This window comes from Myodes glareolus, chromosome 2 (genome assembly GCF_982192425.1).
Source record: "Myodes glareolus chromosome 2, mMyoGla1.1, whole genome shotgun sequence".
In the NCBI taxonomy this organism is placed as follows: domain Eukaryota; kingdom Metazoa; phylum Chordata; class Mammalia; order Rodentia; family Cricetidae; genus Myodes; species Myodes glareolus.
The window spans coordinates 66,181,629-66,462,880 of NC_142027.1; the positions used below are offsets into that span (position 1 = coordinate 66,181,629).

General features: G+C 46.4%; 1 protein-coding gene, 1 long non-coding RNA gene and 1 pseudogene across 3 annotated transcripts; 1 reads left to right on the forward strand and 2 right to left on the reverse strand.

The window, feature by feature from the left end:
* Positions 1 to 5,866: 5,866 nt before the first annotated feature.
* Positions 5,867 to 207,418, reverse strand: Mylk (myosin light chain kinase). 2 transcript variants are annotated; one of them, XM_087901132.1, is made up of 32 exons: positions 207,279 to 207,418; positions 200,020 to 200,187; positions 152,975 to 153,182; positions 140,079 to 140,127; positions 139,196 to 139,355; positions 137,913 to 138,078; positions 135,517 to 135,535; positions 133,947 to 134,464; positions 133,223 to 133,429; positions 115,180 to 115,314; positions 110,636 to 110,788; positions 97,442 to 97,579; positions 95,528 to 95,725; positions 94,618 to 94,867; positions 89,243 to 89,314; positions 87,708 to 88,795; positions 80,861 to 80,977; positions 71,505 to 71,591; positions 56,735 to 56,785; positions 55,865 to 55,992; positions 53,094 to 53,247; positions 46,069 to 46,371; positions 37,758 to 37,790; positions 37,563 to 37,656; positions 36,118 to 36,321; positions 30,746 to 30,963; positions 28,585 to 28,708; positions 21,315 to 21,467; positions 18,990 to 19,113; positions 12,526 to 12,655; positions 10,913 to 11,041; positions 5,867 to 7,969 (listed from the first exon to the last, which is right to left on the reverse strand). In XM_087901132.1, exons 2-32 carry the CDS (start codon positions 200,182 to 200,184, stop codon positions 7,719 to 7,721), a joined length of 5,826 nt encoding a protein of 1,941 aa, XP_087757258.1. In that variant the 5' UTR covers positions 200,185 to 200,187; positions 207,279 to 207,418; the 3' UTR covers positions 5,867 to 7,718. The 2 variants fall into 2 exon arrangements, with proteins under 2 accessions (XP_087757258.1, XP_087757257.1); XM_087901131.1 differs by having other exon boundaries at positions 10,913 to 11,044; positions 207,279 to 207,416.
* Positions 67,764 to 70,555, forward strand: LOC125413052 (uncharacterized). Its single transcript, XR_015000580.2, has 2 exons — positions 67,764 to 69,645; positions 69,790 to 70,555. It is a non-coding gene; the product is annotated as an uncharacterized LOC125413052 (long non-coding RNA).
* A 64,668-nt stretch (positions 207,419 to 272,086) lies between the features above and the next one.
* Positions 272,087 to 274,654, reverse strand: LOC148122989 (NADH dehydrogenase [ubiquinone] 1 alpha subcomplex subunit 3 pseudogene; annotated as a pseudogene).
* Positions 274,655 to 281,252: the final 6,598 nt, after the last annotated feature.

Here is a 281,252-nt window from a genome sequence, read left to right on the forward strand (position 1 = left end):
AACTCAGAGGAAACTGCAACAGAGGTGCTCTGAAATGTCAAATCATCTGGGCCATCGTTCCCATTGGAGATTTTTCAGGGGGTGTTCCTTGATCAAACCTTATTCTTCTTAACCCAGAATGAATCCACAGCCTCTTATTTCCTGTGAAAACAAAAGCAAAACCTCTTGCCCAAAGTAACATCTTTTGACTTAAATTGTGAAGTCAAGGTATTTTCAAAATATACAGGTTAAGTTAATCCAGCAGCATTTATAATCAAATGACTTTTAGCAGCTGCTTCTCCTGCCTCGGCAGTCACACAATTCAAAGACAAAACAATAGCATACAGTATTCAGATTTTCTGTATATTTCCATGTTTCTCCTTCCTCAGCAGTCAAACAATTCAAAGACAACACAATAGCATACAGTATTCAGATTTTCTGTATATTTTCCATGTTTCTCCTTCCTCAGCAGTCAAACAATTCAAAGACAACACAATAACATACAATATTCAGATTTTCTGTATATTTTCCATCTTTATGTGCCTTTTTTCTTACTCTATTTTTTAAAAGGACTTTCTCTATCATTTTTCTTTTCTTTCCCAAGCCTATGTATGTTTTTAAACACACTGTAAACAGTTTTGAGGTTTCTTTTTTCATCTGACTCTGCCTTTACTGTCTATCTCTATCTTTCTGATCACATGAGACTTTAATCTGCTAAGCTTCATGGCTAGGATCAAAGTGGTGGCTTTGGTGAATGGCTCTGTCCCATTCCTTGGCTTCCTGAAAGTCTAGCTTCATGACATAAGTATTGGCAGGAGCCATGCTTATTGTCACAACTCTGCAGAGTTTCTAGATCCATGCTATCACCAAGAAGCATGCTGCTGCTTCTCATAAACACCATTTATTGTTTGGTTGCAGGGCCTCTTTTTTTTTTCTTTTTTCTTTTCCAAGACAGAGTTTCTCTGGGTAACAGCCCTAACTGTCCTGGAACTAGCTCTTGTAGACAAGGTTGGCCTTGAATTCACAGAGATCTGCCTGCCTCTGCCTCCTGAGTGTTGGGATTAAAGTCATGCATCACCACTACCCAACCGGCAGGGACTCTTACAAGAGCCACCATGTGGTTTTTGCTGCTAAGGCTGAATCAGGATCCTTTCTTAAAGAAGCCATGCCTCTGCTTGCCACCAGCAAACAGAATCTGCCAAAGTAAAGATGATTACCAAGAAGCTGCACTTGACTCTGTTCTTGGCTGTCTAGAATTTTTTTTCAAAGTTTTATCAGGCTTTATGTGGAAATTCTTGCCAAATGTTTCGGGTGCTATTTGTTTTGAAAAGAAAAAAGGTGAATATATGTAGATATAATAAAATAAAAAGGTAGATTATTGAATCTGCTTTTAAAAAGCAACTACTAATTTTAAATGTTTTACATTGAATTGGATTTTTGTATATTGAATACAAATTTTGTGTATTGATACAAATTTGAGCTTAATTTTGTTAGAATATACTGTACACACATTTCTACTCTTGTTCACAGTATTGTACCTATACAACTCATATAACAATGTAACGAAAATTTCTAGTCCTTGAAAGTTATTATTGCCAACTGTTTAGGATAATAAGGAAATGCAGATTAGTAGCTAGTCACCTATTATAATTGAACTTGTAGTCACAGTTATGTTTTCAAGGTCAAACAAAGATATATTTTAGGTAGACAGGTCATATTCAAACACTTCCAGAGATCTACAGAATGTGACCTTTAAGATGTTTTAATAACATCTGTTCTTTTTGCTTTTTTTTATGACAATGAGACGTGCCTGCTCCTGGCAGCACCAATCTACTTCAGAGTAGATGATGGGCATCAAAGAAACTCCACATGGAGCTTGCTTTCTTTGTGGCAAAAGTAAACCACTGGGCAAGAAAGTGCCCCTGACTCAACTGCTGACAGTATACTGTCCTAATTGGACAAACAGGACACAAAAGAGACTGACTGCCAAACCTTGCCCAGACAAAGTGAGACAGTCCTTCAAAATCCTGCTTCATAGAAAAGTCTGTCAGATATTCTAGAACCTATATGCCAAAGATTCAACATTTTAGAGGAACTTTGGGTAGCTGTCCAGGCAGCCGACTGTTTCTGTCATTTCTCACATTTTTTGGAAGTCACTTGCTCACATTTCCTGTTTACTCAATTAATATTATTTTCTTCTTGTATCTCTGAAGGAGTTGAAGACTAGATATTTATAGTTATAGTTTTCCTTGTTTACCAAACACAGAAATTAAGTTATGATAGAAAGTAAGTTAGGCACAAGACTTTGGACTCACCAAGATAAGATAGATCTGGAATATTTTCTCTGAATTTGTCAAATGCAAATGGACTAGACATTGTTGATGTATTTATTGCATGTATATATTATATATAGTTATTGTACTTGTTGTAAATAATTTTTCTTTTGTTAGTTATAGCCTTCTTTTTTATTTTAGACAAAAAAAGGGAAATATAGTGATACCTTATTTATGTTTTAATAAATAAAGCTTGCCTGAAAGTCAGAGGGTAAACTAAGCCACTAGAGGCCAGGCAGTAGTGTCACACAGCTTTCCTTAATTCCAGTATTTGGAAGACAGAGGCAGAAGGATCTCTGTGCGTTAAAGGCCACCGTGGGCTACACAGCATCAATGCAGAAAGAAATCCAGGTGGTGGTGATTCACACCTTTAATCCCAACACTAGGGAGTCACACAACTTTAATTCCAGCACTAAAGGGGAATATAAAACAGGAGGAAACAGAGGCTCAGGGCTCAGTCTGCAGTTGCCCAGTCTTGGTAGAGGTAAGACTTCTCTAGTGGATTTTCTGATCTTCAGCTTGAACCCCAGTGTTTGTCTCTGGTTTTTATTATTTGTGCTACAAATGCTTGATGAACTCATTTTTTCATTAGCATGGCTTCTTTCTCTGCAGAAAGTTACTTTCACCTTCCAAATTTCTGATGGATTTCATATCCCAAGGGATTATAGCTTTAAAAAAAATGTGTTCTTTAATGATCAGTGCAACAGAGGTTCTGGAGACTATAGAGTAACTGCTTATATTTAGCGGCTCATGTTTGGCCTTCTCTCTACTCTGGAAACTCCCTATTTCTAAAATTCTTGATCTTCCAGTGCCCCAGAAAATAGAAGCCTCTCGATTTGAGCTTTCTAGACAGCTTTGAAAAGATATGTATTTAGCCTTTTCCTCTGTATAGTAACCTGTTTGTTCTGTGGTTAATATGCAGACAGAAGCAAATGAATCTAAATTTGCTTTTGTAAATATCAGTTCAAACAGGGAACTTTTTGGGATAAAGGTTAAATGTGATTAAAGTCAAGAAGTGAACACTACTGATTGAAAAGGTAGATGCACACATTCAGCTATGCTCTAATCCTTCAACGATTAAGGACCACCGATTGTAAAGGAAGACTCCTAACCAAGAAAGCTCTAATCCTTCAACGATGAATGAACACTGATTGTAAAGGAAGACGCCTAACTTCAGGAATGCTCTAATCCTTCAACAACGAAGGGAGGAGTGCTATGAGACTGGGAGTTAAAACCTTTTCTTAGTACGGGAGTTGTAGCATCACTACTTCTAGGAACTATTTTTTATATAATTGCATAGATGTCTTAATTAGGGTTACTATTGCCATAATGAAAAAAATATGACCAAAATCAACTTGGGGAATAAAGGGTTTATTTCACTCACAGTTCCATAGAACAGTTCATCATCAAAAGCAGTAAGGACAGGAACTCAAGCAGAACAGGAACATGGAGGCAGGAGCAGAAGTCATGAAGAAATGCTGCTTATTGGCTTGCTTAGCCTGCTATCTTTGAGAACCCGGAACTACCTACCCAGGGGTTTTCCACCCACAATGGGCTGGGCCTCCCCCATCAATCTCTAATTAAAACCCCTACACGCTTGCCTTCAGTTGGGTCTTATGGACATTTTCTCAATTGAGGCTCCCTCCCTCCCCTCTGATGACTCTAGCTTGTGTCAAGAAGACATAAAACTAGCCAGCACAACAGGTAATGTCAATGCCTCTTCTTTGGGAATTTTAATGTCAAAGATCTTTCTTTGGGGTAGAATTTAAATAATTCTTCCCATCTTTCATAGCTTATAACTTTTTCAAATATCCATTTTGTTTCCACAGGTCTACAATTAGTTCCCTCAGGGTGGAGAGTTTTCTGCATAAACTCAGTACCTGTGTGCCAGAGTAGAGGCTTCCACAGACCCAGGACTGTGCGTGAGCTTAGTTACTCTTTACATCAACCTATGAATGAGGAGCTATTCTTATGTTAATTTACTAGGTGGCAACACTGAGGTACAAGATATCAGCTATAGCAGATAGCAGTTTTCATAGAAGGAATAGAACGTGTGTCCTTAGTCAGACGCCCGAGTTCTGAGGATAGTCCAATTTGAAAATAGTTCCACTTGGCCGACTGACCAGATAAATCCTATTTCAGTGTATCACAAGCATTTGACTTTAGTGAATATGCAAGATTCTTTCTAGAGAATGTATGAGAATTACTGTTTTTTGAGACAAGTTCTCACATGTAGCCCTGGCTGGACTAGAACTCACCACGTAGATCAGGCTGGCCTCAAACTCATACGAGATCTTCCTGCCTCTAATTCCTGAGTGCTGGGATTAAAGGTGTATGCCACCATGCGGACAGTGTGATTATGTGATGATGTTTGGTGAAGCTGATTGGAGGCTCTCTTTTGCTAACAGAGCCCCTGGAGCAAGGCTGGAGAGAACTTCTAGAGGCGTGGCTCTCAGCCTGTGGGTTGTGATCCCTTCGGGGTTGAATGACCTTTGCACAGCGATTGCCCATCAGATATCCCACATATCAGATCTTTACAGTGTGATTCATAACAGTAGTGAAATAACAGTAATGAAGTAGCAGCAAAAATAATTTTATGGCTGGGGTCACCACAACATGAGGAAAGGGTCCCAGCATTAGGAAGGTTGAGAATCACTGCCTTAGAGCAACCTAACTCCTAACTGGCGATCAAGATGTCTTCCTAACAGACATCAATCACTGTGAAGGATCAAGATGACTTAATTTGTAGTCCCCTCCTTTACTTATGGTCAATGAAAGAGAAATTTGGTTCAGCAGAGCCAAATGATGTCTTGTGAAGGTTTATCAGAGGTCACTCACAGAAACTCACAGGGCTGTGACCTCTAACATGAAGACTATTCTGCAGCATGCAAGAACTTAGAAGGTGGGTGAGACATACTCTTAAAATCTCAAACAAGCAGCAGTAGTTAAGTCCTAAAACTATATAAAAATCCTTCCTAAGGTAGTCACTAAACTGATCCTTGAGAGAGACTTTGAACTAAAGTGTAAATCAGCTCACTTGTAAAAACGAGAGCTATCTTAATTAATTTTCATCCTAGGTCAAGCACAACTTTATAAGCCAATTCTTGTGTTCGCTTGTGTGTATACATTTACACGTTTGTGTGTTGGCCAGATATTAATATGTTGTCTACTTCAGTTGCTCTCCGTTCTGTTTTGGTTTTTGTTTGTTTTTAAAGAGAGTCTCTCATTGAACCTGGAGCCAGCTAACCGTCAAGCTTTCTGGGATCTGCCTGTCTGCCTTCACAGCGCTGGGTGACACCTGTCCTTTGCTCTCCAGAGCTGGGTGACACCTGTCCTTTGCTCAGCCCGGCTTTGAAACCGATGCTGAAGATCTGAACGCAGTCCTTGTGTTTGGGCTGCGAGCTCTTTACCGGCTGAGGCATCTCCCCAGCTCTAGAAGCCAGTTCTTCATAATTATGCAGCCCAGTGTTTGGCTGTAATTACAAGATGAACCCACAGACTCTGCAATTAGCACGGAGAGAAGAGAAGACTCCAAAGACAGGACAAACACCATGCACTGTGGTACCCTTTATTAAAAATCGTGAGCTAACTGCAGTTGTAGCGTTCTCATTCACCATTTCAATGTTCTAATAAACTGAGAGCACATTGATACAGTCCCAGGAAGGCATTAACCTACAAACACACGTATGGCCACCCATGCACACATACACACAACAGACACACAAAGATTATAATATAAACACAAAAGTGATGAAAAACACTTTGAATGCTCTAAATCAAATGAAAACCCCTTTATTATGATGATAAACTGTGACGCTACTGTGGCTATAATGAGAGATACTGTAACTGCTTACGAAGCAAAAAGGGAAAAATACTGGCAGTTTGAAACTAGCAGCAAAAAGCAGGCAAAGGAGAATGGGGGGAAGATAAGAAGGCTAAGAAACATCAAGTTTCTAATGTTGGTTCTGTGTAGGATTGCACAGAAGTAATCCAAAATTGATTTCTAAGGAACTATTTAAAAAGTCCTTTGAAATATGAACTTGCTGTGCTTTCCAAACAGTGGAAAAGAAAAAAAAATATTTGGAATGTTACACACACACACACACACACACACACACACAGAGGAAACATACTAGGATATCAGTTTATGGTCTTTGTTTATGACCTCCAAAAAGTCTCATAAGAAAAAAAATTTAAGTGCCAATGAAGTGAAAGAAAGTTAAAAATTCCTAAAGATGCAAGTCTGGGTGCACGGATGAGGTCTAAGAGTACAGCTCAGGGGTGGGGGCAAGGCAGGACTGATGCACATTCAAGAAGGAAGCAACGGTGGGGCCACAGAAGGCAGGCCAAGCTCTTTGAGGAGCACCGAGAACGAGGGTGGATTCAGCTCAGACTGGAAGGAGCTTCCAAAGTGCATCGAGTTCTACAGTTGCTCACCAGTTGAAATCAGTTTCAGAGTGCCCAATAAATAATCAAAACCAGCATTTCGGCAAACTGGGCTTTCTCCATCCAGATGCGGAAATAGTCACTGCACATGCAGGCTGATTGTTAATGGCACAAATATGAATCCTGGCTTAAGGAAAAAAAGCACATTGGCAAAGATCTTTTCTTTTTTTTTTTCCTTCATGGATTCTCAGGCAAATGTCTGAAGCTGCCAGATGCCTGCAAAGGGGTGAGTTTAGTTTCCCGTGGGTTTTTAGAGGAAAGGAGATTTTATCTCCCCAAGGAAGCCAGAGTTACCCATGAGCAGGGGACCTGTTTTCAGGATGTAAGAAACATAATGTCCTCATGGCTGCCACTCATGCCAGCTTCAGAGCCAGGAAAGCCGGCAGGTAGAATGCGGAGAGAAATGGGAGGGTTGAAAGTGGGGAGCTGGAAGGCAGCGTGCCTCCGGAGTCAGGGTGGCTCAACTGCTTTCAGAACGAGACACTGCACTGTGGGACAAGGCTGGTTCTCTGGACCAGGGTGGGGGTGGGGAGGTGGGGGTGGGATAGAGAGGCATTCTACCCCCAGGGGATCTGGGCTGAGCTGCAGCAGGAGACTCGGGGCCCTGGTGGTGGCTTTCCTTTACAGGAGTGTATTCAGTTGGGAAATTACGACTTTCCCCAGGTAAATATCCCTTTTAGTTATTTTTCTCTCGAAAATCGAATTGGTTAGACAAGCTGCCGGTGACTCCCCCCTCCCACCATGGAATCTAGCTGCACTGGCGTCTTCAGGTGCTATCTCATTCGAATTAATGCCCGTCAATAACGCTGCTGGGTATCAATTGCTGTTGCTGAGGAGTCAACCCCCTGGATGACCTAACTAATCTACCACACGAGGTGCTTTTTCTATCTCGAGTTTTCTGAGCTTGAAAGAACTAGTCCTTTTAAAATGACCTAGGCCCGGTGTCTGTTTGGCTCTGCTTCACTCTTCCTCCTCCTCCTCTCCCCCTTCCCCTTCCCCTTCCTCCATGGTTTCCACAATGAGCTCCGCCGTGCAGGTGGCTTCTCCGAGGCTGTTGACAGCCTTGCAGGTGTACTTGGCATCGTCCTCCCCGCAGACGTCGCTAATAATCAGAGAGCAGTTTCCCTCTTCGTCGTAGTCTATCTGGAAGTGGCGGGACTCCCTGATTGACTGGTCATCCTTGAACCAGACAACCTCGGGGTCTGGGTACCCTGCGGCACAAGGAGAAGACACAAGTTGCAGAACCTGTCAGCAGACATTCTTATCAGCATCACCAAGTGGCTCTCAAGCTACCTCTGTTGATTAAAGCATATGTTGGCTCATGGGGTACATTTTCATATTTACGCTAGCGTATGGACATACGCTGTAAAGACTCATTTCTTAAACCACAAATAGAATAGTCTAAGTTTGTCTTTGTTTGAGACAGGGTCTGGGTTTGAAGCTCTGGTTAGTTTCCAACTTTCAACCCCCCTGCCTCCGCCTTTTGAGTGCTGAGATGACAGGTGTGCACCCTGAATGTCAGGGACCCTGACAATGTCTCACTGTCAGATGGCGGAGTTTAGTCCAGTAATGTCTAAATGTATAACTAAGGCTAGACATAGCAATGAAAGTAAAATGTCTAAAACTTAAATGTATAAAAGTTTAACTTAAATTTGAATTGAAAGTTATTAAAAAAAAACAGGTACAAGAGATCTTTTTGGAGTTGCACACAAATTCTAAAATTGGGTTGTAACAGTTATTACATGATGTGAATTTGTGGTAAATCTAGAATGGACGAATTTATTGTATGCGAATATTAACTCCATACAGCAAGCAATGGTTATACAAAGCAGACAGGGGAGCTGGTAATACCGCTAAGAAAAAGAAAACCTATCTTTTTTTTCTTTTTAGTTTTTTTTTTCCGAGACAGGATTTCTCTGTGTAACAGAGATCCACCTGCCTCTGCCTCCCGAGTGAGTACTGGGATTAAAGGCGTGCGCCACCACCGCCCAGCTTAGTCTGACCCCAAACAGGTAATCTGTTTGTGTGTCTCCAGGGATGGGTTCCAGGGGCTGGCTTCATGTTATGCACCAGTCATGTCTCTATATGGAATAAAACACGTAAATATATGTGTACTACATATTTTAAAATTCTGTGTGTACACACCCATCACCAACTTTGCCTATGTGTATTTTTAAATACATAATGTACTACAACAACTTGCTCCTAAATTTTGTAGAGGTATTTTTAGATGAAAAAAAAAAAACAAACCCTGTAGCCTCTGGCAGTATAAAAATTACACACAAAGCTCAAGAATTCTAGCATTCTTTTCCAGGGTAATTTTGCTTTTATCAGAACAGCGTCCATATGCTTTGGTTTTGCATCAGGACTGTAGTCGGAAGTTATGCAAATACCAAGGAGATCATTTCAAAGAGAAAAAGTACAACAGATGATAACCACACTGCCATGACACATGTTTCAACATTTCAAAGGATAAAAACCCCCGGGAGGTCCAGGGACAACAGTGAGGATCTGAGTGACAGGCCTCTCTCCAGAGCAGTCAGCAGAGTCCCCAGTGTCAGGACCTACTCGTCATCACAGTAGACACATCTGCTAGACCCTGGGCCTGCTGCTTTGAGAGCAAAGGTCCTACCGAGTAACTAGGTTCAAGACCCGATAGGGTGTGGAACTTCTCACCAATGTTCTCCCCCCCAACAATGTATAAAAGTCTAACGTCCCCTTGTTTGGGGGACTGATACCTCTGACACCTTGCCACGCTCACTCCCATCCTGTGCACGACAGCCCCCTCTCATGCTGGCTCACTTTAAGCAGCCCTCTCAGTTGGCACAGTGCTCCTAATTGTTCTCCTACCCCAAGGCCTGGTCACGGCAGGTCAGCAAACCCTGTCTCCTAAAAATGATCTTTCTAGTCAGTGTATGTGTGTGCACGTGTGTGCAGGTATGAATGTGTGCGCGTCCACAGTAGAGGGCACTGGACCCAGGGCCTCACACCTGTCAGGCAGCTGCTTTCTCTCCCGCTGGGTTACACCCTCCGCTCTAGAGTAATTTCATATTAGATCCTTTCCTGAATTGACTGCTCTCTGTTTTCTTTGTTATAAAAAAACATCCACTTTTTAAAAAGAAGATGGAGGAAGAAAGATTGTTTCTTCCTTCCTAACACACGGCTATTTTACCCAAAAGGAACTGAGTGGCCCAGTGCTGGAGAACCAGACTAAAGCACAAGGTGCGGCTGCTGTAGCTGCTGTGCTGGGCTATGTGACCTTGGGGAGGCTCCTTGGTAAGTTTTTCTGCTTTACTTGGTCAAACCAGGATGGGAGATAACCCTGTACTTCGTGGGCACATGTTAGCACAGCCCTGAAGCCAAGAGGCCTGTCTTATCCTGCCACCTACCTTTTCCAAATGTTGTAATCTGTTGAAACAGAATGGCCTTTGTCTTCAACTTTGCTAATTCCTTGGGACCTGTGCTATGATTTCTGAGGCCTTTGTCACTCACTACTATGTGGCTGCATGACTCCCAGGAACAGAGACACCACACAAGGAAGAGAGGACAAACGGAGGTTGGCTCTGGATGTGGAGGGCTCAAGTTTCCTTGCTGTAAATTGCTGCGCGTGCCCTTGCCCTTACCAACCTACCGTTTCATTTCTCTCTTTAGTAACAGGCTTTTACGTTCACACACGGGGCCTCGCAGAACCCCTAGGACCACTCCAGATATCGGATATCATTTACCAAATGAGGGGCCTGCACTCAGCGGCCGTTCACGAACCACCCAAGGTTACACAGCCTACAGACAAGCGGTTAAGCTGGCTGACTCGGGTGGCTGAACTTCTGTGCCAGCAGTTCTTGCAGAGCCTCTTATGGGCAGCCCACATGCTTCTCAGTGGCTTGCAAAGTCCCTGTTACACGTGTCCCACAGCTAAGGAGGTCCAAGGTGGTTCACGTAGGCCTAGTGGCTGGTATGACGAAATTTCAACTAGGGCTGTGGGAAAGTCACTGAATAGCAGTCGGGTGAGCAGAAACTGGCCCTTTTGGACCAAAGGGACCCAGTGTCCCTCTGGGTTTGACTGTTCCTATCACTGAAGGCAGTAGAGGCCTAATGTCTTGCCCAAACTCTCATGTACAGCCACCACCATAAGGAAAGGCCTGGCCGCAGCTTACCTTCAATCTTGCAGTCAAATCTAGCAGCACTTCCCTCAACGACTTCCAGGTCACGGATGGTCTTAGAGAAATAGGGCTTCACATGGGGCTTTTCCTCAGCAACAGCCTCAAGGAAAGCCTGGGAGACATCTTCTAGAACATCAAGAGGAGACCAGGTCATGTCTTCGTTCCTTGTTCCCTCCCTGAGTTTAAATGGCTTCTTTCTTTTCTCTTCTTTTTTCCCTTCTCTTCTCTTCTCTTCTCTCTCTCTCTCTCTCTCTCTCTCTCTCTCTCTCTCTATCTCTCTCTTCTCCTCTCCTCCTCTTCTCTCTCTGTCTCTGTCTCTCTGTCTCTGTCTCTCTCTCTTTCTTTTTAAACTTGCTATAATTTAGAAAATAGTGCAGCTTAGGAAAGTGAATCATAGCACGACTTTCTCCTGGGAATGAAATGGCCTGCTGCCAAATGGTTTTTGGCAGCAGAGAGTACTGTGCCCGAAACAGGGAACTGCTCAGCCTCCCCCTTCCCTGATGATGACACATTGAAAAAGAAAGTCATCTTTAAAAAGGATTTTTGGCTGAACTTCATGGTCTTCAGGATATGGTTGAAGGTGTGAGAAGGACGGAATCTACCCCTTTCTGATCTTGGTACCCTAGCCCTTCCTGTTGTCGCAGGTCCCTCACCCGCTTCTGAGAAAGCTGCAGAGCCTCCGTAACTCATCAGAGTTCTCTGCCCCAAACCTATAGGGCTTTCAAGAGGCACAGCTGCAGGCTAGGATGTGGGACAGGTCCGGGGAACAACCAAGCCTCAGAGGAGCTCCCGTGTCCTCTCCTGTCCCTCTGGGCTATTTCTGGCTCATCTGGAGGAGCAGCAGAGGACTGCAGACTGTCTCTAGCTGTAAGGATGCTCCATAGCAGCCAGCCACCCCTCCCTGTGCACACAACCGTTCTCGACTTAGTTTCCCACCTGTGGGTAACAGAAGCTTCCCCACCATGAGCATGAGAGCTGCCTGGCTCAAGAAGAAAAGGATCATCCCTGTGTGCACTCAGAGCACCGAGAGGTCAAGGCCCTCACTGTGGAGATGACTATGGCTGCTTCTTGCATGCGGCAGCAAGGAGTTAGCCCCATCAGTTCCAGGAAGGGCCTACTGACCAGTCTGCCCAGGCTACCCATGTTTTAGCTGCATAGACTCTGTCACGGAAACAGGCCTGGATGAGCTAATTTCTCTTTAAAACAAAAACATAAGGCAGCAGGAATTGGAAGGATATTTTTAAAATATTATATAACCATATGTGATTTTTTTTATTTTATTTGTTCTTGTCTATCAGTATACAAAAAATCTCATTTTTATAATAAGAAAAAAGAAAGCTCTTATTAAAGTCTTTCTGAAGTCTTCCAGAAAATTAGGCAAAAGTTCTAGTTCTATCAAACAAATAATAGCTTTTCCTCTGAAAATAGTTAACAATTAAAAAATAATTGCTAGCGATAGTAGTTGTCAGGGAAACCCCCAAAGTCCTTCTGAACTTACCACTCTAGAGCATATTAAAAGCCCAAACTAAACCCGAGATTCTTAAAATGCTCCTCTACCAACAACCTTCCCCCGTCACAAGCGCCTGGGAAAACCCTGGCCCCCTTACCTTCGGACTCTAGTTTCTCTGCATTGATTGGGCTGGTCGGTGACCCTGTCGAGGACTTCCTGCCGCTGAGCCCTGATATCATTGCCATAGAGGACAGTCTCCCAATGGCTCTCACAGCATTGCCCGTTTTCTGAAAAATAGACACGAAGGTTGGACTCAGGCGGCGGTCCTGGTTCCAGTGAGCAAGTTCTGATCCGAGGTGAAGAGCCCGGGATGGGAGACGCAGCTGCTAGACGCAGGGCCTTTGGACTGAGCCCAGCCTCGCTCTGCTCACACTGTCAGCGTGTCCGAAGATGTTCGGAGAATGGAATGGGCCCTGGAACTGATGTGTGCGTTAATGTGACTAAACAAGGTCAACATGAGACAAAAACTCTTTCATACTGTGCTTCAACTCCCATAAAAGGGATAGTTTATATAAAGCCACTGCAGCCTGAGACAGCTCCAAAGACTTATTGCTGACTGGGCCCAGCGGGGCTGTTCTCATAAAACAATGCCTGCAGCAGGGTTCCAACTGGTCAAGGAGCTAGTTACTACAGACCCATGGGTCCAGAAAAGCGAAGCGGCAACTTATTGACCTTGGGCAAGCCCTTTGATCTCTCCGGGCTTCAGTTTCCTTCTGTGTATAAAGAAGGGGCTGGGCGAGGTGGTCTCCAAGGCCCCATTTGTTCTGTTTATGACTGAGATACTTCAGAGATTTGAGGAAACACCCCCGTGGCCCCAGCACAAGACTTGGGTTGCACAGTGGACTCGTTAGTGTCCACTCGCGTGTCTGAGACAAGCACTCCAATAGGCCACTTGGGAGAGGGAGGAATTTCTGCTGCGTAGGGTCAGGACTAGTCCCATAGTTTCCATGCATTGTGACAACTCTATCTAGCCTAGGATTTCTATCAAGAGGTGCTCGGGGGACAGCAGCACCTCTGTCTCACATCTTCCAGTACAGTTTCTCTCAGCCTTTCCCCAAGGTCAGCAGGGTTAGCTAAGTTAGCCCAAAGCATCTTCCTTCAGCAACAGAGACTTAAACTCACAGAGCCGACTTCACCTCAGACTGGTTCCTTGTTGGAGCAAAAAGGAAACCAGTTTTTTCCTCAGAGGCGGTTGCCTTGCCCTCACTCAGTGGACGTCATACTGTGCTAGCAAAACCACTTTCTTCCAGAATTAATTTCACACATTTGTGGATTTCATTGGTCTCACAGTTTTGACTATTTGGAAAGAGAGTGTTTTCAATAAAAAGGCTGATTATTTCAAAAGTGGAGAATTTCAGGATATTGAGGGCTCGTGCAAAAGTGTGTGTGTGCCTGTAAGCGCATGTATGTGCCCGCGTATGTGTCTTAAGCAAAGACCTGCTGTTGCAATCCTAACTGCTACTCTGCCCTCCTTGTTGCAACCTATTTTTGTGCACTTTGGACAAACATTCAAACTGACTGACATCTGGCCATCGATCTCTTCCTACACACAGCACTGTGGAGTGTGGGCATGCCCCTAGCTTCCTGCTACCACAGAGGAATGTGTGGGTGGGTGGGTGTAGGAACCTGAACATAACCCAGGGAGTCCCAAATAGGGGGAAGAGAGACAGAGGTAACCCTTCAGAGTACGACCATGTGACAGCCTTCAGGCTCTCCTGGTGGTCTGGCTGGCTGGTTGCTTGCTTTGCCAGTTGTAGTGTGGGAAGATACACCTTTTCCCATGGGAACTGATGAGGTGGCATCTATCCCAGTGGAGTCAAGATCTTAGCAGCCCATTTCCTAATCGCCTGATCCGCCCTCCTCAGCCGACTAGCCCCTTTCCAACACTTATTGGTTTGTCTTGGCCTCAGAGTCTAAGCCAGAGGACTCCTTCCCAACAAGGTCAGTCCTCTGGCCACTCACTACTCTCTGACCTTGTCCAAGTTAGTTCTCCCTTCTCCGAGCCTTGGAGTCTGGCTCCTATATAAAAGCCAGAAGATTTTAATCTCCTCGCAGCACTAGTTTCCCCAAGAGATTATTGATTCCTGCTAAGGACTGTGTATCAGGACCCCCCACATTCTGCCTTGAGCCTCCAGGCACCCTGATTCCAGACATGGGGAGCGGGGTTGATCAGGACTGTATTCACTGCACGCTGTGGACAGATGATGTCTTCCTTCTTTCTTGGTTTTATTTTGTAACCAAATGACTAATAAGAATTTATCAGAATGAGGCAAACAAAAGCTGCAGTATTTCAGAAGGAGCAGCAAAGGCATTAAGAGCAGACACTGTCCTGTGGAGAAACTTCCAGCAGACATAGGCATTTATATCCTTTCTTAAGTGGGGATACTTGCAAGCACTAAATAATGAAAAATTTAAAAATATCGACATCAGAATTAATTCTTTGGGAACTGCTTTCTGTAGAGCAGTAGTAAGGGGCTCTCAGAACTGTCTAGTTCAGTTGCATGTCTCTGAGCTGGAAAAAAAAAACAAACAAACCTAATTGCTGCTTCACAAAGACCTTTGGAAATTTTGGAACAAAAATCAACAGAGCCAAGTTTCAGTTCTTGGGCTTGTTTAGCAAAAGCCTTTCTCTTTGTCGGAGGACACAGTTGGCTAAGGCTGTGCTCCTGGCAGGCGATGTGTACCCAGGCCTCCCGAATATAGTCCCAATTTCCCAGTTGCTGGAGACCCAGCTAGGATGACCAGGACTGTTGACCCAAGACTGTTTACCTCCCAAGATTGGGTCTTTCAGTGATAACAGCTGAACAATGCTTGGAAAACTTAGGCAAGCTGGTCATCTAAGCACCAGCCTGCACACAGTTTTAAAACAGCCTCAGGACGAGAGCCCCTGACAGGTGTATGATGGCCATGAACAGTCTGTATTTATCTATCTATGTTAAAATATAGAGCAAACTCTGATATTTTATCCTGTTGTTTTTATATACATTGCTGGAGTCTCTATGGTTCCTAGAAAATAAATGCAGCTAACTTTAGCCCTTTAATTTCCACTCTTCTTTTCCTTCTACTATTGTTGCAGAATATTTGTTTAACTATGCAAAAATCTGTTGCATTTGTTTAACTAGGTAAAGATGTGTTGCATTTGTTTATGTTGCAGAATATTTGTTTATGTGTTACTGTTTTACCTTGCCTGCCTAAGGCACCTGATTGGCCTAATAAAAAGCTAAGTAGTGAGGGAGGAGGTATAGGTGGAACTTCTGGGCAGGGAGAGTAAGTAGGAGAAGGAATTTAGGGGCGGGGGGGAGAAAAGCAGACGAGAAGGAGACACCAGGGGCCAGACAGACAGATAAGAGAAAGCAGGAAGATAGGACATACAGAATGAAAGAAAGGAAAAAAGCCCCAAGGCAAAATGTGGATGAAGAGAAACAGGTTAAATTAGGTTAAAGGACCTAGTGGGACAAGCCTAAGCTAAGGCCGAGCATTCACAATTCATAATAATAATTAATAAGTCTCTATGTCTTTCTTCATTTGGGAGCTGGCTGGTTGGCCCAAAGAAAAATCGTAATCACATACTCCTCCTCCCACATCCAGCCTTTTACACCTAGTTTGCAGACAGAAACCCCGTAACCCTGTCTAACCCACCCCAATTACTACACTTCATGCAACTGTCTTTGGACTAGTCTTTCAGTGTGAATTGGAAATATGCCTTCTCTCAGAATAACTATCCAAAGATCAATAATATGATTAGGTATCTGTGTCCCACCTAGCCTTGCATGGATACCAGGTCAGGTCCCTCTCCCTGTTTTTTGGAGTCTTTTTATCAGAACAGAATAGTTAGAAGGTTCCTTCTGGGATCAGTATGCCACGTGTGCCCCCTGCTCTCTCTCCCTGGATAGCCCTGTCCTGCTGTGCATCCCCTTGGCTACTCGGAGACAGAGAGAGCCCCATATTCCTGGGGGAGCCAAGGTTCTGGAACTGGAGTTTAAATGTGGAAAATATTTCCTTAAGGAAGCAACTAACCAGAAGGTCAGCACAGTTGAAATTACTCCCCAGTGAAATTACTCCCCGGGACATTCATGTTAAGTGAGATTTTTACGGGCTAATGCGTGTGCAGTTTTGCAGAAAAGTCATTTCTAAATGCTTTACTTAAATTAAAATAGGGAAACAAGGTTATTATTTTCTGAATTTGATCCCCACCCTTCCAAAAAATCCTATTGCCAGTAAAGAGCAAAACCAGCAACTAGGAGATGAGTTGTGAATTGTGGGTCCCTCGCTAGAGAGACAGAGCCATTCTCTCTCATTCACAGCTCCTCTCTGTGCCCATACCCTGGCCCCAGCACCCTCCTGGCTTAGAGCCACTTGCAGATATTCTGAGGCGATGGCTCTGACCAGTGCCTTATGCAAGCGAGATCCAGTTAGACTTGCTTCTCTGAAGGTTGTCTGTCTTTCCTTTCCAAAGAACACTCGACACCTGATGGCCAGAGCATCATCAACAAAGACAACTTTGATGTGTACATATCTTTAAAAAAAATCAAGTGTACTTTCTACTCTGACCAGAAAGGCCCAGGGAGGTGAGTGAGGCAGGTGTTCCGACCCGTCTTGCATCAGCCCAGGGCTTCCAACCTCCTTGCAGCAGGGCTCTGGCTGCCCTGTGCTCAGGATGCCAGCCCCTTACACCCTGCACCCACAGGCCCTTGTGGTGGTTCCTCAACTCTCAACCCTTGTGTAAAGTTGTGTTTTCTAAGGGAACTTTGGTTTAGTCACCGTGTGATAGTGAGTGGTGTTCCATGAATTCCTTTTTCCCCATCACCCGGGCAGTCTCAGTGCTCCTAACCTTGAATCTCCTGTTAAAGGCTCCGCCCTTTATGCCCAGTCCACGTAGTCTCAAGGTGGCCCAGTTTCCACCTGCCAATCCCTCCACCATGCTGTTGCTCCTTACCTCTGGGCTTTAAGTATCTTCTCTACTAAATTCCCAGCTTCTGCCCCTGAAGGGTTATTTTAGAACCGCGTCGACTCTAGTGGAATGGCCCCCTCTTCATCCACACACACACACATATATGGTCATGGAGCTACCGATTGTATATAAATCCTGGTGTGTGTGTATCCTTTCATATGACATTTGCTTTGGTTTCCCACTGCACCATATATTCCGTGGGTATGGAAATCATGTCCTCTCCTAAAGCCCAGGAGTTTTACAATTCAAATTGTGATAAAAGAAAGAATCAAACAGATGGAGAAGGTGCTAAGTGCTCTAGGGTCTGGATGAAAATATTACCATCTTGCTATTAGAGGCAGTTCTGGTATTATCAGTGCTTGTACTTTGGAGCCAGGTTCTAGGCTCGATTTCCTGATTTTCCACCGTGACCCCAGATGACTTCTCTCATCTACTCTCCTCCTTGGTCTGACTATGAAGTGGGGACACTAATCACTACGGTGATAAGATATAAAAGCAATGCACAGATGTGATGCTTAGTTCTTAGTGTTAATATAGGCACACCTGAGAGGGGCTCTCTAAATTAGGCTAGCCTCTGGACAGGCCTGTAAGGGATCATCTAGATTAGGCTAGCCTCTGGACAGGCCTGTAAGGGATCATCTAAATTAGGCTAGCCTCTGGACAGGACTGTAAGGGATCATCTAGATTAGGCTAGCCTCTGGACAGGCCTGTAAGGGATCATATAAATAAGGCTAGCCTCTGGACAGGACTGTAAGGGATCATCTAGATTAGGTCCACTGTGGCGGGAGAATCCACCTGCTGTGGGCAAAACCATTCCACAGCTGGAGTCCTAGGCTGAATAAAAAGGAAGCAAGCTGACTGTTCTCTGATCTATTTCATGGCTGCAAGTAGGGTGTGACCAGTGACCCAATCTCCTGATACTGTGACTTCTCCACCATAACTGACCATGCCTCATTTCTGACCCAAAACGAAACCTTTGTCCTTTAAGAATGCTGTATCATGGTCAAAGGAAAAGAGACTAACACATACAGGAAATGCTTTGACTAAGCCCTGACCCGCAGCCGGCCCTCCATACATATTAGCTACTGACAGCATTGCACTGTGTTTCAGGCACCGTCTGAGAGACCTTCAAAACTCGTCTCATAATTTCCTACCATTTTTGGTACCAGTGTTCTCCCCATTTGCTAGATAAGAACATGAGTCTACATTCAAGTTCTACCTTGCCTAAAGTTACCACTCTTTTCTCTTTGGAACACACGCCTCCTCCCCAGGAAATATGCTATCATCGCGCTATCCTTAAGGAGCTCAGCTTCTCTCTTCAGGCCATGCTGCTCCTCCCCAGCCAGGAAGACTGCAATTTAACCTAGGTGGGCAGGCTGCACAGGCCTCTGGTCCCCATGAGACAAAGCTGAACAGGACGGGAGATTCCTCTGAGCCAAGGATTTTGTATTCAGGACTTAAGTAACTCTGGGGCCTTAGGCAGCCATCTACACTAGACAGAGGTCATTTCAGTAACACATTCAGACCTTCTTGGAATCAAGTTATGGTCAACTGGGCCTGAATAAAGCTGATCTGAAGAGCAGCACCCTGTCCCCGTGGAGCCCACATACCTGCCACTTCCGTCTTGCCATGTACTTCTTCATCCGGTCCTTGGACAGCTTCTTGGCTTCCATGTTCTTGGTGTCTTTCATCAGCCATGGGTGCTGAAGGCACTGGGTGCAGTCCAGACGGTTTCTGATGGAGGCAGAGATCAGAGGGTTTCTAAGCAGGAGAGGATCTCCGAGATGATAAATGGGAAGTCATCTGCCCCCAGTTACACAGGACACAGCCCAGAGCTGTCCGTTCCCAGCTCACACACAATGATGGGGCACGGTGCGCTTGGTCCCTTCTCCCCTTGCTCTGGATTGCACTGACTGGACCCAGCTTAACCACCAGCAGATTCTCAACCTTCTGGGGTACAGAAGAGTCAGAGTTACAGGCATCTACACCTGACACCATATTCCAGGGAGGTTTTTATCATTCTGCTGGTCACATGGGGGCCTGATCCTTTTGCCTCTCCAAACAGGGGATGAGAATGGAACACTAAGACAAAACCTGTGAGCATCTCTGAATTTTCATGTCTTATACTGTGGCTGAGTATCAGGTTTATCCTGTCACACTCCAGAGAGGTTGGGGCCTACACCAACTTCTAACTTACAGAAGCCTAAGAACTGCACTGGAATTCACTTAATCTTCCTGAGAGCTTTTGGAATTGAGAAACATTTCAGAGTTATCACTTTAATGGCAACAAGATTAAGTCCAAAGGACCACATGCCAACGAAAAAGAAAAGTGGCTAGAAAGAAGCACAGTTCCTTGTGGGGATCTTCAGATGGAGGACCATGATGCTTTAAGTTGGCTTACAGTCTTCATATGTCCGCATCCTGCATGCGTGACTTCATCACAGACGTTTAGAAAACGGTGACTGTAGATGGGGATTTTGAAAGGTGTGTTGGGCTTAGGGATTTAAAAGAAGGTAATGATTTACTTTATATAATGAAGCTTGTTCTTTAGGAAGTCCATTTTATAAGCACAGAGGAGGCTAATACAGCCTGTTACCAGATCATTCTAAGGGCAGATGAGAAAATGGGGTGTCCACACAATGCTTCATCTATTACATCTTCTATGAACGAAGTTTGGTTGGTAAAATCCATCCTTGGGCCGGCGTGATCAGAAGCAAGCTATCTATCTTGGGAGCAGGAACCTCCTCCTTGAAAGGGAATCCAGACTCCCATGACACCCAGAGTCTTTTGGGGTTGCTAACTTCTGACACAACCACTGTGGCCGCTAAGAGGCTGGGAAGAATTGTGAATGTAAATCACAACTGTGCGTCCCTCACGTTGTGTGGATATCACTCTGGGAGTCTGAGTCTGGGAGGCTCAAGAGGATTCGGGGATCAGTGGGCATTGGGAGATTAGGCACAGCCATCTAAGAGGGTCTCCAGCAGTCACCTATAGCAAGGGCTCTCCCCTATTCCTAGGGCGGGAGGCTACAGCACAGGGAGCCGCAGGCCAGGTGGCCAGGTGAAAGTCAGATTGCAAAATCACCTGCCAATTCTGAACCTCTCACCTACCCCTGGAGGTGGCTGCCTCCTGCCTTCTCCTGTCACATCACCCATGTCAACAGCACCCTTCTTGGCATGGTCACAACTTCTCCTGTTAGCCTAGAGCTCCCGGCCCCAGCAGCTTCTGAGGAGCACAGAGGATCCCAAGCAGAGCCTCTACCCCCAGGCTGCAACTTAGCTGACTCCACTCACCCAGAGAGATACACCGACAAGCTTGTAACCTCAGCCCACCTCTTCTACCTAGCCTCACTCCAACTATGATAAAGGTCGCATGTTTCATCTTTCTTCACAGCTTGATTTCATGGGCAGGGACACCCCAGCATTTACAGGTCACCAGTTTGCTCTGTGTTTAGAAGGAACTGGGCCGTATCCAAGGAATAATTTCAATGTGAATGAAACACCAAGCCAGAATAATCTGGGGGGGTATAAAGAGGACTCTCCAATGAGCTATTGGCTGTCTCTGTCATCTGTGCTTGTAAGTTAAGCAGGCACTGCCCCTGGGAGCCTTGACGGGGGCCTGTGGGGTCTGCTGGACTGTGAGGACCACAGGCAAACAGACAATAAGAGGCCAATCATTACAAAGGAGAAGCTGTCCTCTCCTTGAGACCCTTGCTCAGGGGCCACCATTCCAATGGGGCTTCTGTGCTTCTAAAGTGGGCAGGGTGTCTGGCACCGGGAAGCAGGGACCACTCTACACAACTTCTAGCTGGGTCCCTCAGTGGGGAACACAAGACTGATTGTGGAGCCAGGAAGAGGGAGCTTCACAAATAAAGGAAGGCCCTGCCTTCCAAAACAAGCCTAGAGACTGACAAGACCGCCACCCCAGCTTTTTACTTCATATCTTTCTTCAGCAAGTTACTGATGAAATCCTTGGCATCATCGGAGATCTCGTCGAACGCCTCATCATCAAAGTCCCAGGTGGCAGAGGTGACGTTGGCTAATGTCTCATTATCATTGTCACCCATGAATGGGGACAGTCCGCTGACCCTGGGGGAGAAGAGCAGAAGAACAAGAATGATGGGGAGTTGAACTGGGAAGTATGGGGGAGCATGACTCCCCTAAGTGAGGGCTGAGGTCAAAGGTGGGGGATCATCCTGCACTCTGAAGCACGCACAATATGGCTCGTGCCCCTGCTTTTCCTCTACCTCCAGGAAGGAATCCATACAGCTTCTGTGTCACTTCTCAGACACTCACTGCATTCCCTAAGTAACCCCTAGGATCCCCGGCCTCTTTACATCAACCACCTGTGAGGCTGAGGTGGAAGACTTGATTAATCTACAGACTTTCACAATGTACAAAGCAGAGCCGAGACCCTCCCCAATTCCATCCTCCTCTTCCACCCAAACCACAGGCTGGCTCTCAGCCCTCAGAACCTTCACTGAGTCCCTTCTCCCATCTAGTTTTATTTTTTTAAAGATTTATTTATTTATTATGTATGTAACATTCCTTCCATGTCTGTCTGCATGCCAGAAGAGGGCACCAGATCTCATTATAGATGGCTGTGAGTCACCATGTGGTTGCTGGGAATTGAACTCAGGACCTCTGGAAGAGCAGTCAGTGCTCTGAGCCATCTCTCCAGTCCCTCCCATCTAATTTTTATGTACTCTTCTGTATTCTCCTTTCTACTTCTTTATATCCCTTCAGGTGTGTGTGTGTGTGTGTGTGTGTGTGTAGGGGGAACCATATAGGGACGGCTCATCAAATGTAAACCCAATGAGGGCTTTTAATCAGCAAGGAGGCTGAGGCGTTTACGTTCTTCTGGAAAGTCCATCTCCAGGCTGTGTGGCAGAGGACAAAGTGCAGCCTCATCAGCTGAGTGACCTTGGACACTTTCCCTACCTTCTGGTGTCACCTTCTCTTCGCGGCCCCAAATCGTCTCTTACTTAACTGTCCCTGCCCCCTCTTCATCAGCAGCAGGCACTGAGCTTTACCACCCGCAGTGTAAAGATCGGAAATAGATTAACTCATTTCATCTTAACACAGCCCCAGAACACAGGTAATTTTCACCTCTTCATTATATAAAGATGGCAAGTGAGGCCAGGTCCAGATTTGTTAGGTAACCTAATGCAGTCCCAGACACTGAGATGTGAGCCTAGGAGCCTGAACCCCCAGGCCAACCCTTTACTGCTGCTGTATGCTCATATTTCCATGCAGATTAAAAAAGCCGTAAGCATTGCACTAGCACACGGAGCGGTTAGGGTTCATCTGGCATCATGTATATCACACAGTTCTTATAGATAACCTGTACTATCTCTCAGGAGTCACAGTTTGAAGGGCAGCGATCCCAAAGTCAAACAGAACAGACTGAAGCTCACCATCCTCACTTGTGACATTGTACACCTCTTCTTCGGCCAGCAGCCTCCTCACCTTGCATTTCAAACCAAGGGCTGACTCTGTGGGTATATGGCCTGCACAGCTGCCCAGAGTCCTCCCGAGATAACATCAATGCTCCACTGCCACCATCTTTAAATTGTTAATAATGCTTCAACAAATGGCCCCTACCGCTTCAGTTTGAAAACTGTATACTCAGTCCCTTCCTGACCCTGTCCAAATTCTGTGAGATACATCCAGGGCCCCTTGAAGTCAGGGTTTTATGAGCATCCTGCTCCAAAATCCTTATTAATCCATCACCATAAACCACAACACACCGACAGCTGCTGGAGCTGTTCAGCATTCAAAAGGCCTCAGCGTACGAAATCTGCTTGTACCCGAACACTGTGCTTGAACAACTCCCACTTAAACACTGGGAGAAGGCTGGCCAGGGGAGGAGCCCCTGCTGAATGCAAGTACAAAGAGTTTAGCGCTGGTGAGTGTGTATTTTCTCACTCTAGTTAACAAACTTGTGTTTTTGAGTAACAATACACCATTGTAGATGGCTTTTCTTAAAGCAAGATGCTGACTTAAGTCCATGACGGCAATTTGAGTCAATTTTGATCATGTGCCCATGAGGGCCCGGTAGAAGGCTGCCAGTCTTTGAATTTAGACTGCTATGTGCTACTCCATCTTGACGCCATAGTGACAAGGCTGGGTTTTCTAGGGACCTTTCAGTTCCCCGACCTCTGTGGTGTGTGTGGCCTAAGAAAGCTCCACCAAGACGCAGCCTGTCTTCGCCGGCGGGCACCTGCTTCTCTTCACCCTTACATTTTCTGTTTGAAGCAAGAAGAGGGAAAGTCCTGCAGTGCCCCAGAGGAGAGCAGGGAAAGCAAACAGTCTTGCTGAGGAATGCCAAAACGGCCCCTTCTGCATGCCTCCTTTCCTAATTAGGACTTGGAATCCTGCAACGATAGGTCTTAATCGCTGTCCGTGTTGCAGGCACGGGGAGCCCCAGCCTCTGGCCTTGGCACTGCTCCCTCCTGGCAGCACACCCATCTGAGACACTCTGTCCTGCCTGGCTCTCTGCTAGCCCGAGTTCCTCTTGAATTAGAAACTTACAATATCGGTGCACATAGCATGATGACCAAGGTAGAATTTGGATATTTTAGTAATGCTTGTGTTTCTGGTTATATTTCTGCTTCCTGGGATTCGTGATCCTCCTGCTTCTGCTTCCCAGGTGCTGGGATTAAAGGTGTGTACAACCATGCTTAGTTTGGGGTTTCATTTGTTTTTCTGTTTTGGATTTTATTGCTAGAATTTACAAACAAAGAGTCATGTGTCCTTTTATCTTAGAAACAAATAACCTACCAACCAGTTAGCAAATACACTAATGCTGTATGACACCCTACCCCCAGTATTATGTAGTTTTAAATCAAAGGACTTACCCAGTTTTCATAAAACTGCTATCTGTCTGGGCAAGTTCTTGGATGCTTGGCCTTTCTCTCAAGCATGTGGATTTTTGACATTCATTCTCAAATCTGAACCATGGACTCTCAGGGTGTTCTACTTTCTTAATATCGTTTCAATGCTGAGCATTAAACCCAAGGCCGAAAGCACGTCAGACTAGCCTTGTGCCCCTGTGCTAACTGCTTAATTCTTATTTGCTTTATGTATATGAATGCCTGCATGTATGTCTGTGTACCACATGTGTGGCCTGTGCCTGAGGAGACTAGGAGAGGATGTCACAACCCCTGGAGTTGGAGTTACCAGAGAATTATGAGCTGCCATGCAGGTGCTGGGGACCAAACCTGGGTCCTCTACAAGAACAGCAAGTGCTTTTAACTGCCAAACCAACTCTCTGGTCCCCTAATTGATTTTTTTTATTTGTTTCTTTTTAGTTTTCAAAACAATGTTTCTCTGTGTAGCCTTGGCTGTTCTGGAACTTGCTCTGAAGATCAGGCTGACCTCTGCTGCCCATGTGCTGGGATGAATGCCATCATGTCTGGCCTTGCTTAATACTTAACCCCCCGACAGCAGAGCTTCACCATCAAATCTGAGGCTTAAGCCTGTTCTTCTCTCAGTCAGGGTAGAAAGTCAGGAGAGCAGAGAGCATGGAAATGCCTCTGGACTACCCTTGTGCTATCGCTGGCTTTAAAGTCACAGGCACGATCTAACTCAATGAGTGGCTAAGGGAACGCATGCCTGCTGGTAGAACTGCTGAGTGCTTCCGAAGGGCTTATACTTTATCCCACTTTCAGAAGCTTTAGGAATCCCCAGTGGAGAATCTGAAACAGCTGGGCAGATTCACGGGCAGAACCAAGGACTAAACTGGGGGTTTAGTCATATTTGCCAGAGTCAGAGTTTGGGGGGTGGCAAAACTTGAAGGTAGTGACTGGGCTTGGCAAGAGAGCAAAGAGGCAGGAAGCGGAAGCATTCCTGGGCTCAGCAGATGGGAGGGCAGCTCAATCCCAGGCAGGGCGGACAGAGGCTACTACCACACACTCTCTTTTCTAGGTATTTCTCTGACGTGTGTACAGTGTTAGAGGATGGCCCCTGGCTCCTCGGGGTTGGGAGGATGAGGGCTATAGGGAAAGGGAACCGGTAATGACTGCCTTTTTCTTGGGGTTGGGCAGAGAGGGTGGGAATGGTGGAGTAGGGATGGGGTGGGGTTCAGTCAAGAGTGGCTCCCCCAGGTGTAAGGAAACACCCCGCGCTCAGGAACCAGGGAGGGAAGGTGGGCGGGCGGGAAGGTTTCTGGAAGGAAGGCTGGTTTATGATTTCCTTCCGGGAGTGTGGCCTGGAGCGCCCCACACTCTTCCTGTCCACTCAAGCTACCTTCAGAAAGAGATCCAAGGAACCTCCCTCTTCAGGATCTCCTCGGTGCTGCCACTGTCTCCATGCAAGGACAGGAACTGCCCTGCTTTTTGAAGTGGTCAGACCCTGCTGGCTTAGCTTAGTCCCAATACTTGCAGCTGCTGCAGGAGGCCTCCCCGGAACTGCTGAATTTTCGAGGAATTCAGACTCCCATGATGAAGCTGGATCCCCTGCACTGATGTGATGGTGCTGTCTGTAGCTCAGGAGGTACTCCCCCAACAGCTGTAGAACACTATAAAAACACACTATTATCCGGCCAATGAGATCCAGTAGCACTCACTGGTCCTAGACAGGGGGTCAGGAGGACTTTCTATACAAAGGTGGAAGGGACCAAGGCAGGAACTGTTAGACAGACAACCCACTCTCAAGCGAGGGACGAGGCAGGGCAAAAGATGCCACAAGGGCACTCGAGAGCGTCTTCTGCCTGGTTCTGCACAGCTGCACAGCGGAGGCATAAGGGGAGCCATTTGGCCGGCTCCAATTTTTGTTTTTACCATCATGTACTCTATGAGAGCCCCCTAGCTCTTGGAAGGAACTCCCAGATTTGGACTAGGCCTTAAGGAGCAGTTCAGAAAACTGGCACAGCCACGGTACAGCAGGTACAGCGGGTACAGCGGGTACAGCGGGTACAGCCGTCAGGACACCGAGCTGCGGTTGAGCCTTCTTGTTATCTGCCTCCCATCCCTTTCTTTACGCCTGTTGCCAGGCCAGTTCCTATACATCAAGGTTGTCTTCCCCATTTTAAAAAATTCTTTATTTCTTAGTCTGCATTTTAGAGGCAACCTAGTAAGCAATGGGGGTGTGGTAGCAGTATCTAAAAGTATTTTTATTTTAAAACACAGTGCTTGTCTGACCCCATACTCCAACTTCCAGGTTACATTTCCAGCAGAAGTGCACAGCTATTCTCTCTAAGAACACATTTGCCCGAAGGTTGTAACACTACACACTTGTCACTACCTAAGACCCCGTCATTCACTGGATTATGTTCACACAATGGCATGCTGCACAGTTTAGATGGGGAGCCCCCACAGCTGTGTGTAACAGTATGCATTGGTCTCATGGCATCGCGTAAAAGAAGCCAGCTGCTTCCTTCTGGGTCATTTCATGACGTCCGAGGACAGACAGAACTGACCACTTAACTTCAGCATAATGGGATGATGTTGGTCCCTGGGTGGGTGAGCATGAGCGAGCCCAAGAACTGCAGGATGCTGGTTGTGTCTGGCTTTTTGATCCAGTGTGAGACACAGGGATGTGTTCATTGTCAAAAAGGACCGAGCAGTCCAGTTACCACTGCAACTCCTCCTGGTCTGTCTGGGACGATTCCCATTTTTATGATCAAAGTCTCATTCCCTAGGAAGCTATTAGTTCTGGGAAAAATGGAACACTTGGTCACCTGCCCAGACCATGGTAAGCAGTCAATCATGCAGCTTCCATGGTCCTAGTCACTTTGATGTCCAATACAGTCAACCCCCTGCCATGACCCACTCTATATTTGTGCTGAGATCAAACCCACTCTCATGAAAATCAGAGGATCAGAGGATCCCCATGCTGCAGTAAGAGAGACCTCCTGTAACAGGAAGTTCTGCAAGTGTTGGAACCAAGCTAAGCCATAGCACCTGCAGGGTCTAACCAGAGCGAGCTCACCAAACGTGGTTTCTGCAGGGTTCAGTGTTTCCCTAGGCCAGAGACCAAAATGAATTCGGTTGCCCCACTAGCCCCAGAAGAGATAGACTGAGCTATTGGCCTCTGCTCTGCACTTAACCAGGAACAAGGAACAAGCATCCAGTACAGCATCTGTCACTAGCACCTCCTCCTAGAGGGCACAGGGAGAGGCAGAGAAAGGCAGGGGCTCTTCTCTGGCTTGGAGGACGGTGACTTTAGGCAAGAGAGGTTTGTTTTAGTGACAATATATAAATGTATATATTTCTGAAACAGGGTCTCATGTAGCCCAGGCTGGCTATGTAGCTGAGGGTAATCTAGACCTCTTTGTTCTCCTGTCTCCGTCTTTCATGCGCTGGGACTGTAAACGTGCATCACCATGTCTTGTGCATTGACGAGGCCTGAACCCAGTCCTTCATACACTCTGGAAAAGCACCCTACTGATTGAGCAACACCTCTAGCCCAGACAATGACAGTCTTAGCAGTTGCATAAATGCCACAGCTTTAGGGAGATCATCCCACCATTGCATGCTGCCACATAAGTTCAATGGCGGCTTCTAAGGCTAATGACTATGACCGAAGCTTCATCACAACCCAACAAAAGTATGTGGAGCTTAGTTCCTCCAAATGTAGCCTTGGACAAACACTACGGGTGCTTGGGTCCTGTTAGAAGTGTGGAATCTCGGTTGCCCAGTCCTGAGGCCAAGCTTGCAGTCTAAGGCATTACCACAGAGGTTGAGATATATTATAGGTTGCCTAACACTGGTGTATACCATTGTTTTCCCTCCAGCATTGCTAACTAATTACTGTATTGATTGGTTGTCTGCTGTTCCCATATAAGCCTTCCATGAAGAATGCTCATTACTCAGTATATATGTACTGGAGTGAGAGATGAGCCAGGACTGGGGTGTCCATCCTGTGAGGATGGGGTTCTGCCCTCAGAAAACAGTGAAGATGCTCATCCGTGCTTCCTTTCGCCCCATAAGCCCAAGCAAAGCCCTCAGGCTGCCAGCACTAGGGACAGTGAGGCATCCGTCATGGAGATCTTTATGTGTGGCACTGTATGTGGCTACGGAAGGGTAATGCAGGCCCAGGAACAGGGTGGGCTGGCAGAGCCAGGAATGGAAACCAATCACCCTTCTGCTTGGAGGGTGTGGTCCCCATAGTGATTCATCCTCGCCTCTCCCTCACTATCACATAGCAGCTTGGGGGCCCTCTGGTGGGAGTGTCTCCCCCCACCAAGAAGCTTGGGACTCACAGAATATAGCAGATGACTCCGATGCTCCACATGTCTGTGGCATAGCCGATGGGTTCATAGTTGATCACTTCAGGAGCCACAAACTCTGGGGTCCCAAAGAGGACCTTCAGAGACCCAGCGTTCTCTGAAACCAAAACGGAGGGGGGGGGTCAATAGACAGCACATCACAGAGTTAACCTGGGCCACAGACAAGGGCTTCACCTCCAGGTGTGTTCCAGACACAAGCACCTGGCCACCTGTTTATACATCAACTCATCAGGAAAACCAATAAGCTATATACTCACCTTAAATGTCCTGAGTTGGGCAGGAGGGTAGAAGAGGACACTAATGTGCCTGTTCCTGAGAGGTCCTTTCATAAGTTTGTATCTTTGGCAGACCAACCCCCCAAGGCAGAGACTGTGACTTACGTTCAATAATCTCAAGTAGATTGAGATGCTAACATTCACTACGTCTAATGTACTTTGTTATGAGCTTCAAAGGATTTGTCTTTACATTGGATACATCCTTCGTCCTTAAAAGGATTTTATAACAACATTCTCATTAATGCTAGGATGATTTCTGTGCTACCGAGGGCAAGAGAGGCACAGGAAAGTGAGGTGATTTCTCCATCCAGCTCACTAGAGATGCTCAGGACCTGGTCCCAGGTGGTCTGATTAATGGTCCAGGTTCCCCACACCACCATCCACTGCCTCTCATCTTTATTCTAAGTCTCTGGTTTCTCCTCTCCTTGGCTGCTTGGACAATAGCTGGGGAGACCTAACCTCCAAAGTGGTCTACCTGGGCCATAAAGGAGCAGAGATGTCCATTAGTGGTCAGAATCCACCCCTGGATGGGAGACGTCAGCAGTGGTAGAGCTTTGGCTCGGGAGCCACATCTGGTCTGGTTCAACACATCAGGACCCATCTCAGATATTCCAAACAAAGGCCTTACCAGGTTTTGCAGCCTGTATTCTCACTCCAACTCACACCTAACTCCCCGCTACATTTTAACTGCTTCCCTGGTCTTTGGTCCTCGGATATCGCTGTTCCCATAGTGTCCATCTACCAAGGAACCGGAACACTGTGTTCCTTGAGCTCTGTCACTGTCAGATCCTGAGACCAGTGCTTCCCTGTTCCATTTATTGGTGGTTACTGTCCAAAGGAAGGTCCTATGTGCTGGCCACCATCCTACCCATCCTGGTGGCAGAAGAGAGTGAAACAAACAGTCTGCTCAGTATCAAAGAGAGCTCTGGCTGTACTGGACTGGCTGTCAAACAAGTCCATGCCTGTGAGGACCTCACACCCTCACTGTTCTCCGGATGACCAACATAAGCCTGGACGTCCTGGAAGGCTTACCAGGTGGGATTATCTTGTTTAACTATTTCCTGTTTCTCACGGGGTGGTAAGATAGACTTGCTCACTCCAGCCCTATGGCTCTGTATTAACAGAAGTGTCTAGGATGCTGCTCAAGGGCAGACATCAGGGAGCCACAAAGGCAGAATGGGTACAGGGGGTACAAGAGGCGCAGTTGCTGACCATAATGACTTCAGTGCCTGGCAGGAGGTTCTGACCGCTCCCCCACACCTTCTTCCTGTGGAGATGTCATAAGCTGGGGTGAAACAGCAAGGCACTGAGAGCAGAGGGGCCCCCGAGCATGCTGAGCTAGGCCAGCATCAGCTCTTCATTGGAACCTGTTGGGCATCTCCTCAACTACGCCCTTGTCCGGCTAACAATGAGTGAGGTTGGCTATATATTCTCTTTTAATGTGACAGCACTCGGCAAGCTGTAACATAATGCAGATATGAGCAGCCGTCATCACCAAAAATGAGTCGTTGTCATCATTATCATCCCCATGACCTTCCTACCACCGTCCCCATCACCACCAGCTGCATTATCACCATCATCATATACGTAGTTAATGCCAAGACGCGTACTGTGCGGAAGGACTGTTGCCATCGTGCCTTAGCAGCCTAACACTTCTATGGGGCAGGTACTGTTTAGTTCACCTTACAGCAAAGGAATTTGAGGCTTAGCATGATAGAGCAGTAAGTAGTAGGGACTGGATTTGAACCTGAGAAGTCTTCCTGGTCTCTGACTTTGGCTCCAACACTGTACGTTTCCAACATGCAGTGTGTAGAAGGCACACAACCACTTCCACCATGACAGATAGTTGATGGCCTTACCTAGTCTTCGTGCCAGACCGAAGTCAATGAGCTTGATCCTGGTGCCCGTCTTGTTGACACACATGATGTTCTCGGGCTTGAGGTCCAGATGCACGATGCCCTGCTTGTGGATGTACTCCACCCCTTCCGAGATCTGCCTCATGTACTTGATACACTCTCGCTCCGTCAGCTCGAAGTCCTCGTCAATGATGCGCTCAAACAGCTCACCCCCCGACACGCTATGGAGACATAGGAGGCAGAAAAGGTGCTGCAGTCACATCATAGGGCTCTAGGGATCGGAATGGCAGGGTATCCTGCCGAGGTAGGCTAGGGGGTGTGTGTGTGTGCACGTGCTTGTGCACATGCCAAGTTTCTACAGCCTCCCAAGCCCTATTAATTCTTCCACACATGTACCTGCTACGCTACTGGAGGGCTCAGTGGAGCATCTGAAAGCTGGGATGCCCTCAGGCCAGGTAGAAACAGAGAAATAAGGACAAGATCGCCTTATTCAGAAGAGTGATCCCTAGCTGTCTTTTTCTCTCACAGACCCCAGCTATGCTTTTAGGTACAGGGAACTGACATTTCAAATAGTCACTTTTCAATAGACTATAAGAATATACTCGCATAGTCAGGAAGAGAAAACTGTCTTTGATAATGAGAATCCTCAGCAAATTTGCTGGAATTAGTTGATGTAGCCTATTGTTATCGCTATAACAGATCAGCTGACTCTAAGATTGCCTTCTCTAGCCATAGCGAGCTTCTCTCGCTTCTACCTGGTGGACTGTGTGTCCCAGGCATGTGTAATCCACTCCACTTCCAGAACCCACATTTGGGCAGCTACTACTAGTTTCAGTTGGCCAGTGTATGGCCCTGTGTGAACACTCAGGTGTCTGAGGTGTACCATCTTCTCTGATCCCCATTGCAGACTTCTAAGCCCACTTTCCCTGCTCACTGCTCAAAGAACTTAAAGCCTGCCCTTGGTAACCTATGTGACATCAGGTATCAGTAATGCACTGTGTGAATTCAATCTTAGAGTTTTACAAGGGCCAGGTAGTTCCTTGTCACTGACCCTTGCAGGGGAGACAGACAAGCAGCCACCAGAGCATCCTCTGGAAGTGCTGAGTTGGGTGAAGGCCGGTGAGTATTCCAGCCACTAGAAGGAGCTAGAATAGACACTTTAGAACCACCCAGAGAAGAAAGACCCTTCACAGCCAGCAGGTGGCGCTTCTTGTTCTAGAGCCTTCATTTCTGCTGATTTCCAGCAAGGCTCTAGGACAGTGTTTCTGAACTGGTGGCTCACAAGTCCTTTGGGGGTAAAAGGACCTTTCACAGGGGTCACGTATCAGATATCCTGAATACCATACATTTACATTAGCATTCACAATAGTAGAAAAATTACAGTTATGAAGTAGCAACAAAATAATTTTATGATTGGGGTCACCACAACATGAGGAACTACATGTAGGAACCTACAGACTCTCAACATCCTCCCTCAGAGATCTGACTCTGTAAAGTCTTGCAAGGAATCTGAGGCTCCTCACATAGTTTAGAAGTTCCTGGGTCACTCGAATGACCAGACATGTTTGGGACATCCTGGCTTCCTCTGCTATGGCTCCTGTGAGGAACCGAAACTCAATCTCTTGGCGAAACCCTCCCTTTATGCCACATAAACGGCCCTTCCCCCGGAGGGCCTCCGTGCCTTGTCTCGGCCTTGTGCATCAAGCCAGTCTTGTCTCAGTTGCTGGTCATCACAGCTGTATGCAGCCTGGCACATTCCCAGGCTTTCACTTGCAGCTGCCAGCGTCGAACACAAACAAGGTGCCCACAAATGTCTGCCTCTAAGCTTAAACTGCCCTGAGAGAGTGGCTGTTAGTCTGACTTTCTGGGGGATCTCTGAGCCGTAAGTGTCAACGTCTGAGCCACGAAGCTCATACGGCTGCATTTCTAGAAGTAGGTAACTTACTCAGTATTAGTTCACATGGGCTCAAGCCTATTCGGCTGTATCTAATGGATTTCTAAGGCATTTCTTTAGTCTCTTCCTGGTATAGAAGGGGTTAAATATTAAGTCTCAAATATTAGTTCTATAGGGTTCTCTTCAAAATGGTCACGACTGCGGGGAGAAAATACTGGTTTGATAAAGGCTGCGTTCTACAGACATGGGCCAGGATGGGGCCAGATGAAATGCATTCTTAGTGAATTGATACTGAGGGATACGGAGCAAATGAATGAATGGATACTTACCATCACCAACACTACCCATCCCAAGGGACCATACTTATCCCCAGAGCTCAAGGTCTGGGCAAGCCTTCCCTGGCAGTCAGAGAGGACAATGCTATCTAGGGACGTGGTACCCAGTATCTCCTCCTTGTCTCTTGGCAGCCATCTGGATGCTCTTTTATAAACTTTGCCTACCGTGGAACAAAGATGACATCAGCCCCCAGGGACCCAGCTGAAACTTCATGTCCTCTTCAAGGCTCAGCCTCCCACCACCCCTTGGCCAGTCCCAAGCACTTCCGATAAGGCAAGCCCAGGCCCAGGCCAGCAGCCAGAAGGACCCTTGCTGTGTGTGACCGGGCTTGTTCAGAAACAAAGTCAGACAGGCTGCAGGCATGCTCTCCCTTATTTCCACATGTCTGAGGCAGAGACTCCGGAGTGTATTTAATTACTCTCAGTCTCTCTATCAAACAAAAACTTGCCCTGCAAGCTGTCAGCCTTTCCCCTGTCTGTGGCTATGTGTTAGGTTAGGTTAGAAGGGGTGACCAGGTGGAGGATGAGCCCTGGTTGAGTTCCTATCACAGGGCAAACTCCTAACCCTCACTAGAGGCTAATCTGGCATCAGAGCCTGTGAGACTCGTTCCGTCTGTGGGGGAGGAGTGGAGCTCAGGGATGAAAGCCAGGCCAGCTGAAACCTCCTTACATTTCTCTGTTTTTTCCACCCGGCTTGCCAAGTCCCAATTCCAAGCTAAGTATGGTATTCTGCCCACTGGTGCCGCTGCTTGGCCTTACCCAGCCTCGCCTGCCTCCTGCCCCCCTCACGAACTTGCTCAAGGTTGAACTTCTAAAGATAAAGCCTTTCTCCACGTCTTCACATACCCACACTGCCTGGACAAAGCAAGCCATTCTAGAACAAATGTGAGATCTCAGCCCACGAAGATATTGAAAACTGGGCCAGGGTCACAGTCGGGTGCTCGATAGTCCTAAAAAGGGGGTGGTGGTGGTGAATGTGACCATAAGATACTAGTGAAAATGTTCTGAGCCTTTTGCAATTCCACAGAAAGAAAGTGTTTATAGCCAAATGGGGAGCCTTGAGATTATTTAATCTGAATACCTTTTGGCTGGTAGTACCTAACGATTAAAAAAAATCCCTTTTAATAGTTAACAGAGCTCAAAGGCAGGCTTCCTGAGTATGAGAAAGGACTTGTTCCACAGCATCTGCTTGGAGGTTAAAATGCTCTCAGGATACTTCTAAGTGGAAAACAGATTTGAATACAGAAAAAGTCAACTTATCTTTCTTCTAATAGCTGCCTAGGGCTGAGCACTGAGTCTCACTCACAAGCACTCTTCCACTTAATCCCACAGCATTTGTGAGGGACCACCGGGTTCTTCTACAGAACCCAGTAACCTATCCAAGGTCAGGTCATGAGAGGTGGGCTGGACTCTGAGGAAGGGCTATCTGACTCAGATATGCACTTTCAGCCTTTTTTTCTGCCCTAAGAGCTCTTTTTGGGAGGAGCCTGCCGAATGTCTCTGTAATGAGGAGAGAAGAGGCTCATTGCATTCTATGGCCTGGTCCTTCCTGGGGAGGAATGCCTGCCAGAGCAGACAGCTCATCTTCTCCAAAGAACTGATTCCACAGTTCAGGGTGCTCAGCTCAGTTCTAAGATACCTTGAAAACCCTCCAGTGGCCATACTCTTCCACCCTGAGCAGCTTCACTTCTGGGATGCAAGCTATGGGAGCACACAGGTGTCAGTGACAACACATGTGTGCAAGGCTGCATGCTATGGGTGCGCACAGGTGTCAGTGACAACACATGTGTGCAAGGTTGCATGCTATGGGTGTGCACAGGTGTCAGTGACAACACATGTGTGCAAGGCTGCATGCTATGGGCGCGCACAGGTGTCAGTGACAACACATGTGTGCAAGGCTGCATGCTATGGGCACACACAGGTGTCAGTGACAACACATGTGGGCGAGGCTGCATGCTATGGGTGTGCACAGGTGTCAGTGACAACATGTGTGCAAGGCTGCATGCTATGGGCACGCACAGGTGTCAGTGACAACATGTGTGTGAGGCTGCAAGCAATGTCTGCAAAAGCAAAAAAAAAAAAGGCAGGACACCTCCTGACCTCTCTTATCAAAAGCAGTTGGCGCAAATGCACATACTGTGATGTGGCGTGTGTGTACAGTGAAGTCCCTTGGAGCTCGAAGACACACACACACCATGATGTGGCATGTGTGTACAGTGAGGACCCTCAAAGCTCAGAGGATGTAGAGCTTGCTAGGATGGCAGTTTACTGAAAACTATCCGGTGCAGGACAGTGAGTTCAAGTCACACATTGTGACAAAAGACAGGACAGTAAAAGTGCACATGTCATATTATGTTTGCATTTTCATAAAGAACTTTAGAAGGATACAGCAAAACCCAACAAAACCTTTGGTAGTGTAGGAGCAGGGAAGGTGAGTGAATAGATGGGAATAGGACTCTACTGTGCATTTCCTTAAATTTTAATGCGCTTTTATATATTAAAAAAATAAGGTTCAGCACATGAAGCCCATGAAAACTGTAGGTGGCTTAATGACGTGTGTGCATGCATATAAGGGAAGTGGACATCTGGGGTACAGAGGAAACAATGGATTCTGGGAAAGCCTTGCTTGCAGGTCATCTGTTCTACCCCCCAGCTTCTGTGTAACCCAGCAGAGAAAGCATTACTCTGGTGAGTGAGAAATCAAACTTGTTCAACGGGAAGGAATGGGGAAAAGTAAGAAGCAGTGGGGCTGGAGAGAGGGCTCCATTCCAGAATTCCGAGCTCCGAAATCTGGGTACCCTCCTCTTTTGCAAGGAAGGTAAGACGCAGCCCTGTTCCTTCCTTTCCTACCGTATACTACCTCCAAGTGAGACCGCCCCTTGTAAAGCAAGGAATCTGCGATACCTGGGCTTGTTCACAAGGAAACAAGAAGACAAAGGCTGCAGGGGTGCCAAGGTCAATTCTGCTTCCCACTAATCAGCCCTGGCCACGGTGCTGGTGAGTATCTTGGCCATCATACCGTGTTATGTGGCGGAGGTGGCTGGGTTGGGACACTGGGTTGTTGGGGGTGGGGAGGCAGGTAGGGGGGCAGGTAGGGGAGCAGGTAGGGGAGCAGGTAGGGGCTCTCAGACTCCAGTGCCACTCACATTTCCAGAACCATGACAATGTTGGCCTTTTCCTCAAAGGCATCCACACACTGGACCAGCTTGGGGTGGTGGAGGCAGTTCATGATGCTGATCTCCTCCCGGATGTTCTCTTTCTCCTTGGCGGAATAGGCCTTGAAAAACTTCCCTGCCCAGATTTTTCCAGTTTTCTTTTCCACAAGTCGGAAGACTTGTCCAAACTTCCCACTGTCAATGAAAGGAAAGAGAAAAGATGAGTTGAGTCAAGTTCTCTACGAAGTTGGGGTGGCAAACTATAGCCCATGAGGCAGATCTGGCCTTACTCTTTGTATAGTAGAGACTTACTGGACACAACCACACATCTGCTCAGCTGCATAGCTGAGTAGTCAGGATTCAGGAGTGTGGCTCAGACCTAAAATACTCTTAACTAATGAAGAACATCCTACTTCATCTTAAGGGTGGACTTCTTCCCTTCCTTGTGCTGGGACCCCTGAAGAAGGACTGAGGTCCTCCTCCAAAACCAGAACTACTGAACGGCTGTCTTCCCTCCGTTCTAGCACAGATGCACTGGAGGGCAGGACAGACTGGCTTCCCCTGCTGGGAGCAGGGAACTCTCCTTATTCCAACAGGACGACTGACTTCCCAGACTGGTAAGAGGCCTACATTGTGCCCTCGGTTCCCCCAAACCACCAGAAATAAAAGCTGAGTCATATTGTCTTTTTTTTTCCTTTAAAAAAATACAGCCCAGAGTATCCTCAAACTAATGACGACTTTGTCTTGGAACTTCTGATCCTCCTGCTTTCACCTCCTGAGTGCTGGGATGTGCACCATCACATCTGGTTTATGTGCTGCTGGGGGTGGAATCCAGGTTCTTGTGCTTGTTAGGCAAACACTACCTACTCAACTACCAACTCAGCTACCTGCCTCCTACCCCACCATTCACGTAAACTCTTATGCTTCTCCAGAGACTGAGAGCTGGGAGAGATGCACAGCTTGTTGGTGTGTGAGCAGTGGCGTCTTTTATGTCCTAGGGAGGGAGGACCAGTCAGTGGCAGCATGGGGCTAGTTCGTCTAGAACGGTGAGGCTCCCGGGGGCATTCCTGGCAACCCCAAAGTTGGCGCAGCTGCAGAGAAAGTGCTTGCCAGGCCCAGCTACTTCATACCCAATGCAAGGGATGCTAAAGAGAACTGATTCAGACCTGGTCCTTGTGTTTGAGGGCTGTGCTGTGGGCAGAGGCACAGAAGGCCTGGCCTGAGGCTCCTAGAGAGCAGAGTCTATAGAGAACAACAGGAGTCGCTCCAGAGTGGGGCCCTGGCAAGGGATGGGCTTGTGAGTCATTCCCTCCTGGTCTATAGACACTCAGTGGGAGGAAGCTGTGTTTAGGACAGCACAGGAAGAACACTGGGGTGAACTGGGGTCCTGCACCACCCTCACCCTGGGACCCAGAGGCAGTTGGAACGCCACTTACGATCCCAGTCGCTCTTCAATGTCATACACATCAGATACTTTCTGTTCAGTGTTAACTGTTACTGTCCGATAATCGACCTCAGGTTCCTTTTCGTCTGCAGGGGGGCACAGGTCAGGGTGAGCGTGAGCCATCGGATTCCCCCTCTCAGCCCCTCCATCCCAGGAGCCTGTCCCAAAGACAGCTGCCCTCACTCACCGTCATCTGACACTTCCACTTCGTCCTTTGGCTCTGGAGGAGAGAAGGCAGGGCAGAAAGGACATGGTGGTTAGTACTGAAGGCCACCTAGAGCAAGGCATGCTGTGGGCTTTTCCAGGTGCCCGCACACCTGGATCGCAGGGGCATCCCCTGAAGTGGGCCGGTACTCACTGTAAAAACAGCCAGATGCAGACTGGCAAGTTCTGGCCTCCTCATCCCAGCCTTACTCAGCCACCATGTCTAACAGTCGTCCCCTCCTCTCACCCAGTGACTCCCCAGACATCTCCCCTTCCACATTTCTTCCAGTCTTTTTGGTATTTCAGAACCTACACACCACTGTCACAGTCTCTGTTTTCCATGGCCTGGAAGCGAGCAACCTATAAGTATTTTCATTGTTATGTCTGTTTGTACATTTGTTGAACATTTGTTATTGAATTCTAACAGTAGAGCAAGCATCTTGCCAGTTATGTGGGCACATGACATGACATAACACACACACAAGGCATAGTCTCCCCTCCCTCCCTGAAGCTTATAATTTACTTATATAGGCAAAAACATAGACATCTGAAGTAAGCATCAAGTACATATGTCACAGAATGAGGCAGGTACCAGTGCGGCGCCAGAGGCACAGTGAGGAAGGTGATGCAGCACAGGACGGTGGTAAAGCCTGCAACTGTTCTCAGAAGGAGCCCTTGAGTGGTCTCCCAGAAGACAGGATACAGTGAGGGTGAACGAGGGCACACAGGTGAAGCCAGCAAGTGTCCGTGAGTGACCCGTGCCAGCCACTCTCATACAGATGCCAGGAGCCAGGGCTAGAGAGGAGACAGGTTAGATGACCCCAGACCTTGTCTACCTCAGAGCCCTAGGGTTTCCTCTGCTCGGACATACATATATCGTCCTGATCTCGGCTGAGTATCTTTCCCATTCTGAACCCCAGGTTCCTTGTCTGTAAATGGAGCTGTGCAGGTGACTCCGAGTGGCTGGGCTAGCACTATATAGCACATTGTGTAATGTTTTGTACTCCTTCAGCCATCGTGGGGACCATGACTGATGGATGGATGAAGTGAGGTGTCCTGAGGAAACAGAGAGAGGACATGGCAAAAATCAAAGCGATGACAGGGTCATTAAAATGGAAATGTGTGAGTGTGTGAGGGAGTGTGTATGCGTGTGGAAGTATGTGTGAGCCAGTGAGTCTGAGTATGTATACATGAGATGGTGTGTAAGGATGCGAGCACAATGATAGTGTGGAAATGTGTGAAAACATAAGTATATGTGGGGGGAAGTGAAGAGGGGTGGCAGAGAATAGTGTCAGTATGCGTGTGACAGTGTTAGAAGAACGTGGATGTGTGAGCATGTGAGCGTGGGACAGTAAGGAAGTGTATATGCAGAATAGTGTGGAAGTGTGTAAGGGTGGGTAAGAGGAGAGTGTGGCTGTGTGGAACTGTGAGTGAGTGTGCACACATGGCATAGTTAGAAACTGTGACATCACTATCTGAGGGCTATCGTGTGGGACTGTGTGTGAGTGGGAGGGCTGAGAGGGTATGTGTGCATGGGATAGTGGACAAGTGTGTGAGAGTGTATGTGTATAGAGGAGCTTTGAAGTGTATGAGAATGTGAGTAGATGTGTGTGGAGTATTATGGGATGGTGGGAGTGTATGTGGGGGGGCATCCTGGAGGTGTGAGTATGGAGGCGTGTGAGCACATTTATATAGGATAGCAGGGGACTGTATGACTATGTGTGTGTGACAGTGTGGAGGTGTGTGACTATGTGGAATGGCTCAGAAGTGTGTGTGAGACAGCATGGAAGTGTATGGCTATCTGTGTGTAGGTTGGTGTGCAAGTTTCTAGCTGTATGTCGGTAGGTTAGTGTAGAAGTGTAACCCACATGCACATGGCCTAGTGTGGAGGTATGTAAGAGTGAACACATGTGTGAGGGAATGTGCAAGTGTGGGAGAGTGTTGGTGTAAAAGTGTGAAATATATGTGCAAGGGACAGCATGAGCACGTGTGTTTTCCTGAGTGCCTTTGTATGTGCGTGTGAGGGATAGTATGTTGTGTGTAAATGTGTGTATAGATGTGAAATAAAATCAGTGCATAAGTGTCAGTTAGAAGTGTGTGTGTGTGAGAGAGAGAGCGTGTGGAAGTGTGTTAGAGTGTGGAAGTGTGTTAGAGTGTGGAAGTAAGGCAGGAGGAAAGGCCGACTGGCAGAAGCTGCCACCAGAGCAAGGCTGGCGGGGAGCGCCTGTGGGGTGCATGTCTTGTGAGAACAGTGTAGTGGGCCTGGCAGACACGGCTGGTAGGGAGGGCTGTGCGCTGGCGTGCTGCATTCTGCAGGGCTTGCAAGGTCCTCATCTGCAATGGAGGTGAAGGCCAGGAAGCAGGTGCAGCTGGGCCTGTGCACAGCAAGTGCCTCCTTTAGACTGAGGACAGAACACACGGGGATCTAAACAGACAACCAGAGGAAAACTAACCCAGGCCCACCGAAGGTAAGTACCTCTTGCCAAAAAAGAGTCCCGAGAGTTTATGAGCATAAAACCAGAAGCTGTGATCTGTTTAGAGTTCTTAAAATGCTGCGGATGAAGTTTAGTTTTAGAAACCTAAACACAAGGGGCCTGGGAAGAACAACACAGAGAACAGCATGGGAAAGCGAAGTGCACAAGGCAGACGAGGACAGGGTTGGTGTGGACGGGAGCTAACGATTCGTTCTTCGGAACCTACACAGTTGGCTCGGAGTGGCACGGTGTAGCTCAGCAATGACAAGGGTGACCTAAGGGCAGTGCTCCTAGGCCTTAAGGGTGAGAACTCAGGGAGGACTTAGAGGTGCCGCTCTAGGGAGGGCTGTGAAACCCACCCCAGGAGCAGTACTTCTGCTCACAGCTCTGCCCAACAGAACACCACACTGGGGATGACGGGTGGATTGGTCTGTGGCCCTTCCTAGAGCTTCGGGCATCTGTTCCCAGGGCTAGCTGTGGGCAGCTAGAAGGCTGTGATGGAGCTGGACAAGCGCGCAGAGTTGCTAGGAGGAGGGACCACCGTGGCCAGTTAGAAAAGGTTGGGAACCCACGCGAGGGTGGAAACAGGCTACAGACTGTTCACCACATATGAACACTAAGTTGGGGGATCGTCCATGTCATGTCTCCCACAGGAGGACTGGAGGCATATAGAAGTCATGCAAGGATGTCCCAGAATAATAGGGTCAGCAGATGCTTGGACTAGTTCAGTGATGATATTCCACACAGGGTTCTAAAGGAAGCAGAGATCCAAGGACAGTGGTCCGTGACTCTCTGGTAGCTGCTAGTCACCCACCCAGGTCTTCCAGTTGATGAAACAACATGTCTTACCAGGAAGTCCCATTGCCCTGACCTGTGCTGTCCGGTCTGAAAGAGTTCTTCTAATTTAATTTAATCAACACCCTTCATTTTCTTTGTGTCCGGTTACATCCTGCCAGTGTTCTACAGAGCGTTCCAAGCAGCAGAGTATGGGAAAGCCAAGGCAGGCTTTCTTGGTCTGGTGTCTACAAAACTGGTTTGTGCTCTGCTTGGGAGAGGCCTTTCCAGCCACCTAGTGCAGGGTTTTTCTCAGCCAGCCTCGGAGAGGGATTTAGTTTTGGAGCTGGCTTCTTCCCATTACCCTGACTCCAATCACAGAGTTGGCTTTCTGGCTTGCCCGCCATCGTGAGCACCATGCCTGCCCTCACACCTCAGCTTATCTACTGTGGTTGGGGACCAGTCCCTTTTCTCAGAGATTCAAGTTGCCCTCTGCACTGTTCAGGGTAGCTTTCCTCTGGGAGTACTTGCTGAGATCCCGGGATGCTGCCCTGTGTCTGCCTTCTCGTCTAGCCTCCTTTCCAGTTGTGGGGCAAGCAGATGGGGGGAGGGGAAGAGTTGAGGGAAATCATGGCTCAGTGAGCTGAGCTCCCAGACTACGAACAGAGGTAGCCATCTCAAAGGTGAACCCTTGGTTTCTCACTTTCCATGAAGGAAATGAAGGAAGGAGATAAAATTACAAAAGAGGACCTCAACTAAATCTTTTTTTTTCCAGTCATTTCGTGGGCTGGAGAGCTGGCTCAGGGATTAAGATCACTGGCTGCTCTTTCATAGGACCCAGGTTTGATTCCCAGCACCCACATGGTGGCTAACAACCACCTCCAATTCCAGGGAATCTGATGCCCTCTTCTGACCTCTTCGGACATCAGGCATGCACATGGAGCACAGACATAGGGGCAGAACACCCATGCACACAATTTTTAAAAAATCTATTTAGAATGAACCATAGCCTCAAGGGCTCAGTGGAAGAGCTATTTGGAAGAGGGTTAGGAGATGCTTCTGTAGACAGATGAGCCTCATTACCATGGATGATGTTAGGAGAAGACAGGCAAAGCTCTGGGACCCCGGACCCCTCACAAAGCAGGACCCTTAAGTCTCCACGGCGGAGCTCTGTACCTTTTTGTGCAGAGGACTGCAATGTGTGCAGTGAACACTAGAGGGCAACCTGGCTCTGGGTACCACTTTCGGGAGCCCTGCAGAGCCTCAGCCTAGCTGTGCAGTTCCAATTGCCCTTGGGTGCAAGGAGCTGAACTGGCAAGCAGCCTAGGCCACAGCTGTTTTGCTAATAACACTGTAGCACAGAACAAATTAGGAGCAGGGGCTAGGATGGAGGGGAGTTCAAAGGCAGAGCGGGATTAGCCGGGAGTGGAACCCAAGCCTCAGCTGGAATGGGGCATCGAGGTAGAGGGCTCTGTTTGCCTGGTGAAACTGGGCAGGATGTTGTCAGGTCAGGGATAGGAAAGATGGCTCTGTCATCGGGGAGTCACTGGAGCTGGTGGGAAGCCCTCTTTTTCTGTCTCCCACTGGATCCCCAGTGTCTGGGGGCAGCCCCAACACTGGAGGGACACAGGATGCCTATGGATGAATTAGAGTGAGGGATGGGTTGAAAACAGATGGAACTCAAAATCAAGAGGAAGCAGAAGACAGAAGCTGCTAGGACAAGAGTGGTAAGTCGGGCAACACAAGCTGGGCTTTGTGGAGTGAGGGCTGATTGGCATCGCATTTAGTAAGACCCTCATAGCCCGTTACTCCACTGATGCAACCTCCTGTGACCTCTACTTCCCCCACCTATCTGCTAATGCTTCCAAACTCATTCCCCACCTACGCTTCCCGGAGAACCATCTCCTGTTTACCCAGAGAGAGCTATCTTTGCTGAGAACTCACAGCACCCGAGGAATCCACTGAGGACTTTGACTTGGGGCATCCCTACCCTCTTCTCCCACTCCCTTTTCCTCCTCTCCTTCACCCCTTTGTCCCCGTCTTTCATTCTCAGGCCTAGCTTGTGCAAACTGTCCTTCCCCCTCCTCCTCCCTCTTGGATAAGACAACCGAGCCTGGAGTGGGAGTAGCTTCCTGTCTGGAAGCCCTGGGTGGCCTGGACCCTTCCTTTGGATTTCAGGCAATTGCCCACTTCGGTTTGTCTGCAGCAGTGAGAGGGTTTGGGAGGCTACATAAGAGTTCAAGGGCAAGGCCACTGCCCCCCAGCATGGCATTCCCCATAATCCTGAGCACGGCAGCCCTGGCCTCCTGAAAGTCAAGCTACACCTCCATTAGGGCCCCTGGGTTGATTAGGGATCTGGTTGCTTTGGGTTTCTACATCAGGGCCTGGGTGACTTCCAGTCCAGCCAGTGACCATGTTTTCTCTGTATCTGTCACTCCCAAAATAACATCCGCAAAACACTCCCCGCTCCACCTATTCTGCCTGTTCTCTAAGTCGTCCAGTGCAGAAGGATGGGGTGTGTTGGAGCGTTAAGAGGCAGCAGATGGTGGCTTTGTTATTTGGCTTTCCCCAACATACATTTGTAAGCAGCCAGTGGATGGGAGCCATGAACCAAGGCCCAGGCCAGCCTCCTCTGTGGCAACTGTGGCTATCCAGGGAGCCTGTATCCATCCCGAGGAGGGTTAAGAGTGAAGTACCCAGCATGCAGCTGGCTGGATGGTGCATAAAGTTGGTGTGTTTTCTACTTCCTTCTACTTCCTTCCTCTGGAGCCCTCAGTTGAGGACTGTTTCATACCTACTTTTGGAAAGCCAGGAGGTCATCATGAAGGCAGCTACACAGAGAATGCTCTGGGTTACATGGGGCTTCCAGGGTGGTCTCTCCCCGTCTCCTTTAGTGCCTCACCATGCTGCCTACTTGACACCCCGAATATCTCTCTAAGAGCATTGTCCCTTCTGTTCTCCACCTCTGTTTTAAATCCATACTGTTCTTCTTCCTCTCTTTGCATAAAATTCAGCAAAACACCCCACACTCTGGCCTCTCTCTCATTCACCCCCTCACCAGGGCAACCATTTCCCCACCCTGTGCAAACTCTATGGACTTCTATTTCAAAGATCACTAGAACACAACAGGCAATTCCAATGACCCCGTCCCTAGCTCGTGGTCTTTAGCATTTAGTGCAGTACACTTGCAACTTGCCCCCACCCCGTGTCTACAGTGAACTCAGATTTCTCACAGTCCCTTCTTCTAGCCTCACAGGCTTTTACACTACGGCACAAGTGCTGACCTTTTCTAATCTCTGGGTGACCTACTTGGTGTTATCCAGTTCTCCATTAAACAGCAAAGCTTTCTGAAACTATAACTCTTGTTTGAGCCTTCCTCCCTTCAGGTATCCCCCCCTCCCTTCAGGTATCCCTCAGATACCTCTACTAAACTAGTCTGAAACTAAAACCCTCCCACCTCCCAGTCTTTGGTATCAAGTTCCCCAAGTCAGTGCGGGGACAGCCGACAAACCTCTTCCCTCAGTCTGACCAAAGGAGAACAAGCTCTGGCCTAGACAGCTCTGGGTTCATGTCGCCATTCACAAGCTCTGTGACCTGAGGCAAAATGTTCCACCCCTCTACCTCTACTTCCCCTCTGTCCGAGGAGGGCAATGGTGGTAGTGCCATGTCACTGGGTTATGAGGACGGAAGCATTGAATGTAAAAATGAGGATGCTGTCAGCATACGGCAGATACTCAATGACTAGCATCAGCCACATGCCTTAAAATAATAACCCTCTAAGTGTCTCTTGAATGTGTGCTAAGTTATCTAAGCCAGGAACTAGGGAGTCATCTTGGAATCCTCTCATCTCTCTCTAATCCCTCATCCAAAAACTCATCAAGAGTGATATACTCTACCCTATGGAGATTTAGTTCATGTTCCTTCCCTATCCCTCTACCAGACTGGGATCGCAGAGGCTCATGGGGACCTGGCTGACTCCAGACTCACCTTCTACGCCATCACCAACTGTAGGCCTTCTCAAATGTTCATGGGTATATGAATGCCTTCAGGAGCAAAATGAGGCTTCAGGGAGCCAGGGGATAACCAGGCTGAGAATACACAAGGTTGCCACACTGCAGTCTTATTTGAGTGGCAAAGCTTTACTGCCTCCCAAGTTTGCTTTCTAACAGACCAGCCACATCATCTCCCTCTCTTGTCTGCAAAGCTTTGGCGAACACTGTGATTTTATCTAACTATCCTTTTCACTTCCTTCTGTTTCATCTCACATAACCTCTGCCCTCGCCACACTTAAGCTTCTCAAATGCCACCTGCTTCTGTCACTTCCTACCCTTGCACAGGCTGTGTCCTTTGTGTGGAATGCCCTTCCTTATCTCCCCTGCTTCTCGGTGTACCAGTCCCTTTTCCAAGACACAGCTTAAGTGTCAGCTCTTCCAAGAAGCTTTTCAACCTCCCTGGCAGGATTTTCCACGCTTACCGAGCTACCCTTCCCTCTTTTTATTTACATCACCCTAGTGAGGTGCATCTGTCTCTTTGTAGCTGTCTGTGTATATTCCTCCTTCAACTTGAGTTCCTTATCTTATCTGTCCTGTAACCTAAATCCTGACGTGGAGCGGACACTCACCTGTGAGAGCAACAAAAGTGGGGAAGGGGTGAGAGGTGAGCAGAGGAACCTGAGGTCTGCCTGACAACCCGCCAGCCTATGAACACAACACCATCACCCTCTGGTGGCAAGGTAACGACATTTCTGGTACCATGTTTTCCTTCACTGAGTATGATATCAGTGGTCGCAGGCATCGTACCCTAGGAAGATATTCTGACGCTGACCTACAGCCTCAGCGCCTTGGCTAATGAGTTTTTGAAAGGCCCTAGGAACTTCTTTCAAAGGATGGGTCAGCAACACGGTCTGAGAAAGTAAGAACACCAAAGGTACTGCCAGCCACTCCTCCATATCCAGTCTCTCTCTCTGTGAACCTCCCAACCTCTGTAGATTTGGTCCAAATTCATGCACATTTATTTCAAGCCCAGGAAGAAATGAAGGCAGCCTACCCTCAGGTTTCTCTCCCACGGCTGTGAGTTCAGACTCCTGGCTCGGCTCGCTGGTTCCATAGACGTTGACGGCACGCACCCGGAATTTATACTCGCGGTCAGGCAGCAGGTCTTGGACATTGTAAGAGGTGCTGCGGCAGGTGGCTAGTTCCTTCCACATCTTGTCCTCTGTGTCCCAGATCTCCACATTGTAGGACTGTACGGCACTGCCTCCATCATAGGACGAGCCATACCAGGACAGGGTCAGCGAGGAACTCCGTATGTCAGATGCACAGGGTGTGCCAGCTGGGGGGTCTGGCTTATCTGGGGATGAAGAAGCACAATGCCACTCAAATTTGATAGGACTGCAAAAGAAGAACTTCCCTCAACCCCAATGCTGGGAATAAAATCTAGGATGCCTCTCTCTCGTGCACACACCCCCACTCCAGAATCAACCAGTCCTAAACTGAAACATTCTTGAGTTAGCTCTGCCTTGAGGAGAGCTGGGTAGTGAATTCAAGCTCTCGACCTTTCATACAGCCTGGGTTAGCAATGCACAAAGCTACCAGTTCTGAAAGTCCCACGTATACCTTCCTGCTGGGAAGAACTGCTATCCTGGGCGAGTTATGCAGACCACAAGTTACGCTTTCTTGTACTTGGTCCAAGTCATAAACAATTTTTTTTCCAGAGTAAACAGATCTAGGAAGCTATGTAGGAGCTGTGGACTATTTTCCATGAAAAATACGTTTTGAGAGAAAGTGGTGTGTGTCCGTGTGTGTGAGAGTGTGTGTGCGTGTGGTACCACGTGTCTTTCAGGCTCAAGGTCAGTGACCTGTGACGTCACTTTCTCTGGAATTTGGGAAATGCTGTCCCATTAAGGTGCTTGATAGCACAGCAGATAAGTTCTTAATCAGGTAGATCTGGCTTTGAACACAGATCTGTCCCCGCCCAGGAGCTATTAAATGCTGTGCCTCAGTTTCCTCATCTGGACAGAGTGCTGTGAGGTATTCTTAGAATGCGGCTGACTTGACCAATGGTTATTGTTACTAAGAAGCTTATTTCGAACCGTATAGTGGGAAAAAAAACCCACTTCTGTATTACCTCTTCGTTGCTGTTTTGGGTTTTGGTGCTGCAGAATACCATACATGCCGAGCGCATGCGTTACCACCAGGCAGCAGACCTTGCCCAACACCTTCAACTCTCATGGGACTGGAATGCAGAAGGGAGCCACAACTGTAAACCATCGCTGTCCCTGACTAAGGGATAGAAAATGGACTGAAGGCACAAGAGAGAAGGGGCCCTTTTGGCTGGCTGCCTTCCCACTCAGATGACCTGGGCTCAGCCCAGTAATGTTGCTCATTTCAGCCATACTGCAGCAGCCAACAGTCTAACGAGGCCCCTGAGTTTCCCTGCATGCTGTGAGTTGCTTATCTGAACCAAACTATTTTTCTGATCCGTGTCTGCAGTTGTTTGGTTAGCTACATGTGTCTGTTAATTACAGAAAACCCTTCCTCCTCCACCAACCGAGTTCGAGTTCCCTTACAAAGAAGCAGTTAAAACCACATTGTGCGGATTTGTCTGTGAATGCCAGTAAATTTACGGCCAGTGTGTTTGTCTTTCTTACTGGGAAAACGGTGTTAACATGTAGCTCTTAGGATTTCTTCAAGTACCGAGTATACAAACACGGACAGGCAAGTAACTGACTTCCATCTCTTCTCTTACTCCCAGCCACACAGGAAGGCCAAAGAGATTCCGATAAACGGCCCTATGACCCAGTGAAGAAACATCTATATGTGCCTGTGTACACACACACACGGGTTTATGTATGCAAATATAAAAGTACATATTCATATGTACACACACATTCCTTTTCACTCCTCCATTTTAATTCTTTTTCCCCCTCTATTTATGTATTTATTTATTTATGTATTTATTTAAATAGGGTCTCATGACCCACATTGACCTTGAACTCATCCTCTAGTCAAGGATGATCCTGAGCTTCTGATCCTCCTGACTCCACTTTAGAGTCCTTTGATTGTAGGCAGTGCCAGGACACCTGGTTTATGTGGTGCTGGGGCCTAGAACTCAGGGTGCCATGTTGGCTAGAGAGGCGCTCTATCAGCTGAACTCCACCCCCAATCTCCTGTCCCCTTCTTCCATATTCCAGCTTAATATTCACTGCCTGGTGCCTTTTGTGCCCAGAAACCAAAGGCTGGCTCTACTCTAGGAGTGACTCCGGGATCATGCCAGAGCCACCTCCCATCACTGCGCCCGGGGTCACAGCCACACTGGTGGCCTCTGCAATGGAGTCACTTTCACTGGTTGTTTAAGATGTTCTCTTAGAAGATCTGTTTGCTCTGAAGGATATATTGGTCTTTTTTAGAAACATTTCTGGTGTTGGCAAAGATGTTTATTATTCTAAATCCTCTTAGAGGCAAGTGGTTCAAGTCTTCTGGAAACCAGCTAAGGAAGTAAAAGAGCCTGCTGGGGGAAGAAAGTTCTCACTGTCCCCATCCCAGGCCTCCTGGCAGACGCAGTCATGGAGGTTTAGACATGCGAAGACCCTGTCCATTGGCCGATTCCCTCCTCTCTGCTTTGCTTTGGAAACAGCAACTCGGAGAGCTCAGCGTTGCTCAAGAGCTGCTGCGTGTGCCGGCCCTGAGGCAGACGTCTCTAATTTACGTGGGATGGAGTTTCTCTCAGGCAGCACAAGAGAAGGTGCAGAAAGTGCAGAGGGAGGCGTACATTCCAAGTAAAGCGCTGCCACTGTGAAGGAATTTGGTGCCCAGGAAAGAGTTCAGAAGTCCTAGAAGTTTGGGACCCCTCCTCCACCCGTATCCTCAGAGCCAAGAGCTGTGTCTGCTGCTCTCTATTCTTTCCAACCCACGGAGCCCACATGTGTCCAACTACCCAGCGATGAGAACCTTTACGTGGGACCAGGGTTCTCCCACGAGCCTATTTGCTAAAGACAGACACATTCAGCCTGGGCAGTACCTGGCAAACAAGAGACTGGTTTGGTGTCTGCAGTTGGACCCATGCTTCCTCAGAATTCTCCCAGGGCTCCCTGGAGACATGGCTGACAAAAATGGGAAACCCAAGGGTTCCTTATAGCTCCAGCTGCAAGATTTTGGGCTCAATAAAGGGTTCCTATTCCTGGGAAAACAGATGACCTTGTCTGTGAGGCTTCCCACTAGCACAGCTTCCCCTTGCCCTCTGTGTGTTTGCCCACACAAAGTCTGTCTGTGAGCTTCTAAGCCTGCCTGGATGGCCATGCATAGATCCTGAATTCAACAGCCGCCGGTCTGAACTGCAGCACACTCTTGGAAAGGGACTCTCGGGGGCCGAGGCTGTGTTCAGCGTGCTGCTCAGTTTCAACTGTCAATCTGACACAACCAAGAATCAGCTGGGAAGAAATTCTTAACAAGGAATTATATAGAGCAAGGAATTATATATGTGGGCATGTCTATGGGGGAATGTCTTGATCACTAATTGATGCAGGAAGACTCAGGCCATCATGGATAGCTAGATTCCCCAGACGGGGGTCCTGAATAGTATGAAGAGGAAGACCTAGCAGAAAACAAAGATGCATTTAGTCTCTTTGCTCTTGGCTGTGGATGTAAAGTGAACTAGCTGCTCAAGTTCCAGCCTTGGGTGCCCTGATATGATGAACTTTAACCTTGAATCGTAAGCTAAATGATATCCCCCCATCCCCGCCGCCCTGCTAAAGGTTGCTTTTGGCCAGGGTTCACTAACAGAGCAAACTGGAACACTCACTAGTCAGCGACAAAGGAGAGTCCCACAACTCTGTGCACCCAGACAGGGTTTGGTCCTTTCTAGGTTATCAGTCAGATTGAGATCATGGGAGCATCTTGTTTATACAGTTTGAATAAAGCCCCTCTAAGGACCATCCCCCACCCTTTCAAATCATACAAGTTTTAAACTCAGGTGTTTAGTGTATGTTGGGTGTTTAGGGTTCTCTCTGCTTTGTTTTTCTCCTTTAGAGTTAGGTAGAGGCCACTGCTCCTCCTCCCTCCTCCCCCAGGCCACACAGAACAGTGGTGCAGGCCCAGGCCCAGGCCACGCAGCATTGCTAATTCTTACACTGCTTCTGAAAATATAATAATAATTAGTCTCGGAAATAGCTAAGGATCCCTCAGTTAGTTTAAGTGCTAGTTTTTATTGATTTGAAAATATAAATCACGGACGATCTGGAAAGCAAACAGCTCTTCAAAGAATATGTCATAAGAGATCTCTGCAGCTAACAAGTACAAGTTGCGTTTAACTGGCCTTATTTAGCTGGCCCATCAAGTGGATGCTTCTCAAGTGCTTGAAAACTATCTGGCGTAGGTGGAACAATTTCTGTTTTATCTCATTTACGTTTACATCTACTTAGTAAACGCTGATCAGATAATATGCAGATGTCCCTGGAGACGCGGAGGTAAATCAGCTTAATCCTGGTTTACTTTGGCCTGAGTCTAAATTCATGGACTCTGAATGAATGTAGCCTTGCTGTGGCCATCAATACAAGTCCTCATTTTATTGAGTGATTCTATTCTTAGCTCTGGGGTGGGGGAGGCAGACAGAAAGCCCGCTCTCCATTCCATTCCCCTCCCAGGACGGCATTTAACATGTTGCTCCTGCCAGCTGGCAGGCGGCCACACCGATGGCCCTGTCAGCACTGGCCGGGGAGAATAAGAATCTCAACCATAAAAGGCCAGAACTGCAGCTCCTACAGTGGGACTGGGGGAGGGGAGTGTGGCACCGCACAGAGGCGGCCCCAGTGGGGGCAGGGAGTACCGGGTCCAGAAAAGCAGTTCGAAGTTTCTGAGTCCAAAGTCACTGCAACAGGGACAGATGAATGGGAAACACTGAGGAAGAGCAGGTCCTGATGCCTGGTGAGGGCACTGGGGTGTGAGTCAGCCAGTACTTTCAGGTATAGATCTAAATGCACAGCCAGCTGGATCACCAGGATCAATCCCCCAAAAGTTCCTGACTCCTTGGGAAATTATAGAAATCAACATCTAGAGTTATGAGACACACACACAGAGAGAGAGAGAGAGAGAGAGAGAGAGAGAGAGAGAGAGAGAGAGAGAGAGAGAGATTGGGTTCTCCTTTAGGCAAGAAACTCATTCCATGACCTCTTGATACACTCACCTTCCAGATCTAGGGAAGCAAAGGAAGGGAGGAGTCGGAGGAAGATGAAATGAAGAAGGGACATGGGTCAGATTGATGGGCACTGAGTGAAGACACGGACAGGAAGCGGGAAAGGACAAGGGAGAAGCAGAGATAAATGGAGTCCATGGTGGGAGTGTGCACTGATGCTCTGTGTTCTCGAACTCCTTTTCTCTAAGATCTCACTCCTTCCTACTGCTTAGGACCTGGAGAGAGATGCTACAAGGTTCCCCAGGGCTCAAGGTGGGAAGCCGAGGTCAACAATGAATTCCCTAGCATGTGGCAGCTCTCCAGACTGCATATCACCAAACTGAGGTCCCCAGCTAGGTGTCTTCATCTTGGAGAAATTCTCCACTCCTCCCCCTTCCACAGGTCCGTGGGTACCTTTGAGAGTTTGAGGCTAATTCTCCCCTTGGTCTTCCTTCTGTGTGGTTGGAAACATACCTTTCCATTTGGGGCCTAAAGTGAAGATACGAGATAAAGATAGAAGAGGAAAACTGGGACCAAAGTCAAGGACCATAAAGTGACGGAGAAGGGAGCTTCTAAGTCATCGCCAACTGCCAACTTCATCCCTGGAAAGATTCCACAGATAGCTTCCTATGGGTGAGTTCTAACCACTGTGGCCCACGGCCTTTTCTAAAACTTTTTTGTTCTTGTAGGCCCAAGGCTAGGCTGTGAGCCCTGCTGTGAAGTTGGGGTATAGTCTTCACACTGAACCCCAAAGGAGCTCCTTTTTCTAATTTTTACAAAGGAAACCCTATAAGCCTGAGTGCCAAGATCAACCGGGAAGCCCACTCAAGTCTAATGTGCACGCCAATGGTTACCAGGTCAAAGTTGTTCATGCACCCCACACGTGGAGGCCCGCACAGGCACAAAATAGCCTACTATCCACCTAGCTACCCTTCGTCCCTCTACTGTTCTGTGCACCTGCCACATGGGGAACCATGACCAAGGAAAGGCACTGAGCATTACCTATGGGAGGACACCACTCGGCAATTTAGATGTGTCAGAAGACAGATGGGGGCCCAGGAACAGTGACTGGGAAAGGGAACATGCAAACTTGAGACTCAGTCTAAATATGGGTTCAATTTAGTGGGGAGTCACAGAGAAGGAAAGGGAAAGTAGTGGGATTTAGAGTCACCGAGATCTCAGAGGAGCAGTCTCTGTAGACCAAGGGGCAGGTAGCCACAGAGTGCCGGGGGTGACGGAGCAGAGACTCCTCTGGCACAGGGTGTGCCCTGGGGTGGGGGTACAGAAAGCAGAGCCTGGCAGGAAGGCAAATCACTGCAGGAGGGTAATGTCTGTGTATTTGGCTAAAATATGGCAACTTCTCTCACTGCTGTGAGAAACAAGCAGAGAATGAAAAGTTGGGTGAAGTGAGGATGGTGGAGCCCCAGGAGCCCGGGAACTGGACCCAAGAAAAGAGATCCCACAGAGGCAAAGGGGAGCACTGGTGGCATGTCATACCTGGAGGCCACCAAGTTCAGAAGAGTCCTGCCTCATGTCTCGTAGTTCTCAGTGAAGCCAGAGGCTAAGGGCTCTGTAAGTGTGTTGGGAGGACGGGGAGCATGTGTTGGGAGGACGGGGAGCATGTCTCAAGAAACAGCATTGGCCTCTGGGCAAGGACAGAGTTCTGAGGCGCACTGATATCTCAGCTAGCCTGGGGGCACCAGACTGTAGCTTGGAGTGTACAGGTGATACAACCTTCATGTTCCAATGTCCTGTGGAGGCGGCATTGACCCTGGGCAGCGATTTACAGATACCGTATGGTGGTTTGAATCATACTCCCCCCAAAGTCTCCAACATTTGGATACTTGGTTCATGCCTTTTGCTTCCCCTCCTCCACCTCCCTGCTAAGTGTTTCCCAGACTTACCCACGACTGTGAGGTTGACTTGGGCCTGCCGGATGCCCAGCTTGCTCTCCACCACCAATGTGTAGCAGCCACAGTGCTCCTGGCGCGCTGCCAGGATGGTGAGCTTGCTGCCGCTCTCGCTGTTCTCCACCTTGATGTGCTCGCTCTCCTGGATCTGCAGGTAGAGGCGGGAGTGAAAAGGGGAGGCTCCTCCACTCTCTATTCCCAAGGACACGGGGCAGGGAGCAGGGGTTGGCCCCTTTTGTCTATTGTGGTGCATATCTGTAATGCCACTGCTGGGGATGGAGACAGGAGGATGCCTGGCACTTGCTGACCAGTCAGTCTAGCATAACTGGTGAACTCCAGGCCAATAAGACTCCTTGTCTCAAGGGAGGTGGATGGCTTGCCTGAGGATGACAGGGTAACACCTGAAATTGTCCTCTCTTTCTCTCTCTACCCCCCTCTCACACACACAAAGAACAGACAAAAAATGGAGTAATAAGGTAACAAATCATGTTACAGCATGAATGAGCCCCCAAAACAAGAACATCCTCCTAAAAAAAAACCCCAAACATGCAGAGACAAAAGATGCTATGAGAGATTGCATGATTCCATCTATCAGAAACATCAAGGACAGGCAAATCCATAAGGATAAAAAGTAGACTAGTAATGGCAGAGACTAGAGGGAGAGCCCATGATACTGGTTTCTAGGGTGAGGAACTAGGTAATGCTAGGGCTTATACACTCTTGTGTGTTGACTAACATCATTGAATTGTATCCAGTGATTCTTTTTAACTAATTAAAGTTAAAAAATTAGCCAGACAGTAGCACAGACTTGTAATCTCAACTGCTCAGAAGTCAGATGGATCAGTCCAGTTCAAGGCCAGTCTGGACAACTTGGTAAGACCTCCCTCAAAAAGTAAAAAGAAGACTGGTGGGAGAGTGCCTGCCTAGCTTACCTGAGACCTGAACCTAAAATTCAGACCTTAGTACTGAAAAAAAAATTGCAGCTTCTCATGGTGGTTTGAATGGAAGTGGTCTCCACATACTCATGTATTTGAGTGTTTGGTTCCAGGTTCGTGGAGTAAAGTTTAAAATGTATGGCCTTGTTGGAAGAGGTGTGTCACTGGGGGTGGGCTTTGTGGTTTCAGATGCCCATGCCAGGCCCAGTCTTGCTTCTCTCTGCATCTGCGGATGAGGATGTAAACGTTCAGCTATGGCTCCAGTGCCAGGCTTGCCCGCCTGCGGCCATGCTCCCCAACTAGGATGGTTCTAGACCAGCCCTCTGAAACTGTAAACAAGTCCCCAATTAAACGTTTAGCTACGGCTCCAGTGCCAGGCTTGCCCGCCTGCGGCCATGCTCCCCAACTAGGATGGTTCTAGACCAGCCCTCTGAAACCGCAAGCAAGTCTTCCTTCTGCAAGTTGCCTTGGTCATGGAGCTTCTTCACAGCAATAGAACAGGACTAAGACATTCCTCGATTGTGTTAGCCACATTTCATGCACTCAACATACAGGGCCATTGGCAGTCACACTGGATAGCACAGATGCCAAAAGGTTTCACCATTGCAGAAACTTTTGTTCTGAATTTGTTTAATCGGCTCTGAAAAGGGATGAGAGTCCTCTTTGTCCATCAGTCTAGGAGGGGCGGGGCTACGTCCTTCTCCTCCTCCCTTGAAACCAGTTCTTTTTCCCTCCCAGTCATCGGGGGCTTATCTCTCGGCTATGACAGTTTTTATGGTATGGAAACAGTGAAGAGGCTTATAAAGAATCCTCTTAACTTCTGTGGGTTCCTAATGCAGGCCCAGTCCGTTACTCTGGGGTATCTGCCAACCACACATGAGTAGCATTACCAGCACAAACAGTGAAGAGCTGGGACTTCCACGTTTCTCTACATGTTGGGTATTTGGAAATTCAAATGCTTTCATAGGGAGCATTATTATTATTCGTAGCTATACTTTTAGGTCATTCAATCAATTTTTAAAATTAATTAATTAATTAATTTTGGTTTTCCAAGACAGCGTTTTTCTGTGTAGCTTTGGAACTTGTCCCAGAACTTGCTTTGTAGAACAGGCTGGTTTTGAACTCAGAAATCCGCTTACCTCTGCCTCCTGAGGACTAAAGGCATGCGCTACCACCACAAAATTCTATTTAATATACAATCAAATATTGCTCAAATTCTACTTAATATACAATTTAGATCCCCAAATACCAAGACCCGCTTTGATCTTTTGGCAGGTGGTAAGTGGAAGCTGTAACCAGATGGAAATCAGGAGACTGGCATAGAATCACTGAGGTGATGGTGTCTGAGAGGACTTCTTCCTGCCTCCAGAAAGAAGTCTAGGCAGATGGACTCAGATGAAGGCAGGAGTAATTGTATTAAACAAACTGCTGATAGAAAACAGGGTTCATTGGCAGACATAGAAGAAAAGATTAGTAAGAACTCAGGTTTGGTGGATAGGTTCTCTCCAATTTCTTTCTTTTTAAATAATCTTTTTTCTTTTTTCAGTAACTAGGTTTTGTGATGCTAAGCAAGTGTTCTACTATTAAGCTGTATCTCTGGGCCTCTGTGTGTTATTTGAACAGGATTCTGGCTGGGCTGTCCTTGATCATACAGTTCTCTTGCCTCAGCTTTCCAAGGACTGAGATTTCAGGTATGCACCATCATGCTCCTTGCTCTCTTCCATTTCCAAAATGAAGAAGAGCAACACACTCCCTCCAGCACGGCATTTCTCAGTTTTCTGGTCCAGGAGCTATATGCCATCCTGGGGCCACCCTGCTTCCATGACTGACCTGCTTTCGGAACTTCATCCATGTGCAGGTGATGGGCTGGGTACCAGTCACTTTCCCAAACAGCTCCACAGGCTCTCCTGCTCGAACCTTCTGGTCCTCAGGGAACTGGATGATTTGAGGGGGCATAGCTAGGAGGGAACAAGTAGAAAGTGAGGAAGGGGCCTTAGACACGCTGATCTCACTGGAACCGCTGGCCATGTTGGTCTACTGCTGTCTCTCTTCCCTTCCAGAATGTTCCAGATAAGCATGGAGGTACTGACCCCTGTTCCCAGAGATCTGAGTGGTGGGACCTTGCTAGCTTTGTTCTCTTTAGAATCCCCAGAAGTGACCCACACAATTTATGCAACATAGTTATTCACGGATTGGTTGTGGTAACATTTGTGCCCCCCCCCCCCCCGTCATGGTCTGAATCTCTGTCCCAGCTCATTTCTTAGCTCAGTAGTAACTCGTGTCTAACTTTTCAGTCACCCTGGCTGGTAGGCTCAGTGTGCTTTGTGCCTTCAAACGTAGTTCCCAGGGACAACAAACAAGGATTACATGAAGCAGGGCCTTAAAGCAGTATGATGTGGGCCACCCCTATGCAGGGTAGACTGGAGGACTAAGGTCCAACTTAGCAGAAGGGACAGGAAAGCCACCAGCAGCCTGTGATAAGGCACACACAGATGGAGGCAGAGGAAGGAAGCAGGAGATGATATCGGGGAGGTGCCCACTGGGCATAGGTTCCCTAGAGAAGGAAGAGGCAGCTCAACATGTGGAGTTTGAACAAGGGAAGGGTCTCCTGACCACCACCCATACAGTCAGTTAAAAGGCAGAGGAGAAGGCCCTATTGCAAAAGACTCCCTTGTCCTCAGGTATGACTGTGGTTATTACCTGCTTTTGTAGGTGTCTTGGGGGCGGGTTTCTTTTTGACAGTTGCGTCACCTGAAACAAAGACATTTACAAGTTAGGAAGTTAAGAGGTCAGGTCTGTTTTCCCCAGAAAGCTCCTAGGTCACAGGAGGATGCTGTCCTGCCTGCTGGCCCCTCATTTATAGAAAGCCCTCATTCTACTTTGTCCCCCAACAGAACTCCTTGCCCTGATACAGACAGTGTTATGATCCAATGACTATCAGTTCTCAAGTGCCTTGGGGAGAGGTGGTAGAGGGTGGGGTGAGGCTAGAACCACGGGGACATAAGCTCTCAAAACTCTAATGCCCCTCAGAGTCCTAGTTAAAGATGATAACCAATAACTCACTAACAACATGCTCACTCTAACTTTCAGGAAATGCAGAAAGGAAATTATGTCAGATAAACCAACTAAAATTAGCCTTGGTATGGATCCAAGGGTCTCTGGCTTCCTTTGAGTCACAGACTGTGGCTGGTAGCTGTTTTTTTAAAAAAAACAAAACACAACACAGCACAACATAACAAAACAACAAAAATCCCCAAATCAAATGTTAGTTGAATGGATCAATGAATGAATGGACCCTGGGAGTGGTGGCTCATGCCTGTGATCTCCGCCCTTGGGAGGCTGAGTTAAGAGCATTATCCTGAGTTCAAAGGCAGCCTGGGCAGCATGGTGAGTTCCCAGCGAGCCTGGGATGCTCGACACCCTTGCAAGGCCCAACCCTCAAAAATCAGTGAATGAATATATCTTACTATCTTCCCTTCCTACTCTACTTTCTCCAACTCAACAAGAAAAATAACTCATACAGAAATGCCTCACAACATATCTACTTCTCTGACTAAAATTATGATACACAGGCAGAAACACTTGCAATCATTTCTCATGGCTTGATTCATCTTTCTTTCAGGTCATTTTTAAAAGTGAAGATAAAATTACATCATTCCTCCCCTTTTTTCTTCCCCCAACCCTTCCCTTTCTCTCATAAATTCATGAGCCCCTTTTCTTCAATTGTTGACAAATGATTTTTCTCCTCAGCCAAGAGAAGCCAGATTCAAAGGCTCCTTACTATATAATCCTACTTATCTGAAAGGTAAAACTCTAAGAATGGAGGACAGGTCAGTAGCTGCCAGAGGTGTTAGGGAAGGGTTGATAAACAGCACAGGGAAAGATAGCTTGGCGAGGGTGGTCACTAAATGACTGCTCAGATCATTCAGGGTGCACACAACTCTGTGCTACGGAAGCTGTGCAGGGAAAGACCCTTCACACAGGAGACCTGACATCAGGGTCCTGCACGAATCCTAGCCCTTGGGCTAGGGGACTTAGCTCAGCGATTGAATGCTTGCCTTAGCTCAGTGATTGACAAGCACAAGGCCCTGGTTTTTATTCCAATATCACAGAAAGCACACACACACACACACACACACACACACACACACACACACACGCACACACACACGTACATGCACACGCACACACACATACACACACATGCACACACACGTACATGCACACGCACACACACATACACACACACGTGGGGAGGAGGAGTCTGCAGCACTACTTACAGCCTAACTTATTATCCTCCCCAGTACTTAGCATATGACAAACTATATCTTCACTTGTTTTATTATCTGTCTTTCCTTTCCCACACGAAGTACAAGATTTTGAGGCAGAATGTTTCTGTTGTTCACTGTTACATAGCCAATGTACCTGACACAGTAGGCGGTTAATAAATTCTTACTAAATGAATGAATGGTGACCATTGAGTTACTTGGCTACTGCAAAACAGGGGGACAGCACTGGGACCAGGCATGGCTGTGGAACTGCTCTCTGATCACAGGTGATCTGGTAAACCCTGAGTATTTCCACGGAGGAGACAGTGCTACCACACAACTGGTGACTCTGAGAGGACAACAGGAAGGAGGGGTCCTGACAGAAAAACCTTAAGATCACAGGCTGGCAACTGTGGCCCAGTGGTTAGATCTAGGGAAAGGTCTGTTCCCCTCTGGCTGGCTGCCATGGATGATCCCTATCTTACTGCAAGCCTACTGTGTGCCATTCAGCCTGATCCCTATCTTACTGTAGGCCTACTGTGTGTCACTCAGTATACACTATGAGCCTGAGTGCTGGGGAGAAAACCAAACAGATGTAAGAACTTAGGACTTAGCTTTAAGGTTCTAAACATGAGGTAGTGTGGTCTACAAGAAAGGCTTTTATCCTTCTTCTTCCAAAAGGAAGACTTCTAGGACAGCTGAGAGGGTTTGAATATTGTCAGTGAATTAGACGATAGTGTTCTATTGATGTTTTTCTATTTTAATCATTACTAATGTAGTTTATAGAACACATTTGATTTTAGGGGAAAAACCAACACTAAACTATTCAAGTATTTAAGGTTTTATGGGTATAATTTTCTTTCAAGCTGCTCAAAAACATAATTATGTAAGCCTATATCTGCATGTGCATATAGAGGTAGAGAGATATGGAGAAAGAGGGAAAGGCTGAGGGATGCAGCCCAGTGGGGAGAGCACTTGCCTAGTGTGTAGTCAAGTCTGGTGGCCTGTAGTCAACCAGAAGCCACCTCCTACACCCACAGAAGGAAGAATATAGAAAAAGCAAACAGTAAAATGTCGATATATGAGGAATCTGAAGGATATGAAAGAATTGTTCATATTAAATCTTGCACTTTCTATTAGGCTGAAATTATTTCAAACTTAGAGTTAAATAGAAAGCTTTAAAAAAAAGTGTAGGGGCTGGAGAGATGGCTTAGTCATTAAGAGCACTTGATACTCTGTATTACAGAGTACCTACAGGTCAGTATTTCCCTACAGCTCAGCATCTCGCTACAGCTCAGCATCTCCCTACAGCTCAGCATCTCCCTACAGCTCAGCATCTCCCCACAGCTCAGCATCTCCCTACAGCTCAGCATCTCCCTACAGCTCAGCATCTCCCCACAGCTCAGCATCTCCCTACAGCTCAGCATCTCCCTACAGCTCAGCATCTCCCTACAGCTCAGCATCTCCCTACAGCTCAGCATCTCCCTACAGCTCAGCATCTCCCTACAGCACAGCATCTCCCTACAGCTCAGCATCTCCCTACAGCTCAGCATCTCCCTACAGCTCAGCATCTCCCTACAACTCAGCATCTCCCTACAGCTCAGCATCTCCCTACAGCTCAGCATCTCCCTACAGCTCAGTATCTACCCACAGCTCAGTATCTAGCACCGACATAGCGGTTCAGAACAATCTTTAACTCCAGTTTCAGGGAATCTGATGCCTTCTTCCAGCTTCAAATGTACAAGGCATACATGTGATACATGAACATACATGTAGACAAACACTCATATACATAAAATAAAAGTAAGTTTTAAATGTTTTTCTAAAAATAAACAAACAGTCGTTTAAATGAAGCAAAAGAGAAAATGTTGTATTGAGAACATTGCCACAAGCTCATCACTGGGGAAGGGTGGACCCAAGGCCTAAGAAGATGAACCTAGAGAATCAGAGGAGCCCATGGTAGCAACAGATGATGTAGTCTCAAGCAGGGTGGTTTGGGAGGAGGTGGCTAGAGGAGATGGCTGTTATCACAGGATGTTGAAATGAAGCTAGTATGCCAATTTAAATGAAGGAAAATGAAGTATTCAGTGCTTCCATTGAACTAGTTTTATTTGAAGAACTTATTAACCCACAGATGATTAGTGGTTACCACATAGTGCGGGCACAGAGCATGTCCATTGTTATGGAGAGTTCTGAGGGACAGCATTAGGTGTGTGTGCCAGAGATCTGGGTCTTTAGCCTGAGTGCTCAGGGAACCTTCTCACACACAGCTGTCATGCTGGGTCTGAGCGCCCTCAGGTCTTCACAACCCTCGAAGGACAAGGATATCCAGTTAGAATACTGCCACCTCTTGAAAGGCACTTGGAAGGACCACACAGGAAGGATGACTGGGAGACAGAGAAACACTATGAGGATCTAGGAGACTTACAAAGTGGAGGTGCAAAGGTACTTTGAGATTTCTTGCTGAGAACCACGGGGACAACTGTATCAGAGGTAAATGGGTTGGGAGAGTGATTGATGAGTAATTTGGCTTGGTCAAGGGGACTGGATGGATGAAAATATTGACCTGTAGGTAAGCTTCTAAAAGCCAGGGTCGGAGTCCCGGAGAAACACTGGCGGAGACTGGAAGGTGAGAATTTCAGAGTTAAGCTGTGAGTACAGAGGAGAGAACACAATGAAAGATGAGAAGGGCCAGGGCTTATCCCGGGGTATTCACAGAGAGGACAGTGGAAGGACGAGAAAGAATGTCACTGTGAGCAACGGTGGAGGAGAGATGTTGGGAAGGTGATCCAGATGTAACCAGAGCAAAGTCAAGGATGATGCTGGAGGCTAGTGGGTCATACGACAGTCCAGAGGACATATCCAAGGAAAACAGAGAGGGTAGGTGCCCACGGAAATTCTAGTCAGGAGCAATTCTGGTGCTGAACGGACTAAGAAAAAACAGTCAAGAAATATTCCCGCTGTGGTGGAGGCTGACTTCCAGGACTCAAAAGAAGGCAGGAGGGCCTGAAGATGCTACAGGCAACCACACAGGGAAGGCTAACGTGGGAAGTGATGACTAGCTGAGGCTCTCCAGGAGGACTGGAGGAGAGAGGCCAAGGGAAGGAGCAGAACTGATCTCAGGAGAGAGCAAGCCACTTGTCGGAAGGAGCTGGAGGACTGTTGTTAGGGCTGTATGGTGTCCTCTTCCATCCATGTGCTGAAAAAATAACCCCTAGTACTTCAAAATGAGGCCGCCTCAGACACAGGGCATTTGAAGAGGTGACTACATTAATATAGATCAGTAGGGTAGGCCTTAATCCAACCTGACTGGTGACCTCACACAAAGGGAGGAGAAAGAAAGGAGGAAAAGGAAAGGGGGCGGGAGAGGAAGAGAGAGTAGGAAGGGAGGGGCCAGGAAAGGAAGAAGGGAGAGAGAGGAGAAGAGAGAGAGAGGAGAAGAGAGAGAGAGACCCAACTGAGCAGACCTGCACACATAGAAGGAACCCTATGAGGAGGGAAAAGACAGCCATCTGTAAACCAAAGAAGAAAGACCTTGATCTTGGCTTTCTGGCCTGTGTTTCAGCCCCTCTGTCCACCATCTTGTTATGGAAGTCCTAGCTGATCACTGTAGCCAGCTGTCAGCGAGCTCCCGCTGAGAGGGTGGTGGTGGATGAGAAGGAGGGGTGTGAACTGGGGGTACACAAGGAGGTGGACAGCATGAAACCAGAGACTACAGAGTCCTCCTCTATCTTATTGGCTCTGCAAACCCTATGTGGCTAGAAGCTACCCCCAAATAACAGATCTTTGGGTGTTAGGGTTAAGTAGGATTGAAGGCCACGTTTGAAATTTGTCCTATTAAATTTGTGGTTACTGTGGTTTGAATTTGTTAGCATTTGAAGCTGCTTTTGGTTCTACCAGTAAAAACAACTTTAAATGTCAACAATGTTCTGTATGCTATACATATTTTATATGGCCATCTGCAGGGATCCATTCACAGTGTTCTGTGCACTCAGAAGCTGAGTCACAGGACTATAAAATGTGGTTTCTTGGGGGAAGCGTCTCACAGGTGTTCTACTCTGAGCAAATGCACGCAGAGCACCTTCCTCTGTTTCCATCTCATGAGGAGGGAGCTGGAATCTCATGTACTTGGGTGGCTTCCCAAGTTCATGAAGCCATATGTAGCTCAGCTAGAAATAGAGCCGCTGACCATCACGCATCTGGCTACTTTTTGACTTCAGCACACCTGCCCCACCTCCCAAGGCAAGCCCTGGGAATCTTTCTCTGTTCCTGTGCACTGGGGCTAAGGCTCTAGAGCTGGACTTGGGTTCAACTACTGTCCCATCACGAGGGGCTTACCACATGTTATATAACCTGTCAGCTCTTCAGTTTCCTATTTGAAAAGTAGTGTGGGGAAGGCTAGCAAGTTGTCTCGGTGGGGAAAGGTGCTTGCTGCTAAGCCCGATGGCCCAAGTTTCAACCTCAGGACCAACATCTTAGAAGAAAACCAGCACTCCTAAGTGGTCCTCTAAGCTCCACAATAGAGTCATGGCACATGCACACATATGCATGCACATATATGCATGCACACACAATAAATAAACAGGTAAGTGAATGGATGTACCAACAATCTACAAAAAAAGTTTGAGAAGTATAATTATTTTTGAAATAGAAAAATCCAGCACACGGTGCACGTTCTTTGCTGGTCCCTTCCCTCATTTAGCCCCTCCTTCCCAAACAAGCAGATCTCAAAGGACTGCTCTGCCCTCTGGGACAAATTTAGCGCCTCCAGTTATTTGGGATGTGATAATTAGTCTCGATAAGAATCACCTGGGAGACACCTCTGAGTAGGTCTGTGCGTATGTTTCCAGACAGGTTCAACTAAAGAGCCAAGCGTGGTTCAGCCTGAAAGTGAATAAGATTATGCAAGGGGCGGGGCACTGGCTGAGTCAAGAGGAAGGGCACCGAGCGCCAGCATCCAATCTTCTGCTTTCTGCCTCAGATGCAATGTGACCAGCTGCCTCACGCTCCTCCTGGCCCGGCTAGAGCTGCTCTTCCCACTACACTGCGTCGTGATGGGTGAGTCACATCACCCTTCCTCCTTGAAGCTGACTTTGTCAGGCATTTGGGAGAGCAAAGAGAAAGTAACTCAGCAGTAGCTGACCCTGTTGGCCACTCAGTCGGCATCCTCGTGGGACTACCATGCCACTGCACCTTATGTCCTCCTCAGCTCAGGTTTCCAGTTGTGGGTGCAGATACCCAAACTCTCCATAGAGATAAACTGGTCACTAGTGAGTTTCCGCTTCTCTAGACTTCCCCTTCTTACTATCTTGTTAGCCTCGGGGCCCTTTGGCTTTCACCCAATCTCCGACTCCCCAATTTTTCTACATCAGTCACTGTGAGAAAAGAACATCCAACAACAACATGGCAACCTACCATCTTTGCAAATCCCATGATGGCAATGGGCCACGGGTAAGGAGGGGACAGAGTGCCCTCTGTCTGCTGTCTCTGACAGGGAGTGGGGGCACCTCCCTGGACAGTCAGCCCACATCCACATCCTTCCTGGCCAGGCCTGGCCCCTCACCTCTCACGCCCCCTATTTTTCTCACCACTACTCCCACTCACATCTTCCCTGCAGCCAGGCCTTTCTTCTGTGCCTAACCTCCTAGACACCATCGCCCTACCCCAAATCAAGCCCAGGACCGTCTCCCCAGATAGCTTCTTGTCCCACATCTTGCAAGAGCCTCTCCTTGCCCATGGCCAGTCACAAGTGCTCATCAGTTCCATCACCCGAACAGATGGTTGGGCTCCCCCCGCCCCCAGCATTCACCATCACTGCCCTATTCTCACCTCAGCACCATCCCAGGGCCTTTTGTCTCCTAGTCCTTACCCTAAGACATCTGTCATGCTGGGACCAGAGTGACCTGTCTCAAATATAAATCTGAAGTTGAATATAAGGCTACCTGCTACCACTCAGGACCAAGTTCATCTGGTCTTACAAGGTCACTGAGACTAGCTCTGGTTATTTCCAGTCTTCTTTCATGCTAATCCTTCCTGAGGAATACCCTCCTAGTTCTCAAGTCTCAGTGTGCATTGTGACCACCTAGAGACTTTCCAGGTTTCCAGCTGCTACTGGTCAGCTGCGTGCTGGTCTTTAGGTGACGCTCCTCTGCACGCCACACTCAGCGTCTTTCAGTTTCTGCACACTAGCATCATGCCATGGCTCCCTGTACATGCTGAGTCTCTTGGCAGACTTCTACACATTCTGTAAGCAGCTCTCAGCTCAGCACACAAACTCCAAGAATAGCTCCTCCTAGTGGGTCTATCCCAGTCACCAGCAGGTTCAGAAACCTACTCACAAAATGTACACACCAAGTTCCCAGGGGACAAAGTCCCATGTCCCCCTGCTATACCTCGAGGGCCCTAGTGGCAAACTGGCATGGGCTTGCCAAGTAGGTATGAGAGGGCAGAGACCATTAGATCTCTGGGAACCTGGGAATTTCTAATGAACTGATGTTGAGATGTAGCCAGGCTGTACAAATCTTGTTACCACGTTCCATAACATTAAGTGTGTGCTCTGTCACATCCTTGATCAAAACTTCCAGGAACTAAGTCTTCTGCTCCAGATGAGATTTGGAGGCCAAATAAAACAGCCCAGTAAAATCATGAATAAAAAGAAAGAATCGAGATACTTCCTCAGAAAGCCAAGGCACTGCTGGAAGAAATCTGTTCTGCGTAACTGATTCTGGAAATGTCTTTTGCATCTTTCTGCCCAGGCCTAAACTAGTACTGGCCCTGAGAACCTTCTTTATGTCCTGGAAGGAAGAGGGTCAGTCTCATGGAAGTTTCTAGATGGCTCAGTTTGAAGGCAGATGAGTACCCCTTTCTGATTCTTGCAGAGTGAAGAGGGTCAGTTAGGGAGCTGGTGCTAACAACAACAGCCTTGGGTACAGGCAGGTCCCTGGATCTTTGTCTCTCTGGGGACATTTCCCTTTTTAGGTAGTTAACTATAAATAGGCATCAAACCCTTTCAAATTCCCAAAACCAGCATTCACTGTCTGCTCAAGTCTCCTGGGAGTGACACAGACTGGGTAAGGCAAGAAGTAGAGCCACCCCTGAGGCTGGCAAGGGAGTCTGGGACTAGCAGGCCAGCTCCCGATAACCTCCACTGAGAAAGGCGCAAGGCACTGAGTGACTGTCCCCTCACCCACTGACTCCTTCTAGTACATTATTACAGACATGTGAAGACATACTGGTTGTCTTCCCAGAATTAACATCTCTGGGCACATTGCCCACTTGCCTCCCTTCATAGCTTCCAGAGGAACACAACTCCTCTTGTTGCTGCAAGCTATTATTCCCAAACCCCATGGAATGTCATGATAGTTGTGAAAGAGGAGTCTAGCATGGCCGGGCCAGCCGAGCCAGCAGGGCCAGTGCTGCTTGTCAGGCCCCCATAAGCTGCTTCTGGGAATGACCGAGACCATCAGTTACTCAGCTCATGGAAGATAGCGAGAAAGCTGAAGGATCTGGAAGTAGCAGCCCAGTGAATGACGATCAAGGTATCCCATGCATGGGCACAGATACATGTGGGGTACTATCACAGTCAAATATACACCCTGTAAAGAGGTGGTGTAGGAAGGGTTGGTGCCTGCCTTCGGGGGCATCTGTAAAAACATCCTAACTGTTCTCCATGGGCCCCATACTTCCAGTGTTAGGCAAGTTCTTCTAGATTTCCTTTCAGCCCTGTGGGTTTGATCAGAATTTAATATTTCCCATGGCCTGCAGAGAATGCTTTTTAAAAAGATTTGACCTAGAGAAGACCAAGAGGCCTAGACAACATGCTTGAGATCCATAGATACTTTCAAGTCGACATGACTTTTAGTTTCACAGAGACACGTAAGATGGACCAAAACAAAGAGAAACACTGTCATCAGAAACGGTCCACTGTGGTCACCAGGAGCCCATGTGCACCACCCTCCAGAGGTGAGTGTCCAGGCCAGGCACAGACTCCAAAGGGAAGGTGCCCCTGAGTTGTCCCTAAGTCACAGAACAGTAAGGGCAGGGGCCCTTAAATCAGGAGGAACTCATGTTTTGATTGGGAAGATTAAATACTGTGGACCCAACTCAAATATCTGTTATGCTAAGCTGTAAAACCAACAGGCGCTCGTTATGTCTTTCTTACTAGGACCCAGGTCTATCACCGTGCTGACATTGCTTCGTCTGTGCTTCGTCTCTTTTTAACTTATATTTTCTAAAACCATCTTTTAAGGCCTATGAATCCATCCTTCAAGTAAAAATGCTTGCCTTCCTCTACACAAAGTCCCCAAGAATTCCACTGGCTAATGAGATCCCCTTCAGTAGAAGCACCCCAAAGTTGGGCTTTAGGCTCCGGGCCACCCTCCCTGTAGGGTGCTTCCATCACTGTGTAACCTTAGAGAGCCAGATTCTCCGGAACTGTGTCCCTCACAACTCAGCGTCAGTGTCCTGATGTCACAGCTGGACAAGGTTTGAGACCAGCCTTGGAAGGTGTTCACTGGATACTGAGGAAGCCATGTTCTAAAGGGTCGAAGGCCTTTGAGAAAAGCTATGTGTTTAGCTAGTAGAAGAACTAAGACTTCTGCTTCTTGCTACCCCACGGCTTTCTTGCTATGCCCCATGTCTGAGCAACTCCCTGGAAGTGATCGTAACAAGCCACCTCTGGACACGTGGAGCTTCACTGAGGCGCTCCTGTCTCTCAGCGGCTAACTCAGCTCAGGCAGAGACCCAGTGCTTCTCCCTGGGCCTGAGCACATCTCCCATTTTATCTCCAAAACAAGAAGAGGAGTCAATCCTGTGTTGAGGGAGAAGGTACAGTAACCCAGGGATTCTGATAATATATTTTCACTAAGAAAAGACATTATTGGGCCAAGTGACAAAAAAAAAAGAGGGTAGACTGTGGACAGAATAGATAGCAATGTTGGTTAAGTGTCAACTTTCCTGATTCCAACTACATATTGTGGTTTTATTCTTAGGAGACATACAATGAGCAAGAAATGATTTAAAATGGTATCTGTCTATCTAGATGAAAATTATAAATATACAGAGAATGACAAAATGCTGGGATAAAATGACAACTGGTGATTTGCACGTAGAAGGAACACAAGAGTTCTTTGCACGGTTGGCTCTTGGACTTTCTCTGTAACTTTGAAATAATATCAAAATGGCTGTTTCAAAAACCCCATCGTGAGACATGCAGCACACACACTGAGAGGCCTCTAGATCCAGGGACACAGGTCAGTGCCTTTCCTGACTCCTCTGCCACCCCACCTCCTCCTGCTGCCACTGCGGGCCAGGGGGAAGAACTGTCGGCCCTTGTGTTTGTGTGGTCAACGTGGAGCGAGGCCAAGTCTACAGCAAGGTGAAAGGGGACGAGGCAGGAAGACGGACCACACGGCTCCGTTCCTTACCAGCTGGGAGACCCTAAGGCAGGTCAGTTTCATTTCTGAGGCTCAGTTTCGCTTCTCTAGGAAATGGGAGCAAATGCTGCATTTCTAAGGCAGCAGAGGCTTGGCTACTGGCGCACAAAAGGAGCTCCTGACATGACGCCTGTGCACGGCACCAGCACACCGGTTTTGTTTGACTCAGCTGTCCTCCCAGCTTTCCCTCCAGCATCTGCAGTTCCTCCCCCAAGCTCCCGCCGGCCTCTCCTCCCCTGCCAATGTTATCATTCTTCTTCAAACCACATAAACTACATTCCTCTGCCTCCTTCAAAACCCAGTTCTGAGTTTTCCTCACCTCAAACCCTCCCAAACTTCCTCCCGTGTTTGTGGCTTGTGACTTGGGTGACTGGCAGGTTAACAAGTACTTTAGTCATAGGGGGGTGGGGGTAGACTGCCTGGATTCTTTCTCATGCCACAATGAGGCTTGGGGGCTCCCAGGCAAGTGTGGTCAACACTGTCCAGTCCTACACCAACAGCTGGCTCATAGGAATAAACCATCCTTTGGGACAGGAGGGTGCATAGAAAGGGGCCTGGCTATACTCTGTTTGACAGGAAAGTCGCCCCCCTTTCCTCAGGAAAGATGGATTTCCTCCTTAGATTAGATACTTCACAGCCTTGTGACAAAACCACATGTATAATCCAGAGAAGGACCGCTCAGAGAATCCAACACGTCTGGGAACGAGGATAACACGCTAGCAAACATGGCATGTGATGAGGGCATGCATGCTACATGTCTGCTCCCGTTTCAGTGGGGAGGATAAACCCTTCCTGCCGAGGACTTTCTGTATTAGCACACATATAAAGTGCACAGAACAAAAGCAAGTGAGTGTGTAAATGAAATAGAAGATAGAAGAGTATTTTCACATTGCACTTGGTATATTCTTGTATGTCTTAAAATGCTCACGAGAATGCATGCATATATAACTTAAGCAATTTTAAACAAATTATACCTCAAAGAATAAAAGAATTGGGGACACAGACTTTAAGACACCACCTTTACTTCCTGTCCCTGGGAGCAGCCACCTTGTCAGAAGGCGCCAAGGACCAACCTTGGTGGGGTCCCTCAGGCCTCTGGGGTGCAGGTTTCTAAGGGACAGGCATGCATGTAGAGGGCAGCCAAAACCATAACCTAATGCACAGAGAGACAATAGGCTTAGGGTGGTGGTGACTGCGTAGACAAGCCAGCACAGGGAGGCCATCAGGGTGTGTGGGATGGAATATCCATCACAGGACCATAGAGGAGTGAAGGTCTCTTTGCAGATGAGTAGGTGGAGTTAATCCTGTGCTGACTGTGTTTTCCATGAGGTCCAAACACTTCCTGCCAGCCCCTGCTTCCCCACTCCCAGTACCTTAAGGCTGCCTCCACAGGGTGTCTTGCTCTTAAGCCACTAGTGTGAGGGCACCTGGGGGACTCTGCACCCTTCCCAGAGGCAGCAGGCAAATCCTCTCCTGCTCTGAACCAACCATGGATAACAGAGACAGCTTCCCACGGAAAGGCAGATTTTTAGTATGGCTCCACACTGGGACAATCTAGGAGCATGAACAAATGCGGAATCCCAGCCGCCACCCTAGAGTTTCTGTTGACTTGGTCTGAGGGCAGCCTGGGCACGGTGGTTTCCAAGTTCTACAGGTGACTCTAATATGCAGCCAGAGCTGCCACGTAGGCCCCCAAAGTGTGATGATGACAAGTTGGTTGGGGTTTTCCACGGCCGCCTGCTCTGCAGGGCAAAGTGCCCAGTGCGGAGCCTGCTCATTGTCTCCCTGCCTCCTTGCACTTGTTTTTCTTCTCCACAGTCTGCTCTGACCCTGTCTCACCCTCCTCAGGATTGCACAGAACGGGGTTCCAGACCTGAAGACGGGGTGGCTGGACCTCTGTCCCTGTCAGGTGAGCCCCCTTATGACGCCTGTGTCACAGTTCCTGCTGCTCTTCTAAGAGCAACACTTGGTTCGCTCATGCTGGCCCACAGTTAGCACAGCCAGGCCCAGGCGGCAGCTCTGGAGAATAACACCGCTAACTCATTTCTCCTAGGTGCGCACGACTGTCCTTGAGCTTTCAACAGCTTATTAAAGTCTACTCAGAACAGTCCTGACTCCTCCGCTGTCTGAGTGGATCTCACTTCGTGTAAACATCTTGGAGAGATTCTACCTTCACGCTGGCTACCCCACCATGAAGGCTGAGGGAGGACCTCTGACCCTTCGGTCCGATTAGCCGTGTTCCAAGAGCTCAGCAGCAGCAAAGGCAAACACACGGCTTTACACAGAAAAGAATAACGCAGCCATAAAACACAATCTTATCATGGAAAGAAAACTGATCTTTGGAACAAGGAGACTGGATCGCTTCCCTCTACTAGTAGAAGTGAGAGCTTATCTTCTGGTTTTGTTTTCTGTTTTGATTTTTTAAATTTTTTTCTTTTTTGAGAGTCTCACTCTGTATCCTAGGTGGGCATAGAACTCACTATGTAGCCCAGGCTAGCCTCACCTCAGCTTCTCAAATATTGGGATTACAAGTGTGCACCATGCCTGGCTTTCTGTTTATTTTAAAACTTAGTGTGTTCTGGCAATGGTCAAGGAACTCTGTGCCCTGTAAAACTGGAACTTTAATAAGGTAGTTCTGCTAATAAAAGCCACACTAATAATCACAGCAGAAGACGAGGCTGCATTATGGCTTTTGAGGACTTTAGGAACCTCTGTGTCTATCATTAGATACTTTTATTTGATAGGTATTAAATTTTGATTATGTAGGTTACATTTTACAACTGCATAAAGATGAATAAATTAATATTACACATTTCAAATACTATCTTGAAACAGTTCTTTTTTTAAAATTGCAGCTTTGTAGGCATGAAAGCAGCATGTACCCGAAGCACCCTGTCTAATAGAGATGCCGGTCACGGGGGGGGGGTGTCAGATCCAGAAGGAGGGAGGTAGTCTTGTACGGTTTTGATTATACCTGTGCCCTTTCTACCCGACTATTTCTAATATTCTGAAATCTGACTCGGAAAGACTGTAGTGAGATCCTTCCATAGACACAGCATGCCATCCTGAGGGCCAGGCTGGCCTTCAGGGGATACACGAGGACATTACTATAAAGCCAAGAAGATCAGTCAAGGTGGGAGTTGGATGTTCTGGAAAGTTACTGAGGTGGCTTTAGTGAGAGTTTTCTGGAAAGTTGCCCATGAAGGCAAAGTCACGAGAAAGGAAAGGAGATGGGGCTCCCCAGGACTCAGTGAGGAGCTCTCTATGGAATAGCTGTTAGGGAGGGGACAAGCATGAGACAGCAGTCAGGGCACACATGGGGCTGCACCTGTGCACACAGTGCAGATGCAGGTTTGTTCAGGGCAGGAACACATGAGAGGCTAACCTGCGGGAGTCGGTAGGGACCACTGGGCACTTCTGATGATGTCATAAGCACAGAGTAACCTATAGGAAGGTTCCCTTGACAGGACAGGATCAACTTAAAGATGAGGAACCGTTCCCATGGGGGTCTAAGTGACAACCAAAAAGAGGTGCAGGAGGTCTGGAGGTTGTGGTCAGGAAGACAAAATCCCCAGGCTGCAGATGGAGTGGAGAGAGACTGGCAGGGGTTGAGGAAAGGTGATTGGCTCAGTAACCAGGAGGACATGGGGTACCCTGGGGGATGGGCAGAAGCATGTCCTCAAGGAGTTCAGGGCAGAGCTGGGGATCAGGAAGCAGCGGCTGTGCCAGCACGCCTGCCTTTGTATGGAGAAGCTGAGAGGCACTTACTCTCTGTTCCTAGCACAAGGGGAAGAGAGCTCTTGGGTCTCCGGGATTTCATCTCCGGGGCCTTGGTGTTCTCACCGGTCTGAGCATCTGGAACAAACAAAGGGAACAGAAACATCAGTCAGCAGCTGTCTAAGGAGCTGAGGAGAGGAGGCACCCCAGGCAGCACCCCACCTTGACCCTGGTCGGCCCACCCACCCTACATTCCACTCGGAGGCCCTCTGTGCCCGCCGCCGAGTGGCGCCTGCAGCAGGCCCTTCCTCCAGGGGAGCACCAAAGAAGGAGCGCCTGCTGGATGGTCCTGATAAATCAGGAGGCTGGGACAGTCACCCAGCAGGATGGATGGCCAAGCTAGCGAGCTGGTTATTGCTCCCTGCTGTAGCAGTAGAGGCTGCCAGGACTAAGGCCTCTTAGCAGGGCCTAGGCCCTCAATACCCTTTGCTCTTCTTGTCCCCATGGGGCCTTGATTCGCTTATCTAAATGGTCTACATCTCAAAGGCTATCTGCAGATGGAGGGGCCTCACACAGAAGAAAAAGACCAGGCCCCTTTGGGTTTCTTTGGGTTCCTAGACTAAAAGGTGTGCGTGGCCTTTGGTTTCTGAGACTTGCTTTTGCCCTGGGTCAGGCCTGGCCAGATGAAGGCTTCAGGACAGGCCACTCGCATAGTCTCGGGGACTAAGGCTGGGACTCATTCAAGTGTATTTGCAGCACATCTAAAGGCAGGTCTTCGGATCCCTGCAGTGGCCATTGGCTGAGGCTGGGCAGCAAGTTCCCTCTTCCACCTTAAGGTAAAGGTCAGACAATGCCGACCGGGAGCAGGTATACTCTTCCCGAGGATAGATGTGAGCACCGTGGGCACGGAAAGGGCTCTCTCTGGATTCTCACGAGACTGGATTTTTCAAACTTTGTGGTAAAACCACCCAGGACTTAGATAAGAAGCCGCTGGCTGACAGGCCACTACCAGGCTCCTGTATTTACTACTCTTCGGGCAAGGGATGGAAGGCACCTCCCCCCAAGTTCCTTCCTGTCCTTATCCTTCATTTCCTGCTCCCAAAGAGGAAGCTCAAAGGGAGGAGGGGATTTTCCAGCAAGGGCTTTGGCCACATTCCTGTGGCTTGGCTGGAGAAGAAGGGCTAACAGGCTGTCCCTGCCTGCAGGTTGGGCACCTCAGCTGGTCTTACCTAAACTGGGTTCCCTGTAAGGGGTGGTACTAGGAACATAGACTGCAGAGATCGGGGGACGGGGGACACACACTTCCTAGTTTCTGGTTGCATTTCTCCTAGATGACATCTGTTTCCTTGCACGCTCTAGAATGTGCATCTGTCCACACAGCCCCTTTTACTAAGTCTTTCATGTAGGCTTCCTTCACCGCTTGCCTGGCCTCTCTATGACAGTGACATTCATGTGACAGAAGTTGCATGTGGGCACAGTACAGGTTTAGTTAGGTGGCAGCCGAGGGACAAGGTCAACCCCCCTGTTGAATACAACCAAAGCCATATACACACAACTGTGGAAACGATTCCACTTGAGCATTACTTAGGAGTTCCTAGCACTATATGATGGGGTGAAGAAAAGGGACAAAGGAGGAAGAGGTCCTTTTAAGCAGAGCTTGACCTCCCAGCCCATACCCTGCGGCCTCTCCCACTGTATGACGCCCCTGTCCTGCCACCTCCATAAGAGCAAAGGAGCCCCAGACGGAGAGTTCAGGGTTCTTGGCTTCTGGAGCCGACAAGGTCTCAAGTTGCCACCCATGCTCCGAGGCACCAGTTTCACATGGATACATTGGAGGAGCAGAAAGACCCCTGGGACTTTAAAGAAAGGTGCATTCAGAAGTGTCTTGTCTTCCCCTTCCTAGGAGGAGGAATGAATGGCAGAGTGTGTATGTAGTACCGAATTCCTGCTTCAGTGTGCTTTTTCTCACGCTAAGTTCCAGAGCAGAGAGGAGTCTGGGAAAGAGGATCAAAGTCCTTTTTCTGACATGTAAGTGGAGGCACAAGCAAGCCAAGGTGATGGGCCCAGATTTTCTGGCTTTTGAAAGAGGGTAGCAGGGGCCCATGGAGGCCTTTCCTCGTCAGGCATGCTGGGTGCTATTTTGGTGCATTTTGTCTTTGTCATTGGCCCCTTTGAGGACTTGGGCAAATCATTTAAACTGCTTCCATAGCCGTAGAAAGGGAACTTTTATCTTTTCTAGTTCACTGCATCCCAAAATCCAGAGAAGGCAAGGCATAAGATGATATTTTGGGCCGGGCAGTGGTGGTGCACACCTTTAATCCCAGAACTCGGGAGGCAGAGGTAGGCTATCTCTGTGAGTTCGAGGCCAGCCTGGTCTACAGAGCGAGTTCCAGGATAGGCTCCAAAGTTACAGAGAAACCCTGTCTCAAGAAAACCAAAACCAAACCAAAACAAAACAAAACAAAAAAACAAAAAGCAAAAAACCAAACCAGATGGTATTTTGGAGTGATCAAAAGCACCATTTACCTAAATGAACTCATTCTTTTTGTTAGCCATGGTCCCTCACCTTCTAATGGACTTTAGCATTCTCTCACTTCAGAAAGCCCTCAATCAGCTCTACCCACCTCTGCAGAGCCCTTGGCTCTGGGGCAGCATGGGTTCAGGAGAAGAGTGAGCACTTCACCTGGGCTGCGCATGGAGCTGGTTTTGAGAAGCTCCACTCACTGCAGCTTATCTCCCCATCAGACCCTGAAGAAAAGGGCTCAAGTTTCCCTTCCAAACCAGGCATATTCCAAACCCAGAGGCTCAAGGCAGGGGAGAGCAGCACCCCCTAAGTGCCAGTAATGTGGGGGCTGTGTAGGAGGTATGGGGCCCAGCCAGGAATACCAAGCTGCCTGGCCACTGTGAGAACCGCAGCACGGAATGGGCTGGGAGGACCAAACGCTTAATCAAAACCAGCTTTGTGCTCACGTGCTGCCCGGGGATAAAAATAAGAGTAATAAAAGTTTGAGAGCAGCTTGTATTTTCTGTCTATTTTAATCATTTTGTGATGAAACTGGGTTTTATTTCTAGATCTGAGCCCCAGGGCTGGAGTCCTTTGCTGGACTGGTTGTGCCCCTAAAAAAGTATGGGGGTCGAAGATAGAAGTGTGGAAAATCTGGGGCTCCTAAAGAGATCAGGGGATCTGCCCTTACATGGACAATGCCTCATCCCCTCTACTGCTAGACTAGCTTTGGACTCAGGCCCCTGGCAGACTTTTTTGTACTATTTCCCCCACCCCCAAGAGGTTGGATCCCTGGACTCTGACCCTAGGCAAGGGAGGAGGCAGCTTTGGGAAGGTTCTAGGGGAGGGTCTGAACTTCAGGAGCCTCAGGAAGGGCAGAGCAGGGGGCTGAACTCCTGCATCCCCTGAGATGGCTCTTTTCTTGCTCATCTCTCTGCCTAAGAGCAAGCAGCACACGAGCATACAGAATTCTGGCTGGGGAAACGTGAAGTCTTTTCTGGCCGGGTTGTTTAGCGGTGATGAGCCCTTGGATGAGCTCCTAAACTGTGAGATGAGAACCTTCCTAGTTAGGAAAAACAGCATCTCACCGGAAGAGCGAAGGCAAACAATAGGCAAGGAGCCAGCGAGATGCCTCAGTGGGTAAAGACACCTGCCACCAAGACTGAGGGCCTGAGTTTGATCCCCGGGACCCACGTGGTGGAAGTAAAGAAATGAGTCCTGCGAATTGTCCTCTGACCTCCACACAGACTCTATTTCATGTCCTGAGGCCTTAAATAAATATTAAAGTGTAATAAAAAAATCGAAATAACAGGTGGCATTCACTAGGTATTTATCCCATGCATGCACATGTATGTCCTTCATGTGCTCACAGCAGGTAAACATAACACTCATCAATACTTAAATTCTTTCCCTCCCTCCATCCCTCTCTCGGTCCCTCCCTCCATCCTCTCTTCCTCTCTCTCCCTCCCTCCCAACTACCCTCTCTCCACCCCCCCCTTTCTTTCCTTATTTTGGAGACAAATCTCACCCTGTAGCCCAGGTAGGTTGGGAACTTGTCACACAACCCAGGCTAGTCTTAGACTCAACCCAATCCTCTGGCCTCGGGCTATTTGAGCGTTTCAGGGCTATAAACACAGCCATGTTTGCTTCAGTTCCACCTACTACTAACTAGCTGCACGTGAAGATTTAAAGGATAAACGTGGAAGCAGGAGAGGATTAAGGAACATGCCAGACTCAGCCCAAGGCAGCTCAGCTTCTACTCAGCACAGCCAGCTGACCATAGTGGTTGAGAGCCAGCGCTAGGATTTAGGATCTCATCCAACCAGCCAGGGTGGCCTGTGCAGGTGATCCAGTCTCTTGGTATTAAATGAGACTGATACTGCTGTCCCTCTCCTGAGCCCTTCTCATCATGGCCAGTAACAATCTCTGTGTTATTCTTTCCAATGGTCATCGATCAGGCTGAGCTGTCCCAGCATCGAACTCATTGGTCATTCTTTTCTCTCTAGAATCCTGACCGTTAGGCTTCTGGGCTATCTCTCTCCCGGACTTGGTTCTCTCATCTTGACGACATCCATTCCAGCCTCTTCTGCAGACCCTTGATCTGCCTCCTCCTCTCAGGACTGTACTCTCTTGTCTCTCAGGTCTTATCTTCAGTCACATCCGCTAAAGGAGCTCATTCAATCCCATGTCACTCAACGACCTCTCCGTGTGGCTTCTACCCTATGTTCTGTCTTCAGCCCCTCAGATTCAGCTTCATCTAAATATTTGTCCATGTGACTCACCTCTGGAGCTGTCTCCTGGACATTTTTATCCTCACATGCATGGAAAGTTGATGGTCACCCCAGCCTTCACATTTTGACTTAAGTGGGTAGCATCACCATTGACCCTCACTGCCCCATGAAAGCCTAGATGTGACAAGTCAGAGACCTGGCCCCTCTCCAGCTCTCCAGATCTAATTCATCAGCAGCTCCTATCATCTCTAAATCAAACAGATGATGAATCCCATCTCTTCTATCTACTCCAACAGTCTACATGCCGTCACGTCCTGCAGCTGGCCTCCCTGCTCTCTTCCTTACGTGTCTGAGGTCTGCTCACCATGAAGATGCCTGAGTGATTCTTCACAAGCATCTGCTGCTGTCCCAATACACTGGACTAAAACCTGGTTTCCTGTTCCAGTTCATGCGGCTCTGCAGCCCTGGACCCTGCCCCTCTTTAGCTTTGTTTCCTGGCGCTCTGCACCTGGTGCTTGGCCCACCAGTCTGCTGCTTCTTCCCACACTGCCCACAAGCACAGTCTCTCTGGGTTTTTCTCTTGCTTTTTCTCTCCCTCACCTCTTTTCTCTTCTAAAACTCCTTGTAGGTCTCTGTTCAAATGTCCATTCTACCATAAGTCCTCAGCAACCCTTTTCTGAAGAAGTAGTCCCTTCCCCATTACCAGGCTGTGTTTTTTTCCACATCACATTGTATTGCTCAAGTGTTTGTGCGTGCATATGCACACACACACACACACACACACACACACACACACACACACACACACCAAGCCCAAACACCAGCTCCTTGTGCCTGGCAGGGTGCAGACCTAAATGTTCGTTGAATGAACGAACGATGGCATGGTTGCAACTGGTACATGCTTCCCCTACCCAAAGACACATGATCTTTTGTGACCGTGAAGCCCTGCTCTCCCTGAAGATAAGGCTGGATGCTTTGGCTAGTGTACCTGAGGAAGGGATCCCTGAGCTGGGAGGGAATCATAGGAATGAATGTCCCTTGAGTAGAAATGACTTCCCAGCAGAGGGCAGCCAATGATGGATGCCAAGGTCTCTCAAAAGAGACTTGACATGCACATTCCCTGACCAGAGCCAGCTGGGAAAGGTCTGACAGGCCCCAGGACCAGACACACATGAGTTCTCTCAAGACAATGAATGCTGCGCTTTACTGGGCGGGGCTTCAGCCTGGAGTGGGTCTTACTGTCAGTCTCTGTGAGCCCATTTGCTCCTTGGGAAAGGTAGCCTGCCCCCTGTTGCAGAAACTGAAAAGATGAAGTACAAAAGTCTCTAGCCACAGCAGATATTAAAAGTCAACTACTTCCCGTGTGGGTGAGTTTTTTGTCAAGTTCTGCCCATCACAGGTTCAGTACCCTTCTGGATGGGACAAGTTGACACCTACCTTCTACTAAGTTTGGAAGAAAGGATGATACGACCACAATCAACAAAGGGCATAAATATCTGTTTTCATAGGCAAATGACCCAACTAGGGCTATTAATAGCCGGACACACTGCATTCTGTAGGTTACTCCTTCCTGCCTTATAAGAAACAGAACACTTGCCAAGCATGGTGGCACACACCTTAATCCTGGCACTGTGGAGGCAGAGGCAGAAAGATCTGTGAGTTCAAGGCCAGCCTGGTGTACAGAATGAGTTCCAAGGCAGCCAGGGCTACACAGAGAAACCCTGTCTTAAAAAACAAACAAAAGAGGAGGAGGAAAAGTTGGAGGAGCGAAGGAAGAAAGGAAGAAGGAAGGAAGGGAGAAAAGAAGGAAGGAAAGAAACAGACAGAACACACCTGAGCCCAACAGGATTCCTGACTGTGAAATCCTGAAATGCATCCTCACATTGTAGTCTTAATGGTATTGGACACAGGCTGAATGAGTGGTAGTGGCTTCCAGGAGGCAAGACCAGCTCTGCTGAGTGACAGCAGGAAAGCCAACCAGAAGTCAGCACAGTAGGGAGGGACCTCACTGCCATTTGGAAGGGATGCAGGACTGTTTCTACCCAAAGTTCAGGCAGGTGGCTACAGTAGATGGATTAGAAGCGTTCGCTGACATAAAGTCAGCCCTGGCTAGCTACTCCTAAGGGCAAATGTTTTCTCCCTTCCTTCTTTCTTTGCCTTATCTTTATTTCTTTGTTGAGACAATCTCTCACGCTGGTCTGGAACTTGTGATCCTGTTGCCTCTGCCTCCCCAGCACTCATAATCCAAGATGGCATACGCCAACTCTCGTTGAGAATTTGACTGAAACCATGGATCCTGCTTTTTAGAAAGACGCTCTTGCCACACATACATCGGCTTTTGACAATAACGAAGGATGGCCAGATCTACTGAGATCTCTGAGCACCATGTCCTGGGAGTGTGGAAAGCTGAGAGAAGGAAAAGACAGGAGGTCACTAAGCTTGGCCAAACCCAAACCCAAAGGAGGCAAAAAGCTGCCATAAGGTTGGTTAAAGAGCCTGCCATCCTTCAGGGTTTGCCTGGCAGTGACTCCTGGGGGGAAATAGAGCTAAGCGTGGCAAGAAGCTCATCTAAGAGATGGCACAGGACACATGGCCAACTACAACAGCATGGGAAATGGGGAGTAAGGCTGGAGAAGAAGGCTGCCCTTTTTCCTATCTGCAAACAAAACCAGACCAAGGCCAATTAACTGTGAGTCGCTTCTGTTGTCTCAGCTGCTGTCTCTCCTGGCTCTCTTCTAGTTCTCTTTCCAAGTTCCAGGTCCTGATTTGTAGCCAGGGGCCAAATTCTGACTTTGAAGGAACTGGAGAGAAGTGACAGTGGAGACCACAAAGAGCCCCCAGGACGCCTCCTCGGCAATCAGAGCCTCTTAAGTTGCAGAATGAATGAGTCCCCTAAACAGGAGAAAAAAAAACCCAAACCAAACAAAACCTCCTAAACATGTTGTGCAAAGGAAAAGGAAATTGCCCTTTGCAAACAAATCTGGAAAAGGTGCTGACACTGTGCAGATAAGGAGAACAAATTGCTGTCTTGCCTGAAGTGCACCGTGTAAATAGGAGCTCAAGAGGCCAGGGATTTCAAAAGCAGATAACCTCATTAGCTGATGGGCCACTTATGGATAGGAGTTATTGCCCTAAGCCCCAAGTGGGGGCCTTAGAAATCAGTTTCCAGGAAGGCACCGCCTGGACAGAGGGCAGTAGGTCCCTAACCCAGGTGGTGACAGGCAGGTGACACACACCAGCAGTAGGCAGGAGCCTCACAGCACACAACTGAGTTGACCATGAACCCTGATCCTTCAGATCTCCTTCCTCAGAGGCAGAGTCCGTAGTTCCTAGAAAGTCATTCCTAGGCTAGGCTACTTGTACCCTGTCAGACCATTTTGGCTGCTGTTGCTGCTGCTTCTCCTTCTCCTTCTTCTTATTGCTAGAACTATTTAATTTACTTTGCAATTGTATGTTTTCAAAAGACACTTTCCTTCAGAAGACACCCCATCTTTTCTCCCATTTATTATGTACCCCACTTTGCGCTTTGTGACCAGGGAGTCATGAGATCCAGCACGAGGACAAAGACTCTCTGACTTATGGGATGACCATAAACTAGGTTAGGATTTCGGCACCAGAGTGATCAGACTCAGGAGTCAGAACAAGGAAGCTGCTCCTCCAGATGCCTTATTTGGACACCAGTTTTGACAAGTTACTGACGGTTATTAAGCAGGCATTTCAGGGGCAAGAAACTGATTCCCCAAAACTACCTTTTTAGACGTTTCCAGGAAAGTATGAACATATGAAGGATAGGCAATGGATCGAAAAACAAACGGCACTGGGTTGAGAGTCCCGCAGGGGTCCTGGTAGGGTTTGATTTCTAATGCTGACTGTGATGACGAGGAGAGATGATAGCCAGGATGTCAGTCTAAACCAGCACAAGGCTCCTTCTACCCCCAGGCTCTAGTTCCACACTCCTCACAGACAGGATAAAGAGACACAAACACATGCTTCCTACTGGGCCTTGCTCCTTCCTGAGTTAGGGAGCTCCATACTCCTCAGGGGTCTCTCTCTCTCTCTCTCTCTCTCTCTCTCTCTCTCTCCCCCCCCCCACTTCTCCCTTCTCTCTGCTGTCATGTTTTCTTTGGGCAGAATCAGCCCTATTCTCCTCTCTCCCCCACCTCAGCCTGACTCACCTTCTCCTGGAGGACACTTGCACACAGCTCTATCCCCAGGTCAAGGTTCCTCAGGGGGCCTGGGCACCAGCACTGTACACACTTGCTTGCTGTGGTCTGTCAAATACTTAGAGTCATTTTCCTGTGGGTGTGCCCTTTCTCTTGCTGGTGCCCTTGTGCCCGACTTCCTTGCCCAGAAGCTTCTGGGTGTGGAGGTCAGGACAGGGAGGGGAGGAGAAGGTGAACAACCCTTCTTCCTGGCTAGAGATACAGGAAGAGGCCATGTGGGCAGTCAGGTAATCAAGGTGAGGTTGTCACTTCCCTTCTTGCCTTTCTTTCTCTCTCTCTCTCTCTCTCTCTCTCTCTCTCTCTCTCTCTTTCTTTTTTTCTTGATAGCTGGAGTCTCACCAAACGAATGCTAAAGTAAGTCTGGGGAAAATTTGGGGTGGGGAGTCATTCAGATGTAGGATGGGCCGAGAGATGGGCCCTGTGTGGCAGCAATGGGTAAGCATGACTTACCATCCACAGTGACTTGGCAGGAGCACTCGGCCTGACCAGCGCTGTTCTTGGCTACGCACTTGTACAAGCCCCTGTCCTCAGGCAGTGCCTTCTCGATGGAGATGGAGAAGAGTGAGCCTGTGGAGGGAGAACAGGAAATGTGTGAATGCCCAGGCAAGGGTGCAGTACCTTCCCTGGTAGCTGGAGCACAGGAGGTGTCCTTACCAGCCCCTTCTCAGAATCCAAGAGCAGAGGCCAGGCGAGAATTTGGCTCTCCCTGAATCCTCAGACTCTCTGTTGACAACCTACTCCAAAAGAGCCTAACTCCTAATTCCCAGTCAATCCTTCAGGACCCCTCCCCCACTGGAGGGCTCTCAGGAAGCCGCAGAAGGAGGGAGACAGGCCTTTGTCTGTGGAAAGAAGGGGGAGGGGCAGATGGACATTGCCTTTCCCCAACACAGAGCATAAGCAGCCAGGTACAATTTCCTGGGGACAGTGGCCAGGAAGGAGTCACCTAGCAGCGATGCTGGGGATACTGCTTGGTAAAGCAAGTTTCTAAGAAAACAAAATACAAAAACCATGAGTTTGGCTGGGCAGTGGGGGCGCATGCCGGTAATCCCAGCAGCTGGGAGGCAGAGGTAGGCAGATGTCTGTGAGTTCGAGCCCAGCCTGGTCTACAGAGTAAGTTACAGGTCAGCCAGGATTGTTACACAGAGAAATTCTGTCTTGAGAAACCAAACCAAAACAAACATGTGTTTGCTATGATGTATGTGTGGAGGTCTGAGGACAACTTCCAGGAAGCTTTTTCCTTCCAACATATGGGTGCTAGGGATTCAACTCAGGTCGTCAGGCTTGGTGGCAGGCACACGTTCCCATTGAGACATCTCACCAGCACAAGGTAAAGGGAGGTTTGAGTGAACAAGTAAGTAGGAGAGGGTGGGAACCCGTGTCTAACAGGGACACTGGCCTTTGGGAAGCTCTCCTGTGAGACCGTAGTGACTGTGGTGTGTGACTTGGCAAATGGCTTTTTTAGGAAGAGAGTTATGGCTTAAGGACAGACCACCAAGGGGTCCTAGGCCATAAGAGAGACTACTGGGGCATCCTTCCTACAATGCTGGGTTGCCTGCCCCCTCGGGAAGGGCGAGAATGGCCTCTTTCCTTACAGTCCACGTGGGCTACCCTTGCCCTACCATCTCCTAGGGCCGAGATGGAAGGCAGGCTGAGAACATACAAGGGCTCAGGGATCCGGTCCTTCCTCATCCGGTTCTCTCACTCTCAGACCGGTCGGGACTCTTTCAGATCTTCCTGGGGGTAGGTGTGGGCCACCTAAGAATGGGGCTAGCCTGGTCAGTCAAGGGTGCAGCCCATTTGCTAGGTCTTCCCTTGAGATATGTGAACAAGCCTATAGTATGGCATCCTGCTCAAGTCACCCAGTGAAGAGAAGGACAGAGCAGAGCTGTGCCACCCTGCTGCCTGTAAGCTACCCATTCCCACAGCCCCCAGGTCACTGTCACTGGGAGGATGCGGGACAAGATCAGTGGGCACTGTCCCCAGCGGGAAAATAACCAATTACTACCTTCCCTCCGTTACATGGTTATACAAAGCAGGTGGCAGGAAACTGAGAGAACAAGGGAAGCATCAGTTGGGCCCACAGCACCATACCCAGACTGCAGAGTTGGAAAGGCTACAATGTTTAGTGGGGCAGCACAGCTGATCTGTGTCCCCGCCCTCCTCCCAGCTCTTGAACAGGCCTCACTGTCTTTCCATGGAGAAGACAATGGGCCACCATATCCTCCCAACTGCAACAGAAAGGATTTAAGTCTGGCATGAGAGTAAGAACTGGGAGGCACAGTGACAGGGGAGCGAAGGGAGCAAGTCCATTCATCTTGGTGGGTAGGAGAATGTTAGGATGACCCCTAACATCTGAGCCTGCAACACAAGGTTCAGAAGAGACCCACCCGCCTCTGAATTTCCCTGGTCTGGGAGGACAAATTCCATTTCCCCATCCCCAAGTTAAATCCCGCTTCATAACCCGTTTTTTGTTTTTGTTTTTCACGTTTTGGTCCCCTGGCTGCCTTTGGCCTGAAACTTAAACGACAGGCACAGTAGATAGTCATGCGAGGGCTAGAAGGGCCGTGGCATATTTGAACAAGAGCCCACTTTTCTTCCCAGCTCTCCACGGCCCCAGCAGAGCTTAGCCATGGCCACATGCATCGTGGCTTAGAAGACTGGGCAGGCTGGAGGCTGGCCACCCCAGATGAAGAATCTGGTATTTCCTGTGGGACGGCTCATTCTTGACCTCCAGAAGAAAACTGTTTCCCAGCATATTTTTTTTTTTTGGAAGCCTCAGCTGGTCAGCCTGGTAGGGAGTATTGAGAAGGAGTGTTGGGGGGATGGGAAGCAGGAATCCACTGAGTGGTTCAGCAGGAGCTATGTCAAGAGCCCCTCCTGGACAGGAAGTGGCTCTTCTGTGATAAAAGACCCCCCACTAACTCTCCTTCCCTTTCCTGAGTAGGTTGGGAAGGGGTGAGAAGAGGCTAGGATTGTTGCCTGAAGTCCTAGAGGCTCCTGGTGGTTCCAGAAGCCTCCCTGACCTGCCCTCCCAATAGGCATTGACCAACACTGTCACTCACTTAGGGTCCCTTCCTGGGGCACAGTGTCCTTGGTGTTACCTCTAAGGCCCTAGCTCTAACTGCACCTTTCCTGGGCTTTCCCAGGCATCTGACACTGTGGTAGCAAAGCCTACCTCAAGGCCATTACTGAATCACACTCCTGTCTCCCAGGCTAGCTCTGAGGGAAGTAACCATGCTGGAATGTAGTTGCAATAAGTAGCTGAGATTATCTGAATAGCAGAGGCTATTTCCACAACAGGTGACCTGGAAGGATCTACGCAAGACAAGGTCACAAACACATAATCAGTAACATATATTAATCTGTATTGTTGAAAAGATCAGGCAGTTTCTAGACAGAAAGAAATAGGTAATTTTGAGTTCTTTAAATGGAGTCTACATACAAGCAAAGGTATCATGGATAATGAATGCCTTGTCGGTAGTAGCTGCTACATAATTTGCAGAATGAATTTATACAAGATCGAAAAAGCCTTCGTAAGAGTCCACCCTGAAGGCAATTTAAAAAAATGAATCATCTCTTGATAATAGCAACAAAAACAAAGCGTCATTACTAGACTGGGAGAAGTGTTTTGCTAGGGGAAGCCCAGCCTGGAGTCAGGAAGCAAACCTTGGAAATAAATGCCCTTTTATTGCTACCTCAGCCCTGCCTGGACTCCAGGGTCACCCCTATAGCCAAGATAGAAAGTCCAGGTGCCTGTCCCTAGAGGGCAGGTCCAGCTGATGTCTCTAGAACACAGATGTCCCACAGATATCCTCATCTGGGTACAGATGAGGAAGACCACTTCCACTTCCCTGACCCTCCGAGAATTGCCTAATGGTCAAATCCCACCAATAACCGTCATACCTCTTCTAGGGGTTTTCTTTGCGTTAAGTGGGGTGGATGTGATCCTGTCCTGCAGGCCCTGGGGCTCAGCAGAGGAACCCCCATACCTACACAGGCCATCCCTAGCAGTGGGCCTTCTGAAACCCACAGATTAACTGGGTACAAGGAGGGCATGAGTGTCTCTTGACTAAAGGGACAGAGGCTGAGAAAATATCCTAGAGAAAGTAAATCTTGAAAGAGGGGGAGACTGACAGGCTAGGCGCCAGTGCAGCCGGAGGTAGAGGTGGGGAGATAGACAGGAAGATGGGTATTGCTCTTTCCCCCACTCGTCACCTCAAGTCACCCACTGAGTTCCAGGGATAACACCCCCCCCCCTTCCCATGGCTCAGGAACACTCAGTCCGCTCCACCTCCCTCTTCTGTGCCCAGCCCTGGCCATCACCCTGCCCTTCAAGCCAGGCCACCGATTTTATAGCAGATGTCTGTACTTCTTGCACTGGATTTGTTCCCTTTGTGGCTCCGCTCACCTTGGGAGTGTGGACCTCACCACCATCCCCTGTGCTATATCTTCAGTAGTGAGCCAGTCGGAGCCCCTAAAAACCAACTGTTTGTAGCGTTCCTTTCTCCCAAATCTCCCCTGCATGGCTCTCTGTTGCTTTCAGACATGTTCTCTGACAGGATGTGGGCTGAAATCAGGGCCAAGTCACTACAGCCAGTCCAGCAAGCAGCCAGCCTTTAGTGCCCCAATGTGCAGGGACCATTTACTTCCCTATTGCCCAAATCTGGCCTGCTTTCTGAGTTCCGAGGGAGCCCAGGGGCTTTCCCGTCAGTCATTCCTTTCCTTAGCATGCTACAGCTCCCCTCAGATCCACTCTGTGGTGTCTGGCTTCAACAGTTTTATAATAGTGAGCCCATGTCTTCTGTGCCAGATCTACTAGGAACAGATTTGTCCACCTCTGGTCACCTTGCTGCCTTCCTGGACCAAATAGATGATTGATAGCTGATAAGCCCTAAGATGCACATCCCTCTTAAAGACTTGGTGAATGTAGGTATAGGAGGTGGGGCTGGCATCTGGAGGACATGCACTCTCCCATTTACTGTGGCAAGAGAGGCTCACATCACAGTCTGCTCCCTTCATCACAGAGAAAAGACCAAACAGTTGGCAAGCCGAGGATACCACCTGTCTCCCAACATTTGTGTCTAGTCACAAAAATCTCAACTATGTGAATTACAATCCCAGCTCTATTACTTAATGCAACCTTGGACAATTTGCTTAACTTCTCTGTTAGAAAGATAGCTAGGAGTGTGAGAACTAAGTGAACAGGAATTGTCAGGTGACTAAGATGGCATCAGGACATGGTGTTCCACCAATGGAAACTAGATATTTCTACTTTGAAGTACTGAGAATACTGTTTGGAGTCTGATTTGGAGCTTTCTCCTTTTGCGAGGCAAAGATGCTGTTTACATCTCTGCTCTACAGCCTACTCCAAGCAACCCAGGCATAAGAGAAGCCAGTGGCTGGTGGCTCAGGAACACTTCTGGAACCAGGGCTGAGGCCTGCCTTACACTGGTCATTGAACAGACTGTAAGTGGCCATTGGTGGCTTTGGCTTTAGGAACTGCCACCTTCACCACTGTTTGAAGCCCTGTTTCTCTGTGCAGGATTCTATCACATACATGTCCCAGGCCGGTGGCTGTCCTCCATCCTGCCCAGAGAGGTCACTGAACATGGGGACCTGGGAAACACCCCTGGCCAAGCTTTCCAGTTTGTTTGTGTGAAAGAGGACCTTGGGTACAACAGAGAAAATGGTAGCACCCACTGTCACGTACTTCTCCCCCCACTACAGAGGCCACGAGACTTACTGTGTGTGAATATCATAGACTCAGAACTAGCAGACATGGGGACAGATACCTTCTGGAGAATCCTGCCAATCTGGGGACATCCATTGAAAAAGTTGCCAATACACTAGCAGAAAATAAAATCATCTCTCTCTGCTGAAAGAAATTCCAGCTTGCTTTGTGGTCCTTCAACATTTAGACTCCATATATTTTGGCCCCTCTGGGTTAGCTGGCGGAACCGTAGAATAAGGGACAACAATGCTGCTATCTGTAAACACCTCCTTCCAGGTGTTGGGATGAGGGGAGAGTGGGTGGGGAGGGGAGTGACCAGAGGCTAGCTGGAGATGGAGGAGGGGAAGAAGGGGCTGGTCTCTGTCTCAGTGCATTAGCATTTGCTAAGACCTGTCCACTCAGCCTCTGCAGGGACTGTCCTCTGCACCTCAAGGTAGATGCCGCATCCTGGGAACGTCTTCGTGACTCACTAGGGTCAGCTCTAGCTCAAGCAGGACCCCATCCCTCCACTACTCACCTCAGGGGACTATGGGGTGTTGTCTAACCTAGGAGTTCCTGGCAGGACTTGGGATGGATAACGATGCGCTAAAGCACACTGAGGGCTGGTAAGGTACCTCAGCAACAGGTAAAGGTGCTTGCTACCCAACCTAACTACCTGAGTTTGATTCCAGGGAACATACATGGTAGAGGGAAAGAATCAACTCCTCTGACCTCCACACATGTACCATGGTAATGTGATCACATTTATAATCCATTAACCACCCCCCCACACACACACAGATACATAAATAAATAAATGTAGTAGAAGAACAAAGCATGCCGAGGACCTGGGGACAAATCTCCTCTCACTCCCGTTTTCTCTGCTGTAAACTGGCCCATCTGAGAACTCCAGAGTCCCAAAGGCCATAGGTGACAGGACTTGCACCACCCCCAACCAAGAATGTGAAACACCAGCAAACAAAAGTCTCATCCAAATTAGGAAGCGAGCAGCTCTGCCCCGCGTGAGTGTGGCCATCGGGCTGTGCCGAGTGTTTGGCTTGCCCACGGGTCCCTTCGGACCCACAATGTTCTCAAGGTTGAACTGTTGCTAATGCCAAGCCCTCGTTCCATACCAGCATGCCACCACCCACTGTTTCCTAAACTTCACTTCTCAATCAGTAATGTGCACAGGGCCCCCAGCTGACCTCAGTTCCAGGTACCCCCCTTACCCAGTCTGCAAGCATAGCTCTTTCCATGAGGATGGGGGGATGTTAGACAACTCAGTCCCTACAGGTCTGCTCACGGGGGCCCAGGGTGGGGTGCCAGGAGAAGGTTCTGCCAGACAGACACCAAGGCACAACATGTACTGCACAAACCAGAAAGCCAACTCTCGTCACAGTAGGGTCATGTATACACCCAAGGACCCTCAGCAGGGAGTCCATCCCGTAAGTGACAGAGGAAAAGGAATGGCTACTCCAACTCTGGCTCTGGCTACAAGTGACCACCAAGAGGACTGCAGCTTCATGCTCTGACGGTGACCCAGGCAGGTACAGGCACCCCAACTTCCCTACCCTCACCCCCGCTTACCTTCTTGGGAGAGGACGATGAATTTCGTGGTCTTGAGTGTCTTTCCGTTCAGTGTCCAGGTGACAGTGGCCGGGGGGTCAGAGGTCACCTGGCACTGGAGCAGCAGCTTCTCGCCCTCGGCTACGTGGACGTCTTGCAGCTTTTCCTTGAAGATTGGGGCTGAGCCTTTGCTCTCGGGTTTTTTCTCATTGCCTGTGGCTCCGGCATGGCTTTTCTTATAGTTCACATCATTCTTAACCTCCTTGAGTTCCTCTTTCCCAGCTGCTTTCAGGGTCTCAGCAGGCTTGGTATTGGCCACGGGCTTCGGGGTCTCAGTAGGCTGTGTATTGCCTACAGGTTTCAGGGACCCTGCAGGCTGTGCATTGGCTACGGGTTTCAGAGTCTCGGTGGGTTTGGCATTGGCTACAGGCTTCGGGGTCTCAGCAGGCTTGGCATTGCCTATGGGTTTTAGGGTCTCAGCAGGCTTGGCATTGCCTATGGGTTTCAGGGCCCCAACCGGCTGTGTGTTGCCTACAGGTGTGGGGCTTTCCCCAGCCTTGATGTTCAAGACCTCAGCATTGTTGCTGCCATTCTCTGAGGGAGATTTCTTCTTGCCACCCAGCACTGAGCGGAAGTCAGGGGTGGCAGCTTTTGGGGGTGGGACCTTCTCAGGAACGGGGGTCTTAGGGGTCCCCTTCTTGGCTAGGACAGAGCGGAAGTCAACCTGCTGGGGGCTGTGTACCTTCCTTTCTTCCTCGGACACGGTCTTTGGCTTCACTTGCCGCTGAAGGTTGGCGCGGAAATCCATCTGCTCGGCTGGGATCTCCTTCAGGTCTTCTTCTGATACGGTCTTGGTGTTCACCTTCTTCCCCAGGAGGTCACGGAAATCCAGCTGCCCCACCTCCTGTTGGCGGATGGCCTCTTCTGTGTGTAGCCTGGTCTCCACCCGTCTCTTCAACAGCCCCCTCACGTCTTCTCCGTCTTCCTCCTCTGGCCAACCTTGCCCTCTCGCTGGCCAGCCAGGCCTCAGGGTCCCATCACGGTCACCATCACCATGAGCTCCAACTCCTCCACCACAGAGGCCCTCACAGGCAGCAGGCTCCCGCCCCCTGCAGCAACCAGTGAAGGAAAAAGGGAAAGTAGCAGGAGGAAAAGGGGCTGGGTAAGGCAGAAACGTCAGGGGAGAGCAAATCCCTGAGGGCGGAGGGTAGAGAGGAGGGGGAAGGGGACGTGGGGGCCGGCCAGGCTGTGTTTATAGAAGGGAACATTGGTGAGAGGCGCTCACTTGCCTCGTTGGTTTATTATATCGGTAATGACTTCAGTAGCCTTATAAGGGTGTGTGCAAAAAAAAAAAATAAAATAATAAAATAAAGAAAATGAAACACACATCACCCCCTTCTTCGCCTTCCCCTGCCCTCCCTCCTTCATCCCCTTCCAATCTTTCCCTTTGGCTCTGGTAGCCTCAGTAGGAGGACACAAACAATCCCAGGCTTCGGGGCCAGGAGGAGGGTGCGGGAGTGCAGGAGCCTGACCAGGCAGCTCCTGGGGGCACTCACCGTGATGGGGCTCTGGTGGGTCTGTTCTGCAGCATCAGTGACACCTGGCAACTGCACTCACCAACCCGGTTCCTGGCGACGTCAAGGACAGTACAATAAGGACTATGAGACTTCCTGGGCAAAGAACCTATTCAGCCCAGGGCTGGAAGGAAGGCAAGGCAAGTGTAGACTTGGTCACGAGCTCATGGACCATCGGGGATGAAGGAGGCCTAGGGTGTAGCGGTGGCATCCTTCCCAGACTTAGATTTAGGATAGAGCGCTCACCTTGTGGTCAACCTTAATTTTTATAGTTCTGAATTAAAGAGAAGGGGAAGGGAAAAAAAAAAACCTATCTGAGGCAGCAGCAGCATGTACAAGGGGGAATCCTTTCTTAACTATCAGTTAATCACTCAGCCCGAGAATAAAGGCTGCTGGGGACTGGGATGAAGCCGCTGGTCTATGCACACAGGCCCTGCTCAGATACCCACCATCTGATTCCCTACTCCTTCAAAGCAGTGACAGCCACATCCCCAGTGGCTGAATTCTCCCTGAAAACAGTCCCAGCCTTCTCCCTCGACATTCTGTGTTGTTCCATGTTAAAAACCTAATAAGCGTGTCTCCCAACATGGGTGGCCTTTCTTTTCCTCTTTCAGGTGGGGAGGGCTGGTGATTCTCTACACTCATAGACCTTTTCAGCCTCGAGGGGTGCACGCTGGCTGAGGCCCCTCTTCTTAGGCAGGGGCTGAGTGGTTAACAGGGCGGATTCAAAGCAGAGTCCTCTGGCCTACAAGGCTGCCCTCTGCTGGCATTTCAAAGTGCTGTTTAGGGAAGGGGCAAGTCCACCATTTCCAGGACTCTATCCAGGACCGTCTGGCCCTCACGACGGCCACATGCTTTGTCTTGCTCTCAGCAACATGCCAGCTAAGTTTGGAGGCCGTGAGGATTATGCGAGGCAGTGTTGAGACTCTCAGGTCCCACTCAGTCCCCTACTGCCTTCACAACACTGCTAGGTTCGAGGGACCCTTTTAAATCCCATGATAGGCAAAGCAGTTGCCAGCTCTGGAACCTCTTCCTTACCCAGCCCGACTCATTTCACCTGTGGTTCCAACAGACTAAAGGCAGAACTGTTCTTTCAGGACAATGGAGGGGGTGAAGGTTAAATAATGTGCGAATCTCACAGAGTTAAGTAGCAGGACCAGGGAGAGGGGCCAGGACCTACTAGACTTGTAGCCTGCATGCAGGTTCTACATTGCTCATCAGAGTGTGTTTCTTGGAGTGTCTGTGTCTGTATACATGTGTGCCTTAACCATACCAATGGATACACACATAAGTGCATGGGCCCACCTGGTAGGAACCTATGCCTTGAATCTGGGAATATACGCCTATGCCTCCTGATGTCACAGTGGTACATCCACCTCATTCTGTCTGCTACTTCCTGATGAAAAGATGATAGCAGCCTACAGTGTGGTTCTTCTGCTCTCGGGGTCTACAGATTTGCTCTGCATCCTTGGGCAGGGACCTTTGGGAAACTAGGGCAGATGTACTTGTTCCCTTCGGGCCTCTCTCACCTGTTGGGGCCTCCTCCTGGGCCCCCTTCTTTGCCTCTGTGCTCTTCCAGGCTGTGCCTCTGTATATCCTTTCATGTGACCTGAGCTACTCCATTCTTCTCTCCTCTCCTTACAGCCCTCCCTAGTTTGTCCCTCCTTCCAGGCCCAGGTTCTCTGAAGCTACCAGTTCAAGCAGCCCGAAGAGTCTGGGCTACACCTCTGCTTACTAAGCAACTCGTTAGTGCCAGGCTGTGGGCATGACCCCTGAGGCCCCCATTCCGCCGGGCCATTCTTTCCCTGCTCCACACTGTCCCGTGCCTGACGCTGGCCAATGGATGTTTACTGGGTAGCTCTTTTCTACTTTTCCTCACGGAGTTTCCTCTTGTCAGAAAGACAAAACCCAGGCATAGAAATTAGGAGCAAATACTGACCAGATGGCCCCACTTTCCCCTAACCGCGCCCCCAGGAGGCTGTGATCAGAGTTGGACTGCCTGATGCACTGGAGCCAGGCTTATCTATATCTCCCCACGGAAGGACACAAGTAAGGGCTCCCGTCATCATCATAATCTGTCCCCATTGTGGGGGGGGGTACAGACAAAGATCGAGTCCTCAGGGTCTCTGGTTCTACCTATTCTCAGATCTCACCCCGAGGTATCCTTACAGCTGAGGCGGCAGAGCACTGAGACACCAGGGCCACTGGGATAATTATTTTGAAAGCCAAAAATTCAAAGCTCTATTGGGTCTTTGAGGGAAGTCATGGGTTCTTCTGGAGCCTAGAGAGCCCAGACAGACTCCTGGCTGGGGCCATCAACCAGGGTTCTAACCAGCAGGAACAGCCTCTCGAGATAGCTTTAATATTACCCATTCTCCATCACAAACTTGGGCGGAGACTGAGGCCCTGCCCTGGTGTTGCCACACAGGACACAGCAGCCACGCTGCATGCTGCACCTGCCACAAAACACGGAGACCTTTGGTTCTCCTTTCCTGAGCCCTGTAAAGAAGCTCTTGCTCTAGTTAGAAGTCTTGCCTTGGGTCTCACTCCAAACCACCCACACATAGGGTGATTTTATATACAAAGGGGAAGAATGAATTTCCTGGAAAATATCTATGTTCTCTAACATAGCAGCTGGAGCTTGGAGTTGGCTTGTTGCTAGCTCTCCTCTTGGTCAGAGCTTGCGAAGGGTAGGGAAAGTCGAAACTCAGCCACATCCACTACTCCATAGTAGCAGAAACAGATTGGACCCCCTTGGTGTTCTCCCAGCCACCCAGCCTTCCTCCTTGAAAGGCCCTCCCCCATGGGCTAGGTCTGACTTCTGTCAGGACAAAGACAGTGAGAGGGAACAAGGTCCCTGGCCGGCCTGGCAAGCACTCCTAGACAGAACTTTCCATTGACTTTCCATTTTTTGCTGGGGACAGAGTCAGCGCCATGGTAATGGCCTCCCAGAGGAATGAGGAATCCAGACTTTGCGAGGAAAAGGACAAGGGAGACATGGGTGAACAGGCCAGCGTGAATTCCCAGGTCCCCCAATTCTCAGTGCATGGAAAGACACCCCTAGTGTAAGAATGGAAGACCATCTGATTGAAGCAAAAGACGAGGACTTGAACTTAGGCTCAGCTCGTGGCCATGAGCAGGTCGCTGACCTGAGACCTCGGTGTCCCTCATTATTAGATGAGAAGGCTAGATAATTTCTGCCTCCCTGCCAGCTGGGATAGGCTACATTTTATGGCTGTCCCCAGCTGGTCCCAGACAGTCTGCCTTTTGCCCTTCCAGTGTAACCCCCTCTAAGGGTCTGGCAAACGTCTTCCAGCCCTTTGCTTTGAGTCCCCTGCCCCCCTTCTTTCTCGGCTCACTCAACAGCTGAGTCCTTTTTTACTGGCCAAGATCTAGTTTTTCTTTTTGTTTCAAAAATCTCACAAAAAGTCAGGAGGTGGAGGCAATAGAACCAGGAATTCAAGGTTATCCATATTGAGTCTGATGCTACCCAGGCAATATGAAATCGTATCCCATAAAATCAAACCAAACAAAATCTCATACACAAAAAAACCTTCATTTCTTATAGGCTATCTAGCTTGGTTAATACACGTATCATCTCAAAGTACTGTTCCTTCATAAGAAAGTACTGCCACATCCAGTCAGCTTCTGTCCTGGTATGGCCTCCTGAGCAGGGATGTAGGCTCCTATCACAGAGGTAGATTTGTTCCCCTGGTGATAATGAGTTCAAGCAAAAGGCAAAGTCAGTTGACATATTCTAGGCACATGGCTGATGGTAACAGGACAACAGATAATTGTAAGAGGGTCCTGTGTTTAGTTCAGATCCACAGAGTTCTGCCTATACAGGCACAACTTCTGAGCAGACATAAGACTTCTAAGAAATAATGCTTTCCTTTTTTTAAAGCATTTTTTAAATGCACTGAGGTATCTGGGGTGGTCTATTATGGAGCAGTAGCTAACTGATATAAGTAGGTATTTGGGGTGGTGTATTATGGAGCAGTAGCTAGCTGATGCAAGTAGGTATCTGGGGTGGTCTGTTATGGAACAGTAGCTAGCTGAAGTAAATAGGTATCTGGGGTGGTGTATTATGGAGCAGTAGCTAGCTGATGTAAGTAGGTATCTGGGGTGGTCTGTTATGGAGCAGTAGCTAACTGATATAAGTAGGTATTTGGGGTGGTGTATTATGGAGCAGTAGCTAGCTGATGTAAGTAGGTATCTGGGGTGGTGTATTATGGAGCAGTAGCTAGCTGATGTAAGTAGGTATCTGGGGTGGTGTATTATGGAGCAGTAGCTAGCTGATGTAAGTAGGTATCTGGGGTGGTGTATTATGGAGCAGTAGCTAACTGATGTAAGTAGAAAGCTCATGCTCACAATTATTGTAGTCACAGTCTTCCATCACAGCAAACGCCTTGGCATGTGGTTTAGAGATGATACTGATGAACACCATGGGCTCAACATAGGGAATTGATACAGTTCAGGAAGGAAGTTACAAAGTAGTCAAGCACCCATTACCATTACAAAGTAGTCAGGCACCCATTATTGCTACAAGGTAGTCAGGTACCCATTACCACTGTCTAAGCCTAGATAAACAATCCCTAGGTGCAGGCTGTGCGATTGAATACTAGCGGCTGTACAGAAGAGGCAGAGAAAGATCAAGGCAGGCATGCTCTCTGCCTCTTGTCATATGATGCCCTTGCACCACCCTGAGACTTTGCCAGCAGGAAGGCCATTACCAGATGAAGCTACCACCCTTGAACCTACAGAGATCTTTGTTTATAAAGTTATTAAGCTTCGGGCATTTCATTACAGCAGCAGCAAATGAACTAACACATCAGTCCACAGAAACTGAGATAACAAGTATTTGCTGCTTTAAATTGGTAAGTGTGGAGGGACTTGCTACACAGCAAAAGATACCTAATACTAAAGCATCCCCTTAAACATCTACCCTCCTGTATCCAGACCTTCTTTCCCAGCTCCTTTTCTCTTGAGAGAGGGTATAATTGTGTAGCCTAGGCTGGCCTCAAGTCTACCGTGACCCTTCTGATCCAGTTTCCCAAATGCTGAGATTAAGATGTGAGTTACCAGGCCTGCTTCACATTTCATAGTCTTTCAAAGTCTTCACACCCCACATATCTCAAGTCAATATGTAATGCGAGAGGCTCCTGGGGAACCAAGTTCCTGGGGAACTGAGCTCAGAGGGAGGGACTCTCCACGAGAACCTGTCCTTTCAACAGCAAGAACCAAGAGCATGGTAACTGCACTGGGCCTGCACCAGCTGTGGTTTCCTCTGGCTTCCCGGTCCTAGCCCAGGAGTCTGAGGTGGGGATGAGGAAGGCTGGCAGAACATGCAAACTCACTTAAGCATGATCTCATACTGGCCGGCATGCCAGGGCTGCACGTTCTTTAGGACCAAGGTGAACACGTCCTCGTTCTGCAACAGCTCGAAGTGGCCGTTATCCTTGGAGAGGGCTTTGCCATCTCGGAGCCAGTGCACAGTGGGGAAGGGGTCTCCAGCTATGGCACAGGAGATGAGGACACTCTGGCCCAGGGAGGCTGTCACTGAACGAGGCTTGCTGATGAACCAGGGCTGGGTGCCGTCATGAGGCTCTGGAAGTAGGCAAGGGGGGAAAAATTGAAATGGAAGCCCTTCAATACAGGGCTTGGCATCCACTCCATCCTCTATGAGGGCAAAGGGTCAGAAGACCTTGTTAACAGAAGTGTGTTACCAAAGACTAGGTGGTCCAGAAGGTTCTTGGACGGGGTATGCAGATACAGCACATACTTCTTGAAAATATGTCTCAGTTATGTTATCAGATGATACTATTAGAATGAATTTATATAAGTCAAAGTGAGGGCAATGACAGTACGGAGTCCCAGGCTGGGTGCTCCAGATCTGTATCCAGTGTGACTGCTGGGAACTGTTGCTCACGGCATGTGTGTATCTCACCTTTTCTTTTTAAAAGGAGGCTTCAACAGAAAGGACTCATAAGTGTGTAATTCATATCCCAAACCATCAGCACCAAACTGAGGATATTATGGAATTACCTCAGCAATCCATCCAGTTTAGAAGCAGCCCAGAGAGAGTTGGGACCTCAGAAAGCTGGGAAGGAAGCCCCACGCTGCAGGAGTTTGAGATGGAGACAATGATCTGCCTCTGAGGCTGCAATGGGACCAGAGTGGTCTCCTGTGTTTCCCTCACCTCTAAACGGCTTTTTCAGAATCTGGAAATCCCCATCCCCCCCACCCCCAAAAGGAGCTCAGGTTCACCTTGCACGGTGAGTATGGCCTGGGTGCGGACTTCTCCAGCACTGTTCCAGGCCTCACAGGTATATGTGCCCGTGTCCTCTGGGAACACCTCCTGGATACACAGGCTGTGCCGGCCCCCCTTCTGTTCAAAGTGGAAGTCTTCCGACTCCTGGATCTCATTCTCATTGTGAAACCATATGACTTCTGGAGGTGGGTTCCCTGAGCAGAGTAGCAACAGAAGATTGTGAGAGGGGGACTTCCCTAGCCAGGAAGCAACTGTGCACTTAACATGCTAATGCTGGGCTGAACACACTACCAAAGGCTTTACTTAGTTTCCTCACACGTTCTGTCTTGTAGGATTGTTAAGAGAAATAATGGAGTCAATCTAACCTTTGCCAGCTGCTCACAGGATGGCATGTAGCACAAAGAGAACCCCTAACCCTGAAGGTGTTTCTGCCCTGCCCTGCCCTGCCCTGCCTCACATGGAGACTCCACAGGCAGACAATGGTGATGCCACAGTAGTTCCCTTGCAGACTATCACCAGAAAGAACTCTGTAAGCACGGGGCCACCACACAAATGTGGTCTCAGGACCCCAGCTTGCAGAGGGTTTCTAAACATGGTTGGTGGAGGGGTACGAGTGCCAGCCTATGTTTCTGGAATGTGTTGTGGGTACAGATAAATGACCATGTGAGGCTTTCCTTAGATATGAAAGCTGACCATGAGGCTCTGCTTCCAGAGGAGTGAAGCCCCTGGGGGGACTTAGAGTGAGCAGATGGCCATTTGTCTGCACGGGACAGGCACAGGTCTGGAGATCAGGTACAAAGTGCCTCTCATCTCTTTCAATTGGATGTCAGTGAGGCATCCAATTTGCATGGCAAATGTGGAGAAGAGACCTAGCCTCTGTTGAAGCTCTCATGGAAAGGCCTTCATCCTCCAGGAGCCGGGGATCATCACCTCTTCAAGGACGTGTCTTCAGGTTCCCTCATATTTATTGCCTTTGCAGGTCTAGAGGAACTAGGAAGCCAGAGATGGGCCCTCCTAGTTTACAGAGGCACTGATAGGAACCAAGAACCACAGATGCATCCAAAGGTACTAGGTCTACTCTGTCCTGCGTGTGGAGCTGGGACTTTGTGAGCCTCTCCTGCTAACCCCAGCAAGGGGCAGGAGAGCTTGGTCTCTGTGCAAGCCACATTTCTTTGCCTGTTTTAGAAGGATCTCTGATGATTGACTTTCTACCTCAGAATCTGACTGGAGCAACTCAGATGGCTGCTGAGACTCGAGACCTCACACAAGCTCATTCTGCACCATCTAAAAACTTTCTAGAAAGTCTTTAGGGTTTTTAAAGTATAGACTTATATTTCCTACAAATTGGATAATTTGACTTCCTCTTTTCCTATTTGCAACCTTTTCATTTCTTTCTCTTGCCTTATTGCTCTGGCTAAGTTTCCAACCATTATATCAATTAAGAGCAGAAAGACTGGGGACCCCTGGTTTTTTTTCCTCAAATGACTTGAAAGTAGAAGGGAGACTATTTGGGAAATAGAAGGGGGCTGGTGGGAGGAAAGGAAAGGTAACTAGTAAATATAGTTAAAGTATATGACACTTTTGAATAAAATATAATTATGAAACTCATTATTTTCTTACAATGAATATGTACCAATTAAAAAAGAGTTGGAATTATTTAAAACAAAACGAAACCAAAAACAAGACCCCAAACTTTCCATTGGGACTAGGCACATTAATCTTTGCCATCTTCTTCCTCTGGTCCATAAAACCCTCAATCTATAAAGGATACCCACACAGCAGGAGAAACCAAGAGGCTCCATTCCCCTTGCTGATGGTTCCACGATGGTTATCTGGGCATCTAGGAGCAATACCCACTGCCACATGGTGACCCTCTTACACACCCCAAGGAGAGAGCTGTATGGACAGACCTGACACCTGGACTGTCATGGTGACCTGGCTTCCATCCATGACTTTGAGATCAGAGAGGCCTTGCAGGAAGATGGGTGCGACAGGCTTGCTGGGAGTCGGGGGCAGAAGGTGTTCCCTCTCTCCTTCACTCTTCTTTTCTGTGTGGTGGAAATAAAATGGGAGAGAAGCATTCTTTCACACACTCAAACACACTAGACGACACATTTGTGCAGAAGCTCGGGTCTCATGCATGCTGGGAGGCTCTGGAGAGCACTGGGGACATAGGCCCCAGGTCACTACTTGACGTGACAATGCTCTTGCTTGACAGCAGAGACTAAACAGTGAAGTTCCATGGAGTCCTGGGCAAGCAAGCTCGGCTTCCTGAGGAGAACCTCAGGGAGGAAGTTCACACTTGGCATCTTCATTAAGATTTTCCCCCTTAAATTCTCTGTGTTCTTTTGAATTAAGTGATTCACTCATGTGACACAGAATTCAAAAATGCCAAAAGGCCTATGTAAAGTCTCCCTTCCAACCCCGCTCGCTCCCTGGCACTGTCTCCTCAGCAGTAAACAATGCTTGGATTCTTAATCCTGCCAGACATGGTCTGTGTGTACAACATACACAGCAAACTGAACAATTCTCTTTCTTCTTCTTCTTTCTTCTCCTACCAGTCCTCTTCTTACCTCTTTTTTTGGTGCTGGGTAGCAAATCTGGAATCTCAGATATAAACACCTACTCTACTAACAACCTCTACTTCTGGGCTCATTTCTTGCCTTTTCTGAAAAATAAACTAAAGCTAGGTGTGGTGACACACACCTCTAATCCCTGCACTCAGGAGGCAGAGGCAGGAGAACGGTGGGTTTGAGGCCAACTTAGGGTATGGTCATATCTTGGCTATACAAAGCAAAACTACAGGGTGGGATGGTGGGGTGTGACTCAGTGATTGAGCGGCAGCCTCACCTGTGCAAGGGTTAGGATTCATTTTTACAGTCCCCACTTCTCTCTCTCTCTCTCTCTCTCTCTCTCTCTCTCTCTCACACACACACACACACACACACACACTCCCCCTCTCTCCCCCTCTCGCCTCTCTCTCTCTCTCTCTCTCTCTCACACACACACACACACACACACACACACCCTTCCCCCCTCTCACACACACACACACATACACACACACACACACACACTCTCCCTCACATACACACACACATACTCTCCCCCTCTCTTTCCCTCTTTCTCTCTCTCTCTCACACACACACTCTCCCCCTCCTCTCTCTCTCTCTCACACACACAGAGAGAGACAGAGACAGAGAGACAGAGAGAGAAAGAGAGAGATCAAACCAGAGAACCAGACAGCATATCAGTGGGTGTGCGCAGCGAGGGGCGGGAGATGAATCAGAAAAGAGCACTGAGGAATGCTTAAGAGAAACAGAAATGTTCACTTTTTAGTCCGTGGTAAATGTTCCATGGTTGTAAACATTGTAAACATGTCTTCCGACTCATTAAGTTCAACTCCTAAAATACACGCAGCTTACTGTACTTTCAGAAGACTTCAGCGTATCTGGGAGAGGGTCAAAGGGAGTGTGCCAGCTAAGGGCAATGACCAGGACAGGTCTCTGGGTACAGGCCTGGTCCGCCCATATTCAGCTCTCTGAGGAATCAGATACACAGAAGGGCTTTTCCTTATTCTTGTCATCTATCCCTAAGCTGGCTTTAGCCAGTCGCTAGGAGGTAAAGAACTGGCTGCTTCAAATGCAGGACAAACCCTTCACTATCCAGTGTCTGTCCTCTCCTGTAGCCTTTTGCTGGTTTTTTGTTTGTTTGTTTCTGGTACTGTAGGGCATAAGATTAGCAGGGCAGGTACTATGGTTTGAATTTATTAAAACTCAGGGTGAACAGCATTAAATTATTAACTTTTGTGTGTTTGCTGTATTGGGTATCAAACTCAGGGCCTGAGATAAGCAAGGGTTCTACATGATCATTGAGAGTCATAAAGAAACTTCACTCTCAAAATGAAAGCATTGGAAAGGGGTCTTCTGAAGGGCGATTAGGTCATGGAGACAGCACCCCCTATGAAGGGATTAAAGACTTTCTCAAGAGATTGATAAAGCTCTTTAGACAATGGATTAGTTCTTTCAGGATTGAGTTGGGTCTCATGGAACTGGACTGGTTAACGTGAGAACAGTGTTCTAAAGTGAGCCTGGAACCTGCCTGGAACCTGCACTGCTCTGTCTTCAGCACGCACTTTTACATGGCCCCACTTCTACTGCTTCTTAGCTCTGATAGGACAGAGTGTGAAACGTTCATGAAGACCTGTGAAAATATCTGTGTCTCCCTTTCTGACCTCTAGAAGTAGGAACTAAGACAAGCTTGTTACAAAGTATCCATCTTCGGGCATCTTTTTATAACTGGGACCACAGGGAAATAAATTACAAACCTCTTTTCAAACTCTAGAACTCGGGATAGTTTCCAGAGTGTTCTCTCTACCATGTTAACTTTTACCTGGGGCCACAGAAAGCAAAGCTCCTCCAGCTCAGCCTCTGGGACCATGGAAGGATAAGGCCCAGAGGGTTGAATAAAGGTCAGAATGAAGCTTCTTCCCAGCCAGTGTCCCAGGGAGGATAAGGAACAGACACACAAGAGCAGCTAAGACAGATATGCTCCTGGCCACCAGGTAGGGTTCTTGATCCCCTGCCCCCATCTCAGGAATTCTCTTTTGATGGAGTGCAGCTGCAGGAGGGGTCTTGGCAGGAGGCTGTGGGAGTGGACTTAGGGAGCCTGTATTGGAAACGCACAAATCTACCTCATGTCCCTGCCTGGGCTGCCACGGTCAGGGAAGCTGGCTGCCTCTGGAGGGTTGAGGAATTTCCTGTCTTGCACAGATTGAGAGGGCTCGAGGACAAAATGTTTTCCCTCTCTAGAGGACTCCCTGTTCCTGCTCTGCCTCTCGGCCCAAGCCATGGAGCTCTATACAGACGGACTGGAATTCCTTCTGGGTGCTGCAGGAACATCCAGATTCCAGCATGCTTGCCTTCTAGTCGGTGGCTGTCTCATCTTCCAGGCCACTCTCTCTCAGTTCTCCCCACTGCCTGTTCCCTCACCTGGAGGCGTCAACAAAGCCACAGTACCCTGTGGATCTTGGCTGCTGGGGTCTAAGAACCTGTCTGTACCTCCATCTTGCATGAGGGATGATGGACTGGAAGCTCCCAGGATCTAAGACCTGAATGTCTGTCCCCTGTAGCGAGACAAGAGACATGTCTTAGGTTTCTATTGCTGTGATAAAAAAAATGCCATGATCAAAATCAACTTGGGAAAGAAAATGTTTACAGATTTCAGAAAAAGCTCATAACTTTCAGGTCATAGTCCATCACTAGGGAGCATCAGGACAGGAACACAGAGGAGGAAGAGAAACAAGCCACAGAGGAGTGCTGCTTACTGGCTTGTTCATGATGGCTGATTTAGTCTGCTTTCTTATTCCATCCAGGACCACTGGAGTAGGCCACAGTGGGCTGGGCCCTCCAAATGTCAACTGTCCGCAGGCTGATCTTATGGAGGCATTTTCTCAGTTGAGGGTCCCTCCTCTCAGATGACTCTAGCTTGTGGCAACTTGATACAAAACAAAACAAAACAACTAGCCAGCATATGACAGACACCTGAGACTTGAGGCCATCTCTTGATCATAAGTAGATCTCTGCCTTTACCTGAAGCTCCACATCCTCACCTGTCTCTAGGGGTTCTGTCCTCTCAGGGCTCACACTACTATGTCAGGAAATGCTCAGATTCAAAATTTAAAATCTGAAGAGAGTTTCTATGAAAGGTGTGTGGTTTTCATACCATCATAAAGTTGAACACTCCAAGTTGAACCATCCTAAGTCAGGATTGTCCACACTCATTATCAATGGCATTGGTCGAACTGGCTAAGTCCTACCTGTTAGAGCTACACAGTGGATCCTAAGAAGCAGTGGATCCTAAGCCTCCCTGATGATTACTGACTCGTTTTATTTATCTATCTATTTATCTATTTTTAAGTAGCCCCTGGCAAGTTCTGTGATGCCATGCTTGGAGACACCATGGGACAGATCTCAAAGTAAATTCATGGAACTTTGCTTCATCTCCCCAGGCAAGGAATGAAGGAAGCAGCTCAGGCTTTAGATCCAGAGTAGTCCCTGTCCCCGACCCTGCTCTTTCTTCCCTTTAGCCCTACAGTGACAGTGGTAGGAAGAACTGAATGATGGGAATTAATCTGTTTTCAAACAGCCAGGTTGATGCTCCTTTTTGTTTTGCATCCCTCCAGCAGGTGCAGGGTGAATGACATGGGATATGATGATCCTGAATTCAGGCCAGAGGACAGCAGTCAATGAGCCCAAGTGCTCCATGGGGTGAGGACATGGGTCAGCCTTCCTATAAACACACGCTGAAGGACACAGGGGGTCTTGGGTTCCCAGGAAGTGGCTTCTTTTGACATCCAAAGAAAAGGAGCCTGAGTTAGCTCCTTAGAATCCCAGCCTCAAGCTGCTACGTGTTATGGGATATTAGTTTAAGATGTGTTACATTTGTGCTGTAGAATATTTATTGAATGATGCAAAGATGTGTTACATTCTTTTATGATGCATTTGTTTATCTCTGTGAAGCTGTGTTACTTTGCCTGTCTAAGACACCTGATTGGTCTAATAAAGATCTGAATGGCCAATAGCGAGGCAGGAGAGAGAAATAGGAGGGGCTGCCAGGCAGAGAGAATAAACAGGAGAGGAAGAAGAGAGAAGGTGGAGGAGTGAGATAAGGAGAAGGAGAGGAGGAGGCCAGGGGCCAGCCACCCAGTCACACAGCCAACCATGGAGTAAGAATTAAAAGAAAGATACATAGAATAAAGAAAGGTTAAAATGACCAAAGGCAAACATAGTTAAAGAGAAACAGGATAATTTAAGTTAGAAAAAGCTGGCTAGAAACCAGCATGTTAAGGCTGGGCATTCATAAGTAAGAATAAGACTCCATGTCTTTATTTGGGAGCTGGGTGGTGGGTCCCCAAAGAGTTAAAAAAAAAAACTAACTACAACTGCCCATCGTACTTAAAGAGTGTGCAGGATGTGTTAAGGTGACAAGATGACCAGGGCCGTGGAGCCAGAGCAGGTTGACCAGGACAGAGGGCCAGGCCTCCCGAGGACAAGGCAGGACACACCGATAGGTGCCCCTCCAAAGGGAGCCAGCGTTCTCCTGTGCCGACCACAGTGAACTGTGACGGGGCCATAGAGGACAAGCACACTGCTGCTCATTCATACAGCAGATTCTTGACAATTGAGAAAAACAGAGTAGAAACAAGTCAGGCAAAAGAGGCACTGTGTGTGTGTGTGTGTGTGTGTGTGTGGTGTGTGTGGTGTGTGTGCGTGCGTGTGTGCACATGTGTGTGGTTAGCTATTATCAGCTACTGAGAGGCAGCACTGACAAGTAGACTGTATATGCGACTCCACTGCAGGACTTCCAGATAATTCAAGGCAACTACATGTGAAAACAGTCGTGGGGCTGGGGATGTAACTCGGTTGGTAGAGTGCATGAATTAAGCTGACTTCAATCCTTAGCACCACCTAAGACCAGGCACGGTGGTGTAGATCCATGCATCCCATCAGTCTAGACAGGGAGGCAGAAGTTAGAAATTCAAATCCATCCTCCTCAGCTACCCAGTGGGTTTAAGGGCCTCTCTCAAAACACCCCACAACAATATCTAACAACACTTTGCATGTCTGAGTCCTGCTGGCTGTTTTGATTGAGCAGGATCAACCCAACGACAACAAGACAAGCATTCTACCCAGGACTTAAGAGCGGCTATGGGGATAAGCTGGAAGAGCCCCTGACAAGGTTCTCAGTGGGCACACTGCCACTCAACAGAGGAAAGTGGCCTTTCTGACTCCCCAGGGCTGCAGTGGCCAACAGACGTGAGATGTGACTGACTGGGTCAGGCTTCTTGCTTTCTCTCTATGGATCTAAGAACAGAGGCAGGTCACTCCAATAATACCACCTGAATAGTGCACCCTCGCCTAGGGCTGCCTGTTAGTCCAGTGATCCCTATGCGGGGAATGTCTTCCTTTGAGGTCACAACAGGAAGCAAGCCTCAGGGGTGAGAGCCCCCCAGCCTTCCTCATCTAGGAGGCAGGGACTGGCTTCCCACAGCACACAGACTCCAAGGAAGGAATCCCTGAGACCAGGGATGGATGCCTGTAACCAACTCCAGTGGGGCTAGACTAAATAGACCTCTGGCTCTTCCCACAGCTGTGCTTCCTGCTCCCACTGAGAGTGAGCTCAGAGAGGCTGAGCCACAGCTCACTAGCCTCAGGCTAGCCACCCAAGGTGGGTTTATCTGTTCCTCCAATTCTTGGTCCCTGTGTCCAGCACTGAATGAACGGTCACCGTTCCACTGAGAGAAGGGAAAGGAAAACACAACCAAGAATGAGCTGTTGATAACGTAGCTCACAGACATGTGCAAATGATGACATATAGATCAAGGTTGCTAATAGGGTTTGAGAAAGAGAAGGAAATAGGAGAAGGGAAAGAATGAGAGAGGAGAGGAGAGAAAGAATGGGAAGAAAAGGTGGAAGGCCGAGACAGGTAAACATGTGGAGGTAGGCAAACACAGGTGTCCCCATGCACACACACGATCATGCGTGTGCACGTGCACACACACATACACATTCACACAGCAGGTCACAGGTGCTCCCCATGCACACACAGCAGTTGACCTAATCCTTCTAAGCAGTAGTTAGTTTTTTCATCTATAAAGGTACTCAGAAGCTGCTGAGAGTCACCGCAACAAGCCACCCCTGTCTACACAAATGTACTTTTCCCATCAAAGCTCCCCTTGAAAATACCAACGTCTGGGACTTCAGTTCAAGAACAAACGCAATGTTTTGGAAAACTTTTGGAGAATATTCAGTGCCCACAGGATGGAGCAGTTGTTGGCATCGTATCCCCACCGGTCCAGTACAATAAGCAGTACCAGCTTATTGTACTGCTCCTTGAACCTGAGCCAGTGAAGCCTTCAACTCTTCCTGGGCCTGGGGCCTTCCACAGCCTTCGCCCAGGGGGCTGGTGCTGGCTGCAGTGTCTCCTGGTACCGCACAACAATTTCCTATTTTCTTCCCTCAACAGTCCTTCTCCAACTTTCTACAAGCTTAGTAGGAAAAATAGCTCATTCTGAATTTCTCCTTAAAACCATTACCACTCCCACCCCCCACCCCCACCACTGGACAACCTATGCTGTCAGCCTGCTGCTCTCTGAAGCACCAAGTCTATGAATCCAAATGTGTGTTCGATGAACACATTGACCTTTATCTTGGATCTACTAAAGACTCTCTTTAGTTCTTTGAACACGAACCATTTTCCTCAGCTATCGCAATGCAAAATGCCATTCTAACAGCAAACTGGATCCCCTCTCACCCCTACTATTCTATGGAAATGTAATAAATCACCAACTGAAGGCCATCTACAGCCAGTTTTTCCCCTTTCTTTATTTGGTGCTCAGAATGCAGTGTGGTCTCCACATCGGGGACTGGTACCTCTCACCCACATTCTGACACTGGGTTTCTTGACCTTGCGGGAAGGCAGCCCAGCCCCTTCCCATTTCCAGAGCATTTGGCAAGCTATAAAATCTCTGGGGAGGTATCTGAATTCCCTTTAACGAAAGCCTGTCTCTAACCCGATAGAACTGTCTTGGAATGTCGGCACGGGACCGCTTTTCTGGCTGTTTTGGCTGTCTTTCCTCCTGCTGACTTCTCCAGAACTGAAGACGTAAATGGGAAGAGAAGCGTGCAAGGAGAAGAATGAAAGGGACACAACGTATGACATCTCAGAAAAGATCTCTGACCAGTAATGATGGGCTGCTACATGACAGGCGGGGTCCTGCACAACCTCAGCCTTCCTAAGGTCCTGGAAGTTATAATCACACTCCAAACAGGCAGCATCCAAACCCCCAGAGTTCCTTGCCAGCGAGGCCTAGAAACCACACTGCTGTGTGTGCTGTCAGAAATGGGGCTCAACTCGCCACTGGGAACACAAGGCTCTCATTCTGGACGGTATTTTTGGCCAAGGTCTGCGAGCCGGGAAAGAGGGCCTATGGTCTACAAAGTGCTGTAAAAGTGGACAGTTATGAGCCTCTGTAATTGTCTCATTAGCAAAGCAGGGCTCCACTTCTGAGCTTTGTACCAGATGGACACATCCGGCCCGCAAGCCTCCCTGCAGTGTGGAGGCCTCAGTCTGCAGAGAATGAAAATGCTGGCGACGCATTGATTTGATACTTAACGCACTGCTTAGCTTAGGTTTCAAAGGCTGCCAGCAAACGCTTGGGCGCACTAAGGGTCTCAGTTTTTCGAGAAGGGGATTCTCTGTGTAACTGTACTGGCTGTCCTGGAACTTGCTTTGTAGACCAGGCTGGCCTCGAACTCACAAAGATCCACCTGCTTCTGCCTCCCAAGTGCTGGGATTAAAGGCGTGCACCACCACTGCCCGACTCAGTATACTTTTTTGTTTGTTTGTTAGTTTGTTTAAAAAGTTAAAGACAGTGCTGCTGCTTCTTCATAGAATCTCTCTTTAGACAAAATGTAAGGGTTAAAATGGTTGCCAGTGTGCTCAGCTGGCAGAGAACAGGGTCCATGATTTATGCCAGCAGACAGATGACATAGGGTCCAATATACACACTCGGGATGAGCAGAGGAAGCTGGGAGCTGCCACACACCTAGGTGTCCAGAGTCAAGAACATGGCTGCCCTTGAGGGCCTGTTGTCCTCACCAGGGACTCTTCATCAAACAAACCTTCTAACCTTAAGTCCTCATAAGACATTTTTTCCCATTAGATTTTTTTGTCTTTTTACCTTACCCACATTGTATGTCCTTAGGTTCCTCTCACAGGCCCAGTGTGCCTTTAGTTAAATAAACAGACCATTAGTGGAGAAACTATGTCAAAATAGGTACAATTAGCAGATTATTAATGCATCTTATTGCTTAAGAATTTGGCCTTGACATAGATGTGTGCTCCCCCCCCCCCGTGTGTGTGTGTGTGTGTGTGTGTGTGTGTGTGTATGGATGGGTAGGTGGGGTCTCTCTCTGTCTCTGTCTCTGTCTCTGTGTGTGTGTGTAGGTAGGGTCTCTCTCTCTCTCTCTCTCTCTCTCTCTCTCTCTCTCTCTCTCTGTGTATAGGTGTGGCAAATTGAAAATATCCTAGCCCAGGGAAGGCCCCCTGCTCCTGACTCATGCATGGAGTTAGAGGCTGTTTCTGGATCTTCCAGGACACTGGAGGAATTTGGATTCATTATCCATTTTAGACTCCATTTTTGGTGTGGAGGGAAGATGATATTGCCTGGTTAATAGTGGGGATGGTCTTTCTCCTAGGCTGGAGAGAGGGGAAAACAGGCATGTTTGTTGAGGGTCTCTTGAGAGCTAATGTGCAGGGCTCCTGGAAATTTCAGTGCTCTGAGACCCTAAACAAATGGGGAAGATGAGGGAATGCCTCCCTCCCTGTGGGGAGGACCCGTCCACTTTACTGCCCTCTCGGTCACTGCTCATCCATTCACAGGAGCTCAAAGGACAGGCCCTGAGCCACGTACAGTATCAGGAGGACGATGGTTTCCCCGAAAGAAGACTGCAGATACTTACAAAAGGCAATTAGAGCAAATGTTCCTTAACTTCGAGGTCCTGCATGATACAACCCCGCCTCTCACCCCACTGCTACTCTGCCACCCGAGGCCCTGCATGATATATCTCTGCCCCTCACTGCCCCCATTATGTTCGGCTACTCTGCTACCTGCTCCCTTGACTCCAGCCACAATGGCCGTCTTGACTAGGCGGGTCTTGCTCCCACCTCAGGGCCTCTGTGCTTGCCGCGTTGCCTGCCGCCTGCCTAGAACACCAATCCATCTGCCTCTGTCTAATCTCGTTCTCTGTTCACTGTTGTAAATAAAAAAGTCTCTGTGTGGTGCTGGGGCTCCAGTATGGGAATACAGGGATGGCGTAAGTGCTCGCCACACCTGAGCAACAGCTCCAGACCTCTGTTGGCTTTCTTTAAAGTATGTGTCAGCAGGTGAAGTTAGCCACATCTTGACTGCCACCGCCATCTCCATCAGAGGGGTTCGCAGGACAAAAGTAGACCTGTGCTTTACGGCGTCCCCAGACCAGATGAATGCAAATACGCAGAAAGACTTTTGATAAGTAAATGGGGCAAGGGATGCGTGGTGAGAGCAGGGCTTATTCTGAGGTGAGCAGGGAAGGCTTCCGGTAGAAAGTGACATCTGTCTAGGCTAGTTAGCTAGGCTTCAGGAGTAGAGCTACAGAGACAAGGGGAGTAGCTGCACAACCAGGGTGCTGGGCCAGGGCCCTGACGCCCTGACAAAAGGATGAAGAGGTGAGAAAGAGTCCCCAGGTCTGCCCTTCAGCATAGAATCTGCTAGACTCTCACGGACAGAGCTCCCGGATAAATGGCAAGCGGAGGGCAATGCGTTGCTGCGTTGTGCCACCTTGTGGTCAGAGCCTTGAGGTGCAGCACACGAGCCCACGGCCGGCTCTAAGTCGGGCTGTGGCAGATCTTGCCCTTCACCAAGCAGGCAGATGATACTCTACTGCTGCAAGTTGATCCTTGGGTAAAATCACTTCCTGGGATAACGTGTCTTGTGGAAAGTTTGGGCACCCATCATAACAGCACGTATGGGGCATTCTACAGTCTGGTGACAATTCATTTAGTCCTCACAGTACCAGTGCCCCCCATGTCACACAGAGGAAGGTGATGCCTGGGAAGCTGACATCGAGGTGGCAGGACGAGGAAATGGTGGGTGGAATTCAGGCCAGGCAGTCGGCTTTGTATCCACACTTTCTGCAATGCCGCACCGTGAGTGACAGAACCAGGCCTGGGGAGTGACATGGAAGGATGGATCGGCAATTGAGGCACCCTGGAACAAGTCCCTGAACATCTCCCAGGGGGCTGGAACCAGAGGAGCTGCTGAGAAAGTCAGAATAACTCCAAAGCTGGGGATGGTGTGTGATACGGCCTGGAACCTCCAAAGCACCTTGGGGCAGGGTGCCAGAAATGTCACTGTGCCAGGTTTACTCTGCCAGCCCTGTGCAGGGGAGTCTTGTATTGGACCCGAGCGTGGTTGTGTCTCAGTCTTGTTTTCCATTTATGGTTCTGAGCCTCAGTCTGGCTCGAAAAGGTCAGTACATCCCCCACCCGGGAGGGCACTCACTCACCAGGCTGCTGACAGCGGAGGACCTGGTGGGGGAACGCTGCAGCCATCCCCATCTGCCTTCCCCAGCCTTCCCAGCACCAGGAGTCAGGGGACTGTCCCGGAGTTCCCCAGTCTTCATCTGAAGTCCCCTCTACCCACAGAGACTGTTAGCTTAGCTGAGTCTCTAATCCAATTGAAACCCAAACAACTGAAAACGGATGCTGGATTAGCTGACTACCAGAGGAAGCTGGCGAGGCCGCCCTCAGACGCAAGACTGGGTACACTGGCCCACCCTATGCCTTTTGTACTTTCCCGTCCAGTACAGACAGGACTGGCCTCTGGGAAGACGTGAAAGCTCTGCCCTGGGCCTCCGAGACCAGGGTATGAACTTCTGGGCTTCCTTGGAATTCTCACACCACGGTCCCCCGAGGCCCACAGCAGCCATGCCATGAGATAAGTTGTTATGTATGTGTACCAGAGAAGATCTCATGGGCTACCACCAGCTCTGACCCCAGTGTGGAAGGCTTCCTGGAAGAACGGGGCAGGCTGGTTCACAAATGACTCCACACAGAGGCATTTCTTCAGAGAAATCCAAGTCCCTCCTGGCAGATGGCTGTACAGGGCAGACATTTACCACATTCTCCATTAGCGACAGCTCCCTTCACCCTAGGAAAGCACAGTGCCCTTCCGTCTGTGGCTAGCCTTCCCCTTTGGGCCAGGGGCAGTGTACTCTGAGAAAGGGCAGCTCTGTGGTGACCAGGGCCTCAATCCCAGGGCCTGGGCTCAGAAGCCAGCTCCACCTACTATCCTGGGGTACTACCAAGCTCCACTGATGTCAAGGCCACTGGACCCTTCTGTAGAGACAGGGACAACACTCTGCCCTGAGCCCGAGGGGCCTCTGTGAGGTATGGCTGAGGAGCAAGAGGAGGCAGAACACATTTCATGCTCTTTTCTGTGACACCATCTCACACAGCCTTTCAGAATGTGCTGTTTGCCCTACAAGGGGACTATCCTAAGAGGCCTGAATTTGGGGGGAATGAAAAAAAATGAGGCATGGTTTTCTGCTTGGCTGGTAGGGAAGGCTGGCACACTCTACCCCGTCTAAGCAACCCGAGGACCCTGTCATTCTCAGGAGCTTGGGGCACAGGCCAAGGAAAGGCAGGAATCAGGCTTACCTGAGGGTCATGGACCCGAGAAGCACCCCGCCTTCCTGGAAACAGCCACCATGCAAATTCACAGCCCAGGGTCAGTCCCAAGCCTGTGATTCATGGCGATTCCTGCAGACTAAGTGCTGGGCTGATCAATGGATGACTGTGACAATCATATTACTTGCCACCAGGCTAGTGATGAATGAAAATACAAGCCTGGGCATGGGGGAGGGGCGAAGGAGACCCTTCAGCTCTTCCTGAAGTCTCAGGACCTGCTTCATTACCAGCACCTCAGAATATAAAGAAGTTTGTGAGGCCGCTGCATGTTAATGACCTGTGAGTACCCTCCTCAAGTCTTGTGGGGCAGGTGGTTTTCTTATTCTAGACTGAGGACTTCTGAAGTCGGGGGAGCCCTTGTCTCTTTCGCTGGCATGTGTCCATGGCCCAGTGGGGTCAAGGGATGGGAGACAGAATCCTGTTACTGTGGCTTCCCAGAGACTCTACCTTTCGTCTGCCTGCCTTCAGGGTCAGGATCTTTCCTTCTCTCCTTTCTCCATTCCTTTTCTTTCTTAGAGACAGGGTCTTGGTTTCTATGTATCTCAGGTCAGCCTGGAACTCAGGATCGCCCTGCCTCACCCTCCCTAGAGCGGGGATACCGGCTGTGCCACTTCATGCCGATGCTCAGGACTTTCCTTTGTCCCTAGATGTTCCAGCATCCTCTCTGCTTCCGCAGCTGCCTGCCAGCAACCACAATTCCATTTACACATCTGCTCCTTGGCTTTGGGCCAGTCATCCTATGGTCTATAAAAGCACCCTCCCTTCAAAGCAGACAGGCAGAGCTGGAGGGGAAAATGCTTGAAGGATCCTACCTTGGACAGTGACCCTGGCGCTGCAGGACACCTGCCCCAAGGCGTTCTCAGCCAGGCAGGTGTAGGTGCCACGGTCCTCTGGCAGGGCATCCTGGATGTGGAGCTCGGCCATGCCAGCCTCACAGACGGAGTGAGCAAACTTGATGGGCTGCCCTGCAGAGGGAAGCACAGAAGGGCTCAGACCAGGGAGCACCTGGTGGTGGGACACCAGCCCTGACCCCAGCAGAGCGACTGCCACGGCACTGGAGCTGGCTCAAATCCATGGAGGATAAGACCGGGCCTGGGAAGACTGGGTAGAGTCACTCTGGAAGAATTTGGCATGCAGGAGGGCCATGACAGACAGCTGGCATTTTGGGATAACCTCCATTCCATACACCTGGAAAGAATTCTGCAGGGCCTTTTGGTCCACAGCCCAGACTCAGGCAGAGTAGACCTCACTCGGTCTGAACATGTGGTCCCCAGCTCTTTTGAAATGTCTCCAGAAATAGTGATTCCATTTCCCATTAGAGATATTGATCAGAGAGCAATGCTGCAGCCCCACCCTAATGTTGCAATATGTTCATTTCCTCTACGCAATAAACTACACTTTAGCATTCAAGGAAAAAATAAACATGGAGAATGAGAATGAATGGATCTAGAAGAAACCCTCTTTATATGCAGTCCTATGTGGCAATGGGTTGTAAGTGGTTAGCATCGGCGCCATCCTTACTGCTGCATGCTCTAAAACTCCATCATTCCATAATGGAAGCTTTATTTCTAGGGCCGTAGTTTGTCTTACTACTGAATAGTCTGGCCTCTGGCAGGAATGCGTTCATCTGCTATACCAGCAGCAACGGTCACTTCTTTCTCTTACCTCCCCCAGTCCTAGTTTGTACTTCGTAAAACCAAGGGTGGGGAGGGAGGGGTGGCAGGCAGTTTTGGGAGAAACAGCCCTCCCCACAGAGCAATGTTTTCTTCTGCACATAACAACACTTAATGTCTTCAGGACAGTTTTGCAAAGAGACTGCTGAGCAAGAGGGAGGGATGAGAACTTTCCCAATTCACTACACTCCAGGAAAGTAGGACTGAGAGGGGTAAACAGAGGGGGCCAGAGATCGCCATTGAAAGGACTGAAAACCCTTTGCTTTTCTTTTTGTAACAATGACACCCCTAGAAACAGACAAGATAGCCTGACAAAACTGGGAGCATGGGGGTGGGGGGATAGGGAGGGTGGAAGGAGAAGATGGGGTGGAGGAGGGGGGCGAGGAGAACTTGAGAGAGTGGGATAGTCGAAATGGAAGAAAGACAGAGATGAGAGCAAGGAAAGAGATATTTTGATTGAGGGAGCCATTATGGGGCTAGCAAGAAATTTGGCACTAGAGAAATTCCCAGGAATCCACAAGGATGAACCCAGCTAAGATCCTAAGCCATAGTGGAGAGGGTGCCTGAATCTGGCCTCGCCCTGTAGTCAGACTGAGGAATATCTCAAATATCACCATAGAATCCTCATCCAGCAACTGATGGAAACAGAGGCAAAGACCTGCATCAGAGCACTGGACTGAGCTCCCAAAGTCCAGTTGAAGAGTGGGAGGAGCAAGAATATGAGCAAAGAGACCAAGACCATGATAGGAACACCCACTGAAAGAGTTTACCCAAGCTAATAGGAGCTCACCAACACCAGTCGGATGGGGAAGGAACAGCATAGGACCAAACTAGTCCCTCTGAATATGGTTGACAGTTGCATGACTGGGGCAGACTGCAGGGATACTGGCAGTGGCACCAGGATTTTATCCCTAATGCTTGTACTTGCTTTTTGGAATCTAATCTCTTTGGATGGATACCTTGCTCAGCCTAGATACAGTACGGAGGGCCTTGGACCTTCCCCAAAGCAATGTGCCTTATCCTCTCTGAGAAATGGATGGGGGACGGGAGGGTAGGAGGAGGGGATGGGAGGAGAGGAGAGAGTGGGAACTGGAATTGGTATGTAAAATTAAAAGAAATAGTTTGTTTTCTTAAAAAAAATAGTTAGAGTATCAAAAAAAAAAAGCAATATTGATACCCCTAGAATCTGAGGTTACCAGCATGCTCCCTGACTGTCCTCAGCCTGTCTCCTCTGTCCCAACATTTGTGACAAGCACGGTAAGAGCTTGTCTTTTACTGATGTAGGATTCCTGACTCCTTTGGGTCCCACAAACAAGGATGGAGCCCTAGAAAGAAGCTGCTGGCTCAGAATACATCATGACTGAGAACTAAGAAACTCCCAACTTGGAGGGCTGGTTGGACTAGTTAGCAGCCAAGGAAGGTGAATTTAAGCACGATTGCCCTCTAGTGGGAAAAGTGTGGAAAGTTAAGATCTACCCCGTGTTCAATCTGCACTACTAATAGCAGACAAACTGAACCCATGCTCCAAACCCCACCTGCAACCTAATATATCTAATATAATAATTAATGTGTTATATTAATTATTTAAAATAGAACACAATTACTACAATTTTATTATAATATATTGCATTGACAGATACAATAGTATATAGTAGTATGTATTCATTATAATGTGTACTTATATATATTATATATTAATTCTTTGAGAATTTCATACAATGTACTTTGGCCATAGTCTCCCCAGATCCTCCCCACCATGCCTACCAAATCCACTCCCACCCCAACCTACAACTTTGTGTCCTTTTTGTTTTGTTTTGTTTGACTAACCCATCGAGTCCAATCTTTGCTGTTCATATATTCTTGGGTACAGAGCATGTGCAGGTCTTATGTAGGCAACCACGGATGCTGAGAGTTCAAGAGTGGAGTGGTCCTGTCAGGTCCAGAGACACTGTTCCAGCAACCCTCCCCTACTTCTGCAGTCTTTCTGTCCCATCTTCTGAGGTGGTCCTGGAGTCATGGCACTAATAGAATATAGATGTCCCTCCCATGTGTGGCTGAGTATTCCAAATGCACCATTTGCTGCATGTTGACCAGAGAAGAGTTTCTGTCAACCATAGTGCACTGCTCTAAAACTTCTCCACACTGACCTATGGTGATTCGGTTCTACCAAGAACACTATTTAAGTATGTGGTGTGTGTGTGTTTAAATAAAAAAGAATAAAATTTCATGACACGGGGAAATCGTATGAGCTTCTTATTTCAGCGCCCACGAATCACGTACACACTGTCTGCTGTTTTTATGCTGCAGCATGGAGTTGAACAGCTGCTGTAGAGGAGTATGTCCTGAAAACCTGAAAGGACTTACAGACTGCCTCTCTGGAGGAAATGCTCCTTGACCCTTTCTTAGCTCTGCCCCATCAAAGCCAAACTCTCAGTCAGACACATGTTTAGTCCTTATGCTACGCTCTAGGTGATAGTAAGCTGGGTCCTTGCAGTCAGTCCCAGAGCCCCTTGGGATCTGCCCATGGGTGAGGGGTAGGAGAAAGGACGGGCCTCAGTTCTCACCCATGTACCTTAGCTAACTGCATGGAGGGAGAGTACATGGCTCCTCTCGCCTCACTCAAAGGTCATTTCTGCCACAGCCTGAGGGAACTAGAGTGGCATGGAGACTCACAGGCAATGGGTCAGGACAGTGTCACACCTGGGGACTATTTGGTGACAAGCGATAGATGCCTCCTCTTAGAAACCTGGGCTAAATAATGTGCGAACTGGGTAAGATTGTAAGCTCTCTGCCCCCATCCCTGAAAATCAGGTTACCTGACTACTCTGTGTTGTAAAGAGTCCCCTCTCAGCAGGTCCCTGGGTTTCTCCCGTGCAGCCTTTGCCCAGTTATGCCCATTGAACAGACTGTCTTCAGTTAGAACCAGTCTCCCACACTCGTAAAATTAAAAAGCCCTCAAAGGAAGAGACAAATAAAGAAAGATATTTGGTAACTATTTTTTTCAAAGAGCATTTCTTGTGCCAGGTATGGTGGCACACACCTTTAATCTCAGCACATAGAAGCAGAGGAAGACAGACCTCTGTGAGTTCAGGGCCAGCCTGTTCTGCACAAGACAGCTAGGGCTACAGACCTCTGTGAGTTCAGGGCCAGTCTGTTCTACACAGGACAGCTAGGGCTACATAGAGAGACCCTGTCTTGAAAACAAAACAAAACAAAAGTCAAATAGCCCTTCTTAGTTATGGAATTATAATTATCATCTTAAAGAATTGCTAGTTTTCATCCCAGATCCACCTACCACCCAACAGAAGGTCATATTCTTTGGCCAAGTTCTGATGTAGTTTACCGGGTTATTCATTTGCGTGTTCATTTATTGACTCAACGAATGCTTGTGGATGATCTCTTAGGAGACTAATCACAAGAAAAGAAATCAAAATTGCATGTGTATCTCTGGGCAGGCATCTCATTACCCACTTGTATATGTGAGCTTAGTGAATCTGTAACAACCACCTTACCAGGTTGGCAGTAGTATTCCCTAAGAGGAGCAGATGAGCTAGGTCAGCTAGTAAGCAGCAGACCCAGTTCCCACAGCTTCTCCTTCTGTGCTTCTGAGGCACACGTAGTCCAAAACAAGAAGCTAGAACTCAAGTCAGGAGGTCATTGGAGCTGGAGCAGGGAGAACTCACCATTGAGCAGCCAAGTGATCCGGGGTACTGGGGTCCCGCGTACAGAGCACCGCAGCACAAAATCCTGGCCCTCAACGACAACACTGTCCTTCAGGACACTGGAGAATGAAGGGGCCACCTGTGACAAGTCTGACCCTGTGAAGGCAAACAACAGAAGGATCCTCTCAGACATAGCTCATCCACCTGCTGGTTGACCAGATATCCCAAACCTGGTAAGGCAGACACCTAATTGTCTTGGGCCCTGGGCTTCCTCAACAGCTGGCTATGCCTCGCCTGCCTCCATGCTTGGGGAGGAAAAGCATCAGACACCTGCAGTCCACTCAATACAGCTGACAGGGGGTATTCCAAGGTTACAAAGCTCCCTAGTGCTAGGACATACACACAGAGGGTCCTGCCTTCCATCCTTGTGACACAGGTCTCTCCCATCTACTTTTGACCGTTGCTATTCTGAGCATCCGGGGAGTGCCTTCTCTCATCTTTCTGTATTCTAAGTTCTCTTCTTTATACATGCCACCATCAATCCCATGGTCTTATTTCAAATTAATACCTGATTTGTAGAAACTATAGACACTTAGTGGGGTATTTCCATTTGAAATTATTTTAATTAATCATTCCCCCATTTTCAGGGCTAAATCAAATGGTGAAGATTCATATGTATTTTCCAAGTGTGGCTTGGGCCCTGTTCTAGGTCAAAGGTCCAAAATGACTGAGGGCAATGCTGTACACACACAGACGGATGAACTTTCTGCTCTCAGAGAACTGCCTGTGTATCTTTCAAAGTTCAAAGCCTTTCACACTGCAGATTGAGAAACACTTTAAAACTTGAGGACATTAGTGAAGAGAAACAGGGACAGATGATGGCTTCTAAACCTTGGGTATTGTATAGCGGAGTCACAGGCAACTCTGATTTCACAACCACACTTTCTAGACTTTAGTGTAAGAGGTGCATGAACAGACACAAGACAGCAGTGGTGCTTTTGCTCTGGCCTGACATGGAGGAAGGAACCACCGGCCCAAGGGCTGTAGGAACGCACCATCCACACCTTCTCTGAGTCACCATCAGACTCCCTCACTACAGAGATGCTGTTCAGAGTCACTGACAAGATTGTGTTCCTACCCTCTCTTCCCCCCATCCCCCTGGGGTCACAAGATCTCCCCAGAGCTGCTCCCTTGCGCGCTGGGCCTGGGCTGTGAGTGCAACCCGGCAGGAGGGAGTCCCTGTGTTTCAATAGACTGCCTGAGGAAAGGTGGGCATTCTGTCAGTGAAGTCCCTGCCCAACAAGGGAACCTGACCTGGTACCAGAAGATCCAATATAGAGCATTTGAAGGAAGAGATGGGCAGACACCAAGGCAAGAACTCCTCCAACAATCTAAAAAACAACATGAAATCACCAGATCCCAACGACCCTACAATAGAAGGACCTGAACCTCTTAATTCAGAAGAAGTGGAAAAAAGTGCCATTATGAAAGCAATAGAGTCCCTTAAACAGGATATGGATAACTCCCTTAAAGAACTGGATGAGAAATACAACAAAAAGATTGAAGAAATGAGTAAAGAAATGGATGAGAAGTATAACAAAATGTTCAAAGAAATGAGTAAATCCATGAATGATACACTGGGAAACCAAGAAAAATCAATCAAACAGGTAATGGAAACAGTTCAAGAATTGAAAACTGAATGGAGGCAATGAAGAAAACGCGAAAAGAGGGCCGGCTGGATATGGAAAATCTAGGTAAACGAACAGAGACTACAGAATCAAGCATAACCAATAGGATACAAGAGATGGAAGAAGGAATCTCAGAGTCTGAAGATACCATAGAGAAAATAAATGCTCTGATCAAAGAAAACAGCAAATCCAACAAATTGTCATCACAAAACATTCAAGAAATCTGGGACACAATAAAAAAACCAAATCTAAGAATAATAGGGATTGAAGAAGGAAAAGAACTGCAGATCAAAGGCCCAGAAAATATATTCAACAAAATTATAGAAGAAAACTTTCCCAACCTAAAGAATGATATTCTTATGAAGGTTCAAGAAGCATACAGAACACCGAATAGACTTGAGCAAAAAAAAAAAAAAAAAACATACCCTCGCCATATAATAATCAAAACACAAAACATACAGATTAAAGAAAGAATATTAAGAGCTGCAAAGGAAAAAGGTCAAGTAACTTATAAAGGTAAACCTATCAGACTTACACCGGACATCTCTATGGAAACCATGAAAGCCAGAAGGTCCTGGATAGAGGTACTGCAGAAACTAAGAGACTATGGATGCAAACCCAGACTACTATACCCAGCCAAGCTATCATTCACTATCAATGGAGAAAACAAAATATTCCAGGATAAGAACAAATTTAAACAATTCGTAGCCAAAAACCCAGCCTTACAAAAAGTAATAGAAGGAAAATCGCAACCCAAGGAATCCAACATTACCAACACTGCCTATAATAACTCAGACATCTAGCGACCCTTCACGAGCTTAACTCAAAGAAGGGACACAGACAAACTCTATTAAACAAAGAAACAAAAAATAATAATAACCGGAGTCAACAACCACTGGTCATTAATATCACTTAATATCAACGGACTCAACTCACCTATAAAAAGGCACAGACTAAGAGATTGAATATGAAAACAGGATCAAACATTCTGCTCTTTACAAGAAACACACCTCAACCACAAAGACAGACATCTACTCAGAGTAAAGGCTTGGGAAAAGGTTTTTCAAGCAAATGGACCTAAGAAACAAGCAGGTGTGGCCATTCTAATTTCTAACAAAATTGACTTCAAACTAAAATCAATCAGAAGAGATGGAGACGGACATTTTATACTCATAACAGGAACAATTCATCAGGAGGAAGTCTCAATCCTGAATATCTATGCCCCTAATACAAAAGCACCCACTTATGTAAAAGAAACACTTCTAGAACTCAAGGCAGACATCAAACCACAGACACTAATAGTAGGAGACTTCAACACTCCTCTCTCACCAATGGACAGGTCAATCAGACAGAAACCTAACAGAGAAATAAGAGAATTATTGGAGGTATTGAATCAAATGGACTTAACAGACATCTATAGAACATTCCACCCAAATAGGAAAGAATATACCTTCTTCTCTGCAGTGCATGGAACCTTCTCGAAAATTGCCCACATACTGGGTAACAAAGCAAACTTCCACAGATACAAAAAAATATTAGTAACCACCTGTGTCTTGTCAGACCACCATGGATTAAAGTTAGAATTCAACAACAGTGCTACCCCCAGGAAACCAACAAACTCATGGAAGTTAAACACTCAACTACTGAATCACCCCTGGGTCAAGGAAGAAATAAAGAAAGAAATTAAAGTCTTCCTTGAATTTAATGAAAATAAAGACACAACATACTCAAACCTATGGGACACTATGAAAGCAGTGCTACGAGGAAAGTTCATAGCACTAAGTGCCCAATTAAAGAAAACGGGGAAAGCACACATTGGAGACTTAACAGCACACTTGAAAGCCCTAGGAAAAAAAGAAGCTGATTCACCCAGGAGTTCTAGAAGACTGGAAATAATCAAACTGAGGGCTGAAATTAACAAATAGAAACACAGAAAACAATCCAAAGAATCAATGAATCAAAAAGCTGGTTCTTGGAGAAAATCAACAAGATTGACAAACCCCTATCCAAATTAATCAAACGGCAGAGAGAGAACATGCAAATTAATAAGATCAGAAATGAAAAGGGGGACATAACCACAGACACAGAGGAAATTCAGAGAATCATTAGATCTTACTACAAAAGCCTATATGCCACAAAGTTGGAAAATGTACAAGAAATGGACATTTTTTTAGATAAGTACCATATACCAAAGTTGAACCAAGACCAGGTGAACAATCTAAATAGACCTGTCAGTCGTGAACAATTAGAAGCTGTTATCAAAAATCTCCCTACCAAAAAAAGCCCAGGACCAGATGGTTTCAATGCAGAATTCTACCAGAACTTCCAGGAAGAGCTAATACCTATACTTCTTAATGTATTTCACAATATAGAAACAGAAGAATCATTGCCAAATTCTTTTTATGAAGCTACAGTTACCCTGATACCAAAACCACACAAAGACACAACCAAGAAAGAGAATTACAGACCAATCTCACTCATGAATATTGACGCTAAAATACTCAATAAAATACTGCCAAACCGAATCCAAGAATATATTAGAAAAATTATCCATTATGATCAAGTGGGCTTCATCCCAGAGATGCAGGGCTGGTTCAACATACGCAAATCTATCAATGTAATCCATCATATAAATAAACTGAAAGAAAAAAACATATGATCATTTAATTAGATGCTGAAAAAGCATTTGACAAAATTCAACACCCCTTTATGATAAAGGTGTTGGAGAGATTGGGTATACGAGGATCATACCTAAATATAAAAAAAGCAATATATAGTAAGCCGACAGCTTACATCAAATTGAACGGAGAGAAACTCAAAGCCATTCCACTAAAATCAGGAACACGACAAGGCTGTCCACTCTTTCCATACCTCTTCAATATAGTGCTTGAAGTTCTAGCAATAGCAATAATACAACATAAGGGGATCAAGGGGATTCAAATTGGAAAGGATGAAGTTAAACTTTCGTTATTTGCAGACGATATGATAGTGTACATAAACGACCCCAAAAACTCTACCAAAGAACTCCTACAGTTGGTAAACACCTTTAGTAATGTGGCAGGATACAAGATCAACTCCAAAAAATCGGTTGCCCTCTTATACACAAAGGATAAAGAAGCAGAGAGGGAAATCAGAGAAACATCACCTTTCATGATAGCCACAAATAGCATAAAATATCTTGGGGTAACTCTAACCAAGGAAGTGAAAGACCTATTTGACAAGAACTTTAAGTCTTTGAAGAAAGAAATTGAGGAGGATACCAGAAAATGGAAAGACCTCCCCTGCTCTTGGATTGGGAGAATCAACATAGTAAAAATGGCAATTCTACCAAAAGCAATCTATAGATTCAATGCAATTCCCATCAAAATCCCATCAAACTTCTTCACAGACCTTGAGAGAACAATAATCAAGTTTATATGGCAAAACAAAAAACCCAGGATAGCCAAAACAATCTTATACAATAAAGGAACTTCTGGAGGCATTACCATCCCTGACTTCAAACACTATTACAGAGCAACAGTATTGAAAACAGCTTGGTATTGGCATAACAACAGAGAAGTCGACCTATGGAATTGAATAGAAGACCCGGGTATTAAGCCACAAATGTATGAACACCTGATTTTCGACAAGGGAGCTAAAGGTATACAATGGAAGAAGGAAAGCATCTTTAACAAATGGTGCTGGCATAACTGGATGTCAACCTGTAGAAGAATGAAAATAGATCCATATCTATCACCATGCACAAAACTCAGGTCCAAATGGATTAAAGACCTCAACATTAATCTGACCACTTTGAACCTGATAGAAGAGAAAGTGGGAAGTAGTCTACAAGATATAGGCACAGGAGACCACTTCCTAAGCAGAACCCCAGGAGTGCAGACAATAAGAGAAACAATGAATAAATGGGACCTACTGAAACTGAGAAGCTTCTGTAAAGCAAAGGACACTGTCAGTAAGACAAAAAGGCTACCTTCGGACTGGGAGAAGATCTTCACCAACCCCTCATCAGACAAAGGTCTGATCTCCAAAATATACAAAGAACTCAAGAAACTAGACACTAAAACTCTAATTAACCCAATTAAAAAATGGGGTACTGAACTGAACAGAGAATTCTCAACAGAAGAACTTCGAATGACCAAAAGACACTTAAGGTCATGTTCAACCTCCTTAGCGATCAGGGAAATGCAAATCAAAACAACTTTGAGATATCATCTTACACCTGTCAGAATAGCCAAACTCAAAAACACCAATGATAGCCTATGTTGGAGAGGATGTGGAATGAGGGGAACACTCATCCATTGTTGGTGGGAATGCAAACTTGTGCAGCCACTGTGGAAATCAGTGTGGCGGTTTCTCAGGAAACTGGGAGTCAACCTCCCTCAGGACCCAGCAATTCCACTCTTGGGAATATACCCAAGAGATGCCCTATCATACTATAAAAGCATTTATTTGTTCAACTATGTTCATAGCAGCACTATTTGCAATAACCAGAACCTGGAAACAACCTAGGTGCCCCTCAATAAAAGAATGGTTAAAAAAGGTGTGGAACATATACACATTAGAGTTTTACTCAGCGGTAAAAAACCATGACATCTTGAATTTTGCATGCAAATGGATGGAAATAGAAAACGCTTTACTGAGTGAGGTAAGCCAGACCCAAAAAGAGGAATATGGTATGTATTCACTCACATGTGGATTCTAACCATAATTAAAGGTCTTTGAGCCTATAATTCGTGATCCTAGAGAAGCTAAATAAGAAGGTGAACCTGATGAAAATCATGTAGCTATCTGCCTGGAGATTGGAAATAGACAAGAGTCCCAGAACCTTCATCTGGCGATGGATGGAGATAGAGACAGAGACCCACATCGGAACACTGGACTTAATTCCCTAGGTCCAAACGAGAAGCAGAAGGAAAGAGAACGTGAGCAAAGAAGGCAAGACCAAAGAGAACCTTCATCTGACGATGGATGGCGATACAGACGGAGACCCACACTGGAGCACCGGACTGAGCCCCCCAAGGTCCAAATGAGGAGCAGAAGGATGAAGAAAATGAAAAAGGAAATAAGGACTGCGAGGGATGCGATCACCCACTGATACAAGGGGACGGATGTAATGAGAGTTTACCAAGGCCAGTAGGACTGGAACTGAACGAGGACGCGATCCAACCAGATTCTCTGAATGTGGCCGGATTCTCTGAATGTGGCTGGCCCGGAGTCTTTCTGAAAAGCCATTGACAATGACACTGGGACTTGTTTCCTCTGCATATACTGAATTTTTCGGATCCAGTCTGTCTGGACACTCACCTTCCTGGACCTGGAGGGAGGAGGGAGGAACTTGAACTTCCCACAGGGCAGGAAACCCTGACTGCTCTTAGGGATGGAGAGGGAGGAGGAGAGGGAGTGGGGGGAGTGGGAGGGTGTTGGGAGGAGGGGCGGAAATGGAAACTTTTATAATTTAATAAAATTACTTTAAAAAAAAAAGATTGTGTTCCTAGCTGACTTGAATTAGAAAAACAGTATCTTTGATAAGGCAAGCAATGCAAGGATGGCGTTTGGCACAAGCCTTGCCTGCAGAACATTCACAGAGAGCATTTGCTACTTTTGTCAAATGGAAGTTGTGTGTAGAAACTCTGCTTGGAGGAAGTAGAGTTTAGTGTGAAAGAGTAGAGGCGTACAGGAAGAGCTCCCAAGAAGAGAGTAACCAAGAAGGATGGGGGAAGAGGAAAGACGGGGGCACGGGGGGGCACAGAGTCATCCCTGCTGGCTAAGTTCTCCACGGAGGATGGAAGGGGTTGAAGAGATGTGTGAGTAAAGGAAAGAGCCTTTCTGCAGTTAGAGGAAGGAGAAAAGACAGGGCTGGTGAGGATGCTAAATCACGTGCACAGCACAGATTGTGTCTTGGTAAAGTATTTGCCAAGAATGAATGGGACATTTGTAGTCTGGAGAGGTTGCAAGATTAGTGGACATCTTAAGAAGAGAGGGGACTGCAATGCACTCCTAGAAGGGCAGAGAAAAACAAAAACAAAAAAACCAACGTCTGTAATCTACTCCATTAAAGCAGAGAGAATGTCATCACAGAGATTCTAGGTTAAGCTTTCCAGAACTCTGGATATTAACCAAGGCGTGAGAAACCCAAACCGCATCTCTCTGAGCTCAGCTGCATCTTGGGAAGGACAGCAGGCTCTGTGGTCTTTGAACTCTCATTCCCTTCATCCCAGCTCTTGGCAGCTTTGAAAACCAGAAGCAACTATGGAACTTGTGAAAATGAACTGTTTGGCAGGGGTTGAGGGGGGGGGTCAGAGCTCCCGAGAACCACAGCCCCAAGAGAATCATCATCCCTGCCTGGTTCCAGCAGCTCCTTTGGCTCCACCTCCAGCACTGTCTGCTTTGACCTGACTCAGAGCTTGGTCTATGCGAACCACTTTATCCCCAAGGTATATGTAAAAAAGCAATTATTTAACATCACTGCTACTGAGGCAGCAATATCAGCTGGGGCTAGTAAGAGTCTGACCAATAAAAACTTACGAGGGAAAACTGGGAAGAGGTCCACGGCTATCAAACCCCGACATGTTTTCAGCATACACAAAGCTCTGTGTATGCTCAAGTCCAACCTGAGAGGCCCTGCTTTCACCTCTGACTGGTCTGGGGACTTGGTGCCAGCAGGGAATAACGGCTAAGTTGAGCTGTGAGCTTTCAGCAGTAGAATGAAGATTTACTTAAACACATGCAGAATCCCTCATCCAAGGCTGGAAGACACACTGGTCCAAGGCATTTCCTTAACTTATTCGCATGCAACTGTTACTTCAGTCATCAAGATGATGGAATGGAGATGACGTTGGACACATGGTAAGTATTCTGGTGCCACCAATGTCCCCGAGGTTCCCATGCACTGGGTCCTCGGCTTTCTGGGTTATGGTGGACCCTATGGGTGGGGTCTAGTGGAAGGAAGTTAGGCCACTGGGGGAGTGTCCTTTTGGGGGATATTGGAATTCTGGTCAGTCATCTTTGGCTTTACTCCCTGGTTTCCATGAGGTGGGGGCCCTCCTCCATCACACACTCCCTGGCAGGCTTTGTCACCACAGGACCAAAAGTAGCACAGTCAGACTGTGGACTGAATCCTCAAACTGTGAGCCAAAATAACCTTTGCCCCTTTAGGTTATTGTGTCAGGAATTTGATCACAGGGACAGAAAGCTAACTCAGCCAGACTTTGCAGAATAGGAGGGAACAACTAAAGATCATATGTTTAATTAAGGACTTGTATTCCAAATATATAAAGAACTCTTAAAACTCTGCATCAACAACAAAATTGACCCAATTAAAAAATGGGCAAAGATGTTTCACTAGATTTTGGCAAACACACACACACACACACACACACACACACACACAAACCGCAAACAACTAAAAAGCACATGACATATCCTCAGAGTTAATCATCTGAGGAAAGCAAGTCAGAATCCCAGAGAGACAAGTGAGATATGGAAGGTAACGTGCTGGTGTGTGGGGAAACTGGAACACTTGTGCATTGCTGGTGGAGCAAAAATGGTCCGCTGCTTCCTCAAAGGGCAACACAGCATCACGTCATGACTCAACAGTTCCACAGGCATTGGAAAGCCCTTGCACACAATGGTCACACAGACAGCCCCATCCCTGGAAGAGCTAATGGCCGCTGAGGGAGGGAGAGACCGTTTTCTCCTGACAAGAGCCTCCTGATAGATTTCTCAGTCCTAAGTGGTCCTCCTTAAACACATGTGCCTACAGGTAATATTAACTGGACTAAGTAAGTGTGTGTGTGTGTGTGTGTGTGTATAAACAATAATACTTATAAAAGAATATGTCATGAATTAGAGGAGTGATGGGGTTCATGGGAGGAGTTGGAGCAGAAGAGGGTGGGGTATAAATGCGTAAATGCAGTGAACTCATGTAAGAAATCTTTAAAAATTAAAGTAAAAAATGCCTGGAAAGTAGAAGCACACTGAACACTCATCTTCTGATGACGGAACAAACACAACAAGTTGATGTAGACAATAGAAGTTATTTATTCAGCTATACAGGTAATAAAGTGCTGGCTTCAACGAAGACAAAACTTGGAAACATTCTTCTAAGATAAAGAAATCATTCACAAAAAAACCACTCATTATAATTCCACTGATACAAAATGTTCAGAATAGACAAATCCATAGAGATAGAAAATAAATAATGGGTACTGGGGCTGAAGCTGGGGCCAAGGGAACAGCAATGTCTGATGATCTAAATTTAGATGGTGGCAATAGACATACAATTCTGTGAATGTGTTAAAATCAGTTGAATCCCAAACTCCCAAGGGTGACTTTCATGCTACATGAATTGTGTCACAAATTGCCTACCACACAAACCAACAACAATAACATCAAAATGATAGAGAGCTGGTAAGAAACAAGCTACCCCAAGATGGAAATAAAAAAAATGTTCTCTCTAAAATGTAGACAAATTCACAGCAGACAAATCCAGAGGAGAATCTAGGCTCTCCAGACATCACGTTCACCTTTGGTAGCCCTGAAGACACACATCTATCCCATAACAAGACGTGGAGCCTGGACCAGCTAACAAAGTAAGAGCTCCTGGGCCCGACATCACTACCGGCAGGTACTCCATCTCCGAAAGGAAGAGATAACATTCCTTGTAAAGAAATTCACCAGCACAGTAACATCTCAGTAAAGAGGCCAGCAAAGGAGCTGGAGAGATGGCTCAGCAGTTAGGAGCACTGGCTGCTCTTCCAGAGGACCCAGGTTCAGTCCCCAGTACCTATGGCAGATGGCTCACTGCATGTAAATCTAGCTCCTGAGGCTCCTGACACCCTCTTCTACTGAGCTATTTCCTGGGGAGACTTTCAGATACACCCAAAAGCAGACAGAGTAATGTAGTGAGTCCCTGTGAAGATGTCACTCACTTCCATTTTTATAGACCAATATTGTTTTCTGAATAGCCTTGCCTAGGCTGCCCAAGTGTGAACTATTTTTAGGGCAAATACAAGAAATCACATATGCGTCACTAGAGAATAAGTTAAGAATAAATATTGAGAAATTCATCACAACCTTAAATAGCACCCTGTGTCTAATATCTTGTCAATGTCTACATTTTTCGGATCTCTCACAAAAACTTTGAAAGATTGTTTTAGTCAGAATTGTACTAAGTCCACAAACTATCAATAGATATTATTTATAACTTAATTTAAATATTTTGTACCTTGTCTCTGTGTTTCTCTCCCTCCCTCTCTCCTTCTTTCCCTCTCTTTCTACTTTCCTTATAATCCACTTGTTAAAATAACCTGGCAAAGGTTGTTGATACTATAGGATCTCCCAAGTGTATTCTACTTGGTGATTCTACTCCTGGGGTTTTTGTTTAATAGGTTTATCAATGGTTTGACATGGACCTAGGGCCCACAATCATGCATTATGTATTTAAAAGGGAAATTTTTAAAATTAAATTTACTTAGCGTGTGTGGATGTCTGTGTGCATGTGTGTGCATGTACAGTGCATATGGCATAGCAAGGATGTGGGAGTCAGGGGACAATGGTGGGAGTTGCTTCTTTTCTCCCACAGTGTGTGTCCTGGGGATTGAACTCAGATCATCAGCCTTGGCAACAAGCTCCTTTGCCCACTGTGTCCTCTCACCAGCCCAAGGGAGAAATTTTATAGAAAACCAAATGGAAACGTAGACTGACTGACTCCCTCCCTCTTCTTTTGTTCTGGGGTCAGAGATCAAAACCCAGAACTCATGCAAGCTACACAAGCACTCTACAGCTGAGCTGCCTGTTCAGGACAATTTATCACGGCTTCTCTGTAACAGCGGGAAAACGACAACAACAGAGACAGTCAACACAATGAGAAGATGCCAAAATTATCCATGTCCACTCTCACAATAGTACATGGCTACTAAACATTATGCCTTCAAAAGTATTAAACAAGAGCTAGCCCATCCCACCTTTCACCCAGGAACCCCTTCCTTTATTCTTCCCTTCCTCCTCGGGGCCATAAAATCACCCAACTCAACCGGCTTGCATGCTGGGACTGGGCTGGAATTGCAACCCGGCAGGAGGGAGTTCCTGCGTTTCAATAGCCTGCCAGTGAAAAGGTAGGACCTGTATCAGCTCAGCAAGATTCCTGGCCAGGAAGGGGCACTGATCCTCTAGCAGAAGATTCATCATTGGGGTGAGTTTGCTCTGACCCGCGAAAGAAGCCCGGCAAGGAGGAGCTTGGATAAACTGGATAGAGGTAGTGCAGAAACTAAGAGACCATGTATGCAAGCCCAGACTACTATACACAGCCAAGCTATCGTTCACTATCAATGGAGAAAACAAAATATTCCAGGATAAAAACAAATTTAAACAATACGTAGCCACAAATCCAGCCTTACAGAAAGTAATAAAAGGAAAATCGCAACCCAAGGAATCTAACATAGTCAACAATGCCTACAATAACTCAGACATCTAGCGACCTTTCACAAGCACGACCCAAAGAAGGGAAACACACAAACTAACTCTACTACACACACACACACACACACACACACACACACACACACACAGACACTAACCAGCGTTAACAACCACTGGTCATTAATATCACTTAATATCAACGGACTCAACTCACCTATAAAAAGGCACAGATTAAGAGATTGGATATGAAAACAGGATCCAACATGCTGCTGTTTACAAGAAACACACCTCAACCACAAAGACAGACATCTACTCAGAGTAAAGGCTTGGGAAAAGGTTTTTCAAGCAAATGGACCTAAAAAACAAGCAGGTGTGGCCATTCTAATTTCCAACAAAATTGACTTCAAACTAAAATCAACCAGAAGAGATGGAGATGGACATTTTATACTCATAACAGGAACAATTCATCAAGAGGAAGTCTCAATCCTGAATATCTATGCCCCTAATATAAAAGCACCCACTTATGTAAAAGAAAACTTCTAGAACTCAAGGCAGTCACCAAACCACACACACTAATAGTAGGAGACTTCAACACACCTCTCTCACCAATGGACAGGTCAATCCGACAGAAACCTAACAGAGAAATAAGAGAATTAATAGAGGTAATGAATCAAATGGACTTAACAGATATCTATAGAACATTCCACCCAAGTAGGAAAGAATATACCTTCTTCTCTGCAGTGCATGGAACCTTCTCGAAAATTGCCCACATACTGGGTAACAAAGCAAACTTTCACAGATACAAAAAAATATTAGTAACCACCTGTGTCTTGTCGGATCACCATGGAATAAAGTTAGAATTCAACAATAATTCTAACCCCAGAAAGCCTACAAACTCATGGAAGCTGAACAGTCAACTACTGAATCACCCCTGGGTCAAGGAAGAAATAAAGAAAGAAATTAAAGTCTTCCTTGAATTTAATGAAAATAAAGACACAACATACTCAAACCTATGGGACACAATGAAAGCAGTGGCTACAAGGAAAGTTCATAGCACTAAGTGCCCAATTAAAGAAAACAGAGAAAGCACACATTGGAGATTTAACAGCACACCTGAAAGCTCTGGAAAAAAAAAGAAGCAGACTCACCCTGGAGGAGTAGAAGACTGGAAATAATCAAACTGAGGGCTGAAATCAACAAAATAGAAACATAGAAAACAATCCAAAGAATCAATGAAACAAAAAGCTGGATCTTGGAGAAAATCAACAAGATTGACAAACCCCTAGCCAAACTAATCAAACAGCAGAGAGAGAATACGCAAATTGATAAGATCAGAAATGAAAAGGGGGACATAACCACAGACACAGAGGAAATTCAGAGAATCATTAGATCTTACTACAAAAGCCTATATGCTACAAAATTGGAAAATGTACAAGAAATGGACTTGTTTTTAGATAAGTACCATTTACCAAAGTTAAATCAAGACCAGGTAAACAATCTAAATAGACCTGTTAGTAGTGAAGTAATAGAAGCTGTTATCAAAATCCTCCCTACCAAAAAAAGTCCAGGACCAGATGGTTTCAATGCAGAATTCTACCAGAACTTCCAAGAAGAGCTAATACCTATACTCCTTAATGTATTCCACAATATAGAAACAGGAGAGTCATTGCCAAATTCTTTTTATGAAGCTACAGTTACCCTGATACCAAAACCACATAAAGACACGACCAAGAAAGAGAATTACAGGCCAATCTCACTCATGAACATTGATGCAAAAATCTTCAACAAAATACTGGCAAACCGAATCCAAGAACACATTAGAAAAATTATCCATTATGATCAAGTAGGCTTCATCCCAGAGATGCAGGGCTGGTTCAACATACACAAATCTATCAATGTAATCCATCATATAAATAAACTGAAAGAAAAAAAACATATGATCATTTAATTAGATGCTGAAAAAGCATTTGACAAAATTCAACACCCCTTTATGATAAAGGTGTTGGAGAGACTGGGGATACAAGGATCATACTTAAATGTAATAAAAGCTATTTACAGCAAGTTGACAGCTAATATCAAATTGAATGGAGATAAACTCAAAGCCTTTCCACTAAAATCAGGAACACGACAAGGCTGTCCACTCTCTCCATACCTCTTCAATATAGTGCTTGAAGTTCTAGCAATAGCAATAATACAACATAAGGGGATCAAGGGGATTCGAATTGGAAAGGAAGAAGTTAAACTCTCGTTATTTGCAGATGATATGATAGCATACATAAGTGACCCCCAAAACTCTACCAAAAAACTCCTACAGCTGATAAACACCTTTAATAATGTGGCAGGGTACAAGATCAACTCCAAAAAATCAGTTGCCCTCCTATACACAAAGGATAAAGAAGCAGAGAGGGAAATCAGAGAAACTTCACCTTTCACGATAGCCACAAGTAGCATAAAATATCTTGGGATAACTCTAACCAAGGAAGTGAAAGACCTATTTGGTGTGGGAGAATTGTCTGTATTCTGTCAATCATATTTTAATAAAACGCTGATTGGCCAGGCAGACAGTATAGGCAGGAAAGCCAGACAGGAAGTAGGGGTGGAGCAAAGAGACTGGGAGTATTCTGGAAGCAGAAGCTCCCTCTGTCACTCCTGCGCAGACCACCGAAGAGGCAGCATGTAACTTGCCCAGCTGAGAAAGGTACGGAGCCATGTGGCTAATGTAGATAATGGGGTAACATAAGTTATAAGAGTTAACAAGAAGCCTGACCTAATGGGCCAATCAGTTTATAACCTTATGGAGTCCTGTGTGTGATTTTTCTTTGGGATTTGCCGGTTGTGGGGTACCGGGCGGGACGGAAACTCCAACAAGTCGGCCCCCTCATGTTACACCTATTTGACAAGAACTTTAAGTCTTTGAAGAAAGAAATTGAGGAGGATACCAGAAAATGGAAAGACCTCCCTTGCTCTTGGATTGGGAGAATCAACATAGTAAAAATGGCAATTCTACCAAAAGCAATCTATAGATTCAGTGCAATCCCCATCAAAATCCCATCAAACTTCTTCACAGACCTTGAGAGAACAATAATCAAGTTTATATGGCAAAACAAAAACCCAGGATAGCCAAAACAATCTTATACAATAAAGGAACTTCTGGAGGCACTACCATCCCTGACTTCAAACTCTATTACAGAGCTACAGTATTGAAAACAGCTTGGTATTGGCATAACAACAGAGAAGTCGACCTATGGAATTGAATAGAAGACCCGGGTATTAAGCCACAAATGTATGAACACCTGATTTTCGACAAGGGAGCTAAAGGTATACAATGGAAGAAGGAAAGCATCTTTAACAAATGGTGCTGGCATAACTGGATGTCAACCTGTAGAAGAATGAAAATAGATCCAAATCTATCACCATGCACAAAACTCAAGTCCAAATGGATTAAATACCTCAACATTAATCTGACCACTTTGAACCTGATAGAAGAGAAAGTGGGAAGTAGTCTACAAGACATAGGCACAGGAGGCCACTTCCTAGGTAGAACCCCAGTAGCACAGACAATAAGAGAATCAATGAATAAATGGGACCTCCTGAAACTGAGAAGCTTCTGTAAAGCAAAGGACACTGTCAGTAAGACAAAAAGGCTACCTTCGGACTGGGAGAAGATCTTCACCAACCCCTCATCAGACAAAGGTCTGATCTCCAAAATATACAAAGAACTCAAGAAACTAGACACTAAAACTCTAATTAACCCAATTAAAAAATGGGGTACTGAACTGAACATAGAATTCTCAACAGAAGAACTTCGAATGGCCAAAAGACACTTAAGGTCATGCTCAACCTCCTTAGTGATCAGGGAAATGCAAATCAAAACAACTTTGAGATATCATCTTACACCTGTCAGAGTAGCTAAACTCAAAAACATCAATGATAACCTATGCTGGAGAGGATGTGGAGTGAGGGGAACACTCATCCATTGTTGGTGGGAATGCAAACTTGTGCAGCCACTGTGGAAATCAGTGTGGCGGTTTCTCAGGAAACTGGGAGTCAACCTCCCTCAGGACCCAGCAATTCCACTCTTGGGAATATACCCAAGAGATGCCCTATCATACTACAAAAGCATTTGTTCAACTATGTTCATAGCAGCACTATTTGCAATAACCAGAACCTGGAAACAACCTAGGTGCCCCTCAATAGAAGAATGGTTAAAAAAGGTGTGGAACATATACACATTAAAGTTTTACTCAGCGGTAAAAAACAATGACATCTTGAATTTTGCATGCAAATGGATGGAAATAGAAAACACTTTACTGAGTGAGGTAACCCAGACCCAAAAAGAGGAATGTAGTATGGACTCATTCATAAGTGGATTCTAACCATAGTTAAAGGTCTTTGAGCCTATAATTCGTGATCCTAGAGAAGCTAAATAAGAAGGTGAACCTGAAGAAAATCATATAGTTATCCTCCTGGGTATTGGAAGTAGACAAGATTGCCAGGCAAACTTGGGTGCACGGGGGGTGGGGTGTGTAAGTAAGGGGAGATGATTAGAGAGAAGGGAGAAGGGGAGGATGGGGGATAGCTTGAGGGAATGGGATGCGGGGGAGGGAGGAAGGATGGATATGGGAGCAGGGAAGTATATATCTCAACTAAGGGAGCCATTTTAGGGTTTGCAAGAGACTTGATTCTAGAGGGGTTCCCAGGTCCAAGCAGAGGTCCCCAGATTGTTCCCTGGGCAGCAGAGGAGTGGGTGCCTGAACTGGCCTTAGCCCATAACCATACTGATGAATATTTTGCATATCACCATAGAACCTTCATCTGGCTATGGATGGGGATAGAGACAGAGACCCACATTGGAACACAGGATTTAACTCCCTAGGTCCAAATGAGAAGCAGAAGGAGGGAGAACGTGAGCAAGGAAGTCAGGATCAGAGGGAACCTTCATTTGACGATGGACAGAGATAGAGACAGAGACCCACATTGGAGCGCTGGACTGAGCCCCCAAGGTCCAAATGAGGAGCAGAAGGAGGGAGAACATGAACAAGGAAGCCAGGACCGCGAGGGGGGCAATCACCCACTGATACAAGGGGACTGATCTAATGAGAGCTCACCAAGGCCAGCTGGACTGGGACTGAACGAGCATGTGATCAAACAGGATTCTCTGAATGTGGCTGACATGGGGGCTGTCTGAGAAGCCATTGATAATGGCACTGGGTCTTGTTTCGTCTGCATGCACTGGCTTTTTGGGATCCTAGTCTGTTTGGATGCTCACCTTCCTAGACCTGGAAGGAGGGGGAGGAACTTGAACTACCCACAGGGCAGGAAACCCTGACTGCTCTTAGGACTGGAGAGGGAGGAGGAGAGGGAGTGGGGGGAGTGTGAGGGTATTGAGAGGAGGGGAGGAAGTGGAAATTTTTATAAATTACTAATAATAAAAAAAACAAAAAAAGTATTAAACAAGATAGAGGAGGTTTGCGTGACATGAGTGAATTAGAATAGAAAGGAGGATTCAGACAAGCACAAAGCTGATTTTGTTTAAAAGGCTTTAAAATATTTATTTTGGAGCCAGAAGATTATATATGGTTTAAATCCTGCACGATGAACACAGATTGCTTCTATAAACAGACGTTAAACAAGCATAAAGGCGTGGACCCATGGTCTGGTGGTTCTTTAAGCCTGCGTATTTAGTGAGTGCTCCATCTCTGTGGTTAGCGCTGAGTCAGGGCACTACTGGGACAGCCGAGGAACCTAAAAGAATATAGCAGGGAATGCCTGTGCTGAGGTGGCTCTGCGATAAACATCTGATTAAGAATCAGGGGGTGGGAGCGGTGACTTTTCCCTTGGCCTGTAGGTAAGAATGACAGTTGCCAACTAGGGTGTGGAGCTGTAGGACCTGAACTGCCTGAGGCACGGAATGACCTATGAAAGTCACCACACCAAGAATCCACCTCTGTACTCACGGTCCACCAGGAGGGTCCAGCTGCAGGACACATGGCCAAGGCTATTGGACGCTGTACAGCTGTATCTCCCACTGTCCCTCATCCGGGCTCTCCGCAGGCAGAGGTAATGGGACACACCATCTTCATAAATCTCAACGATGCCTTCTCGTCTCCTCACAGGGATGCCTTCCAGGAACCAGGCCACTTCAGGCTTGGGTATCCCTGAAACTACAGGGCCGTGCTTGGAACATGCGCCCTCAGGGAGCACTGCATGCTTCTAGGGTGGGGTGGGGAGAGACTGACAGGAGGAAGAACTCAGGCTGCGCAGGAACTGATTTCCTACTTCCAAGTCTGCCTCTTTTCCTGGGATCCTGCACTCCTCGCTGAGTAAATGTCCAGTGAGAGACAGGGTCTTGAGGTGGGGGATAGCAGGGGTGATGAGTCAGCTCTCCAGGGGAGACAGGGACAGGAAAAGAAGGACAAAGAAGTAGGGGCTTGCAGTGTGTTTGTGGGGATGGGTGAGTTAAAGCATAGGACCAATGCTCTATTCCGTAAGGAGTAATGGGCCACTCTAGGGTTTTAGAGACTGGGCACTTCCCAAGAGAAGACCCGGAAAAGTAGCTTCCCAAGGGACCTATTTTAAGGCGATGCACAGACACAGAGGCGCACACTGATGTGCTGACGGAAAGGAGTGGCCGTCCAGGGGCTACATTTTGGGACCCAGCACCCAAGCATCACTACTCACCCTCACAGACGAACTTGACTGTCTGATCTTCGGTGACTTCTCGGCTTTGGGGCTGACTCTCAAATCTGGGGAATGATGACTCCCTTTGGCTCTCTATGGGGATGTTCCTGGTGACAGACTTGTTCCCAGTTGGGCCTCCCAGGCCACAGTGTCGGGTAGGGAGCATGGCTTGCTGAGGGGCAGCCAGACTTTTCCTCTGTTCCTCAGAAGGAGAGAAGGCCCCAAGGCCCGGCACTCTGGCTTCTGGCTGGACTTTGGCAGCCTGCAGGGTGATGGTGCTGGACGTCTTCTGTAAGACTGAGGACTGCAGGGCCTTTCTGGGAGCCTCCTCACACAGCTTCAGCTTGGGCTCCTGCGGGGACTTCAGGTGGCTGTTTGTGGCCCAGGCTGAGGAGACACTCCTCTGGGGGCTTGAGCAGTTCTTACTTTCGGCCACAGTATCTAGGTCCTTGGAGATCCCATTAGTCACCTCCTTCCTGGTGTCTGGACTGGGGGCCTTGGTTCCTCTCAAAAATGACCTGTACGGTGATGAGGGCCAGGAGGAGAGAGAGAAAAGGACACGGTGGTCAGTGGGTTACTTGTAAATGTCACCATGGCACATATGCCAAGTATCACAAAGCCCACAGATGAAGGCTAAAGCAAAGTATTACAGCTTGTTCCACATCCCACTTCAGAGCTTAGGGGCCATGCAAGACCCTCCCTGTCCTTTGCTTCCCCCCATAGCCTGTGCATCGATACATCTCTCTTCCCTGGGGCTCTGGAGCTCAAACCGATCATCTTCCCTTGCTCACAAAGCCCCTTTCTGATCCAATCCTAAGTAGCCACTGCAGTCAGCCATTTAAAGACATAAATTGCATTATATCACTTGAAGCTCAAGGAGGTTTCAGCTTCCCACTCTATTAAGGATAAAGCTGAGCATCACAGTGGCACCGAGTCCCAGCTGCCTCTTGCTACACAAGCCACTGACGGCCAAACCACCATGCGACAGCCAGGAGAGGGTTACTGGGGCCCCACAGGGGGCTTTCCTTAGAATGTGTCCTCCCAAGCTTTCATCACCTGCTTCTGCTACACTTCCCGGGTCTGAGTTCAAATGTGGATGTTTCAGAAAGGGTCTTCTCAACCCAGGAGTGAAATTGGTCTCCCTCTGTCATTCTTCACAGAGAGCTGTCATTTCACATGTGAGGCAGTGAAAGCCCTTCTCTACAGTGGGTGGTCTGTTCTCCCATGTCCTGACATCTCTGTGCCTCACATCCACAAGGGAAGAAAGCAACCACGACTGTGCCCCAGAGGACCAAGTGCATTATGATCTGTGATAACAAGGAAGTTACCCTAAGTGGGGCTTGCTTTGGAAGACACCAAGGGGATACCGAGGCACCGAGTGCTCTGAGAATTTCCACACTGACAACAAATACCACAGGAGGGCCAAGCAAAGCACGCCAGATAAAGCGACCCCAAGCCAATCCTTGCTTTCTACACAATGCCTTGAAAATTCCGAGCATTTCCACTGCTATTGCTGTGTGGAGTATTTTAAGATGGAAAAAAAAGTAACAATTATGAAGAAAAGACGTACCTTGTTGCACTGTCCAAACCTGGAAGAGGGCAGAAAGACAGTGGATTACTTTCGACGCCAAGCAGAGACAATGATAAGGTAACATTGTTTCCATTTACTGAAGAGCTCCCCTGCGTGGGGCTTGCAGTGGGCTGAGAAATCTTTCTCGCACTAGAAATATTTCCCGGCTTTTCCAACAGCAGCTGGGTCTGAGGGCACTGACTCCCTCCCCCTCTCCAAACAGAGGGAAGCATAGTCAACAAGGCAAGTCACGGAACACACCTACTAATGAAGGTGCCAGACCGGGGCTTTCACAGTTACCTTCAGCCTTCAAAATCACACCCAACCCAACAAAGTCCACTTTGGGCAGATAGATGCTTTAGAAACATAAAAAGGAAGTGACATTTTATTCTTCCAGGAAGTATAAATACATTCTTTTCTTACCAAGCCTATCTGGTGCTTTTTAAATTTTATCACGGAAAATTCCAAAACATATCCCAGTAGAAAGGTGGACATTACAAGCCCTGAAAGTCACCAGCATGGTAAGGAAAGAGCATCCTACCAGTCCTGTCAGTCTCCTTTTGTCTTATTCTGTTTCTTTGTTTTTGGATACTTTCAAACAAATCCCAGCAGTGTACACTTTTGTCATCAAGTATATTAAGAGGGAGTAGTTTTGAAATGTAAAGGTATGGAAAATCAAGGATGGGTGGCTCAACCTTGCTGCAGAGGCCTGCCACAGGTCCCGACTCATAGGGAGTGGCCAAGTTACATCCTTGCATCAGAACTGGGGTTTCTTGTTTTAACTGTATCTGGTGGAACAGAAATACTAGTGTATGTGATACACAGAATGTGTCAGGGTGGTTCTGTGAAACATGTTTCAGTTAAATATGTTTATATACACAAGTTTCTGTGAACTGCCAAAACATTTAAATCAAAATAAAGGGATGTTAAGTAGATGATAGATAGATAGATAGATAGATACATAGATACATAGATAGATACATAGATAGACAGATAGATTGATAGACAGAGCAAGAAGGCATAGTTTCTCAGGAAAGGAGGGAGATACAAAAGGGAAAACTCATAGGCAGAAAAGGGGAAGAGAGGAGGAGGAAGGTGACGAGGTCACTTCCCCTTCTGATTTCAGTGACCAGTGAGATCTGTGAGCACTGGGGTTTGCCAGACTCCTCCCCATGCACACGCTCAGGTTTCCCCAGGCTGGACTTGGGAAAGGCAAGAGAACTGTAAGCGGGCTATTCGGAGAGGCTGACACAGAAGAACTGGCAGGTGCGGAGGATGAAAGCGAGGCAGGGGAGCTATTGCTGACAAGTCCAGTCTGGCGAGGAGGATCCTGGATAGAAAAAGTTGCGTTGAGGGAGCATCTTGTCAGGTCTAAGAAACTCAGGATAAATGGCCTAGGTGCCTATTAGCACACCAAAGTGCATACTGGCCCCCAGGCTCACTCAGGACCTCTCAGCTCCCCCACATACACACCCTGCCTCTCCCCTAAATCTCTGGAGCTCATGCGCTTCCCTTCCCCCAGCTTCTCTTTCCTATACAACCCTGCCGTTTTGACCATGTACCCTCTTGGTCCTCTCTCTCGGTCTCCTTTGCTCCTTCTAGACTATCTTCCTCTCTCACTTTCCCCATCTCATTCATGGCCTGGTTTTGTCGGCTGCTCATGCTCAGTTTACTACTTTCTCTCTCCACTCTAGACTCTTCCAGATGCCTCGGGCCATATTCTCCCTCATATCTACAATGAAAACCTGCTGGAGGAAGTATTACAGCTTGCATTTACCCGCCTACTAGGGCGTGGCCTCTTATACTATTTATGGGACAGCCAAAGGTGCATGGACCCCTTATTGCTCGTTCCCCTTGCTCGCTCCGTTCCTGCTGGCTGCTCTTCTGGATTGCGTGATTCCACCAGTCAAGTGGAAGATTCTGATTTGCGAGTTTACCCCTTAATAAATGACTATCGATTTCTCGATTCTGAGCTAGTGTGGTATTTCTTTTCAGCGCCTGACCGCCATAACCAAAACCTCCTCCACCATGCCGTGGAGCGGTCACGTCGCCAGTTTACACACATCTGATTTGAGGGACACATGGACAGGCCAGAGCTCAGGCAGGCACAACGGCAGAGCATAGGCAGCACCTCCTTCCCCAAGGGTCAGAGACAGGAAAAGGCTACCTGAGATAGGAAAAGGACAGAAGACATGGGACAGGGCCTAGTTAGGGACACAGATGAAGGAGATAGACAGCTCGGAGCATATTCCTCGGGGCCTGGTCTGTGCTGCTAGCCCATCCCTTTTCTTCTAAAGATGCACAGTTATCCAAGTGTGTCACACAAATATCTACAAGAGAGATGAGGAAGAGCTTCCTCTAGGAGGGTCCCTCTGCATCAGCCACCCGCCCAGTACCTGGGATGGAGAGCTCGGCTGACATGGAGGCTTTCCCTGACCCATTCACCGCCATGCACGTGTATGTGCCCAGGTCATCCTGAGTGACCTCATGGATTTCCAGGATCTGCATACCATTCTTCTCTGACATAGATAGGCGGGCACTTGGCTGCAATGGGACATTTCCCTATAAGTAGCAAGAGGGGAGCTTGGTTACAGGAGCCTGCTCTCTTTATGACCCAGTTATCTTGCCTCCCACCAGTCCTACGGGATGGACACCAGGGCTTGATTGATGATTGGTGTGGAAGGGCCCCACCCACCATGCATGGGTCAGGCTGTCCCGGGGTAGGTGGTCCTGGTGTGTATGAAACATGGAACTAAACAAGCTAGAAAGAGCAAGGCAGTTATCAGCGTTCTATGCCTCGGCTCCTGTCTCCAGGTTCCTGCTCTGACTTCTTTCAGTGACGTGGTAGCCGAATTCAAAGAAAATCTTCACCTTGCTTTTGGTCATGGTATTTAACACAGCAACAGAAAAGATGATGAAGCCAGCACCTACTTGAGCACTCGGGCTTGGAGCCACTGTGTGGAAACAGCCTCGAAAGACCTGCGCTTCTCTGAAGGAGGGGGTATGAAAGGCTTTCTATACGGTCCACTTCAGTTTATCTTTGCCGCCCTTTCTGAGGACAAGTTCGGAAGGATCAAGATGTAGGTAAAAGGAGTTCTGTCACTCATTCCACTCAAGATTTTCTTCTCTGAAAAAAAGTCTATTCTCTCTCTGGCCTTGACCCCTCCTGACATCCCCTAATGTCCTGCTCCGTCCCCAGCTTTCTCAGCACCTGGCACTGCTAGCTCCTCTGCCTCTCGTTCACTTGGCCCAGTTCTGAGCCGTTGGTAAGGCACTTCCACATGGAAGCTAGCTAGTGCCACTAGCTCGTCGAGGCGTTATTCCTACATCAAAAATAAGGAGACTGGGTTCCAAGAGCTAGGGGACTTGTCTAGCATCATGAACCATGGAACTGTTGCCTGAAAACTACCACCTCAATTCAAATTCTCTCTCTTGAGATGCCTGGTCTGTCTTTATACCACGGCTTTACGCTGTTTGGTGAGTGGGAGGATAAGAGGACCAAGTAACAGGGGGAGCAATGGAACAGAAGTGTCCCTATCACACCTACTGAGAGCATTGGGGAGATGCCTGGGACCGAAACGAAAAGAACCAACCAGAAAGCCAGATTCCCACTAGTCCCAGGGTTTTAAGATCTCTGACTTCTTGGCCAGGGTCGGAGTCTGGGCAGACAAAACGTTACCTTGAGCCAGGTGACCTGTGGTGGAGGCCGGCCAGTGACCTTGCAGGAGAATCGCCCCATCTGCCCTTCTTTGACCACAGCTCGGCCCAACTTCGTGGCAAACTTTGGTGGGCACTCGCCCCAGATGCTAGGACGGGTCTCCCCTACTGCGGATGAAAATCTGTTCCCAGAAAGAAATCATCCGAAAATCCAGACTTAGGGTAGCAATTTGATTCTTTCCCTCCTTCCTAAGTTGTTAAAATTATGGCCAGAAATCTCTCAGGGGTTATTTGCCCAACTCTGTGCCTCAAATGTGTCCTCTTGTCTCCTCTGGATAATCGGTGGCACTAGAATATGTCACCTCCACCACATGGAAATGCAACCATGTGGCATTTACTAGTCTCCCTCAAACCTGAGTTCTACTGAGGTTCCTCTGCGTGGGCCCAGCATTCTGTCTAGGTGCAGAAGATGCAGGAGATGGAGCTGCACAGCAGAGGAAGCTCCTCGAGGACAATGTGAGAGCTCTAGTTTGTCCAAGAACATCTGCACTGAACGTCCCTTTGTTGAGCAATAAGTTTGGGTGAGCCACTGAGACCTGGGACTTGTCTGTGATGGCCGTCATTATTAATGCTTCTTCTGAGTTTACTCATCTGAATTTCGTATCCATTACTATCTCGATTGTTAGAATCCTCTGAAGGCCATAGACATACTCTTCCACTTCCTTATTATTCAGCAGCGGGCCAAAGGCACTACCCACAGAGGCTGCTGGGTCAGAAGATGCTGGGGAAATGATACTCAATGTCCCACTAAGATACACAAGACTTCTGCACTAGACCTCTGCCTGCCAAGTCAGCAGGAAAAACCAACCCAACCCTTACTCCGGCTTGAACATTTCAGAACTTACCCTGAGGTTTTGGGAACAACAGGCTGACCAGGCTTCTTCATAAAATTCCCTGCAAGTAACAAACAGAGAGAAGGCCAAGGAGTCAGGGCCAGGCTGCATCCAGTGTTGGCGAGGAGTCGTGCAGATTCAACAACAGGAGAAGCTGGGACAAGGATGGTAGCAGTGAACCGTGAGGAGCACGTGCTGACTCACTGAGGACATCAGGCTAGCCCTTCACAAACACTGAAACATGGACCCCTTGTGATAACTAAATAAATCTGGTTATACACTATTCTTCCATCTTTTGAATTTTTAAAAATTTATTTGTTGTTATTTTGTACGTATGAGAGCTTGCTGTGTGCATACATGTTCACATTAGGCACATGCCTGGTGCTTGTGGAAGCCATATGAGGGTGAAACTGGTGTTACAGATGGTTGTGAGCCACCACGTAGGTCCTGGGAACTGAACCTGGGTCCTCTGTAAGGACAGTCATTGCTCTTACCTGCTGTGCCATTTCCCTAGCCCTCTTCTGATATGTTTTCAGTGGGTAAGAAAAATGAAATCACAGAAGCCACATGTGTAAAGTCAGACCCCAGAATAGTTCAGGAATTCATCAGGTCTTCCAAATTGCTGAGCTGTGAGGTATTGCTATGGACTCTCTACTGTTAGAGTTACCTGCAGAGACCCAGAACCATTCCAGAACATAGCCCAGTTCAAGTGAGAGAAGGAGATGCCCGGGGACATCTCTTACCATATCTATCCTTATGAATTTGATGAAGACTCCGCTCTTCCACAGAGGGCTGAGCAAATAGCAGCAAACAGAAACGGAGGAGGGCTGAGACACCATGGAGCCACACCTCCCCTTAATCAGCACTACTGCCCCACACAGCTCTGCTGGTTCTTGGAAGGCACAATTATCCTGGGCACCACCAGTTCTAGGGGAGAAGTTAATATAGCCAGTGCCACTGAGCCAAGGTGAGCTGCTGACATACCAGGTGGGAAACCAAGAGAGACAAGGTGGGATGCCTTTAGCCAGCTGCTGCAGCTGGGGACGTAATATATAATGTGGCCAGGAAATAAGCATGCAGTAACGATTGCACAATAGTGTTGTTTTTGAGTTAGGAGGAGGAGGAGGAACTGCACAGTTTTGAGATAGCCATCACGCTGGAAGTTAGTCTCTTTCCACCACAAGCTATGAACAAGTATAAAAGCCTCCCCCAGGCCCACATGGAAGGTTCGGTCTTTCTCATAGGAGCAAGTGTCTGCAATGGGGAACATATAGGGCGGTTATTGGAAAATGGCGGATTTCTTCATACTCTCTCACCTATTTCATTTACATGGTGGCCCCAGGGAATGAACCCAAGGGTAAAGGCTAAAGGTCGCAGTGACCATTTCCCCAGAGAGTTCCGTCTTGAGATTTCAGCAGCACATCAGTGAGAAGGGATCAACCACAGACACTTGCATCGTGTTCAAGTTGTGACACCATGCATCAGTGATCACTGTGGATGCATTTTCACTCAGTATGACCACAGAGTGAGCAGAGTCTGTCATCACATCCTCCAGTCAAGGGTAAAAGAAACTTTAAGCTGATCAAAGCAGAGACGAGATTTGAAAGACTCGACTGACATGCACGGTTAAGATGCTGGGCCCCTTCCATGCTGATGGAAGAACTACAAGCAGATAAACATTATTGACAGCAGTTGTTTGGGGGTGGCGGGGTGCTCAATAATTTTAGCTATATTCTGCTTTCAGTAATAATAGCTCTATTTTTAAAATTGATATATATATATATATATATATATATATATAGTTACAAAAGAGAAACACAGTGTAGTCACTCCCTCCCCAGAAAAAGAGAAAGAGAAAATGAACTCTGGCATCCAAACAGGGTGTCAGAGCATCTTGTACATGCTCCATACAACAGCATCCACCTGCCAGGCTGCTGAGATTCACACCACACACCATTTACCGCACTTATCAGCGCTACTGATCTTATCAGTGCTACCCATTTGACCTGTATATGGATAAACAAAACGTAGTTTATTCGTGCAATGAAACATTACTCAAGCATAAAAAGGTATGAAGTACTGACACAGTACAGTATGAATGAGCCTTGAAAAATGTGAAGTAAGGAAGCTCATCACAAAGGACCCATATTTTACAGCTTCATTTCTAAGAAACGTTCTGAACAGGCAAATCCACAGGGAAAAGAAAGTGGTTGGCAGAGATCATGGCCATAAGGAGGAGAGAAATTAGTGGGTATGGATTTCCGTTTGTGATAATGATAAAGTTCGAGAACTAGGTAGTGGTAGTAGCTGTGCAAGCTGGGGGTGTGCCAATGACGCAGGAGCACGTTAGTGCACAGTGTGCAAGCTGGGGTGTGCTGATGACATAGGAGCGCCTCAGGGCACAGTGTGCAAGATGGGAGTGTACTGATGATTACCTCAGGGCACACTTTGGTAAAACTGTAAAAAGCGTAAATATTGCATGTTTTTATACTACAATAAACAAAATTGATTGAGAACTTTTTTTAAAAAAATTCTTAGGAGCTAAACATCCTAATCCGAAGGCTGTAATTCCTTTAAAAAAAAAAAAGAAAAAAATCTGACATTTTCCCATAGAATAGCAAATGTTTACAGGTGCCTCTCCATCAGAGCAAGGGCAATTTACAGTGTGATTCAAACGCAATGCATCCATGGGTCACCCAAAAGTGGATCTGAGGAAAGCTCATATCAGTACCAGAGAGCTTACAGCACAACACAGAGAATTTGGACTAAGAGAACTATGGGGGTGGGGGAGAGTCCAATTGTAAATAGTCGGCTAAGGCGAAGTTTATTTCTATAAAGTGTGAAAGGCTGGCAGAATAGTAAGACCATGATGGAAAAGCAAGCGGAAAGGAGATTAAGGTAGAGCACCAGAAAGAGAGCATTGGTGAGGACTGGAACGGTTTGTGAGGGAGCAACCAAGACACTGGATTTTAACACTCATCTCAGAATTTTCAAGATCACAGGAATGCCGGTAGGCCTTAGGAGCGAAAAGTTCAACAGAGGAGGGGTTAAGAGCAAGCCTGGTGCTTTTCATCAAAAGATGTAAGAAGACTGGACGGATACAGAACACCTTGATCCAAAAGCAAAGAGTGTGGTCAAGACGATAAGAAGGAGGAAAGCTCCCGAGTGTGTGGCAACACCATCTGTCACTCAAACAGGATGTCCACCAAGCAAGAGACATGGTTAATAATCATGCCAGGGCAACAGGCACAAACCCCGCCTGTTCCAGGTGAACCAGAAATAGCCAATCTACTTAGCCATCTTCAGAGTGTTTCTTAGGGAAGGCTTAAAATAGTGCTTCTCGACTCTATTAGAACAAATCCCACTTTCATAACATGCATTTAGTCATGCCCGGGCCACCCTGAATTGAAGTTCACGGCTAATTGGTCATGTATATGGTTTCAGAAATTCATGTAAAGTCGTAATTAAAGCAAGGTGACACAGAAAGTAGACCATAATCCTCTGTATCACAGTATGTAATTGTTCTGCAGGAACAGGCTGGAGGATAATGAGGTCATCAGATGTTTGCAGAACTTGTAAAGTATGCTTGGATTTTAAAAATGAATGGGCAAAACTCATACCATCAAGCAGTACAGGAAAAGGAGGAGTGAGGTGGATATGAGACTAAAACTGTTTTAGAATAAAAGAGCCGCCTATCATAAATAGCCGTAAAAGGGTCAGGCAGCAATGAGGCAAGTCTTTAATCCCAGCACTCAGGAGGCAGAGGTAGACAGATCTCTGTGAGTTCAAGGCCAGCCTGGTCTACAGAGCGAGTTTCAGGACAAAGAAACTCTGTTCTGAAAACAACAACAACAGCAATAATAATAATAGTAATAATAATAATAAAGGCTTAAGAGGTAACATAGCAAGGTAAGTTAAGGATGACTATATAGAGAAAAGAGGAAAAAAAGACCTGAAGCGTGATGTTGAAATAATTCTATTTTATGCCGCAGAATCAGGTAGTAAAAGGTTACTGTAGAAGCCTTATCTATGCCTTAAACTCCCGCCATGCCTTGCAGCACACCCTCAAAGAGGGACATGAAGAAAGGGAAAGTGACAGATAATACAGCTGTGACTTCAAACTAATGGCACCATGTTCCCTTTCAAAGCACAAGTCCGCTGCAGTACCCCCAACTTCTAAAGGCAGGCGAGAAGACAGAAAATCTAAGGAGACATAACTATGTCACCTGTCTCCTTGATTTGACACTACTGGGTTCCAGTTCTGCCAAGCCTCGGGTCTCCTCTGGTTTACACGTGATGCATGCAAGCACATATCAGTATAATGCTTGAATACACATGTGTACATTGCTATATTTCACTCAGTAAAAAAATGTGCACAAAATAAATGTTGCAATAATTTTTGGGCTATAAATTTGAGACTTCTCTTTACATACTGGTCATTTCTTAAATTATTTAGCTAGTTTTCTCAACTTAAGAAATCCTGGGTGCTATTAAGGGCCACAGAACCCCTGGCTTAAATGTTTCTGGGGTATTGTTCTAGCAAGGTTGTAAGGAAGAGAAGGAGGTCCTTTCCAAGAAACACATACTGTATTTCTAGAACTTTCCCACTAAACACCCACAAGCTTCCCTACCACTGGGACGAGAAAGGAACTTCGTGAATGCCATACCCTTTCCCCTAGTGGGTGTGGTGCTGTTCCAACTTGGAGCCAGTGTCTCTAGTGCTGGAGAAGTGGCATTTGATGCACTGGCTGATCACGCTTGATCATTAAGAAAAGGGGAGCAGGGCTGAGTGAAACTAGAGGGTGCTGAATTGTTCCCAGTGGATATTTTTGCAGCAAGATGGTCTCTTCAGTTCTCTTTGACACTCGGCCTTTCTCTGGAAGCCCGAGTGCTTGGGAGAGGACCTCACTGGCTCCCAAGGGAGGCAGCCTGGTCAGAGCTCTTCATGAGAGCTCCGGGCATTTTGAGAGAACTGGAAAGTTTATGGGCTGGAGACATCAACGAGAGCCAAACCACATCCACAGGGAAGGCCTTGCTGACAGTCAATCACAGAAGGATTAGAGAGAGAGGATGATAAAATCCGGTGTGCATTTTACAGATATTTTAAATAGTGGTGTGGACCCTGGAGTTGAAGACAAGAGAAAGAAGGAGGCCATTGGGAATTTTAGGTATGTGACCACGATGGCAAACAGGACCCAGATGGTGGTGCTGAGAATGAAAACGACAGACTATGTAGGAGGTGACATAGCAGGACCTGGTGACACGTGACGTAAGGATAGGGAGTATCTGGGAATGACTGAGGTTGCCTGGCTGCCCTAGTTTCTCAGAAGATACAGATTGTAACCTGTTGGTATCAACAGTCTTCATGGTCCCATGAAGGTCTTAACTATAAAATTAAATACCTCTGCCGGGGATTCTTGCTGTGGTATAAACCGAAATTTTCCCTACACAACTGTCATTCTGCAGTCTTCCTTGTTGCGGCCTGCTCTTGCTGGAACATACACCCCGCAGGTTGTCTGTAGTGGGCACATGCCTCCATGGAGGCCAGAGTTCACCTATGGAGTCAGATATTTCAGCGTCCTGTTTGAGGCTCCAGGAAACGAGAACACTGAACAACTCTTCCTCAAGGGATTGGAATAAAATACACACCTCTTAGGAGAAAAACTGTTTCCTGGCCGTTTACGGAGGGATAAGGAGTTCGAGGAGGAGCTGCGTGGAGTTTTGTACTGGGAGGGGGACTAGCTACATTGCTAGCTCCTGCAAGTGATTTCTTTAAACAAAAATGTTAAGTTACTATATTTTATGTGTATGGGTGTGTTTGCCTGCATGCATGCCTGTGTGTGCAGTGTCCTAGCGAGCCAGAAGAGGGTGTCTGACCCCTCGCCCCCGGAACTGGAGTTGTAGACAGTTGTGAACCTGGAAATCAATTGCTGGTCCTCTGGAAGGGCAGCCGGTGCTCTCAACCACTGAGCCGTCTCTCCAGTTCCAGCAAGTGATTTCCTAACTCTGTCCACAGTGTAGGGACATAGCGGATAGAAACTAACTTATTTCCTTTAGTCATTGTCGGGAGGCCAAGACCCCATCTTAGAATCCTCTATCTCTAGAGCTTCCTACTGTGACACTCCAAATAACACAAGCCCAGGGACAGACATTCTCTTGTACGCCCAAGTCATTAAGAGATAATGGAACCACCCCACCAGAAAGCCATCAAAGATGTCTACCCAATCTGAGGCACTACCCTTTTGGTGTGATGTGGTTTTAGCCATTTTATAACTAACCCCTGCACAGGTGTCAAGTTGGGGGCCATCCACTGGCAAAGACAGCACATGAAAAGTGAATTTTTTCCTTAGTTATTTTTTTATTGATTTTATTGAGCTATACATTTTTTTCTTTGCTCTTCTCTCTTCCTCTCTCCTCCCCTCCTCCTCAGCCCTCTCCAATGCTCCCAATTTACTCAGGAGATCTTGTCTTTTTCTACTTCCCATGTCGATTAAATCCATGTATGTCTCTCTTGGAGTCCTCATTGTTGTCTAGGTTCTCTGGGATTATGATTTATAGGCTGGTTTTCTTTGCTTTATGTTTAAAAAGCACTTATGAGTGAGCATATGTGATATTTGTCTTTCTGGGTATGAGTTACCTCACTCAATATTATGTTTTCTATATCCATTCATTTGCTTGCAAATTTCAAGATGTCACTATTTTTTTTTTCTGCTGTGTGGTACTCCATTGTATAAATGTACCAAATTTTCCTTATCTATTCTTCAGTTGAGGGGCATTTAGGTTGTTTCCAGGTTCTGGCTATGACAAACAATGCTGCTATGAACATAGCTGAGCACATGTCCTTGTGGTACAATTGAGCATCCTTTGGGTATATACCCAAAAGTTGTATTACTGGGTCCTGAGGAAGGTTGTGGGAAGGGTATTTTAAGCAGATGCCTAGAGTAATTCATTGCAGCAATCAGCAGCTCATTTTGGGATAGGGGTGTGGGGGTCTTGAAAGATGATGGTCTACCAAAAATAAATAAAAACTTGAAAAAAGAAATTATGATAACTAATCTTGGTTATCAACTTGACTGCAGCTTGGATCAACCAAAACTAAACTGCTGGGGAATCCTTCCCTGCGAGGGCCTTCCTTAAATAGAAATAGAAACAGGAAGTACACCCTAAATCTGGGCGTATCTTCTAGCAGCAGCCCAGATAAGAGCACATGGAAGAAGGAAACTGTTTTTTGCCTGCTTGCCCCTACTCTCCGAGGAAAGTTCATCTGTTCTGTTGCTGCAGTATTCTTTGCCGGTATGAGAACCGACTTCTTGGGGATTCCATCAGAGATGGAAGATCAGCAGCCCTTGAAATCCAGGCTGAGACTGTTGAACTCATGGACTGAACAACTATTGGATTCTTGGCCTTTCCTTTTCAGCAAGAGATAGCCACTGCTGGACGACCTGAAAGGCATTCTGTAAGCCAAGCTAATAAAATCTCCGTTGAATACAACCACGCATTATTAAGTAAGTCGGTGACTTGAGGGGACTTCTCTTGCTCCTTATGCCCCAGTACAAAGTCTGAATTCTCAACGAAATACAGTGATAAAATAGGACTAATAACAACTGGGAAAAAACTGAATCCGGTGAAGGCCAAGGTTAGAGAAGGGGAAAGAGGTGGAGGGCCAAGTGACAGGGAGAATGAAGGAAGCACTGGGATGGAGGCGATACCTCAGGGTCAAAGATCACACATTCTGTTCTTGCAGTTTCCCAGCACCCACACCAGGTGGCTCACAATCTCTAACTCCAGCTCTAGGGAACTGATATGGGAGCTCCTCTGGCTTCTGTGAGCATTGCACTCAAAATTAAAATAAAATACATCTTAAAAAAAAAATGGAAGTGCTACAGCAAGATCAAAGTAGGGCCACCACAGGGGTGGAACAGACGGTGTATTCTGGAGGGAAGAAGAAAGAACGGCCAAGGAAGATGAAATGAACCAGGAAAAGAAACCAGGGCAAAGGAGAGTTAGGAGTCCATCTTCAAGAAGAGGGTGAGAACAAACACGTGGTTGCTGGATTCTTCTGTGTATCCAGTGCAGTTTCTGACAAGACGATCTCAAGATGTAGCTACCACCTCGGAAACAGATCATCGAGGCAGAAAGTAACGCCCTCACTGTACCACATCCACAGTGTTAGCTTTGATGAGAGAGGGAAGGACACAAGTTCAGGAGCATCTCAGGATTCTGCCTGGATTTAAAAAAAAATAGGGCACATACCCCTAAAAAAAGAAATTCCACTGGGGAGTCTGATAGATTAGACCGTGTTTATAAAGGGTATAATTGAGAAATATATAAATAGACGTTTCAGAACGGAGGGAAGGTTGGGGGGGCGGGGAGAAAACACAGCAGACATTTTACAGGAACAATATAAGATTATTAAAACTTTGTCATGTAAAATATCCAGTGTCATGAGCCCAAACCAATGTGAGGCGAAAAGTGGTCTAACAGTGCCTTGAAATGGACAGTAGCTCAAAAAGTGGAGCAGTCACCATGCATTCAAAATCACCCCAGAGTGCGGTGCCCCAGGAGCTGGGCCAAAGCTCACCAGGGCCACCCCCTGAACTTCTATGACAAGGGGCCACTCCCCCTTCTGCCTGACATTCTGGGTGGTCTTCAGAATGGCCCTCTCTTCCTCGCTCATGGTCAGGAGCTGTGACCCACAGGACAGCAGTTTCATCGATATGCAGAGAGCTGGGCAGCATCTCAGCACCACTAGGGGTCAGGGATGAGGGGAAGAGGGAGCGGATGGCCAGGAGGCCAGACTGGAAGAAGACAGAGAGCAAACTGCTCCAGGCCCGCTGATATTTCCTGAAGCACCACAGATGATTTTTGTTTTTGAGATAGGATCTTGATAGGTAGCCCAGGATAGCCTTGAAATCATCATCATCATCATCATCATCATCATCATCATCATCATCATCATCCTTAGTGTCCCACAGGCTGGCTTTGAACAGGTATGCACCACTATGACTGACTATGTAAGTTGAAGTCTTCCTAGTGAGGTCTGTGGGCAGCAAAATGGTGACACCTGGTGGTGGCCGAACTATCAACATGGGTCTGTGACGAGAGTCCCCAGAGTGGCCTGTGTGTGTACATTTGCACTAACCCATCCTGTCACACTGAAGAGTCTGTATCTCTTCTGGGCCTGCAATTTAACCAGACTTGGCTCCTAAGCACACAGCCTGAGAGGCAACTCGCTATCAAAGAGACTCTCTGGGTCCTCAAATTTCAAAGGCCTTCTGAGTGAAAGACTTTAAATTGCTCTTTAGCATATGTACAGGACACTCACGTCTATGCCAATTGTACTCTGAAATAATAGTATTTTGGGTATACTGAGCTAAATAAAATACTTTATTAAAATTAATTTCACCTAATTTTAAAAATGTGGCTCCAGCAAACCTGAGGTGACATGCATCGCTCATGTTGGACAGAGATTGGAGAATAGGGCCTATGGCCCCTGTACTAGGGAGAAACTCCCTCAGGATAAGCGTCTTTGCTCTGCCCTCAACCTCAACGACCTAGAGGTGCTCATAGGAGCTCATAGCAGCTCATGGCTGCTTCCCCTGCGAGGCACCTGGGTAAGACACCTGGGTAACTGTGTGGTCCTGTCCTAGACACCTGGGTAACTGTGCAATCCTGCCCTAGACACCTGGGTAACTGTGCAATCCTGCCCTAGACACCTGGGTAACTGTGCAATCCTGCCCTAGACACCTGGGTAACTGTGCAATCCTGCCCTAGACACCTGGGTAACTGTGCAATCCTGCCCTAGACACCTGGGTAACTGTGCAGTCCTGTCCTAGACACCTGGGTAACTGTGCAATCCTGCCCTAGACACCTGGGTAACTGTGCAATCCTGTCCTAGACACCTGGGTAACTGTGCAGTCCTGTCCTAGACAGCTGGGTAACTGTGCAATCCTGCCCTAGACACCTGGGTAACTGTGCAGTCCTGTCCTAGACACCTGGGTAACTGTGCAATCCTGCCCTAGACACCTGGGTAACTGTGCAATCCTGTCCTAGACACCTGGGTAACTGTGAAATCCTGCCCTAGACACCTGGGTAACTGTGCAATCCTGTCCTAGACACTTGGGTAACTGTGCAATCCTGTCCTAGACACCTGGGTAACTGTGCAATCCTGTCCTAGACACCTGAGTAACTGTGCAGTCCTGTCCTAGGCACCTGGGTAACTGTGCAGTCCTGTCCTAGACACCTGGGTAACTGTGCAATCCTGTCCTAGCCATCTGTTCTCATGCTCCTTGGCTCTAATCACCAAACTGGAAGTCAGGCAAGGAAGCTTTCTTTTTTTTTAGACTTTTCTCTGTAAGTATTCTAAAGATGTTAGGAGCAGCTTGGATAATCACTGGGTACCATTTCCTAATGGCGAGGGTCTGCACTGATCCATACATCACTCTGTGTGATGCTCTCCACCTTAAAGGGAAAGAAACATGGCTCAGAGAGGTCCATTTGCTCATAGGTAGAAATGAGTACAGCTCAAACTCAACCAAGGCATTTGGCTTTCTGCTCACTGAGCAACACTGCCTCCTAAACGACCACCGAGGGTTAAAAGTTTCCATCTGCCAGTCAAACTTTTAATTCAGGGTCTCTGCTCTGTCCAGGGAAGAACAGAAGTGGGAAGCAGAGCACAGAGTTGCAAGGGAGGTCCGAGGCAGGGAGGGGTGGGAAGGGTGGGGTGGTGGTGGTGGCTTCTGGACTCACTTTGTGAATGTAGACACTAGCCTGGCAGGGTTGACAGTTTTTCATAGCAGGAAGCAATAAGTAAATTCTTCTAGGCCTATAGGACTCAAGATACCCTAAACATATCAGCTCAAACAGGCTTCTGATATGGAAGTGGGATGCCCCAGATCTTTTCACACAGAGAGAGGCGGCAGCCATAAGAACATTATCCCTTTAGAGTTAAAAGCATGATACATCTTATATGCCTGGGTCAATCTACCCTGTTAAAACCCAGCCAAAGAGAAGGTATAGAGTCCAGACGGTGAGCCTAGCCTTGCTCTACTATGATTGTCCCGCCTCCTTGCCTCTCTCCTCCTATCATGACCTGAAATTTGTTCCCACTGGGGTGAGCCATCAGATCCAACTTCCTGAATGGTAAAAACCAAGAAGGTTCACAAATTGTCTCAGCTTTATGTAGACCAGTCTAGCTTTGAACTCAGAGATCCACTGGTATCTGCCTCCAGAGTGCTGAGATTAAAGGCGTGCGCCACCACAACTGATTATGTTGGTTTCATATAATTTCCCTGCATTCCCAACATGCCCCAGTCTTCCTCAATATGGATCACAGAAAGTAAAAGCTAACCCAGGCTGCAATGCTTGGAATTCACATCCGTTTTCTGCAGAAGCCGAGGTCCAGAGGTTTCAAGTCACACATTAGATTGGCACAAGCTGGGATCGGGACTTTGGACTTTGACTCATAGCTCAGCACTGCTTCTCACTCAGCCCCAAACAGGAAGCCAGCAAAGGGAGGGAGAGAAGTTTTGTTGGCGCGGGGGGGGGGGGGGGGGCGCTCGATTTCCAAGTTTAGACTATGTGATCAGTTAGTATAGGGGACAGCACAGCATCAAAATGGCTTTTGACACGCTTATCCTGAGACTCTGACCAGGAGCCACTTCCTGTCTGGAATGCCCCTGCCTCAGACACTTGAAGGTCATTAAAATGACCGAGTTAGAGAATTTAAGGAAAGCATCCAAAATATGCATACTCCACTCTGTGGAACTCATGCGCCCTGAAACTGCGTGGGGAAACAAGGCAGAGAGGTCGAGGAGTGGCCACTGGCCCAGGTGCACCTCATCCCTTCTAGAACCTTCCAAAGGTCCCTTCACAATTTATCTGAATTGCTCACACACAGCGTCTCCTGCAAATGAGGTTGGGAGAACAGTCTTCTGAAGACAGGAAAAGCAAGTTTGGCTGTGTGGTTTATCAGCTTCCAGACAGGATCCAGAAAAGCAGGTCTTACATCTGAGGGGCTGGCAGACCCCTTTGTCCTTCCAGACATCAGACCTTGAGTATCTGCCAATTGCCTGACATGAAATGTTCAACCCTGTAGAGCAGCTTCAGCCTTCCAGGAAGACAGTGGTGACAAACCCCAGTATTATTTATAGTCAAATGCTTCCCCCAGATACGTTTAAGTTAGTCAAAATTTTGGCCATAGACGTAGGGATATGGATATCCTACATATATATATATTTGTTGTTGTTGTTCGAGATAAGGTTTCTCTGTGTAACAGTCCTAGATGTCCTGGAACTAGCTGTTGTAGGCCAGGCTGGCCTTGAACTCACAGAGATCTGCCTGACTCTGCCTCTCGAGTGGTGGGATTAAAGATGTGTGCCACCACCGCCGCCCAGTTAAGTTACATATATTTTTATAGTGAGCACTATTCTACAGTGGTGACGCTAATGATAGATTCTGTCCGTTGATATTGACCTGTGCAGGGAATGTTCCAGATACTGGAAAAATAGTCACAGAGAAGGTAATGACCCTGAGTCTCAGAGCTGTGTAATGGGTTCTTAGAGGGTGACAAACCAACCTTAAAGAAAAACTGTGAGGCAGTTGACAGAAAGGAGAGTTGGAGTCAGGGCCGGGGGGCTAAGAAGGGTTCTAAGTTGAGGGCTTTGAGCAGGGACCTGGTGCCAGGTCAGGGGTCCCTTTGGAAAGTCACCATTAAGAGTCTGTCTTTAGTCTTGGTGTGATGTAAGTCATAGCAAGGTTGGAACGTGAGCCTAGACATGAGTCCCAAGCCCCAAGATGTGTGTAGCATCTCCTAGAAGTCCTTCCATCTGTGAGAGAGGGCAGAAGGCAGCGGCAGACCCAGGAACGGGCATCTCAGCTCCCACCACAGAGCTGCCCCTGGGACTCACCTTCCACGGTCAGCTCCACTGTCACCTGGCGGGCACCACTGCCGTTGCTGGCTTCACAGGTATACTTTCCGTTGTCCTCCTCACGGGCAGGGTGAATTACAAGACTGAAAGTCCCCCGTACTCCATAGTCCAGCAGGAAGCGGCCCCCATGGGTGATGGTTTGCCCATTTCTGTGCCATGTCACCTGCGGCTCTGGGTAGCCCCGGACCTGCAAGAAAAAGTAACCGTAAGGGCTTCTGTTTCACACAGGCTCACTATGTGTTCTAGAGTTCAGAGTTCACGGTTCCTATGCATTATATGCTGGCTTGCAAGAACAGAAAGGAAGGAAGGAAGGAAGGAAGGAAGGAAGGAAGGAAGGAAGGAAGGAAGGAAGGAAGGAAGGAAAGAAGAGAGGGAGGGAGGGAGGGAGGGAGAGAGGGAGGGAGAGAGGGATGAAGGAAGGAAGGGAAAAGAGATAAAAGAAAGATCTCAATAGTTTGATCACTGTGACACACATTTGTAATTGCAGCACTTGGGAGGGACATGCAGGAAGATCTGGAGTTCAAGGTGATTCCCAACCACACAGGAAGCTCAACCTTGGGCTGTGTAAGACCCTATGTGAATCCCTCTCTATCAAAAACATACAAACAAAAAGCCCCCCAAATACCAAAACCCCTAATATTAAAATATATTGAGTGCATGCTGAGAAAGTCATATATTTTATGTCTTGGCAATAAATCATTAAGATGAATTCCAACCTGCTTCTCTCTGCAGTTTTCTTGTAGTTACCATGTAACACGAATAATAGAAACCTAGAGACAGATACTGGGGTTGGGGTTCAACCTGAAGATCAGAGAAGCAAAGCCACTAGAGAGATTTTTCCTCCATTAAATCGTCAGACTGAAAGAGAGCAATGCCTGTCTTATAGCTTGGATTAAAGGTGTGCAGCACCACCTCCTGGCCTCTACGGCTAACTAGTGTGGCTGCTGGGATTAAAGGTGTGTGCCACCACTGCCAGGCCTGTATGGCTGACTAGCGTGGCTGCTGGGATTAAAGGTGTGGCCACCACTGCCAGGCCTGTATGGTTGACTAGTGTGGCTGCTGGGATTAAAGGTGTGGCCACCACTGCCAGGCCTGTATGGCTGACTAGTGTGGTTGCTTTGTACTGACCTCCAGGCAGGCTTTATTTATTAAAATACAAATGAAATCTCACCACACTCCTGGGAGAGATGGCCCTCACACGCCTCCCTTGGCAGTCTCAGGATGGTCTGCATCAGCTCTCTGCCTCTGGCAATAGTTACAACCGTCCGTGAGTGCTACGTGGTCAGTGCTTTCCCAAGTACCTGACCCACCCGAGCCTCAGAGTCCCTTATTCAGAAAGCACAACTCTCAAAACAGGGAGAAATGAGAAGATAAACTCCCATCTAAGAATTATCTTTGTGAGGTTGGAAAGACGGCCCAGCAGTTAAAAGCATGTGTTGCTCTTACAGAAGACACAGATTTGGTGAGGAGGTCTCGCCTTTGTCAGAAAGCTCTCACCCACCTGGAACTCCAGCTTCAGGGGATCCGAGGCCCCCTTCTTTTTTTTATGTGATATGTTTTATTTTTTTATTATTAATAATTTAAAAAAATTTCCACTTTCTCCCCTCCTCCCAATACCCTCCCACTCCCCCCACTCCCTCTCCTCCTCCCTCTTCAGTCCTAAGAGCAGTCAGGGTTTCCTGCCCTGTGGGAAGTTCAAGTTCCTCCCCCCTCCCTCCAGGCCTAGGAAGGTGAGCATCCAAACAGACTAGGATTCCAAAAAGCCAGTGCATGCAGAGGAAAAGCAGTCCCAGTGCCATTATCAATGGCTTCTCAGACAGCCCCCATGTCAGCCACATTCAGAGAATCCTGTTTGATCACATGCTCATTCAGTCCCAGTCCAGCTGGCCTTGGTGAGTTCTCATTAGATCAGTCCCCTTGTATCAGTGGGTGATTGCCCCCTCGCGGTCCTGACTTCCTTGTTCATGTTCTCCCTCCTTCTGCTCCTCATTTGGACCTTGAGGGCTCAGTCCAGTGCTTCAATGTGGGTCTCTATCTCAATCTCCATCCATCGTCGGATGAAGGTTCCCTCTGATCCTGACTTCCTTGCTCACGTTCTCCCTCCTTCTGCTTCTCATTTGGACCTAGGGAGTTAAGTCCTGTGTTCCAATGTGTGTCTCCATCTCCATCTCCATCTATCGCCAGATGAAGGTTCTATGGTGATAGGCAAAATATTCATCAGTATGGTTATGGGCCAAGGCCAGTTCAGGCACCCTCTCCTCTGCTGCCCAGGGAACAATCTGGGGACCAAGGTCCCCTTCTTGACTCCTCAGGCAACTGCACTCACACATGCATCTCTCTCTCTCTCTCTCTCTCTCTCTCTCTCTCTCTCTCTCACACACACACACACACACACACACACACACACACACACAATAAACTTTTTAAAAATTACTGACTCCAGATATGAAAATTCCGTTAAGTTCCCTTGAACACCTGAAATGCAATGCATCCCTCAGGCTTCTCTTCAGAGGAGCAGTGCTTGCCCAGTTCACCCTGCTCAGCGAGGACCTAGAACTGGGCAACTCTGCAGTGGGAATGCACAGAGACCGTGTGGAAGGCCCCCAGGAAGGAAGCTGCTGTTGTCACAAACATCGCAGGGACAGATTTTATCCATGCAGTCATTCCAAGGCAAGAAAGAATGGCTGCAGGTGAAATGGAACCAAAATTTGCAGTATGACCCCTTCTACCCCTCCCACTCCCCCACTCTGTAGCTTCCCCGCCTCCTTACAAGGTCAGGTAGTGATGCTATATTGGCATGATGGGTAACATCTGCTAGCTCCTAGGCACCCACACACAGTTCCTTCCCTAAGTGTGCTAGAGGAGCGGAGCTCTGTTGCTGCAACGATAGTTGTCATTCTTTTGATGCTGGGGAATCCGCCCCAACCTCACAGCTGCTCTAGGCTAACTTCGAGTTCCTCTGTTCCCACCATCTTCAGACCCAAGCCTGAGTATCTAGGATATGGACTTTTGTTCCTAAGGAAGCACTGACTCCCAGTTAAAAAGCCCAAAGCCAACAATCCTTCTTTGATTAATTCATATAATCAACCCTTCAGCAGGAGTTTATAAATCTTATATGACCAGGCCTCCAGCTTCAATGAAAAGAAAGAAAGAAAGAAAGAAAGGAAGGAAGGAAGGAAGGAAGGAAGGAAGGAAGGAAGGAAGGAAGAAAGGAGAAAAGAAGAGAGGGAGTGAAGAAAAATATAGAAAGAAAGAAAAAACCCAAACTCAAAATCAATATTATTCGTCTTATTTACAATTCCCACAAACAAAAAGCTCCTTCCTATAAAAATCTAAATTGTACTCTTGACAGAGATAGATGACCCATGAGGAAATGCTCCAGTTTTTAAGTTGTCTCCTTCAAAACTTGTCAGCAATGCCTGAGGATGTCATGGCCTCACCACAACTATTTCCCACCTTAGATGTGGGACGGTGACCACATCCACCTGGGTATATGAACCCTCACCACTGCTACTCAAAGTCACAGGTGACAGTGCAGGTCCCTGGGTGAGTACGGCTATGGAAATCTCTCCTTTTCCTTTTAGTTAACTGTCTACCTGTGATATTTCTGCAAATGGCACACACTTAGTCTTTGTTAAACAGAAGAAAATATAAATGTGCTCCTTATATTCATGTATCTCTAATGGATTATAGTCACTCATTCATTTGTTAAAATAAAAGAAGTATACAAATAACCATTATGTGTGTTTGAAGGTGGCCCACATTGTGATCCCATATAAAATCATCATCATATGGCCTTGATCTTGTCACTCATATGAAGGAACATTCGGATAGCAAGTATTCTAATAAAACAGTCTCCTATGTTTTCAGAGAGCAAGCAATGAGACCCTGGGAAGGCTGGTCACACGTGGATTACAAGTCATGGTTGTCTTCTCCTGAAGTCTGTTAGGTAGGGTTAGCCCACTCTCCTGAAGACGATCCCGGGGCCTGTTGACTTCAGAGCACAGGGGCTCAGCTCTGCAACCAGGAGCAGATGAATCATTAACAGCACCTACAGCTTCCAAGCATTCCAGCAGTGTGCACGCTGGCCCCCTGCAGCAGGCCGCTGGGGGCATCAATGATTAACTGGGAACATTGAGAGCGTTCCAGACCTCAGGGACATGATCCCTTGACCCCTTTCTCTTTTCTCCTCATTTTCTTGTTCCAGAGTTACCTCTGAAATGCCGTATTAAAATAATTATTGAAAGATTCCTGAATATGGCATGATTTCATAAGACAGTTAAGTGTGAAAACAAGACTTCCATAGCTCCTGGATCTAGAGCAAAGGCAGGGACTTTGTGACCTTGCTCAGTTCTGATCTGATCTGCCATGTGAATGGATACAGGTCCTGCCGCCGGGAAAGAAGCTCAGCACGCCCTAATATCAGTCAAAACTGTTCAGTTTCAGGACGTCCCTTTTATTACTCACTGTCTGTCCTCTATGCTGGATCCAAATAGGGAAGATGGGAAGTCTTGGTTCACATTCTTGGGGTGCATTCATGGCTTTCAGTTAAAAAGCTTCAGTTGGGAGTTGTATGGCTGGGATCTTTCAGAGGCTGGTGAAAGCCCATAGATGTCTAGTTCTCAGAGAACCTCTGCACAGACCCCCCCTTGACTCATGGCACTGTGAGGGAGGATCTTAGGTCGGGCTGCTGTCATAGAACGCTATCCTCCGTGCCTCACAGTCATCGTCTTCATTGGAACAGCTGCAAGAAACTTCAAGAGAACCCTGGGTCTGGCTTATTCACTGATGGTGTTCCCTCACAGAAAGAGAAAGTGGAAAGGGTCACTGGACCCTCATAACTGCCCCTTACTGAGCCTCCAAGCAATCTGTATGTAATTCTGCCCTAACTGTGCATGACCGTGCACTCTTGAGAGTAGACAGATTGTCAAAGGTTAATTGAAGGGGATTCCATCTGTGCGACTTTAGGCTAGTCTTCATAGTCTTCATCCATACTGGGGAGAGACTTTGTGATGGCGGAATTGCTTTAGGATCACGGATGCTCCTGTAAGCAACCCTTCACCCATGCTCTGCGAGTAAACCAATAAACTCCCTGATTCCCCAAGTTGGGCTTTTGTGGAATCCTACTTTGGCCTGTTGTTGGTGTCCTGTAAGGAAAGGGGCAGACACTGGTTTATGTCTTCCCAGGGAAAGAGCTGCCTCAGCAGCTACCCTGTGATGGGGACCTGGATGGCAGTCATGATGTATAATACTAGAGAGAGAGCAGAGTGGGTTTCCTACCATCTTGCATGGCAGATGGAGTGGCACATTTAGGGCTACACTTCTGGTCTCCAGTTTCAGAGGTTGTCCAGACCTCACTGCAAATCCCTCATTTAGGTTTTTACAAGTTTTGTATAACCTAAACTGTATAACCTCTCTCTACCAGACCCTCTAGTTCTTAAGAGGTGAAAGCAATGTCCAAAGGGTTCCCAAAAGATATGGTCATGCCAGAGGGGACTCACAGGTTGTCCTATTGTATTCAGAGTAGGACAGAGTCAGGGCCATGTGATCTCATGACATCCCAGGAAAGCTAGGGTGGAAAAGAGAGGGCAGCGTGACAGCCAGGCCTCAGTGCCTGGGTCTGGTCAGACTTCCTGGTCTCTCTGCACTGTAATCCCTTCCTAGCAGGGACAATAAAATTATTCTTTAGGTGTCCAGAGTTCCTTCTGTCTCTTTGGTATGGTTTTAAGTGGTGACTCACCTAGCTCTTAAAGTAGGTTGTTCCCTTTCACCTCCATTCCCCTCTGGGCCCAACCCACAGCCTTGCCACCCTCTAATTCCTCATATGGGAAAAGCAAGTGACCACAGGAGGAATGTTCATGAATGCAAAGAGGCTTGCCCTCCCTTTTCACCATAATGAGTTTTTGGAACTGGCCCCAAAGAGGGTCATTCTGAGGAGAATCATATTTTTGCCACAGTAACCACATTTAATTGGAGGTTGTGTTCTTGAACAGAAGCCCAGAATCAAATAAATCAGGGGCATAACCAACAACTGTCATAAAAATAAAGATACAGCAGTCAAAATCCCTATAATAATTTTAAATAGTAAGACCGTGCTCCCACTCTATAAAATGTCCTTAAAAACCGTTATGGCCTCAAAAGGCCTTTAAAAGAAAATGGGGGCTCCTGAGAGTGTGGCTGGTAGGGGAGAAAGCAGGGCTGCTGCTGGGTAGTGTTACCCCTCTTCGTGTCAGTGTTCAGACCTAGGGGAATTCACTCAGTGACTAAAGGGGACCGTTCACTAGGCTATCAGACCGGCAGGTCTCTTCAAACATGTTGAGGGCCCTCACCCATTCCTCATTGCCTAGGGCAGACCTTCCCAGCCTGAACTCAAAGCAGTGGCAATCCTGCTGACTGCACAAACCTGCCCAGACTCCAAGCCACACATCTGCCTTCTCTGAACTTGATGCAAAGTAAAAAGGGGATGATTTTGCAAAGATGGCCAGCCTCCGTGGGTCTTCTGATCTCAGCAGCTCCTGGCCCTGTGTGTACACTGCAAGTCCATACAGCTGCAGGGACAGCTGCAGCAGTCTGACTGTCAGCCAGGACTAGGCAGGACCAAAGAACTGAGGTTTTGCCCACATCTGGGATGAAGTGAAACCAAAAGGAGAGTAGCCAGGATTGGGCGCTAGCCCAAGAGAAATAGACTGGCTGGCAGGATGCTGGGGACCAAGAAGATGCACATACAAAGAATAAACAAACAAACAAGGCAAGCAATGAGGCAGAATCACTAGGGGTATCAGTAGGCGGTGATGGGTGGATGCTGGGGATGGCTGGGAATTTTCCCCAGGCAGACAGAACCTGTTTCCCGGTACAGCTGCTGCCTGTGACTCTGTGCTCTGAACTCTTCATTCTCTAACAAGGCATCGCTATCGCCAGAAGAACTCTTTTCCTATTTTTTTCCCTTAAAGCAAGTTCTCACTTAACTGCCAAGGTGGTCCTTGGACTCACTCTGCAGCCTGAGCAGGCCTTGAACTTGTGTTCTTCCTCCCCCTCTCTGCCTCCCAGGCAACTAAGATTGGAGGTCTGTGCCACCGGGTTCAAGCACCTGTGTTTATGATACATGCTGTATCCTGTGGTCAAAGACTAGAACGGAGCTGAGGATAACTGGAGAACAGGAAAAAAAGCTAGCCATGAAGATCCATACCTATAGTCCCAGCACGGAGGAGACTGAGGCAGGAGGATCGCAGGTCTGTAGTCGACCTGAGCTACATGGTGGGATCCTGACTTAAGGATTTTTTTAAAAAAAAATGTAGGGGGCTGGAGAGATGGCTCAGGGGTTAAGGGGACTGGTTGCTCTTCCAGAGGTCCTGAGTTCAATTCCCAGCAACCTCATGGTGGCTCACAACCATTTGTAATGAGACCTGGTGCCCTCTTCTGGCCTGCAGGTATATATGCAGAGCACTTATACATGAAATATAAATAAATAAGAATTTTTAAAAATGTAGGAAATAAAGGCAATGGGGCTGCAGAATTGGTGGAAGAAGACTTGGTCCTCGGTTCCACCTCTGAATATGGGCTCCCAGCTAGCAAAACATCACCTCCCCACAAAGTGGGCCACAGGTACCATGAGTCTAGCCTTGTGGGCGCATTAGGGGGTGAGGAGTGAAGAGTAAGCCGTGGCCAAAGCATGACCAAGGCTCATGTCTATGTCAGCAGCTGGCACCCACCCCACAGCAGGCACTTAATTAAGGCTTAGGATAATCCCCTTGCAGCCCAAAGCCCCAAATGAACCAGCAGAATGCACCAGGAAGAGATCATAGCCGCTGACAACAGCAATTAGGAAAGCCTTATGCTGTGGCTTCTTTCATCCCCACCCCTGCTGGGGAAACCAGAGGATGAAAGTGCTGTTATGAACGCCGTCCTCAGGTGTTCTTTAACTGGATCAGTGGATGCCAAATGGACCTCCAGGGACACAATGCTTCAAGTCCTTCACGTCCTTGTCCTCTGCCGCTTCCATTTTCTATGGCTTTTTCTTTCTTTCTTGTGAGCAGGGACACAGGCACCCTCAAGTCTCTGAACCTGCAAGTCTATGGACTCCATTCTCTTTCTCTGAGTAGCCCAGGCTGTCCTGGAACTCACTTTGTAGTCCAGGCTGACCCAGAACTCAGAAATCCCCCTGCCCCTGCCTCCCGATTGCTCTCCTTTTTCTTTCTGACAATTTAAGGCAGCATGAAGGTTGGTGGCCTTGGGTGACACTGCAGTCCCTTTAAAATCTTACAATGAAAAGCATATTTTTTTTTGTCAACAGGCATAACTTTTCTATTCTCATTTAATGAGACACTTAAGTCTTTGAAAATGCGCAACCAAGGCACAGGAGTAAAAGTGTACAGGGGAAACTCCCATACTGACAAGTCTTAATTCCCTGTAAGTCGGGTTTATCATATAACCCAGATTCTGACTGAACTTCAGCCCCCTTTGGGGTGGCTAGTAGAGAGCTCTTCCATGTAAACTGTGGTTCTGGCCTTATTTCCTGTCGCCATGGGGCTCTGATGGCACTGTCTTTAGCTGACAAGTCAGATCCAGGAGGTTAGTGTTCGGTGGTGGTCCTCCGTCATAGTAAGGCCACTAGAAAGCATGCGGCACCGTAGACACCGAAGAAACCTAAGCTTTGGTGTGGCTGGTTATGATTTGCTCAGGCTCTCCTGCCCACCTCCCCAGGGTCAGCAGCATGCCCCTTCTTAGGGGAACCGTCTCTCCCCACTGCATGGGAGTCTGCAAGGGAGGCTTGCCTGAGAGCTGCCTCTGGCCGAGATGCTTCAGACATTGGGCACACATACCATCAAAGCCAGCCAGCTTGTGCTCGTCCCTGAAATTCCACTTCTGACTCCTAGGAGACTAAAATTGGCAAGGCTCATCCCTAAAACTGTGTCTTCCATTCCCTCCGAACCTCTCATGTTCCCACCAGTAAAGAGCTAAACAAGTACAAATCTGAGAGTTCAGGTCTACAGTGAGGAGAAGCCATGGAGACACTGGAGGGCAGCACTGTGGGGGCTTCGGATCTACTCAGTTATACGAAGAGATATGTCTTCTCTGCTTAGCCGCTCTGGGACTGGTTTCTGCCACAAATAAAAAAAGAATCCCTACCAATTCAGGAAGACATCTCGGCTCTGAAATCAGACCCGGCATACGGTGGTGTGACCTGAGTCCTGGCATGTAGATTCTGACTTCAACAGTTACCAGCTGCCCAGGCAGCTTAACTTACCTAGTCTGCACACCTACAAGATAGGAGCGATGTTGGAATCCACCTCCATGGAAAAGTGTATGATCAAATCAGTTGGTACATGCATAGCATCTCATTGACAGATTCCAAAATATTACACCCACACTCTCTTCTTCAAAGTCAGTAATTCTTTATAAATTATCCTAAAATTCACACACACACTTCCAGAATTCTTAACAGTATGAAGCTACTATTGCTATAAGATATACCAACAAGTACAAACACTTGTGAATAATAAGTTTAAGTGTGCCTCATGTACAAAATTCACACTCATATTTTTAAGATGGAGTCACTTTATATGCCCCGGCCAATCTCAATAACCCTGGCCTTGAAACATAGACCATACTGGCCTAGAACTCACAAAGATCCACCTGCCTCAAGCTCCCTCTGGGACTAAAGGCATGAGTCACTGCACCTAGTTACAACTCATATTTTTATATACAACTTAGAGAATCCATATTTCTTCAAGAAAATCTTATGTGTGCACATGTATGTAGGTGTACACATGCCATGGCATGTGAATGGTTGCCAGTCAGTCCTTCCCTTCCACCATGTGGGTCCCAGGGATTGAACTCAGACTGCCAGGCTTGCCAGCAAGTAGTTTACCTGCCGAGTCATCTTGTTGGTCCAGAAAACTGGTCTATAATTTTTTTTACACATTTATTTATTGGGAGGGTATGCCTCAGTATGTGGGTCTGCACTCTTCATTAGGTAAAAACCTAACACTTTAACTAAGAACACCCTCTGTTCTGGGTGAACTGGTTTGCTATTTATATCTAAAGAATGAAACCAAACTTGAAAAGTGATCATTATTTTTATGTAGCATGGCAAAGCACATTTGGAAACAAATACCCAACCTGTCATTTTACCACACCATCACTGCCTTTCCGGAATAGCACGTGCAGTTTTGAGACAGGGAGCATCTCTTGAATTTCTGCCTCATTGACTAATGCAGTCCTGGAATTTGAAAGGCCGTGGGCAAGGGTTGGGAAGGCAGTATCTGGGGTAACAAATCTGAGTTTCTACCAGTCATGGCTGCATCTGGAGAAAGGGATATACTTCATTGGCAGGAGGGTTGAATGGAGCAGAGAGCTGCTCTCCAAGTCACACAGAGGCCATTACCCTTCAGCCATAGCAGCCAGGGGCACAGGACGTGGAGAGACAGCTCAGTGGTTACAAGCACTTGTTCTGACATAGGACCCAAGCTCGCTCCCAGTATAGATAGATAGGGCAATTTAAAACTGTCTGTGATTCCAGTTGCAGGGATCCGACACCCTGTTCTGAACTCCTTGGGCACCAGGCACACATGTGGTGCACAGACATCCATGTAGACAAAACACTCATATACATAAAACAAAATAAACCTAAAAAAATTAAACCAAAATGATTTGGCCCAGTAGTTCCACTTTGGGATATATACTCAAGAGAAATGGAAGTAGGAACATCAACACATTCATATACCAATATTCTTAGTAACATTCATACCAGTTAAGAGAGACCAACCCAAGTAATCTATTACTAGATAACTGGAGAAGCAAAAGTTTTACAATGGAATACTGTTCATCCATAAATAGAGAATTCTGACATATGCTACAACATGGGTGAGCCTGAAGATACTATAGTAAGTGACAAGAATACTGTCACTACAAAACTTAAGATCTCAAGCCGGGCGGTGGTGGCGCACACCTTTAATCCCAGCACTAGGGAGGCAGAGGCAGATGGATCTTTGTGAGTTAGAGACCAGCCTGGTCTACAAGAACTAGTTCTAGGACAGGCTCCAAAGCTACAGAGAAACTCTGTCTCAAAAACAAACAAACAAACAAACAAAGATAAAAGATCATATGCTCTCACTTGTGTGAGGGACCAAGAGAAGTTAAATCCACAGAAGCAGAAAGCAGAATAGTGTTGCTTGATGTTGGAGGGAAGGGAGACTAAGAGGTTGTTTATATTTTTGGCTGTGAGCCTAGCCTTTAATGGCAGAGCCATCTCTCCGCCCATGAGGATCAGGAAGGGGGCGGAGGATAGAGGGAGAGACAGCTGGAATTGCGGGGCATTTGGGGGCAGTGTGGAAACCCAGTATATTAGAAACTCCCTGGAATCTACGAGGATGACCCTAGTGAGGACTCCTAGTAATGGAGGATATGGACAGAGTCTAAACTGGCCATCGTTTGTAGCCAGGCAATGTTTCCAATGTTGGAATGGGTTGCAACTGGTTGAGCTGTTGGCCAATGGGGTCCTGTGGAGATCCCTAAACAATGCAGGCTAATGCTAGGACAGATGGTTGCTCTCTGAAAACTAACCGTGAGGCCCCACTGCTGAGGATGACATCTACACAGACTCATTGAACATAGGAAGGCAAGCTGGTGCCAGCATGAAGCCTTCAGCCCTGTGTTCTAGGCTCTTTGGTGTGGGAAAGTACTCTGCAGGCACTGGAAAGAGAAACCTGGACACCAACCCAGCTCCACTTTACCCTACAATCTGTCTGTCCTGCCTGCAAGATGTGTTGAGAGAAATGGTAGCACAGAAGTTGTGGGAGTAGCCAACCAATGTCTGGTTTAACTTGAGGTCCACACCATGAAAGGGTACCCATGCCCTACGATACTTGGATGGCCAGAAACTGGAGACTAGATAGCCCAGAAACTTAAGATAGAATCAAACATGACTGACAAAAAAAAAATCAATGAAATACTGATAATTACATTCTGCTATACTCATTGTCCAGTTATCATCAGAGAGGCTTCCTCTGGCAGCAGGTGAGAGCGGGCACAGAGAACTGCAGCCAGACATTATACAGTGAGTGAATCTAACTAAGCCGGGCTCTCATGGGCTTACAGAGACTGAAGTGCCAAGCACACGGCCCACACGGGTGTGCACCAGGTCCTGTGCACATATCAGGTTAGCTTGGTGTTTCTGTGGGACTCTTAACAGTGGGAACAGGTGTGTCTCTGGCTCTTTTGCCTGATCTTGGGACTCTTTTCATCCTATTTGGTTGCCCTGTCCAGCCTTAATGGGAGGACGTCTGCCTTGTCTTAATTACATCCTGTTTTGTCGTGTTTGGTTGTCTCTTGGAGGCCTGCTCTTTCATGAAGGGAAATGGAGGGGAAGGAGATGTGGGGGAGAAGGGCGGTGGTAGAGACCTGGGAAGAGTGGAGGGAGGGGAAACTGTGGTCTGGATGCAGTGCAAAGAGAAGAACCTATTTTCAACTAAAAAAAAGGAAGTTGTTGTTTAAGGGGTCCATAGCTTCAGTTTTATAAGGCAAAAGCTGTCCTGGAGATGCACGGTGGTGATGATCACGTGACAGTATGACCATATTCAGGTGACTGAACTGTACACTTAAATGGCTAAAACCATAACTTCTATGCTATGTATACTCACCAACAGTAAAACAGATCAGGCCAGGTGTGGTGACGAGAGACTAGGTGTTAGACAGACACCCTGACAGACAGACAGACAGACAGACAAGGAGAGGAGCCGTGACTAGGTAATAAAGGTGGTGAGGTCCAAGATGGCTGGCTTCTTCCTCACCCTTCTGACTTGAGATAAAAGCCTGGCAGCTTAAAACAAAGGCTTTGTGGGCTTCTGTCCCCCACCAGCAGGCCTCTGCTGATGGACTGGTTCACTAAGTTCAAGGCCTGCTTGGGACATGTAGCATAACAGGATGGGCCAATCAACCATCCTAGCTTTCTTCAAACTGACCAACCCTAACTTGGGAGAGAAAAACCCTTCAGAGGCTTTAAAAAGCCCCAGGTCTCGGGAGATTTTCCCCGAGTCTCCTGTCTGCTCTGCAGATGGTCTTTTTCTTGGCTATCTCATCCTAGCAAATGCCTTTCTTCGATAGTTGGTGCTGTCTGTGGTGTTTGAGACTCCTCTGCGGCCTCCTCTCCCCGCCCTCTGTCCCTTCACACTCTCCCTGCCACAGAAGCCTTCTCTGGGAGGTCACCCTGGCACACCTGGAGCAGTCGGTGCTGTTCTAGAAGTCTGGACAGCAGGGTATGGAAGCTTCCTGAGGGTGGAGGCAGGGGCAGGGAGGTCCATTAAAGTGTTGCGTGAGCTAAACAGGCTACAGTCTCATACAGTCAGCCCCCTGGGAGCAGGACTCGCAGGGCTAGGCATGGAGGACCGAGCTCTGTAAGAAGCTGCACTCTAGTGTACAGAAGGTGACAGGGTGCTCCTAAATGCTCTGCCTACCTCAAGCAGGGTGCTCAGGGGTCCTTCCCTGGGAAGGGGAGTACAAGGCCAGCCTCCGAGGAGACTAGGGCTCCCGAATTTTTGCAAAGCGCTCTCAACAGGCAACTTCAGCTGAGCCTCTTCCTCAGCTGCTTCTGCCTCATCTGCTGGTCTTGCTAACAGTTTCACAGGCACAGCCTCCTCACAAGCCATTGTCAGGAATTTTAGGGCAAAGCCCAGGGGACCCAAGGGGGAGAGAAGAAATGAATGCCAGCAGCCCTCAAACGAGGCCCTATTGTGAGCAAGCGACTGGGGTGGCTCTCTCAGTTTGCCGGTGGCGCACTGCGAACACCAAAGGGGTGAGTCCTAGATCCAAGCCCTCATTTAAAGCAGACTTAGGCTTCTCAGTCCAAGCCATTGAAATTGTTTCTGAAGAAGCATCTGGAAAAATGGAGGGAAAAAGCTGCCCAGTTATTTAGTGAAAAACAAAACTCAAACTTTCCTTCCTGCCTCCCTGCCAATGTCCCTTTCAACTATGTGCTCCTTGGGGATGACTGCTGGGGCCCAGAGACCTGGCACTGAGCATCGTCCTCCCCAGAGGAGTCGGCCTTACCACAAGCACTGGTTAGAAGGCTGAGTGTCTTCTCCTCCCTAAAATTTGGGCATAGGATCTGGCTTTTTCTCAACCAACCTCTAGCTTGCAAAAGGCTGGGTTTCTGTCTTTCTATTCTGGTCTTAGGGACCCATAAGGAAGTAAGTGCCAGTATTAGATGGAAGTCACACTTCCTACCCTGGGTTGAAGATCCCGTAGATGTGGGTGGTTTCAGTATAGGTGAGGGCTTGGGCCACCCTTCTCAGAGAGTTCAGGGTGCAGAAGTCCTGGAGTCCTAACAGACCCTCGAAAACAAATATGTGGCTGGGGTGACTCCGTAGTACGAGAACATCCTCAGCCTGGTTAGGGTGCTGAGTTTTATTCCCCCTATCACAAATAAATAAAACAAATATAGCCGGGTGGTGGTGGCGCATGCCTTTAATCCCAGAACTTAGGAGGCAGAGGCAGGCAGATCTCTGTGAGTTCAAGACCAACCTGGTCTACAAAGAAAGTTCTAGGACAGGCTTCAAAGCTACAGAGAAACTATGTCTCAACCCCCCCCCCAAAAAAAAACCAAAACCAAACAAACAAATAAATACATATGATATTTGCCTCCAGTCTGAGGAGCTGAGAGAGAACAAGGGTCCGGGGTCCGTTCCATCGGGAGTGAATGAAAACTGGCGGGGGAAGCAATTGATAAGGACGAAGGATCCCAGGGGTAGCCTTGTAGAAGGACACTGGTGAGACCTGAGGAGGCAGTTTAGTTTACATTTTTCTGTTGCTAAAATACCGCTGCATAGCTGGGGGGTATAGCATGCATGAAATCCTGCATTCATTCCCCAGCACTGCATGAACCAGCAGTGATGGTGCAGGCCTATGATCTCAGCATACAGGAGGTGGGTACAGGAAGATCAGGAGTCCAAAGTCATCCTCGGCAACAGCGACTTTGAAGACAGCCTGGGCAATGTACAAACGTATTGTCATCTCCCAGGGAGCCACCTTAGCTTAAAGCAGTTTAGAACTCACCATGTGGCTCTCTTGCCTCCCAAAGAGCTTCAGACCTTAAAAAGGCTAGCAACATCCCAGCAACCCAGCAACAGCTTCCCCAGTAGCAGCATCATTCCGGGCAGTGCCCGCCACATCATCACCACAGGAGGGACGCTTGCTGCAGAAGCTAAGGCAGAAGCTAAGGGGAGCCAAGCTGCCCTGTGGCTTGGAAGGACTGGGTATACCTGGGGCCCAAGGACCACTTTCCCACAGTGGCACAGCCTATTCCAGAGCCGTTTCTTTCACAGGAGCTTAGCATTAGGTCTAGACTAGGGTCCCAATTCCAAGGCTGATCTAGGGTCCCAATTCACGCCTTCCTTTTACTGGGCACAGAGGAAAAACCCAATATGCCGTTACCCTCGGTTTCTCCGGATCTAAGTGTATTGCCTCTGCAGGGTCTGCCCCACCCCACCTAGAAAATATGTAAGCCATGTAAGTTGATGGTGGAGACAAAATTCTCAGTTTCCCTCGGTTCCCTGAAGAGAGTGCTCAGTGAATAAGGACAAGCCTGACCGAAATGACACCCAATCTTCCTCCCTTGCTAAGACCCCTTAACACCTACAAAGGGGGATATTCACACTTACATTTGGTTCTACCTGTCCTACACCAGATTCCTCCCCTTAAAGTTGTCCTCCCGAACATGTCTACCTTACACTGTCAGGAATACTGAATGGATGCTCTAGAACTAAGCAAAGATAGCGGAACCAAGGCAGCGATGTAGAGATGCACGGTTGGTTACTTTTCTGTTGCTGTAGTAGGACACTATGAAGAAAAGCAACCCGTGGAATACAGAGCTTGCTTTTGCATATGGCTCCAGAGGATTAGAGTCCATGATCGCAGGAATAGCATGGCAACAGCTGCCAGAGCAAGAAGCTTAGAGGGAGCATGTCTTCACAGAGCAGAAGGCCAACTGGATGTAGGGTGAGGTTTAAACCTGCAAAGCTCGCTCCCTAGTGATGTATTTCCTCCAGCAAGGCTGCATCTCCCCGTAATCTCTCCAAATAGGACCACCAGCCAGGGACCAAGTAGTAAATGCCTGAGCCTATGGACAATGTCTCATTCAAAGCACTGCGGTACCCCTCTCCGCCTGCCATTCTGCCCATTTAGTCTCTTGAGATGGCCTGATGCTCTCCCCTCTCCCTAGTCTTCAGCCTGTACCTCTCTCCATAGTGATCACATCTTTTAAAAAACAGTGCGCATTGATCACAGTGCAGACTGCTTAGAATCAGGCCTGGCCTAGAAAATCCAAAGCAACGAATCACTATGACATCACCTTCCATATTTCTCTGCCTACAGCAAGCACAGGACCATATTTTCCATTTAGAAAAAAAAAGGGCATATTATTTGATGAGAGATTTATGGGCTGCCTCCAGGTGCACGAAAGGGTTGGAGTTACAAATGTTTCAACATCAAAATCCTGGAACCAAGGATATTTGGATGATTTTATTGGAAACATGAGTTTGTGGGTTTTTTTTAAAAAAAAAAAAAACAGGAATGGGTAGTGACCATCTGAGAGGACCGCATGGATGCCAGCCACACAGGTTATGCTTTTGTTTATTTCAGGTATCCTGGACACAACTCAACACAAGACGGAGTTATTTAAGAGAGTGGACTAGGCATTGTACCTATTTTGAAGTTCTCCCAATGCCCAACAGGGCCACTAAATCCTGGCCAGACTAGGTTGGCTGATGTCTCGCTCTCTATATCTTGGCTTACGTGTCACTGCAAAATACTTCCGTTGATTTCCCGAGCCGGGTCACACTGTACTCTCACGGCCCCAGTGTTTCTCCACCAGCGGCCTCTTTGTGGCATATCATTCGTGTAAATGCACTGCTAGCAAACCTTGCCTACTTCAGAGCACAGGACTGTGGCTGCCTGTGGAAAGACCTGCAAGGGTGCCGCCCGTCAAGAAACTGGAGAGCTGGGCATGGTAGCTTATACCTTGATACCAGGACTCAGAGACCAGGGGAGGACTGGGCTACACACGAGACAATCTCAAATAGAGAGAGAGAAGGGAGAGAGAGGGGGAAGAATAAAAGAGAAAGAGAAATTCCTAATTCCCAATACTATTTCAAGCACAGAAGGTAGGATGCCATCTTTTTTAAGAGAGAGGGGAGTGGAAGCAGAGAAATGATAAGTAGATATGATCACATTTTTTTATAAAGAAGGAGTCTTGTAGAATACATGGTTTGGCACCATGGGCCAGACATAACTTGTATGTGAAAATGACTCAGTTCTAAACATTATTAAATCTTAATCTGCACCAACAGAACTCAGTGCCCAAACAAACAGAAGGTAGCTCTTCCGATAGAATGCTTCTGGGTGCATATGCCCCATGTTTGCAAGGCACAGATGAGGGGATCACCATCTGAGAGGGGATGGCAATGCACAGCTTCCAGTCAGTACCTCGCCTGTGCACAATGAAAACCGAATGAACATATAGTTACTGGGAGTAGGCGCCCTTAGCAGGGAATAAAACCCGAAGGAGGATATCATAGTTTCAACTATATGACAAGCTCCAGTATGGAATTCTACACACAGTGTAGTGCCAAAGAGCAGAAGCAAGGGTCAGCATGTAGAAAGGCGGATGATGGCTACAACAGGAGGGACGCCTGAGCAAACACGCAAACCAGTTGCAAGATGGTGGACCTCACCTCCAGAGCATTCCTACCAAGCTGGTAACACAGAAGCATTCACAGTCCCTGGAATGTCTCACAACCCAAATCTTACTGTCCAAGGAGGTGACAGAGCTGAACACTAAGGGTGAGCGGGACTGTGAAGGGAAGAAGCTGCTTACTCCAAACAAGTCCTGCACCACACACAGCCTAAGATGCTCTGTTCCTTGAGGTGTCCATGAACTCAACCACAAACTTTCTCCAGCACTGGACCAGCAGGCTGTGTTTCCATCTGTTCTACCAGTTCCGCTGTGTCTCAAATTCCTCTCTCACCAGTTTTAGAGAAGTCTACTTTTCCAGAAAAGTATTCACTTCTTGCAAGAGTATGTTGTCAGAAGTGAACTTGAAAATCTCACGTCTGCAGCTCCAGGTCAGCGGTGTGAGCCCCACTTCTCAATTTCATGTATCTTTCCTGATATCCTTTGATTGGTCTCTCTGGATTTGCCTATTTTCTATTCCTAAAACCAGTAAAGTAATAATTAATGCTTATAAAAGTATGGCAAAATTAAATTCCTAAACCTTGTTGGATGAAGACCAATCACTGAACTTCATTTTTTTCCTTTTTCTGAAATTAACACAGCGATGCTGACCTTACAAGGCTTTCTTATTAACTGGAAAATGTCCATTCACAGACTTGCTGAGACTCAGTGACTCTATCTGTGAGATTTCCTTCGAGTGACTCTGTGATAATGGATGTTGTTTGTTTTCATTTAATTAAAAGATCAAATATTTATTAGGAATCTGTCAGTTGGGTGTGGTGGTACACACCTGAAACTCCAGCTCCAGGGAGCTGAGGCAGAAGGGATGTGAATTCACAGTCAGCCTGAGATACTTAATGAGTACCTCACTCAAAAATAAACACAGAGAAAAAGTAATCTAAATGTGTTAAAACATAGTATATTGAAAATAATATGGAACATCAAAAAAAACCAAATACTCCATTATTAAAAATTATCTTGGGACTTGAGAAATGACCCAGCAGTTAAGAGTACTGGATGCTCTCCCAGAAGAACAAGGATCAACTCCCAGAACTCACAGGGGGCGCACAACTGTCTGTACTGCCAGTCTCGAGGGATTTGACATCCACTTCTGGCATCAGAGGGCACTGCAAGCATGTGGTACCCAGGCAAAACACTCCTACACATAAAATAAAAATAACGGGAATTTTTAAAATTATTATGAAGGATTATAAGGAATGTCAATATCCTCTAAGTAGCAACTAAAAATATGGCTTTTACAACTATAGTTATCCAATATCTATAATTCAACTTTTATTAAAAATGCTGTTGGGGATGAAAAGGCTGCTCAGCAGTTCACAGCACTGACTGATCTTCCAGAGGATCCAGGTTCAGTTCCCAACATCCACATGGTAGCTCACAAGCATCTGTAACTCCAGTTAGAGGGGATCCGATGCCTTCTTCTGGCCTCCAAAGTCACCAGCCATGCAGATGGTGCACAGATACAGATGCAGGCAAAACACCCATGCACATAAACTAATAATGAGAATAAAATAAAATGCTCTTATTTCTGGGTGGGTCGATTGTTTTCTATAAATTCTATATTAAAAACTATGATAAACATTTTACTTTTATGAATGTTTGTCAAAAAAATTAAAAATGTCACTTTCTGGAAGTCAAATTATGCACACTGAGGAAAACATTTTTAGAGAGTAAATTAAAACAGAGGTTTGTGGTAACTACATGTCCCCTCAGAAAGACAGACAAAGGGAGCAGTACATTGTGCTTGTCATTAGGAAATTCAGCTGAGATGGGCATGGCTGGTGACCAGCTGAACTAAACCAAATGAGCTTCAGCGTGGCATCTCCTCAAAGCCCTGATGGAAGGGCCTCTGCAGAGGGGTGTGTGGCTTCACAAGAGGCAATGTGAGTGCTGGGCTTCGGGCGTGTCCCAGCAGGACTTAACTGAATGCTCTAGCCTATCCATCAGGCGTTGGGTAGATGGAGAGTCTGTCCTTAGTCAACTGGTTAACTCCAACCCCTGTGAGAAGTACTCAGGGCCTAGATCCTCTTGGGTTCCGAGCTAGAGCCTGAAGCTGAGCAGAGCCACCACGCAGTGCTAGCCCAAGCTGCCAGGCCTCTTGGCAGAGCTGAGCTCTGCTGGCCGAGCGAGACAGCTCTGGGGCACGGAGAGCGGAGAGAGGCTGGCCGCCAGCCTCGCCCAGCTGTTTCCAATAAGGCTCCACTTCTGTGGCTGCTGGCAGATCGCTGGAAAGAGCAGCACCAACCTCACATAATGTTTTCCATCAAACCCACAATTAAGTAATATTCTCTTAGCTCATGAGCTGCACAAGAAAAGCTTTTCCTGTCCCTTCTCCGTTCTCCTCAGGAACCTCCTGAGCAGTGGGTCAGGCTGGGGTTACAGGCTTTGGCAGGTCGGGGGAGAGCACAGCACAGGCCTCTAGAGACCAGGATGGTCCTCCCGCCACGCCAAGATGGAGGCCTGGGAGGTCCCATGAAAGCCACACTGTACACAGCACTTCACTTCCTCCCCACCAGCCCTGTCAGTCAGGACTATTTTATAGGTAAAGAAAATACCTATAGCATTTTTGAAGAAGTCCAGCAACTTGTACCAGGTCCCCCCACTTCAGGCTTATTCCACCACAGCCCACCACCATTTAGGGGAGTCCAACAGAACCACAGGCAAGAAAGCGCCAAGTCTCAACAGGCAAGGCCAAGACTTCCTAGTCTTTTGGCAAGGTCTGTCACCAGTATTCCCCAGGGCTTATGCTTGGAGAGTGCTGTTAAACACCACACCCTGATTTTGTAATTGAAGGAATTAATAACTCCTAGAAAGGCATAGGGTGGATGCCACCTTCTCCACTAGCTCTTCTCAATGCTTCTCATCCCTACTTTCTATTGTACATTTTATCATATTTTATACCCCAGCCAAAGAACTCCAGGTCTGTTTCACTCACCAGTATTTACCCATTCAGTAAACAAAACTCAGCACTGCCCCCCTTGTACTGGGCTAGACACTGGCGATGAAGAGACGACCCAGGACCAGTCTCCACACCACAGGAATGTCAGCTCTAACAGGGGGCAGGGGAAGAAGATTCAAAGTGGTAGATCTGAGAAATCGAGTTCAGGTTCAGTGAAGGCACAGCCAGGCACATCTGTTTCAGGGCCTCGATCAGGTCACACTAATACAAACAAGAATGGAGTCTCAGGACTTCACACCTCTTAGGACCTTTCTCAGTACAGCTGTCTTTAAGCACACAGAGGGGACTGAGGGGCCCTGTGGATACCAAACTGCAGATGTTCCAGTTCTTCTAAGAAAATGCTTTATAGCGTAAAAGGGGGCTGGAGATGTATAGAGCTCAGGGGAAGAATTTTTATTTATTTATTTATTTAATGCATATGTGCCAACATGTGTGTGTACGTGTGTGTGTGTGCACTATGTGCATGCAGAAACCCTCAGAGGTTAAAAGAAGGTGCCAGACCCCTTAGAACTAGAGTTACTGGCAGTTGTGAGCTGCTGCGTGGGTGGTGGGGAACCAAGTCTGGGTCCTTTGCAAGAGCAGTATGTGCTCTTAACTGCTGAGCTATCCCTATAATACCAGTGGTGGAGTTCTTGTTTAGCATGTCCAAGCTCCCTAGATTCAATCCCCCAGCACTGTAAAAATCCTAAGGAAGATAAATAAGTAAGTAAAGCGACATGGAAGAATCTGTAGTATCTGCATACTATCCGAGACACCGCGATGCTGTGTAAACGTCACTGCAGCATTGTTTCTGTATACTACCTGAGACCCCGTGATGCTGTGTAAATGTCACTGCAGCATTGTTTAGAGAACAAGGACAAGGAAAATGGCCTGGAGGCCGGAGACACAGGCTCTTGTAGAGAACCATAGTCCAGTTCCCAGCACCCTCTGCAGGTGACTCACAACTGCCTCTAACTCCAGCTCCAGAGGATCCGATGTCTCTGGTCTCTGTAGATACCTGCAGTCATATGGACATACTACCCCAATGCGCATAATTAAAACTTCTAAAATAAATCTTTTTAAAAAAAAACAGTCTGAACAAACACATGCCATTTTCTGCCACATATTTTCAATTTGCAGCAGGATGAACCCACAGACGTAGAGCTCAGAGATACAGGGGACCAGCTCTACTTGTCACACATCTCTTCCAGGCAACACCATGACACTTGCCTTGGGACACTGCCCCATCACTCCCGGGAGCGGTGTTCACCGTGAGAGCTCCTAGCCTGGGGCCCAAATAGGAAACTACACACACACACACACACACACACACGCTGAGTGGGATAGGATTGCAATGGAAAGATCTGAGTCAACACAGGGTGGATCAAGGACCTGAGCAGAAAAGGAAAGAGGAAAAGACAAGAAAGACTTGACCCTGGGTCAGCAAGATGGCTCAGGAGGTGAAAACTGCTTGCTGTCAAAGCCTGGCATCTTGAGTACAAGCCCCAGACCCTGTATGACGGAGGGAGAAAGCCAACAAAGCTGTCCTCTGAGCGTCACTTGTCACAACACGGCCCTCACCTCTCATAAACAAACAAATGCATTTTTTTTTTAAAGAAAGTCTACCCAGCGGGGCAAAGCCAACGAACTTCCAGAGGAAAGTGGTCCTCAGTCACAGCCCTCTTTATGTATTTTGCCCCATCACTGTCCCCCAACCCCTTGCCTGGAGTTTTCATTTCTTAACATGTATCAGGTCCCATGTGGGCCCTTTGGTGTCCCCACGCTGGGCTATATATATGGAGCTGTCTGAACACCAGAGTGAAGAAATCTGCCTGTAGCGCTCACTGCCTCTCCCTCTCCTGCACTGCTAGCGATCTTGCTCTGGGGGTCCCGGCCTCCAATCATCCAGCTGCTGGGAAGCAGGCTCCACCAGACCCTGTCTGGCAGAGTGGTGGACCGAACTAGAGTGGAGACACAGAATAAGGTCTAGAGGATTCTGACTCAGAAGCAGCTTGGCAGAAACAGAGAAGTAGCCTGTGAGTGGAGGCTCAGAGAAACTTGGGGAGAGAGATACTTGATCGACTCAGTAACAGGGAGCTGCAGGGCCATAAAACTGGCGCTGTGTCTCATCCCTTTCTGATGGCAGTGCAAGCTGAAGAGCAGCCCTTAGGAAAGTACTTGAGATGAGAATCTTCTGTCCCACCATTAACCTCTCTACTGCCAACTAATCAATCCCTCGGAAATTATATTAAATATTAAATTTAAAGTTTCATACATAAAGGTTACATGGGAACTCAGTTTTAAAAAGGAACTATAGAAACCACCTAAATAACCGCAGCCAGGGGAATGATTCACCAAACAATGGTGTATTGTATTTTAAAGAATATTAACCATTAATGTCACACGACAGTGCTCTGGAAAATGACTGACTCCTCAGATTAAAGAACAGTGGACACCTAGCCGTATGAATGATATTATTTGTGACACAAAGCTACCGAGCACGTACGCTATTACACATGCCACGGTGACCTTTCATCCAGACAGTGCCAGGACAGAGGCAGCGCCACTTCCTCTTCACAGACAAGAAACTGACTTCAAGAGTAATCGGACAAATTACCCAAGGTCACAGCTGGTGGAAGCTAGGACTGAAGAAAAAATGAAGTCTGACTCCCAGTGTAGCCATCTAAAGGAGACCTGGTTCAGTGAAGAAAGACGGGGCAGAGCTGTCAAGCAAATGGCAATGGCCGCTGCACGGCCCGGCAAACCCAGCGGCAGACTCAGCCTTCCTTTGACGCTTGCCTTCTAGTTCTTTCCTTAACCAGCAGCATGTCTGCTCGGAGGCTTTCTTGAAGAGAGACTGCCAGAGGAACGCTGCGGGCAGTCCAGCGGCCCAACCCCTGTTTCCACAGGAGCTCCCAATTACCTAGGGCTCCACTTGCCGTGGTATCCAAACCAATGGTTATCCAAAACATAGTAAACAGAAAGGTCTAGAGATAAACAAGTTTTAAGTTTAGACAAATTTGTTGCAGAGCATTGCTAGGATTCTTCTGTTGTACCACTAGCTTATTCTCACGGGTCTTCCACTGACTCTAATTTACAGATTAAACTTGGCCATATATGTGTAGGAGGAGGCAAACAGTACCTAGAGGGTTTGATACAACTGTGGTGTCAGGCGATTTAAGACCTCATCTCCGTATGTAGATAAAGGGTCGACTGTAGCACCATGTCTCCACGTTACTGGGGAACTGTTGTGCGCACCTCTGCAACGGTACCAAACTTCTCGCTAAACAGTGAGGCGGGGTGATTATTCCCATCACGCCCACGAGGCTCAGAGAACACAAGCAGGAGAAATCCCAGCCCAGGCCTGACTGTGAAGCCTGCACCCTTGCTATTCTCCCCACCACTCAGACACACAGAGGTGCTTAGTTTCCTGCCTGAGTGTTTCATGGCCACGCGCTGGAAAGGACTTGTTGACAAACACATGGTAGATCTCTCCAGGGTCTCAGGACGCTGCCATAGGAGAGTGTGGCTTGGTTACTCTGTGCAGCTCAGTTTATCTTCCCCTCTTCCTCAGGGAGCAGTGGTCCACCTGAAACCACAAACTGTACCAAACCCTGTTTGTTTCCCTCTACATCCATATGAGATGTTTTTGCCTGGTATTTTATCATAGCAACCATTTTCATTTTGTCATATTTGTAACTTAAGAACAACTAAGCGCTAAATGGAACACAACAATGTCCTGCTGTGCATGGGTTTTGCCCTGTATTTTATGCTTGATAACTTTGAAATTTCGAAAAGAAAAACAAATAAAATGTTACTAGATTAACAGGTCTGTTCTCAGAAATTTACCCTAACATGGTTCTCATGGTTTTTCTTAGTCACTGGCCTACAAAGAGGTAGTCGTATAATAGTAAGAGAAGTTCACTGATAGTATAAAAATGACCAGGCTTGAGACAAGGCTTACTACTCTTGCAGAGAATGGTATTCAATTCCTAGCACCCAGACAGGGCAGCTCAAACATATCTGTAACTCCAGTTTGAGGGGATCCTCCACCCTCTTCTGAACTGTGCAGATACCAGCACTAACATGTGCACAAAGCCACATACACAGACACACTCACACACATACTCAGATACATATATGCACCTAATTAAAACTAAAAAAAAATCTTTAAAAAGTTAGTGAATGTAGCCCATACTAAGAACAGTATCCCAGAAACAAAACAAACACACAAACAGAACAAAACAGCACCCCACCCTGTTGGTCCATTCAGCAGACACCCACAGGCCCTCAGTAAACACCCTCACTGGTCCAGGTACCCTAATTCGGTAGAAAGAAACTGGTCTTAGCTTATTCTTAGCTGGTTCTTCTCTAGACCCGCCATTCTTACTATTCTTATTATAATAAGAATATTATTATTATCCTTTGGGCCCTGTGTCTCCCATTCTCTGCTCCAAGAAGCCACACTTTCTACCCCAGCCACTGCTGGAGAGGAAAGTCTTAGAAGGGAACAGAGATCCACCATGTCTGCAAATGATGTGATGGCAGTGAGCTGTGGGGCAAGGCAGGGGGCAGAGTTCCCTCCACCTCCTGTCTCCGAGAGGGAGCTGGGCACCTCCCTGGGCATTCAGCCTTGACCCTAACCCTTCTTGGCACAGGCCTGCCCCCTTGACGCTCATGCCCCTGCCCCAGGGTACTTTACTCGGTGCTACTCTTAGAGACTTCCTTCTGTCACACTCTCCTGCCCACATCCTCTAGAGAGTCAGGCCTCTCTTTTTAGCCCATACATCTCTGTCCATCCACCTAGTTACCATCTCCCCAGGATGTGTCAAACACTACTGCAAGTCCCCACCTTTCCCAAGTTCAAGCAGTAACTCCCCTATAAGAATAAAAATTAGTTCTAAGAAGGGGCAAAATAAATCCATACTCGTATTCTCTCTATACACACACACACACACACACACACACACACACACACACACTCACACACACCATGGTACATAGCAACAGTGACTATCTGTGGCATTAAATTCCTACTGTGGAGCTCTGCAGAGGATGTTAATGAAGGAAAAAGGAGTTCAGAAATTACTAGTCTGAGTTGACCGTGCACAGCCATCCAGGGACTCCGTCCCATGATACACAATCATCAGACATACCATTCTCAAAGGTAAAGTTGGGCGAGACAATGAAGTCCAACCACCTGTTCTAAGTCACCCGTTTGCCACATGATCCCCTGTGGTGACTGACACCCACAATGTGATGCTGACTTCCAGACCTGAGTGGCTCACAGAGTCACCTGTGCTCCCATGGTCTCTCCTTGGCTGGTTCTGAAACGCTCAGTGGGTTCTGAACAACCTCGCTTTGAGAAACACCATCTCTAAAACCTCTCCAGAGTAATTGACTCGTGCGTTAAGGTCTCTAGAATTCATTTCAAACTCCAGATGAAGAGGTGGGCCTTTATTACAAAAGAGTCTGCCTCATACAGTCTATTGACTATGTTCAAGGGTTCCTTGTATGTGTGGGAAACTGGCTGGACCCAAACTGTTCCAGAATGCTCCCCCTCCCCACTTTCTATGCATTCATAACAGAGGCAAGCATCCTTATCCTCCCGCCGCAAGCATTCCACTTATCAAGCATTTTCTGTCGTTGAGCAACCTGGTTGTGGGGACCACTGGCTAGGCCGCCAGGCTAATAGTGCTCCACTTCCCCTCACTGCTGCTGGACAGTGCAAGGCCTGTGTGACAGGCTGTGGAAAGTATGTCCAGGTGCCTGGCTCCCCTCGCTAATGCCTGTTATATCAGGATCCAGATTTGATTTTATTTTCCTTGCCGTCCTGGCTCCAACTCTTCCAGGCTCATTTTTCACCTCTCTGTCAGACTTCCCGGGGCTTGGTGGCCAAGTGCTTCACACATCACAGGCATGCCTTCTTCCTAGGCTCGGGACGCTGGGCTGACCATTTAACTCCATCCCTTAGCAGGTCCCGCCCTGCCTTACCAACTTGAACTGCACGCTCAGTCTTACTAGGGTTTTGTGCCTGGGACCTGCGTCTTATAGAAGAGTTGCCTGGGGACTCGGCGTGTCACCGAATGGAAAGAGGAATGTGTATTAATCTCCATCCTCACCCTCACTGCCAGGTGTCAGGGCACGAGTATCTACTTTCTATTTTCCATCTATCTTTCCCAGCTATCTTCCATCTCGAAAGGTTCTTTAGCAGAGGTAGGGAACAGAGCTGACCTGAGGAACCATGAAAGCTGGCACCAGTGTGCACTTCTTATTTCCTCAGCCAGCATCCTAGTGTGAGTGTGTGTGTGTGTGTGTGTGTGTGTGTGTGTGTGTGTGTGCGTGCATGTGTGCATGCATACATGTGTGCATGCGTGGGGGGGATTGGAATGCATGTGGTGGCTGCTCCTTGCATGGAAGGACAGCACTATGGTTCTGCTTTTTTATTCTAGGAGTAGCAAATGTCATTCTATAGCTAATGTTTCCGGAATTAATGCCACTTACAACTGACCCACGCCACCCAGCCTTCTGAGCCCCACAGTTGTCATGAAGCACTGAGGGGGGAAATGGGAGCAACTGGACAGCATGTTAAGAGAACCAGCAGGTCCCAACTCCAATATCCGGTTCATACTTCACTCTTACGACATTACGGAATGTTAGTACATGAAGGGGCCTGGGAATCATTTGGTTTGACCTCCTCATTTTATAGAGAAAGAAACTAATGCCTAGACGTCAGAGCATGCAGAAACTGAATCCCAGGCACCCGGCCACCAGCCCAGCCCTCCTTCCGGGTTATGTCCATGGTCTCAAAGGAAGCAGACCCTTACAATAACCAAAAAGCTGCTAGATGAAGTCATTTGAAAAGATAGCATTTGTGCATCCCCAGACTGATGAAGTGTCCTAATACATTTATCTCATTCTTCCTCAGGCATAGACTAAGAAAAGCTCAATTAGAAGTTCAAGGACAGCTATGGCTATGTGAGACCCTGTCTAAAAACAAAACAACAAAAACAACACACACAGCCATAAATAAGTAAGCCTACTGTTATGGTTTGGATCTGAAATGTCTCCCCCGCCCCTCCCGACTTATATTTTGATTGTTTGGCCTCCAATTTGTAGTGTTTTTTTGAAGGCTGCAGAGCCTTCAGGAAATGAGGCGTGGCTTATAAAAGTGGGTTCCTAGGGGCAGGTGCTGTACTTTATAGCCTCCCCTGGTTCCCACCTACTTTCTTCACTTCCTCCTCTGCTGCCTCGCCATCCTGACACCATGGCTAAGCTGCTCCATCCTGCCTTCCCCACTATGATGGATCAACACTTCTGAAATGACAAACCTTTCCCCATTCAGGTTTTCGGTTAGGTATTTTGGTCACAGTAACCTAAAAGTAGCTGACACAGACTACAAGAAAGTGGAGTTGTTTCTGGGGCTCAGTCTGACCACATGGTTCTTGGGTCTTTGGAAATGGCTTGTGGGGAGGATTTGCACAAGTCTGGAGCTATAGCTAGAGTGGCCCCAGAAGGCTGTCAGCTTCACCAAACAGATGATTGGCGATGCGCAGTGATAGTTCATTTGTATTTTAATAAACAAAGCTTGCCTGAAGCTCAGAGAGTAAAACAGCTGCACTGATCAGCCTTACAGACCAGGCGGTGGTGATGCACACCTTTAATCCAAGTTGCTACACTAGCTTGTCATAGAAACTGGGTGGTAGTGATGCAGGCCTTCAATCCCAGCACTAGAGAGGAATATAAGCTGGGAAGAGATGCCTCTCATATACACAGTCTCATTCTGAGATTCCTGTAGGCAGGATCACCAGTTTGGACTGAGGGAGAGGTAGAGGTAATGGATGGCTGTTTTGCTTTTCTGACCTTCAGGTTGAACCCCAATTTCTGTCTCTGGGTTTTTATTAATAGTGCTACAGTGGTAGGAGTTTGAAAATGTGGAGAGAAATGCAGACAACAGAGGCTGTGATCTTGAGGTTTCAGATGGCAGTAAGATCTGGGATGGGAAGTGAACTAGAGGCCACTCTTGCACAGTCTGGCAAAGAATCCAGTTATATTCTACCTGTGTTTAACCAATCAGAGGGAGGCAAAAATCACAAGTAATGATCTAATTTACGTGGTGAATAAAATATAAATATGGCATATCATTTAGTCTGTAGCATGGTTATTGCCGGATACATATAGCCACCTTTATGATACAATCCTGAGAGGCAAAGTAGAAACGCCATTAAATGTTGGCTGTGCACAGAGCACCACCACCTCCTCTCAAGACTCCTGAGTATGAGAGCACAAGCATCCAGTTGCAAAGAGCATGCCACTGGGCTGCCCTGCCAGAAGGTTTCCGTGAAAGTATTTTCCAGGTCCTGCTAGCCATGAGGCCACTGCAGCTATGTCCAAGGGGGCTATCTTAGATAGGGTCACTACTGATGTGATAGAACACCATGATCAAAGCAACTTAGGGAGGACAGGGTTTATTTGACTGGCACTTCCACATCATAGTTCATCATTAAAGGAAGTCATAACAGGAATTCAAGCAAGGCAGGAACCTGGAGACAGGAGCTGATGCAGAGGTCGTAAAGGAATGCTACTTTTACTGGCTTGCTCCTGAAGGCCTGCTTTCTTATAGAGCCTAGGGCCACCCGCCCAGGGATGGCACCTCTCACAATGTGTCCTCTTCATCAATCACCAATTAAGAAAATGCCCTACAGATTTGTCTACATCCTGATCTTATGGAGGCATCTTCTCAATTGAGATTCCAGTCTCTGATGATTCTAGCTTGTGTCACGTTGACATAAAACTAGCCAGTCCAGAGACTCAAGTATTCCTGAGCTAGCATTCATTGTTAGAATCACATCATCCATGTGACACCAGTTTTGTAGGTAGGCAGAATGCCAGATTGTGGAACCATAAAAGCCTGCACGAAAGTTTAAAAAAAAAAAAAAAGCCTATGAAGATGAAGCCCCGCATTGTGTTAACAGGAGTGGATTCCTTGCAGAAAGCCCCTAGCAGGCTATGCATGAAGGCTGCTAAGCTGAAACATAAGTTACAATGAAGATCCCAGGATGCTGAAGATGCCAGGAATGTGTGATGTCTCTTGAGGAAAGCTACAGGCACAGAGCACAGCTGGTCAAGCAGAAAAGTCATGTATGAAGAGATGCAGGACTCTGGGGGCACATCTACCCAAACCCATTGGTGTGTGTGTGTGCACATCACCATGTGCTGAGACGCTACAGGCCCTGTGGACATTAAAGTAAAGGATTTGGGGTTTTGTTGTAGTTTGCTCTGCTGGGTTTCAATTCATTTTTCCTTGGTGTCTCATTTCTCTTCTCTTTCATAATTGTGCAATTGTATGATGGAATAATGCAATCTGTTCTTATTTTTTTAACAGGAGCTCACAGTTAAGAACTTTTGGTCACTGCTGGAACTCTTAAAAACTATGGGAACTCTTAACATTGACTAACATTGTGTTTCATTATAAGACAGTATTATTTCCAGTTACATTGCTGGAAGAAAATAACCTGACCAAAAAACAACTTAGGCAAGAAAAGGTTTATTTTTATAAATATATATTATATTTATATTTTATTTATTTATTCACAATCCCGGGTTACAATCTATCATAGCAGCAAAGCCAAGGTGGCAAGAACTTAAAACAGTTGATTCTATCACAAGTACAGTCAGGAAAATAAAGAAGTATATGCATGCACACTTGCTTGCCTGCACTCAGCTTGATTGCTACACTCATTCATTTCAAGACACCACCCCTACCTCTCACACACACCCTGCATACAGAATTGTGTTCCCCACAGTGTTCCGGGTCTTCCAAGTAACTTAACTGAGACAACCCCACACAGACATAACCATAGACAATTTCTCATTGAGACTTTCTTCTCAGGGATTGTAGGTTGTGTCAGGTTGATAGTTAAATTAAATCTTCTCAGATGATCATGGATTTTGGGGGCTAGGGGAAGAATAGTTTAAACTCCAAGGTTATGAGATTATTTTGAAGGTTGTGGAGGCTTTAGTGGTGATACATGACTGGCAAAGGTAGGTTCTTGGGTCAGGTCTTTGAAAGTTAAAGTATCTCTGGTTCTGGCCTGGTATTTTTCCTGGTCACCACCATGTAAACAAGTGCTGCATGCTCCCACTGCCATGGACTGAGCAACTCTGTCCTGCATCCTCTGTTATTATAGATTGGACCTCAAAAAAAAAAAGCTTTCTTCTCTTAAGTTGTTCTCCAGGTATTTTGGTCATAGCAATACAAAGGCAGTACATATTCCTACCATGACTAGGAATCCACCTTAGAGGCTCTAGAGACCTAATGATTAACAAAATGATGTGGGATCCCCTCTGTATTTTGTGAATACCAATGGTTAATAAAGAAACTGTCTTGGGCCTGTGCAGGGAATAGAGGTAGGCGGGGAAAACTAAACTGAATGCTGGAGAAAGAAGGAGTGAAGAGAAGCCATGGAGCCACGCGTTGAAACTTTGCTGGTAGGCCATGACCTTGTGGTGATGCACAGATTAAGGGAGATGGATTAAATTAAGATATGAGTTAGCCAAAAAAGAAAAATTAAAGAGAACGCAAAACATAAAAAAAAAAGATATGAGTTAGCCAATAAGAAGTTAGAACTAATGGGCCAAGCAGTGATTTAAATAATGTAGTTTCTGTGTGATTATTTCAGGTCTGAGCTGCCAGGAAGAACAAGCAGCCTTGTTACAACTAAGAGTTGCTCACAAGGGTGTCTCCCTGGAGCGACAGGTTCCCAAATAAGCAGAACTTAAAACCAAAAGTATTCTATACAGAAAAACTCCAGCACAGTCTATGGCTGCATGGACAAGAAGAATAGGGCAACTGGGAGAGGCAGGATTTAGAAGAGGCTGGGCAGCACCAATAGACTGGAAAGGTAGAATCCAATTAGAAAGGCCTTACAGAAGTCTAAGAGGCAAGGCCCAGGAAATGACCAGAAAATGTGGATTAAGGCATAGGCCCAGGTGATGGGACAATAAGAAGAGGGCTGGTTCAGATGTTACAAGTGGTTGAGAGTTCTTTTCCTTAGGTAAGAATTGAAAATACGTATTATCCTTTAGTGTTGGCAGTTTAAGCCCTAATTCTTTGGGACTGGACTTAGAAACCCAGGAACTGATAGCTCAGGTTCTGCTAACTAAAATCTTATACCGCTAAACTAGACGCATGGAAATCTGGATGCTTGGGTCAGAAAATTATTGCTCTGGCTTTGAATGCAGGCAGCCCTGCAGTTAGTGTTTCAGCTCCTGAGCATTGGCGGTCCCACGGCTCTTAACATTTGGGAACTCTCACAGTGACTGGCACTTGTGGTCTCATCTCTACAAAGTCCTTCACGGCCTTTCACTCCGCAGTCTCAGCTCTCCACCATCTCTTACCCGACTTCCACCGTCCCTGTCAGCTGGGATCTCAGTTTCTCCTCCTGGCTGCTCTCTTGAACACCTCAGCAATCCTCCTGCTGCTTCCATGGCCGGTGTTATCTGTCCTCTGTGCAACCGTCCCAACCCACCTTACCTGTGGTAGACTACAATAGGCAAAAGGCCATCGGGAATGGCATTTGGGAGCAAGAGTTGTATGCAGGAAGAACTCTTAGCCTGACCACAGGAAAGGGAAATGGAATGTGATTATAGAGTTCTGCTTACACAGTCTGGGAAGAAGTATGGCATTCTGGTAGTGACTTTAGTTCCACCAGTCATGGTCTTGTTTGTGTATGGTTTCTAGATCTATCCACCACAAGCCTCAAATACACACCAATTACCGGCATTGTGTAAGCACCAATCACAATCTCTGTGCTGTTACTGAGAGGGTGTTCTCTCTTGCTTAAGAATAGCTTCAAGACGAGTGAGGTCATCTAGAGCAGACAGAGGTTTACACCCACCAAAGCAATATCCCTTAGGTCTTGTGCAAGTTGTTTGGAGCAATCATGATCGAAACAAGACTGAAGCAGAAACTGAGGCTTTGGGAGAAGTCGTGGTGACAGCCTTCTTAATAGCTGGAGGGATGTTTCCTTGAGGAACCCATGAAGAGTCCAAAGCAGACAGACTGCCATAAACATTCTGGACAATTGCTAAAGAAGGAAAGAGTTGGTTATTGGCTCCCTACTCTAGGTAGCCAGGCACTAGGGAAAGGTCTGGCAATTGTCAATTGGGCTAATTGACTGTCCCTTAACATACTAGTTGAAAGAAGAAAACGGGCATTAGAGGGTGCTTATAATAAAACCTTGCATCATGAGTCTGGAGAGATGGCTCAGCCATTAAAAGCATTTGTTGTTCCCTCAGAGGACCTGAATTTGGCTCCCAGCACCTACACATCAGCTCATAACCATCTGTAACTCCAGTTCAAGGGGATTGGACACCGTCCTCTGATCTCTAGACAGCAGGCACACATGCAGTGAACAGACTTAAATGTGGGCAAAGCAATCATATACAAAATAAAGAAAGAAAAATTTTAAATGTCATTAGCATTTTTAGCAGTACCTAAAAGTGCTTAAACTCTAGGCAAATAGCATTAGGAAGGGTTGAGTCCACATGACTTGTCTCACAGGGAACTAGCTGACCCTGCAGAGTGGAGAAAGCTGGTAAGGAACCTGATCACAGAACTCCACGAGGGTTCTATTAGTTAGTGTACTCGAGGTTGTGCACTAGGAAGAGCTTCACGGAGACAGGCCCAGAAGGGCTGAGCAGTCAGTATTTGGAACGCTTGGCACCAAGTCTTCAGCACCAACACTCAGAGGCAGGTGGGTTTGGTTTGTGGGGAGTGATCAATACTGTTGTCGTTCTTCCCTGAGCCCTCCTACAGAACACTGTGCACTTGGAGTCTTGACCTCTCTGTATGCTTCACCTGGTTTAATTTGCTTGTGTTTTCGCAGAGTGCCAGGACACGGAAGAGAGATAGTTAGCACTTGCTCTCTCAGACTGGAAGGACTTCATATATAATACAAGGCTACAGAAATGTCTGACACATTGTTAAAAATAAGCTCCAATCAGAATAAACCATAAAGGAAATTGGCACCAAGATACAGACCAAATAATGTAATAGAATGCTAGAGAAACAACTGTTGAGATTATCGGGCCCAGCTTCCAAAGCGATGTGCAGAATGCAAACACAGCCATATTCACACATGGCAGTCCTGCGCTTCTCACAGATACCTGGTTCTGAACAAATTAACTGTCTGGCTCATGAGGAAGTGCTCCGTTAACTCTGAAGGTGGAAGACTGTTACACATGACCAAGAATCCGGACATACTAGAATTCTAAGAAAAGAGTTCAATGAACTCGGCACCAGGCCAGGCCCACTGACTAGCAACAACCCGGTCCTCCACACCTTGACCTTGTGTCCCACCTGTAGTATAGCAGCTGTGAGATTACCTCAGCCTGGACTCTCCAACTGCTTATTTTAACACTCCACTTTGTTTATATTTTGAGGCAAAGAGACAAACTAATTAGAAACAGTTAAGATAATAGGCACCTAAGAGTCTCCCCTAGCACAGCCAGGTCCATTTTAATTGTGCCAGTCCTGTCTTCACTAATCGGGAAGCTGTCACTGAGCATTTTTAAAACTATAACATTTAGAAAACATCCAACAACAAACCCTACTTACAAGGCTGCAAAGCCTCTACTAATTGCATGTAATAGGCATTTTGTTTGCGATTGGTCTAGGCAACCACATCCTTGTTTCTACTTTCTCTTCATTTTATGCTATTCTCCCACATTTCCATGTATGGATGCAGCTCCCCAAAATGTCAAGCAGGCAATATATTATGCAATAGCTGCCATACTGATGTATTTATTTAATGATCTCTCTTTGGTTGGCTCCATTTCCGCTATTACAAGTAGTGTTCTGAGCACCTCTATTCCAGCTATTTTCCCTGCTTCTCCACTAAGAGTTAAAGTACAGTGTCAAAACAGAATCCTTGGTAAAGTGGATCAATGGTTTTATTGCTCCTATAACATTCTTCCCGTCCGAGCCCATCCCAGGAGGCTGAGCTAATCCTCAATGCTTCCAACAAAGGAAACATCCCGCCCCCTCACTGCTCCCATACTGGGCCTTGAGAGCTTGATTTTGTTAGTTTTTCAGGTATACAACACTTAAAAGGAATTTAAATTTCTGTTTGTTTAATTGCCAGCAGAGTTGTGTAATGCATTTTGATGCAGTTATATGTTTTTCCATGTCCAAATGCTGTCTATGATATTTTCAGTATAAACTTTGGATCTGTCTTTGATCGTTTATCTGACAGGATCTGGACACAGAACTCCAATTGCTGGAACAAATATTTTTATAAGCATTTTATTATGCTTTAAAAATTTACAGACATAATTTTTATCTACTGTGAGCAGAAACTCCAGCAATGAGAACATACAAAAAGTACAAGGTAAATGTTGAGAATATAAATTGACAAAAGATGTTTTTCTCTCTTAATCTTTCCCCTTCCTGCAAAATTCACTTCCCAAGCAGAGTCTTCAAAATCATCTTTCTATTCTTTTTATTATTAACTTCATAATCAATACTAACACTTTCTGAGTGTGATGATTAGTGTTCTCATTAGCTAAACAGAATCTAAAATCATCAAGAGATAGGCTTCTGAAATTTGCTGTGGGGGATTGACGTGGGAAGATCTGCCTGTCTGTTGCAGGTTCAGGCACCATTCTGTGATCAGGGTTCTGGATTACATTTGTCCGGAAACAGAACCGAGCAGCCATGTGCATTCACTGCTCTCTGCTTACTGATGGTGGATACGTTGGGATAGCTGCTTGAAGTCCCCGCAGCCTGACTTCCTGGTCGTGTTGGATTGTACACTCGTACTGTGAACCATGATACACCCACTCCCTTGTTCTCTCTCTTAATTTGTTTTTGTTGGAGTATTTTACAACAGAAAAGAAATGAAGGCACACCTAGATGCCCCTCAATTGAAGAATGGATAAAGAAAATGTGGTACATTTACATAATGGAGTACTACTCTGCAGTAAAAAAAAATGACATTTTGAAATTTGCATTCAAATGGATGGAACTAGAAAAAAAAAACATCCTAAGTAAGGTAACCCAGACCCAGAAAGCTGTGCATGGTATGTACTCAAACCCTAAGAGAAACATATATAGATTCCCCTGGGAAGAGGAAATAGGCAAGATCTCCTGCAAAAATTGGGGGTAGGGGGAGAAGGGAGAATAGAAGGGGAGGTGGAGGGGAAGGGAGAGGAGAACTTGAGGGAATGGAATGGTCAAAATGGGGAAAGGACAAAGATGGAGAGTAAAGAAAGAGATATTTTGATTGAGGGAGTCATTATGGGGCCAGCAAGAAACTTGGCACTAGAGAAATTCCCAGGAATCGACAAAGAGGACCCCAGCTAAGACCCTAAGCAATATAGGGAAGGGTGCCTGAACTGGTCTTGCCCTGTAGTCAGATTGATGACTATCTTAAATGTCATCATAGAACCTACACCCAGCAACTGATGGAAACAGAGGCAGAGACCCACAGCGGAGCACTGGACTGAGCTCCCAAAGTCCAGTCAAAGAGTAGGAGGAGTGAGAATATGAGCAAAGAGGTCAAGACCATGATGGAGACACCCACTGAAAAATCTTACCTGAGCTAATGGGAGCCTACCAATTCTGGCCTGATAGAGAAGGAACCAGCATAGTGTAGTGGTATTTCAATTGTATTTTAATAACTAAAGACTGGTTAGCTTTACAGACCAGATTATGGTAACACGCACCTTTAATCTCAGTAGCCACAATGACATGCACCTTTAATCCCAGAAGCTACACTAGTTACCACAGAAATTGGGTGGTGAATGCCTTTAATGACGGTGGTGCACACCTTTAATCCTAGCCCTAGAGACGGTTAAGACAGCTCTCAGACACGGTCTCCTTCTGAAATTCCAGGAGGCAGGATCGCCATTTCAGACTGAGGTCGAGGTAAGAGCCAGTGGCTAGCTGTTTTGCTTTTTCAGATCTTCAGGTTGAACCCCAATTTCTGATCCTGAGCTTTCCTTAATCATGCATCAGCATGGGACCAAACTAGGCCTTCTGAATGTGGGTGACAGTTGTATGGCTGGGCAGACTGTGGAGCCACTGGCAGTGAGACCAGGATTTATCCCTACTGCTTGTACTGGCTTTTTGAAACCCATTCTCTATGGAAGAAGCCTAGATATAGTTAGGAGGACCTTGGCCCTGCCTCAAAGCAATGTGCTAGACTTTGTTGACTTCCTATGGGAAGCCTTAGCCTCTCTGAGGTGTGGATGGGGGGTGATGTAGGGGGAAAGGAGGATGGAGAGGGAGGAGAGGAGGGAGTGGGAACTGGGATTGGTATATAAAATAAGAAAAGATAGTTTTTTATAAAAAAAAATAAAAAAGAAACTAAGGGACTTGATCAGTTTCCTTATATTTTAACAGATACATCAAGTTATAAAAATTACGTGCATTAATGTGATAGCATATAATGTTTCAATACATGCATACTTGACTACTCTTTATTCAGGTTATATGACTATGTCTATATCTATGTTCATGAGTCATATGTTCATTATTTCTTTGAGGAGATAATTTTTAAATTCCTTTAGCATCATGGAGTTTCACAGTACACTACTGATATTTATAGTCATCCTATTATGCAGTAGTAGCTCAAAGCTTCTTGAACCCACCAGCTATACTTCAGGAGTCACCAATTAATCTAGTCCCATCTCTCCTGCCCTCCCTACTCTCCCCAGCCTCTGGCACCCACCATGCTACTCTCTACTTCCTTGTGCCCACTCAGGCAGCACTTAGAGGATTTCCACTGGGAAAAGTGAAGGATTTCTCTGACTTCAGCTGCCTCCCTCTTGTTGGTTCTGTTTGAATTTTTACATCTCTTACTAGACATTGATGCCATGGTCACAACCTCAAACTCCTACAGAGTCTGGGCAGAACACCCAGACACAAAAAGTAGGGATGTTCCTGCCCATTTTCTGCTACCTTACTACGAATTTAGACAAGTTGGAGGGGGGATAGCAAAGTCATAATTGACAACAGACACTGGCCTTGGTGCTGGGAGAAAACTGCAAATGACAGAGATGAGAGAGACCTGGAAAAGACGTACATAGACAGGGCAACGCACCTGCTGAGCTGGCGCGCCCGTGTGGAAATGTTACCAGATCCTATCTGTTAGGAAAAGCCCCTTGGGTTCTCAGCACCCACACTGGGCAGCTCACAACTACCTGTGATGCCAGCTCCAGGGGATCCAACACCTTCTTCTGACTTCTTCAGAACACACACACACACACGACACATGGCATGCATACACAAATACATTTGTACAAAGAAAGAAAAAAAAGGCCCCTCAAATAGAATTGTAGGAATAAGCTTTCTTTTTATTTTTTTGATTTTTATTTTGTAGTTGGTATTGTTTTGTTTTGTCTTTTTGAGACAGGGTTTCTCTGTGTAACAGTCCTGGCTATCCTGGAATTTGCTTTGTACATCAGGCTGGCCTCGAATGTACAGAGATCCACCTGCCTCTGCCTCCTGAGCGCCAGGATTACAGGCATGCACCACCACTGCCAGGCTAGGTGTAAGCTTTTTACTTGAATTTCTGGGACTGGCAAAAGGTCAAATTTTCTGGGACTAGCAAAAGGTACCAAATCTGGCCCATGAGTAGACTTTTTTTTTTTTTACCTGTATCACTATGGGTTTGTTTGTTGTTTGTTTGTTTGGGGGATTGTAGCTACTCAAGTTCTGAAATTACAAGTGTGTGCCTCCTCACATTTGAGTCGCATAATTACACTTCGTTTATCTGACCCATTCACTGCAGAGAATACTGATGGCCTGCTTCCCGCTGTATCCCACGCTTTGCCTCTCTTCACTTACCTCAAGCTCTCCATGCACTGGGGCTTTCTTTACTTTTGGCTTGCCAAAGCTTTCAGAGCCTACTCTCTGTCACTAAACTAACACAGTTCTGAGCTGTGTCCATGAGTTGATAATACTATCATATACATTTTCCTCAAACAGCTTGGGACCATCTATTTTCTAATTCAGACTAAAGAACTAGTTTCCAAATGTAGGCAGTTGTAACACACCTCCCAAAACTAAATACAGGCCTATCCTCTTGAATTGGGAGTGATGTGGAATTCCCCTCTGTATGCTATGAATACCAATGGTTTTATTACCATTGGTTAATAAAGAAACTACTGTTTTGGCCTATGGCAGGAAAGAATATAGCAAGGCAGGAAATCCAAGCAGAGAATAGAGAAGGAAAGGAGGCAGAGTCAGGCAGGCGCCATGTATCTGCTGAAGGAGAAAAAGACACCAGACTCTTACCTGTAAGACACAGCCTCATGGCGATACACAGATTAACAGAAATGGGTTAATTTAAGGAACAAGAGCTCACTAGGAATACATCTGAGCTGTTGACCAAACAGTATTAGAATTAATATAGTTTTGTGTGATTATTGGGTCTGAGTGGCCGGGAAATGAAAGTGCAGTCTCCATTTACAGGGGAGAGCTACAAGCTGCATGCAGGGAAGTCTCCTGATGAACTTCAGAGAGCCTGGCCATCCAGCAAGCAGACAGCACACATCCCATTCTCCTCACTGTGACCAAGGAAGCATCTTTCACCCTGAGAACTGGCTAATAGCTACTCCAAGAGCTCTAACGTCCTCCACAAAGATGCTAGAAAGCCATCAAAAAGATGGGGGCCTCAAATATGAAACTCTGTCTTCTGTGGCATCTTTATCCAATGTCTGCTCCTAGGAACAGCGGTGGATTACTTCAGGGAAACCCTGAGGGAATCTCAAAACCATGGACGTCCTTTTCTTTGGTACTCAGCATGTAGCTCTGAACTCATCCTCGCTTGTCCCTCTCTAAGTTCATTTCCATGGTATGTGTGGAAGGGAAGGAATTACAAAGTTGGTTCAGTCTACCAGGTCAACCCTGATGTGGCCACCAACTGCTGACAGCGACAGTTTTCAGCAGTATCTACTCTATCATCCTATTCTATTGCTTCAGGGACTGTGGCATGTAGGCCATGTCTGCTAGCCACCTGGAGCATATATGCAGGACTCTAGGGAGTAAATGCGCACTGGCTGACATAAGGCTAGCATTCCTCCTATAGACAGAGAACATTCTCTCCTCAAGAGGTGACAATATCCTTTGGACAGGTCTTATACCTTAAGTAAATTCTGAACAATTCAATGTTTCCTTTCTATTGTGAATGGCACATGTATTTAAAATTAAGTATTTAAAGTATTTAGTTTATGCAGATGTTTATATGCCTGAGTGTGAATATATGCATGCTGTGTGCGCAGCAGAGGTCAGAAGGAGGATTTGGATCTCTGGAACTGGAGTTACCGGCATGTAAGAGCTGCCATGTGGACAGTGGAAACCAAATTCTAGTCCTCTGCAAAGTAGCAAATGCTCTTAACTGGTGAGCTGTCTCTCCAGCTCAGAACAGCTATTGTTAACACGTGTTTTAGCTGAGATTCACCAATACCCAAGAGCTGAATTAGTGAGAATGCTCTAGACTAGGCATGTCCAAAAGCTTTGCTGTGATGCAGAAATACTTAGCAATCTGTGCTGTTTGACACAGTAGCTATTAGCCTCACATAACCACTGAACACTTAAAATATGTGTATGGCCTCATCAGTGTATTTCCCTAGGATGCCAGGGAAGTGAATTTTCAATTTTCTTTAATTTTAATTAGCATTAATGTAAATTAAACAGGCACACGTGGCTAGCGGTTATCCTATTCAACAGTGCAGATCCAGACCTTAAAGACCTCACTCTCATTGAAGAAGCAAAAGATATTAAACACGGACATGGTTGTAAAAGACTAGAGTGATGGAGGAGGGTTATCTGTCTATTGTTACTTTCATTGGTTAATAAAGAGACTGCCTTGGCCTTTTTGATAGGCCAGCCCTTAAGTGGGTGGAATAGACAGAACAGAATTGTGGGAGAAAGAAAGCAGAGGCAAGCAGACGCCATAGCTCTCCTCCCCGAGATGGACCCTGGTTAGATTCGTCCCCATAAGCCACAGTCAAGTGGCAACACGCATTAATAGAAATGGGTTGAATCAATATGTAAGAGCTAGTCAATAAGAGGTTATAACTAATTGGCCAGGCAATGTTTAAATGAATACAGTTTCCGTGTAATTATTTCGGGTAAAGCTAGCCGGGTGGCGGGCGGGGATGCAGCCCGCCATTCCTTCTACACTAGAGCACAGGGCTAGAGAGGTGGCTCAGAGGTTAAGAGCATTGCCTGCTCTTCCACAGGTCCTGAGTTCAATTCCCAGCAACCACATGGTGGCTCACAATCATCTGTAATGAGGTCTGGTGCCCTCTTCTGGCCTGCAGGCATACATGGAGGCAGAATGTTGTATACATAATAAATAAATAAATCTTTAAAAAAAAAGGTTAGAGCACAACACAGTTGGGGCTTCAGTATTAGGGAAATTCAGAGGGAACAACTGAGAGGGAGCAAGCTGGCGAGTACGTCCCGTCCACAAGGTGCAACCACCCACTAACGTGCAAAACACATGGGAAACGGGACTAAGGAAGCACAGCCGGCAGCTGGTCAGCATATATACATGGTGTGGACAAAAGGATACTCAGACACATGCTGCATTTGCACGGACCATTTCTGGGCGTCTGTCTAAACTGTTGGTGGTCACTGCCTCTGAAAAGTAGAAATTAAAGGTCAAGGCAGAGAATTTTCAGATTTATTTTGAGTTTTTATTATAAGCATTCATTTCATGTGGGGGAGCCTCCAGTGTGTGTACCACAGGCCCTCCCTATCCATCATGTGTATCCTCGGGGCTGAACTCAGGTAGTCAGGCCTGGCAACAAGTGCCATTAATAATAGTTTAACATTGAAATAATTTTCTTCATTTTAATAGTCACAGAGATGATTATGGAATGGCACATTTTAAAGACTCAAGAGGTCAAGTCTTTCTTATGGTTGTCATTCACGACTGATCTTATGTGATTACCAGGACCATTCCACACCCTACAACCATGGCTCTTCCGCAGTCTAATAAAATAGCTAAAAGTAATACTGATAGAAAGTGGCCTAAAGGAAGAACCTAAATCAATAAACTGGGCAGGAGAAGGAAGTGCATCTTGATCCAGGCACAGTCTGGGGAAGAACACGAGCCCTAAGACAGGGATGGGAAGGGGTGCTGGAGGGATGCTGGGCCTTGGCTTAGAATGAGCTCAGGGGCCACTGTGACTGGAAACAGCTGGAAGCTCAGGAACAACCCCACCCTGGTGTCCTCAGGGAGGACAAAAAAATGTACATAATCATGCAGTAGGCACTGTGTTACTCTTGAGGCCCAACGGCCCACCAGAAACAGCCAGGGAGTTCAAGAATTAGACAGACCTGTGGAGGGAAGGCGGGTCTCAAATGGAGCATGGGACACAAGGTCTAGGTGCAAAATCTCTGAGCAGAGTACTCTGTGGTGCCAACCCGGCCAACCCGGTGGTGATTAAAAAGACTAGGACTGCATGTGTGACCCCATCAGTCATGACAATATCCTTGCTCCACACCACCCCCGTCCACAGCAGGAAATCGGTTGATAGACTTTCTGCAACCGTCCAGTTATACACGGTCACAGCTGCTGTTTATGTATGTACACCTTTCTACACCACGACACTTAGGACTCCCGGGGACCAGTGGAGGCCAGGCATGGCATTTAAATTCCACATGCTTGAATACAATGGCTACTTCTCAGTTGAATGGAGACTGGAAAGGACTCAGGGAAATGATACTTTGGTTGGTTAAACCACAAGCGGAAGCCATTATTTCCCCTTTCGAGAGAGGTTTTCTCATGCTTCCTCTCTGTTCTCCACAGCCAAGGCAGCATCTGCCTTGAGAAGGCCAAAGCAGCATTCTACAGGAGGCTCACCTCAGCGAACCCAGAGAGCTCTTCTTCTGGCTGCACTTTTCAGAAGCGCTGGGGCTATGGTTTTAGTTTATTGATAACAGTGAGTCCCTGGGCAACGGGGAAGAAAATTCCACTCATGTTAGTATTTTCCCACAGTGCTCTTTTCATACCCGACCCTGTGGTAGGCAGGCAGCCCGCCGATGCCACAGTTCACCACAGTGACCATAAACAGCCAGAGGTACTTCAGCTGGTCCAACAAGCAGGGCACTAGCTATACCCTGCAAAGACTGCCAGGCAGTGGGGCTGTTCTGGACATTGGTGCCCGCCCTCCTTACATCTTGCAGTAGGTGCCTGTGTTGAGGAGATCCTCCCCAGCACATGAGTGAACAAGCACACCACTGGGGCCCAGCGTCAACAGTCACAGGAAGAGGCTCTCATAGGCCATTGAGGTAGAAAACTGATGGGTCCTAAGTGCCATATTGAGAGGGCACAGCTGGATGAAAGGACAGGGGTTTCTAATGTCAGCTCAGAGCATGGCGTGGGGTGCTGGTGTCTAAAGGCGGCACAAGTGGCACATGAAGGCAAATGGTTGTGAATTTCTGGAAACAACCTCTCAAGCTTTGGGCATGCAGAACCCCAGCCACACATGCACACTCAAGGACATAGTCTGACCAATTACCTAACCCACAATGCACACTCAAGGACATAGTTTAACCAGTTACCTAGACCTGATTGTACAGGAGCAGCTCTATAGACTGCGCCACTTCCCTTCAAGTGCAAGATTTTCTTCTGAATGGCCAGAGCCAGGACGGAAGGAATTCTTCTCAAATTCAGGGCCATATTAAACTCAGAATAAGGCAGTCTGTCATGGCTAGTGAATTTGGAAAGGGATCAAAAAAGTTTCTAGATGGTCCCTGTGCAGTCCATCATTTAAAGGACATCTACATATACATCATTAGTGCAGCCCATCATTTGAGGACATCATCTACATACACATCATTGGACTGATTAGGAAGTTATTTTTGTAAAATTTCCTGTATGGATAATCACAGCTAAAGATCTTATCTTGGAAAGTCTTGAAGCCTTAGGGTTCACTTGACTCTTGGTGCTAGTCTTTCACTGCCATTCTCTTGCCTCCAACCAATCCTCAGTGCCAACATACTGTCTCGTGGTTTTAAAATATCTGCCTGAGCACCGGTATTGCATCTGTACTCAAGGCAGGGAGAAAGTAAGGTGTGTTATTGGAGGAGGGGTTCGTTCAGTTCTTTTTGAAAGTAGACATAATAGGAAAACAGAGTGAGTGGACCGTTGCTTTTAGATTTCAGGGATAAAAACAATAAGGCCAAGTTTCACCCCAACTGCTATGTAGAGCCTTGGAGGTGGAGGGAAAGAGTCTTCGTGACTTGCTGACATCTGTGGCATCCACTGAACCAATCCCTGGCCTCACCACAAGAAGCCGGACCCTCCACTTGGGGTGGCAACTCTCAAGAAGGAGGGGAAGCCAGCAGGGGTCCTTGGGCACCAGTAAGAATGAACCCAACAGGAACTGCCAGGCCGGACTGAAGGATGAGGCATGACCTCAGAAAGGCACCCTGGAAAGAACTCCTTCCAGAGCCCAGTCCCCAGAGCTGCTGTCCTACCATGGATGCGATGCAGTCACAGGCACAGAAGCCACCGAGCAGGCTGTATGCCCCATGAGAGGAGGGCATTGCAGGCAGGGTGCAGAGGTCCAGAAGCAGTCTTGGAGGGCAGTTGGCACCTCTGGCCAAGCATCTAGGAGCCTGCATGCAGAGCTCAATTTCTTCTAACAGCAACCCCTGCTCAAAGTAAACCACCTAATTTTCTGACTTCCGTGAGGGCACAAGGACATGATGTCCCTGGCTCAGCTTCAGCCTTGATATCCACACAACAAGCTTCCTCATCCTGGGGTCATTAGAGGTGGCTCTTCCCTGATGTGAATGTCTTTGTGGCTACGAAGCACATGTGTCAAGAGAGAACTTTCTGCATAGCTCCGTTGGCTGCAAGTGAGCCAGAGCCTCGCTGCAAATCCCTCTCTAACATCCCTCAGTACATGCCATACCCCAGCACGCGGCCAATGTCCTGTGGTAAGCAGCAAGGCAGGCCCTCGGGATGATTCAAAAGGAACACACAGACCACAAGGAATATGCAGAGTCAACTCCTGGGTGAACATAAGTCAAATAAAATACCCCTAAGACAACGCTGTCTTAAGAATTCTTCAGTTAACACTGCTACAGTTTGGATTTGGTTGGGCCCCAAGAGGCCCACGTAATGAAAGCTTGTCCTTGGAGTGGCACTATTGGGAGGGGGTAAACCCTTTAGTGTGTGGAGCCGCAGCAAAAGGAAATTAGGTCACTGGGGATGTGCCTTTGAAGGGGCTGGGACCCTGACTCCTTCTGTTTCTTTGTGTGTGGGGTCACACAGAGAGTAGCTTTGCCTACTGTATACCCTGCTATGAGGCACTGCCCCTCCACAGGCCCAAACGCAATGCACCAAACAACCACCAGAAATGGTGGTTCCAAAGAAACCACCTTTAAAAGGTTGGTTTAACACAGCAATGTTGTTACAGTAACAGAACACCAAGTAATGATTAAATTTCTATTATGTGAATTTCAACTCAGCCAGAGAAGTACTGCATTATGACACTTTCTGACAGCATAGAACACTTCTAATGGCTTATTGGCTGCTCTGGGTTAGAAACAGCCGTCATTTGTGATTCATTTTTGTTTGGTTGGCTTTTTTGTTGTTGATGTCGTTGTTTTTCCCTCAAATAAGGAAAACCTAGCTTCATGGAAGGTCCAAGAGAGTAGCTATGCTAGCTGTCGGGTGAGTGTTTGTTTCCTGGTCCTAACTCAAAGCTACGGTTCCTTTGTAACAATGGCAGTGACAGAAGCCGGGGTTCACTGTGCTGTGGGGAAGCCGAGCCAAGGAAGGAGCAGTCTCTCAGAAGTGCTGTGGTTAGAGGGTGGGGAGATCTGCTGACGAAGGCACATCATAAATGAATTTTCAATTTTATCATGTGTATAGTTCAGCATTTTATTAAAACATCCACAAAGTCGCCCCGTCGCCATGGCTGTCTAATTTCAGTACATTTCCCTGTCACAGGGAGAAATTGCAACAACTGGCAGCCACGCCCATCTTCCTCTCCCCCACCCGCTGGGACTGTTCATCTCTCTGTCCTCCCAGAGATGCCATCCGGGACATGCAATATAAATGGAATCGTGTGGTCTGGTCCTTTCCTGCCTGGCTTCTTTCATTTGCTGGAGTGTTTTCAAGGGTCACCAATGCCGTGCCAGGAACCAGCCCTCCCTCCCTTTCTGTGATCACGTGCGCCATTTCTGAAGAGTCAAGGTTTCTCCCTGGCGTGGAGATGAGAGGGGCGGGCTAAATTCAGGGCAACAGAAGAGAGCCTCATGCTGGCAGAGCCCACAAACATCCCCAACATCGCCCCTGTGCTCTGCTTTAGATAAAATATATAACATAGAGCTATTAGAGGGAACCCGTTAGCACGAGTCCTCACTAGACAGATCAGTGCCTCACGTCCAATTCAGGACAGCTCTGACCTGTTTCCAACACAGAAGCCTCAGCACACTCGGGGTCAAACCTGCTACCACACAGAGGTAAGGACATGGCCTCCAAGAACATCAGCTGGACTCCGTTCTTCCGCTGGCTTCCAGGAGCTCGTGATTACAGTCACAGGGGGACTGAGGAATCCCTCACACTTCGCTGAGTGGTCACACAAAGGCCTTTATGCTTCTAGGGTTGGGACCCCTGTGCTTGATCTTCAAGTGAACCCTACCCATAACCTCCCTCATGTCCATGGCACCTACGTGTGAAGCTGTCGTAATGCCTACTTACAGCTGACTAGAAGGCTTTCCCACCGGGTAGAGCTTCAGCTACTTTTACAGATTTTCTTCCAGGCTCTCCTCTTTACCTACTTAATAGGAAGTAGGCAAGGGACTGCCATTTATACTTTCAGGAGAAGAAATGGAGGCCCCAGGAGGGTGGGAGATCAGGATTCGCTGGTGAAAGGTGACAAAATGAAACTGGGACCCTGCTAGTCCACTCCTCTGGGTGGAGCAAGAGGGCAGGTGATAAGACATCCCTTCCAGAGAAGAAGTGGGAGAGAAATCAGTTCGTTGGTAGGATCCCAGATTTTGGAGCACATTTTTAAACTCAAAATTCATTCCTCCTGACACAAGGCCATGTATCCAGAACATAATGAGCAGCAAAATATCTCAAGATGGTCAATTTGCCTGACCCCCCTCCTCCATGGCTGAGTCCATCACCAGAGAATGAAGCTCACCATAAATCAAGAAATAGAGCAAGATGGTATTCATTTGATTTATATGACGGTCCAAAGGAAGGCTAGACCTTTAGACATGTCCAGCTTGTTGAGGACACATTTGATGAACACTCCCCTTCTCCCCCATCCTGTCTCCCAATCAGCCACGTTTCTTACCCTCCCTTCGAACTTGGCTGTGGCTCCTTCTTTGATGCAGAGGTTCCGAGGGGGCAGGATGAAAGCAGGGGCCTCTGTGAGGGGCATGGAGCTGACCCTTGAGGGATCCACACTATGGGAGGTTTTGGACACGTGTGATGAGGCAACCAGTTTCACGTCGGCCATGGTCTATAAAAGAAAGAGGAGCAAGTCAGGTCTTAGAACATGCAACATGTTGTCTCCCTTGTAGATACCACTTGCCCAGCCCTGTGGTTTGAACTAGAAGGAGCAGGGGCCCAGGAAGGTCAGCATTCACCTGGAGTACCTTCTGTGGCTTCTCCACATAATGTACCAGGCAAGACAGAGCCAGTCCTAGACTCCAGTTCCCAGGCCATGCCCACCAAGAGCTCCTATCTGTCTTCTGAGAGGGCATGACTTGGGTAAGATCAGGGAAACTGGATACTCACAGATTTCACAATAGGCCCATGAGGCTCTGTGAGAAGGTGAGAGTTGGTGGGAGATTGGGGTTAATGTAACAAGGGCCCTAGGTGAGAAGGTGAAAGTAGGTGGCTGAATAAAGGGGAGGGTCAAGCCAGGGCCTACATTGTAGAAAGGCTCAAAGATCACAATATCATGGAAAGGAATGAGGCACGAGAAGGTCAGACCCAGGCTGACTCCTTCATCTATAGCTAAGGTCCAAAGAGGCTAATGCATTTATCCAATGAGGTAGAGCAAAATTATGCCATCACTGCCAAGAATACCTTGAACCTGAGATCCTGTCTAAGGCAGGTATGGGACTAGACAGGATGTGTCTGTGGGCTGGAAAGATTATCTAGGACTATGATATGGCTGATATGAAGAGGAACAACGGCTATCCAGAGAAGAAACCAATGGTTCACTCGTTTGAGTTGCTTCTTAACTTTAAGTATGTTTCAAGGTAAAAATTAGAAAATAAATACCAATGTGCAAATATAATAAATTATCACTTATTGGTGGACTGGCAAGATGGCTCAGGGGACAAAATGCACTTGCTACCAAGTACAATGGCCTGAGCTTGATCCCCTGGTCCCACATGGTAGAAGGAAAGAAATTACCTCTTTGCTTTATCCTCTGATTTCCACATGCACACTATGGGACACGTGCGTACACACACGATAAATAACATTTTAAATTGCCACTTACTGAACACTCACTCTGTTTCAAACACTGTGCGGAGGACCTTTATCTATGATCTCACATTTAAGATTTTTTTCGTTTTATGTTTGGTTGACATGGTAGTTGCATACATTTATGGGATACAATGTGGTGTCTTGGTACATGGTATCACGTACTCTAAGTTGGGACAGTCGGCACATCCATCTTCTTGGGTAGTTACCACTTCTTTGTGATGCCAATACCTGGAAGATTTTTCCAGCTGTTCTGAAAGGTTCCTCATAGTTAACTACGCACTTCTCCCCACGACGAAGCGGAACTCCAGATACGGCTCCTCCTGCTCCTCCCTTCTAACCTAACACCATGAGTGGGCTCATCTTTATACAAATGAGGAACCTGAGTGACAGAAGTGAGGGTGGGGTCATGCTACATAGGCAAAAGGAGAAAACTGAAAATATCCACGGGTCTAGTACACAAGATGGTGCTCCTTTGTGACTACAGAAAAGTAATCATGTTACACAGCGAAAGCAAACCATTAGAAATGTCTCCTAACTTTTCCTCCTAAATTTTCTTAAATTAAATAAATACGAAGCTTTTAAGAAATCTGACTTAGTCAGGTGTTGGTAGCACACGCCTTTAATCCCAACCCTCAGGAGGCAGAGGCAGGTGGATCTCTGAGTTTGAGGTCAGCCTGATCTACAGAGAGAGTTCCAGGACAGTCAGAGCAGTCAGAGCAACACAGAGAAACTGCTTCAAAGAAAAAAAAAAGAATAAATAAATAAATAAATAAATCTGATTTAAAGGCTAGAGGCATGGGCCAGTGGGTAAAAAGCATTTGCTACACAAACACAAGGAGCTGAATTAGGATCCACAAAAGACTGCACATGGTCCATGTAAACCCACTGTTGTTAGGGGTGGAGACAGGAGGATTTCTGGAGTTAACCACCCATCTAGCTCCAGGATGGGTGAGAGATACCACCTCAAAGGATAAGGAATTGACAGAGTAGGACATGTGATGTCCTCCCGTGACTTCTGCCCATGCTCATGCAGGTGGAGGCACAGGTGCACACACAGGTGTATGTGCAGGTACACACACAGGTGCAAGCACAGGTGCACGCATGCACAGGTGCACACATACCCATGTGTACATGGCCTATCTTTATCCTTCTCATAGTCATTCTCTCTGTTACACAGAGAGAAAGAAATTTGAACAAAACAACTTAAAATACAGGTGTCTGATGAGCCCCCATCACTGGCCACTTGCCAGTTTCTACACAGCAGACATTTAGCCAGCATATCTGTGCATGATTCCTCTGCCTGACAAACCTGGCTTCCTTTCACTGATAAGGTATTAGCTGTGCAAACAAAATTCCTTTCCAAATGAAACAACACTCTGGCAGGCTGCAGGAGGTCACAAGAAAAGCAAGTACCTGAGTCATAGTTCCTGTGTGTTGGGAACACATTAAGCACTCTGTAAACCAACGGTTCATTGGCTCCTTAGAGCACTGAGCAACAACTAATCTCACCATCCATTTTAAGGGCTAGAAACCTGTCCGAGGATTAGAAAATTGTCCAAAGTCAACAAAAGAAGGAGCAGAAATGGCCCTTGAGCCCAGTGTGTGTGCCCTGTGCACTGTGCCTCCTGCAGCAATCAGAGTTGAAGTAACGGGAAAGGCTGAAAGCTACTCAACTCCCATCACTTAAAAATGTCCCTGTAACGCTGGACATGGTGGCGCACTCCTTTAATCCTAGCACTTGAAAGGCAGAGGCAGGTGGATCTCTGTGAGTTCCAGGCCAGCTCAGTCTACAAAGTGAGTTCCAGAAAGCCAGGGCTGTTATACAGAGAAACCCTGTCTTGAAAAACAAACAAAGAATTTTCCCTATAAGATTAAGATTTTTTGTATATTAAAGAATGACATTTACATGAAAAGACGAATGGTAATATAGAAGAAAATGTTCACAATGAAAACATAGGACCGGAATATTTTCACAGAAGAAGAAACCATTCCAAGACATGGATGAGTGGAGAATATTGTTGCAGAGTAAACCAGGGAATGTTGTCTGGCCCCAGGAACACCCAGTAGTGCAAGTCAATCACACCGTGTTCTTGTAAACGAGGAAGGATGTTTCCCTGATTGTGAGACCAGGGCACTCTCTGTGTACTCCTGCTGGCAAGCAATGTGGCAAAAGGGTTCTGAAGGACAGGTGTCCAAAGGTTTTCTAGTTATCCTACATGTAGAAACTCATTATCAGGAAAGAATCTAAGGCAGCCAAAATGTGTATGTAAAAATAACAGTGGCATTCCTTAAAGCAAAGGTTGGACTTATAAAAAATCCAACAACGAGAATTGTCTCTATACAGGGGCATATCAGACTAGAAGATGAATTTAATGATATATAAATGGTCAAGTTTTTAAATTATTGAAAACTTTCAAGCAAACAGAAAAAAAAATGACAAAAAAAAAATCAGTGACCCAAACACCCACAGTGGGCATAAACAGTTAACATTTCCCACACTTATAACATTCTGCTTTGTGCGTGTGTGTGTGTGTGTGTGCGTGTGCGTGTGCGTGTGTGTGTGTGTGTGTGTGTGTGTGTGTGTGTGAACCACTTCAAAAAATCGTTAGGACAGGATTTTCTGGTTGACACAGTGATGACAACACAGGCGTACCTACAACGTGTTCATGACCAAATACAGAGATGACAGCTGTCCGTTCTTTCTTAATACACAGTAAGTTACTGAAGCCGGAAGTACCTCACTGTGTTAAAGAGTCCAGGAACTAACTGTATTTTGGTGCCTGCTGTGGTTTAGACTTGGATTATCTACCCAGGGCTCATGTGTGAAAGGCTTGCTCACTAGTCTGTAGTCCTGGGCGGGGGTGGGGGGGCAGTAAAACCTTCAGTGTTTAGTGAATAGGTGTGAGGCCATTGTGGGTGCACCTTTCAAGGGGACACTGGGACCCCAGCTCCTCCTCTGTCCCTCTTTGCTTCCTGTAGCCCTACAGCCTCCTCTACCATGACACTCTGCGTTTGTACAGGCTCAGAGCAATGGGACTAACTGGTTATGGATTGAACACCATGAAACTGTTAGCCACAATGAACCTTCCTTCCTTCAGGTTCATTTTCTGAGGTATTTCATCACAGTGTCAAAAAGCTGGAAACAGGGCCGGGCAGTAGTCGTGCACGCCTTTAATCCCAGCACTTGTGAGGCAGAGGCAGGTGGATCTCTGTGGGTTCGAGGCCAGTCTGGTCTATAAGAGTTAGTTCCAGGTCAGGTTCCAAAGGTACAGAGAAACTCTGTCTCAACCCTCACCAAAAAACAAACACTGATGAGCCAGTTTCCTTCTCTACCCTCTACATCCTACTTCTTCAAACTATAATTTCCACAACTCTACTTTCGATTTCTATGAAATTATTTTTTAAGTTTCCTAATATGGATTAAAATATCTCCTTTATTCTGTACCTAACTTATTTAACATAACATAATGTCCTCCAGTTATCTACATGTTGTCACAAACAATAGGATTTTCTTTTTTAAGGGTAAATAATATTCCACTATGCACGGATATATATATATATATATATATATATATATATGCGCTATATTGTCTTTATCCATTCATCCATTGTTGGCTACTTGAATTGATTTCATGCCTGGGCTATTGTACATAATTATTACAGTATTGAGAGCATTCTCATTACAGTAATGAGAGCTCTGGTATATTCTACCTGGTATAACTTTTAAATTTTTAAAAAATTATATTTATGTGTGTGTGTGCAGCTGTATGTTACCTGCGTGTAAGTGTCAGAAGAGGATAGAGATCTCCTAGAACTGAACTTAGAGGCAACTGTGAACCAACTGACATGGGTCCTAGGAACCGAACTTGGGTCTCTGGAAGTTCGGCAAAGTGATCTTAATTGTTGAGCCATCTCTCAGGCCCCTGCCTGTTGTACCTCCAGTCACTGAGGACAGCCCAATAAACCAGCTACATTCACCTGGGGTTCCCGAGTTTAACAGTAGAAACCAAAGCAGGAGCAGAGGGCCGTCATACTCTACTGGATTTCTGGAGGTTCAGACAAAGCTCGTCCGGCTGTCCTCAATGACTGGAGATACAACAGGCAGGGGCCTGAGAGCTGCCATGGGAAGAAGAGCAGGAGAGGTGACTCCCCATTGTGACTTGGAGTATCTCCCCACAGCCTACCTATTCAAGGTTTGAGCAAATAGGTTCCAAGATGCTGGATCTGATCACTGGGCAGTGGCTGGTTGTCAGTGGATTCATGCACTTATGAGTTCACACCAATGGGCTATTATGGGGTGGGGCCTGCGTGGAGGAAGTAGATCACGGGAAAGGGGTCTGCCTTTGATGAGCATCTTCCTCTCCCAGCCCTCTGCTTCCTGGCCACTGTGAGACAGCTGCTCAGTTCAGCACATCCTTCCCCAAGATGTTCAGTCTTGCCATGGTCTCAGAATCAAGGAAGTCAGCCACCCATAAAACATAAAACCATTAGCCAAAATAAATCCCTCCTGCTTCTGAATCCATGTCTCTGAAGTATTTGTCAGCATGACAAGAAGCTGACTAGCCTTCCCCTTTCTGCTCTAGAAGACCAAAGACTCCCCAGAGGGGCTCGCCAAATCTTCGTGACTCCAAACCTCCTGGAGTTCATCGAGATCTCTGGAGGGTCCTAGATAATCTCACCAGTAGAAACACACCTGGCCTAGGGAGACAGCAGAGAAGACAAAGGCTCTCGCTCTGCACGTGTGAGATGAATGGATCTCCAGATGTATAAACATCAGGCATGAGGCAGATATGGGAGAGTCCCAGGAAGCTCGGGGCCACCTAGCCTGGCATAGGCGGCAGAGCAACAATAGTGACCTTGACTCAAGCAAGATGGAAAATGAGGGCCTCCGTCGGGGTTGCCGCCACACTCACACCGGGGCACCCGGGAACCCGCATTTACATCTATGTATGTTCACACGCATATTAGAATTTCTAATTTTGAATTCTATTTAAAAAGCGACACACTTGGCCTAAAGAACAAAAGACAAGAAGGGGTCTGGCTTCTGGTTGAAAAGACACAGACTAGTCAAAACTGCCAGGAACCACCTGCGAGGATGCTCCCGGGAGGAGGGTGACTCCCCTGTCACAGATCCAAGTCCCAAGCTGTGTAGCCATGCCAAACAGCTGCACCCACCCTCAGCCCAGGGCTCCGTAGCTGCAGTCAAATTCCAGCCATGCTGTCAACTGATGGCTACTGCATATTTGAGGGAAATTAATAATAAATTGAGCCAAATCCTCTTGTTCCTCTCTCCCTCCACCGAGCCTGGTGACCACATTCCAGCAGAGAATACCAGAGAGACTGGATGCCGTGTGCCGCGATCTCTATCAGCAGGGCAATATTCAGCTGTTGCAATCAACCGCCCCCAGCCAGGGGATCCGTTCAGTACTCAGTCAAATTCAGACCAATAGACAAAGGAGAAGCAGAAAAGCACAAGGAAGGGGTCACAAGAGCAGTGGCCTACTGATGTCTGGGGCAGAGCCAAGCTCCGTGTAAGGTTTCTACACGTAACACAATTAATTAATCACCCAAAGCAGTTCTGAGTAGATTGGACTTTAATTTGATCAAAAGCGCTGTAAATTGTCTCTTGAACCTGGAAAGAAACTTGTCACTACAGCCAAGACAGAGCAGTGCTCGGAGACACAGAGACAGACAAGAAGTCAAGTGAGCCAGCAAAGAGAATTTGAAAAAGCCAACTGCCCCTCCCCTATTCCAGCACACACACACACATGAGATCACCTTGGAACCTTGAAGTCACAGGATACATTGGAAATACCTAACCTTCCCTGCGGGGAGGTGCTTCCCAGCAGGTGTGGCATCCAGCCTGTAGAACCCCCAACAGCTCATATCAGAGGTGGCAAAACCACTGGCGTACAAACACCACAAACACCGCAAACACTGATGGCTCCCTCTGCCCTCCTTAATCCTCCCTGCAACGCTCTCAAATCCTGACAAATACCCTAATCTCTCCTAATCCAGAACTGAGCTGCTCCTTCGCTGTGCCAAGTTGCCTCACCATGACCCACCCAAGCAAAGTGGGGCAGGGCCACACACGGCTACCCCCAGACACACCTGACGGCAGCCTCCTCCCCAGGGAGCATTCACAGAAGGCAGATCAGAGGCCAGCTTCACTGAGGATGAGATTCTGGTCCAACGTCCAGCAATAACGGAGAGAAACGGGAGAGCCGAGCGAGCCAGGCGGAGAAAGTAAGGAGCTTTGTTCTAACCCTCCCCGCAGATGTTGCAATTTGCCTTCTGCAGGGCAGCCAACTTTGCTGGGAGATCTGTTGTTCTAATCCGCCCAGCTGGGGTGACCTTTGAAACCTCTGGCTGCCACCGCAGAGACACTCAGTGAAGTCCTGGGGAGCCAAGGGAGGAAGCTCACGGGTTTTCACTTGCTCGAAGCTGCAGACTCCAATCTGAGTATAAGGCAACTGAAAAGACCCCTTCAAGCAGAGAATTGAGCCCCAGATGGGCTGGGCACTTCCCCAAGTCCACATCTGGCCAGACTGCCACTCTAGCCCCTTGGTGCATCTGATCTGGGATTACCACCGGCTCATGAGACATGTGCCTCCTGAGACCCAGTCCTGTCTTCCTTAAGTCAATGGAGCCCCACTTAGGATGCCTAGCCCAGAAGGGACGCTCAGAAGGCTGAGAACTCCTATGCTGGAACTGGAGGCAGGAACACAGCAGCGTGTGGAGCTGAGGGCTCAGCAGTGTTTGCAGGTGCTCAGCATACACAGTGCTGCTGTTTCATCCCAGTGGATGAAACAGGAGCTGGGCTGGGAGCACATAAAGCTCCATCCCTTCTGTGGACACCAAGGTATCCCCTAGTTCTCAAGGAACAGATCGAGCATCCTGAGCTTAAGTCCTGTTGGGTGAGGGTGGATTCATAAGGGGCTGCTATGCCCAAATACCTAGGACAGCCTTGATCTTCCTGCTCAGTGGCTGAAGCCTCTGTGGTCTCAAAGCTCCTTTGTGTCCTTTAAAATTATTGAGGATCCAAAGGCTTTTGTTTGTGCCATCGAGGTTTGGTGTATTTAGTATCAAATTAAACAGTAATTTACATAAAAATATCAACAAGAAGCCTACATGTTCATATGCTCTTTCTTGAGTGTGTGTGTGTGTGTGTGTGTGTGTGTGTGTGTGTGTGTGTGTGTGGTGGGAGCTTCACTGTGTTGCCCAAGTTGGCCTCAAATTCCTGAGTTCAAGAAATCCTTCTGGACTTAGAGAAGTAGCTCACCACTTAAGAGTATTCCCTGCTCTTCTGGAAGACCTGAGTTCAATTCACAGCACCCACATTGGCAGTTCACAAGAGCCTGGAACTCCAGTTCCAGAGGATCTGATGCCCTCTTCCGCCGCTTAAGGTACCAGAACACACATGGCATAGATTCACACAAACACACACAAATAAAATCTAACTAGAGCAAGAGCAAGGGCGGGGGCTGAGGGGAGGAGAGAGAGAGTTTCTCTCTCTTCCCTTCTTCCCTAGTAGCAGGGACTAAGTAGCAGGCACACACCTCTGTGGCCAGCAATATAAATATTTTTTTAAAAGGAAAACATGTTTTCTGTAAAAAAAAAATTTTAGGAAGACGTTCAGTTCTTCTGTGTGTGTATGGTGTATGCATGGTCCTGGGCATGGAAACCAGGGCCTCACACAAGTTAGACAAGTGCTATATCACTGAGTTACATCCCAGTCTTGCAAACTCCTACTTCTTTTGAATGTTTATTTATATATGTATGAGGGGGTGCGTGCAATGGGTGCGATGTGGAATTAATTCTCTCCATTTGCCTTGACGTTGCTTCTGTGAATGGAGCCAAGGTTGTCAGACTTGCTTTACCCATCTTGTCAGCTTGCAAATGTCTTTAAACATCTGGCCTAACGATGGACAATCAGATCTTTTCATCTGTTTCTGCATCTTGTCTACCGTGACATGCAGGATCTATAGCTGCTAGGCAATGCCACCATATGGAGAGACACTAGAAGAAGAAAAACAAATATCGTCCTACGCAAAAATAACCTGGGCTCCTAAAGAGGCTTGGGGCCTTCCCTGGTTACACTAAGTCTCCAGATCATACTTTAGAACCTTATGCCAGCTAATCTCCCAAGATCTCTCGTCCCCATCTGTTCTCACTTCTGGCCCTCTTCAAACACCGAGAGTAAAGGGAAAAGTGGTTGTCTCTGGGAAGTGGTGCGCAGCTTTAAGGAACAAGAGAAGGAAACGGTAATTCAACCTCTAACTCCATCTCTCTCTTCTTTAAGACCACAAGATTAAACAGTGTGACCAGAAAAAGAAGAAGCCCGAGACTGGCACTATGGAAACAGCTTCAATCACTTAGGTCCTTGACCAAGACTCTGGAAGACCTTGAACAGGGAGACACCCCCAAAACCTTTTTTGCTACAGAGGGAGAGTTTTATAGAAATAGAAGCTGCTCACAGAAAGCAGAGGAAGTCCATCCCAAGCCTTCTCAAACAGGACTCTCAAACCATGTGACTGGCAAGTCGTTTTACACTGGACAAAACCAGGGACAATGCCTTGGCTAAAATCATGCAAGACATATCGGAAGCCTGAGGGTTCCCTCAAACACATGGAACGGCTCATGGCTTGAATGTTAACTATAACCCTAAAATATTAGCACCATGAATCAGGATGTGGGAGAAAATTTACATAAAAAGCAGTCTTTAAATTCCTATACTTGGGTTAAACAACAAATGCCCAGGAACAAAATACCTGACCAGACACATTGCATAGACTTCTGGCTCCACAAAGAGACGTCTGGGTCCTGTGATAGACACACTTATCAAATCCTTGACATTGTCTTCGTCCCATACATCACGGTTGGCAGACATGTAGAGGAGTGACCATTTAATGAGCACCATCTGTGTCCCGGGTGGAATGTAAGCCACGCCAGGATGAAGGGCACGCATGCTTTCTTTATTCAGTGGTGTACTGCCAATGTCTAGTATACTGACAAGTACAAAATACCTTCTAAACAAATACATGTGTGTTCCACAAATGAACAGAAATTTTTATTTTAAAAGTTTACAAGTCACCCTCGTGCTGACTAGTTTTATGCCAACCTGACACAAGCCAGAGTCATTCGGCAGGAGGAACTTCAACTGAGAAAACACGCCCATCAAACGTGCCTGTAGGCAAGTCTGTAGTGCATTTTCTTTATTGGTGGTTAATGTTAGGGCCCAGCTCACTGTGGGCAGGACCACCCCTGCTGGTGTCCTAAGCAGCTCAGACCCAGATCCGCATGTCCCGCATGAAAACACGCAAGGTTATCCAACACCCGTTCTCACCACTGAGTCCTCCCCCAGTTCACCAGACAGCTCCCTCCCACTGCCTCCTAGGCCTTCTTCCTGGAACCCACATGAAGACCCCAGCTGCCCACAGCCAAGCCATATCAGCCATACCAGCGAGGCAGAGGCCACATTTGACAGGACAAGCCATGCACGCATATCTCTAGTAGAGCGCTCCTTGGGAGTTGTCTTAAAAGGGGATGCAATACACATTCTCTCTCACACACACATACTCACACAGTCACACACACACTGATCTAACAAATACACAAACCCACCCATCCACTCTCACAGTGAGAATGGCACGGCCTGGTCTCCTGGAGTCGCTCTCCGGCTGGGATCCCCACTAACTTGGGGTTTAGGAAGAAAAGGTTCAGAAAAGCTTTCTGCAATTGAAGTCATAGCTAAGGAAACTAAAGCCTGAGCCAGAAGCCCTAATTGTAATTACATTTTCCCAATACACATTCTAGCAACAATGCTCATGTTCACACATTTTGTCAACACACATCACCTTACAGAAAGAAATGTGGGGTGTTGAGTGGGTTGAGCTCCGACCATACCCTCCCCTCTTAAATGTCATGTGCCTCCTCCCTCTGGTCTACATCCCACATTCTCACTGAACCCTGTGGGTCAAGCAAGGTGCACCTTCAGGTAGGGCTATCATACGAGCTTCAGAACTGGGATGCCAGGAGACCACCAACACATGTGGGGAACTGAGGGATGGAGCGAATGTGTAAAGAAGGGGTGAAGTGCTGAGTGAAAGCATGTTGTTGACATGGGCATGTCAAGGACCCAGTGCCTCAGATCCATGCAAAAGGCAAAACCTTTCCCATACAGGTCAGGCTCAGAACTGGCAAAGCCTTCCCCTGGTTCTGTCCCGGTGTTGATGTGTGTCTACAAACGACTGGGCAATGTGTGCAGAAACGAGCAGCTGCCGCTTTCTTTTCCAGGACGTTGACAGCCCCAGGCTGCTGTCTACAGAGCCCTCCTACCCAGACTAGCTAACTTCTACCTGTGTTGTTCATAATAAATACTTCTGATCTGGTGCCACTCCGCCAGAGTGTACACAGCCCACTGACCCCAGCTATTCTCTGTATGTGTGTCCGTGTGTCATCCTTTCTTCGTTCCCTCACTGCCCCAGTCAGGTCAAATCCAAATCCTTGAACAAAAATGGTTCTTAGTGGCCAGCTAAGGGAGAACAAACTTCCTCTGTTGCAGGACTAAGCACCCAAGGCAAGTGAAAAAGTCTCCAAAGCCTTAATTTATGCATTGGTAGACTAGGCAGCCATTCACCCCCGAGGTGAATTGTTATTGACCCAAAGGACTATTGTTATTGACAAGGATCAGCCACAGGTGTTATAAATAGAAGGAAGGAGGATAAATGTGGCCTGGTTCTGGAGAAATTGTCCCACAGAGGGCAATTGAGAGCGGGAACCTGAGAGTGAGAGCAGAAGCCGGTCACCTCCTGGTCCTCACAGCTTCAGCCTAGACAGCTGTACCACTTCCTACCTGACCACATCTGTGTTTCTAGGATGGGCCAGCTCTCCACAGATACATGGGCAGGATGCAGGCCCAGTGTGAGGAGGAGCCAACCCAGAAAAAGACAAGTTATAGCAGAAGCCAGAAGAACAGGCAGAGCCTGGCCACCAGACTGCGGCTTGGGCCACCTTACAGGGTTCACAAGCCAGGATGCCAAATAACTCAGGCGCTCCTGAAACTTGAGGCACAAGCGCAGGCCATGGAGACTGAGGACCGGGCCAGGGCAAGGACAGTCATGCTTGCAGTTATCCCAAGTTCTCAGGCCATCGCCAACTTCCAGGTGAGTGTGACCCCATGAGACCTCCCTAGAGAAGAAAGGGGAGTGGAGGAAGGGGAGAAGGAAAACTCACAGCCATTGCTCTTTACTGAGAAGTTTCTGTGTCAGGCCTTAGACTAAGTACTTACTGTTGACTCTGTTTATTTCACCCCCACCCCCACGAGGACAGTGACCAGAGTAGCCTCAAATGAAGAAAGCATCGGGACTATCATTTGCTTGCAAAATAAGTGGGATACGTTCCTTTTCTTTAAAGTATTCCTTTCTTCATTCTTGTTTCAATAACTCACTACCAGAGGCAGAAGTGCAGGCAATAAAAAACAAACAAAACTTCAGCCAATCCAGGATTTCTAGGAACAACTCACTAGAGACTATGGGCAGAGGCACACCAGAGGTAGTAACTAGACAGAGATCCCCACCTCTCTCCACCCAAAAACAGGAAGATTATCATGTCCCTAATTTGACCGATATTTACTAGTTATATATAACTGATTAGACAGCAAGCATTGCTCTCATTGTCTAAATTTGGGTGTACTCTTAGTCCACTTGAGTACAGCGGGGTTGCAGAATGTCAGGCGATGAGGGAACCTACGTCATTGAGTCCACTACTGGTTTTACAGACAAGGAAATGAGGATCAAGAGTAGAAGGAGGTAAAGTAAAAATGGGTGGCATTGGAAGTCCTGGGTAACAAGGCATTGCTATTCAAGTAGGCAAATCTATGTAGAACTGATCTGGGGGTGGGTACATGTAAGAGCAGGAATTCATTGGGTCAAGAATAGGTAAAAGGGAGTTTCAAAAACCACAGTTGATTGGGTTGAAATATCATCGAGTTGATTGAGACTTAGTGTAGATTGAGACTAGGTGTGGAGGGTCCCAGTGAGAACAGAGCTCTTTGATAATACTACCAAAAAATGTGTTTACTAACTACTAACTACTGTTTTAATGACTTAAGAATTTCCTTCCTAATCAAATCTCAGTTCATGTTGTTAGCACCGCACATTCCATGAATGATGGTGGAGGCCAATCTGAAATACCTGAAATAGATGTTTAAATGCACTTGTTACAAAGCTGCCTCATATACTGCTCCTAGCGTCATGAGGAAATAACATTAACTCATTGAACAAATGTCATTTTTAGAGAAAAAGTTCATAACATAGTAAAATATTTTATCTTCATTTTGTTGAAGGGAAATACGACCCTTAAGGTCACGCCACGGTTTGAGTGTGTTCCCCAAACATCATTTATTGGGAGCTTCAATCTCTTGTTTTGTGGCAATGCTGAGAGATAGCAGGACATTTAGAAGGCAGAGTCTGTGCTATGCTGTTCTGGGTCCCTTCCTTGATTTTGCTGTTGCGTACAAACTTGGTCTCCAATGTTTCTGAGAAAACAGGATCATGCTATGATGTTGTGTGAAGCCCGACATTTCTACAAGCCATCACCCTTTGTTGTCTCTACCACAGCCACCAGGGAGGATGAGAAACAATGCTTAGTGTCTGCTGGAATTTACCTAGGGTGGTGAGGGCTGCCAACCCAAACCAGCCAGTCCTACCAGCCCAAGAGCAGAGAGTCAGGCTCAGACACAGTCCTGCTCCTCCTTTGGCTGTGTGTGCTCTCTACTTCCTCCTTCTGTTGGTTTTGCTTCAGTCTAGATGCAGCCTACCTGGGGCAGGGACATAGGGAGCTGGCTTCTCAGAGGTGCCTTAAGGATTCTTCAACACTAACCTCAGACCTTTGGTGGAAACTCATAAGCCCTAGGAACCAGGAGTAGCACAGGAAGGAGAGACTTCCCCAGCCACCCAATTTCACCTCTAGCTGTAGGACTACAGAAGGACTACTGAAAGCCACTTCATTCTAGAACATTCATCCTACTCAGAGGTTTGGGGGATTATTTTTATATTAAAAACAGCTTATTTGGTAGACTACCACCTGTGAATGAATCCGGCAACTCAGCAAGGATGTTTCTATCTTAAAGCTTTGCGCCTGCTATTTGAGGCTGTAACTCAAGTCCTACCCACCAGGTTACACATTCTTCCACGGTCAGCCCTAAGGGTAACAATATTAGAGAAACCTGAACCAATACAACCTTCCCGCTTTGTAGAAAAGAAATCCAAGGTCCAGACCAGTGAAGCCACAGTAAGTACTGCTGTGATAAACGTTTACTGATTCTTTACTGGGAGCTAGCTCTGTATTGAGGGATTTTAGCCTAAGTTCACTTCCATTTTCAAAGCAGTTCCTTCAGATTTCAATATAGCCCAAACCTTAAAGCCAATAAGCACCAGCTCCTAATCATCAGCCATGTCTGAACTCAGGTCTCTCGATTCTAAGGTTCAGACCCTGTTGGCAATGTCACATTGCTAGAGGTGCTGGGAGGGACACTATGGAGTTGACGAAGCTCAGAGGTCCTATCGTCTTGACCTGACTTCACCACTAGACTACATACAACCGCAGAGTTCAAAGGCTCTTGCCTCACACTCTCAGTCTTGATAGAAAAATCAAGGCCTAAAGAGAAGGGACTGGCATGAGGCCAGACTCCCCAGTTTCAGGAAGAGAATATGGAGAAGTGTCCTTACACAAGGTTGGCACTCTAATGCACCCTCAAGGATGAGCGGCATAGGATCCTAGGAGCGTGTCCTGCAGTCTGCACGCGAGCTCCAGCTTTGGAAGGATCTGTGCTCTGGGGAGGGCAGCTCACACTCTCCTCGTCCTCTTATCACACAGCAGCATGAAGGGTTCATAGGGTGACTGTCCCAGGCACCGAGTTTCAGAGAGTGCTTGCCAGTCTGCTAATGGCCAGATTTACCTGGCACACAGTGGAGGAACACACACAAGCAACAGCATGCACACCTCCGTCACAAAAACTCTGAAACTTCATTAATGTCTGCCATCTGTCTCCAAAGGACTCTTCCTCCAGATCCAACTTCTTGGGCCGCTGGTGTTATCTAGGGGCCTGGAGAAGGGCTAGCGAAGCTTGGTGCTCTCCTACCCACTTAGAGCTGTCTCCACACTGCTGACTTGGGTCAACAGAGCCAAGCCTCTCAGGTTTGTGCTCTCAATGTAGCAGGAAGAACAAGGGCCTAAGGCAACATATTTTGTCCACACAGACTATTTACCGAGTCCATGCAAGGCCCTGGCTGAGCACAAACAGGGTAAGACGGCAAAGAGAGGCTGGCAGACACTCCTTCCTCTCCATAGTGACATGAGTGTGTCAGAAAAAGCCAGGACACCCCCTTACCCACTTTATCTTGCCCAGCTTTCCTTCCTTCCCACAGTCTTCCCCCACCCTCTGACAGCTGTCCAACCCTGTCCCTTCTCCACTGAAATGGTCAAACCCTGGATGAAGGGTTCAATCAACAGCTCGCTGCTGGACACAGGTAGGTTTGGTATTCTCAGCTGGTGTTCACTGAGGCTGGGACACTGTGGGCCTCCTCTGGGTTGGCCCCAGTACCTCGGTGCTCAGTCTTTCTATTCATTTGGTCATGCACATATATGATCCCCCAAAAGTTCATGTGTTGTATACTGAATCCCAATATTCACGTGTGAACAGTATTTGTAGAACTTTGAAAAACTAGGTGGGATTAGGTGAGGTCATGCGGGCACAGCCCTTATGATGGTATTAGTGGTCTTAGCAGAAAAGGATGACAGATATAATGCCCTTCCCGCTTTGCTATGAGGAATCAAGAAGACCTTCACAGATGTCAGCTAGAAGCTCTCGCCATGTTCTCTGATGGGGTTCTAGGTATACAAGCTAAATAAACCCCTATTCATTATAAACTAATCTGCAGTGAAAATGATTCAGTTATGTCCATGCAAATCAGTCTAAGACAATCTCCCCAAGTCTGTCTGTAAGATGACTTCAAAGATGTCATCTCTGGCTGCCTTTTCCCTCCTCTGGCCATGCTTGGAATGCCCATGGCACAGGAGACTAGCCTTATACTGGGTCATGTTTGGATATATTCTCATACCTATCCTTGCTCCTTCTCTGGGTAGTCAGTTGTCTTGCTTACAAACTCTGCGTAGGCTTTAACTCATGCCAATTTTTTGTACCGTTCTCTTCTGTTATTGTTCATAAGAAAAGAAGTGTTTGCTGAAAGTCTGATTGTGAACAGGATTACATCTTTTTCTGATGGCATAAATTCTCTCTCGTGTGTCTGCATATGCATGTTAGTTTGATTTCTATTGTTGGGATATAACACTGACCATAAGAGCAGAGACTGAAAAGGAACACTGCCTACTGGCTTGCTCTGCATGACTGTCTCAGTGTGCTATCTAATACAACCCATCCAGGACAACCTGCCCAGGGATGACACTGCCCACAGTGGTCTGGACCCTTCCACATAAATTATTACTCAAGAAAATGGTCTACAGACTTGCCAACAAACCAGTGTGAGGGAGGCATTTTCTCAGTTGATGTTCCCTTTGACCAGATAGCCATATCTTGTGTCAAACTGACAAAAAAACCTACCCAGTACACTGAATATAATATATATTATTATCTTCCATGTGTATACTTTTAAGAACAAAATAATACATACACATGGATATAACCTTCTTCTCAACAAAGAATCTATTCCTGGATGCAAAGCATTCTTCAAGTATCTTATTTCCAATATTCCATTAAACAAAGAAACTATAATGCTTCCCAATCATGCTCCTTCTATTTAACATTAAGGCTGCTGGTAATTTCACACACACAAAAAAAACCCTCAAGTCACAGTTTTACATATAAAACTTTTCTTCTAGATTACTTTTCAGGAGATGCTTCAAAAATTTTGACAACTGATTTCAAGTGCTTGACACTTTGACAGAACTTCCCCATGACCCCGTGCCAGGGCCCAGATTAAGAAGCAGGTCTGGGGATTTCCACACCGCGAGAGGGGATGTGTATGCATGATACCCAACCAAGTTAGGTAAGCCTTGGGGAATGAGTCGAGTATTGAGCAAGACAGGAAAGGAATCAAATTCAAGGGGGTCACAGGTTCAAAAATACTCTCGCTATCAAGCAAAACAGCAAGCTTTTGCCTTCCTATGGAATCCTGCCAGGGACACAGTTCTATGAGGCCTTCCAGAGGCTACTCTGGTGAGTCCTGCGCTACTGCAAGGTACATCTCTTCTCTAAGGTTACTCCAGTCAGACCTACAAACTGCTAAAGCCTTTTCTAAGACGTGGTCCCCTAAAAACCCATGGGAGGAAGCTCTCCCCAGTTAGTGAAAATAGAAGAAGACAGAGGGGTTCATGAACACGTATTTAAAAGCTGTCCTTTTATCCCCTTTGTTTCCCTGTGACAATGTCAGCAGCTTTGTATCAAGCTTGCTTGGTCATCACCTGTATTTGCTGAGCTCACACTTCACAGTGTCCAGTCCCCAGAGTCACAGCCGTGGACAAAAGGGCAAGGCAGCCCCTGTTTAGCCAGGCTCCGGTGCTGGCAGCAAGTGGTTTGGGTCACTGACTGCAGGTTATAGACAGTGCTGGGGTTTGTACATCTCTGGACTTTTCCCTCAATACACACTGATGGTGACACAGTTTCCTAGAAACACAAACTTTCCCTGGGAGGCTGGGGAGCACTGTTCCCACAGCAGTGTGTCATCCGAAGCATTTATGGCACATGCCCGTTTATATGTGGGAATCAGACAGCGAAGTCAACTTCCCTGGCACCACACCACCTGGTTTCTAATCCCAGCTCTGCTTTAGGGACTTCAGCAAATTCTTTCACCTCCCTTGGCCTTTGTCCTCAATTTTAAGATAGGGAAACGTTGTAGTCTGTTTTCTGCAATTATAACAAAATACCTCATGCTAGGTCGTTACGAAGTAATGAGATCTCTTAGCTCCCACTTTGAGGCTGAACATCCAAACAGCAGGACGCTGGCTCTAGTGAGGACATCATGGCAGGCAGGTAGCACCACAGTGGCAAGACTGTGCACAACAGGGAGTGACCATGTCACGAGACCAGAAGCGAGGGCGTGAGAAGGGGCCAGTCCTAGAATCCCACCACTGGACCCCACCTCTTCATGGCCCCACAGCCTTTAAACGTTGTCATACTGGAAACAGGACAGGAACTATTAGAGGACAATCATATGTCTAAACTAGATCGTAACATCATTTGTTTCTGATGGCTGCGAAGAGCAAACCCTTTAGCGCTATGCCCGGAACAACTGAAAGCCCTTTCTTTCTTAAACATGGTCTAGCTGCAGTGCCACATACTTATCCTCCGGGTCCTAAATAAACCACACTATTTGGTGACGGATGACATTAAACCAGGTAGAAAGTTCCGTAGTCAGAGACTCAAACTCAAGCTGAAGGTGCATTTGACGACCCAGAAAAAGGTAAAGATATAATGAAAGTATTCAGAAAGGATGGAAAAAATAGAAAAAGAAAAAAAAACTAGAAAACCTTTCTCTTCCTTTTCCAGGGCTGCCAATACCGGAAATATGGTAAAAGGTTTCTGTCAAGTCCAGACGGCTCCAGTGATGAGCACGAGCCAGAACTCAGACACAGACGGTGGAGCTGAGCTGGGGAAACTCAGGACTTGGGGACAAGCAGAGCCAGCTCCAGGACTCTCCTCAGGGATGGACATTCCAGACAGATAATTCCCAATGCCACTGGGCGTTATGGAATTCTAGCAGTCTGTGGGAGGGTGGGGCAGGGTGGAAACTGAGCACTGGCCGCAACTAGCAAAAGAACCAAGGCGCAACTTGGCAGAAGCTGTTCTTAGCACTGCGATGTAAATGGAATGCTGTCCAGACTTAATATCAGTGGCGCAGATAAAAACAATGTCAGCAGACTGGATAATTAGAGCTTTTGGCTCATTCTTCCTCTCTCTCACTTTCTTGAGGGATGTTGAAAGAGAAGGAGATGGGTCCAAAAACCCAAGAATTCCTCAGAGCTGTGGGGTATTTTTAGCTCCTCCTGGCCTCTGGGAGAGTGGAGACATGACTTCAGGATCAGCTCTTGACTGTGCCCTTTACGCCAGTCTAAGCAGTGCTTTTTAAACCCCTTTGATAACGATGGATGTGTTTAAAGAAATGCACAAGCTAATTAAGACCACATTTGGGGAGTCGTTCCTGTTCAACAGAGGACCACGCTGGCCAAGTGGAACAGATCTGAAGTCAGCTGCCACTGCGCCTATTGCTCTCAGCTCCCCAAACTCCTCTATCAGCCACTCCAGGGTCTAGTGCCAGCCTTTCAGCTAGACCTGGTAGGCTGACTAGGGCCACACCAAGCCCCAGAGCTTCCAGGGACACATCCAGGTCATTACAAAGAGCCTGGGCCCTGCCACCTGTTACTGTTGGCTTTCTGGAATTCAGGCCATTTGACAAGGAAATAGTGAATCACAAGACCACAGACACAGTTAGGAGACCTAACGCTGCCTCCCACTCAGCAAAGGAATCCTGCCTTTCTTAACTGGGCAACAGTGGTCTGGGGTGCGCAAGGGGAATAGAGCTGGCAGAAGGGATGGGCCCAACCTCAACAAAGTCCAAGGTAGAACTTGGTCAATATCCTGTGGGTCCCCTAAGAGCAACTTGAAATACCAGGAACCTCAGCGTCTGGTTGACACTCCTCTACACTCTGAAGTAGGGACTGGACACCCCAGCAATGAGACACAAAGGAGCGCTGTCTGACCATAAGGGACATCAACAGAGGGCATGGGCAAGGTCTAGAAAACATCACTTATCACCTAGTGCTCCTCTAGAGAGGAGAAACAGAGGTATTTATTATGGGGATCTAGACGGACCCCGGATAGGTCACCCATACATGGATGAACAACCAAGAAAAGCACACACAAATGAGGTTCTTTCTGTACAAGTCCCCCCTTCCCATACCATCTCAGGAGACAGTCTGCTATTTATGGAATCATGATATATCTCCCTCCTCACTGGATCAAGGTCTCCTGCAACCACCAAAAGTAAATAAATAAACGTCACTCTTTGAAGATAGTTCTCATTTATCCTCAACCTTCTTCAGACTAAACACAGTCCCTCCGACGATCCCTATTTCACACCGTGTCCTTCCACACCATCCACACACATACCGTGACCCTGAGGATGGAAAAAAGAACACAGTGACACAGCAGTTAAATGCCTACCCTGGAATCCCAGCTCCACCCCTCACTGAGTTTTCATTTCTTCAGCCTGCAAATCTTATTGGGAGAATTACTTGATCAGCATCTAATTCAGTGTTTGCTACCCCCTGCGCCAGTGCTTTATACTTTATTGTCCCTACTCACTGGCTCCTCATTAACAACGCAGCAGTGCTGTGGAGATTGCTTAAGATCTGTGATGAGACAAAGGAGGAGATGTCCTCTGGCTGGTACTGCCTACATAGCAAGGATGCAAAAACACTCACATCCTCTCCTTTTCTATTACTGATAGATACATTTGAAAGACCCTTCTCCCTGGGTCTCACAATTCTGCACCTCTGACCCACAGAGGCACTCATGGCCTTTGTTCCAGACTTGTTTTTCAAGAATACTTATGCACTCAACAGCTCAGAAGAGGAAGAGAGACATACTCCAGTTAGACACCACCCTCCCCCGTCCCCAGTGGTTGGAGCCCAAAGCACCAGAGTAAGAAAACGCTGATGCTCTAGCTGTTTTTGTTGTTAATCATGAAGTGCTTTATCTCTAACCCACAAGTCTCCTCTCCTGCCAGAAAGCATGAAACTGGCAGGTTAACTCCTTTGCAAGCAGGTGAATTCCCACTCTCTTTATAGTTGTTGAAAATAGCCTATACAAAAGATAGTAGCAAAATAAACTTTCTTTCTCCAATCTTTATCTTAGAAAAATCATCAACCCCATCACATCCTGTCCATGTTTAGCTTATTAAAAAAAAAAGCTAACCAAACGACTCTAAAAATCCTTATTGATTATCATCTTTGTTTTAATCCAAATTTCCTTTTGAGGTTTTGGTGAGGTTTCTTTTTAAGGAAGGTTAGTCTTTTTAATTTGAAGGTCTCCTGTTAAATTCTCTTGCTGGAAACATCTGTCCTCCTGGTTCACTCATTCATTCCACCAGACAGGAGAGCTTCTCTCTAAGCAAAGATTGTACTATGGAATAATCCTTCTGTGACTGGTTTAATAAAGAAGCTGACTGGCCAACAGATGAACAGGATAAGGTTAGGTAGGAAAACCAGAGTAAGAACACTGGGAAGAAGAGCAGAGAGGAGTCGTCAACAAGACATGGAGAGAAGACAGGATGTGCAAGATGAAAGAGAGGTAATGCCACATGTCAGAATGTAGATTAATATAAATGGGTAATTTAAGATGTAAGAGTTAGTTAGTAAAAAGCCTGAGCTATTGGTAAAGCATCTATAGTTAATAATGAGTCTCCATAAAGGTAATCTGGGAACTGTAGAAAAGTCCACCTACAAAATTCACACTCAGACATCTTCCAGTAACCTGCCCCACCCCACAAAAGAAGAAGGGTACATGTACTGAGGGTATGACGTGGAGAAAACTAGAGGACACCAGCTAGGGAAGTAGAGCAGAAGATGTAAAACAGCCCACATATTTCTAGAAAATCTGGCTGAGAACCACTACCACCCAGATGTGGGAGGACAGTTGCAGGGGAAGTAGACACTGCCAGACTCACATCCAGCAGTGGGAACCAGCAGACAGGGTAAAGTCAGAGGCAACACTATGAAATTCCCAATACTATTTTCACACACTCCAGGTAACTTGGTGGGAGACTGAAGGATGTGGAAGTTGCCAGTGGTTACCCAAGTCCCTCAGACTTGGGACATGAGCATCTGCATCTCCTCTGCCTTCACCACCACCGTCACACATTTATAGCTGAGGAGCCAAGGGGAGGCTGAGCTTTGACTTACAGGTGACCACGGACACTCAGCTAAGCTACCAGAGACTTTCACAATTTTCCCATCAGGTATGTTCTTGATTTCTCTTATGGCTCACCCATACAAACTACAAAATTGGGAACATGTAGGTCTCAGCATCTAAGATTAAACTATAACTTATGCTTTTTGTTCAAATATAAACAAAATAATCCAGGAAAACATGTGATGTAAAATGCTTTGCTATTATTCATCCTTTCAATGCTTTAGCTTTATTTTTAGCTTTCACTGCTTAAAGACTTCTTACAATACTTTTAAGCATGGCTTTAAAATCTGGAGCCTTTAACATCTGGTCATGAGTTACTTGCAGAACTTTAGCATAGTTTTCTTTCTTTTGAAAACTAATTAATCTGTGCTGGCTTTAATGGATGGCGAATGAATAAAAGCAGCTTTAACGCTGACATAATTTTAGCAGTAAGATTGGACTTTATCAGGCCTCATGATCAGGGGTCGTCTGGAAAAGTTTATAACTTGGTTCCAAGAAAAACTCCAGGGGCTGGACCCTGGGCCTGGAAGCTTATTATCAGTTTGAGCTCTGAGGGAGCCCTCATTCCACACCAATGGTCTTCTTTGTTTATAGAGGAATCTCAACTGGTGGCCCTCCCTATGCTGAGATGTTCTTCCGTCTCTTCAAAGCACTCATAAACATTTCAATCAGAAAATATGGCTGTCCTTTCCTGAGGCCCTATGAGTTCAATGGTCTCGCCACATCCATGGAAGAGGGAAAGGATTAGACCCAAATTTTATCCCGGTCTCTAAATGCCCGGAAACCTTATTAAAATTAATTTCCAGTTTGCCCAGTTCTCAGGGATTCAATGGTTGAGTATGTCCCCCAGAAGTGTTAGAAGCCAAATTCTGACTTCAGTGTTGAGATGGAGGACCTTTCGGAGGTGACTGGGTCATGAGGCATCTGTCATGCGTAAGTAGGCTCATATTTTGGAAACAGATTTGCCGTGAAAATGAGTTGAATGCTGGGTCTTATGATCTTTGCCTATCTGCCTTCCAGCATGAGATGATGCAGAAAGGGGGGTCCTCACAAGATGCAGCCCTTTGACTTTGACTCCCAGCCTCCAAGACTGAAAGAGACAAATCTCTCTCTGTTCTTAAGTCACCCAGTCTGTGGTCTTTTGTTAAATGAGCTCCAAACTGCAGGCGCCTCTAAGGCTGTTCTGCTACAGGTACTGTCTCCAGTCAGAAACGGCCACCTCCCCGGGCCCATGTCACTCTCCTGGATACACACTAATAATGATCAAAAGAGAAAGTCACGGCTGACCCAAAGTACCCCATAGAATCCCTTCCTAAACACAGGTCCCATTGGGCTTTGCTCTTGGTAAGGCTGCAACTCATGGTTATGAGAGAAATACCTCCAAGGGAGGCCAGAGAGGGCTTCTCTATGCTTCTTCAATCACACACAGGACCACACGTACTGCCCAGAAAGTGGAAAACCCCAGACTACATCAACTGGGCATTCAAAATGCCCACCACTATTCTTCTACGTCCCCTATCCTCAGGTTGGAGCCCTATGATCACAGAGGTCAATGGTTTCTTAAATTGGGAGTCTGATACCTGCACACCCTTTCCTGCTCCTTCCATCTTTTCTGCCATCCAACGCCTTCTACTCAGTTAGGACAATCCCAAACTCTTCTGGTCCTTCCTTGTCAGCATTACCCCCACACACACACACACACACGCACACATACACACATAAGTCTACTCCCCAAATAGATAGGGCAAGCAGAGTCACTTTGGGTCTCATACAACAGAGTTGGGATATGGTTAAGTTGAAACAGACAAGAGGAGCACACCTCTCCTGGGAGGTCACCTAGGTGCTAACACCGGTTTAAAAGAAAAATTACTTAGGATTAATGATACATTTTTTTTTAAATTCTTACTGTAAGCATTGGTGATGTTCATCTTCCTAAAAAAGACTTTCCTAATACCTAGGCCTCTAGGAAGCTTTAAAGACGACTGCTTAATGCCAAGGGCTAAAGAATCACAACTTCCCGATCTTACAAAAGAACTAAAGGGCCCTACTGTCAGAAGCCTGCACAAGCATAAGGACAGCAGAGGGACGTCCCTACCTGTACTACTGACCGCCAAGGAATAGAAAAGTTCCTAAGAGCTAGCACTTGAAAAGCGGCTCCTCACCTGCCTCAACTTTCACAGGGTGGAGCAGACTCCAGTCACAGCCAAAAACAAAGTCACAGCCATGAGTGGCTTCAAGCACAGAAAGAAGAGTGGGTCAGCCCTGTCCTCATTGAGCTTCTAGTCTAATGGAGAAGATACAGTCTGATTACACTCGGATGGCATCATTGTCAGTTTCTATGGAGTTAGGATGCATCACAGTGCACTGACACAGCTATCACTATTATTATTATCATCATCATCATCGTCATCGTCATCATCATCATCATCATCATCATCATCATCATCATCATCATTTCTGCCCTTGCTTTCCAGGATGCTGCATTCTCCCCTTTCCTCCTTCTTTCTCTTCCTGGACCCTAAGTGACTCACTTCCTAGATGACCTAAACCAGACTTATAGTTTTATACATAGGCAAGGATTTCCCATACTCACACAGCTTCCCTATTGATCCCTAGAATATCACAGCCAGAGGCCTGCAGGACACCACTAATTTTCCTAAGAGAACACAACAGAATTTCCCATCTCTCCAGCCAGATGTTTCTCCAGTGGCCGTTTCTCCTGCAGCAATTTCTTCCCAGGCAAAGACCTCATCCTCAACCCTGTGGTCAGATCTCTTTCACCCTGCCTCTTACCCAGAATTTTCTTCAACTGGTTCTTCATCTGATCACTTTAAGGCCACTGCCTATCAACATCATGCTTACAGACCATGGCAGAGCCTGCCACCTGTTTCCTTTTCCATTCTCCTTCCAAATAGCTGAGCCCCAAGAAGCAGTCAGATACCAGCACACCCCACACAGCACCCTCCAGGGGCTGTTCACTACACACAGAATAAAATCCGAAGTCCTTACCATTGCCTACAAGGCTGTGGTTCAACTGCCAACAGTAGGAAGAAGAGCAGAAGGAAAGAACCAAATCAGACACATGCAACCCAAAAGGGTAAGGGAGTGGTGAGGAGCATCATGGTCTCTTAGGCATAGAGGAAACAGGTAAATACCCTAAAGGTAACAATGCCCCACCCATTGTCAAAATCCACTTCCTGTTTAGCTCTGCTTCACCCCTCTGCTGTTGCTGGCTAACTTGCTGTTCCTCCACCCACACTAATTGATTCCAGCACCATCGGTGTTGCGATTGCCAAGTTCTTCACTTGAATTGAGTTCTCACTCCAGATCGCCTAAGAGCCATGCTTTTACTTCATTCTCTTTGCTTCTGGGTCACCTTCCACAGAAACAGTGTTCTACTTGGCCATCCTACATCAAACAAACACACATTCTCTTGCTCTCTTGCTCGCTCTTTCTTTCTCTCTCTCTCTCTCTCTTCTCTCTCTCTCTCTCTCTCTCTCTCTCTCTCTCTCTCTCTCTCTGCCTTGTTCTACTGTTTTGTTCTCCACTGTACTTTAAAGCTGCTGCCTGCTTCTCCCACTAAAATGAAAAGTTCATCAGAGCAGGAATTTTGACCCTCTCGCCACACAAGTAAGACTCATCGAATGAACGAAAAAGTGTCAGGTTGTGTTATCTTTATTTATACTCTTTTTTTTTTTGGAAAAGAGGATTCAGTTTCTCATAGAGATGGTTACGCTATTGATAAGGGTCCTAAGCAGACTTCTGAGACACAGCCCCAAGAGAAAGCCATTTACTACGAGGACTACCCATAGACAAATAATCCTCTGGAACCATGAATTTCCCTGTAAGGAGCAATGCAAAAGAGCAAGGTGATGTGAAGCACACAAAAGGAGCCCATTAACACTTTATGACAGGGTTCAGGGTTCAGAGAGAATGTCTACCTCGTAGAGAGATGACTAAACCCCACTTCTGAATACAAGTTAGCAAGAAACAACGTCCCAAAAAAGACACGTGTTTTCATAAGGAAAAGATCTGACAACGAAGCATATTCGACTGTGGTTTGAGGCACTGTCATTGTTAGTGAAGTGTGAGAGCCCATTGAAGGACACTGAGGATGAACCCCTCCCGCATAATCGGCGGTCTGTAAAACCAGGAACTGAAACTGTAGGTCAAAGGAATGGGAGCTGAGTCATTTCTGGCCCTAGATGAAAACATGCCTTTCTAAGCTTCCCAAGGTCCACATGATTACTAATGAGAGCAGTAGAGGGAGTGCAGTCAGTGAAGGGCTTGCCATATAAACCTGAGGACCTGAGTTCAAACCTCAGCACCCACATCACACCAAGACCCAGTGGTGTGCACGGCAATCCCAGTTCTGGGAAAGCGGAGACAGGAGGATCCCTGGGGCACACTGGCCAGCTAGTCTGGCCAAAATGTGGAGCTCCAGGTTCTGTGGGAGATCCTGTTGTAAGGTGGGTCCTCAGGTGAAGGGTGAAGGAGGCAGACATAATTGTCATCATTAATGTTATTTCTCCCACAAGTGAAAAGAACAGAGAGTAAACCATGTACATAATACAAGTTATGCCCACAAAATACCAAAGGGTGACCCACAGTTTTGAAACCTGAGAATATTTACTATTGTACGGTTGCCCACAAAAGGCATCCTCTGCACTCAGCAGACATTCTCTGCGCCTGCTACTTCAAGAGCCTTCTCCCTAAACAGAAAGCCAGCACATTTGCGAAGTCATGCCTGTGGGAGCTTACAGGCAAGACCTGGAGCAGCTCGGCCCCACAGAACCAGTATGATTATGGGCTCAGTAACAGGGCCCTACTGTAGCCCCCAAACCAAGGAGGTCCACTTCCTACAGAAGCCAAGGAGAACTCAAAAGCAGGCAGAGCTCATCAGAGTAGCGCCCTCGCAAGGCAGGAGGGGGAATTTCAGGACTCAAGCATGAACAGTCTCTAGCAGAAGCTAGAAGCCCAGCCCCCTACTCCACTCACCCTGTCCCTGCAGGTCTTTAAACTTGTTTCTGGCTGATCCCAGTGATAGTTCCCATTGACTCACCAGGTCTAGCATAGCATTCTACCGGCTAAGTCAAGGCCAACATGTAATTCTAAAGCCTCACTTGACCCGCACCTGCCCAGGTAGCTGACCAAGCAGCCTGTCACAGAAAGGATCTCCTGGGGAACCACGAAGATACAGTCCCCCTCCATAGCTCTGCTGGATCCTGAATGGTCAACAGCAGCACTTAAGCCCTGCAGACTCACCAGCGTCTTCCCTGTGGTCTGTTGTGGTAACTGGGCTGGAGGGCCAGGAAGGGGCCCCGAGAACTGCTTCCTGCCCTGCGAGCCCCAGGAGCTGCTCTGAACTGCAGCACAGGCAGACAACTCAAGCCACCTGGGAGGGATAGAGAAGAGGAGGAGAAAGGAAACACAAATAAACCGGAGCCAGACCCGTCCAAGTGTGAGAGCAGCCAGGAGCCGTATCGTTCTCAAGAGAGTCTCCCGGGTGACAAGACGCGAGGCATTACAAATGGAGTTCAGAAACAACAGTCCCGAGAGGAGCCGGAAAGAGATGCCTTCCTCGCCAAGGCAGACTGATGGCAGTGTTCTGGTCAGGTTGAAGGATCTGGAAAGAGGGTCTGGCAGGGGTGTGGGAGAAGGGCTTTGGAAGCAGCCTCCGTGCTCTTTGCTGCAAGAGGCAGCGAAGACAACTTCTGGAGAAGTTGCCTGGGTAATCGGGGGCCAGGTTGGGCTGACACTGCCATAGAAAGAAGAGCTGACAGAGCTAAAAGGAAACACACTATGGAAAAAGAAGGAGACAAGTGGTCCTCAGGCAGACTGGGCCTGTATCCTTTGTTTCTCTAGAATTCACGCTAGGGCAGCCCACCGAGTCCACCACTCGGGCACTAAGAGTCTCCCTTCTCCTTTCTGCAGAGACTTTTGCTCCCTCTGGAGGCAAGTTTTACATTAAGAGGGAAACTAATAGCTTTGGGGAATCCATTTCTCCCAGAGTCTTCGGCATTGCCCTTGGTAACTTGTTTCTGTCTTTCCTGAGGTATGCTACTTTATGAAGGGCAAACCTAAAGGAAAACGAGCCCTCACCATGGCATACCAGACAGGAGGTCACAGAGTGAAGGATCTTAACTAAGTCCCTTAATAGAACAGAGCACGCAGGAGGCCCAGAGGGCTCCTTCACTAGCGTGCTGGTTTTCTTCCCACTCGGAGGCACTCTCTAAAGAGGAAAGGGGACTAACTGGGCTCTTAGAGCAATGTGATGGATGGGTGGACTTCTCAGCCGATTTCAGTCTCCTGGCTAGATGCTCTGCCCATGTGATGGGAAGCACCAGCCTTGTCCTATTTGGCCACAGGACCAAGAGGAGCTGAGTCAGGATGGGTATTTCTGCTTCTCTCATGTGTTAAGTCAGACTTTGAACTTAAAGACAAAGGTGGAGCCCGGCTCATCTGCTGTTTAAGAACTCTTAGTTCCCTGATCTTAGATCCTCTTCCAGAACATGCAGAGCTGGTACCATCCTCGCTAGTCATTTTCCATGACCTGACAGCTGGAGATGCCTCTAAGCACAACACTTCTCCTGTCTAGCCTCAGGATCACCACCCCAAACACTGTGGACCAGGCTCCTGGATGCTCCGTCATTCCCACATCATCCCATAATCATAACTTCCTGTTCCACAGACATTTCACACATCTGTTTTCAAAGGACTCGAAGTCACAAGAAAACATGAAATAAAGCTACTGGTTATTTGAAGATAATTGTAGAAAAGCTCATCCTAAGCTAATCTTTCAACTCTACTAAGAATTCCATCTATTCCTGAGTTTCCTAATATTTGGGAGAAAAGAAAAAAGGAGGGGTCACATAATTCTCCTGCTACAAAAAGGGTGAGAGGGATGGGGAAACAGTCTGTCCAGTGTGAACTCCTACAGGACAAGAGTGAGCTGAAAACCACTGGATTTTTGGAGAGAAGTATTTACCAGGTGGTCTCTTTTAATATCAGCATCTGTTTTAAGAAAGCATCTAAATACAAAAGCACAGGTTTTCAAAGGCCATTGCCTCAGTATTGGGGCAGAGGTCTGGAAGCTAATACAAACCTCATGGTTCTCAAAAGAAAACTGTACGGCTACCACCATCCATCCTGGGGGTGGGAAGAGAGGAGAAGGCGGTGATCAAAGACGTCAGAGGGCATTGACTGTGTGGTGGGATGGACTGTCTTAATGAATTGAGGACAAAGGGAAAGGGATCCAATTACGTACATTAAACAGAACATTCATTAGAAAGAATACTTTGCTAAGATGCTAATAGCATCCTGCGAAGCAGCACTGGAAAAAGGAATCGGTAATTAGTGGACCTCTTCTAACACCGCTCTTAAGTACCAATTAAACCTTCACTGGGAGTTGACAGCAGTGACCACAAGAATGTCTGCTCCGGGGAGCACTGGAGGAACAAGGTGCCAGGTTTCTGCCATGTCCATCTCCTGGTGGTAAAGTACATATTGTCTGTCTGAGGAGGAAGGATTCTGTCAGGCATCACTGGCTGGACAGAAAGCTGAACAACAGTGAGCTACAGGCATGCCCAAGGAAAGAAAACACGCCTATTTTGACTTTGATTTCTATATACATCGAGAAGAGGGTGCAGCTAGGACACTAAAGTTCTACTCTAGTGTATAGAGGAGAAGCTATTCTGCCTCATCTATTCTGCCTCAATAGGTCCTCAGACTGTGGCCAGTTCCCAGTTAGCATCACCTGGGTAGGAACTTGTTAGCCTTAAAGATTCCTGGGTCCACTTCAGAGTCGCTTAACTGAAACTCTTATGGTAGACCAGGGCATCAGCAAGCTCTCCTATGACTCTGCGCTGAATCTGATAACCACCCATCCAGAAAGTGTGGGGCTATGGGAGCAAGCCACAGGAGATATCTTACAATACTGCTTTGTCTCTCTACAAAGTCTCTGTTATACTCCAAGAGGTAGAAAGGTGTTCGCACATGCCCATGGCAGACAAATGACCTAAAGGGTTTTGATGGCCCAAGAGTTAAGAAATGAAGGAAAGGGGTAAATTTTAAGGAGCTAATTCAGGTCTCGACTTGATTCCCCAGAGAGGAGTCTTCTGTCTTAGGGTAATGACGCAGTGCTCTCTGAACAGTCAGTGCACTGACAAGCTCACAACTGGAGACGCGGAAGAACCACATCTGCTCCCAGATGGCTAACACCAGAGCGCCTCCCAGAGCCGGCAGTACCATCGATACGGTGGAGGTGGTGCAAGATTAAAGGTGTTGGAAAACAGCACTATCAAGTCATAAGGTGTTCTTAGTGTGTGTCTTTAACACTCATTGGGTTTTAATTCTGACCGATAAAATATGATTTATAGTTATTGGGCTTAACAGATAAAATCCTTCCAAGTCATGTCACTGCTTTGAGTTTTCTCTGGTATTTAAGCTCCTTTTCTGCTTTTGTCTTGGGGTACCTGAGTCACTGGACACTAGCACTATCCAGTAATGCTATTGTGTAGTGAATGACCGGGTCAAAGGTTTCCACATTACTGTCCATTGTAGTAACATTTCCTTCGAAACAATTTCTGTTCATAGCTCCTCAGAACCATCAGGAAGATGTCTCTCTTCTGATTTCTACTAAGTTTTTTACATTTATTTATTTATTTATGTCAATGTAGCCTCCAAATGTAAGACTTAAAGTAAACAAATAAATATACAAACAACCTTACTGGAAGGAAGTCACATGCCATAGAATCTATACTAAACAGTAGAGTTTTCCTGCTATCGTCACAGGGCTGTGCAACCACCACTTTGGTAAATTCCAGAGCACCCTCATCCCCGAGAGAGAAAGTCTGTACTTACTGTTGCTCCCCATCTCCCCAAACCTCCCAACCGAAGCAGCCAGCAGTCCACACACCATTTCCAGCAGACCAACCAGCACATGTAACACAGCCAAGGAATTAAAATCAGTGACCTTAGAGATAAGTCCACATCCATTACCTCCACTCTCCACTGAAGAGCAGAGAAACAAAAGAATGAGGAGGAAAATACTAACATTTGAAGACAACAGCATAGTACCAGATGTTCTAAAGCAAACCATACATTCTAAATAAGTAAAAGTAATTAAAAAATGGTGGTGATGAAGTAAAACAAAAAAAACCCTCTCAAAGAATATCACATCAGGTCAAAAAAAAGATAAAAGCAAAGAAAGATTAAACAAATAAAGATAGATGGCATTTTATCCCCATCATATTAATAATTATATCAAATAAAAATAATCTAACACTAAGTTAAGTGGGATTTCAAAAAAGAAAGGCCCAATTATATACTATCTACAATAAAAGTTTCTTTGAGGGATATAAACACAAGCACTAATTAAATAAGACAGAAAGGGTTACACTGACACCAAAGGAGCTCAGAAGAAAGAACGCTGCCAGGAATAAAGACAATCACTTCACAAGAAGTCAGTTCACTGGAGAAAGAATAACTCTCAAAAACATGTAAACACTTAACACAGATTTTCTAAATACTTTATTCAAAAACTCTTAAAACTAAAAGGAGAGCTAGAAAAATCCACTGCTGAAATTGAAGGCCCCAATACTCAGTAGTGATGAACCAAGTATACAGGAAACAGGAAAACATCAGATGATCTGCACACTGTTCCAACCCACTGACTAGATCCCTGGTCCACAAACACCAAATACACATTCTTCTCAAGTACACACATAACATTCATCAATTAATTCAGTCTGGGCCACTGAACAAACTGAATCCCAAAGAAGGAAAGAAAAAAAGGAAGAAAAGAAGGAAGGAACCAAAATGGAACCAAAAAGTTTGACTTATGAAAAGATCAATAAGGTTGATGAGTGTGTAGTCATGCTGGTCAGGAAAAACAGAGATAACAGAAACTACAAATCACAGGTGTGAAAGAAGAGACACTAGTACAGATCCTACAGATACAGAAGAACTAGAGTGCTCTTCCCTTATTCACCCCAAGTGGATGTCAAAGAGTAACAAATTCTGTAAACACTTTTTCCTTATATATGCACTTCTATAATAAAGCTTAATTTATAAATTGGGTACAATAAGAGATTAATTTGTAACAAATAATAAAACAGAACAAATATAACAATGTTCACATTTTAGGATCATCCTTAACTAAATTATAGGTTGCTTGGACACAGGTACCCCAATATATGTACAAGTACCCATGATATGTGCAAGATACTTGAAATGGTCACTAAAGTATTAGTAGGCAGATAGGATTGAGCAAGGATATTCTGGACAAAAAGACAGAGCTGGATAGGATGAAATTTCATCATGCTACTTAGAAGAGTATACCATTTAACATTGACTTAAGCTGAATTCCTCATTTAAAATGTCTGGACTCACCATGGACATTCAGCAACTGTAGCCATAAAGTAGGGGTGGAGTGTCTGCTACATTACGAATGACTCTATCACCACAATTTGGCAACAGATAAAATGCACAAATTTCTTTTAAAATATCAACTGTCAAACAACATTAAATATATAGTATGAACTAAAGAATTGTCATGAGACCAACATTACTTGATATGAAAATCGGATAAAGAAATGATAAGAAATGGAAGATCATGGCTGGTGAGCTGGCTTCATGGGTTATGGGGCTGGTGCCAAGTCTACATACTCAAGTTTGAGCCCCAGAACTCACATGGTGGAAGGAGAAAACTGTCTCTTAAAGCTTGTCCTCTGATTTCCACAAGAGAGCCATGGCACACACATGCACACAAATACACAATAAATGTTTAGAAGTATAAAAAAGGAAACTGCAAGCTATTATCCTTCATATAAAATTAAATCAAAATAATATCAAATTAAACTCAGCAATATAAAAATACTTCATTATCATGAAAGATTTATCCTAAAAAACATAATCCTGGTCCAACATTTAGAAACCAATATCAAAAAGTAAAGTTGCTTTTGTTTTTTTTTTAAAGATTTCTTTCTTTCTTTCTTTCTTTCTTTCTTTCTTTCTTTCTTTCTTTCTTTCTTTCTTTCTTTCTTTCTACAGTATCCTGCCTGTAGGCCAGAAGAGGGCACCAGATCTCATTACAGATGGTTGTGAACCACCATGTGCTTGCTGGGAATTGAACTCAGAACCTCTGGAAGAGCAGTCAGTACTCTTAACCGCTAAGCCATCTCTCCAGCCCAAAAAGTTGCTTCTTGACTTGTCCCATCACATGTTGGAATTACAAAACATCAACACTAAAATTTTAGGTATGATTTGAACTCATCATGTATTCCTTTTATGTAATAGTAAAGTCAAAAGTTCCTAAGTCAAATCACTGTAAAATCAAGAACCATCTACACATGATAGATTTATTAAGACAAACCTCTCCCAGAAATTTAACAATTCAATTTCTATTCATGGTTCAATTGCTCTAGTTGGGATACACAGAGAACAACAAAGAGAACAAGAAAACCTATAAAAACTGGTCTGAACCAGACCCAGGTGCTTGAAAGATCCAGAGTCTTCCCACACAAGGACACATGGTAGAGATGTCAATCATGTGATAAAGCCATAATACAGTTGATTACAGGTAAGAGAGAACCAGTCACATGCAGGCAGATATCAACAGAATAAGACTTATCATGTCTCTGGGCCAGGGTAGCTGCTTCCCATTTAGGGTGGTGGATTCTTAAAATGAATTCAAAAGGTCCTGGGCAGGATTTTTCAGGGACACTACAGGATTTCTTCTTCCTTAAATGGCATGGACCTGATGGCATTGGAAGTTCTAAATGCTAAGAAAGAGCAGGAAAAGAAAAATCTAGTTGATTTAATTAGTGTTTGCTAAATGGCAAGTAAGGGGATGTGAAACTAATTTGCCTCCTGCTTGGGCTCTTAAAGACCCACGATTAGACCTGCTGCTCTGTCCAGCCTATTTCTCACCTCTCTCTCTACTCACGCACCTTCAGTGAGTCAGCGCCACCTCCTGCCACAGTTTCCTTTCCACCTACACACTCCTTCATTGACCTCCCGCACCACCTCACTCCTGTTGTTATACCACCTAGTATGCTAGAATGCTGTAGGTCTAGGCTCAGCCTAGATACATCAGGGAGAGCCTTGGTCCTGCTTCAACATGATATAACAGACTTTGTGGACTCCTCATGAAAGGCCTCACACTCTCTGAGGAGTAGGTGGTGGGTGAGGTGGGGGAAAGGTGGGGGGAGTGGGAGGAGAGGAGAGAGGTGGAACTGGGATTGGTATGTAAAATTAAAAAAGATTGTTTTAAAAACGAATAAATAGAATAGAATAGAATAGAATAGAATAGAATAGAATAGAATAGAATAGAATAGAATAGAATAGAATAGAATAGAATAGAATAGAATAGAATGCTACTGGTCAGGGAGATTGAAGCACCATCAGGAGGATATAACATTGCTTCTCCAAAGCTCCTAAGACAGAAATCAGTTAAGTCATTGGGTTTAGTTACTTTTCTGTTGATATGAAAAAAAAATGTCCTGATCAAAATCAAACTTGGGGAGAAGTCTACCTTAGCTTACAATTCCAGATTACAGTCCAACATTTTGGAAAAGTCAAGGCAGGAACTCAGGCAACTAGTCACATCACTTCCACAGTTAATAACAAAAGAAAGGCGTCCATGCTGCCTGCTTGCTGCCTCGCAAGACTCTTGTACAGTGTAGGACTCAGCCTTGGGAATGATGCTGCCCACAATGGGCTAGGTCAATAAATAATCAAAACAATCTCTCAAAGACAAGACTACAGAGCCGCCTGAGCTAGAAAACTGCTCAGTTGAAATTCTAGTGGTTTTAGGTTGTATCAAGAGTTAAAATGTGTAGATAATCTAAATATTGATCAGGCAATGGCAAGAGAACTCAAGTTTTTGGTATCTTCTGGTCCAAGGTTATGATAAATTGCTTCCTGTGATGTCATCAGCAATTCTTCCATATTCACACACTCATGTCACACCTACTCCAACTATATCACAAATCACAATAATATACCATATTCACCAGTGAAAGGCAAATTATATACATGTCTTATTTATAATATATATAATACTTCACTATATATTCTTCACAAGACGAAGCTAAAATACACAAAGACATTTAAAAGAAATGACTATGAAAATATGTAGGGCAAAAACTAACTATTAAAGAGCTAAGTTAATATTAGATAAAATAGGCTTTAATAAGTAGTTATTCAGGAGAGAGACTCTCTACATAATAAGCCAACTGAGATAAAAATCTAAACTGGCATTGATTTTAGGAATAGTATGTCAGTAACTGTAGTCCCAAAACAATAGCTCAGAATCAGCCTAATCCTGCTCAGTTTAACTCAGTCTCAATTATTTAGGTGAAAACACAAATTTCTTACGATGGGCAGAAAAGCTTGATCTCACACACATTTATAGAACCTGTGTTTGATGATTAAAATATATACAATATTATTTTCAAACAGGAAATTTTTTCAAAGGTAAGGCTGCAAAGGCAACACTGAAAGTCTCAACAAATTCCAAAGCATCGAGCAATTCAACTGGCCTGTTGGTTTCCTGCACCAGTATTTCACCTCCCAGAAGCTTCCCCACTCAATGTCCTCCTCCCCACGTGACCTTCTCTGTGGACACTGTATATGCTCGTTCATACTCTCGATACATTTTGATTAAATATTTAAACACCAGTCACTGTGGTAAGCACAGGGATTCCTTAACAAAACAAAGAAGAAAGGGCCCTCCTGGGAGGAGTTTACATTCTAGAGCCACTTCACCACTGGGGCGCAAGTGTCTTAAGGCAGGATCGTGTCTAACACAGATTCAGTTGGCTCCCGGAAAGCAGCTGACTCTGGTATGGCAGATGTCACACACTCTGATACTGAGCAAAGAGGACTGGGAGCGCTTATAGCATGCTGTGACATGCTATGGAACATGACTGATCAGGAAGGTATCTGGGGCCAAGGGTAATGACAAAATATAAACATGTCTCATCACCCCACTATTGACAATGCTGTATCTCAAAGCTCAGGAGTTCTTGAATTAAAGCAGGACAAGGTCTAGAAAGCAGACTATTAAAGGGGACCCACTGATGTTTATGGTATCGAGAGCAATGAAGTCAGACTGGAAGGAGCAACTGTCTCTTACCGTGTCATTGAAACTTAGTTCTGTTTTAAGAAGCCAGGAGAGCCAAGTGACCATGACAAATGACTAGGTCCCACAAGTTAGCTTCAATGTAAGGGCTCTTTTACCCCTTCCTCCATGAGGTAAAAAGGATAGCCATGTCTGAGGTAATATAGACCAGGAAACAGGACAAGAGGAGTGCTCACAAGGGCAAGGGAGGATGTAGCTCACTGCAAACAGGTTCATGTTCTGACTGGAATGGGGAGAAGATGACTGTCTTTGGAGAGTCTGCTAAGTTCCAGAAAGCCAAAAATGAAAAAGGATCTGACGAAGATGCTTCTTTAAATACCGATTAGCTTTGTCTGCAGGGAGGTACCCATTTTAAGAAGCCACTTCAGTCCAGGGAGAATGAAAAGGAAAAAAACACAAAGCAATGGCCCATGGCTAAAGAGAGGAAGGAAGCTATTGAAAGCCTATGCCCCTTTGCCGGGTAGAATACAATAGCCAGGACCTCTGTGGAACAACCAGGGCTTCAACAGAATCCCTAGGACCTGGTGTTTTTTGGGTTTTGAGTCTATTTGAGTACTGTTACTATGGCAACAAGGCTGGGATGCTCAGCTCTACATGAGAGGTTTATCCCTCCAAATATGCCTCTTCAGTAAGCGACAAAGGGATTCGGTGAACCTCAACTAATCTCATATTCTCCTGGGAGGCCTCTCTTAGGAGGCACTTCCCCTCCTTACTCCCACAAACTTCCTAGGTTACACTCTGAGTCCAGGCCACAACCACATCTAGGCAGTTCTTTTCACACATCACCCACATCCGGGTCAAGCCTGAGGTGCCCTGTCAGTCACAGGAGCTTCTCCCACACCTGTTATGCAGGGACAGAGTAAGGACAGTTTTAGAATTCTCTTAAGATCCACATAGTTACTTATAGTTGGCCCCCTCTATGCACATCTTCAAATCCAGACAACTAATGGATCAAAAATGTCCTGAAAACCGAGTTTCTCTGAACATGCATACTTTTTCTTCCTGTTACTTCCTTAAACTACACAGTGTAAAATCTGGAGACTGTTTGAAGGAGGACTGAGGAAATGGCCCCAGAGGTACCGGGCTCGCGAGCACACATACTGTACACACACGCACATGATTTAACACAGAAAGATATGACACATGTGGACTTGAGTTAGAATCCCCAAAAACCTACTTGTCTTAGTTGCATTTCCTGTTGCTGTGATAAAAACATTCTAGGCAACATGGAAGGGAAAGTGTCTATTTCAGCTCACAGTTCCAGGTCCCAGTCCATCACAGAAGTCCCAGTGGTGGGAACTTGAGGGAGTTGGTCATGTTGTGTCCGTAACTGGAACACAGAGGAAGGGATGCATGAATGCTTCCTGTGCTCGGCTCTCTTTCTTCACTTTATCCAGTCCAGAATCCCCACCCCCACAGTGGGCATACCGGCATGCCTTGCCAACTCAACTAACATAATCAAGATAATCCCCACGGGCATGCCCAAAGGCCAGCCTAATCCAGTCAACTCCTCACTGAGACTCTCTTCCCAGGTGCCTCTAGTGTGTTCAAAAACACCATTCCATACTTCTAAGGCCGATAAACACCTTCATCAATGTGGCTGGATACAAAACTAACTCAACACAACAACAACAACGACGACTACTACAAGCCCGTAGCCCTCCCATACGCACACGATGAAGGGGCTGAGAAAGAAATTACAGAAATAACACCCTTCACAATAGCCACAAATAATATCAAATATCTTGGTGTAACTCTAACTAAGCAAGTGAAAGACCTGTATGGCAAGAACTTCAAGTCTTTGAAGAAAGAAATTGAAGAATTTATCAGAAGATCGAAAGATCTCCCATGCTCATGGATTGGTAGGGTTAACATCTTACAAAAGCAATCTACAGATTCAATGTAATTCTCATCAAATTTTCAACACAACTCTTTACAGAACTTCAAAGAACAATACTCAACTTCTATGGAAAAACAAAAAACCCAGAATAGCTAAAATAATACTACACAAAAAAGAACTTCTGGAGGTATCACCATCTCTGGTTTCAAGCTATACTGCAGAGTTGTAGTAGTAAAAACCACATGGTATTGGAATAAAAACAGACATGTTTTTTATTTATCAACATAAATAAATAATATTTATGTTATTTATCAACAGAACTCAATCAAAGGCCCAGATGTAAATTCACATACCAATGGACACCTGATATTGGATAAAGAAACAGAAATATACAATGGAAAAAAGAAAGTAACACATGGCGCTGGCATAACTGGATGTCAGCATGTAGAAGAGTGCAAATTGACCCACTTGGAACCAGATGCACTGAACCTGTTAAAAAAAGACTACCAATCATGCAGACACTAAGATCAGCAATTAATAAATGGGACCTTGTGAAACTGAAAGGCTTCTGTAAGACAAAGGACACCATCAAAAGGACAAAACGGCAGCCTACAGAATGGGAAAAGATCTTCCCCAACTCCACATCTGATAAAGGGCTGATTTCCAAAATATACAAAGAACTCAAGAAACTAGACATCAACAAAATAATCCGATTTAAAAATGGGGTACAAATCTAAACAGAGAATTCTCAACAGAGGAATCTCAAATGGCCAAGAAACACTTAAAGAAATGTTCAACATCCTTAGCCATCAGGAAAATGCAAATCAAAATGACTGAGATTACATCTTACCCCTGTCGGAATGGTTATGATCAAAAACACAAGAGACAGCTCCTGTTGGAGAGGGTGTAGAGCAAAGGGAACACTCCTCCATAGATGGTGGGAGTGCAAACCTGTACAGTCACCTTAAAAATGTATATGGTGGTTTCTCAGAAAATTGCAAATCAACCTAACTCAAGACCCAGCTATACCACTCCTGGGCATATACCCAAAGCATGTGCTATCATACCACAGCCTGGAGGGCCAGGACCAGAGGCTGGACAACCCAGAGACCTAGGACAGAACCAAAAATGACTGACAAAAAAGGGGGTGAAAAGTCAATGAAACTATTCCTAATGATATTCTGCTATGCTCATATATCATTGCCTAGCCCAACTGTCATCAGAGAGGATTCACCCAGCAACTGATGGAAACAGATGAGAGACACAGACAAACATTAAGCAGACCTCAGAGAATTCTATGGAATGGGGGAAGGAAGGATTACGGAAGCCAGAGGGCCAAGGATACCACATGAGAACTCACAGAATCAACTAACCTGGCCTCAGAGGCGCTCACAGAGTCTGAACTGCCAGCCAGAGGACTTATATGGGACTGACCTAGGCCCCTTGAACATATGTTAGTGGTGCAGCTTGGTCTTCTTGTGGGACTCCTAACAGTGAGAGCAGGGGCTGTCTCTGACTCCATCACCTGCCTTTGGGACCCTTTCCTCCTACTAGGTTGGCTCTCCCACTGTTCATAGGGGAGGAGGTGCCTAGTCTCGCTGCAGCTGGATATGCCACGGCTGATATACATAGGAGGCCTTCACTTTTCCGAAAAGGAGATGGCATGGAAGGGAGAAGAGGAGGAGGGGAACTAGGAGAAGAGGAGGGAAGGAAAATTGTGATTGGGCTGGGGAAATTAATTAAATAAATAAAATAAAATAAACAAAGAAATTATTACATTCATAGGGGAAAATATATCATCCCATGAAAAGCTGGGCACAGTAGCACACATCTCCCATCCACTGCTTCCATGGAGAGATGGGGAACAGAAACAAGAGAGTCTCCAGAAACTCCCAGATGAGCTAGACTGGCATACATCATGGCAAACAACAAAAGAGAGCCCCTGTCTCAAAGATGGTAGAAGCTCTCTGACCTCTGCACTCAAACCATGGTACACACACACATGTACTCACACAAATACACACACAAACAGAATACACGGACAAACAATTTGTTCTAAATAGAGAGATTACTTATTAGACATAGAAAGGACAGGTTACATGTATATACGGTGCCATTTTACAAAAGAAACTTGAATATCTTCGGACTTTGACATTTTCAGGAGGATCCTGAAGTCAGTGTCCCACGGACATGGAGAGAGAACTGTATGCTATCTGAGGTTTGCTGTATTCATTTACATTTTCCTAACTTTCCTTCTGACCACTGGAGATAAGAGTTTGGGTTTGGGGCTGGAGAGATGGCTCAGCAGTTAAGAGCATTGCCTGCTCTTCCAAAGGTCCTGAGTTCAATTCCCAGCAACCACATGGTGGCTCACAAAAATCTGAAATGAGATCTGATGCCCTCTTCTGGCCTGCAGGCATACACACAGACAGAATATTGTATACATAATAAAAAAATACTTTAAAAAAAAGAAAATATAAACCTTTTAAAAAAAGAGTTTGGGGTTGATGCAGTTTTCAAAATATACATTAAGAACCCAATCCTTCTCTCCAGATGAAATTTCTTTTAAAAGCGGGATAATCTGAGAATGTCAAGTAGTGATACCTGTATAAGAAAAGCATCTTTACCTGCATAAAGCCTGCAGCCTCAAATGTGACCAAGATGAACACTCTCCAGATTCCTAGACCCGTGGGTCCTGATCATTTTACCCCTGAATCTGTTGCTGAGTGAGTCAACTAGGACATGAAATGTTGACAAGAATGAAAGATGAATCTAATTCATTAATTCAAGCATAAACATTTCAGGAAGAAACCATGGGGTGGAAAGAACAAACACTGCAATGTGCTGGACCTTGAAACCACCAGGCCGTTCTGGGCAGTTCCTGTGTCTGAGCCAGTATTCTTTTTCTGTTACAAGATAATTGATGTAGGAGGGTCTTCTTTCTACGTGTTACTTTCATTGGTTAAATAATGAAGAAACTGTTTGGCCTGATAGGTCAGAACATAGGTGAGTGGAGTAGACAGAACAGAATGCTGGGAGAAAGACGCAGAGTCAGGCAGACGCCATGATTCCCCTTCCTGAGACAGACACTGGCTAGACTCATGCCGGTAAGCCACAACCTCATGGTGACATACAGATTATTAGAAATGGGCTAGTCAAGATGTGAGAGTTAGCCAATAAGAGGCTGGAGATAATGGGCCAGGCAGTGTTTAAATAAATACAGTTTTCGTGTAATTATTTTAGGGGTAAGCTAGCTGGGATCTGGGCAGAACACAGCCTGCTGCTCATTTTACTACAGATAATAAAGTGACATAACTTATATTTGGAACTGATACATGGAGAGCTTACAATATGTAGGTCGCTCTCACCCCCTTCCTGGGAAAGGGGATCTTCTTGCCTTTGAGCACTAAAGTGAGAAAACTCACCTCCGTCCCAAACATACTGCTCTGTAACACACATCGCTGTCACCCAGGAGTGTGCGGGAACTGTCTCAGCAGCTCTCCCGGATCAATGGGGATGTCAACCTCTAGCCCAATCACATGAAGGGTGGGGGAACTCCTTTGTAAGTGTGCTCATTCTGTCTCTGCTTTTGCCAAACCTTCCCTAACAGTCTTCCATTTAGCTACAGTACCTGTGATGGCTAACCTTGGCTGTCAACAACATGCCTGTGATGGCTAACCTTGGCTAGCAATGTATCATGGTGACTTGGAATCACCGTGGAAGGAAACCAATAGGTATGTAGGAGTGGTAGTCCTAGACCGTGCCAGCTGGGGAGGGAAGACCCATCCTGTGGCTCTGAGCTGAATAAAAAGGAGAACGCAAGCTGAGCACTAGCATCCATTGCTCTCTCTTTGGCTGCAGATGATGCAATGTGACCCGCTGCCTCAAGCTCCTGCTGCCAAGACTTCACCACCACGGCAGACTGCATCACCTCCAACCGTGAACCTTCCTCAAGCTGATTTTATATCAGCTATCTAGTCAGAGGCAACGAGGAAAATGATTAATATACTACCTTACATACTATCATACACGAGTGTCATCATATATTGTTCCAATCCATCTTTCCCTCCCACGGTCCCCATATTTTTAGTCATGCAATGTAAGCCAGCTTACTCCCACTTTTCAATGAAGGAAACTAGCTCAGACGAGCTCAGTGGTTTTCATGGTCTATACAGAGTAGACCTTGAGGTCAGCTATGACTCCAAAATCCAGAGTTTAGGTTTGTCTATTATTCCTGCAATCTAAGAATACTTCTTTGGGGTATTTAAAAAGTGTATGTCATGGGTTATAGCTGGGGACACATTTTCAAAGTTTCCTACCCAGGGGCAAGTCCAACCCAGTGGTCTATGCGGAGCCTGTCCCCTAGCTCACAGACATCCTTTCCCCTACAGTTCACCTCTCACACTTGTGTCTGGGACTGAGGCCTTGAGACACTCAACTCTGGGCATAAGGTAAACTGAGGGACCGAGGACTCGAGTCCTCTCTTGATGTGGAGTTCTGGGCTCTTTCGGGGCCTGAGCCTTGGGAGCTGCTGCTGCTGCTGCTGAAGCTGTCTGCTTCTCAAGCTTATTTTTATCACTCGCGACAGTGCCCAGATGCTGTGGTATTGGCCTTGGCCCTGAAGATGTATAATAAACAAGAAAATGTGGAGCCTGACTTGGGAGAACTGAGATCTCCAGAGTAGGAGAAGCCTCAAAGAACTAAGGAAATAAAAACTGGAGCTAATTCTCAGAAACGCGAGCAGACTCGTACCTTCCCCCCACTGCCTTGGTCTCTTACGTAATTCTGCGGCAGTCTGAGCTAGCCACCATAGGCCTCATTGCAGGACCAGGCTTCTTCTCACCCAGTCCAGCTGACTCCAGATAGCTTCCTTGAATGCTTTTCCACACATGGCCTCACTGGCACTAGGACACAAGCTGGACAGGGGAGGGCATCCCCATTTGGGTAAGACTCAGAGATGGAGAGATCAGCTCATTAGCAGGAGAATCAGAAGTAAATCACTGTCTCCCTGGCCTGAGTCCAGTGTCCCTGATGTGCTGACAAGGGTGTCATTGTGGGGAGTCTTGTCCTCATCTCTTCAACACTCACTTCTAGTGAGCTTTGATAGGGCTCATCACATGAATCATTCCAATAATTAATTAGCAGCCCTACCACCATCTGAGTCCACTAGTACTCCATCTGTGAGCCACTCATCACTTTAATACAGGATCTTAGTTAAAGCCAATATAGCCGTGTTCTAAGATATGTGAAGTCATGGTTTTCTATGTTCTCCACGCTTAAGTCCAAAGTCCCAAAAATGGTGTGACATGGTCTTTATTCAATTCACCAGCCTCATCTAAGGCCGCACCCTTGGTGCGGGATAATTGTCTGTATTCTGTCAATCATATTTTAAATAAATGCTGATTGGCTAGGCAGAAAGTATAGGTGGGTCAACCAGACAGGAAGTAGAGGCGGGACAATGAGAACAGGAGTATTCTGGGAAGCAGGAAGCTCCCTCTGCAGTCCTGTCCAGACGATGAAAGAAGCAAGATGTAATCTGCCTGGCTGAGAAAGGTATTGAGCCATGTGGCTACCGTAGATAAGAAAAATGGATTAATATAATCTACAAGAGTTAACAAGAAGCCTGAGCTAATGGGACAATCAGTTTATAATCTTATGGAGATCTCTGTGTGATTTTCTTTGGGGCTTGCCAGCTGTGGGGTATCAGGTGGGATATAAACCCCAACAAGCAGACCCCTTCATGTTACACACCCTCATACGTGAGTTGTGGCCCACAGACCTCTCTGTAGCTGCTACCAATCTACTTGGAACATCTTATTCACATCTGACCTCCTGAAACAGCTTTACTTGCGTCTGTGTGACTTGTCTTAAGCAAGGTCCTCATGAAGTGCCTTCTGCCCTCTTGTTTAGAACTGTTACAGCTTTATCCCATCCATACCCAAGAGCTCCCATGGGACTGGAGGTTACTAATCCAGGTCCCCAGAATGTGAAATCAGTTATAGACTGCATAAAAGTAGATTAATGAATGATACTTGACTCAAGTCACAGTTCTTGCCTGACTAACTTCTGTTTTGCTCCTGAATATATAAGTTCAGGCTGGCCTCTGCCCAGACCATCAGATATTAGATGCAGATATTCAGACCTGACAATAGGATCTTAAACTCATCCTTTTATGATCAACTTACTAACATGATAATCAGAAATGCTGGTTGAAGAGCCAGAATCAGAATAAGTGAGTTGCACTGGGCACTGCTGTGTGCCAAGAACCTGTCTGGGAGACAGCAACGGGGTTGCTGCACAGACAGCAACCTTTAGAAAACCTTTAGAAAACAATGTGTAGACAGCACTTTGGCCACACAAAACAGTGCAGACCTCTCACAATAAACCCACAAAAACCTCTGTACCTAACTATGTACATGTGCATACAGGTGTATTTTTATTTTTGAGTCAAGCCCTCCTGTAGTCGAGGCTGTCCTTGAACTTGCTGTGTTATGCAGCCAACGAGGACTTTCAACTTCTCATCGTTCTGCCTCCACCTGTCTAGTGCTGGAATTGCAGACATACAGCCCTGTGCCCAGCTCACCTGCTACATCAGATCATACAGACACTATATCCACCTCTTCAGGTTTTTTCAGAGACTTTATACTGTGGTTTAGAGTTGAGTCACTGCATCAACCTGGCTAGTTTCAAATCCTGGCTCTGTTATTTGTTGACTGTGTGTTTTCTCATCTATATAGTGGAGATAAAACCTATACCTCACTGGGTATTGTGAAGATGTTTAATTCGTATAAACAGTTGAAATAACCCAGGCAAAGCACTTAACACATGTGGTACACACAATCACTCAGTAAATCTTAGCTAGAGGAAAAGTTCACCCTTATTTAGGCAATTCATTGTCTTTGATATATATATATATATATATACATATATATATATATATATAGAGAGAGAGAGGAATATTCTTTGATATATTGATGTATATTTGATGTATATGTATACAGATATATTCTTTGCTATATATCAATATGCATATTGATATATAGTAATATATTGATATATTTCCAAGAATATATATATGATATATATATAATTGTTTTAGATAATAAAATAATATCATGAAAACATATATGTATTTCCACATTAGTATCCTCAGGGAAGTTTAAACAGACATTTGAAGGTGGTTTGACACAGTTTATGAGGTCCTCTGTCAGCGCCTTTTGCATCACTGTGGCCAAACGCCTGACAGACTGAACTTAGAGAATTATCTTGGCTCACAGTTCCATGGCAGGCAAGACACAGAGGAAGAGTTCAGAACAGGAGTGTGCGGTGTAGGACGTTCCCGTTGCAGCAGAACCAGGACGGAGAAAAGACAAGGTGGAAAAGAAAGGGTAGATATAACCTTCAAAGCTGGCCCCATCTCCCAAAGTTCAGAACTTCTCATAACATCGTTAACTAAAGACCAAGCATTTAAAACATGAGTCTCTCTTGAGGAGATTTCAGATTCAAAGGTCCCTTACAACTATTTTAGCTAATATATGATATTTAGAGATATACATGGGCTATAGCATTATAATTAGATATGTGTATATAATACATGATAATCAAAGTAATTACATCTATTTCAAACATTTATCATGTCTATATATTGGGAGAATCAAAACTGTTCCAGTTATTTGGGAACATGTCATGAATTATTGGACATGATAACTGCCCTACGGATGCGTAGACAAGCGAGAGTCCACAGTCTGTCTTCCTGTGACTGTCTTCCTGTGACTGTCTTCCTGTGACTGGCTCGTTTCATTTACCATTCGGCCTCCAGGTCTACCCATATTGCTGCAGATGACAAGATGTCATTATTTTTACAGTTCAATAATAAATATTCCATTGTGTGTATATACCTTATATGATTTCATGTCTTGGCTATTGCAAACAGTGCTGCCAGAAGCATGGGAGTTCAGACACCTTTGATAGTCCTTGGGATATACACCCATCCACGGGTTTGCTGGACCCCATGGTAGTTGTGGTTGTTATTGTTATTTTATGAAGCATCTTCATACTGATGTCTACAAGTTTTATGATTTAAATAATCACCAACAGTGTGTAAGATTTCCTCCTTCTCTATATTCTCATAGCACGTGCTAGTTTCGTCTTTGTAGATGTATCCATGCTATCTGTGGTGAAATGACAGTTCATGGTGGTTTTCAGTTGCACGTTCCTGGTGACTAAGGATCTTTTTTTTTTAGATAGATATTTTGTTTTACTTGGGAGAGTTTTCCAAATGTTAGTAAGGAATTATTCACATGTGGCAAACTTTCAGGTATTACATATATTTTACATCAAAAAATAAAACAGAAAAGTATAAGAATAGATCTGGCTTTCGTTGAAAGTTTTAAAAATAGCTCCACAGTTTTAAAAGTATAAAAGAAATTTGATAATTACATGTATGCAATTTTGCTTAAAATTATTTCTATTATTGTAACTAATTCTACTAATGTAAAGACATTTATGTCTTTATCATTCCTGTTTCATGGGTTATTTTAATGTACTTGTCAGTTACTTGCATGTCTTCTTTTAGGCAACAGTCATGCATATTATTTACTGGTTTTCTTAAATGATTTTTTGTCGTTGCACTTTTCTGAAATTAGGTCTCACTAGATAGCCCAAGCTGTCCTTGACCCCACAACTTTCTTAAATGAGACTTCCAGCACTGATGCTGCAGGTGTGCATGACCAAGCCTGGACTACTGTTGAGTCTTTGGGGTTTCTAATCTATTCTGGACACTAATCCTTCACTGAAGCAATGGGTTGCAAATGTTTTTGTTCATTCTATTTCTTTGCTCTTCTGTGTCCTTTGCTCCACAGGAACTAGAGTTTTAAAAAAAAAAAAAAAGCCCTTTTTAATTCCCTCCATCCTGGAAGTCAAAACTTTCTCTTCTCCATAGTACTGACTGGTGCCACATGGTACTGAATTCTGAGGACTGATAGGTTCATCTCCAGTTCTCTAATCCACCCCATACATCTTGCCTCTGCAAGAGAGCTATGTGCTTGCCAAGGGTCGGCCGGCTGTACTGATTATATTTATTGTCTTTACTGATTGTATTTATTATTGCAATTGCATGACTAAATTTACATAAAACTTTTAAAGTATATGAAGTCACTGAACTTAACATAAAAATTGTTTCTGTGGACAATGGGTGATAAAAATGAAATGTTTAAAGGTTATTGTTGAATTATGTTTGAATGAGACAACAATAAAACAATGAGAAAAATTATAAGAACTATAAATGTTCTGGACTTATAGGGTATAGAACATGTCTTTTTTTAAACTTATTTATTTATTATGTATACAGTGTTCTGAAGCCTGAATGTATACCTACATGTCAAAAGGGGATACCAGATCTCATTACAGATGGTTGTGAACCACCATGTGGTTGGTGGGAATTGAACTCAGGACCTCTGGAAGAGCAGACAGTGCTCTTAACCTCTGAGCCATCTCTCCAACCACATAGACCACGTCTTAAAAGTACAGTCCAAGTGAGAAATATAATGTTGACTCCTGTCAACAAACCCACAGGCAAAAAGTGTCCCCTCACAGTGAAAGTTTGCAAAGTTGCATTTTCTGGTTTAAGTTAAAATATTTAATATACATATTCATGATGTTTCTGACAGCTTTCTCAGCTAGTCAGTTCATTGCTCATCCCAGTCATTCCTCCAACACTGTGGTCATCTCAGATACCAAGCCTACGACAGGCTTACATCGTTCCAAACATGGTTACTAAAGCAACACTGCTGACGTCAGCCAGCCTCACTCAGCCACATCACATGTCATTCAGTTCCAAAACTCGACTCCATGTTCAAAAGGTGAAACAATGGCACAAGGTTTCTTAAGTCTGTCCAAATATCATATCATACGGAGAGCTTCTATAACACAAATAGTTTAATAGAAAAAAATAAGGCAAGGTGAAAACAGACAATTGACACATTGCTACAAACAACCAACATCACCAGAGGTACACACAAATTAGCAATGGCCTAGCATTGAAATGACTCTCAGTATCTGGTTTTAGCAAAGTATAGGCATCAAACTGTTGCCAGTACTTTCCTTTGGGTCATAGAAACAGAAAATTTATACACAGGTGTGATTGTTATTGTTATTGTTGCTATTGGTAGTGGTGGTGGGTTTTTGTTTTGTTTTGTTTTGTTTTTTCCCCGAGACAGGGTTTTTCTGTGTAACAGCTCTGACTGTCCTGGAACTCACTTTGTAGACCTCGAACTCACAGAGATCTGCCTGCCTCTGTCTCCTGAGCATTGGGATTAAAGATGTACGCCACCACCACTGGTCTACATGTATAAAATTTTAAGTGACAGGCTCTTCAACCTTTTTAGACAGTTAAATAGGATGCAAAACTCTCTTGCAAAACTGGAGATCACGCCCTTAATACATATCTTTTAGAAGACACAAGATGCAGACTCTAACAGCATCATCTCATAGAACGGTCACAAGGGGCAACCAAGCTCATTTAATAAGTGAAACCATCATGGTAGACATTCAAATGTTCCTTATTACAATGGATGACAGAAAGTAGGGAAGATGGGTGATTTTGAGGAGCCTGAAATGTCAGCTGTTGGAGGTGAAGGCCATGTAGAAGATATTTAACCACAAGCTCTCCCCAAGCAGTGTTCAGTCATGTCATGTGCTTAGTCTTCTCCATCGGGCACTACCACACACCTCTCTGTGACAGTGTGATAGGGCGTCCACGACAGCATCGACTCCCTTGTTCCCTCGGTTGTCGAGGATTCACCTTGTGTCAGGTAACTGGAAGGTTCTGCATGTCAACATGGCAGCCCCTGTCCTAAAGAAGCTCAACTTGTAAAGATGGCAGCAGCAAGAACAGTCCTGTGAGAAAGGTGTCATGAAGGGGAAAAAAGGGCTTTGGTTCCTGTCCTTTGAATGTGAGCAAGTCTATAACTGTGCCAACCAATGGAATACAGCAGCAAGGACAACATGTGACCTCAGAGGCCAGGTAAGGACACAACACAAAGCTCGCATGGGCTCTCACTGAATGCCAGCTCTCTAAAGGTGTGCCTGTGGGAACACCTCCTCCAGACACTCAGGCACCTTGCTTTGAGGAAGCCCAAGCCACAGGCAGGTGGTGGCTCTGAGTGCTTCCCTGCTGAGCCCAGTCTTCAAGACTAGACACCAGTGGGTGGTAGAGAAGCTCTCACGTGATTCTAGCCTGTAGCTATCTGCCTGGTTCTTTTCAAATTACTGACACCCCCAAAAAGACCTGGGCATAATACAATGACTGCTATTTTAGGCCACTATGTATGAAGTAGTTTACTATCAGTAATGGAGACCCCAAACAATCCCTAATAGACTGCTGACAAGCCCTGGTTGCCTAGGATAGAGACCTGTGCATCACCAGAGTAATAACCCTCAAAGCTAATAACTGCTTAAGCCCCTTCTCAGTTTTCCCCCCTTACCAAGTTTGCAACACCTTCCTTTATTCAGCATCTAGCTCACACAGGCTGTGTGCTAGTGAGTACCAATGACATGCCTTTACTATTATATAGAGACCTTGTCCTCGATGGTCAAAGCACAGAGGACCAGTGTCTTGTTGGAGTGTTCAATCATGTATAGGGCATCTATATCATACCCCTTTCTCCCAAGGCTTAGGGAACATCCCAAAAGAGAAAGCAGAAAAGCTAAGAGCTGGGGGTTAGGGAACGGTGGGGCAGAATGGTGTCCTCTGGACACAACAGGCCTGCTGCATAGACTCATGGACTACGGCACCAGCTGGGGCTGCCTGCACAGGATCCACACAGGATCAAGCCAGACAGCATTCCAGCATGGGAGGAGGAGGGGCTCATGAACTGATGGCTGCTAGGGCAGGGAAGGCCACTTGGCTTCTGGTAGGCTGGCTATGCTCCAGTGGGTAGCCTAAATTGGACTGAGTGGGTTATTTAAAAACAATAACATAAAGTTGGAAAGGGGAATGGGGGTATCTGGAAGAAGTTAAACTGGAGCAGTTAGGGGTGAATAGACATATACACATAAATGTATGTTTGTATGTATATATGTGTGTGTATGTATATGTATGTATATGACTTTCTCAAAGAATAAATAAAAATACTATATTTTTAAAAGTCTTTGCCTCAGACCAGAACAATGGTGCTTGCTACCAAGCCTAAAGACCTGAGGTCAAGCTCCAGGACCCAGAGGGTGGAGGAAGAAAACCAACCACAAGCTGTTCTCTGTATGGCAAGCATGTGCCCACACCTATATCCCTACATGCACAAAATAAGTAAATAGATCAGTGTAATTTTTAAGTTTTTTTCAATTTGTCTCAATGATCTCACTATGTAGTAGGAGAAAAGAGACACAGAAAGAGGTTAATAAAATAAACCCACGCTGGACAAGCACTGAGAGCAAGAGGAAAATAAGTCAGTGAGAAGGACATGAAAACCAGAGTGAGGCTGGCATCGTGGCCAGTGTGGCCAGGAAAACGTCCTGGAGAAGCTGGCAGAGCAAAGTCTTGCAGAAAGGCCAGAGGCAGGGACTCCAGGCCCCAGCTGGCTGTCCTCTCTTTAGTGCCCTCCCTCTGCTCACACCTGGCACCCAGACACACCTTAGGAGCTTGAGCCGCTCCAAAGCGTCCAGCAGCAGCTGCTTGCTGGGAACATCCCACGGTGGAGCTGTTTGGCACCATGGAATAAAAGCACAAAGGAGGGCCATACCTTTTCACCTAGCTATGCTTTTCCTGGAACGCAATCCGAGGAGACGACACAACAGAGAAAATAAACCATCTGGACAAAGATGATCATAGATGTCCGTAACAGTGGAATAAAAACCGTAAGCCTTAATTATTGAACACTTTTTAAAAGGGCATCATAATAATGCCTAAGGCTTTATGAACACTTGCTGTATGCCACGCACATTGGAAGTGGGCTGTGTACATTGTTGGATTCTTGTGATCCATATATAAAACAGAGGAGATAGTACCATTACCGTTACCCCTATTTCTACATAGATGAGGAAGCTTCTTCAAGATCACACAGCACAGAGACAACAAACGGCCACAACTTTACACACTCTATACAGTTTGAGTCATGGACTCACCAGGGTCATTTGATCTTAAAAAAAATTAACTCCCTAAGCCTTGGACCATCATCTATAAAATGGGAACAAGATCAACACAAGAGGCCTGAGTCGGGGGTAGGCTGAGTAGGCTAGAAGCAGAAGTGTCTCTAATTCACTAACTGCAGGAGAAGCAAGGTCCTCATCTCCAGACAGCTGTGCCCAGGCAACTGTGACCTTGGCAGAAAGCAGGGACCCTGGAAGACAGGAAGAGGAACCGTCATTCTCCCATCACTGGGCAGTCATGAGGATGACAAGGATGTAGCCAGATCCAGGAGTCCTGGCACCACCAAACTGTACTGGTTATGTAATTGGTTCCACCAACTTGAACCTGGCACCTCCAGGTTCCCATTCCAGAGAACCTGACTGAGTAACACGAGCCAGGAAGTTCAAAGCAACACCCAGGGGCGTCTGCTTACAGAGAAAACTCAGAGACCTAGCCCTTGGGTCACTCCTGCTGCCCTTCAGCCAGAAACACCCGAGGAGCAGGGAAGCAACCACCTTGCATTTCCACATTCTTTGTGCAAGGGGAAGCAACCATCTTGCATTTCCACATCTTAGTTGTATTAGTCGACTTGTGTCACGATAACAAACATAATCAACTACATAACTGTGACTCATGGTTCTGGAGCTTCCAGTCCGTGACTGGTTGGTCCCATTCTTTCTGGCCTTTGACAAGGTAACTCTTCACCTTGCAGTCAGGAACAAGAAAGACGTAAGACATGGATCCAAGCCATAGCGCTGTTCTGATGGCTTCCCCCATCCGGTTTTCAATTTGTTTGTGAATCTCTGCAGACTCTGGTCTACTGTTCCTCGCTCCTCCCTGGCCCAGGTCAGAGGTTAAGGTAAACCTGATAACAAAGCTGGGAAGTTGTCGGCCTCTTTCTTTTATAGATGACTGAACTGGAATTCCAAGTTGTTAAATTATACGCCCAGGGTCACTCACCCAGTAAGTGGCTGAACTGGATTTGGTAGCCTCAGCCCTTTCTTTTAAAAAGGGGATCTGAGTGTGTGTGTGTATGTGTGTGCGTGCGTGCATGCGTGTGTGTTTGCACGCATGTGTGTTTGTGCGTGTGTGCGTATGTGTGTGTGGTGCTGGCCTCCATGCGTGTGGAGGTCAGAGAACTATGTGGCATACACTATGGGTTCCCGGGGATCAAGCTCAGTCCATCAGCTTTGCGTAGCAAGTGCTCTTACCTGTTGAACCATCTCGCTCGCCGGCCCAGACACTCATCCTATCCAGCCATATCCACCCTTCCCAACCAATGACATAGAGCTGTATGAGCATGAGGTCATTCGGAAGCTGAACAGGCCTACCTAGCCTTCTCACACACACAGTGCACACCCTTGTGTTAAAAGGGACTCTTCAGCCCTAGAAAGGGTCCAATCAAGTCCTCTCAGAAAGCCAGAATGGGGTTGGCACTGGGAAGCCCAAATTCACGGTGCTAACTGCACCCTTCAGTGAAAGGGGCATAATTAGAGAGCAGACTCCATAACCAAAACTTGAGTGTTTTGTCCAAAAACCACTCAGGATTGAAACTTCTGCCTTGAACTCCAGAGTCCAACCCTTTCACATAACCCCCACTTCCTGCAGGCCTCTAAGCCGATCCATGCAAACTATGTGGGAAAGATGGCACCCATGGGCACGGCAGTACCCTTCCTGCCACAAATGCCCAGCTGGTGGGAGACACATGGTGGCGCTATAGTGGCCTTAGGCCGAGAGGCTCACAGCAAGGCGGTGACACAAGCGAAGAAACAGACTAGAATGTTCCGAACCAGGTGATGTTTATCTACAGAACGAGTTTATCTGGCTCTACAGATGAAAATCAACAACAAAATGAACTATACTGGCATATTTTATAGCAGGGGTAGGCAAACTGAGGCTTACTAAAACAGGCAAAAACCTGCTGAACATCCTGTTGTCTTTCCCTGAAGACAAAACTTTATTAAAATACCTCCATGCCCATCGCGTCTATATGCCCGTGGCTGTTCTCATGCTACAGCAGCAGGAGGAGCAAAGGAGGACGCCTGCCAAGCTGAAAGTATTGACCACCTGGCGTCTCCTTACCAAAAATCCACTCACGCTTCCTCCAGAGCATCAAGAGAGTCCTCTATCACCAGAATCCCACATCCCCAGCTTCCGTGTTCCACAGGCCGTGTTGGGAACGGTGAGGACAGGGGCAGAAGGAAGACCAGCTACTGGCACCCTTAAAGAAAACAGCCTTCCTTCCTCTGACCTCACCCCAGGCAAAAGCCTCAGGAAATACCTGCAAGAACCTGGGTGGTCATCACTAAAACTTTCTGCAGACATATTTACAGATAGAAAAACACTTCTGCCCCTCCAAGGCCCCCTTCCCAAGTCTGCTGACCCAGAGAGGAAAAACCTGTAAGTTATCAGAAAAGGTGTCAGAGGTCAGTGGCCTTGGCCGCTGCTTTGACGTGGTAGAAAAGTAAGAGCAACTACACCCAAGGCAGAAGAAATAACAGAGAAGAAACCGAATTAAACAGAAAATAACAAGGGTGGGGGGCAATCAACAAAACCAGCAAAGGACCAATAGAACTGGCAGTTTTGAGTCAGACTAACGAGGACAAGAGAAAATACAAACTACAGATGTCAGGAATGAAAGAAAGATGAGATGCTACCATAACTTCTAAAGGCATTAAAAGGAAAATAAGTGAACACAAACCTTCTACCCTCGCGTAAGATAAACAAATTACTCTGAAGGCGCAAACTGCTGAAAACCACTGACTAGCCCTTTATTTATTTTTAAAATGTGTGAGAACCACCTCACCAAAATTTAAAAACTTCTCGGGTAAATAAATCCTACCCAAAACTTGAGTAATAAGCAACAATTTATAAAAGTGTTAACTTCCAAACTCTTCCAGGAAATGGCAGGGACCATGTCTTAGCCTATCACATCTGTCACTGAAATCAGACAGGACGTCCCAAGAAAGCCAGATCAATACACTCAAGGACATGCACAAAGAGCCCTCCACTAAACGTTGGCAAGCTGAATCCAGCATGTGGAAGTCATGTCATGAGGAAGCGAAGCTCCCTGGAATCCAAGGCAGGCGTAACACTGACAAATCAACTACCGTGGTTAGACATAGCGACAGGAAAGAACAGGAGTCGGAAAACAGGGCTGGACACAGGCCACTCAAGTCTAACCTGGAGCCCGTTTTTGAGTGAAGGTCCACTGACACACAACTCTACCACTTGTTTACACCCTGTCTCTGGGCTTTTCTGGTTTTTTATTGGTTTTTGTTTTTTAAGACATGGTTTCTCTGTGTATCTTTGGAGTCTGTCCTGGAACTCTCTCTGTAGACCAGGCTGGCCTCAAACTCATAAGAGATTCACCTGTCTCTGCCTCCCAAGTGCTGGGATTAAAGGTGAGCACCAACTCTGAGATTCCATCTTACATCTGTAAGAATGGCCAAGATCAAAAACACTGACGACAACTTATGCTGGAGAGGATGTGGGGAAAAGGGAACACTTCCGCATTGCTGGTGGGAATGCAAGCTGGTACAACCCCTTTGGATGTCAATGTGGCGATTTCACAGAAAATTTGGAAACAACCTTCCTCAAGACCCAGCAATATCACTTTTGGGTATATATCCAAAGGATGCTCAATCGTGTCATAAGGACATGTGCTCAACTATGTTCACAGCAGCTTTCTTTCTCGTAGCCAGAACCTGGAAACAACCTAAATGCCCCTTGATCAAAGAATGGATAAGAAAAATGTGGTACATTTACACAACGAAGTACCACACAGAAAAAAAAAAATCTTGAAATTTGCAGGCAAATGGATGGAGCTAGAAAACATCATTTTGAGTGAGGTAACCCAAGACCCAGAAAGACAAATATCATATGTACTCACTCATAAATGGTTTTAAAACATAAAGCAACAAAACAACAGCCTACAAATCACAATCCCAGAGAACCTAGGAAACAATGAAGACTCTAAAAGAGACTTACATAAATCTAATCTACATGGGAAGTAGAAAAAGACAAGATCTCCTGAGTAAATTGGGAGCATGGGGACCTTGGGAGAGGGTTGAAGGGGAGGGGAGAGGTAGGGAGAGGAGCAGCGAAAAAATGTTGAGCTCAATAAATATCTATATCTATGTCTCTATCTATGTCTCTATCTCTCTATCTATCTATCTCTCTATCTATCTATCTATGAAATAATGGCAAGCACCACGAAGGCGCCACCACCTGGTGACACCTTACAGACCACAAAGTCTAAAGTATTTATCTGTGGTTACAACGATTTGTTTTTCAGTCCTACAACATACTGTCCCAAAGGTAGGGGTCTGGGGATTTCCCTCATACCATTCAAGTGTCTGGGACTTGGGACACTGGCTGGGAGTCCTGCACTTCAGTTCAGATCCCACACTGTTTACCCTAGGTCACCTCACTCACAGATCAAGGGCTCATTCCCCATCCCAGATGCCAGTCCCAAGTTCTGGGCCTGGGATAATTCTCACTGGTCAGCTATTAAAAAGCAAACAAAATACACTTCCTCCTCTGGCTCATTAATTTGCTACAACAGCTCTAAGAACTTGGGAACACTGGCTACTGACATTTGCAAGCTTATTATGAAGGATACAAGGCAGGAATGGCCAAGTGGATTAGAGACGCAGGACAAGCATATATCAGGAGCCTTTAGGCATACCACCATGCTAGCATCCACCAATCCAGAAGTTGTTCAAACCCCATGATTTAGAAGTTTATATGGGGGTTCCATTATAATACAACAAAATGATTGATTAAATATCCTTCCTTTAGCCATTGGCAGTTAACTCAAACGTTAGCCTTTCCCTCTTCTCTAAAGGTTAGGGAGCAACCTTTTAATTACAGGACTGGTTTGGCTGACCACCTGCCCCTAGTCTGACTCTATACACAGCATGGAAATACAGTTATAGGGCCTTTTGAATAGCTACTAAAGGTTCTGCTCTCACCCGCACCACTCAGGAAATCTGTAGGTTTAGAAGCTCTATGTCCGGAACTAAAGATAAAGGTATATACATATTCCTTAACTATCATAATATCACACTGGTAAAGCTTTACAGAAAGCTTTACCAACTCATAGGAAAAAGAAAAGCAATGTACAACATTCTTAACAGACCCAAAAACAGTACTTGGGAAAAAATCATATTTATTTCTGACTTTTTAAAAGAAAACAATCTTAGCAATGGAAGGATAGACTCAAACTTCCTCAACCCTGTAAAGGGCGTGTACAAAAGTCCTACAGCTCACACAGTACATAATCATATATGCTTAAGTGCCTGGCCCCAGTGATAGAAAATAAGGTAGATATGTGGGTCTCCATCATTTAATATTATATTGCAAAGCTAACACACAAACCAATAACAGTAAATGAAAGTCAAACTACTAGATTAGAAGAAATAAAAGTCTTTATCACAGATGATATTTATTCTCTACAATGAAAATCTCTAAGAATCTAAAAATAAAGTACTAGTAATAGACTTAAGAAATATCACATAATAAAATCAACTCAAAAAAGAATGCCCAGGGAAAGTTTAGAGGCAGAAGTAGGTAAGGGCTTAAGCTTGATTCTATACCTCAGGCTCCAAGACTGTTCAAATTAAACATTTTATTTGTCAGTTCACTATAATTAGGTACCAGTTACATTAGATCCCTGAGTGCTATATATATACTCCCCAAACTTCAAATTTAAAAAAAAATGTAATTATAAATAATAGTAATAATCAATCTGAAAATAAGGTTTTACTAAACATAGTATTTAAGTTTGTACATACAAAACATACAATGAATACGCCTAGACTCTAACAGAGTACATTCAACATTTATATGCTAAAAAGTACAAAAACTCTGAAGAAGAAATCAAACAGTACACAAATCAATGGGGACATATGGCTAATGAGCATACTACACATATACTCACGCCCCAAGATGTAAGCTCTCTCCTTAATGTGAAAATGCTATTGATCCAAAGCCCAGAAAACTTTGTGGGTGGGCGAGGTGGTGCACACCTGTAACAGCAGTGCCAGGGCTGCTGGGTACCGGAGACTTGATCTACACGGGGAACTTCAGGCTAGCCCAGGTCATGCAATAGAGATCTTAGACTCCTTTTCTGTTGCTATGGTAAACACCCTGACAAAAGTGGCTTAAAGGAGGAAGGGGCTGGCTCACAACGTCAGGTTACGGTTCATCACCGTGGGGAAGTAAAGGCAGCAGGAAATTGAAGCAGTTGGTCAGACCACAAAATGCAAGCCAGTACCTACCTTGCTACCTCCATTTTATACAGTCCAGGATCTGCTGCCAGAGGTATGCTCCCACCCAAAATAAGAAGATAATCTTTCATATCAATGAACGTAATCAAAACTGTCTCTGGGTTGAAGAGACTGCCCATTACTTAAGAGCTCAGGCCGAGGTCTAACTTCAGTTCCCTGCACCCACACTGGGCAGTTCACAGCATGTAACTCCAACTCCAGGGGATCCAATGCCTTCTTCTGGCTTCCTCAGGCACAGGTACACACGCACACACACACACACACACACAGAGAGAGAGAGAGAGAGAGAAAGAGAAAGAGAGAAAGAGAGAGAGAGAGAGAGAGAGAGAGAGAGAGAGAGAGAGAGAGAGAGAAACACAGATAAATACAAATAAGTCAAGACAACACCTCACAGACATTCCCAGAGGCTAACCTTAATCTATACAATGCCTTACAGGTATGCCCAGACACCTGTCTATTTGTGGTTACAAGAGTAACCATCAGATCCTGTCTCAAAAAGATAAAAACAAACAAACAAACTTAACCAAGCAAACAATGGCAACAAAACTTCCAGCAGGATTTTAATGTAGACATCAACATGATGGTTCTCAAATTTATCTAAACAGCAAAAGCTCTAAATCACTGAATGACTTTGAGAAGGAAGTAAGGTAAATTAACTTCTTGATTTTAAAAGGCCTGATAACAAAAGTTTACTACTAAGAAAAACACATAAATCAAGGGGGGAATACTCAGCTATGCTCCCCCCCACACACACTCAACTGACTTTCAACAAAGGGACAACAGGGATGGGCAGTTTTCTCTACACTGAACAACTAGACATTTCAATTCAGAAAAGAACTTCTTGTCTTGAAACAAGAACAAGAGTAACTCAAAACCAAACTGTATCAAACGTCAGTGAAAAACCTGCAACTATAAAACATCTTAAGAATATCCTAATGAATTCACATAATGTAAATTAGACGCCCTGACTTTAATACCAAAAGCATAATCCATTCTCAAGAGGAATGGGACTTGATCAAAAAGTGAAAATCTCCTGTTCTGCAAGACAGACACTGCTGAGAGGGTTTTAAAAGACGTTGGTTCTAGGCTAGCCAGATTCAGCTAAGGGCTCGTAGCTAAATGCCGTCTTCAGACCTGCCGAGGCGGAAGGCCAGCCTCTTCTCACCGCAGCTCTCAATCCAAGCCGCCAAGAACTCTGCCATACTCTCCCGGTCATGTCGAACTGTACCTTTCCAAACCATGAGCCAAAATAAATCCTTCCTTCTTTAGGTATTTTATCACAGAAGAAAATAACATAAGTACTGACGTCCATTTTTCAAAGACTCTGGTTAATCTTCAGGACATTAACTTTTAGCAATATTATTTACTTATAGAAAAACCAAAGCCATACGTTGAACCTAAAAGAAATATAGGGAAATGTATCAGGCTTTCTTTTGGGTCACCAACCAGCTCCCAAATCAGGACACAGAGCCTTATTATCAGTTGTGAACACTCGGCCTTATCTTATGCTTGTCCCACTAGCTCTTGTAACTTAAGTTTATCTGTTTCTCTTCATCTACATTTTGCCTAGGGTTTTTTTTTTTACTTTTTTTTTTTTTTTTTTTTTTTTACCTTTCTTTCGTCTGTATGCTCTACGTTCACTGCTTGCTGTGTGGCTGGCACGCTGGCTGCCCCAGGTGTCTCCCTCTTTTTCTCCTTCATTCTCTCTTCTCTTCTTTCCCAGCCTAGATTCCTCCTCCTGCTTATTCTCTCTGCCTGCCAGCCCTGCCTATCCTTCCTCTGCACCACTATGGGCCGGTTGGCTCTTTATTAGACCAATCAGGTGCCTTAGGCAAGCAAAGGTTAAAGAGCAACATATCTTTACATAACACAAATAGAGCATAAACAAATGTAACACACCTTTACACAGTTAAAGTAATACTCTGCAACATGAACAAATGTAAGACATCTTTGCCTGGTTAAAGTAATATTTCACAACAGGGAAATTCTGGTAGACTTCAGTATCTCTGAGAGTGGTTCTGCTCATTCCAAAGATTTAAAGGTGTTAAAAATTGGAGGTTTAAACACAACTGAACAAGAAAGCAAAGACAATAATTTTATCTCATGAGTCATTGATGCAAAAATTCCAGAAAAGCACTAGACAATCAAATCCAACACAATATAAAAGCAAACAACAAAAAGTACACATCTTAACCAAGATTTTTGTCTTGGAACAAGGATTGGTGAACATTCAAAAATCATGAAGACTGGTTATAAAAACTAGCATTTTATCTTGAAATCCTGTGTAACTGTAACAAACACAGTTCAGAAGGGTTTTTATACTGTGATTCTACTAAGGATAAAGAAATCGGTCCGCAACTCTACAAAGGGATGCTGTCGTTTGGACAGCATTTGGAATGTGCAAATCAGAGGAAACGCTTGCTTCCTGAGAAACCACAAAATGCCACTACGCAGCTGTTTGTTCTCCCTCCCTTCCTTCCGTCCTTTCCCTTTTCTTTACCTAGTTGGTTTGCTAATTCTGAAGAATTATTGCTAATACACAAATCAAAGAAATGATAACACCATGGAAAACCAACTTGGATTGAGTCTCAACTTTGGCTGCTCTCAGAATCCTCCAGGGAGCTTTGTGAAAACAAAAACCAAACAGGGGAGTCCCTGAACCCACTGAGCCTGTCGGATTAGGAGGAAAGCTTTACCAGTCAGCTTCAGAACCCTGTTGTGTGGAATAGACAGTCACCACGCCCTTCCCTAGAAGACTTTTCATGGGGCATGAAGGCGTACCTTTAATCCAAGCACCCAGGAGGCAGAGGCAGAGAGTTCAAGGCCAGCCTGGTCTAAAGAGTGAATTCCAGGACTGCCAGGGCTCTGTGAAAAAAAAACCCTGTCTTGAAAAATCAAATAGATAGATGATAGATAGATAGATAGATAGATGATAGATTTTTACCATAAAAAAGCAAATAAAAAAACTCCACATTAATACATGACTTAAAAGAATTTTACAAGAACAAATTGCTACAAGATGTTGAAACTGAGATCAAAGGCACTGGTGTCAAGAATTAGAAACTCAGCTCATTTCTTGAACGAACAGGCAAGGATAGAAGAATTTAACAGGCAAAGAGACATGTGGAGAATGTTCCAGAAGATAATAAGCTAGAGAGAACGGGGAATATTCACTAGGCAAAGGCTGTTGTGGGACATAGCAGTGAGTGTGTGGACATGTAGTGAGACTGGGGGTGGGGGGTGGGGTTCCTGAATTTCTAGGTGAGATTATTCCAAGGGAACAGAACTAGCAGGTTTCCGAAGGTGGGGTGGCATGGTCAGTCTGGGCTTTAAGATTAACAAAGCAGGGACTGAAGAGATGGCTCAGGCATTAGGAGCACTGGCTGCTCTTCCAGAGGACCTGATTTAATCCTAGCACCCACACAGGCTAACAACTTATCTGTAACTCCAGTTCTGAAAATCTGATGCCCTCTTCTGGCCTCCACAGGCATTGCATCCATGTGATCTATAGACACACAAGCAGACAAAACACCCATACCCATAAAAGTAAATAACGATGTCAAATAAATAAAAATAAAGGGGACGACTCTTAAGGGCTCTAAAGAGGCAAGTGAGATAAATAATGGAGCCAATGTGCACCCATCCCTCTGGCTGAGGAAAGGATGTTGGCCTTCCTATCCTGTCACCATTCACTAGTATGGGTGCTTCAGTTGTTTCTTTCTGTTTCTCACGCCTCGGTCATGCAAAGGTCAGCTGGGTGTGACTCCATTAGTCCAGTGCCCTGCAGTTCTAGAACAAGAAAATCAACAACAGTAAAAGAAGCACAGGAAGAAAACACAGAGCCCCAGAGACTCAGGAGTCTCCTACGGGATTGGGCCTTTGCTGTAGTCGTAGATTTGCTGCCTCCTGTTATTTGTGATTCAGCATAAAATTGAATTCATTCCTGGAAGACTCTGGGCAGAAAGAAAACAAGCCCAGAAATGAAAATCATTCACAAAATAAATCTCAGGAGAAGCAGGCATGCATGGCTGGGAGAACACCACAGGGTCAAAGGTGTCCCACCAGGTTCCAGCTGAGAAGGGTCTGAGAACCAAGTGTCCCTGCCTCCTCTCTTCTGGCAAACAGCTACATTGCTCTCTTCCTCGAGTTTGAGGCCCTCCCCACCACTGCAGCCCCTGAATGTCTTTGAAATTCTGTACTGTCCCTGTTTTCTGTTTATTTCATCCATGTCAACTGTTTCCTCGCCCAAACCCAAGCCTCACAGGCATAAGACCCTTTGCTTTACAATCACCCACACAGCTAGGTGCAGAGTAGATATGTGTGCCGGCCCGTTTAGAGTTGTCCCATGGACATAGTGCACACTAATCAATGTTTTAATAGTGGTTACTCTTTTCCCCATTCTGTAGTCCATTTCACTCTCTCTCTCTCTCTCTCTCTGTGTGTGTGTGTGTATGTGTGTGTGTGTGTGAGTGTGTGTGTGTGTGTGTGTGTGTGTGTGTGTGTGAGAGAGAGAGAGAGAGAGAGAGAGAGAGAGAGAGAGAGAGAGAGAGAGAGAACATGTGTTTGAGCATGCATGTGGAAGCCAAAAGTCAACCCAGGCATCTTCTCTCAGGAGCTATCTGCCTGTATTTTGTGATAGACCTGAAGATCACCTAGTAGGTGGGCTGGCTACTAAGCTGGCTGGCCTTGAGTCCTAGGGATCTCCCCATCTTTGGCTCCGCAGTGCTGAGATCATGAGCCTGTGCTACTATGGCTGCTTTTTTAACAGGGCTTCTGGGAATGAACTGCCGACTTTCACACTTGGAAGGCAAGCACTTCCCTGACTGGATTATCACAGGCCTAGTCTTCTCAGTTTTAAAACAACTGCTCTCTCGGGGTCAGATAAAGATGTTAAAGGCACAGAGGTTAAGGGCTGTGCCTGAGAGCACCCAGCCAGTAAGCAAACAAGGCAGGGCAGATCTGAATGCTTAAACGTCACAATGCACCTGCCACCCACTGCCACCTCCTGCCAATTTTCTGAAGAACTATCTGTACTTAAAAAAAAAAAAAAAAATCACTAGTTTCTGGAAAAAAAAAAACATACACAGTTTTTTTTTAAACTTTTCTTTTTTTAACCTCAACTGTGCTCCCAAATTACCTGTGTCCCCTGAGGATTATGAGAAATAATTTATAAGGTTCTGGATTAACAAATTAACATCAGGCCTGAGGGCCCAGAGCTGGGGGGGGGGGGGATCAAGCTGTAGATCTGAAAGAAAGGGAAATCCTCTCCTCATCCCCTTTCCTTTGTCCTGGGGGCTTTGGGTCTCCAGAGGGCTCTGCACTCAAGACCCAGGAGGGAGGAGCAGAGCTGGGGTGGGTAGAAAGGGAGGGCACAGAAGAACCAGAAGTGGGGGATGGGACAACACTGGGGAATTGAAGCTGGGTCTACACAGAGATTCCCACAGCTTCCTCGTGGGGTTCCCATTGTGAGCATTCTCCCTCCGACACCCAGGAACTTTGAGCAGCAGGTCACTGAAGAGAAGACCCCAGGGAGCATCTGAAAAGTCAGCCTTCTTTAGTGCCTGAGCTTCAAGGGACAGTCCCTGCTGACCCTGCCTGTGCCCTGGCCCCACTAGGCTGGCTGTCCTGGCACAGTGCACAAATGCTACAGCCCTGGTGCCTGAGGAGCAGGTACCAAGGTAGAAGGGACAACCTACTGGCCTGTGGTGACAAAATGAGGTCCCACAGGCTCAAGCATGTGAGCTTTAAACCTGGAGGAAACGGTTCAAGCAAGAACAATGAGAAGGCACCTGCAAAACGGGACACGTGGGAGGGAAGTGACTGACAAGCAGGCTGTCGCCTGCACCTCACCACTCCTGCAGGACAGGAGGCTGAGGGAGCAAAGGAAAAGGAAAGAAGTCACCTGGCATTGGGGCTCGCTACAGTGACAATGCTCTGTCCACTCTCTGGATGACTGCTTGATGATGCCTTGGTTCTGAGCCCCCATGACAGCCAACAGACTCTCCTGGGACCCAAGCACCCAAGTATGGAGACCTTCCACGCAAATGTCCTTTGTGTGCACCCCTTGTTTGCCAAAATGGGGGGAAAATGGCTCGACAGGTTATATTTAGAAATATACATTTATATATATATGTGTGTATGTATATATATACATATATATTAATATAATAACAAGTAATGAAAAGAGGCCATAAATTTGAAAGAAGGAAAGAAAGAAAGAAAGAAAGAAAGAAAGAAAGAAAGAAAGAAAGAAAGAAAGAAGAGGAATAAGGAAGTGTTCAGAGGGAGGAAAGGGAAAGAGGTAATGCTGTAATTATAATCTCAAAGAAATTTTAATTGCTCTCCATTGAATGTGGGCAAGACCAAAGTCCTCTGTTGGAAAAGTCACTCTATGCAGGGGTGTTCTCTAAGTTTCACTAGCTTTGCAAAAAGGACAGAGCAGGAGGTTTTTATTATTGTTTGTTTTGTTTATCTGGTGATGCTGTTTTTAGCACGATCTCTTACTATGTTGACCAGGCTGCCCTCAAACTCACAGGGATATTCCTGTTTCTGCCTCCCAAGTGCTGGGATTAAAAGCAGATGCTAGTAGGACTGACCAACAAGAGACTTATTTATTTATCTATTGTTTTATTTATTGTTTTATTTTTGATTTTTCGGTAGATCAGGCTGGCCTTGAACTCACAGAGATCCACCTGCCTCTGCGTCCTGAGTGCTGGGATTAAAGTTGTGTGGCTCCCACCGCACCCGTAGGAGGCTTTTAAGAACAAGTAATCTCCTGTGTGTATTGCAAAACATTTTTCTGAGGAGAGGAAACGATACCCGTCATTAACAGAGCCGTTTCATTCTCAAATCCCCACTGTATGACTCTCTTTAACAAAGAAACAACAAACCAACTAGTTGCATTTCACAGAAAAATAGGCCTAAATAAAGTGTGTAGTGATTCATCTTCTCCTTTGAAGGAAAAATCAAGGGGGAGACAGAGAACACACTGAGGAGAGACCTTACCAGTCAGGACCAATACTTTTCCTCCACTGTGCACCTTGCCCAGGACCGTGTCCATTCGGCACAGCTGACGCCAGACATGCCTTTGCAGACCTTTCCCTGCTCGATGCGACTGCAGCTGTCTGTCTCCTGTGCTCCAGGTAGACCTACCAAGTCTTACCAGGTGGATCAGGACTATCCCTAAGTTCTGATTTCATACATGTCCTCTAAGATCCACCCCTGTGGAAAGTCTCCTGTGCAAGGGCCGCAAATCTCATACACACAAACCACTTTGAGGACCTAAACTGTCACGTCTACTGCCCAGACGTCCCCTACCCCTAACCCAACTACCCTGCTCCTCCAATGGCCAAGCATAGTGCCCTCCAACACTCCCCTCTCTTACACACACACACTCACACACATACACACGACTGAACAAGAAACAGTAGCAGGTACAAATGTGCTCTACAGAGGGATGGATCCCCAAGCTCATGCCTGGTGCTGGATGATCCCTCATCAGTGAGCCCCGGGGCTGACCTGCTCGGTACAAAGTCCTGTGCATGTCCTCAGGGTACAATCACTTCCCACTCAGAACCAAGTATTCCGGAAGATCTCTTCTAGCCCTAGCTCAAACCCTTGGACACTGAGGGTGGGAACACACCGACAAGCTCATGCTGGACCAGGACAGGGCCACTGACTAGCCTAGGGCACAGAAGTGAAGGCACCGCCCTCCACAGTTCTTTCTGGGGCAGAACAGAGCAGGAGGCTCAGACCACAGAAGACAGTTGTGAAGGAGGTCAAGACAAGAAAAGGAGAGTTGATGGGGAAGGGAAGGAGAGAAAAACAAAACAATTCTAACACTCTGACGGCCTTTTAGGAACACAGATTACAGCAATACCACACTCCCCCCCAGAGACTGCTGTGTGCATACCCAAAGCGTGTGTGGAGTGGAGCTGTGTATTTTAACCAACAAACAAAGATTGTTCCAGGACGGGGACGGGCACAACCTCGCTGGGAGGGTGAAGAAGCTCTCAAGCAGGCTCTGGAGAGCTGAGGTATGAGGGGTGGCGGTGCAAGGGGAAATTCACATACCCCAATCTTTGCAATTTAGCAGAGAGTTGGTGAGCCCTAAGCCCTAGCACCACATCCACTGCCTGGGTACACCCTAAGTCCCACCCAGCTCCCTGAAACCACAATAGCTATTGTATTCCCTTCAGACCCCAATGGAGTGGAGTCTTTCTCTTTATAATCCAGCAAATAGTCTCACTTCAATTTTACTTTAAAAAAAAAAAAAAAAAACTTCAGACACTCTCCCCAACAGCATCTTTCCATCTGCCAATCTTAGAAACTCAGTCCTTTGGGCTTTGAAGGGTTTAAGAGTCCTAAGATTCAGAGAGGGGCACGGTCTAAGTCACCCTTAGGGAATCAGTCTATCTACCCCAAACTTCCCAACAGCGGTCATCTCTAACAAAGTCCCTCGGGAAGGCGCCCCGGCTAAAGTGAGGGAGGCGAAGCGCGGCAGGCTCGGTGCGGTGCTAGAGAGCAAACCGAGTCCCAGTCCGCGAGACCGTCCACATCCCAGCATCACACTTGTGATTGGGGGACCAGGAGGTCATCAAGCTGTCTACAAAGGCCGGGGTTGGAGGAGGAGCCATGCTTTTGGTGTTGGCTTCCCCTTACACCCCAACTCTCGCCGCTCCCACCGGGAGCCCGGTGACGGCGGCAGGACAAAAGCGCGCGGGCAAGCTCACTCACCCGCGCGGCGACGACCAGTGCGAGCCAGCTCGGGCGCTCGAGGGTTAGCTTGCAGCCGCAGGCGTCAGGCTCCGCGGCCGGTCGAACCGGCGCCTCGGCTGGACGGGGAGCGAGCGCCGAGGTGGCGACCCTGCGCGGCGACAGCGAGCGGCGGGCGGGAGCTGACCGAGCCAGAGGGCGGCAGCGCGTCTCTCAGGACTGGGAAAGCTCACGGAGCTGCAACTTCCACGCGCTTATTTGCATGTCATTTGCATGGAGCTCCAGGAATGGACCTGACACCCTGACGCCACGCCCACCCCCGCTGTGCCTGGGACACCCGCAACAGACCCGGTCAGGATTCCCTTTTCCCCCACCCCGCACTGTACCAAGTTCTTCCCAGGCGCGCCTCTAGCAGCGGTGCCCCCGATTTTTAAATTTTACTTTTGCATCTCATGGAAGAACTCTCAACACAGAACAAACAGTCATCACACGTTGGAAAATTAATTTTCTCTCTCACTGATATAGCTGTTAATATTAAGGGTGCGCGCGCGCGCACACACACACACACACACACACACACACACAGTGTGTGTACTGGAACATTTTCTTCAAAGTATCCTGAAAGACTTAACTTTGTTTTGAAATTACATTACATGCAATTTCCTTCAATAAATGACGAAAAACAAATTACGTAGATGAAATAACGTAGCACTTTAAAATATGGATTCTGGAGTTGATGCTACTCCCTTCTAGTTACAAACCTTTGGACAAGTTACTTAACATTTACAAATTAGATTTTCTTACCACAGGTCATTGCAACCATGCCGAACATGCAGTTACTAGTAAATCTGAAATGTGCAAGTTTGAACTGAAGCCATTTAGACTGAGAGGTAGCCAGACCTGCTGGTCCAGAAGAAGGAGCAGACATGGGAAAGGTTATAGAAGCAGGGGACTGAGAAAAGACAGCAGCAGGCCCAGCCCAGGATAACCCACACAATCCCTCAGGCTAATCAGATCCCGTCCTAGAAAGTTTCTGGACTTGCTTTCTCTGAAGAAAACCAATTCGTGGTGTTCTTTGAAGCATTCTCTTGGTGGCTTCTGTCCTGGGAAAGTCCCAGTTGGGGAGAACTGAGTTTCAGATCTGGTTCTGATAGAGCTGGCCTTGTGGGCTGGTGAGTCCTGCCTGACTCTGGTCTTTGATTTTCTAATCTGTATAATGATGTCAGCGGACTAACTAGCTACAGTTCCAGAGCTGGTAGGGTCTCTGTTGGATGGTTTTCCAGGCATCTCTCAGCTCTGAACCATTAGTTCACTGTTTGTCTGACATATTCCCTTTACTGTCTGTGAAGATTCTCAGAGTTTGGAAGATGCCTTCAAGTCCTTTTAAAAGCTGGATTGGGCTGGGCTGTGGTGGCATTAGTCTTTAATCCTTGCACTCAGGAGGCAGGCGAATCTCTTTGAGTTCGGGATCAGCCTGGTCTGCGGAGCTAGTTCCAGAACAGCCAGGGCTATTACACAGAGAAATACTGTCTCACAAAACAAAACTAATAAAAGCTGGCTTGGGGACTTGCCTTTTCATTTTGATTGAACTTACTATGAAATCTTACGAAGTTTCCTGATCTCTCCGTATGGACTTTCTTTGGGGTTGTTTTTTAGTTTGGATTTGTTCTTTTGCTTGTAGAGAACACCAAAGACACACACATAGACTGAGCTATTGTGAAGGGAGCATCCTGGAGTCACGACTCAGATCAAGAAATACAGTTCTGTATAGGTGTAGCGGCATATACCTTTGTAATCCTGGTGCCTGAGTGGCTGCGGCAGGACTCTGGCTACATAGTGAGACAGAGTTCCTACTGATCTGGAGTTACCACATCTGGAGTTGCCTGCTGTGAGTGCTGGGGACCAAACCCTATCCTCTGCAAGAACAGCGTGTGCTCTTAACCACTGAGCCATCTCTCCAGCCCTTGTTAGTCTCTTAACCAATCGCATCTCCCAAGGCTCATCTTGCTGGTGTCTTTTACTTGATGTGTCTTTGGAGTCTTTTCCTTACAATTAACTTGAAGAACTTGAGGCCTCAAGAGCTCCCCACTGTGGGAGCTGCACATTCAGCCTGATCTGGGCCTGTGCTGACTGCAAACTGGCAGCTGATCCAGACTTCATCAGACCAAGGTCTGATACCTTTTGTAAGATTGTACGTGGTGACACATCTTTTCCCCAAAAGACAGGAGATAGCTGGATTTTGTGTGGATGTGTGTGTGTGTGGGGGGGGGTTATGTGAGGGGTCATGGTGTGCTATGCATGTACACCTGTGTGTATAGGCACACACATATGCATGCAGGCATGGAAGCCGAAGTTTGGCATTAGGTATATTTTCCTACATTGTTCCACAGTATTTTGGGGGACAGGTTATCTTACTGAACCCAGTGCTTTTGGATTCTGGCTAGCCAGCAAGCCTCTGGCACTCCCCTGTCTGCCTCCCAGTAGTGGGACTGCAGATGTGTGCTGCCAGGCCGGCTTTTTACGGAGATGCTTGGGATCCTCAGGCTCACACAGCAAATGCTTTACCAGCTGAGCCAACCCCCTTGCCCGGGCTTTTGTTCATTTTTTTAAGGTTAGTAGCAGTGAGCACCCAATTCCTAGATTCATTAATTAATTGTCTGAAGGTGATAATTACAATTTTTTAAATTTATTAGTCAAATACATTTATGACAATATACCTCTTGTCTACTTGGCTTCCTACTGTGAGGTAAGATCATTCAGAAAGAGCTGAATAAACACTTTCCCTTTTAATTTACCACTTAAGATACAACAAAATTGTTTTTATCCCTAGAGGGATATTTACTAGACTTTGTTTCTTTTTTCTTTCTTTCTTTTAATACAGTGTCTCACTACATAGTCCAGAATGGTCTCAAACCTGGCACACGATCCTTTTGCCTCAGATTCCCAAATGCTGGTATTATGGTACTTGCCACCTCTGAGCTAGGGCCCAGTTTCTTTTGAATATCATCATATATTCATAAATTTAAATATATTTAATGAGTTTCAATATACCACAATTCTAAAGATCAAACTATCCCATTTGGGATCACGAGGGAGAAGCCTCTTGCACATGTCTCTGAAGCCCATCTGCTAAGGCTTACTGTCATCAAGACTATGATCACAAGAGTCTAAGGAGGTGTCTGGGTGGCAAAGTGGGAGCTGGCATCAGCACTCTTACAGGTCCAGAGGGGTAAGAATCCATCATGGTGGAGAGACATGGCGGCTGGAGCAGGAGGCTGAGAGACCAAGCTCCACCACAAGCACAAAGTAGAGAAAGTGAACAAGAAGTAGGCTAAAGCTCCACCCGCTCAAGGCCTATCCCCAGTGACACACTTCCTCCAGCAAGTCTGTACCTCCCCAGCACTGTAAACAGCACCTAAACAGAACCAAATGTTCAAATGCCAAGACTTATGAGGGTACATCTCTTTCAAAGCACCATATTCCTCTCCCTGGCCACCATAGACTCGTGGCCGTAACAGAATGCAAAATACATTTAGTCCAATTTTTGTTGTACGAATTCTAATTGCTCTTAATAATAAAAACCCGGAGTCAGATATCAAGGATGAAAGTTGAAAGATCAGAGAAGCAGAGCAGCAAGCCACTAGAGAGTTCTTTCCTCTATGAATATTCAGACCAAATAGGTGATCCTGCCCCTATGAATCTTCAGACTAAACGCTCTGAACTCCTGTTTCCTCCCACCCTCTATCACTCTCTCCACCCAGCCCTATCACTCCTGTCTCCATCTCCCTAGTGCTGGGTTTAAAGGTGTGTAATCCCAAATGCTGAGATTAAACGTATGAGCTCTGTTTCTCATTTAGACTGACTCAGTCTCAGTGTAGGCCAGGGTGGCTTTGAACTCACAGAAATCTATCTGCCTCTATCTCCTGAGTGCTGGGATTAAAGGTGTGTGCCGCCACTGCCTGGCCTCTATGGATAACTAGTGTCTTAGCTCTGCACTCTGATCTTCAGGCAAGCTTTATTTGTTAGATCATACACAAAATATCACCGCAAAGTTAGGAGATCCCTGGGGCAGTTTGAATAAGAATGGCCTCCATTAGCTCATAGGTTTGAATGCTTAGTCATTAGGGAATGGCACTACTTGGGAGTGATAAGGAGGTGTGGCCTTATTGGAGTAGGTGTGGCCTTATTGGAGGAAGTATGTCACTGGGGGTGGGCTTTGAGGTTTCAAAGGCTCAAGTCAGACCCAGTGACTCTCTTCCTGCTGCCTGCTGATCTGGATGTAGAACTCTCAGACACTTCTCCTGCATTGTGTCTGCCTGCCTGCTGCCATATCTCTGAAACTGTAAGCCAGCCCCAATTAAATGCTTTCCTTTATAAGAGTTGCCATGGTCGTAGTGTCTCTTCACAGCAACAGAACACTGACTAAAACAGTACACATAATCTCTCACAGTCTCATACTATGTAAAAATCCAAAGTCTCTTCTGAGACTCAGAGCAATCTCTTAATTGTAATTCCCAATAAATAAAAATATGTAAATTACATGCTTCTTACATATAATGGCATAAAATATTCATTACCATTCCAAAAGGGAGGAATCAGGGAATCATGAGGAAATACCTGATCAAGGCAAGACCAAAACTCAGCAGGGCAAACTTCAGCTCCCATAGCTCCATGTCCCACCACATTGTCTACTGTATACACCTTTCTCTTGGTCTGGTTCCACTCCCTGTTTGGAGTACTTCTTTGCAGATAGCTCATGGGTCTGCCACATCCAACATCTTGAGGTCTCCACTGCAATCAACTCAGGCTTCTGTTTTTGCTTCACATAGTGGCCTCTTAGGGCTCCCTGCCCACTAGGGGCCTTCATGCAGGGACTTCTCTGCCACATGTTGCTTGGATTCATCAGCTCTCTGGAAGTGCAGAAGAAGAATCGACCACCTGTTAATGTAGCCTTTGTGCTTCTACACTCAGCGCAATGGATCACACCGTAGAGTATGGCCGCCAGTCTGGGATACACCCCGCTGCCTGGATCACATTAATAGTGGCACTCTCACTCAGGTGTCTTCTAGGGGCAGAAAACACTTGGGCTCCTCTTCATCAATTAGAAGCCTAGTTAGTTGGGGTCTTGACTCCACCCTCACCCCCTTTCCCTTAGTTCCAGTACAGAGTAGGCCTTTCCTCAGTGGCATTATCTCCTCCATAATTCATTACAGCCTCTCTTCCAGCACGCGCCTCGGCTGTAACAGTCAGCTTCTTCAGACTCGTTTTCTCTCCAAACTCTACATTTTCTATTCCTTTCTGCCCCACTCACCCTTTTCACTGAAGTCCTGCATAAGCATTGTCAGAACAACCATGCCACAGATCCAACACTCTGTTGTCTTTGAATTTTCTCCACCAAAAAAATTAGTCTGTTCTTTTTCCATTTAGTCACAGGAAAGCTCTCAGAACAAGGTCGTACGGCAGCCTGATTCTTTGCCAAAGCATCAGAGGAATTGCCTCTATCCCGGTTGCTGTTAAAGTGTTTGCTTCCTTCCGAAACCCTTTGACCTGGGTCTCTATAGTCACCTTGCAGTCATTTACGCTGTCTCCTAGATTCCTTTAGAACTTCCCCGTAAGCTCTGCTAGCAACTTTCAACTGCTTTTCTTTCTTTCTTCCTTTCTTCCCTCCCTCCTTCCCTCACTCCCTTCCTCCCTCCCTCCTTCCTTTCTTCCTTTCTCTCTCTCTTTTTATTTCATTCTTTGGGGTGTTGGTTTTCACGCTTTTATTTTGGAGCAATAACAGGGAGAGGGACTTCTTCCATCATTGGGAGTATTCACAGGTTCTCCAGCCATTCCAGGCTTGGGCCCTGAGGTTCCCGTGAGTGGTTGGGCACATCGGACATGTCCCACTATCTCACACAGGCACTGGGGAGTGTGCCTTGTAGGGAGTGACCTGGTTGATCATGGTGGCATATTGCCGTAGGGGGCTGACAATGGGCATAATTATATTGAGGCCCCAGATGAGAAGGACACCACCAACACTGGCTCCTTCACCCAGGCAGTCTTGAGGAAGGCAGAGAGTCTCCTGGGCCATCTTGGTCCGGGCCCCCACTGCTTTTCTAATACAAAGTCTTTCACACTTCACAACAACAACAACAACAAATGCAACATGGCCAGGCTCTTCACAGCGAGAGCCCACTCTCTCATACCAAATGCTACCTTAGCAAACTGGAAGCAGGACTAGGCTACACACTCTCAAAGCCTGTCTCCAGAGACATACTTCCTGTTACTTTCTGTGGCTGTGATAAAATCAAGAGCAACTTATACAAGAAAAAGGTGGTGCTGTCTTAAAGCTCCACAGTATTGAGTCCATCACGTCAGAGAGGTGGGACAGCACACAGCAGACACAGTGAGTGGAGCAGGAAGCTGAGAGATCACAACCGTAAGCACAAAGCAGAGAAAGCAAACTGGACTTTGACAATGACCAGGTCTGCTTTTTCTATCCTAGTAGTGAAAAAAGCAAGACCCAGAGTGAGCAAATCAGTACATTCATTATATCACCTATCTGTGACAATACATTTTAATAACCATTAGTTACTGTTAACTGCTTTTAGTTGTCAACTTGACTGGGTTAAAAACTACCTAGAGGGCTGGCAAGGTTGAGGCATTTGTCACCAAGTCTGAGAGCCTGAGTTTGATCCTTGGGACTCACGTAAAGGTGGAAGGAGAGAACTGACTCCACAAAGTTGTCCTCTGACATCTATGGTGTGCTGTGGCATATCTCCCCAGCTGTACATCAGATACAGTGCACATGTTAACAATAACTGAAACATTTTAAATAAAAATGAAAAATAACTGGATGTGCAGCCTGAAGGCAGGCCATTCCTACACATGCCACAGATGTCACCAGTGCAGCCCAGGGCAAAATCATAAACCTCCAAGACTAAGAGTCTTTGGGGGGGGGGGTGGAAACTTGCTTGCACGGTACTTGCTGGTGACATTTGTAGACATAACTGTTCTGTCATGATGTCTTCCTGGGGTGTCTGTGAAAATCTTTCCAAAAAGAGATTGCCGCATGACTCTGGACTGACATAGAGGCTCACTCTCATGGTAGGCAGGACTGTCCAATCAGAAGACCAAAAAGCTGACAGAATGTGTCTTTCTTCTTCCTAGTGATGGGCACTTTTCTCTTGTCGCTGGAGTTGAGAAGTCCAGGCTTTCTGGATTTTGGAGTTGAGGGACTTACAGTAGTGGCTCTCCACATCCCCAGACCTAGAGGAAGCGTTTCGTGCTCTCTGGTTCCGATGCCACTACACTACTTGCATCACGGGACTTCTTAGTCTCTGTGACTGTATGAGTCAATTGTCCTCATAGGTCCCTTCCACAACTCGGCTTCCACATTCTGGTAGTTCTGTCCTCCGGAGAAACCTAATACTGTGTCAACAATACCTCTCCAACCAAAATATCTCATAACAAAATATATTTTAAGAATTATTTTATGTGTAAGGGTGATTTACTTGTATGTACATGTGTATATCTGATATCCATGGAGGTCCAAACAGGGTTCTGAACCCCTGGAACTAGTGTTACATACAACTGTGAGTTGCCATGTGGGGGCTGACAATCAAACCCAGGTCCTTTGTAAGTTAAATCCACTGGAGGACACTTCTGCTCTGGATTAGCCCTGCCCATTTTAGAATGGTTCCCTCCATGTCTCTGTGCCCATCAGAAAAAACAACTAATTAGGTCAACAGCTCTGGCCTGAACAGAAGCCTGACATTAGGAAGTTAGCTAAGATAGCCGTGGTCTAGATCCAGGGCTCTGTAGCTCTGCCAGGGCTCATCTCTCAGCATGACCACACTTCAGTAGTCATAGAAGGCACCCATCCTTTTGTCTCCTCTAGGAAACGAGCAGCGGCTTTCAATCTACGCATTCCAGTGACTGATGTTCTACCTGGGAAGTTTTCTCATATGCTTAGGTTGTCATTCATGATGCTAACACTAACCTACTCCGAGTATTGTAGTGACAGAAATTCTAAATGCTTATGAATAAATTTAACCAAAAGATTCAAGATCTTCATTATTAAAGATGAACAAAAGTATTAATTAAAAGGCATAAAATGAGATTTGAATAAACTGAAAGTATATCGTTTTCCTAGGAGGAAAGATTTCATATTAAATTTAACTCTAGGAATTTTATTGCTATTGCAATCAGTTTTCCCTTGGAAGTAGAAAAAATGGTTCTAGACATAAAATAAAGAATACCAAAGAACTATTTCAATAAGACTATTGAAAACTGTAAGGAAGGAACTTGGAGATGTCTTGGTAAAGAAAGGGCTTGTCACACAAGCATGACCACCTGAGTTTGGATCCCCAATACCCACTTAAATGCCAGATGGGCATGGCGATCTGCCTGCCATCCCACAGTGACGAGGACAGACACAAAGGGTCTCTGGAGCAGGCTACACTAGCTCCAGAACCAATGAGAGACCCAGCCTCATTGTGTAAGGTAGAGAGCAACTGAGGAAGGCAACAACTTCAGCCTTCGGTCTCCATAGCCATGTGCACATATGTGTTCATTCATCTGCACACACATATGTGCCTCCCATATGAGAACATTCATATACCACATATAAATACACGCACGAAAATATAAGAAGAGAAAGTGTGTACATAACAAGTTGCTAAATTACCAAAATCACTACAAAACTGAATTCAAATCAACATGCCATTTGCAAGGACATAAAGTGTATTCAAGGCACAGAGTGAACAGCTGATAGCTGTGTAGCACTGGTTATTAGAAACGTTTGTGAGTGAGCTGGGCGGTGGCACATAGCTTTAATCCCAGCATTCGGGAGGGAGAGGCAGGCAGATCTCTGAGTTCGAGGCCAGCCTGGTCTACAAAGTGAGTTCCACAGCAACACAGAGAAACCCTGTCTGAAAATAAAAAAGTTTCTGTGAATAGCAGTATCTTTGAGAAACTGCTGTCCTGACACAACATTTCTCTTTCTACATAAAATACCCTTTGAAAGGCAATGGTCAACAACTAAATAGAACATCACGCAGAGAATACCAATAGTTCACTGATAGTACCAAAGGGCCCACAAACACGAGCTTGCTGAAACTCAGGAGAAACCAAAGAAACAAAAATGAGATGTCTTGATGTTGTTCACATTGGTGAATACTAGCCGCCAGGGTTTCCATGGATCTAACAGACAGCGTGAGAATTTATAAAAAATCACAACCATAATGGGCTGAAACACATCAAATAAGTTTAACCAATCACTTCATAATCATACTGAGAAGAAAGGTTCAATAGAATCACTTTGAATTTATAGGTTAATTTGAAGAGTAGCCATCTTTATCTATTGAGACCTATAATCCATTAATGTTGTGTGATGCTCCATTTATTTATCCTATAAAGATCTTGTTATTTTTTATGGGATTTACTGAGTCTTTGGTGACAAAATGATCATGAGATTAGGCAGACAACAACTTGGAACGGTATACATAGATCAGTGTCTAAACAGTGAGACATTCTATCAAGTGTGCTTATCAACTTGCCTTAATTTCCTGTCTCAACCACTCCATTTCCCTATTCTAAGACAGCAAGTACAACCCACAGGAGAGTGAGAAGGGAGAGAAAGGCGCAGGGTGGGCAAAAAAAGAGGAGAGGAGGGCTGGAGAGATGGCTCAGAGGTTAAGAGCACCAGCTGCTCCTCCAGAGGACCTGAGTTCAATTCCCAGCAACCACATGGTGGCTCACAACCATCTGATATCTGGTGCCCTCTTCTGGTGGGCAGGCATACATGCAGACAGAACATTGTATACATAATAAATAATAAAAAAAAGAGGCGAGGAGGGGAAGAAAGAAGAGGGGAGGGAAAGAGAGAGAAAGGAAGGAGGGAGAGGGAGGGAGGATGAAAAGGTAGCAGAGAAGAAAACAATGGTTATCTTTTTCTCCATCCATTGAAGCTCTGGGTTTGAAAATAATTCTTTTGCCAGTTTCTTCCTGCCAAGCCAAACTGCCACCCTTCAAGGGGGTCTGTTCTGCTTGATTTGGAGAAGCTGGCTTTAAGATATTTGATTTTTGTCTCCTCTCTCTGGACCTGAAGTTCACAGCCAAGTGAAGAATCTGGAAAGGATGGTGGAGTGAAAATCCACACTTGGCTGTGTGCTCCCTACTGAATGGCTGACCACATTCTTCATTAAGATGTGAACAAACACACGTCCTGTTTCAAAGGGTACCAAGTTCAGGATGGTCTGTGGTCCTGCATGTCTCCTTGGAGTCTCCATGAGATGAAGGTGTGAAGATGGTACTGGAGGCTGGAAACTGAGAGGACTCACACTGAATGCCGGTGCCAATGAGAGAAAAACACAACCATTTTTAATAATGACTCATAATAAAATTGGCCAAGTGACAGGCGGGAGTCTTGTTCTATCAGTCACGTGCTGGACAAGGATTTTAAGAACAGTGTGTCTTTAGAAAGCAAAAAAAAAAGCTTAGGAGCTTGGCACAGTGCATACAGATACACACATGCACACACACGCACACACACACACATGCACACACACACACACACACACACACACACACACACACAAGTGGCCAGAGACAGTCAGCACTCATTGGGATCGTGTTTAGTTCAGAGCAACTCCATGATATCCTGTTTAATACACACAACAAATCCCAGAGGGGATTCTTAGCTATTATACCTCGGCTCTCAGGAGCCCTGTGTAGTCTCATGTGTTCAGTTATGACAGTCAGTTGACATCAGGAAGAAAACACAAGAAACTAGACTGAAGATTATTCTACCTTGTTTAAGGTGTTCCATGGCAGTAAATTAGTATCTGGTTATGTTAACTCCATATTTTGGTTTTCCTGTTTCTATTCATTGTGACCTCAAGAAAAAGGGAGTACTTTGACTCTGTGAGCTTTTCCTTAAGAACAATGAACATTTGGAATTTGGAAATGTCTGTCCTAACATGATACCATTTTACCTCCAGGAATGACGATGTGACTATCTGGAAATTGCATCCCTAATATGATCTGTAGCATGATACGATAGCTCAGGTAGCCAACTCGGTTGCTGTCCATTTTAAGACAACTGTAACAGATTATAGGAAAGTCATTTGACCTGTATTTCATTTGATCAGATCACATCCACTCATCATTGCTGTATCTATAATTTAAAAGACTCATTGATAAACTGGCCAACACCAGAACAAAGACAAACAGAATGGTAAATAAGAGCTCTTTAAATGCCACAAGTTGCTGGGCATTTTTTGTGCACTCCTTTAATCCCAGCACTTGGGAGGCAGAGGCAGGCAGATCTCTGTGAGTTAGAGGCCAGCCTGGTCTACAGAGTGAGTTTCAAGACAGACTCCAAAGCTACACAGAGAAACTCTGTCTCAAAAACAAACAAACAAAAAAGCCACAAGTTACAGATTACACAGTGCCCAGTTTTCAAAAGCTTTGCCTCCATTAATCCTTAACACAAATCAGTCAGGAAGGCTGGTGGATAAGTTATTCTGAACAGACGACATAATTAATTATAATTAATTAATTCTGTCCTATCTTTTCATAAATATTTAAAAGATCTATACATCTCATCACATGCACAGTGGTGTGCATGTGTCTACTAGCAAAGGGATTTCTGTCTCTGAAAATAAAAGAAATAAAAAGGATAAGATTTCCAAACAGCAGGCTAGCAACTTAGGTATAATAAAGCAATAAACTGTTATGGGTGCTTAATGCCAAGTAAAAAACATCCAAGGAAGCCTGGGGCTGTCTGTCAGGGATTTAGTGAAGACTGAGAGGAGCCACTGTCACCTACTGTATGAGAGTTACCAAGTGCTGTGGGAAATGAACAGGACGACTAGGCAGGGTAGAGAAGCCAAAACATGAACCGGCAAGTATCAACAAGGCAAACAAACACAAGCAGTATGGTGGGCTTGAGTAGGAATTTGTCACTGGACAAAATGAATACTGGATGTGCTTGGAGTCTCTCCAGTACTGTCACTATAGAAGACTCCCTCTAGTTATAAAGATGGCTTTAAAAGTCTTTTGAAACTCAACTTCTAAGATTTTTTTATAAAAGTTTATTAATTTATAAGAGTTTCCATTTCCACCCCTCCTCCCAACACCCTCCCACTCCCCCCACTCCCTCTCCTCCTCCCTCTCCATCCCCCAGAGCAGTCAGGGTTTCCTGCTCTGTGGGAAGTTCAAGTTCCTCCCCACTCCCTCCAGGTCCAGGAAGGTGAGTATCCAAACAGACTGGATCCCAAAAATCCAGTGTATGCAGAGGAAACAAGTCCCAGTGCCATTGTCAATGGCTTCTCAGAAAGTCCCCGTGCCAGCCACATTCAGAGAATCTGGTTGGATCACGTGCTCGTTCAGTCCCAGTCCAACTGGCCTTGGTGAACTCTCATTAGATCAGTCCCCTTGTATCAGTGAGTGAATGCACTCCTCACGGTCCTGCCTTTCTTGTTCATGTTCTCCCTCCTTCTGCTCCTCATTTAGACCTTGGGGGCTCAGTCCAGTGCTCCGATGTGGGTCTCTGTCTCAATCTCCATCCATCAATGGGTGAAGGTTCCCTCTGATCTTGCCTTCCTTGCTCACGTTCTCTTTCCTTCTGCTTCTCGTTTGGACCTAAGTTTTTTTAATTTAAATTTTTTTTTGATTTTTATTGAGCTCTACATTTTTCTCTGCTCCTCTCCCTGCCTCTCTGTTCCCCCTTCCAATCCTCCCCCAAGGTCCCCATGCTCATAATTTACTCAGGAGATCTTGCATTTTTTTTACTTTCTACTTCCCATGTAGATTATATCTATGTAAATCTCTCTTAGTGTCTGCATTGTTGTCTAAGTTCTCTGGGATTGTGGTTTGTAGGCTGGCTTTCTTTGCTTTATGTTTAAAAACCACCTATGATTGAGTATATGTGATAATTGTCTTTCTGTGTCTGGGTTACCTCACTCAAAATAATGTTTTCTAGCTCCATTCATTTGCCTGCAAAATTCAAGATGTTGTTATTTTTTTCTGCTGTGTAGTACTCCATTGTGTAAATGTACCACATTTTCCTTATCCATTCTTTGATCAAGGGGCATTTAGGTTGTTTCCAGGTTCTGGCTATGAGAAAGAAAGCTGCTATGAACATAGTTGAGCACATCTTTGTGGCACAGTTGAGCATCCTTTGGATATAACCCAAAAGTGGTATTGCTGGGCCTTGAGGAAGGTTGTTTCCTAATTTTCTGTGAAATCACCACACTGACATCCAAAGGGGCTGTACCAGCTTGCATTTCCACCAGCAATGCAGGAGTGTTCCCTTTACCCCACAACCTCTCCAGCATAAGTTGTCATCAGTGTTTTTGATCTTGGCCATTCTTACAGGTGTAAGATGTGGTGTGGGAGAATTGTCTGTATCTGTCAATCATATTTTAATAAAACACTGATTGGCCAGGCAGGCAGTATAGGCGGGAAAGCCAGACAGGAAGTAGGGGTGGAGCAATGAGAACAGGAGAATTCTGGGAAGCAGGGAGGTTCCTCAGCCATTCCTGCGCAGACCACCGAAGAGGCAACACGTAAGCTGTCACACTGTGTGGGGGGCCGCAACCACACTCTCCACCATAAGATGGCGCTGCACCGCCAGGTGAGCAAGAAAGCGCACACGTGTTGGTAACTTTCCACTACTGCGTCCCCGCCTACTCCCGACTAGGACTGGGAGCAGCGGACCAATCCAAGAGTGACACGTCCGAAGCAGGGTCTGCTTCCTATATAAGGGATGGGTTCCTTCATATTTCGGTCCCCGGCCATGTTGGCTGATGCTCTCTCTCCCAAGGGGCATTAAAGCTATTTCTGCAGAAGAATCCTGTGTCCCGCGTGGTTCTTGCTGGCGAGAGCTAGCACGGAACAACTGGTGCCGAATACCCGGGAAATCCTGACCATCACTCACGCCGAAGGGGATCTCTTGAATTCACCTTGGATTCAGGAAGGATTCAGAACTGCAGGGATGCATGCTCAGAGAGGTATGCCAGAATAACATATCAGAAACTGAGCAGCAGTGGGAGGTTATGCGCACGCACCCAGATAAGTTAAAAAGGACCCTCCGGTAAAGAATGGGGGAGAAAATGTTGTTTGCGTTGTTTTTTATGTACTGGACAGGAGAAAGATATTTGAATTTAGGAACTGCTAAAAAAGGTAGTTTAAATTTAAAACATGGGCTTAAGAATATGATGTTTTGGAGTAGAGGTTCTGTTTTCGCCTCCACGGAGGATGGGAGCCTAAGTATGTGCTTGAGATCCATGTGGTTTGAATCACCGAGACCTCCTGAAATGTTATAGTGTTTACCCCTAAAATACAGCGTCCCAATACAGCAGGAAGCAGCCAGAGAGACTAACGGCGCCCGAATTCCCTAAAAGATTAAATGAGGTCCTTTCAGTGATTGCAGAGCAGCAAGCCTGCTTCTCTGAGTTCTGCTTTGCTTCGTACACCGGTTTGGGCTCGGAGTGGGTGCAGCTGCAGCTGGAGGGTGGCTGGAGCGGAGCTTTGCTAGGTGGTTATGGTGGGGGGCACATTGCGCCGGCTCAGTTGGTGCCTGGCCTGGAGGGTGTCACAGAAGTACCGAGAATGAGAGCGGTGCCACAAGCTGCCAGGCCAGAAGGCTTACAATGTACCTAAAACTGTGAGGGTCTCTGAGGCTAAAATGGCTCTGGTTCCACTTGGCTATGCTAAACTATGCTGACTTCAGGCAGGTCTGGTCGTAATTATCATAATAAAAGCGCGTCAACCTGGTTACCTGTTTCCTAGGTAACAAAGGCGGATCAATTACCTGGGGCAACGGGTGGAATAAACAATGATAGACCTAGAGGTTTTTTTTCATCTGAATAGAGGGGCCTGGAGAGATGGCTCAGAGGTTAAGAGCACTGCCTGCTCTTCCAGAGGTTACAAGTTTGATTCCCAGTGACCACATCATCTTAGGACTCTAGACTGGGAACAGGAAAATGG

What these genes read in the sequence shown, in the direction of transcription:
- Mylk (XM_087901131.1), bottom strand. Translation starts at nt 200,184, where the DNA reads ATGGCCGACGTGAAACTGGTTGCCTCATCACACGTGTCCAAAACCTCC. An exon ending in AGTCAACCTCACAGTCGTGG is followed by an intron (nt 46,372 to 53,093) that starts GTAAGTCTGGGA and finishes CTTCATCCCCAG; the next exon opens with ATAAGCCAGACCCCCCAGCT. An exon ending in ATTTGACTGCAAGATTGAAG is followed by an intron (nt 7,970 to 10,912) that starts GTAAGCTGCGGC and finishes CTTGTGCCGCAG; the next exon opens with GGTACCCAGACCCCGAGGTT.